Source organism: Capra hircus, chromosome 2, assembly GCF_001704415.2.
Source record: "Capra hircus breed San Clemente chromosome 2, ASM170441v1, whole genome shotgun sequence".
NCBI classification, from domain to species: domain Eukaryota; kingdom Metazoa; phylum Chordata; class Mammalia; order Artiodactyla; family Bovidae; genus Capra; species Capra hircus.
Genome location: NC_030809.1, coordinates 17361656 through 17611310, shown reverse-complemented (window position 1 = coordinate 17611310; position 249655 = coordinate 17361656). Strand labels below are relative to the sequence as shown.

General features: G+C 43.9%; 4 protein-coding genes and 2 non-coding genes across 21 annotated transcripts; 5 read left to right on the top strand and 1 right to left on the bottom strand.

Moving 5' to 3' along the window:
* Positions 31648 to 37811, top strand: LOC102173137. Its single transcript, XR_001919152.1, has 3 exons — positions 31648 to 31905; positions 35851 to 36002; positions 37732 to 37811. It is a non-coding gene; the product is annotated as an uncharacterized LOC102173137 (transcript).
* Positions 43300 to 48641, top strand: LOC108633292 (olfactory receptor 11H7-like). The gene is made up of 2 exons (XM_005676655.3): positions 43300 to 44288; positions 45031 to 48641. Exons 1-2 carry the CDS (start codon positions 44278 to 44280, stop codon positions 45968 to 45970), a joined length of 951 nt encoding a protein of 316 aa, XP_005676712.1. The 5' UTR covers positions 43300 to 44277; the 3' UTR covers positions 45971 to 48641.
* SP110 (SP110 nuclear body protein) lies at positions 62784 to 115251 on the bottom strand. 8 transcript variants are annotated; one of them, XM_013973220.2, is made up of 20 exons: positions 115138 to 115251; positions 112540 to 112687; positions 108385 to 108553; positions 104832 to 105101; positions 102912 to 102995; positions 100381 to 100458; positions 97933 to 98061; positions 95463 to 95609; positions 93577 to 93663; positions 89547 to 89612; positions 87250 to 87444; positions 80027 to 80125; positions 79425 to 79567; positions 78590 to 78637; positions 76268 to 76348; positions 72749 to 72864; positions 71938 to 72046; positions 71574 to 71645; positions 70652 to 70792; positions 62784 to 63763 (listed from the first exon to the last, which is right to left on the bottom strand). In XM_013973220.2, exons 2-20 carry the CDS (start codon positions 112675 to 112677, stop codon positions 63686 to 63688), a joined length of 2250 nt encoding a protein of 749 aa, XP_013828674.1. In that variant the 5' UTR covers positions 112678 to 112687; positions 115138 to 115251; the 3' UTR covers positions 62784 to 63685. The 8 variants fall into 8 exon arrangements, with proteins under 8 accessions (XP_013828674.1, XP_013828693.1, XP_005676719.2 ...); XM_005676662.3 differs by lacking the exon at positions 62784 to 63763 and adding an exon at positions 69032 to 69380; XM_013973239.2 differs by lacking the exon at positions 70652 to 70792.
* SP140 (SP140 nuclear body protein) lies at positions 115255 to 194492 on the top strand. Of its 8 annotated transcripts, XM_005676659.3 has the most exons (28): positions 115255 to 115361; positions 117107 to 117230; positions 120362 to 120515; positions 131117 to 131294; positions 132644 to 132812; positions 135083 to 135166; positions 137612 to 137695; positions 139719 to 139787; positions 140816 to 140887; positions 144829 to 144912; positions 145875 to 145955; positions 150299 to 150382; positions 153909 to 153989; positions 154388 to 154468; positions 161497 to 161610; positions 162600 to 162653; positions 173732 to 173794; positions 175507 to 175593; positions 179456 to 179530; positions 181150 to 181254; positions 183107 to 183249; positions 184382 to 184429; positions 188180 to 188224; positions 191398 to 191513; positions 192404 to 192512; positions 192775 to 192864; positions 193316 to 193459; positions 194063 to 194492. In XM_005676659.3, the coding sequence occupies exons 3-28, from the start codon at positions 120484 to 120486 to the stop codon at positions 194168 to 194170; spliced, it is 2400 nt and encodes a 799-aa protein (XP_005676716.2). In that variant the 5' UTR covers positions 115255 to 115361; positions 117107 to 117230; positions 120362 to 120483; the 3' UTR covers positions 194171 to 194492. The 8 variants fall into 8 exon arrangements, with proteins under 8 accessions (XP_005676716.2, XP_013828667.2, XP_013828670.2 ...); XM_013973213.2 differs by lacking the exon at positions 120362 to 120515; XM_013973216.2 differs by lacking the exon at positions 140816 to 140887.
* Positions 135491 to 135562, top strand: TRNAS-GGA. Its single transcript has one exon. It is a non-coding gene; the product is annotated as a tRNA-Ser (tRNA).
* On the top strand, positions 206294 to 230793 carry LOC102175070 (nuclear autoantigen Sp-100). 2 transcript variants are annotated; one of them, XM_005676664.3, is made up of 12 exons: positions 206294 to 206432; positions 216138 to 216300; positions 217395 to 217563; positions 219670 to 219744; positions 221110 to 221172; positions 223782 to 223931; positions 225816 to 225962; positions 226941 to 227024; positions 227529 to 227684; positions 228574 to 228663; positions 229860 to 229910; positions 230536 to 230793. In XM_005676664.3, the coding sequence occupies exons 1-12, from the start codon at positions 206401 to 206403 to the stop codon at positions 230628 to 230630; spliced, it is 1275 nt and encodes a 424-aa protein (XP_005676721.2). In that variant the 5' UTR covers positions 206294 to 206400; the 3' UTR covers positions 230631 to 230793. The 2 variants fall into 2 exon arrangements, with proteins under 2 accessions (XP_005676721.2, XP_017913933.1); XM_018058444.1 differs by having other exon boundaries at positions 206296 to 206432; positions 216260 to 216300.

Here is a 249655-nt window from a genome sequence, read left to right as displayed (position 1 = left end):
TAGCAAATGATTATGGCTTTTTTTTTTTGCAGCTGTAGATTTTTGTTCTTTTCTTTCATACCTTTTTCCTTGACAAGTGTCACATAGATCAAATCTTATTAATATTTTAAATGCTGTCAGGGTATTTGCTAATGGAATTTCAGGGAATCCTTCTGAGGCTAGAAGAATCCTCATATACTGATATGTTTAATAGGTATGTGTTTAAATTTTATTCCCCATGAAATAGAGCACAATTGTAACTTATACTATTTTTAAAATATTTTGTGGTTTCAAAAACGAGTCATTGGCATCAATCATGTTTAACATTCAAAAGTCAACTCCAGAACATATTCTTTGAGAAGGTCATCAATAGATAGGGCTAAGTCTGGATGAGAAAGATCTAGTGCTTTTTCCTGTCAACCATGACCTTAGTGTGCCCTTACTTGCAGGAGCAAATGTTCCTGATGAAAGCAGTTGAAGATATGAGATGTGAATGCCCTAACTTTAAGAGGAAAGGAGTTTGGGAGAAGCACTTGCACCATGTTTGTGGGATAAATGTGTTATCTGGTAAAATTAGTACAAGCTATTGAAGAATAATGTACAGATGGTTTAAGGGAGAATCAGTAGGCAGGTTCTTTTACCTTACATAGGAGGAAGATGGTTCTCTTTTATATGAACATTTTTTTTTTGATGGATTTCTTATGCTTCTACTCTGTACCTTTAAGCTGGACAGACAAACCTAGGAAACCTATTAGCTAGAGATTAATCAGAATGGGTTGCAGCTGTCCAGCCCTATTGTAGCAATGATCTTGGACCCCTTTGCTCTGTCCTGCCCGTGACCTTGGACTTTCCTCCTGCCTCTTGCTCATGTTGATCTGGCCTTGTGTCTCAAGTCCCCAGATTTCTCTTCACCTTGAGAACAAGTTGAGCTTCCGGCGCTCTGAGATACCAGTGGACCTTCCAGCCCCAGGCCTGCCCTGGCTCCTCTGCAAGGGAGGATCGGATGATTTCAGTGTATTGTGAAGGCTGAAGGCTGGCGTGAGGAAACTCTCAAGAATGTGTAACCAGCGATTGTGAAAGCCCAGGAGCTGTCCTTCTCCTGGTTGCAAAGCAGCAGAACCTGAGTGCAGAGGCCAAGGGAAGGTCGTGCTTGGAGGTCCATGTGCTGAGGTCGGACCCAAGCGGGGAGCCCTGCACCTCCCCTCTGCTCGTCGGAGCCTGGGCGTTCACCCAGAGTGGGTATGATGACAGAGCTACTTCAAAAGGATATTGAAAGCATTCAGTTAGAAGATAGCACATGTAAAGCACTGTGTTGGCACAGTGGTTGGTTTATAATTGAGACTTGTTTCTAACGTTGTGATAATGGTGTCATCGAAACCTATAACCTCTCAGAGAAAACTGCCTTCCAGCAGAGGACTTTGGAGAGGCAGCAAAAATGAGTGGTTCAGAGCATACACCCTGGAGCTTCATTTGTGTGTGTGTGTACGTGCGTGTGCACATGTGCTCCACCTTGTCTTTGCATCGTGATTCTTCGCAACCCCATGTACTGTAGCCTGCCAGGCTCCTCTGTCCATGGGATTCTCCAGGCAAGAAGACTGGAGTGGGTTGCCATTTCCTCCTCCAGGGGAATCTTCCTGACCCAGGGATCGAACCCTCATCCAAAGATGTGTCTTCTGCGTTGGCAGGAGGACTCTTTACCACTAGAGCCACCTGGGAAGCTGCTTACATGGATTCAGACCCCAACTTCCATCACTTATTTCACCTTTTAATGAGGTTAGTTAGCATTTGTAAATCTCAGTCTGATCTTCTGTAAAATGGGTAGAAGCTAGGAAGGGGATTGAGGAGGAGGGGGTAGAAGAAGAAGAAGGGGGAGGAAGACGAGGAGGAGAAGGTTTACCCTTTGGACTCTGGTGTGGTGTAAATGACTTAAACTGTATGAAGTCAATCAATGTGCCCCCTGCTCCCCAGAGTGTGATACACTAAGCACACAACATCTTTTCTGTGAGACTCTTGACAAGAAGGATACATAACCTCCATCTAATTGTGAGGATGCATCAGATAAACCTGAATTAGGGACATTCTGAAAAACCGCCAGCCTGTACTCTTCAAGAAGGTCAGCCTCATGCAAGATGAATGAAGATTCAGGAAAGATCCAGGGTAAAGGAGACGAGAGAGACATGACAACCTAACACAGCGCGTGATGCTTAGATTGCTCCTACCAGTCAGAGGCGGACAGCGGCCCGAGTCCGACTCAGGGACAGAGATTAGGTAACTGTATTATAACTTGACTAAATTTTTTATTTTGAAAACTTTACTGTAGTTATGTAAGAAGAGTGTCCTTATTTTTAGGAAATGCTCCCTGAAGTATTTAGGAGCAAAGAAGAATTTGGAAAGTATGTAAAGTCCTTAGAACAATGCCTGGCAGGTAGCAGGACAGGAGCGTGCTCTATTCCTTTCTAACTGAATTTTTCAATGCTGAATTCCATATAGTATCAAACAGTGTTCACATGACCTTCCTTAACAGTGTTGCACTGCGCTTGCTTCTCTTGTTTCCCAGCCTTTGGTTTCAGATCTTCTGCAGACCTGGGAAATGTATCAGAAAGTTACAAGGAGTTTCCTTCCCTCTGAGAAGTAGTATCTCTTAGTTCCTCTGGGTTCCTCCCACGCCCTACACCCCTCTCACGACTCTTTCGTGAGGCTCCTTGTGCATTCAGAGTGTGGAAGGTGAGCCCACCTGTGACCCCTGGAGCGAGATAGAGGGAATCAGACATGTCGACCCCAGTGGAGCAACCTGCTGCTGGGCACTGAGAGGGCTGCTTAGCTGAAGAGTGAAGGTTTGCAGGAAAGAGTGTCCCCCTTAAGTACTTAGAGAAATGTCCTCTAAGTACTTTACTGTGGTCCCCTCTCCCCTTGTGGGATGAGATGAAAGTGCGTTAGTCACTCAACCACGTCCAACTCTTTGTGACTCCGTGGACTGTAGACAGCCAGGTTCTTCTGTCCATGGAATTGCTCTGCAGGCAGATTCTTTGTGGGATGAGATAATCAGGTGGAAGATGGGGAAGGGTGTTTAAATAAAGATGTTGACCTATAAGTCATGTGCTAGTTCCCAATTCATGGTGTGAATAGCTCCATAGGGACCAAGGTGGCCAGACATGGGAGTTGTCTTTCAAAACTTTTGTCATGAATGGATGGTTCAATCTTGAACCCAGCCCTCAGTGACTATTACCTCAGGGTGAATAGACTAATGATGGGGATTCCTTTGGCTACTTAGCTGCTCCTACATAAAGCATGGTTGACTGGGCTTCAGTGTAGTTGAAGTGAGCATTGTGCACAGATGTGTAACTAGCCTGAGATCCCACCTACTTGAACCACAGTGGGGTCTTTAGGATACATGGGGTTAAAAAAAAAACAAAAACACAAAAACCTACCCATAATCAAATGTGCTTCTTGTGATTTTAAACCTCCATGGAGAGAGGTGTGTCAATGGGAAGGATGAGAAACATGGTCTGGCCCGCCTCAATTTGGATATACCTAAGAGGAGTGAGAGTGACGTTGTTCCTTGAGGTTGCGTTGCAACATCAGGAGGAGGTGCTTCTTGGGTATCAGGACTGGCTGTCAGAATGACTTGAGACAATATCTTCCAGAGAGGGAGTTGGGAACACTGGTGATTCTCAACTGTGCAATGCCTAGCAATGGCTAACACAGTCTCTCTCATACACTGCAAAATATTATTGAGCTCCTACGAGGTGCTGGACACTGTTTCTAGATGCTGACAAATCAGTAATAAACACATGCATGTCCAATTCCTTTTTAGTCCTTTGAATAGAGAAGAACAAAGTCTCAGGAGTTGAAAGGCTTTAACACGTCTCTCTGGTTAAGGGCAAGAACAGGCTTCAGGCTTAATAGTCATCTCCCAGTAGCCCTATTAGCTGAAATTTGACCAGCTTGTTTGTTTTCATTTATTTATTTATGGTTTCCTTTATTTATTCAAGGCTTCCCTGTGGCTCAGCTGGTAAAGAATCTGCCTGCAATGCGGGAGACCTGGGTTCAATCCCTGGGTTGGGAAGATGCCCTGGAGAAGGGAAAGGCTACCCACTCCAGTATTCTGGCCTGGAGAATTCCATGGACTGTATAGTTCTTGGGGTCGCAAAGAGTTGGACACTACTGAACGATTTTCACTTTCACTTTCTTATTTATTTAGCTTCCCTGATGGCTCAGTGGGTAAAGAGTCTGCCTGCAATGCAGGAGCCACAGGAGATGTGAGTTCCATCTCTGGGGTAGGAAGATCCCCTGGAGAAGGAAATGGCAGCCCACTTCAGTATTATTGCCTGAAAAATCCCATGGACAGAGGAGCCTGGAGGCTATATAGTCTAAAGGGTTGCAAGTAGTTGGACACAACTGAGCACAAGTACCTTCCTACCTTTGTGCTATTTATTCACTTATTTAACAATAGTTATTAGTTACTAAGAGCCTATCATGTGCCATGTTAGTTCCCATGGTGCAGAATGCTACCCTGGGCAAAGATGGCCTGAGCCCCTGCACTCGTGGAGCCTGCATTCTAGGGGAGAATAAAATGTGCAATATTTCAGGTGGGGTGTGGTAGTGTTAGTTGCTCAGTTGTGTCCAACTCTTTGAGACTCCATGGACTATAGCCCACCAGGCTCTTCTGTCCATGGACTTCTCCAGGCAAGAATACTGGAGTGGGTAGCCATTCCCTTCTCCAGGGGATTTTCCAGACCTAGGGATCAAACCCGCATCTCCTGAGACTCCTGCACTGCAGGCAGATTCTTTACCATTTGAACCAGGTATGTCAAGTGTTGTAGAGTAAAACAAGGACTTCCCTGGTGATGCAGTGGTTAAGACTTTGCCTCCCAATGCAGAGGGTGCAGGTTCGATCCTTGATTGGGGAGCTAAGATTCCACAGGCTTTGGGGTCAAAAAACCAAAACATAAATCAGAAACAGTATTGTAACACGTTCTATAAAGACTTTAAAAATGGTACATCAAAACAAATCTTTCAAAAAAGTGAAACAAAGGCGGCTGAGGGCAACAAAGAGAGAGTTCTCTTTGTTCTTTCGTGTGTTTAGGTAGGTTTGGCAAAGAGTAGGCTTGTCTTCTATTTACACGAATGATACGACACTTCCTTTTCATATAAAATGTAAGTTAAAAGCCAGCTTCAAAGAGATTTGTAAGTAGATAGCAGTTCAGCACGATGGTAGTCAAATAGCTGACATTTGGTATGTCTACTTTAAGGTAATGTTCTCAAGCACTGGCTGAATGTTAAAAATCCCGAGGTGAGTTTTTAAAAAATTCCAGATGGTCAATCCACACGCCAGACTAATCATTTCAGAGGATTAGCCAAGCAATGCCCATCTCCTAACCCGCAATGGGGTTATCTTCTGGAGAAACTGAACTTGAATTTCAATTTCAGGCAGAGAGCTGGAGAAGGGGGTGCAGTACAATCTGCTCCTTGAACAGTGGGATCCCCCCACCTTTCCCCAGCATCTTTCAGCTGCCCTGTCCCCCAGATGCCAGAGGTCTGGATCATATTTCCCAAACTTGAGACAGGATGAATCTCCCTTTTGTTGTAATCGAATGGGCCCAAGAAGAATAATTTGCAAATAATGATGTTTTGGGGGTATTTGATGAAGAAGTTGACTTTCTTCCCAATCATAACCAGTAAAGCACAGCCTTCAGCCCTTGAACACAGAGCTTCTAGGCAGCTTTCCAACAAAGGGATATGGGAAGGAAGTCCAGATGGACACATGCTGAGTTACTCGAGTTTGAAGAAGCTGGTTACAGCAGCGGAACCGGAGGGCTGGCCCTGTCAGGAATGAAGTAGGTCACACGGGGGTGTGGCCAGTAGGTGATGCCACTCAACTGGCCGCCCCTGGTGTGTGCTCGCTCAGAAGAGCACTTACAGCGCTATGCACTGTGTTACACAATCCTCAGAACTCCTCCGCGAGGGGGACGCTCTTATTCTCCCATACACAGGTGAGTAAGCAGGCGCACAGACAGGTTAAGGAACTTGCCAGATCCACACAGCTGAGATTTGAATCAGGGCAGTTTGGCTTCAGAGTCCCTGCACTTCATCCCACCACTGCATCCCATATTCTCCTGCTGAGTAAGTATTTCTAAACAAACAAACAAACCAAAAAACCCACATAAAAGGCAGGGACGCACTCCGTGGTTTCTGCAGGTTACAGTTGCCTTGAGAACAGGCATACCAGTTTCCCTAACGAACTGCTTAAAGATCTCAATCCGAGCCCGGCACATTTTCTGGTGTCGTCTCCTCTATATCTCTGACATAGGTGATCCAGGCGAAGTGGATTTGCCTGAGTTTATGCCTCTGTGCTCCATGTGCTTTTCCCTTCCTTGGCCTGTTGTTCAATTGCTCAGTCATGTCCGACTCTGTGATCACATGGACTGCTGCACGCCAGGCTTCCCTGTCCTTCACTGTCTCCCTGAGTTTGCCTAAACTCATGTTCACAAGTTCAGTTCAGTCGCTCAGTCGTGTCCGACTCTTTGCGACTCCATGAATCGCAGCACGCCAGGCCTCCCTGTCCATCACCATCTCCCGGAGTTCACTCAGACTCCACGTCCATCGAGTCCGTGATGCCATCCAGCCATCTCATCCTCAGTTGTCCCCTTCTCCTCCTGCCCTCAATCCCTCCCAGCATCAGAGTCTTTTCCAATGAGTCAACTCTTCGCATGAGGTGACCAAAGTACTGGAGTTTCAGCTTTAGCATCATTCCTTCCAAAGAAATCCCAGGGCTGATCTCCTTCAGAATGGACTGATTGGATCTCCTTGCAGTCCAAGGGACTCTCAAGAGCCTTCTCCAACACCACAGTTCAAAAGCATCAATTCTTCAGCGCTCAACCTTCTTCATAGTCCAACTCTCACATCCATACATGAGCACAGGAAAAACCATAGCCTTGACTAGACGGACCTTAGTCGGCAAAGTAATGTCTCTGCTTTTCAATATGCCATCTAGGTTGGTCATAACTTTTCTTCCAAGGAGTAAGTGTCTTTTAATTTCATGGCTGCAGTCACCATCTGCAGTGATTCTGGAGCCCCCAAAATAAAGTCTGACACTGTTTCCACTGTTTCCCCATCTATTTCCCATGGAGTGATGGGACTGGATGCCATGATCTTCGTTTTCTGAATGTTGAGCTTTAGGCCAACTTTTTCGCTCTCCTCTTTCACTTTCCTCAAGAGGCTTTTTAGCTCCTCTTCACTTTCTGCCATAAGGGTGGTGTCATCTGCATATCTGAGGTTATTGATATTTCTCCCGGCAATCTTGATTCCAGCATGTGTTTCTTCCAGTCCAGTGTTTCTCATGATGTACTCTGCATATAAGTTAAATAAGCAGGGTGACAATATACAGCCTTGACCTACTCCTTTTCCTATTTGGAACCAGTCTGTTGCATGTCCTGTTCTAACTGTTGCTTCCTGACCTGCATACAGGTTTCTCAAGAGGCAGGTTAGGTGGTCTGGTATTCCCATCTCTTTCAGAATTTTCCACAGTTTATTGTGATCCACACAGTCAAAGGCTTTGGCATAGTCAATACAGCAGAAATAGATGTTTTTCTGGAACTCTCTTGCTTTTTCCATGATCCAGCGGATGTTGGCAATTTGATCTCTGGTTCCTCTGCCTTTTCTAAAACCTGCTTGAATGTCAGGGAGTTCACGGTTCACGTATTGCTGACGTCTGGCTTGGAGAATTTAGAGCATTACTTTACTAGCATGTGAGATGAGTGCAATTGTGCAGTAGTTTGAACATTCTTTGGCATTGCCTTTCACGAGTAGATAAGTAAACAAATAGATGACTTAACCAGATAGAGATAAAGGCAGAGAAGTGATAAATGGAAGATGATGTGATGGGGAGAGGAACTTGAAGGCTATGAAATGTTTTCTTGATCACTCTTACATGATACACATCACAGATATCTTGCATATTCCCAAGCTGAAAAGCATTTGGGGAAGATGAATAGAGGAATATACAATGAGATATATTGTAGCTCCCTGAGGGCTATATTATTCTCACTGATTCTAGGTAAAGAATCTGCCTGTCAGTGCAGGAGAAGCCAGAGACACAGGTTCAAAGGCTGGGTCAGGAAGATCCCCTGGAGTAGGAAATGGCAACCTGCCCCAATACGCTTGTCTGGAAAATTCCCTGGACAGAGGAGCCTAGTGGACTATAGTCCATGGTGTCTCAAAGTGTCAGACATGACTGAGAGACTGGGCACGCAGAGAACACACATGGACCCTTGTGAACTTACCTTTAGAGAGCCATTCACAGCAGTTCTTACTCATAGATTTCACTGGGAGAGAGCACTCTTCTGACTGGGAGCAGCTAAACACAGATGATTCCTCAGTTTCTTAGGAGAGCAGAGAACTGAGGGGATGAGGCTCAAGGTAGGTTTTTATATAGGTTGAAAGTTTCAAGAGCATGGGATGCTATGTGGCCACTCCAGCATGGCAGCCTCGCCTTAACTGGATGACATATATGGCAGCTCCAGCACTAAGGATGAGTGCTCCAGAATGCTCAGAAGGTTCTCTAGCAGTTGAAGCAGTCACAGCCCACCCTGATTCTGGGAGGAGGGTCGCCCACCTCTCAAGGGCAGGGGCGGCAAAGTCAACACTGCTTGTGGAGGAGCAGGAAGAGTGGAAGATTTTGCTGTAACCATCTGCCAGGGGTATTGTCCTGAAATTCTAACCCCTGCTTTTTTCAGAACCACCTCCAAAAGATGACCCAGCTGGGGGAGGAGTTTTAAGATGCTGACATTTGGCAGAAACCCAAAAAATTCTGTAAAGCAACTTTCCTCAATTAAAAATAAATAAATTTAAAAGAAAAAGAGGTTTTCTCCACTTTCCTTAGCCCTGCTTCCCTCTCAGTTGCTTTCCGGCCTCTGCACAGCAATGGTGCCATGAACGACCCGGCAAACCCTAGACTGATTTCAGCTGGACTTCGGTGGTCTTGTCATTTGGTTCCTCTGCACTTTGATAGTGAATATATGGTTTTGCACAGGTGGTGCTAGTGGTAAAGAACTCTTCTGCCAATGTAGGAGAAGGAGACCTAAGAGACGTGGGTTCTGTCCCTGGGTTAGAAAGACCCCCTGGAAAAGGCAGTGGCAACTCACTGCAGTATTCTTGTCTAGAGAATCCCATAGAGGAGTCTGGTGGGCTACAATCCAGTTCAGTTCAGTCGCTCAGTCATGTCCAACTCTTTGTGACCCCATGGACTGCAGCACACCAGACTTCCCTGTCCATCACCAACTCCTGGAGCTTGCTCAAACTCATGTCCATCGAGTCGGTGATGCCATCCAACCATCTTGACCTCTTCTGCCCCTGCCTTCAATCTTTCCCAGCCTCAGGGCCTTTTCCAACAAGTCAGTTCTTCTCATCAGATGGCCAAAGTATTGGAGCTTCAGCATCAGTTCTTCCAGTGAATTTTCAGGACTGGTTTCCTTTAGGATGGACTGGTTGGATCTCCTTGCAGTCCAAGGGACTCTCAAGAGTCTTCTCCACCACTGCAGTTCAAAAGCATCGATTCTTTGGCACTCAGCTTTCTTTATGGTCCAACTCTCACATCCATACATGACCACTGGAAAGACCATAGTCTTGACTATATGGACCTTGGTCCATAAAGTAATGTCTCTGCATTTTAATATGCTATCTAGGCTACAGTCCATAGGGTCGCAATGAGTCAGATACCACTGAAGCAAAACTTAGTATGGAAACATGCATCATTTATTCATTAAAAGAACAACAACAAAACCCTAAATTTATGGCTTTGCACAATCATTTTCTCTATTGCACAGTGCTTAACAGCTTTGCCTTCTTGATTTTAGAGTGGGGTTAGAACACAAGAGACGTCATTTGATCATTTTCAGGAAGGTCTTTTGGAAAATTTCCAGCAAGGTGAGAGGACTCATTTTCCACCTCTTTCCTCACTACCTTCTGGAGGAAATTGTCTGTCTGCTTCAGGAAGGCCATCTGACCCTGGGAATCTGGGGAGCTTGGCTATGGCCTCTTGCTCTGCAGGGCCCCTAATACAGGCCACAAGACCCACACCTGCCCTTCCTCCTCTCTCTCACTTTTCCCTGGCCAACAATTATCCTACTGGTTCTGAGAGTTTTTGAGTAGTTGCTTTGGGAAGAAAACTTATTACATGAATATTGGCATCAACACTTTAAAATATTCCTTACCAGTACCAGCAGTTTGAGCGCTAGGCAAGCTGTTTAGGAGAAGAAGGAAAGAGCTTTTAGGAGAAAAAGTGGATTATTTACTATTAACTGTCTTATTTATCATTTGTGTATGACTGAGCCATTTTGTAACTTGATATAATTCAAGTCTGTATCAAAGGGAGGAGAAGGAAATGGCAACCCACTCGAGTATTCTTGTCTGGAGAATCCCATGAACAGAGGAGCCTGGCAGGCTACAGTCTATGGGGTCACAAGAGTCAGACATGGCTGGGCAACTAAGCATACATCAAAGGTAGAGCTTATCAGAAAGAAATAAAACTTGTGGTCTTTAACAAAGATATTAGGCAAGTATGTATGTATAGTTTATTTTAAAATTTTTTCTATTTTTCTTTTTTTAATATGTATTATTTATTTATTTTGGAGTATAATTCCTTTACAATGTGGCATTTCTGCCGCACAACAAAGTGAATCAGCTCTATGTATACATGCATCCCCTCCCTCTTGAACATGCCTCCTCACTCTCCCACTCTGTTCATATAGTTTGTAAACTGAATAGTTTCTACTCCCCTCGCTGTGGGAAAGCCACTGTGAGTTATCATCGACGCTGTGATGTCACCGAGCCCGCCTCTATTTGGTTTTCATCCACTGGTGCACATTCCATTGCAGCTGTGTGCCAGTCCCGGCCAGTCCCTGTCCTTCAGAAAAGCTGGGCAGTAGGAGGAAGATGTAACTAGGGACCTGTCATGCCCAAGATCTCATTTTTCCATTCCTGGAATTGGAGACATTTTCTTACACTACCAAGGCACCTAACTTTATTTGCATTAAAATCACTGCAGGTGTTTGTGAAAACACAGCTTTCTGAGCTCCATCCCTGAAGAGGACCTATGTTGGAGGTCTTGGGTGGGGCAAGGAATTGTTTGCCATCACCTGCAGACTGCACTTTGCTAAGGATTTTGCCCATCTCAGCTTCTGTACCTTTTGCTACACTGACCCTCAGGTGAGGTGCTACTTTCTGCTGAACTATGACCTGGGTGTTTTAAAGATAGATAGATAGATAGATAGATAGATAGATGATAGGGACATGCAGGGGGCAAAGATATAAATCCTCTGCCTTCATGCTGTGGTTGTTGTTCATTTGCTCAGTCATTTGCCGACTCTTTGCAATCCCTTGGACTACAGCATGCCAGGCTTCCCTGTCCTTCACCACCTCCTGGAGTTTGCTCAAACTCATGTTCATTGAATTGGTGATGCTAACCGTCTCATCCTCTGCTGCCCCTGTCTCCTTTTGCCTTCAGTCTTTTCAACACTGGGGTCTTTTCCAGTGAGTCAGCTCTTCACGACAGGTGACCAAAGCATTGGAACTTCAGTTTCAGCATCGGTCCTTCCAATGAGTATTCAGGGTTCAGTTTTTTTAGGATTGACTGGTTTGATCTCCTTGCTGTCTAAGGGACTCTCAAGAGTCTTTTCCAGCACCATAATTTGAAAGTTTCAGTTCTTCAGCGCTCAGTCTTCTTTATGGTCCAACTCTCACATCCATACATGACTACTGGAAAAACCATAGCTTTAACTATATGCACCTTTGTCAGAAAAGTGATATCTCTGTTTTTGAATACACTGTCTAGGTTTGTCGTAGCTTTTCTTCCAAGGATCAAGCGTCTTTTCATTTAGTGGCTGCAGCCTCCGTCTGCAATAATTTTGGAGCCCAAGAAATTAAAGTCTGTCATTGTTTCCATTTTTTTCCTATTTATTTGCCAAGAAGTTGACAGTGCTGAATATTCACTGGAAGGACTGATGTTAAAGCTGAAACTCCAATACTTTGGCCACCTGATGCTAAGAACTGACTCATTTGAAAAGACCCTGTTGCTGGGAAAGATTGAAGGTAGGAGGAGAAGGGGATGAAGGAGGATGAGATGTTGGATGGCATCACTGACTCAATGGACATGATTGAGTAAATTCTGGGAGTTGGTGATGGACAGAGGTCTGGTGTGCTGCAGTCCACGGGGTCTCAAAGAGTTGGACATGACTGAACTGAACTGAGCATAAACCTGACTGTTTTGCCTGCAGGGCCTCTGAATAGGGGTGGAATTCAGCTAAAATAAGCAGTTTGTCAGAGAAGCCCTTCTCTTCCTCCTCTCTCCATCCTCTCGCTGAGAGGCTCTCTTGCCACCTCTGGAATGACTGGGCAGCCAAGCAGCCATTTCAGGTTACGTCTAGAGAAGTGGGAGGAGGTGTAGCTCTTTTTCCTCAGCCTGAGAGCAAGAAGTTTTTTCCATCTTTCTGAGCTCACAGCGGGGAATCAGGCTCATTTTCGCCAAAATCTCTGTGGCCTCTGAAACTTTCAGGTGCCTATGAATCACCTGGGATCATGGCAAATTGCGGAGTCTGATTCACGGGGTCTGGATGGGGGTGGTGTGTGAGTGCGTGCTAAGTTGCTTTAGTCAGTCCAACTCTTTGCCACCCCATCGAACTGTAGCCCGCCAGGCTCCTCTGTCCATGGAATTCTCCAGGCAAGAATACTGGAGTGGGCCCCCGTGCCCTTCTCCAGGGGATCTTCCCAACCCAGGGATCAAACCCAGGTCTGTTAGGTCGCTTGCATTGGCAGGCAGGTTCTTTACCCCTAGCACAACCTGGGAAGCCGCAATGGGCTGGTGGTTCTGCCTTTCTCACGAGTCCCGGGACTATTCCAATGCTACTGGTCCTCAGACCCCGCTTTGAATGGTTAGGAGGTGAACACCGACAAGGGTCTCATGGAAGAGTACACCAAGTCTGCCCTGGGAGGCCCTGACCTGAGAGGACTGGCCAACCAGAGTAGGTGGGTAATTAAATGAGTTTCAGAACTGAGATCTCCTCTGAATTGAGGGCAGGTGAGGAATGTCGGAGGACCCAGCCAGCAAGCAGAGAAACAGGATGAAGTGAGGAAAACAGTCTGGGGGAAACAAGAGGGTTGACTTCCAAGGAGGGTTTCCTACCAGCTTCATTTGTAGGGCTCACGGTGAGGTGGTGGGAGGCAGGCTGAGGGCACTGCTCACCCCAGAACCCTTCTCCCAGGTGCAAAGATGCCAGATTTAGCAAATAAAACATGGGATTCCTAGTTAAATTAGTTTCTCACCTAAAGAGTGAATAACTAAGTATGCCTCAGGTATTGCATGGGACAAACTTTTATGAAACGATTACTCATTCTTTACCCAAATTCAAATTTAATAGAGCAGCCTGTGGTTCGTTATCAATAAATTGATTCATTGCTGTTAGGATAAAGCGAGTGAAACATGTTTGACATTTGTACTTGCACATAATATATATGACTGAGCACTATTTTTCCTGCCTCTAAAGATTTTTTTTTTCTGGTCTTAGACTTCTTTGTTCAGGGTATAAAAGTCAATGAGGCCCATAGTCACATTTATACTTCAGAGAAAGTCATCAGGAAATGATGTGCTTATCAATGATTTTCATAGCCTATTAGATGTTGGTCTTAATCAGTAAGAGTGATAAATTTAAACATGGTAACAGTACTGAAGATTGCTTTAAAAAAATACACAAATTGCTTTTGCTTGTTTATAAAATATCTTTTCAGAGATTTCTCTGGATTCCTTACTATAGCCATGCAAGTCAGAAGGAAGGCAGATTTGGGAGCTCTCATTTGAGAACAAGTTTCTGTTGAGAGACTGAGTCACTGGTATTCAAAGATGAACAACCCAAACAGAGCTTTTCTGACATTTCTGCACATTCCTACACTCTGGCAAAGATGCTCACTGATGCTCGGAACCCCATATTCCAATGTAGTTAAACAAACTTGTAGATCTAATTGAAAGGTTGTTGTTGAATCATGACGCCAGGATTCTTGGCCCCCGGAGGAGAAGAATTCAATCCGGGGCCAGAGACGAGGCTTGATTGCTCAGAGCTTTTGTGTAATAAAGTTTTATTAAAGTATAAAGGAGATAGAGAAAGCTTCTGACATAGGCATCAGAAGGGAGCAGAAAGAGTACCCGCTTGTTGGTGTTAGCAATGAGTTTATATACTCTCCAATGAATCCAAGAATGTCTGGAGGTTGTAAAGACCTCACCAGACCTACTCCCATAATTTTCATTTTAAGATAACAGAATTAGCCAGAAGGTTTAATCCAGAGACTGTCCTCAGGCAGAATACATTGTTGTTGTATAATCCTAAGGAATGTAGAGAAGAAAAAAGTTTGTCCTTTCTTCCTCCTTGAGAATTCCAGACCCCTCTCTCCTTGGGGACCCCTAGACTTCTTATCAACCTGCCTAGGAAATGACTCTCTCATAATGGGGCTTCCCTAGTGGCTCAGACCATAAAGAATCCACCTGCAATGCCATATAGGACAAACGCCAGGCTGGGTAGCAGAAGTGATGAGATAACGAAAGGTGCTGGAACCTCAAGGAGGTGAGAACCCAGTTTGTAGAGATTAGCTTGGTACCAGGGGGTCCGGCCCCAGGAGATTCTTTGCTTTCCTTAACTCCTCCCATATCTGCTCCCATCAGTTCCATTAACAGTTGGAGCTCAAAAACTTACCCTGAATCTGTCCACTGCTCTCCCTTCACCACCAACATCCAGGTCCAACACATAGACATTTCTTGCCTGGATATGGGTGATGGCTGCCAATGATCTCCCCAGTTCAGCTCTGGGGCCATGTTGTATGTTGAATAGTGTCTCCCAAAGACATCAGGTCTTTCACATGTTGCTTTTTTTGGGAAAGGGTCTTCACAGGTGTGGTTAAGTTAAGAACCTTGAGACTAAGAGATTATCATGAATTATCAGGGTAGGATTGTGTGTGTGTGCGTGTGTGTGTGTGTTAGTGGCTCGGTCCTGTCCAACTCTTCGCAACCCCATGGATTGTAGCCTGCCAGACTCTTTGGCCCATGGAATTCTCCAGGCAAGAATATTGGAACGGCTAGCCATTCCCTTCTCCAGGGGATCTTCTCAACTCAAGGAATGACCCCTGCTCTCCTGTGTTGCAGGCAGATTCTTTACCATCTGAGCCACCATCAGGGTAGGAGCTAAATGCAATCACAAGTGTCCTTATAAGAGGGAGGCGAAAGGAGCTTTGACACGTGGAGAAGAGAAGGCAATGAATGGGATGGCAGAAGCAGAGGCTGTAGTGATGTAGCCGCAAGCCAAGGAGTGCCAGCAGTCACCAGAAGCTGGAAGAGGCATCTCCTGCCATGTGAGGACACAGAAGGAAGATGGCCATCTGTGAACCAGGAAGCCAGTTCTCCCCACACACTGAATCTGCCAGAACCTGGATCTTGGACATCCCAGCTTCCAGAGCTGTGAGAAATGCACATTCTGTTGTTTATAAACTGTGTTATTTGTTTTAGCAGCTCAAATGGACTAGATATTCTCTCTCACTATTGTTTTTAAAATAGCAACCAAGTCATTTGCTATGACTCCACCCTTTTTAAATTCCCTACATAGCAGTTAAGTAATATGTTTCTTGTGTATTTGTTGGTGCATTTAGTACTTATCTTTTCCTCTTATCCTATAAAGTTTGTGAAAGCTTTTCTGTGTTGATTCTCTTTGAATACCCAATGCCTCAAATATCACCTGGCACATACTGGGGTGGGTGCATGTGTGCGTGCGTACTCAGTCATATCTGACTCTTTGCAATCCCATGGACTATAGCCCACCAGGCTCCTCTGTCCATGGAATTTTCCAGACAAGAAAACTGCAGTGGGTGGCTATTTTCTACTCCAGGGCATCTTCCTGACCCAGGAATCGAACCCGTATCTCTTGCATCTTCTTCATCTTCATGCAGGTGGATTCTTTACCACTGTGCCACCTGGGAAGGCACATACCAGCACTCATGAAATATTTGTGGAATGAAAATGAAGGGGAGAAATAAGTGCAGTAGCAGGATCTTTAAAGAGTGTCATGGGAGCACAGAAGAGAGGGCTTTTCTAGCCTCACAGCCTTGACGCTTAATCAGGTAATTGCTTCCTGGGGCTGTCATAAGGACTAGATTGATGAATAGCCAGCCTGTGTGCTCTGTGACGTGGTCTAACAAAGTAAACTCCTGACAAAGCCTAAAGACGCACCAGTCTTCCTGCCAACAATTATCTGTTGCTAGTTGCCACCAGAATCCTTTTTTAAATTTTTGAAATGGTCCAAAGTGCACCTGGCTCCCTGCTGTCAGACATGGCTGCACCCTTCACAATCTCACTTGTGTCTGTAGCCTCCAACTCCCCTCACCCTTTGCCCCTCCCCCATAGCTCAGAGACAGCTAGCAGATCTATGTCTTTCAGTAGTGGAAGGGGGCAGAAATTGCTTATGCTTTTCAACCCAGAAATATACTTTTGTCTAAAGAATCCCCCTGAATTCCTAAATCCTGGGGTGCTTTGGAAGTCTCTGGAGATGAGTCCTCCTATATTCTGCCTATGGAACCTCATCTTATCTCTCTTATCCACATTTTGTCCCTGGGGTATTTCGTCGTGCTCAAATAGATCAAGTGTAGACACCTGTCATCTTTGGCTAAATCCTGTAGGGAGCACTGAAAAGATCCAGTGCTGCGTGGGATCCATGGTGGTAGCCCTGGCATCACCTGGGAGCTTATTAGAATTTAAGACCCAAGACTTCCTACATTAGAATCTGCATTTGATTCAATCTCCAGCCAATTCATCCGAGCCTGAAAGTGTAAGAAGCAGTGGTATTAAATATACCTTGGAGCTGTCTTCATCGGGCACAAAGGAGTTCCTGTATCTGCCAGTGCCAATACGGGACTGCTCCCAGGGTGGGTGAATTCTTCCCAGGGGGGCATCTGATTTACCAAGCGCAGTAGGCAGGTGGACTTGGGCAACCTGAGGGTAGTCTTCCAACAAAGAAACAGAAGCTGGGTGCTGGGAGGGAAGGCATATAATCAGGGAAAATAAAAAAGGAATTGAAGAGAGTGTGGGCAGAGCGTGCATTCTGCTTGCCACACCTCTCATAGGAACAGCTTGGATCCAATCTCATCTCTCCTGACTTTATCCATTACTGCCCACAGTAACCTCCTCTGAGAGGAAGTGAAAATGCTTGAAACAAAACATCCTCCCATCTAGCAGCCAGGCTGCCAGCCTTAAAACAAGTGTGTCCAGGTTGGAGGAAAGAGAGAGAGATAGTCCTAGCAAAGCTAATTTTTTTTGTCAAAAAAGTAAGTAATCTGTTGCTAAAAATGTCTACAATGCTGGTGTTGTGTGAATGTTCATAGGTGCTTAACTGTGTCTTAGAAACTGAAGATCTGGAGCAGGAAATGGCAACCCACTCCAGTATTCTTGCCTGGAGAATTGCATGGACAGAGGAGCCTGGCGGGTTCCAGTCCATGCAAACAGTCAGACACGACTGAGTGACTAACACACAGAACCTGAAAAGGGTTTTCTTTTCTCCACACCCTCTCCAGGATTTCTTTTTTGTAGATTTTTTGATGATGAACACACTGGTGTGAGACGATACCTCACTGTAGTTTTGATTTGCATTTCTCTAATAATTAGTGGTGTTGAACATCTTTTCATGTGCCTCTTGGCCATCTGTATGTCTTTTTTTATTTTTTAATTTAAATTTATATATTTTAATTGGAGGTTAATTACTTTACAATATTGTATCAGTTTTGCCACACATCAACACGAATCCGCCACAGGTATACACGTGTTTCCCATCCTGAACCCCCCTCCCTCCTCCCTCCCCGTACCATCCCTCTGGGTCGTCCCAGTGCACCAGCCCCAAGCATCCAGAATCCTGCATCGAACCTGGACTGCCGATTTGTTTCATATATGATATTATACATGTCTCAATGCCATTCTCCCAAATCATCCCACCCTCTCCCTCTCCCACAGAGTCCAAAAGACTGTTCTATACATCTGTGTCTCTTTTGCTGTCTCGCATACAGGGTTATCGTTACCATCTTTGTCTATTTAGATTTTCCACTCATTTTTTGATTGGGTAGTTTTTTTTTTTATATTGAGCTGCAGGTGTCGTTTGTATATTTTGAAAATTAAGCCCTTATCTGTTGCTTCATTTGGAAATATTTTCTCTCATTTTGAGTGTTGTCTTTTCATCTTGTTCATTTGCAGAGATGTGGATGGATCTAGAGACACATAATGATTTAAGTCAGAAAGAGAAAAAACAGATATATTAATCTGTATATGTGAAATCTTAAAAAAAGGGTACAGATGAGCTTATTCACAAAGCTGAAATAGAGACACAGATGAAGAGAATAAATGTGTGGACACCAAGGGAGGACGGGGAGGTGGGATGAATCGGGAGATTGGGATTGACATATATACACATTAATATGTAAAAAATAGAAAACTAATGAGAGTTTACTGTATAGCACAGGGAACTCTACTCAGTGCTCTGTGGCGACCTACATGGGAAGCAAATCCAAAAAAAGAAGAAATGTATGTATATGTATGGCTGTATACACATGACTAAACAACTATACTCCAACTGTTGTTTAGTCACTAAGTCATATTTGACTCTTTGGACCACATGGACTGCAGATTGAAAGGCTATTCTGTCTTCCACTGTCCCCCAGAGTTTGCTCAAATTCACGTCCATTGAGTTGGTGATGCTATCTAACCCATCTCATCCTCTGTTAGCCCCTTCTCCTCCTGCCCTCAGTCTTTCCCAGCATCAGGATCTTTTCCAATGAGTTGATTCTTTGCATCAGGTAGCCAAAGTATTGGAACTTCAGCTATAGCAACAATTCTTCCAGTGAATACTCAGGGTTGATTTCCAATAAAATTAACAAAAAAAGAAAATGAAGAGTGTAAGTTTTTGAGGAAGTAAAGCTACCTGGCATTATTCCTTTATGATAATCTCCTCACATTAAAAATAATAAGTTTCATTAGTTTTTTTTAGAGAGAGGAGGTAGATTAAGATAATATGGTTAGCTTTTTAAAAAAATGGATTTATTGAAGTATAATTTACATTCAGTAAAAAAGTCACCCTTTAAAACATACAGTTCTCTGAATTTTAACAAATGTTGACAGTTGTATAACCACCAGCACAATCAAACAATAGTACAGTTTTATCAGAATAAAAGTTTCCTTCTGCCCCTTTGTAGCCATCTTTTTCTTTACCCCTTTTTCTTTTTAAATTCTTGGCTACTGCTAATCTGATTTCTGTCTCTACAGCCTTGGAGTATCTCCATATGATATTCTTTTGCAGAATATCACAAAAATGGAATCAAGCATTTGGTAGTTTTTTGTGTCTTGTTTCTTTCACTTGACATAATGCTTCTGAGATTTACTCACATTGTGTGTGTAGGTATGTCTATAGCTTAACTATTTCTTCTTATGCTGAGTTATACTCTTGGTATGGATGTACCAAGATTTGTTCATTCATTCACCAATCAACAGACATTCGTATTGTTTCCACTTTTAGCTATTAGGCAAATTCAGCTATGAACATTTGTGTATAGTTTTTTGGGTGAACACGTGTTTTCATTTCTCTTGGGTAACCATCTGGAGTAAAATGGCTGGATCATACGGTAGCTGCATGAATTTTGTAAAAAAAAAAATAATAATTTATTTTTGGCTGTACTTGGTCTTCCTTGCTTTGGGAGGACTTTCTCTAGTGGCGAGCAGGGGCTCCTCTTCATTGTGGTACTCAGGTTTCTTGTTGCGGTGGCCTCTCTCGTTCTCAGAGCACAGGCTCTAGGCACGCAGGCCTCAGTGACTGTGGCTCCTGAGCTCGGCAGTTGTGGCTTGTAGGCTCTAGGGCATGGGATCAGTGGCTCTGGTGCATGGGCTTACTTGCGCCATGGCATGTGGAAGCTCCCCGGACCAGCGATCGAACCCGTGTCCCCCGCGTTGACAGGCAGGTTCTTATCCACCGCACCACCAGGGAAGTCCGTTATTGTATAAACTTTTAAAGAAACTGCCAAGCTGTTTCACAAGCTGATTGTACTATATCACATGGTCACCAGCAGAGGATGAGGGTTTCAGTGGATTCTCATATTTCATAGTGCTTGGTACTGTCAGTTTCCCTCTGTAATTCCTGGTGGCTCAGAGGGTAAAGTGCCTGCCCACAATGCGGGAGACCTGGGTTCGATCCCTGGGTCAGGAAGTTCCCCTGGAGAAGGAAATGGCAACCCACTCCAGTATCCTTGCCTGAAGAATCCCATGGGTGGAAGAGCCTGGTGGGCTACAGTCCATGGGGTCCCAAAGAGTTGGACACGACTGAGCGAGCTCACTTCAATAGGTGTGTAATAGGTCCCATTGTAGTTTAACTTATGTTTTCTTCATGACTACTGGTGTTGAGCATCTTCTCATATCCTCATTGGCCTTTCCTCTTATCTTTTCTGTAAAGTATTCAAATGAATTTTAAAAATGGAATTGTTTTCCTATTAAATTCTGAATTGCGATAGATCTTTTATATTCTGGTTACCTTTCTTTTATCAGATGCATGCTTTGAAAATATTTTCTCTCAGTCTCTGTCTTACCATTTTCTTAATGTCTTTCAAAGAGCCGAAGTTTTTTGGTTTTGTTTTTTCTAAAACTTTTATTTTTGTATTGGAGCTTAGCCACCTAACAACATTGCTTGTGATAGTTTTAGGTGGACAGCAAAGGGACACAGCTGTTCTTAGAAGTTTTTTTTTTCTCTTTAATCTGTTTCTTTTTAAAAAATGGAGCTAAAATTCTGTTTTAAAGAATACAATTCAGTTGTTTTTAGTATATACACAAAATCTTACAACCACCATCACTATCTACAGGACATTTTAATCCAAAAAGAAACCTCAGATCCACTGGCAGGCACTCCTCGTCCCCTCCTCCACCTAGATCCTGGCAACTGCTAATCTACTTTATCCCTTTAGATTGGCTTATTTGGGGTATTTTATATAAATGGAATCACAATATGTGGCCTTTATTTTCTGGCTTCTTTTGCTTAGCATAATGTGTTCAAGATTCACACATGTTGTAGCGTGTACCATTCCTTTTACAAGCTGAATAGCATTTCACTGTAGAGTTATAACCTACTTCATTTGTTCATCAGTTGATGGACACTTGGATTGTTTCCCTTTTTGGCTATTACGCATAAAGCTGCTATGAACATTGGTGCACAAGTTTATGTGGGGGGACATATGTTTTCTGGGTATATACCTTGGAATGAAATTGCTGGATCATATGGTAATTCTGTCCTTTATTGTGCCCATCTTTGCATGAAATGTTCCCTTGGTATCTCTAATTTTCTTGAAGAGATCTCAAGTCTTTCCCATTCTATTGTTTTCTTCTATTTCTTTGCACTGATCATTGAGGAAGGCTTTATCTCTCCTTGCTATTCTTTGAAACTCTGCATTCAGATGGGTATATATTTGCTTTTCTCCTTTGCCTTTTGCTTCTCTTCCTCTCACAGCTATTTGTAAAGCCTCCTCAGACAACCATTTTGCCTTTTTGCATTTCTTTTTCTTAGAGATGGTCTTGATCACCACCTCCTGTACAATGTCACAAACCTCCATCTAAAGTTCTTCAGGTACTCTATAAAATCGAATCCCTTAAATCTGTTTGTCACTTCCACTGTATAATTGCAAGGGATTTGATTTAGGTCATACCTGGATGGTCTAGCAATTTTCCCTACTTTCTTCAATTTCAGTCTGAATTTGGCAATAAGGAGATCATGATCTGAGCCACAGTCAGCTCCCGGTCTTATTTTTGCTGACCGTATAGAGCTTCTCCATCTTTGGCCACAAAGAATATAATCAATCTGGTTTCAGTATTAACCATCTGGTGTTGTCCATGTGTAAGTAGTCTCTTGTGTTGTTGGAAGAGGGTGCTTGCTATGACCAATGCATTCTCTTGGCAAAACTCTGTAGCCTTTGCCCTGCTTCATTTTGCACTCCAAGGCCAAATTTGTCTATTATTTCAGGTATCTCTTGACTTCCTACTTTTGCATTCTAGTCCCCTATGATGAAAAGAAAATCTTTATGTGTTAGTTTTAGAAGGTCTTGTAGAGCAGCATAGAACTGTTCAACTTCAGCTTCTTCAGCATTAGTGGTTGGGGCATAGACTTGGGTTACTGTGATATTGAATGGTTTGCCCTGGAAACAAACAGAGATCATTCTGTCATTTTTGAGATTGCACCCAAGTACTGCATTATGAATTCTCTTGTTGACCATGATGGCTACTCTATTTCTTCTAAGGGGTTCTTGCCCACAGTAGTAGATACAACAGTGATCTGAATTAATTCTATGTTTCTGGTCCATTTTAGTTCACTGATTCCTAAAATGTCGACGTTCACTCTTGCTATCTCCTGTTTGACCACTTCCAAGTTACCTTGATTCATGGGCCTAACATTCCAGGTTCCTATGCAAATTGTTATTTACAGCGTCAAACTTTTCTTCCATCACTAGTCACATCCACAACTGGGCATTGTTTTGCTTTGGCTCCGTCTCTTCATTCTTTCTGGAGTTACTTCTCCACTCTTCTCCAGTAGCATATTGGGCACCTGCCGACTTAAGGAGTTCATGTTTCAGTGTCATATCTTTTTGCCTTTTCATATTGTTCATGGGGTTCTTAAGGTAAGAAGACTGAAGTGGTTTGCCATTCCCTTCTCCAGTGGACCATGTTTTATCAGAACACTCCACCATGACATGTCCATCTTGGGTAGCCCTACATGGCATGGCTCATAGTTTCACTGAGTTAGACAAGGCTGTGATTCATGTGATCAGTTTGGTTAGTTTTCTTTGATTATGGTTTTCATTCTGAAGTGAATGAAACAGAAGCAGAAGATATTAAGAAGAGGTGGCAAGAATACACAGAAGAACTATACAAAAAAGATCTTAATGACCCAGATAACCACAATGGTGTGATCACTCACCTAGAGCCAGACAACACGGAATGTGAAGTCAAGTGGGTCTTAGGAAGTATCACTACGAACAAAGCTAGTGAAGGTGATGGAATTCCTGCTGAGCTGTTTCAAATCCTAAAAGATGATGCTGTGAAAGTGCTGCACTCAATATGCCAGCAAATTTGGAAAACTCAGTAGTGGTCACAGGACTAGAAAAGGTCAGTTTCATTCCAGTCTCAAAGGAAGGCAATGTCAAAGAATGTTCAACTACCACACAATTGCACTCATCTCACACACTAGCAAAGTAATGCTGAAAATTCTCCAAGCGAGGCTCCAACAGTATGTGAACCTTGAACTTCCAGATGTTCAAACTGAACTTAGAAAAGGCAGAGGAACCAGAGATCAAATTACCAACATCTGTTGGATCATAGAAAAAGCAAGATAGTTCCAGGAAAACATCTACTTCTGCTTTACTGACTATGCCAAAGCCTTTGACTGTGTGGATCACAGCAAACTCTGGAAAATTCTTCAAGAGTTGGGAGTATCAGACCACCTTACCTGCCTCCCGAGAAATCTGTATGCAGGTCAAGAAGCAACAGTTAGAACTTGTTTCCCCATCTACTTGTCATGAAGGGATGGGCCAGATGCCATGATCTTAGTTTTTTGAATCTTGAGTTTTAAGCCATCTTTTTCACTCTCCTCTTTTACTTTCATCAAGAAGCTCTTCAGTTCCTCTTCGCTTTCTGCCATCAGGGTGGTGTACTGTGCCCTTAAAAAAAAAACAACTTGTCTTTTTATCGTTAAGTTGTGAGAGTTCAGAGAGCAGAAGTTTTAGATAGTGGAAAAAATTATGCAATTTTTATTTTATGGTTTGAGTGTCTCATGCTCTATGTAAGCAACAATTGCCTAACCTAAAGTGGCAAGGATTTTTCTCCTTTTTTTCCTCCCTACAAGTTGTAATGTTGTTGATTTTATATTCAGGTTTATGATCCATTCAAGTTGAATTTTGTTTATGATTCTGGGTACAAGTCAAAGTTCATTATTTTTATAAATGAATAAATAAATATTGCAACACTATTGAAGACACTTTCCATTTGCTTTTGATTTACGTTGACATCTGTGTCAATAATCAATTGCCGCGTGTGTATGAGTCTTTTTCTGGACTCCACTCTGCTCACTGATGTCTAGGTCTCCTTGCTCACTCATTTCACATTATCTTAATTATTGTAGCTCCTAAGCTGCCACTGCTGCTGCTGCTAAGTCGCTTCAGTCGTGTCCGACTCTGTGCGACCCCATAGATGGCAGCCCACCAGGCTCCCCCGTCCCTGGGCTTCTCCAGGCAAGAACACTGGAGTGGGTTGCCATTTCCTTCTCCAATGCATGAAAGTGAAAAGTGAAAGGGAAGTCGCTCAGTCGTGTCCAACTCCTAGCGATCCCATGGACTGCAGCCCACCAGGCTCCTCCATCCATGGAATTTTCCAGGCAAGAGTACTGGAGTGGGGTGCCATTGCCTTCTCCCATTGTAGCTCCTATAATAAATCTTAAAATTCAACAGTGTTGGGGCTTCCCTGGTGGTTCAGTGGTTAGGACTTTGCCTTCCAATGCAGGGGAAGTAGTTTCAACCCCTGGTTTGGGGAACTAAGATCCCACATGCCTTGAGCCCAAAAAACCAAAACATAAAACAAGCAAGAAAGACTAAAAATGATCCACATCAAAAAAATTTTAGAAAAAATATCCTAACAACCTAACTGAAGTAGGTATAAATAACATAATGTTAAAAAAAATTCAATAGTGTTATTTCTTCAACTTTGTTTTGCTTTTCCAAAGTTGTTTTGTGTACTCTAGGTCCTTGGATTTTCCACATAAATTTTAGAATCAACTTCCTGTTTTTAAAAAGAATCTTTAAAAATTTAAAGTAAAAATAAGAAGAATTTTAGAATTTCTGTTTTTTAAAAAGCCTGCTAAGTTTTGTTCAGAATTGCATTGACCATATAGATAAATCTGGGGAGAAATTAACAATATTGAATTTTCTGATCTTTGAACATACCCATGAACTGATAATTCTTTTTTTAATTTTGTTTGGCCATGCCACATGGCTTGCAGGAATGAACAGATGTCTTTGGAAGGCTCATTGCTAGTCCCAGTTCTGGTATGTTTATCTCTCACGATTGATGATCAGTCAAAGGGTAATTCCTCTCTTCTTGCAAAGATGGGTTCAGGAAAGGGTTTGTGACTCGATTCTGGCCCATGAGGCTGCAGGGAAATTGGCTCTGAGAGTTCTGGAAACAGTGTCTCTGTCCTAAGAAGACACAGGAAGAGAGGCCCCTTTCTTTCTCCGGATGTTGTGATGTCTAGATATGATGCCAGGAATCGCTGCGGTCATCTTATGAGGGGAACCAAAATGAGGCCAAGCCGCCAACATGCAGAGGATGATGAAGCAAAAAGAAAGAAAGACCCTGGATCCTGACAACCATGCTGAGCCAGGCTCCAGCCAACCTCGGAACCAACAGGATGCTTCCTTGTTAGGTGAGAAAAAGATCTTCAAGACAGTCAAGTCTATTTGCATTGGAGATTTCTGTTATATGCAGTGGAAATCATCTAATATCTTATCAAACTGCTAAAACACAGTGCTGGAAAATCTATAAGCTATAGATTTTTCATTTAACAAATTTGTTGCTTTATTTTTCCTAATCTTTATTTAAAACTTTTGTACTGTTTTCTGTTATGCACTCACTATATGAATTCAGCCTCATTATAAAAGTACAAACAATATAAATAATATAAACCAACAAAAAGTCAGATGTTGGTGGAAATGTAAATTTGTGCAACCTCTGTGGAAAACAGCATGGAAATTCCTTAAAAAAAAAACTAAAAATAGAACTACTATAGAATCCAGAAATTCCACCCCTGGGTATAAATCCAGAAAAAATGAATACTTTAATTCTAAAAGATACATGCACCCCAATGTTCATTGCAGCACCATTTACAATAGCCAAGACATGGAAGCAACATAAAGTGTCCACAGACAGATGAATGGGTAAAGAAGATATGGTGTATATACACAGCGGAATATTAATCCGCTGTAAAAAGGGTGAAATAATGCTATTTGCAACATGGATGGACTTAGAGATTATCATAATATCATATGAGGTTATCATGTGTAGAACCTAAAAAAAATTATATGATGATACAAATGAACTTATTTTCAAAACAGAAACAGACTGATAGACACAGGAAACAAATGTATGGTTACTGAAGGGGCAAGAGGAGGGATGTATTAGAAGTTTGGGGTTGACGGAAATGTGCTAGTACATGTAAAATAGATAAACAATGGTCCTACTGTGTAGCACAGGGAACTTCATTCAATATCTTGTAATAACCTATAATAGGAAAGAATCTGAAAAAGAATACATATACAAAACCGAATCACTTTGCTGTACACCAGAAACGAAGACAACATTGTAAATCAACCACAGTAAAAAAAAGTCAGCTTCCTCCAGCTCTCCTTTCTCACAAAGGTAACCTGATGCCCTTACTGGAGAATAACCATTACTAACAATTTGCTGTGTATCCTTCTGGATTTTTTTCTATGGGTGAGAGAGTGAAAATATACATATTATATACATATTTTAAAATATACATATTTTTAAAACATAGCTTATTTAAATATTTATAGGTGCAGGTGAATGAATAAAATTTACAAGGACTTTTTTTAAAATATAAGAACTTTTGTCACATGTATATTGGAAGGATTTTGAATATTTTTCCTTTTACAAGGAGAACATTATGCATTGAGATACATGTGTGAAAGTGAAAGTGTTAGTCACACAGTCATGTCTGACTCTTTGTGACCACATGCACTGTAAGTTGCCAGGCTCCATCCATGGGATTTCTCAGGCAAGAATGCTGGAGTGGGTTGCCATTTCCTCCTTCAGGGGATCTTCCCACCTCAGGGATTGAACCCAGATCTCCTACACTGAAGGCATATTCTTTACCATCTGAGTCACCAGGGAAGCCCTGCTGAGATACATATTATATGTTACATTTTAGAATCCAGTAGAAAGTCCTGGTAACCTTTAAAAAAGATAAAAATGGAAATCTAAAAAGAAATATTGGTCCAGAGTAGTTATAAAATACACATTCATTACTAACGATATAGTTCCAGACTCAACCAATTCTGTTAGAAGTAGACTATTCCGCCTGTCATATTCTTGCACCCTTTCCTCAATTACACTTTTCTTCCACCCATTCTGTCTAAGGCTGTGACTTTACATGAAAAGGAGCTGTTAAAAGAAAGTGTCTAACCACCTTGGGTCATGTAAGTTATTGAGTCAAAACAACCTGGATTAAAAATTCATAATTTCCCCCCCGAATTCCTACAGTCTCATTCCCTGAACTAATGCTAACAGTTTGATATGCCATTTTCTTTATCTTCTCTTATGCTGGTGTGAGTGATTGTGTATTGTTGTTGAGTTGCTCAGTTGTGTCCGAGACTGTGCGACCCCATGAAGTGCAGCACTGCAGGCTTCCTTGTCCTTCACCACCTCCCAGAGTTAACTCAAATTCATGTGCATTGAGTCTGGGTATGTATGTGTGTAAAATGGGGTCACGCATTACCATTTAATTTAGAATATAGATTTGACTGTAATAAAGACCCAAAACAGTGGCTCACACCTAACAGAAGTTCATTTCTCATTTACAAAACAGTCCAGTTTTAAGTATTAATAGTCTAGGAGATACGGACATTCCCCAGTGTCGGGGACCCTGCAGCCTCCCGGCTTGTAGTTCTGAACTTGCTAGGTATTGTACTCATCCTATGATTACTGTCACTTATTCACTCCAACCTAAGCAAGAAGTGAAAATCTAAGGAGAACACATTTCCCTTTCTAAAGAGAACAACCTTGAAGTTGCACGCATCTCATCAGCTCTCATGCTGCCGGTCGTACTTTAATCACAAACCACCTCTGCGAGGGAGGCAGGAAGAAGCAGTCAGGGATGGAGGGATGCAGACAGCTTCCCGGCTGCCTCTCAATGGGACAGAATCTTGGGCACCCTGAGCATCAGTGTGATCATGCCAGATCATTCTTATGAGCAGAGGCTGAGGCTGGATGACTACAGCTTCTCTGATTAAAGAATGACACAGAAAGGGCAGAAACAGTAAAGGGAAGGATTGATAAACTAAAATTCAAAACTTCAGAACCATCAAAAATACCATATGCAAGTGAAAAGGCACATGGTGTACTGTGAAAACCATTTGCAACATATATAATAGGCCAACGCTTAGTAATCTCAATATATTAATAGCTCCTACACATGTGGAAGAAATAAACAAATGCTCTAGTTGAAATCGACAAAGGATATCAGTGACAACTCAGAAAAGGAGAAATACTGTAAGCAAATAAATATTTGGGAAAAATCCTCCAAGCACTATATATGGTTTTTAAAAATGCAAATTAAAACAGCAATGGATTACCATTTATCACACACAGTCTTTGTGTTGAAACTTTATGTATGTTGAGTGTTCTGGGCTGGGAGAAGTGAGGGAGCTTTTTTGGCATTCTCATGCTCTGTTGGTTGAAATATAAATAAAATAACCTTTTGGGAGAGCCATCTGGCAATATGAATCAAAAATCTTTCAAAAAGGACAGACTCAGAAATTCTACATTAGAAACATGTCCTGGGGAAATAACTGTGTTTTCTAATATTTAGGAGACTCAAGACAGAATTGTTTGTGTAACATGGAAAAGCCTGGAAAGGACATAAATACCTCACAATAAGGGATTAGATATTTAACTTTTGTCCCTACAACAGGTTCAGTTCAGTTCAGTTGCTCAGTCATGTCCAACTCTTTGCGACCCCATGAATCGCAGCACACCAGGCCTCCCTGTCCATCACCAACTCCCGGAATTCACTCAGACTCATGTCCATCGAGTCGGTGATGCCATCCAGCCATCTCATCCTCTGTTTTCCCCTTCTCCTCCTGCCCCCAATCCCTCCCAGCATCAGAGTCTTTTCCAATGAGTCAACTCTTCGCATGAGGTGGCCAAAGTACTGGAGTTTCAGCTTTAGCATCAGTCCTTCCAAAGAACACCCAGGGTTGATCTCCTTCAGAATGGACTGGTTGGATCTCCTTGCAGTCCAAGGGACTCTCAAGAGTCTACTCCAACACCACAGTTCAAAAGCATCAATTCTTCGGCACTCAGCTTTCTTCACAGTCCAACTCTCGCATCCATACATGACCGCTGGAAAAACTGTAGCCTTGACTAGACGGACCTTAGTTGGCAAAGTAATATCTCTGCTTTTCAATATGCCATCTAGGTTGGTCATAACTTTCCTTTCAAGGAGTAAGCATCTTTTTATTTCACGGCTGCAATCACCATCTGCAGTGATTTTGGAGCCCAGAAAAATAAAGTCTGACCCTGTTTTCACTGTTTCCCCATCTATTTCCCATGAAGTGATGGGACCAGATGCCATGATCTTCGTTTTCTGAATATTGAGCTTTAAGTCAACCTTTTCACTCTCCTCTTTCACTTTCATTAAGAGGCTTTTTAGTTCCTCTTCCCTTTCTGCCATAAGGGTGCTGTCATCTGCATATCTGAGGTTATTGATATTTCTCCTGGCAATCTTGATTCCAGCTTGTGCTTCTTCCAGCCCAGCATTTCTCATGATGTACTCTGCATATAAGTTAAATAAGCAGGGTGACAATATACAGCCTTGACATACTCCTTTTCCTATTTGGAACCAGTCTATTGTTCCATGTCCAGTTCTAACTGTTGCTTCCTGACCTGCATACAGGTTTCTCAAGAGGCAGATCAGGTGGACTGGTATTCCCATCTCTTTCAGAATTTTCCACAGTTTATTGTGATCCACACAGTCAAAGGCTTTGGCATAGTCAATAAAGCAGAAATAGATGTTTTCCTGGAACTCTCTTCCTTTTTTGATTATCTGGCGGATGTTGGCAATTTGATCTCTGGTTCTTCTGCCTTTTCTAAAACCAGCTTGAACATCTGGAAGTTCACGGTTCATGTGTTGCTGAAGCCTGGCTTGGAGAATTTTGAGCATTATTTTGCTAGCGTGTGAGATGAGTGCAATTGTGGGATAGTTTGAGCATTCTTTGGCAATGCCTTTCTTTGGGATTGGAATGAAAACTGACCTTTTCCAGTTCTGTGGCCACTGCTAACAGGTTACTCTGAAGCAATTAATAATTTTGTAAAAGTATATTTATCCTGAAAATGAATGATGATTATGACATTTTTAAATAGGAAGTTATAAACAGTATGTTCAATATGGCCTCAGTTTTATAAAAACATCGAGATGGATACATTCAGTTACAAGTCACAGAAAATTCCATTTAAACTGATTTCAACAAGCAAATTTATTGGTTCATCTAACTAGTGACTCCAGAAGTAAGACAGATTTGGGTGTTATCTTAACTTAGCAGCTCAGAAAGCTCTTTAAAAACCTAATTTCTTTTTCTCTTTTTTAACCTCTGAAGCATCTACTTCACCTGAGAGCTGGTTTGTCTTGTGGAGGCAAGATGGCTGCCAATAGCTCCCAGGTCTCAGAGGAGTGAGTGAGTGTCTCCCCTACCTCTGCCCCACCCTTTAGCAAGAGTCCTAGGCTTCCCTCCACTTGGATCATCTTGATCACGTGACTTTCCTTGTGGTCAGGGAAGAGCTTTGTGTTGATGATTTAGGTCTGGGTTAGATGCTGGTCCTTAAAACACTGTGGCAAGAGTATGTAAGTTAAGTGAAGTTGCTCAGTCCTGTCCGACTCTTTGTGACCCCATGGACTGTAGCCCACCAGGCTCCTCGCTCCATGGGATTCTCCAGGCAAGAATACTGGAGTGGGTTGCCGTTTCCTTCTCCAAGGGATCTTCCCAACCCAGGGATCGAACCCGGGTCTCCTGCATTCCAGGCAGACGCTTTAACTTCTGAGCCAGCAAATCAGGATCTATATGGGGGCTAAGAGTCGGCAAATCCCCAAAAAACTGTGAATGTTCCACGATGGTATGGCATGGAATGGGTGTTGAGAAGCTTACACCAAAATCCACCTAAACACAGAAAAATGTCTGGAAGGATATACACCAAAGTGCCAACGGAGGTTATCTTCAAGTGGCAGGAATATGAGGAATTAAAAATCTTGCTTTTTAGGTTTGTCTGCATTTTTCATTTTCGACTGCATGCATGCATGATTTGAATAAAAATGAAAACTCTAAATATGAGGATAAGTTGACACATAACACTTGCAATGCAATTAATTGCTTGAGAGATTTAAAGCAGACGTGTTGGCAAACAGGAACTATGAGTTTTCACAGTGCTACCAACTGTGCTTTGCAGAAGTTTCTAACTGTCTTTCTTTTGCCTCGGTTATGAAATTGTGGTCATTTCTAAAGGCGTAATCTGAGATCTTTGAAGGTTAGTCTGGTTTGAAACCACTGGTTCCAGTGGTTAGAATTTTTCTCCAATGTTAGGGTAGGAAATATTTTAGCTTTCTCTAGAGACATTTTCACTTGTCACCTTCAAGCACTATGAAGGGGGTCCCAATACCATATGGGGTGCAGAGCACATGTGTCTCTTTGCAGAGGAGCCTCTGTGCACAGAAGGGGAGGAGCTGGCCCTGTTCTCCCACTTCCTTCTTGGACAAAGGGTGCTGAGTGTTCCTTCAGGAAGTGGCCACCCTAGAGAGTCCCCAGCATTCTCGGCACCCTGAATCACAGTGTGACACTGGCTGTAGGCACCACAGAAGGGGCCCCAGGTCTGAAGACTCAGGGCGTAGGGAGAAATCAAAGTGGAATACGTGTCTGGCTTCACTTCTGTTAGATGCTTGGTATTGGGAGTTCTTCCTACAATTCATGAAGAAACTCCTGCTGCTCTTCCACGTACTTTATCCTAGAAAGAGAACTTGTTCCACTGGCAGGAAAGACTTCTACTGGTGAAAGAAGGTAAGGAAGTCTCATGGGAGCCTGGGCGTCCCATGACTCACTTTTATTTCTGCTTGAAATTGATTCCCAGCTATGCATTTTCAGAAACTTGATTTTATCTGATCTTGTACTTCCAAAATTATTCTCACTGCAATGGGAAGAAATGAACTGGCAATTCTGTGTCATGGTGAGAGCTGTACTTATGAAAAGGATCAAAATGCTCCCATTTGAGAGGTCAAGGCACTCTGGTCTCAGTCGGAAAATATATGTGGGAGAGGAAATGAGGCCAGAGGGTGGATATTGGGTGGTCTGAAGGGAACATTCTGTGTTTCTCCTGGTAATATCATCCACTCCCTCCCACAGGAATGGATTAAATAAGCGCCACTCAGGGAGGAACCTTGTTTGTCTTGTTCAGTATTGTACACACAGCATCTAGAACGATCAGAAGTGCTCAGCACATCCATGATGAATGAATGGAAGGCCAGCTAGTTGAATGGATGAATCCTTATTAATTCCTAGAGGCGCTGCCTATGAGAATTTCCCCTGATGCTTCTGGGAAGAGTAGACTCCCTTCACTGGGTTTCCATGACATTTTTGAATTAAACCTCTTAACTCATAGTGTTGAAACTATTTGCTTATGTATCTGTTTTCCTTCAAAGACCGTGAGCTCCACAAACAGGGATTCTGTCTTATTGTTCTTTTTTCTTAAGTGGGATGTTGTTTTCTTCTCTTTTAAACTTAATTTTATTTATGTATTTACTAGTTTTAGTTGCAATGGGTCTTTACTGGTGCGCATGGGCTTCCTCTAGGTGCACTGAGTGGGGGCTACTTTTCCTTGTGGTACACGCTTCTCATTGCGGTGGCTTCTCTTTTTGCAGAACACGGCCTCTGGGCACACGGGCTTCAGTAGTTGAGGCTCACAGGCCCTGGAGTACAGCCTCAGAAGTGTGGCTCACAAGCTTAATTGCCCTGCAATTCTGTCTTATTTTTCCAGATAGCTAACTATAAACATTTCACATAGTACTCTGGCACATGGTAGATAGTCATTGAATACAATGATAATACTGTGGCAGCCTTGTGAATATCTCAGCTTGTGGGAAGTACTTGTTGAGTGGATCAGGATATTACATTAATCAAGGCCCCTTTCCTTCTTTGGTGTTGGCCTTTGCTTTTTGCTGCTTCCCAGGGAACAAGTACCCTTCTTCTTATTTTTTTTTTTCAAAAATATTTATTTTTATTCATTTGGTTGCTCCAGGTCTTAGCTGTGGCATGCAACTCTTAGTTGTGGTGTATGGGATCTAGTTCCTCAACCGGGTATCGAACCCGGTCACCCTGCATTGGGAGCACAGAGTCTTAGCTGCTGGATCACCAGGGAAGCCCCAGAAATCCTTTTATTTTCAGCTGTTATTACAGTATCCTCTCTGCTTAGGATACTGTAATACACTGAATGGTTTCCATGGTTTACGTTATCTATTTTCAGCTGTTATTACAATATCCTCTCTGCTGAACCACAAATATGCTGAACGGTTTCCATGGTTTACATTGCCAGGGTCAAATTAGTCACCTCCTGATGTTATGCAAAGAGACACCTTAATCTTATCAGCAAGCCCTCTCTGTATCTTAGAATTTCCACAGTTTGTTGTGATCCACACAGTCAAAGGCTTTGGCATAGTCAATAAAACAGAAGTAGATGTTTTTCTGGAACGCTCTCACTTTTTTGATGATTCAATGGATGTTGACTATTTGATCTCTGGTTCCCATGCCTTTTCTAAATCCAGCTTGAACATATGTAAATTCACAGTTCACATACTGTTGAAGCCTGGCTTGGAGAATTTTGAGCATGACTTAGCATGTGAGATGAGTGCAATTGTGTGGTAGTTTGAACATTCTTTGGCATTGCCTTTCTTTGAGATTAGAATGAAAACTGACCTTTTCCAGTCCTGTGGCCACTGCTGAGTTTTCCAAATTTGCTGGCATATTGAGTACAGCACTTTCACAGCATCATCTTTTAGGATTTGAAATAGCTCAACTGGAATTCCATCACCTCCACTAGCTTTGTTTGTAGTGATGCTTCCTAACGTCCACTTGACTTAGCATTCCAGAATGTCTGGTTCTAGGTGAGTGATCATACCATTGTTGTTATCTGGGTCATGAAAATCTTTTTCGTAAAGTTCTTCTGTGTATTCTTGCTACCTCTTCTTAATATCTTCTACTTCTGTTAAGTCTCTACGATTTCTGTCCTTTATTGAGCCCATCTTTGCATGAAATATTCCCTTGATATCTCTAATTTTCTTGAAGAGATCTCTAGTCTTTCCCATTCTATTGGTTTCCTCTATTTCTTTGCATAGATTCCTGAGGAAGGCTTTCTTATCTCTCCTTGCTATTCTTTGGAACTCTGCATTCAAATGGGTTTATCTTTGCTTTTCTCCTTTGCCTTTAGCTTCTCTTCTTTTCTCATCTATTTGTAAGTCATTTTGGCTCATCTCTATTATCACCTACGATCCTCTCTTCTGGAGGCTGCACTTCCTCCTGTAGGTACATTTGCCTTCCAACCAGGTCACAGTTCCCTGGGGACCAGGTGGGGATTTACATGGCATCACTGGTAACTCTGAAAAAAGCAAGTGGTCACATGTGGGCATCAGTTCTCATCCAGAAATAATATTCAGTGTTCTGAGATCAGAAATCTAGAAAGTCAAGACCTAAATTGAGTGGCAGACACACATTTGTGAGCGGGGCAGGCTGACAGTCAGAAACAAGGTAAATACTCAAGTAGAGTAAAATTGGCAATAACCAGGAAATGGTGATGGAGCCTGGCGCTTTGGCAGAGTTTGCTGCAGCAGCACACGTGCACAAGGACCTGACGGATAGGTTCCTAGAGCCCATGGATGTGGATAGTTTAAGTGGCCGAGGAGGTGGGGAAAGGGAAGCCTGGAAATTTAGTTATCTTGGAAGGTTCTTTGAATGCTGGTGCAAGGCTTCTAGACCAGAGTGGCACAGCTGTGCATTTATTGGAAAGAACCAGCTGTATGTATTCATCTCAGCCATTGTATTCTTATTTAAGGCCTCCCCCCACCTCCACCGCCTGCCAGGGCTTCCGTGGTGGCTCAGCTGGTAAAGAATCCACCTGCAATGTGGGAGTCCTGGATTTGATCCCCGGGTTGGGAAGATCCCCTGGGGAAGGGAATGGCTTCCCACTCCAGTGTTCTGGCCTGAAGAATCCCATATAGAATCTATGGGGTTGCAAAGAGTCGAACACAACTGAGCGGCTTACACTTCCACCTCACCAGCCAGAAGGCCTTGCATCCTGCACTGTATCCATCCAGTTGTGTTGCACACGGAGAATCCCTGTGATGACTGCTCCTTGCTCTTTGAGGAGGTAGCTTCTCCATGTCAGCATCCTGAAGGTTTGGAAACCCTCTTAGTTATTTGAGCCAAACTCTAAAGCTGGCCAGTATCTAGATCTAGCTAACTGCACCCTTCATGTGTTTCCTAAACCAGATGCTTTCCTGACTGATTCTTCCTCTGTATCATCTGTAAGTTTGTCTTTATCAGGTTTGCCCTTAACTCCTGTCCACAGTGCCAGCCTGTTTTTTTTCTTTTCTTTCTTTCTTTCTTTTTTTTTTTTTTTGAGCAGTTGTAGTTTCCTAAAGGCCTTCTTTCGGCTTCCCAGGTGGTGCTAGTGATAAAGACCCACCTGCCAATGCAGGAGATGCAGGAGACATGGGTTTGATCCCTGGGTTGGGAAGATCCCCTGAAGGAGAGCATGGCATGGCAACACATTCCAATATCCTTGCCTGGAGAATTCCACGGACAGAGGAACCTGGCGGGCTACAGTCCGTAGGGTTGCAAGTAGTTGGACATGACTGAAGCGACTTAGCATGCATGCACATATCGAAGGATTCTTTACAAGTTTCTGTTTTCCTCAAACAGGCTTATTAAAGGTTTTGATGCCCTTACTTTTTCTAGGAGGTTTTCCCAGCTAGCCCCATGTCTGTACTGCTGGGGATTCATCTCAACATCTCCCAGCCTGATTTTTCATGCAAGAGAAGAAAGAATACCTTCTCTAGAACCTCCTTTTGGGAAAAAGAGAAAGGAACCCACCTGTCTTTATTTTAAAGGTTTGTGGTTTCGTATATATTCTTCAAGGTAAAATATTTGAAACTTGTCTATGTTTTTGCCATCTTTCTCATAAATGATACCAACTTCTCAGAACAGGGAAACAGTTAAGACAGTCCATGAATTTTCACTTTCAATTATTAGATTTGTTTAAAATCTTATAGTTAATACATTTTTCAGGTCTAGAGAGTTGATTTTGAGTGACATGTATAATACGAATGGCGCAAAGATATCTGATAAAGATAAGAATACTGGGACTTTCCTGCTGGTCCAGTAGTTAAGGCTCCAAGCTTCCACTGCAGGGGGCACAGGTTTAGTTCCTGATCAGGGAAGTAAGATCTCACATGCCTTAAATAATTTTTTTTTTAATAAGAACCATTTTAACCCAGTAATGTTTATTATATGTAGATTTCAAAGTCTAAGGAGTTCTTTTCCATAAAACCAATCACACCACACAAAAAAAGCTTAGTAAGACTAGTTAAAATTCAATTGTACTTTAATTTGGGGTAATGAAATCCAATCTGACAGAAAGTTTAAGATCATCCCTGAGGCCGAATCAGAGCGAGAAAACCAAAGCATTTCATGAAAGCTGCTGATTGCAACTTTGCCAAGAGTGTACTGATAAAACATTCAGTTCACTGCTAAAGCCAGGCGTGGTCCTCTGAGACAGAAAGAGTGTGTTTATTGCTTAGGATGGGGCAATTATCGTAACTGTGCAAAGAAAGGAAACCATAGGCTATGGAGCGGAGGACTGCCTGCTAGCAAACACAAAATTCACCATTGTGGCTGTTGTATGTTATTTTATAAGCTTTAATAATGATAAAGTCATATACGGGTAAGTTAACTTGCAACTAGCTTAATAACTGCAACAACGTAACAATAAAATCATCACAATATTGTAATTAGCCTCCAATTAAAATAAATTAGTTAAAAAAATTAAAAAGATAGCTTTAGCATATTTCAAAAGTAAATGCCGCAAGGTGAACTCTTGTTATTAATAGAAACTGATAGACCAAGGACAAAAATCCTTTCAGATTCTGAGAAGTTGTATTGAGAATCATTTTCTCAGCAGTATTTAGATTGCTGCTTGCTTTTTGTGGTTTATAGACATCGTATTGACCTTTGGCATTCCGAGAAACAGGCAGGAAAGGAGAAAGGCCAATTATTTACTACCTGCCAGAAGATTCAGGATTGTGTAAACGCCCTAATCCCAGAGCCGTGGTCTGTGTTGGTTTCTGAATATCTGCAGCTCTTGATCTATGCGCATAGGCAATTGGAATTCACCAACCTATTGAGTGACTGTTCATCTCTACCAGTTTTGTTCCTTGGCTAGTCCCATGTAAATGCAGAGAGCTCTATCAAGGTAGAACTGAATGCTTGTTTTATTTTAACCAGTGTACCTTAATTTCATATACATTCATTACTTAAGTTTCTATGATATATGAAAATGCCATTTTCATATGATACCATTATAGTTAGCATTGCATAATCTTCTCTGAAATTCTGGAATGACCCCCATGCTTTATTTCTGTTTTCATAGTACATAGATGTACATAGTACAGTGAGATCTGCCGTTAATTTGTGTCCTCTTTGTTCATACAGATATCATCATTACTGTAATAAGTTGGATCACACACATCTATCAATATCTAAGTTATAAAATGGAAGAGCTTCATCACCATTTTTATGAGCAACCTTCTTTCCAATACTTCTTGAATATTTATATTCCAGGTCTGGAGATTTGTTTCAACCTGCCCTTGTGAATGGGTTGCCTGGTGTTTCAAAAATCTCAAGGTATTCAATAAAGACGTGAGTGCAAAATTTTTTTATTATTATTAAAGTACAATAGATTTACAATGATGTGTTAGTTCCAGGTGACCAGCAAAGTGATTCATGTATGTATATGTGTATGTGTTTGTGTGTGTATACCTTTTCAAGTTTTTTTCCATTATAATCTATTATAAGATATTGAATACAGTTCCCTGTCCTATACACTAGGTCCTTGTACCTTATCTATTTTATATATAGCACTGTGTATCTGTTAATCCCAAATTCCTAATTTATCTCCTTCCTTTGCTCTCCCCTTGGGTAACCACAAGTTTGTTTCCTGTGTCTGTGAATCTGTTTATGTTTTATAAATAAGTTCGTTTGTATCATTTCTTTTTAGATTCTACATAGAAGGAATATCATATGATATTTGTTTTTCTCTGCCTTACTTCACTTAATATGATAATCTCTAGGTCCACCCGTGTTGCCATAAATGGCAATATTTCATTATTTTTTATGGGTGAATAATATTCCCTTGTAGATATATACCACATTTCTTTATCCATTCATTTGTCACTGGGCATTAGGTTGCATCCATGTCTAGGCTATTGTAAATAGTGCTTCAGTGAACACTGGATACATGGATTAATATTATTTTGAATTATAGTAAGTATTTTCCAGATATATGCTTAGGAGTGGGATTTCTGGATCATATGGCAACTCTAGATTTTTAAGGAACCTCCAAAGTGTTCTCTCTGGAGAAGAAAATGGCAACCCACTCCAGTACTCTTGCCTAGAGACTTCTGTGGACAGAAGAGCCTGGTGGGCTGCTGTCCATGGGGTCACACAGAGTCGGACATGACTGAAGCAACTTAGCATGCATGCATGCGTTGGAGAAGGAAATGGCAACCCACTCCAGTGTTCTTGCCTGGAGAATCCCAGGGACAGAGGATCCTGGTGGGCTGCTGTCTACGGGGTCGCGCAGAGTCAGACACGACTGAAGCAGCAGCAGCATAGTGTTCTCCAGGCTTCCCTCATAGCTCAGTTGGTAAAGAATCCACTTGCAAATGCAGAAGACCCAGGTTTGATTCCTGGGTCGGGAAGAGCCCCCGGAGAAGGAAATAGCAATCTGCTCCAGTATTCTTGCCTGGAGAATCCCATGGACAGGGGAGCCTGGCAGGCTACAGTCCCTGGGATCACAAGAGTCAGACACGACATAAACCAGCACCATTCTGTTCTCCATAGTGCCTGCATCGGTTTGCAGCCTTTTTCTTCATATCCTTTCCAGCATTTGTTATGTGTAGACTTTATTTTTATCTTTTTAAAAATTTTACTTTACAATACTGTATTGGTTTTGCTATATATCAACATGAATCCACCACAGGTGTACACGTGTTCCCAATTCTGAACCCCTCTCCTGCCTTCTTCCCCATACCATCTCTCTGGGTCATTCCAGTGCACCAGCCCCAAGCATCCTGTATCCTGCATTGAACCTAGGCTGGCGATTCATTTCTTATATGATATTATACATGTTTCAATGCCATTCTCCCAAATCATCCCACCCTCTCCCTCTCCCACAGAGTCCAAAAGACTGTTCTTTATATCTGTGTCTCTTTTGCTGTCTTGCATACAGGGTTATCATTATCATCTTTCTAAATTCCATGTATATGTGTTAGTAGACTTTTTGATGATGGCTGTTCTGACCTGTGTGAGGCAAATCATTATGATTTTGATTTGCATTTCTTTAATAATTAGTGATGCTGAGCATCTTTTCACATACCTGTTGCCCATCTGTGCGTCTTTGAAAAAAAATGTCTGTTTAGTTCTTCTGCTCATTTTTGATTGGCTTGCTTTTTATTTTATACTGAGCTGTGTGATCTGTTTGTATATTTTGGAAATTAAGCCCTTATCTATCACATGGTTTGCAAATATTTTCTCCCAGTTCATAGGTTGTCTTTTTGTTTTATTTATGGTCTTCTCTGCTGGCAAATGCATATAAGTTTGATTGTGTCATTAGTTTATTATTTTTAAAAATTTCGGAGGGTAGGCTGTGCAGTGTGGTTTGTAGGATCTTGGTTCCCTTACCAGGGACCATCTCATGCCCTCTGCTGTGGAAGTTTGGAGTCCTAAGCATTGGACCCCCATGAAATTCCCTCATTTATTTTTGCTTTTATTTCTTTTGCTGTGGGACAGCAGCCTAAGAAAGTATTGGTATGACTCTTCTAGAGGTTTTATGGTGTCATTACTTATAATTAAGTCTGCAAGCCACCTTATGTATGGTGTGAAGGAGTTTTCTACTTTCATCGATTTACATGCAGCTGTTCAGCTTTCTCAAAGTCACTTGTCCAGGAAACTGTCTTTTCTCTTGCCTCCTTTGTCAAGGATTAATTGACAGTAGTTGTGTGGTGTATGTCATTTTTTAGGAAGTGTTTTTGAGCATTAAGGAAATGTCATGTTTCTATTAAAACAAGGTCTCTAGATTAAGGAATCTTAGCAGTGCTTAGAAGAATGTCTGCAGATCAAAGTTTTAATCAGAAAAAAATTGGGGAAGGAAGCTGGAGGATTTCCTTTTTTATTAAAAAAAAAAGTTGGGGAGGGGGCAGGTTAACAAAAGTTCACTGTGTGGGAAAACACTCACTAGAAAAATATGTGATTCTCCTGTCTTTAGAAGTCACAAGATATACCTTCATGGCTTTGTGAGTTCACACAGTTCCCCATGTCACCTCTGGGAGCCATTACCAGATGGTGAACACTCACAGCTAATACTAAGTGCTTATTCTTGATGTCAAGTGCCCGGTGTTCAGTAAATACGGGCTCCCTCCCTTCCTTCCTGCCCACTTGGAGAAGAAAAACAGAGGCGATCACAGAAGCTTCACAGACTGAAGTGATTTTTAAAGTACCAAAGAAGTAAGGCTGCAATTAGAGCAAAGGGGAAGACATGTTTAAAGAGAAGGTTGTAGGTTTATTGTGGGAAAGGAGGTCTCATCATTTGGGAAGGTTTGGGGGCCATTCTGGAAGCATCTACTTTTTTTCACTGGCCTTCTGTCAGCAGCCAGTAGCGGCTGAGATCATTTCTGAAGTTTGTTTTCGGCTAATGAGGACTTCTCCTTTGCAGTAAGTCTGCACTGGCCCTAGTCTTGGCAGACGCTGCCCGACTGACAGTGGGCACCCAGGAAGGAAAGCGTGTCTCCCTCTCAGAGAGAGGAGACTTTTCCTCCTTCAGAAATTCCCAGGTGCAGGTTCTGGGTTGGGCGGGGAGGGGAGTCTAACTGGATCCGAGAAAAGTTGTCCTCAGCTTCCTGAAAGTAAGTTAAGTTCTGGCTTCTCGATGCCACCATTGCCTGCATTTTGGTGGAGAACCACAGACAGGCAGAGGAGTGGGAGAGCTCTCTGACAGAAACAAAGGAGGGTTTTTCAGGTACCCTGATGGGGAACTGTGGGCCTAGGGAAGTGGGAGGTGGCCAACAGGAAGTGGGGTGTCCTGTGTGATCAGTTGTTATTGTCATTTATAGTTAACACAGTCATGTCCAACTCTTCGTGACCCCACGGACTGTAGCCCGCCAAGCTCCTCTGTCCATGAGATTTCTCAGGCAAGGATACTGAAGTGGGTTGCCATTTCCTAGTCCAGGGGATCTTCCCAACCTGGGGACTGAACCCACTTCTCCTGCATTAGCAGGCAGGTTCTTTACTACTGAGCTACCAGGGAAGCCCCATGTGATCAGTTAGGGGTACATATTTGACTTCTGCTTGGTCCTAAGTTGGAAGCAGGGACAAAAATTAGAGAAGTTGGCAGCTGTTAACCAAGTCTGGCTGTTTGGATTTCACAGAAATTGCTGTCGGTGACCATCATCCAACTTCCCCCAAGTCTGACATGCCACAGGCAGACTGCCTTCCCAGGCCAGTTACCGTAGATAAGGGCTTGGTTTGGGGGAAGGGTGCTGCAGGTGGTAGGTGAGAGCTGTGTTTTTATATATGGTCTGGCTACACCCATTTGTGGATTCAGTCTCTTGCTGAGGGCGGCATGTTGCCCTCAGGGGTTGGTCCTAAGCAGGGCTTTTAGGACGAGACCCAGGTGCTTCACTGGGCCTGTATGGACCCACTCCAGCCCTCGCACACATCTGTTTCCTATAGGATTTGCGTAGGGAGGGGTGACAGCTGATTCTGATTTTTTTTTTTTCAGGACAGTTGTGGACATAACATAAATCTTTGCTGAAGTCTCTTAGCTTCAGTGTCTTATTTCAAAACTGAAGCCAAAGTAGCATTTTGGGCTAGAAGGAAATTTTAAAACTCCAGAAGGAAAAGACTTTAAGAACTGTCATTAAGTGGAGGTTGTATGTAGAGATGAGGGCTGATTATGTGGGTTTGGTAGCTGTGGGTTCTTGATATGCAAATATGCCTCCGAGAAGGAAATATGAATCTGGAGACTGGGAGATTCTTTCTGGCTGCGTGATCCTGAATAAATTGCTGGTCTTCTTGAAGTCTCATAAATATATTAAAGCCAATATTATTGCCCTTGCTGATTTTGCAGAGTTGCAGCCTTCCTGGAGATTTCATGTGTTTAAAAGAGTATTTGAAGCCCTTTGCTATGGTTGTACTGTCTTCATTGAGCACATTTCTGCCTTGCAAGCTGCCTGCTCTGCAGGGTGATTGAGCGTTAGTGAGTGTTAGTTGCTCAGTCATATCCAACTCTTTGCAACTCCATGGACTGTAGACTGCCAAGTTCGTGGGAATTCTCCAGGCAGGAATACTGGAGTGGGTTGCTATTTCCTTCTCCAGGGGATCTTCCTAATCCAGGGATCAAACCCGGGTCTCATTCATTGTAGACAGATTCTTTGCTGTCTGAACCACCAGGGAAGCTCCCTGCTCAGCAGTTCAGTTCAGTTCAGTCACTCAGTCAGGTCCGACTCTTTGCAACCCCATGAACTGCAGCATGCCAGGCCTCCCTGTCCATCACCAGCTCTTGGAATTTACCCAAACTCGTGTCTACTGAGTCAGTGATGCCATCCAACCATCTCGTCCTGTCATCCCCTTCTCCTCCTGCCCTCAATCTTTCCCAGTATCAGGGTCTTTTCAAATGAGTCAGTTCTTTGAATCAGTTGGCCAAAGTATATGAGTTTCAGCTTCAACATCAGTCCCTCCAATGAACCCCCAGGACTGATCTCCTTTAGGATGGACTGGTTGGATCTCCTTGCACTCTCAAGAGTCTTCTCCAACACCACAGTTCAAAAGCATCGATTCTTCTGCACTCAGCCTTCTTTATAGTCCAACTCTCATATCCATACATGACTAGTGGAAAAACCATAGCCTTGACTAGACGGACCTTTGTTGGTAAAGTAATGTCTCTGCTTTTTAATATGCTGTCTAGGTTGGTCATAACTTTTCTTCCAAGGAGTAACTGTCTTTTTATTTCATGGCTGCAATCACCATCTGCAGTGATTTTGGAGCCCCTCAAAATAAAACCAGCCATTGTTTCCACTGTTTCCCCATCTATTTCCCATGAAGTGATGGGACCAGATGCCATGATCTTAGTTTTCTGAATGTTGAGCTTTAAGCCAACTTTTTCACTCTCCTCTTTCACTTTCATCAAGAGGCTCTTTAGAGTTCCTATCAAATACCGCTCTGTAAGCAGAAGTGGGCATATCTTATTAGCTTCCAACTTGGGGCAAGTGCTACTCTTAATTTTAATCATGCAAGCCTCCTTACTGTCTACAAAATGAATCTGAACTCTTAGAATGGAATCAAGACCCTTCAAATCTAGCCCTGGCTTTAGTCTGTCCGTAGTCCTCTCAGCAAGCCTTCACTCTCCCTAAAGGAATCAGAGGTTGGGTCTCAGGTCTTGGGAGGGGGCCTGGCAAGGCAAGGCAGGCCTGTCCTAGAAAGCCAGGGTTTCTATTCAAGTTAGTGAGATGGGGAATAAGATGAGAATGTTCTAGGCATAGAGGTGGGGCAGTCTTGTTCTCAAGAATAAGGTACAAGCCCAGATACTCCAGAGCCCTTGAGGATGTGCGTGAGGTTGACTCTGTGCCTGTAGAGAGAAAGGATGCAGAGCTTGGTGATGCTCCCTGGCTGTGACTTAAGGAACCCAAGACCAGAGAAGTAAAGTGAGTTTGGCATCCAAAGTCATATTCCTCACTGGCAGCAAATCTAGGCTTAGAGCTCCATTCATGTGATTCCCCCAGGCTAGGGGTAGAGTGTTCCCTCTCTGGGGTCTTCACACAGTCACTTTGGGGGCTCTCCGTTTCTCTGGTGGTGCTCTGTGTGCTCTGGGAGCGAGGGATTAAGGAGGAGGCATTTAATGCAGGCAGGTGTGCATTTTCCAGTTTTTTATTGACAGGTTCTAGGGTAGGATTTTGATGGAAAAATCTGCAGCTGAGAGAAAGCCTGCCAATGACCATTACAATTTCTAGTCCTCTCTGAAGAACTGGAGAATCCAGAGAATAAAAGCCTGGAGTTCAACAGCGTGGCGCTGGCACACAAATCTATCAGAACAGGACAGATTCTCCACAAACGATGACAACACAGTATGTACGAAAAACTTACGCCTTCAGTAAGGGGTTTCATGAGGAGCTTCGGCATTGGCAATTCTCAGGAAGTTGCCTAGCTGTGACTTGCCATTATCTCCATTGTGACTTGCCCTTTGGGAAACCACTAGCATTGACTGTGCCTCTTCAGGGTCCATTGTATATATTTTGCTCTCTAGCAGCCAGAGTAAAGGAACAGAAACCTATTTAAGCTAGCTCAAATAATCCAGGGGGGTGTGATATTTTTAGAACCTAAGGCAGAAAATGCAAGGCATCTTCGTGGAATCAGAAACCCAGGTTGCTCTCTGTCTTGCAAGGGCTTTTGTGGTTCCACTTTGCTCCTCTCCAACCTCTCTCTCTCTCTCTCTTCCTCTTGTCTACACTCCAACATGAGTGACAGGTCAATTACATGACATCACAGTCTGACTACATTCTCTGAGAATCCTTGGGTTGGATTCTGATGGACTCAGCACGGTCTGCAGAACAACTTTCCCTGAGACAGATACTCCCTCACTCCCGGTCCAATCAACTTTGATGAAGGAGAGGGAGGTCTGGAGGAAGTGAGACAGCAGATGACTTCTCTCCTTTCTTTGGTCCATGTCAATACTCTTGAAAGTTGTCATCGCCTATAGCAAAAAATGGGCAGCCTGTTCCTTGGGACTGTATGCAGGGTCAGAGAGTCAGAAAACCACGCAAGAAACTTTAACACAGATTCATTCTTTCTTAATCTTTTCTCCTGCAGGAGCCAGGTTGCCCTGAAGACCATGAACTTGTCTTCTGAGCACTGCAACATGTCAGATTGGCTGAGGCTGGAAGCAACTGTGAAGGTCTCCGTGTACATGGTGGCTTTCTCCTTCGCCACGCTCATCACGGTCATCATTATCACCATCATATCACAGAATTCAAAACTGAGGAAAGAGGTTCTATACATCCTCCTCTGTCACCACCTGCTGTGCATCTCCTCCTACTGTGGCCTGGGGGTGGTTTTCCAAGGGATGCGAGCCTTCCTGGCCAACAGCCCCGTCCTGGTATGCTGGGTGGTGTTTGGAGTACAGCTGAGTGTTGGAGAAGGGATCCTCTTCACTCTGGCCTTGATGGCTGCCCATACGTACCTGATGATCTGCTGGCCCTTGACATCTGTGTCCTTTATAGATTCCATTAAGTATAAGATTCTGGCTGGGACTTGGCTCATTATTATACTGAAGAATGCTTGCCTCTTCCTCATAGAAGGCACTGGCCCTACTCAGATTGCTCTTTTAAAATCTGAACCCCTTTGCCCAGTGGTCTTGAATGGCATTCCTGCCAGAGCCATTGGCATGGTTTTCCTTTTCCTTCTTCTGTCTATCATTCTTGTAAGTTACTCCCTGATATACAAAGAAGGGAAACGGGCTGGCCATTTTAATAGGTCAAATATCAAAGCAAGGAAAACAGTCCTTATTCATTTAGTACAATTGGGCTTGCATATAATACCAACTCTGTTATTCATCAGTTTGGGAAAGATGTGTGGAGTGTTTTTCTTTGCTTTAAATCTGGTGCTTTTTGGAGCCTTTGCCTTTGCCCAGTGTTGCAACCCTCTGATCTACGGGCTCTGGAATAGAGAGTTGCAAAGCAGATTATACCACTGTATGTGCCGTCAACTGTGGTGTGGTCACCATGGTGTGACTAGCAGAGTGTCAGTTTAAATAAAACTTCAGCCGTTTTGAATTAATAACGCTAGTCCTAATGGACCACCAGCTAGGGTTGAGCATCTACTATTCTCTCAACCTAAAATTGATGCCTTGATTTGATTTTGAGAGTAATATCAGTAAATCAAAGTTATCCATCTGACTTACAAACTTTGACTACTGTGTCCACTGAATTGGACTCAGAGAAATCATTTTATGTCTTTAATTCTATACCCAGATTAGCATTTTGGGTAACATGCCTCATTGTGTTTCAGGAGTTGAGCAGTTTTTTTGGTGAATGCACTTGTTTTTAGAAACCAAGAAACTGACCATGGTTGATAGGGAGAGAAGTTTGGCTGTTTCACTTATATTTAGTAGGGGCAGGTTTGGCTCCATGTGATAACAAGTCAGCAACAAAATGAGAGTGACTTTAAAAAGTTAGAGGTTGATTTTTTTCCTTATGTAAAAGAAATCTGGAGCTACACAATCCAGGCCTGTGTGGTGACTCTGCAGGCCACAGAGATGATTCCCTTCTGCTCTGCCATGATTAGTGTACTACCTCATGGCCCAGGATGGCTCTTAGTGCTCCTGTCATCACGCTCACACTCCAGCCAACAGGAAGGAGGAAGGGACACAGAAGTCTCTGTACCTTCCTTCTAAAGACACTTTTCAGAAGTTGCAAAACACTTTCTCTTACATCTAACTGGCTAAATTTTAGTCATTTGGCTATGACCTAGCTTTAAGGGAGAGTAGCAGTGTAGCAGTGTTCTGTTAAAAGCTGGGTTTCTTAATACTAAGAAAATAAGTAAGAGGAGATATTGGATAACAAAATTATTTCAGGGACCATTTTTCTCTTGACCAAATAGAATACAAAGAAAGACAATGGATAGATTATGATCATCATAAACATATACTCTACCTTTTAAAATGATATGTAGATACAGAGTTATCTGTTCTGGATCCCAGAAAACTTTAATTGTATTATGTCAAAGAGAATGGCATCAACAAAGAGATCACTAAACTGGTTTAAACATGGGAACTCATAATTTAAGCCTAAGTAAGTTTGGGGCCATAGTATGAAATAACTTCTTTCACAGAAGTCTCCATATGATATTTATTTAGATAAAACACCGATTTCTGAATCAGTCAGGATTCAGTCTAGAAACAGGAATTGTTACCATAAATATATTGCCCCATAAAGATTTAATACAGGAATTGGATGCATACAAGTCATTGAAAGGGCTAGGGAGTGGAAATCAGGGGACAGCATTTATGGATGTTAAGAGCCAACCAATGCAGCTATAACCTGAAGGTCAGGCAGGCGCTTCTTCCACTGCCTGCCCCGCCTCACCCTGTCCCCTCATGTTACTCATGACTGTGCGACTTTGTTTGGGGAAGAAACAGCAATAGGAAGATGGCCTCTGCCTCCTCCATCTTCCAAATCTCATGCAATTGCCTCTAACTGGCAGAACTTAACTGGCACCCATACTCTAAGAACAAAGGAGTCTGGGAAATGTAGTTCCTAGTTTCACAGAATTGGCAGTACAGAAAGGCACCCTGAAAGGTGTATAAATGAGGATTGAATGATCCAAATCATGGGATCCACCTTTATGATATTTATATTTTCAGCTAACAAAACAACAAGGACAACAGATGCCACGTATTGAGCAATTCTTATGCTCCTGATACTATTATATAAGCTCTTTTATATACACTATGTCAAGTCCTCCCAACAATTTTCTAATGTAGAGATTATTATTCCTGATTTACAAATGAAAAAGGCTGACGCCCATAAAGGTCTTACAGGAGCTTAGGAGGTCAGGATCATCCCTTTAAATGTCCATACACATGACTTGACTCAGGGTGATCATTTCATCACTGTTGAGAGCTGGACCTGTTGCTTGGGAAATTCGGGCCTTGGATCTCCACTTTGCTTTGGGTGTGGACAGCTGGCTTGTGGAAAAAAGCTCCTTTTTACTGATTGCTTTGACCACACTCTACACCCTTAAGGCCGCCTTGGTTTCAGATACTAGCAGCTGCTGGATCATGTGTCTGGACTCCGTTTTGGCTTCCAGTTCTTCTTATGTCCTCTCTGGGTATTCATTATAAATTTTCCCTCTTCCTCTAAGAATAGCTCTGAGGCTTCAAAGCACCACCTTCTCTTTCCCTTGTGCAATTCTCTTTCCAGGGCAGGCGCGAGTCTCTTACCCTCATCTCCCAGCATCCAGTACAGAGCCTGATAGATGGCAGATCTCAACAAACGATAAACTAGACTCATCAGTCAGTGAGACATGCCTTGGTACAAACTCTCTCCCCACAAAAACCAAGTTGTTTCTTTGTTTTTTGTTGAAATATTAAGCAATCTGAGAGCAGAAAGAGGAAGAAAAACTAAAAAATTGCCCAGGCTTAACTTAATTGTAAGACCTAAATCTAATACTCACAATTTAATTTAACCTCAGAACTTTAAAAACTGTTTTCTAATATCAAAAGGTAACTTTTACTTGTACAACTGATCATTAGAATTGTTGTTTTATACTTTCAAATGTAAATCATTGCTTTTTAAAATTAAATATTTTGAATTGGGAAGGTATAGTATAAAATTCAAAAGGCTCAAAATGGTATTTAATGAAAATTAAGTCTTCTCTGGGCTTCCCAGGTGGCGATAGTAGTTAAGAACCTACCTGCAAATGCAGGAGATGGACCCTGGAGGAGGGCACGGCACCCCACGCCAGTATTCTTGCCTGGAGAATCCAATGGGCAGAGGAGCCTGGAAAGCTACAGTCCATAGATAGGGTCACACAGAATCAGACACAACTAATGCAACTTAGCCGACAAGCACATGTCTTCCTCCTCCCCTTTTTTCGATATCTTCCTTCTCTTCCAAGAGTCCGTTGTCAGCTGGTCCGTTTCTGAGCTTTCCTTACAAGATGATCAACGAAGGCAAAATTATTGAGAATTTCTCATTTGTAAGATAATTTTGGTTTTCATTTCCTGGACTTGCATTTGAAAGTTGTTTAAACTGATATTAAGAATGACAGTGTATGTCATGAATGACATCAGCAATAATGCTTCCCATAATGTGAAAATTCTTTGAGAAACTTAAGCTTGGGAAAGGGGAGAGGCTGACATTACTTGCAATTATCTGAGAGTTCCTGTAAACTCTCCTTTGCCTTATAGTCATGGTGACATTATACTGAATTTAAAGTCAGGGAGCATAGGAGTTTAGGGGAAATGTTCAAAGAGCTCTAAAAAACAAATTACTGAAACAAAAATGTGAATTATCTCAAAATTCCCAAGTTCTTGGAAACATTTCATTTATTGCAACTGTTACCATATTATCACTGCATGAAACCATTTCTGGCTTAACTATAGATATGCTGTATAAACACAATGACTTATATGTAGATATGCTCTATAAACACTTATTCTAAAAATGAACTTGGGCCACATTTAAAAAAGTAAGAACAGAAAAGTAGTTTATAATATCCATCATAAGAAAATGAATCCAGTCCATTGTTTAGAAGAAGTTCAAGAAGGTAAGATCAGCCACATTAATGCATTTTAATGTATTTTAAGCATTTTTTATTTCTAGAAAGGTCAAAGACTGTGGCTAGAATTGCCTTCCTGGTGGCCAAGTGAAGACATTATCTCTGCAGTGGAGAGAAAATGGCACATCTGTCCCTAGGGAGAGTGGGGAAAGCATGCCAGAACATTCCAGTGAACCAAGAGGACTGTGGGAAGCATCTGGCCTTGGAACTGTTGGAAAGGCTTGTTCTAAAATGCTTCATGCCTAAGGGGAGGGGCTTTCATCAGTAAGAGAATGGACGTTACCACTGGCTGCAGAGGATGAAGATGGGGTGAGAAGCAGTCAGCCAGAGACAAGGATTGCCCAAGGGCTCAGAGGGGATAACTTTGAGGACCCCACATAGTACAGAAGAGAGAGAATTGTCATTGGAAATCTATCCCACACAGAAGATGCAAAGGTCATACTATATTTGCCTTAGACAAGGATAATCTTTGCTCTCTTATACATGTCCTCCCAGCTTCCATCTCTTCTACGTCAGGAAAAGTCATAGGCAATCTGGGGGTTTGGAGAAGGGTGGCTGTAGAAACCTTAATTCCATCTGCAACCTTCATTCGTCCTTGTAAAGTAGCAAAACATCCATGGGTTCCAGTGGTTAGGGTATCTTTGCCGGGGTAAAGGCTGTTACTCTGCCTACCACATTTATAAAGTGAGATTGTTCCTTCTAGCTGAAAATGACCAAAGGGCATAAGAATGACTTAAGAATGACTAGCCAAAATGCATATCAAAATAGCAACAAAATATAACCTCATTCTCATTTGGATGACTACTATAAAAATAGCACAAAATAAGTATTGGCAAAGATATGGAAAAATTGGAACCCTTGTGCACCCTTGGTGAGATGTTCCCACTTCCCAAATGGGAACTGTATAGCCACTACAGAAAATGAGTTCCAAAAAATTAAAAATAGGACTATTCCATGATCCAGCAATCCCACTATTGGGTATAAATCCAAAAGAATTGAAAGTAGAGTCTAAAAAAAATATTTCCACATCCATGTTTATGGTAATGCTCTTCACAATAAGCCAAGAAGTAGAAGCAAACGAAAAGTCCATAAATGGATAAGGAAACAAAATGCAGTATATCCAAACAATGGAATATTGTTCAGCTTTCAAGAGGAGGGAAATTCTGTCACACGTTCCAGTATGAATGAACCTTGAGGATATTAAGCTAAGTGGGCTCCCCGATGGCTCAGTCAGTGAAGAAACTGCCTGCAATGCAGAAGACCCACGTTTGATCCCTGGGTTGGGAAGATCCTCTGCAGGAGGGAATGGCAACTCACTCCAGTATTCTTGCCTGGAAAATCCCATGGAGAGAGGAGCCTGGCAGAGTACAGTCCACGGGGTCATAAAGAGTCAGACGTGACTTAGCTACTAAACCCTCACCACAAAGAGACAAATCTTGTCTGCTTCCTCTTACAGGAGATATACAAAGTAATCACATTCATAGGAACAGAAAGTAGAATGGTGATTCCCAGGGACTGAGAGGAGGGGGAAAATGGGAACTATTTAATGGGTAGAGTTTCAGATGAACTTTTTTTTTCAGATGAAACAGTTCTGGAGATCTTTCACAACAACATGAATATACTTAACACTACTGAACTGTACACTTAAACATGGTTATGATAGTAAATTTTATGTTATATTTTTAATAAACATATAATAAAAAAGAATGATAGGCAAAAGTGTGAAAGCCAAGATCTCACCCAAGTTTTCATCTAAGGTGGAGGGGTAGAGGTTGAATCTACAAATGGGGTATGAATGGGCCCCTCTCTTATAAGGCCCTAATTCCATGGCTGAAGCTCCTCCCAAGCTCTCCCCTACTAATATCATCATATCAGAAGTTAGCGTTTCAGCATATGAATTGCTGTTCAGTTGCTGAGTCGTGTCCAACTCTTTGCAACCCCCTGGACTGCAGCACACCAGGCTTCCCTGTCCTTCACTGTCTCCTGGAGTTTGCTCAGATTTATGTCCATTGAGTCAATGATTCTATCTAACCATCTCATCCCCTGTCGCCACCTTCTCCTTTTGCCTTTAATCTTTCCCATTGGCAGGGTCTTTTCTGGTAAGTTGGCTCTTCACATCAGGTGGCCAAAGTATAGGAGCTTCAGCTTCAGCATGTCTTTCCAATGAATATTCAGGGTTGATTTCCTCTAGGATTGACTGGTTTGATATCATATGATACTGAACAATTGCACTCATCTCACAAGCTAGCAAAGTAATGCTCAAAATTCTCTGAGCCAGGCTTTATTAGTACGTGGACCATGAATTTCCAGATGTTCAAGATGGATTTAGAAAAGGCAGAGGAACCAGGGATCAAATTGCCAATATCCATTGGATCATTGAAAAAGCAAGAGAATTCCAGAAAAACATCTACTTCTGCTTTAAAGACTACACCAAACCTTTGACTGTGTGGATAACAACAAACTGTGGAAAATTCTTAAAGAGATGGGAATAGCAGACCACCTGACCAGTCTTCTGAGAAATCTGTATGCAGGTCAAGAAGCAAGTTATACTGAACATAGAACAGACTAGTTCCAAATTGGGAAAGGAGTATGTCAAGGCTGTATATTGTCACTGTACTTATTTAACTTATATGCAGAGTACATCATGAGAAATGCTGGACTGGATAAAGCACAAACTGGAATCAAAATTGCCGGGAGAAATATCAAATAACCTTAGATACGGAGATGACACCACCCTTATGGCAGAAAGCGAAGAAGAACTAAAGAGCCTCTTGATGAAAGTGAAAGAGGAGAGTGAAAAAGTTGGCTTAAAACTCAACCTTCAGAAAACTAAGATCATGGAATCTGGTCCCATCACTTCATGCCAAATAGATGGGGAAACAATGGAAACAGAGACAGAGTTTATTTTCGGGGGCTCCAAAATCACTGCAGATGGTGACTGCAGCCATGAAATTAAAAGGTGCTTGCTCCTTGGAAGAAAACCTATGACCAACCTAGATAGCATATTAAAAAGCAAAGACATTACTTTGCCAACAAAGGTCAGTCTAGTCAAAGTTGTGGTTTTTCCAGTAGTCATGTATGGATGTGAGAGTTGGACTATGAAGAAAGCTGAGCACTGAAGAATTGTTGCTTTTGAACTGTGGTGTTGAAGAAGACTCTTGAGAGTCCCTTGGACTACAAGGAGATCCAACCAGTCCATCCTAAAGGAGATCAGTCGTGAGTGTTCACTGGAAGGACTGATGGCTGAAGCTTAAAGTCCAATCCTTTGGCCACCTAATATGAAGAACCATCTCATTTGAAAAGACCCTGATGCTGGGAAAGATTGAAGGTGGGAGGAGAAGGGGATGACAGAGGATGAAATGGTTGGATGGCATCACCAACAAGATGGACATGAGTTTGAGTAGGCTCGGGGAGTTGGTGATGGACAGGGAAGCCTGGCGTGCTGCAGTCCATGGGGGGTCACAAAAAGTCAGACATGACTGAGCGACTGAACTGAACTGATATGTTATGAATTTGATATGAACTAGACCATAGCACTAGGTCATAAAAATGATACCTTCGCCTAGTGCTCTTTCTCTCTCAGATAGCTCACTCTGGTGAAGGCCAGCCATTAAGTCATGAGGACACATAGGCGTCCCTTTGAGAGGTCCACACATGGCCAAGTTCGTGTGGACAGGAACCAATGCGCCAGCACCGACCTGCTGGCCGTATGAGTGGATCCTCCAGCCTTATGAAAGAGGCTCCAGTGAGATCCGTAGCCCCATCCTCCACCTGAGGATCTGGACAAGAAGATCCAGAGCAACCTGAGCCATGACTTACGTCTCATAGCACAGCTGATTTCATGGGCAGTCCTACCATATTTTTGGCACTTACAAAAATTTTTTTCTCTGGAAATCTTAGGAGCGGGGGCATATGGAACACCATTTCTCTCCTCTACACACACACTCATTCCCCGTGGCAGTGGAATTCTTGGCTTGGTGGGCTCTACACTTGAAGGAAGCTATGAAAAGGTCCCCTGGCTCCTCCGTCTTGCTTCTTTGGGGTGGGGTAGGCACTTCCTTGGGAACATTTAAGAAGAAGGCATATTGAAGAGGGACAGCAATCTTTGGGCTGATGGAATACAGGTCAGAAACTCAAGGCAGGGTTGGTCAGAGTGGGTCAATTCTGGATGGATGCTATGCAAAGGTGGAGGACGCGAGAGTGAGGCCCAGACAGGATTGGGGTCTGAGTGGTAGACAGAAAAGGAATCAGCTAAAACGGTGGAAGATCAGACTTCTCTGGTTGCTCAGTGGTCAAAACTCTGCCTGCCAATGCAGGGGCCATGGGTTCGATCCCTGGTCTGGGAAGATTCCACATGCCACGGAGCAACTAAGCCCTGTGTGCCTCAACTACTAAATCGGTGTTCTACAGCCTGGGAGCCACAACTACTGAAGCCTGTGTCCCCTAGAGCCTGTGCTCAGCAGCATGAGAAGCCACCGAAATGAGAAACCTGAGCACTGCAGATAGAGAGTGGCTCCCGCTCACTGCAACTAGAGAAACGCCCACACCGCAATGAAGACCCAGCAGAGCCAAAACAGACACCAAAAACCTTTGGGAACTCAGGCAGATCACAACATGTGCCGCTTACAACAGGAAGTTGCCTCTTTGTAGGCCATGCCCCCCACTTGGCTCGCTCAGTGGTGCTGGTATCAGAAGAGACCCATTAAAGAGCCTGACTCCTAATGTGAAAATACACCGTTGGGCTCATAGGCCAGCCCGGTCTTTGGAATAAGTCATAGACAGATCAATAGATGAGGTGCAGAGTCTTGAATTCTTCTTCTCTTTTTAAATTATTTAGTTATTCTTGGTTGCACTGGGTCTCCATTGCAGCGGGCAGTCTCATCGCGGTGGCTTCTCTTGTTGCATAGCACAGGCTCTAGGGAGAGAGGACTCAGTAGTCGTGGCACATGGGCTTAGCTCCCTGCAGCATGTGGCGTCCTCTCAGACCAGGGATCGAACCCACGCCCCTGGCATTGGCAGGCGGATTTTCAGCCACCAGGGTCACCAGGGAAGTCCCAAGAGTTGTGAATTCTTTATCTATTTTTTTTTCCTGAGTAAAAATGAGAGTTGCAGCAGCTAAGCTTACTGAGCCTAAAGCCTCTTGTTCCTTCCTCAAAATCCTTGGGTGAAACAGCCTGAGGCAACTGTCTCAAGTTGAGGTCAGAACTGGAGGTGACCACAGGGGTACTTGAGATGACCCCTGAGATTTCAGCTGCATTCATGAGGGACTGACAAGTATTTCAGTGATTTTTTTGCTTGTCTTCTTTCTGGCTGTGCTGCGTGGTATTCAGGATCTTAGTTCCCCTACCAGGCATCGAACCTGTGTCCCCTGTAGCGGAAGGGCAGAGTCCTAACCACTGGACTGTGGGACCTCTGAGAAGCTATTCAGTGACCTTTGGGAAGCTGTGGGGGGCATTCTGGCTCCCCAGCAGCCAGGTTCTGCATTGCCCCACCCCGTCACCCACTGCGTTATCTGGAGGCTGTGGGTGGTGGACAGTTAGGACTGGGTGGGAGCCCATTCTTCACCCCTGTGGGATGTTCTTGCCCTGACTTGACTGGACTGGCCTGTTCATCAGGGCAGGGTGGTAAGGGTGGACCCAGCCCTGGAGCCAGACCAAGTGAGGTAGGTGCCAATGGCACCAGCAAAGGACTCTGCTTGCCAAGGTAAGGATGGAGGCTCTCGCCTTGACCAAACCTTACTCAGGCTCCTCTAAGCCTTCTTTGACCTTGGACTTTAGTATCCCTCCTTGTTGGGCCTGTATTGCCCAGTTTCAACAAAAATCCTGCTAAGTCAGCTTGGAGAGAATCCCTCATCCTTGTTACCTAATTACCCTTGATGTGTGATCACCCTCAACACCTGGCCAAATTCTTCACACCCGCCCTCCATTTTGGTATCTGCTCACCTTCAGCAAGAATCCTGTTCTCTTTAACTAGAATCCACTCTCTACCCCCTGACCCTCGATATTTCTTGTTATTAATTTTCCACCCACAGGACCCCCTACCTCCTTGGCTATAAATCCCCTCTTGTTCTTGTTAGATTCAGATGTGAACTTGGCTCAATACTGCGGTGTCTTTCCGCCTATTGCAATGCAAGTCATGTCTGACATTTTCGCGACCCCCATGGACTGCAACCCACCAGGCTCCTCTGTCCATGGGATTTCCCAGGCAAGAATACTGAAGTGGGTTGCCATTTCCTTCTCTAGGGGATCTTTCTGACCCAGGGATCACACCCTCAGCTTGGTTCCTGTGTCTCCTGCTTGGCAGGCGGGTTCTTTACCACTGAGCCATCAGGAAAGCCCCCTATTGCAATAGTTTCAGAATAAATGCTGTTTTTCCTTCATTAATGACTGCCAGCTTCTGTGATTCTTTTTTTTTTCCTGAGTGGGAACATCTCTCCACCAGAGCTCAGATGAGCAGCACAGACAGGTAAAGTAGCCCAGGCTCCCACAGCCCCCAGAGCCCAGCTGGACCCTGAGGTGGGCGATGGTGAGAGTTAGATGCATCCATCCAAGTGAGGCAAGGCTCTGGGTAGGGAGGGAACTGGGCCCAGACCAGACAGGCACGGGCAGAAGGGAGTCTCGGGGCAGTTACCTGGCTTACCACATGGGGGCTGGGAGTGAGAGCCCCCCCTCCTAACAAATGGCGTGGAACCATGGGAAGCAGGAGACTTGCTCAGAGATGCTGTGGACCCCACAGGCCAGCTGGCCCAGACTAACAGGGTATTCAGTCAACAAATATTTATGAAGCGCCGAAGAGCTCAAGAGGGGTATTCTGGCAAACAAAATAGAGAATTTTGTCCCCAAGGAACTTAATAGTGGTGAGAGACGACCACTGCAAACAATACACAGACCACATGAAGTGTTAGAACATGCTCAGTGAGGCTCTGGGGAAAACAAGCCAGCAGGCAAGGCAAGAGAGTGGGAGAGAGATGAGGGTTGCTGGATTGGCCTCCCTCAGAGGTGGTGACATTTGAGTGAAAACCTCAAGGACAGGAGAATGAACCCTGAGCATTTCCAGGGGGAGGAACCTTCCAGACACAGGGACGGGCTGGCAGAAAGGCCTTGAGCAGGGGTGACCTGGTGCTCCAGGTACAGTGAGGAGAACAGAGGAAAACCCACCAAGGGGGCAGATGAGAGGAGGGCCCCCCACCCCGTCGAGGACCCTGGGATTTCACCCTGCGGGGGGCGGGGAGTAGGGAAGAGTAGATGGGTTGAACCAGCCCCATCTGGCTGCTGAGCTGAGAGTAGGCTTTGGGGTGGGGTTGGGCAGGGTAGAAGTGGGGAGACTAGGGAGGGCGCTGCGGACCCAGGCAGAGGTGGGGTCCGGAGGGGTGGCGACTGTGGGCAGCTCTCACTTAGCAGCAGAGCCAGCAGATGAGGGGCCAGCTCTTTGGGGCTGCGGCTGTCGGCTGTCTTCCGGATGCTAGTCTGGAATGTCCATGGAGCTGGACCTCGAACAGATCAGGAATTTCCACCCTGGGGACTTGGGGGAGGAATAGGGTCGGAAGGAGGCAGGGATGACGCCAGGCCGTGAATGCCTCTGAGAAAAACATCCTCTCCTTTAAAAAAAAAGGTTTTCCACAATATAAACTACATCCAGGAAAACAAAGCACAAGAGGCAGCCAACCTCAAGAATTCCAGTCTTACAGCTTCCCTCAGTCCCCAGCCCCCAGTTTCCTGGGCTGGGGTTGGGGGTCCGTTCTCTTTGGGGTCCCCCTATCTGACCTCAGTGGGGGTCATGGAGCCTGGCTACCATGATAGAAGCTGGTCACTTGTGCTCTGCCTGGGCAGAAGCAAGGAGCATGACGGACTTCAGCCCCACAGGCCACTAATTGGGGGGAGTGGTGGTGGGGACACCCTGGACACACAGGTCAAGGGCAAGGAATTCTGGCTGTCTCCCGATGGCAGTGACTTGGCTCTATTGAGATGCCAGTGTGTGCCAGGCACTTTGCATATGTGGTTGGATCGAAAGACACTTCTTTCCTCCTGAGAAAGTTGGGATGATTAATTTGGGGCTGGGCAGCTTCTATTATGTGTTATTGAAGGAAAACTTGACATACCCCGTGCTGAAGGCCGTGTTCTTTCAGCAGAATAAAGCTTAAGCCAGGCTTAGCAGTTCTTAAGAAACGATCCCCTGGAGGAGGAAATGGCAACTTACTCCAGTATTCTTGCCTGGGAAATCTCATGCACAGAAGAGCCAGGTGGGCTACAGTCCATGGGACCGCAGTCAGACACAACTGAGCGACTAAATGTGCATACACCCAGAGAAGAAAGTTGAGTAGACGTACTCTGCCAGCTGATAGAACTAGGAATCTTACCTGGGGATCAAGAATGGGGGTCAAAAAGAAACGAACTCTTCTGGGTAAAAGGTGTGCCTTGATTATAGGTGCAGATGTTTTACGATAGAAAAGGAAACCTACGATAGACCCATCCCCCCAGTACGTCATCTCCCCGTCACCTACCTTTCCTGGAACAATGTTCCTTCTCCCCAACCCCACTTCGCCCCCCGAAAAAGCCCAGCCAGTGGGAACTTGATTCTTTGCAGCACTAAGAGGTGGTCATACCAGGGGCAACCCCAGCCCTCTCCCTCATCTCCTGTCTCTGCTCCTCACCTGGTCCCTAGACGGCGGGTGTTTTCAGCATCTCCCTGGGGCCCCTGTTCCTTGTCTCTGGGCCCCTCCTGTCTTTTCTTCTTGCTTCCCTGTGCAGACACTGCAGTGAAGCATCTCTATCCCAGACCCGTCAATATTCTGAATTCTGTGTTTTTCACAATTGCCTGTAGCCCCAGTACAACGAGGGTACCTGGCAGCCACTTCAGGGTAATTTCACATTCAGGGATGACACCAATATCCAAAGAAAACTTCATAATGAATGTAAACATTTCAACTCTCTTGCGACTGACCCACAGCAAAACATCTTAAAGACCTGTCTCTCTGATGTCCTGTTGACAGCTGCTCAGGAGTGACCTTTCTTGCCCATCTCTCGTGTGTTTCTGCCCCTCCCCTTCTCCAGTCTGGCCCACTGGGCTGCATTTTCCCCTAGCCATCCCTTCCCTCTTACTCTCAGCTGCCTTCTCTTCCTGGTTTTTTTCTTCTGCAAATGGCTTCATTCTTATCAGTGTTCCTGAAAATAAATTATACTTACATTAAAGTTAAGAGTTCAGCCTCTAAGTCATGTCCCACTGTTTGTGACCCCTTGGACTGCAGCATGCCAGGCTCCCCGTCCTTCACCATCTCCCAAAATTTGCTCAAATTTATGTCCATTGAGTCGGTGATGCAATCTAGCCATCTCATCCTCTGTCCCCCTCTTCTCCTTTAGCCTTCAATCCTTCCCAGCATCACATTAAAGTTAAAATAACCACAAAATCAACCAAAGCACACACAGAGGGCTGATACAACCCTGGATATTAAGCTGCGGGCTCCCCAGCTACTGCCCACACCACCGATACATTCGTCAGATTTGTTCCTTTGTTGAAAGATAAATACCAGCCTTACTTTGGGCGATGGATGCTGAACATAACTAGGGCAAAAGAGGATCCCTTAGAAAATTTGTGGTGTTAGAAACACCACTCCCTAGGCCTTGATCATAGAAATTGTCCTCCAGGGCCAGGGACCTCGCAATCTGCATCTTCACAAGCTCCCTGGTGATTCCGAAGTGATGGTCCATGGACCCTTTCCATGGGAAAGTCAGATGTGCAGCTGTCTCAAGGGGACCCTCTTCAAACAGCGTCTGGCCAAATTCACTTTACTGGGACTGAAGACTCCTTTACTGGTGCAGTTTCTTCAGCAGATCCCCGCCCTTCAGCCTCCTGGAGGAGCAGATCTCATGAGGCATTCTTGAAAATGGAAGAGCCTAGAATGCAGGCCTGAGGATGCGGCCAGCCATCTTTGGAATGGGCCTATCTCCAGACTCCAACTCGTTCAAATGAGAAAACAACACCCCCACAGCCCTCTCTCCACCCACGTTGCTCATCACAGCTCTGCTGTTACATTGGGCTGTCTGTGAGGTTGGAAGTTTGTGGTAAAGAAGAGAAGGGACCTCCTATCACAGTAAGGAAATTCTCACTTACATGTCAGAAGCACAAGCATGTGCCTAATCGTGACTGTCCAGCTGGTTATTCTTTATTTTTTAAAACCACATATGATTCTGTTTATACGAACTGTCCAGAGTCGGTTACAAGCTATGAAGACAGAAGATAGATTGAGTGGTGGCCAGGAGCTGGGATCGCAGAGGGAAGTGGGAAGTTCTTTTTTTTTTTTAACTGGAAGATAATTGTTTTACTATGTTGTGTTAGTTTCTGCCCTATGGCAACTGAACCAGTGGACATATATCCCCTCCCTCTTGGACTCCCCTCCCACCCCTCCCCCATCCTACCCCTCCAGGTCATCACAGAGCCCTGAGCGGAGTTCCCTGTGCTATGCAGCAGCTTCCCTCTAGCCATCTGGTTTACACCTGGTAGTGTATATATGGGCTTCCCTGGTGGCGCAGTGGTAAAGAATCCTACTAACCAATGCAGGGGACTTGGGTTCTATTCCTGGGTTGGGAAGACCCCTGGAGAGGGCAATGGCAACCCACTCCTGTACTCTTGCCTGGGACATCCCATGGACAGAGGAGCCTGGTGGGCTCCAGTCCGTGGGGTCACAGAGTCGGGCATGACTGAGCACCTCAGCACCAGCACCAGTGCGTACATGTCAACGCTACTCTCTCGGTTTGTCCCGCCCTTGCCTTCCCGGGCTGTGCCCACAAGTCTGTTCTCTGTATCTGCATCTGTAATTAATTCACTTAATCTGTGGACGTCCTTGGTTGGCTCTCCTGTTCCTCGATGCTCAACTACAGAGCCTTTGGGAGCTCCTTTGACCCTTAAAAACCCTCGCTACTTCTCCTAGCTCCCAGTTCCTACAGGGTTCTTCCCTCGTAGCTAAGTCGGTAAAAAATCCACCTGCAATGCAGGAGACCCGGCTTTGATTTCTGGGTCAGGAAGATCCCCTGGAGAAGGAAATGGCAACCCACTCTGGTATTCTTGCCTAGAAAATTCCATGGACAGAGGAGCCTGGCAGGCTAAAGTCTGTGGGGTCACAAGAGTCAGACACAACTTAGGGTCAAAACAACAACAAAGTACTAACCTGTGCCTGTGAACTTGAAGCCCCTTTCACTGGCCGCCAGAACCCAGCTGCTTGTGGGCAGAGAGACCAGGCTCCCGTGCTCCCCAGGGCACTTTCGTGGGCCCATGAATCAGTTCAGAACCTAGTCACAGGGTCAGCTGATTCATCTCCTCCTTCTGCATCTTGACCGCCAGGCACAGTTACAGCCTTGGATCTGAATGTTGCAACCGCAGAGCCTGGATGCTCTTCCTGGGGCTAAGGAGCCTGGAGAACCGTTGTTGTGCCTGAAACTGGAAACCTTGATGTTGCCCTTGTGAAGGAAGGATGTTTCTGCCTCCATTCACCCCTTACAGAGTTTATTCTGTCAAACTGTCACTCCACATTAAACAGACACTGCCTACGGCGGCCTGGCAGATGAGTTCTGGTATCAGCTGAGACTCTGGACATGCACCCGCCCCTTTTTGCTGTTCCTCAGGTCCTGTGTTCAGGTCTGGGTCACTGTCCTCATTGTTGAGTTCCTGCTTGAGGCCTCGTGCTTTTGGAAAACTAGCCTCCATGTAACATCTGGATGATGGCAGAGGGAGTTCCTATAGGGTCTGCCCAACCTCTCTGTACATAATCAGGTGCCAGGGGCTGCTCATGGGGTGCCAACCGTGCTCATGGGGTTGGCAACCTCCAGTGCCAACTGTGTCCTAGCTCTGGCTTTATCCAGTTGGCATGCCCACTGGCACTCAGCCTGAGGAGTCCAGGCTGACAGGGCTTCACTGAATGGTACTCCCTTTTCTAGATGGTTTTTGAGATGCAATGGCCCCTTGAGACCAGAGCAGAAGTGTGTAAGACCGTGACTTCTTGGATTTCATGATCTCAAGTGTCACCCCACAGGGCTAAAGTGATAGTATGTGTGCTTTCTGTTTTCCCCAGGGAAACAGAAGGGAGAGCTGAGATTCCTGTAGCCCTCACGCTCAATTGCAGGCAGAAAGATTCTAGGGAATGGAGTGGGAGCATCTTTAGGAGGAAAGAGAAACAGTCAGGGTCCTCACGGCTTGGGGGAGTGAAGAAGAGGGGCCATGGCACCCAGCAGGACTGACCAGGCCAGCGGGAAGCAGGCCCCACAGCAACATGTGGGATGTGAGCTTGCTCAGCCAGGTCTGGCTCAGCAGAAGTTTGGAAAGCATCTAAGAAAGGCACTCAGCCCAGTCTGCTCTCTCAAGAGCAGGTATTCTTGACCAGGAAACCACGCCTGCGCAGCTCCTAAGAATGACTTTTCCAAGGCTGAATTTCTGGAATCAGCTGGAGGGGACACTATATTTTTATATATAATTCCTCCAGTCACTCTATAAAGTTTTGTTTATTCAGTTTTTGAAGCTGTAGCTCTTCCCAGCTTCAGAGGATCATTTAAGAGTCATTTATTACCTCCTGCAGCCATGAAATTAAAAGATGCTTGCTCTTTGGAAGAAAGGCTATGACAAACCTAGACAGTGTATTAAAATACAGAGTCATCACTTTGCTGACAAAAGTTCATATAGTCAAAGCTATGGTTTTTCCAGTAGTCGCATACAGATGTGAAAGGTGGACCATAAAGAAGGCTGATCACCAAAGAATTGATGCTTTCCAACTGCGGTTCTGGAGAAGACTCTTGAGAATCCCTTGAACAGCAAGGAGATCAAATCAGTCAATCCTAAAGGAAATTAACCCTGAATATTCATTAGAAGGATTGATGCTGAAGCTCCAATTCTTTGGCTACCTAATGCAAAGACTCACTGGAAAAGACCCTGAGGCTGGGAAAGATTGAGGACAAGAGAAGGGTGTGACAGAGGATAAGACTGTTGGATGGCATCATTGAATCAATGGACATGTGTTTAAGCAAATTCTGGGAGATAGTGAAGCCTTCCCTGGTGGCTTAGATGGGAAAGCATCTGCGTGCAATGTGGGAGACCCTGGGTCGAGACCCTGGCTCGATCCCTGGGTCTGGAAGATCCTCTGGAGAAGGGAATGGCAACCCAATCCAGTACACTTGCCTGAAAAATTCCATGGACTGAGGAGCCTGGTGGGCTACAGTTCATGGAGTTGCAAAGAGTCAGACATGACTGAGCGACTTCACTTTCCAATTTTTCACTCAGTGCAGGAGAGGAAAGCCTGGTGTGCTGCAGTCTATGGGGTCAGAAAGAGTCAGACATGATTGAGGGACTGAACAACAGCAACAACAACAGTAGCCTCCTGTGTCACAGCTTGGGAGGAGGCAGCCCTGAGGTGGCCTGGATTCTCAGCAGCTCTGGCCAGTAGGGAATGGGACCATGCTGGACCAGGAAGAGAGAAATAGCCTGGGTACAGGACTAGAAGAGGTTTCCAGGGACACACAAGTCACACTGTCTGCAGGGATGTCACTGACACTGATTTCATTAAGAGTTTTTAATTTTATTTGTCTATGCACAACAAATTGAACCTCTGGCCCCTGCAGTAGAAGGTCTCAACCACTGGACCACCACAGAAGCCCCACACTAAGAGTTTTTATTGTTTAAGGAGATGGGGGCCCAAACTTGGTGGGCCTGGGCAGTGGGAGAACAAAAGGAGAACGGATCTGAGTCTCCAGCTCAGAAGGACTGGGGGAAGATATGGACCACTAAGCCTAGCAGAATAAATCAAACCCCGCTCTTTCAAGTAGGAAAGAGAACAGCAACAAAAGGAAGTTAAAGGGATAGATGGTCCCAGGGATAGGGGTCTTGGTTGTCATGGCAACTGAACTGATAGTGGCTGAAACTTTCATCCTGAAAGAAATGACTCTTGAGTGGTTTTCTTTTTTTTCCCCCAATAATAGAGCAATCCAGAGCCATGATAGAACAGAGTGAGAGAGACATGATTCAGCTTATCAGTGCCAGAATGAAAGAGAAGGTCACAAATGGAGTGAAGGTAATTTAGAGCACAGCAATCCTGCCTACTGGCAAACCAGCCGGGAGAAGGGTCTTTTACCATAACGCGTGGAGACTGTGCTGCAAAGAGGAACCTTTAGTACTCCCCGCAGGAGGAGTTGGAAATCCAAAGCCATCATTATCTCTGGAATCCATCATGCTCTCCAGGACGGGCACCCGAAGTCCTTACGGCCATATTTGTCGTCTTCCCTTCCAGCTATAAAAGGAGCTCTGTTTCATTACATGCTTTTCTTTAGGTGCCCAAACTGCTTACACCCCTTTCTGGATGATAAGTGAAGTCAGCCCATTTCACAGTTCACACTATTGTGGAAACAGCGGGAAATCAGAACCAAAGGGATCTCTATGCATTTCCTGTTTATTAGTCTGTGACAGTAGGTACCTAAATGGGAAGTTGCAAGATCCTGTTGAAGAGCTTTCAACTTGCTATGGGAGCAGGGATGGGGGCTCTGATGATGGTGTTACTCGATTTTTATCTGTCAGCTTGTGCTGCCTAACAAAATCTCACAGACTGAGTAGCTGAAACTGCAGCCATTTAGTTCTCACAGTTCTGGAGAATTTGGGTAGAGCAGATCAGAGCAATCTAGTAATTTGCACTGACTTCCTATTTTTGTCTTGAGGGAAGAAAACCACTGTGATAAGATAAAGTTTTTATCCCTTGAGGCTTTGTTAATAGATAGTAATTAGCAAAATGGAAGTGCTAAAAGATCATTGTTTAAAATATTGACCATAGAATTGCAATTAAGTTAGTATATTTAAGTCTCATACTAAGCGCCTAAGAAGAAGAGTGTTTTTATGAAATTCTTTTTTAATGATAAATAGGGAGGACCAAGCAAGGATAAAAGATGTTCTTGACAGTAAGCCCAGAACTAGTGGATCAGAAGGATGTAATGGAGCTGAAAATAGAACCACATGTGTATACTGAAAAGGCTCAGTGTGCCAGGCAAGACCAATGATAAGAATATTACACTGAATCCCATCCTGTCAAAAATAGCTAAACATATAATTACAGAGATAAAGGGGGAATTTCATACGTGTTCACACACTAGAAATATAATTTTGACTGAAATCAGACAGTCGAGTTGCAGAACAAAATGCTCAAAGACAGTGGAACAAAGTCTAAATCAATTTTGAAGGTGAGAAATTGTGATAAAATATATAGTGTAGCGCAATATGTTGTTAGTTAATGAAAACAACAGAAGACATTCTGAGATATGCAAAGACTCAGAAAACATATAACAGCCACGTGCCCTTCTTTTAAAGTTTCTTTAAAAACATATTTCAGTCAACAGAAAGATGTATCAAAAAAAGAAGTATGGAAATGCCATGGCAAGATAAGACCAGATAGGAAACTTAGACAGTAAGAACAGAAAACATTACTACTGTTCTCAAAAATCACTGCAGATGGTGACTGCAGCTATGAAATTAAAAGACACTTGCTGCTTGGAAGAAAAAATATGACAAACCTAGACAGTGTATTAAAATACAGAGACATCATTTTGCTGACAAATGTTCATAGAGTCAAAGCTATGATTTTTCCAGTAGTCATGTATGGATGTGAGAGTTGGACCGTAAAGAAGGCTGAGTGCTGAAGAATTGAAGCTTTCAAATTGTGATGCTGGAGAAGACTCTTAAAAGTCCCTTGGACATGTTTCAATGCCATTCTCCCAAATCATCCCACTCTCTCCCTCTCCCTCTGAGTCCAAAAGTCCGCTATACACATCTGTGTCTTTTTTGCTGTCTTGCATACAGGGTCATCATTGCCATCTTTCTAAATTCCATATATATGTGTTAGTATACTGTATTGGTGTTTTTCTTTCTGGCTTACTTCACTCTGTATAATCGGTTCCAGTTTCATCCATCTCATCAGAGCTGATTCAAATGTATTCTTTTTAACGGCTGAGTAATACTCCATTGTGTATATGTACCACAGCTTTCTTATCCATTCATCTGCTGATGGACATCTAGGTTGTTTCCATGTCCTGGCTATTATAAACAGTGCTGCGATGAACATTGGGGTACATGTGTCTCTTTCAATTCTGGTTTCCTCGGTGTGTATGCTCAGCAGTGGGATTGCTGGGTCATAAGGCAGTTCTATTTGCAATTTTTTAAGGAATCTCCACACTGTTCTCCATAGTGGCTGTACTAGTTTGCATTCCCACCAACAGTAAGAATCGAATCACCAGTCTATGTCCGATGCAGGACACAGCATGCTTGGGGCTGGTGTACGGGGATGACCCAGAGGGATGTTATGGGGAGGGAGGTGGGAGTGGGGTTCATGTTTGGGAATGCATGTACACCCGTGGTGGATTCATGTCAATGTATGGCAAAACCAATACAGTATTGTAAAGTAAAATAAAGTAAAAATAAAAAATTTAAAAAAAATAAAAAAATCAGAATTAAAAAAAAAAAAAGTCCCTTGGACAGAAAGAAGATCAAATTAGTTAATTCTAAAGGAAATCAACCCTGAATATTCATTGAAAGGACTGATGCTAAAGCTGAAGCTCCAATACTTTGGCCACCTGATGTGAAGAGATGATTCATTGGAAAAAACCCTGATGCTGGGAAAGATTGAGGGCAGGAGGAGAATGGGGTGACAGAGGATGAGATGGTTGGATAGAATCACCGACTCAATGGACATAAGTTTCAGCAAACTCTGGGAGGCAATGAAGGACAGGGAAGCCTGGTGTGCTGCAGTCTATGGGGTTGAAAATCACAACTCAGTGACTGACCAACAACAGGGTAACTCTAAATCTGACTGTGGCAATATACAAAAACTTGCAGACCTACCTCATTTATAAATACAAATGCAAAATCCTAAAAAATACCCTGTGCAATGGTATATTAAATACACAACAGAAACAAAAATTCCACGCAAATTTAGAATTCAACTTAGTTTTTTTTCATAGTGTTATGAGTGTAGAAATTCTGAAAATATTGTTGTTGTAGTTAAGATTTGAGAAAATGAGTAACTGTACTGTGGGAGAAGACAGGCACAGATATTGCCTGTAGGAAGACATGGGAGAAGCCTGTGGTGTTGGATGGGAATTAGAGGGATATAATATTTATAAATCAAGGGATTATCAAGGAATGTTCTCTGTCCTGCCGACACACACCTGATTGGATTTCTGAGTTACCATGGACCAGTGACTGCTATATACTATCCATTTCCCCCTGTTTGAATGCAAGTGTCTACAGCCTGTGTCATCATTATATTTGGAAAGTGGAGGAGACTAACTTGTCCTGTAGTTCACAGATCTTTGGTTCCACAGAAGATGTACCTGCAGGGCTGCATCCAATGGACCACACCTAAGGAACGTACCTGATTTGAACCTGATTTAGATGATGAGGTCCTGGACTTTGTTCCAGTCCTGCAATGAGTGAGACTTATTGGGATGAGGGGGTCGCGAGTGTCCTTTGCATGTGGGAAGGATGTTAATTGCTGTGGTCAGAGGGTAGACTATGGTAGGGTGTTTCTGAAGACCGTGGCAACATTTCTTGCCAAATAACATTCCCTTTGAAACATGGCTTTGCCATTCATCCTATCAAGAGGTACAGCCCATTTCCCCTCCTTGTGAATTTGGTCTGGTGATTTGCTTGGACTGACAGTATGTGGCAGAAGTAACACTGTACAAGCATGAAAGGGCTTGGTCAATACCATGTGGAACAAAGACAAGGCATCCACATGGAGCTCTTCCTAAATTTCTGGCTCACAGACAAGTGGACAACAAGAAGACTACTCCTTGAAGCCACTAAACTTTGGGGTCATTTGCTGCACAGCAATAGGTAGCTAATACGTGATCAAAGAGTCCTGGGGTCATTTCAAAATAACTCAGGAGCCTACTGAAGAGACTCTCACTCACTGATAAGCAAGTTGAGCAGCAATAAAGATATTAACTGCAATGGTTTGGAGCACATTAAATATTTAAATCCATGAGCTCAAGATACTTTATAGAAAAAAAAAATAAACCTCCGTGTCTATCTTTAGAGGCTATTAGGGAAACAACTCACTAACTTGAACATTTTAAATAAAGAATCCAGAATTAATCCTTTATTTCCTATACAAACTGTACTTCAAGGCAGCCAAATATTATTGAAGGGAGTCCTTTGCAGAAGAATTCTAACTAATAAATGTAGAAGGAATAGAGTGCTCATATGCTCAGTCATGTCCAGCTCTTTGCAACCCTTTGGAGTATAGCTTGCCATTGTCCATTGGATTTTTCAGCAAGAATACTGGAGTGGGTTGCCATTTCCTCCTCCAGGGGATCTTCCTGACCCAAGGATCAAACCCACATAGAAGGAGTAACAGAATCTAAATATCACCATTTTGCAAACCCTATTGAAACAGATTTAGGCAATAAGCATCAGTGGCTGCTAAAGTCATTAGGGGAAAGGATGATGTGTAACAGATGGGTCAAGTTGATAACACCTGAACCTGCTGTAAGATCTTAATATTACATGTTAATACACAGACCTCCCTGGGAAGTCTCTGTACTAAACAGTCAACTCGAAACAAACCTCCCCCAAACGTGAATCCAGGTAAGCCTCTAGATCTAACCTCTAGGTCTAAAAAAAAAAAAAAAAAAGCCAGATAGAAAAACACATGCCACTAAGAGCATGAGGGCTTCCCTGGTGGCTCAAATGGTGAAGAATCTACAATGCAGGAGACCCAGGTTTGATCCCTGGGAGGGAAGATCCACTGGAGAAGGGAAAGGCTATCCACTCCAGTATTCTTGCCTGGAGAATTCCATGGACAGAGGAGACTGGCGGTCTATAGTCCATGGAATTGCAAAGAGTAGGATACCACTGAGCGACCAACACTTTCACTTTCACAGGAGGATGTAGAAAAACCCAGAATATGGGAATTCCAGTCTAGTGGTTAGGACTGTGCTCTCACTTCGGAGGGCACAGGTTCAATGTCTGGTCAGGGAACTAAGATCCCACAAGCCAGGCAGCGTAGCCAAAATTGAAAACAAAGAACTAAGGCTCCAAAACTTTGGCCACCTGATGCAAAGAACTGACTCATTAGAAAAGACTCTGAAGCTGGAAAGCTTGAAGCAGGAGAAGGGGACAACAGAGGATGAGATGCTTGCATGGCATCACTGACTCGATGGACATGAGTTTGAGCAAGTTGTGATGAGTTGGTGATGGACAGGGAAGCCTGGCATGCTACAGTCCACGGGGTTGCAAAGAGTCAGACAAGACTGAGTAGCTGTACTGAACTGAAGGTCCCACAAGCTGCATGGTGTGGCCAAAAGGAAGAAAAAGAAAATTCTAGAACATGAAAAATTGCGTAGGGCAAAGACCCCAGGTTATCCAATAAGTAGACAGCAAGGAAGAAAGGAAGTGGGGAATATACAGACGAAAAGAACCTTAAGAGAGAGATTAGCTAAATTCAGTGTGTGAAAGTAGTTAGGATCCCAATTTAAACAAATCAATTGGAAAAGGATTTATGAGACAATGAAGAGAATGTGAACAGTCATGAGGTATTTAATGGTATCAAGAAACTATTAAATTGGGGTGGGGGAGTGAAATACAAAAAGAATAAAAGGAGGTGGAGGACGTGATGATTCTATGCAAAGTCTGGATTTGAATGACGAGGGCACCCAATAGCATCCCATAGTCGTTGGCAATCTAAGGATGGCCAGGGTACCATTATACGGATCCTGAAACTGGGATGATTTAGTCCATGCAGAACAGGATCAAGGACGAGCCTGGAAGCTGTTCTCACTGGCTTCATGACAAATAAGCAGTTCTTTGAGGCCCTTTTCAAATTCTGCCTCTAAATCCAGTCCTACTTGACCTAAGTCGGAAGCCTGAAAGAGAGAGAGAAAAAGCAAGCACACAGGAGCCCAAGGGCAAAGAATTAGTATCATGGATCACTCATGCTTTCTTAGGAGATCTGCTCTCCCTGCCCGAAAGCTGCACTCCCCCAGGTGACAAGCAGAACAGGAGGGAGAGGCTGCCACTCAGATGTTCAAATGCACGAGGCTCTGCCTGGTTGTTAACCTGGACTTGACAGCTGGTCTGGACCCCAGCAAAGCCTGACCTTGGGGCAAACCAGATAAAGCTTTTCTTGAAAGCCAGTTCTCTGAAGGAAAAATGACCCCTTCCATTCTCCAAGGCTATGACTGTGCCAGGCATTGAAGGGCTCCCTGGCCTGATTCTTCCCCCCTCCAGCTCCACAGGTGGACACCAGTTTACAGTCTGTGGCTCATGAACACGCCAACTGGTGGCAAGCAGGGAGGGAAGGAGGCTGGGTGGAATTGAGAATTCACTTTATATATGTCCCAAGAAATATCTGGACAAGTGAGAGTAAAAATCAGAGTAAACGCAATAAAGTTAAGAATGCCTTGGATTGCAATACAGTTCAACTAGCTGCTCTTCCTACCAATCAAAGATGAAACCAACACCAGCTGAGAGCAAATTTGGGTGTTTGAGTCCATTGGGAAACTCAGGAGTAAGAAAATCCGAGCATGAGCATCCTGAAAGTTTAATTCATTTCATCTTAATTAATTCATTTCTGTATTTCTGAGGCAGGAAGGACCATGTAAGCATAAACGCCTCCCCCTCCACCCTGCCCCACCCCATTTGAACCAGGAGGCAGGATGAAATTGACCATTCTCAGTGGGTGTGGCCTGTCCTTCTGGGACTGAAGATGAAATTTTTTTTCAGGTATAATTTACAAGGACCCTGCTTGCCGTTCTTTTTGACATCCTCCTCTCCGCCTCTGCGGCTTCCCTGGTGCCTCAGTAGTAAAGAATCCACCTGTAACGTGGGAGACCTGGGTTCGATCCCTGAGTTGAGAAGATCCCCTGGAGAAGGGAATGGCTACTGGTAACAGTATCCTGGCCTGGAGAATTCCACGGACTGTACAGTCCATGAGGTTGCAAAGAGTGAGACACGACTGAGCGACTTTCAGTTTCTTTCTCCACCTCTGAGATTGGGAGACCGTTTCCTTCTATAATCCTTGCTTTTTGAGCGCTCCCCAGCACAAGACTAGGCATGATCCTTGCAAAGCTCTGCTGTCCCAGAAATGAGGAGGAAGTAGAAAGGATGTGAAAGGGAGGCAGGAAATTCCCTTTACCTTGAAAAATGTTTTGTGGTTGTGAAATATCAGGCGCATGTCCCGTAAAAACCAAGCCATTGTGTACACTTTCTCAGTCAGCCTTTCTTTAACCAGGTCCAACCACATGGCTTCCCTAAAGGGCTCGCCATAATCTCGAATCTAGGGGCAAAGACATCAAAGAGATGATGTGAGCACAGGCATCGTCCGTGGAATGGATCCAACACCAGCCTTTATTTGCAGGGTAATACCCAAGTGGCTGAGTGGGTAAAGAATCAGCCTGCCAATGCAGGAGATGCAGGCACATGCGAGTTCGATCCCTGGGTTGGGAAGATACCCTGGAGGAGGGCAGGACAACCCGCTCCAGTATGCTTACTTGGAGAATCCCATAGACAGAGGAGCCTGGTGGGCTACAGTGCATGGGGCTGCAAAGAGTCGGACATGACCGAAGAGAGCAAGCACACATGTATGCGCTGATAATGATATCTGACGTCTATGTGCCAGCCATTGTTCTAAGCACTGCTGATATATCAATATATGATCTCCACAACAACAGGAAGAGATTGTTACTATAATTACCCCAGTGTTATTGATGAGAAACCAGGGAATGGAGAGGTTAAGTAAACTATCCAAGATTTCACAGCTAAAAACTGGTTGAGCTACATTGAAGCTACGTTCAAGTCTCCTGAGTCTGTATCCTCAACCCTATGCTCTCTGTAAGGAAGACATTCCCACTAAAGAGAAAGAGAAACTAAGATACTGTGTCCCAGAGCTGGTATGCAATGGGGTAAACTTTGAAGAGGCAGCCCCACTCCAGAGCCTGCAGCTAAACCTTCCACCCTCTACCAACAGAGATGCCTGCAGGATGCACACTCCACATTTCTAAAATGAGTTTAACAGCAGAGAGATGCCCAGAGGATGAGAAATGTCGAACAGAACTTACATTACATGGGGTCTCCGCAAAGAAAGAGCTTTGTGGATGACAGTAGGCTTTCAAGAGGAGAAACTCACATTTCTGTAAAATACGAAGAGGGATTTAAAGGCAAAATGCAGTCTGGAGAAAGTGAGGTCAAGCCTTTGCCCAGAAACCACACATAGGAGCAGCCAGACACAACCAGCCTTTTGACTGCATCTGCCAAGGTGCCGTGGTGGGGAGGTGAATGTTGAATTCTGTCTATCCTCCACGTTTGGGTGCTGAAGCTCCATCCTCGGAAGTGAGACACTGAAGGCTTTCTTTGGGTGCCCTTCCCTGGACCCTCTGCCTGTTTGAGGGGAAGGGGGAAGGCTTGGGTCCCCATCCCACTCACCAGCTGCTCCTCCGGCTGCATGGACCTTGCCCGAACCTCAGATTCCTGGAGACCCTGCTGGTTTCCTGAAGACTCCTTTATTCTGCAGAAGGTGCAACTCCATGGGCTCCTGCGGGGCCGGGCATAAATGAGCGAGGACAAGGTCCTTGGAAACAGCCACCGTTTTCCTTTTCCTGTTGGATGCAGCCAGGGAAGGAAGGGGCCACCTCCTCGAGTCTCTAAGACTCCCAAGGCGGAGGGGGTTGCGGGTGGGGGGATAGGTGGGTGGGAGTGGAGTGCAGGAAGGGGTCCCATTGAGAGAGCCACAAAGCAGTCTGAGTGTGGAGGGCGGTGTCAGGGTGAGAGGTGGGTTCTCCTCTCCTCCTCTATGCTCCCGGGAGCACAAGGGGCCCTGCACACCTAGTTGGAGTATCAGAAACTGGGTCTTAACCCCCTAGGTGACTGAGGCTCCATCAGCCTGTTGAGACTGCAGGGGAAATCGGAGAAGCAGGCCACGTTTCCTGCCTTTTCTGAGAAATCACAGAGCACAAATGGTGTTTTTCCGCCCTTTGGACAGGAGTCTGGGTTACGAAACTGGGAAAGGACAACTCCCAGGGGCAGGGGCAGTGTGGGGGTCAGCCCGACTCAGCCGCAGACTCAGAGGCACTGATACCACGGGAAACACGGGCTGGGGTGTGTTAACACAGCCCCGATGGGGCTACGCGGGGTCACCCTGGGCTCTGCCGGGCCCGCGGCTCTGCCGGCCCGCGGCTCTTCCAACCCGAGATGAGCGATCAGAGGCGGAGCCCGGGCGGGGCTGCGTCTCACTAACCTCTCAGCCTCCGAGGGTGGGATGTGGCAGTCCTCGTGAAAGAATCGTGGGCAAGTGTCACAGCGGAGAAGCGAGCCCCCTTTGCAGCACACCTCACATTCCTTGGAGTTTTCCTGCTAAAAGGGGATTGGTACCTGAGACAGGTTGCCCCCCTTCCCTGGCCTGGCCCAGAGATGCTCTCAGCCGCTGCGCGCAGGCCCAGGTAAGCTCGTGGGCAACTCCGAGAACAGTCCCTGAGGTTATGCTGACACACGGACGGACGGACGTACACAAAGGCGCAGAGCTGTTGTGTCAATGGGTTGCTTGGTTGAGGGCGGGGGTGTGTGCTGAGGATCCACAGGGGTCTTTCTCATGGCCGTAGAATGTAACCCAGTAAATTTTACAAGTGACTTAGGTGAGAGGCATGATCCTTACAGTTGGATAAAGATTCAGATGGTGCTGGGAAAGACTGAAGGCGAAAGGAGGAGGAGGAGGAGGAGGGGTGCCAAAGTGCCCCACTGTGGTCCTTTCCCCCGAGGACAGATGGTGGGTGGTCATGTAGACTACCAGGAGCTGGAGCAAAGGCTCAAAGCAACTGAGAATCAGTTACAACCAAGGAGGGGACCCTGCCACCACCCACCACTGTCCGTAACACAAATATGAGCACCCTGAGGAGATGGTTAGATAGCATTATGGACTCAATGGACTCGAATTTCAGCAAACTCTGGGAGATAGCAGAGGACAGAGGAGCCTTGCATAGTGCGGTCCACGGGGTTGCGAAGAGTTGGACATGACTCAGCGGAGAACAACAACAAAGATTCACAGGTGGGAGTCCTGATTCTGCTCCCAGCCCCACAAGACAGACAGGGTGGGGCGCCACACAGGTTAATTGCTCAGTCGTGTCTGACTTTGTGACCTCACTGACTCTAGCCCGCCAGGCTCCTCTGACTGTGGGATTCTCCAGGCAAGAGTACTGAAGCGGGTAGCCATTCTCTTCTCCAGCGGATCTTCCCAACCCGGGGATCGAACCTGGGTCTCCTGCACTGCAGGTGGATTCTTTACCATCTGAGCCACCAGGGATGCCCTCCACATGCACAAGGGAACCTTTTGTCTGCACAAAGGGTAGGAGTCTGGAAGAGGGGTCCTTCTTCCTGTGCCCCACCGTGGTACTCTCCCCACAAGACAGATGGTGGGTGGTCAGGAAATAGACCACCAGGAGATGGAGCAAAGGCTCAAAGCAACTGAGAATCAGTTACAACCAAGGAAAGGACCCTGCCACCACCCACCATTGTCCCTAACACAAATATGAGGACCCTGACCAAGGGCATCAGGGACGGGAACGTTTAGTCCATCGGCAAAACTAACCACTCAGCCAAAGGGAAACATCTTCCTGATCTGGGATGGTGTTCATCTCTCTTAGCTGGGGAGGCTTCCTGAGCACCCTCTCCACTTCCTAAGCCCCAAGGCCTCCTAAGGAGTGCTCCATAACCCTGAAGGTCAAAGAATCTTTCTGGCCTTCCCCTCCTGAACTTGCCAGTCTGCCTCTGTCTGTCTTTAGGGTTGACGCCCAACAGCCATTCTTGCCTCAATGACACCTGGCCTGTGCTGGTCCAGAGTATAGATGCCGGCCTAGTTGGGCCCTGATACCCCTGTCCCCTACCTCCGTGTTCTGGAGTGAAAGTTTCCAGCACACATGATACGACAGGGAAATTACAGAGAAAGGACACACATACCCACGGTCACACTCTAATAAAGACTCTGACTCTGGTTTTTATATTTGATGACTGGTGGTTTCTCTAACCCACCTCTCCCTCTTCCCCTTCTTGGCACATCTGGGCAAGGTGCTAAGAAAACCTCATGGGCTCCCTCTCTTGGCCACAGTGAGAAGTTCAAGTTGGACAGACCTCACCCCAGCAAGGGAACCCTCACCTCAGCCACACAATGCGAAGTGAAGTGAAAGTCACTCAGTCGTGTCCGACTCTTTGCGACCCTATGGACTATACAGTCCATGGAATTCTCCAAGCCAGAATACTGGAGTGGGTAGCCTTTCCCTTCTCCAGGGGGTCTTCCCAACCCAGGAATTGAATTGAGGTGTCCTACATTGCAGGCAGATTCTTTACCAACTGAGCTATCAGGGAAGCCCATGGCCACATCCCTAACCATAATAAACCCTGGGCTATACCCTTTCTTGGGGTGGCGCTAGTGGTAAAGAACCCTCCTGCCCATGCAGGAGACATAAGAGACTCAGGTTCTATCCCTGGGTTGGAAAGATCCCCTGGAGAAGGAAATGGCAACCCACTCCAGTATTCTTGCCTGGAGAATCCCATGGACAGAGGGAACCTGGCGGGCTGCAGTCCATGTGGTCTCACAGAGCTGGACACAACTGAAGTGACATAGCACGCATACCCTTTCTCCGCTCCAGCCACTTTCAGACCAGCTTGGGTGCTTGCCTTGCCTCTCCCCAGAAAGTCTCTGTATATGAGCAATAAATCTTTTATTCTCTCTTGGCACATGTGTTACATCATTGGTTTCAACATCTGAACCCAGTTTTTGGTGCAGGGCTGAGCTCACTTACCTGCAGGCAACCACAAGATAGCTGGGCTGGCAAGCAGGAGACTGGGTGGCCATTCCAACCTAGGGGTCTCTCTTTGGATTGCTAACTGGCTCAGGTCATGCTGACTTCTGCTTGGAGTTATGTTGTTCTCTTCTGGGCACTGAGGTTGCCATCATCCACCAGGAGGCACCACCCATTCTTTCCAAGTTTAAGAACAGGCCAGATTGGACATTTAAATGGATGAAAAGTAGAGATAATCACTCTTGCGCTAAACAGATCTTATATGGGCTTTCCTGGTGGCTCAGTGGTAAAGAATCCACTTGCCAATGCAGGAGACTCGGGTTTGATCCCTGGGTCAAGGAGGTCCCCTGGGGAAGGAAATGGCAACACACTCCAGTAATTCTTGCCTGGGAAATCCCATGGACAGAGGAACCTGGCAGGCTACAGTCCGTGGAGTCACAAAAGAGCTGGACACAACTCAGGGACTAAATAACAACACAACATGATAAGTTTCTGTTCTTGAAGGCCCTGCTTTAATTTCTACTGAGTCCTACGAACTGTTTTAACAGAGTGGAAGGTCCGTGGGCTCCATCGTGTAAAACTGATTGTGTCAAAGATTTAATTTTATTTCACTTCGTCATTTGTTAGCTCAAAACACCCATGCCCGCTACAGGATAGTACTGAGCAGTGGGTGTTATGCCCTTGGGGCATTAAGGTGAGGTATACCTGTTTGTCCTCTGCTTTATGTTTGGCGAGTCCCCTGAAAGGATAGTAGGTACCTTGTTTAAATTTAATGGGATGCAATTGCTCACAAAGGACCCCCACAATATAGCCAATATTAATGCCGTTACTGATGCCATCCACGTAGCAACTGGCAAATGCTTTACATTCACAGATTTGGCTCTTATGTTCTGTTCAGTGCCTATCTCAACAGCCTCCCTGCTGGAGCAGGCCTTCACCTTTGCAGGCATACCACACACCTTTACCTGGCTATCCTGGGATACCTTGACAGCTTTGCTATCACACACAGTCTCTGCAGACAAGATCGTAGCTGCACCCGACTTCCCCTAGGAACACAGGAATGACACCACATAGATGCAGCCCTTCTCATTTGACATATTCAGAATATACAACTACAGAAAGGAACTCAGGAGAAGGGATGGGCCATCACCCCACATGTAGAACAAGGCCCTACCTGCTCAGCAAATTCCTAGGCATTGTTTGGTCAGTTGAAGGCTGCTCTATCCCTGACACTGTCAAGAAACAATGACTGACCCTCTTAAAACTCAATCCTACAACAACTGCGCAACATTTTAAAGCCTTTTGAGTTCTGAAAGTAACACCACCCCCATGTACAGATTTTACTTATACTTATTTAAACTGTTGGTTGCAAATCAGCCCACTTGAATGGGGTTGTTGTTGCTGTTCAGCACCCGGTCATGTCTTTGCAACCCCATGGACCGCAGCATGCCAGGTTCCTCTGTCCTCCACTATCTCTGGAAATTTGCTCAGACTCATGTCCATTGAGTCGGTGATGCTGTCTAACCATCTTGCTATCTAACCTGAATGTGGACTCCTCAACAAAAAGTTCTAGGATTTGTTCAAAAAGTTAAAGGGGGAAAAAAAAAAAGCAAAAAGCAAAAGCTGTCAGTTTCACCCTATATGCCGTTTCTATAGCAACTGTAGTCTGCACACTGGGCCCTTCCAGTGGTGGAGATTCTCACAGGCCCGGAGCCCCTGATTCTCTGCACCAGCTGCTCAGGTTGCCTTGGGGTCCTGGGAGCAGCACCTGCAGGCCAGCCACAAAGCAAACGTTTGCAGTATTAGGTTGGCCAAAAAGTCCATTCGGGGTTTCCCGTCCAATGTTATGGAAAAATCCAAATGCGCTTTTTGGCCAACCCAATATCAGCATTAGATCTCTTGCTGGTACACAGAAACAGAGCAAGGTGCTAGCAAAAACTTGGTACACTGCAGAGCGACAGTGGTGTGTCGGGGGAAGGGCTTGCATTGGTCCATTTGTGATCAGAACTAAACTTGGTTTTCTTTACCTCACTGTGACTCCTGATGGGGTGGGGGTGGGGAGGACTGAAAGGCCAAGTGTGCCCCTGGCTGTCATTTGCTGACATATAGCATTAGGAGTAAGAAGGAACTATAATATTGGGGCCATTAATTAGTGATCTGGATTTTAAAAATCTTTATTTCTTTCTGGTTACAAGAGTAATAAATGATCATTATAAAAATTTCACCTGTATATAAATATATAACATGGAAGGCAAGTGTCCCTTGTCATCCCATCCCAGAATAACCGACTCTTCCAGATATTTTTTTTGCCGTAGCCCTACACATTCACATAAACAAAACTGTACTCCTTCCCTACATGTTATTACCAGTTTAAGCTTCCTGAAGCTTTCCTGACCTTAACACCCTTATACTTGCAAAACATGCATTTTTAAAAACCACCATTCTGTCGATTATCAGTATATTTTAGAGTCCTGATGGACATCAGTATTCTTATTCTTTTTGCTATTACAAGGAACCTCCCTAAACATATCAAGGTATTTTAAATCAGCATGGAAAAGATGATTTATATAATAAACTACTTTAGGGACTTTGGGAGGACCTCACTGCCTTATCAACTTTGAGAGAATCCAGCCAAGGGTCAGGTTAACCTCCTAGACGAGATGGAAGAGGCATCATTGCATCTATTGGAAGCCCATATCTAATGGGAAGCCCATGAATGGGACTCGAGACTGGAAGATCTATCTATGTAAGTAAAGGCACCTGAGGAGGAATAGTGGGTACAGCCAATGAATGAATGCCATCGTGAGGCTCTGCAGAGACAAAGCTCAGTTCAAACACATCATTCCATTCTGCTGTTACCAACAAGGAGCATGTCAAAGTTAGGAATACTTGGAGTTCAATCAAGGATGATCTTCTTACTCTTACTTCTTACTATTTGTCTATTCTTGTCTGTTTCAATACCATATTTACTTTTCAAGCTAGAGCACTCTATTTCTGACACATTTGGTTGCTGATCATCCCAATATACAAATCTTTTTTGTAGAACACATGCCACTCCTTATCTTCATTCTAAAGAGTAATCTGCTTCCCTCTCTTAAGATAACTATGAACAAAAAGGCGGCATGTACAAGCATCAGTGTGCTAAAGCAGTCGTCAGGAAACCGCAGTGCTGAAATGGGAAGGTGACTCAGGCCTGGGAAGGTCGAGGATGCCCAGGCCAGCCTTGGCAAATGGAAAGTCTGCAACATGGTGGCTGAGAATGTAGTAGGAATTCACCTGCTATTTACCTCTGTCTTGAGATGTTTTCTTGAAGAAGGACAGATCAAAATTCCTTTCTGCAAGAGAGGACGGGTCAATGAATGGGACTGTTCTGAAGGCTTTTCTTTTGTAAATATCCAAGTCCCCACTTGTGAATGAATATTTGTACATGGACAGCCTACTGGGTACAAGAGAGCAGGAAGAATAACTAGCTCCCTCCTCCCATTGGCTCTTCTTCTGGACGTTATTTATTCTCTGTCATTCAAACTCAAGACCTGTTCTTCTCTCTCTGCTAGCCTACCCACTCCTTTTCCTTCCTGTTTCTCCTCTAGATAACATCCTTATGATTTCATTTCAGGGATCACATTCTGAGTGCTATGGAGCGGTTTCGTGTTGGGACCTGGGATCACAGAGACTAGTACCCTTGTTTGTTGCTCACGGGATGGAACAATGTGCTGGGGAAGTGGAGAGGAGGGACTGGCCATGGGCAGGATGGTCTGGAAATGCTTCACCAAGGGGCCCACATGGAGTGTAGTCTTGAGGAGGTGTTTATTGGGTGGTGGGCCCAGGGAAGCTTTCAGAGGTGTCTCTCTCTTCACCTAGTTTCCTTGCAGCCCACCCTCTCCCATACCAGCAGGGTAAGCTTCTTAAATCCCTCCATCTCGTATTTAAAGTTTCCCCTCATCAGCACCAGTCTGGGTTCCTAACTTCCTCACCCACAGTGTTTTTCTATGATCGGTTAGCTCTTTCTCAGTCCCGCTGTGGAATCCTGATGGGAATTTCCTCACACTTCTGTTATTGTAATTCCGCTCATCCTTCAGGGAATTAAACTCACCACCTATGTGTCTCTTGTTATTACAATACCTGCAGCAGCTTTTCTAGGCTGTTTCCTCCACAAAACACACTCCGCTTCCAGTTCTTGGAACGTTTCCGCTTTCCTTCAATTTCAAATTCATTTGGTGTGAACCAAACTCCCTTCTCATTCTGAATACACTTCTCTGAGGATCCTGGAAGGTAAAGACAGTCCATCTTACACCCACTCCCATCTGCGGTGAATTCACCCTAAACCTCCATCCCCCTAGTCATGGTGCTCTACCATTCTGGGTTCAGAGACTCCCTGTGAGGTGGGATAAGGAGCAGGGAAACCCGATTCCTCCTCTCTGATTTAAGGAAGCCCTGAAACCCACCTGAGTGGTGAGGGATTGGGACAGGATTTGCCTGTCACGTGGCAAGGACGTGTGCTACAGGTCCATGGATGACTTCCATGTGGAAAGGCAGTGGCCTGGTCACCAGATATAAAATGACATTGAAAAGGTGGAAAAATCCCTTCATCTCAAGCCCAGCTTTTTCTAAAGCAGCCTTGCTTGCAGGGTCCATGCCCTGAACGATGACACGTGGATATTCTCTTCCCTTCTAGTGATTCCTTCATCGTGGGGTTCCAAAGGGCAGAAGGTCAAGGAACTCACCTTGCTTCATTTTCTCCTTATATAAAATCCCCTTTGCTTCCCCACAGGTCACAGGGAGTTCAGGAGAGTGAAAATCGAAAGTTTCATCTTTGGGTTTTTCTGAAAGTAAAAGAGAACAGGTTGGAGTTCCCTGGTGGTTCAGGGGATAAGGATCTATCTGCCAATGCCGGGGACGTGGTTTCCATCCCTGGTCAGGGAAGACGCCACATGTCTCAGGCAACTAAAGCAAGTGTGTCACGATCACCAAAGCCCGTGCACTAGTGTGCCTAGGGCCTGTGCTCCGCGACAGAGTAGATGGCCCCCAGCCACAACTAGTGAAAGCCCACTCGCAGCCACGAAGACCCAGCCCACCCAAAAACCAAATAAATACATTATTAAAAAGGAAAAGAACAGCTTAGTGTTCTTCAGTCTTCATTCTGTCTCCCCCTTGAATTTTCCGTGAATTCTAATAATAAGAGCATAATAACATAAAGAGCATAATAACATAAAGAACGCTGGGGAGCATTCTCTGGTTAATTCACAGGAAGTCTTCCATTTTGAGTGGCAGACTACATGGGTGTACCGAGGGGTCCTTAATAAACAAAACGACCCCTGCCAACCCTACATCACATAAAATACTTTAATAAACATATTGTGCTTCAATTGTGTGAATGTGTTTACATTTACAGACTAATCCACAATCACCCAATGCTCCTTTATTCCATGAGCATCCTGCTTGTCCTTCTGATGGGCGTTGCCAGCCCAGAATATTCCTTTGCGTTCATGTAGTTGGAGAACACTTCTCTGTCTATGATTTTTTTCTTTTTTTGCCTGATTCAAACAAAGATGGGGGTAAGGGAAGCAGTTAGCACTGAGAGGATAATGTGAAGTCTTGTCCCTTTTCATTTGATTGTTCTCCCGTTTCTTCCTCTAAGAGGAAAAGAAAACCCCCGAGAGTTCTAGACTAGTCATTTTGCCTATGGAGAGTTAGGCAACTTACAGCCTTAGAGTAGGGATCTGGGGTTCTGATTCAGGAGAAAGAATTATAAAAGTAGGAAGGTAACATAAACATCAGGCTTCCCAGGGGCACTGGTAATAAAGAACCTGCCTGCCAATGCCGGAGACCTAAGAGACTCAGGTTCGATCCCTGGATTGGGAAGATCCCCTGGAGGAGGAGAAGGCAACCCACTCCACTAGTCTCGCTTGGAGAATTCCACAGATAGGGGAGCCTCTTGGACTGCAGTCCAAGGGGTTGCAAAGAGTTGGACATGACTGAAGTGCCTTAGCACGAACACAACATAAACATCATAATTCTTGCTTCCCCCATCCCCCACCAACCTCACTGAGGGCGAGTTCATTAAAGACAGATGCAGGAGCTGTTTCTTGGGGTGGGGGTGGGGCAGAGAGAAAGGGCTCCCCAGAGCTGATGCGCATTCATACTGGATGTGGCTGCATCTGCAATGAGGCAAGGAGAATATATAGCCCAAATCTCACCCTGGTCTCGAACATTTATAGAAAGATCTAAAGGAAAACATGAAAAAGCAAGCGCATCATTGGGGGAAAAAAACCGAAACAGAGCCGCATCAATGGCAAAGAAACCATGAGTTAGTTCAGAAAGATATGAACTAGGCAGAGTCAGATGAGAAATGAGAAGTGAGGCGAACGTTGCCTTCTACAGAACCCAGCGGAAGCTCAGCCTTGCGGAGGAGGGGTTGTAGCAAGGTAGGTAAGATCAAGGGGTGGGAAGACCTTGGCGGGAAGAACCGCTGGCCAGTGCTCTTGCACGGAGCAGCTGGCTCCACCACTGGTGCCCAGCATCCGCCCACTAAATATGACCCAGGGAATGAGAGCATGGCACTGGGAGCCAGACTAGGTGGGCTTGTAATCCTGGCTCTGCAATTCACGAGCAAGGTTACAACAGCGCGTGCTGATGTCATCAAAGCGGAGTGGGGCATTTGCACCACGGGCTCCTAACCTGCTGACAAGGCGGAATCACGGGTAACTTTGAATCACTGTGAAAATCCCGAGGGGGATTTGGATGGCAACAGGGACCTTCCATAGTTGTCTGTGTCACCGAATGATCAAGTGCAGGTCCAGTGGACACAGACATGCCAGACATGCCCACAGGCAGATGTGGCTGCAGTGTGTGGCTTTGGGAACTCTGGGCAGCCAGCCCAGTGTGCAGAGTGGTGGGCACAGGCAGCTCCCCCTCCTTTGCCTGATTAGGAGGGACCTTGCATCCTTAATGCTTCCAAAGCCACTCCCCACCCCCACCCCTCAGGGAGGGAAAAAGTTTTCTGATCTGCTTCCCATGATCTTTCATTTGTCTCCATCCCACCTCTCATCTCAGTAAACAGACATTTAAGGATGGAAGCCTGGAGGGGTGGATCGCGGTTTGAAAGCAGCTCTCCCACATCTATTAGGTCAGTGCTGTTAAATGTGAGCAAAGACGAGGAACCTGCTAGGATAAGTAAGCAATTAAAGAGCAAAGGGAGGGACTTCCTTGCTGGTCCACTGGTTAAGACTTTGTGATTCCAACGCAAGTGGTACGAGTTCGATCCTGGTCGGGGAACTAAGATCCTGCATGCTGAGCAGCGTGGCCAGAAAACAAACAAAAAACAACCCCAAATCAACCAAACAACAAGCAACAGCAACAGCAATAACACCAAAAAAAAAACCCAATACAAAGGGAGTTCATAGAGATGAAAGCCTGGTGGAGAAAACGAAAAGAAAAGCCTAACAGAGACAAAGAAGAGCAGAATGGAAAAACCCCCGTATGTGATGGGGAAGACCACCTCCAGGGATTCTTACAGAACCTAGGAAAGAGGCACAAGGTGAACACTACTCCTGGGGACTTCCCTGGTGGGTCAGTGGTTGAGAATCCTCCTGCCAATGCAGGGGCACAGGTGCAATCCTTGGTCCGGGAAGCTTCCACACGCCACGGAGCAACTATGCCCATTTGTTGCAACCGCTGAGCCCGTGCTCCAGAACCCTCGGGCAGCAACTACTGAGCCCATGCCCCCTAGAGACTGTGCTCCACCACAAGAGAAGCCACTGCAATGAGAAGCCCTTGAATCACAACTTGAAAGTAGCCTGCTCGCAGCAATGAAGACCAAGTGCAGTCAAAAATAATAATAATAAATAAAAATTAAGGCAGAAAATCCCATCATGGCCTGGGGAAAAGTCTGGACCCCTGTGGTCTGTAGAGGAAGGGCCCGTGTGGCGATGGAGTGGCTGGAGAGCACCAGTTAGGGGACTAGTAAGAGCAGCACGTATGTTTTGTTGTTTATTTGCACAACAGCCTTAAGAAAGGGAAGGCAGTGGTCATGGCCTTCATTTTAGAGTTGGGGACTTTGGCACAGCTTTGGAGGGAGGATGCCTGGCGGTCACCGCACTGTGAGATGAGGCCGGCATTGGAATCCAGACATGCCAGCCCTATGTGTGTGCTCTTTCCATGCCATCAGGAACACTGCAACAAGATTCCACATCGTTTAACAGCAGAGGGTGTGTGTGGGTACTCAGTCATTCAGTCGTGTACGACTCTTTGTGACCCTATGGACTGTAGCCCACCAGGCTGTTCTGTCCCACACAGAGTGTGTGTGTGCCTCCTAAGCCACTGCAGTTGCATCAGACTCTTTGCCACCCCAAGACAAGGTGTTAAATCAGAAGTCAAAGCCGGGTAGGCGGACATGCTAAGGAGGTGGGAGAAGCTGATGCTGACGGACAGCTGTCAGTGTTTGCCTAGACTCTTGCCTCCTACTTGTGTTTCCTACAAAGATCTGGAGGGGGAGTAGTTATTTTCCAGCGTAAAACAAAGGACTTGAGATTAAAACACCTAGGTTGGTTTCAGCTCATGCAAGTCCTTTATGTTCTAATTGAATCTGCAAAATGGGCTGGAAAATACCTATTTGAGGATTAAATGGCAAAGAGTAGAACAAATCGGTTGCCAAGTGTAAAGTGGCGTAGACACTTACATATCGTTGGCAGGGCTTCTGTGTATGGCCGTGTGGAATACACACTGAGCAAAGAGTCCCCCTTTAAGGTGAGGGGTGGGGAGCTCCTAGTGACATCAGAGCTATAGTCCATTCACACATTTCTGGCCTCTTTCCAGCAGGGGGCAGTAAAGGGCCTGGTTACAAGAATCACTCTGCCAGATATAAGTGTGTCAAGGAAGGGGCTCTTTTCTAGTTTATATGGGTCAATGGAGGCCCTGATACAGGTATTCATACTTGATGAGGAAGAATGGATAATGTATTGATCTGACAGCTATTTAAGCACAAACTGCAAAGCGCAGAGGACAGCTGGAGCCACGAGCAAGGCCTTCTGACCTCATTTGATTTTCCCGAACTGAATAGGATGTACAGACAGTTAGTCACACATGTGATAAAACACACAAACTCACAGCCTTAGAGAAGAACTTACGGTTACCGGGGAGAACGGTGCGGGGAGGGATAGTTAGAGAGTTTGGGATGGACATGTACACACTGCTGTATTTAAAATGGATAACCAACAAGCACCTTCTGTATAGCCCAGGGAACTCTACTCAATATTATCTAACAACCTAAATGGGAAGAGAATTTGAAAAAGGATACATGTATAGGTATAACTGAGTCAGTTTGCTGGACACTAGAAATTAACAGAACATTGTAAATTAACTATACTTCTTTTCTTTCTTTTTTTATAAAGAGATCTGAGGACTTCCCTGGTGGTCCAATGGTTAAGACTTGTGCTTCCGCACGGAGTAAGGGGTGTGGGGTCAGTCCCTGGTTGGGGAAGTTCTGCATGCCTCAAGGTATGGCTGAAAAAACAGAGAACCAAAAAAAAAAAAAAAAAAAACCTATCAAAAAAGAATTATACTTGTGATAAGTGCCACCAAGAAAAAACACTGTACCTGCTGAGTTCAAGAGGCTTTGTTCAAGGTGAGTCTGAAGCTGTGTAGCAAAGAAGGAGGATGGAGAGGTTGGCTATGGGGATGGAGTATGTGATGGGGGAGGAGATACATGAGCTGGCCCTGAGCAGGATGGAGCAGGAAGCGCTGGGTGATGCTCAGAGAACCAGGCTGGAAGAGACCCTGGGGGTGTGGCTAGGGGTTGGAATATGGGTGTGGATTATGTTCTATTTCTTGACCCGGTTGTTGGGTACACCTGGGCTTTTCCTTCGTGTGAGTCCCTCAAGTTGTACAGTACGCACCAGCATTTTTCTGTAAGTACAGTGTACCAGTGCTCCTCAAGACGTCGACCTGCGATGAACTTGACCAGAATAGGAATCAATGCAGGGCTGTCTATGATACTATATATAAAATAGACAACAAATAAAGACCTGCATTGTACAGCACAGGGAACTCCAGTCAATACTCTCTAATGGCCTAGATGGAAATTATCTAAACTGGAGTGGATATATGTATTATGTATACCTGATTCACTGTGCTATACAGCAGAAAGTAATACAACACTGTAAACCAACTACACTTCAATAAGGATTTTAAAAGTAATAAAAAGAGTGCGTGCTACGTCTCTTCAGTCATGTCCACCTCTGTGCTAACGTATGGCCTGTAGCCCGCCAAGTTCCTCTGTCCATGGGATTTTCCAGACAAGAATACTGGAGTGGGTTGCCATTTCCTCCTCCAGGGGATCTTCCCGACCCAAGCATCGAACCTGTGTCTCATGTCTCCTGCAGGTGGATTCTTTACCACCAGCGCTGTCTTGGAAGCCCCAGATGAAAACAGGGATGTTAGTAAACGAGGCTAGAGAATGCTGAAGTCATTTATGGTCCTCCCAGAACTCAGTGGTTTATTATAGACGTCAGCAAACTACGGCCCAGGAGCCAATCGGCCCAGTGTCTGTTTCTGTAATGAATGTTTCATTGGAGCGGAGCCAGGCCTACTTGTTCATGTTTTTGCCTCTGCCCGTTTCCTGCTCCCAAGAAAGGGTTAAAGTAGCAGCCATAAACCGGTGTGGCCAGCTGAGCCTAAATGACTCACTTTCTGGCCCGTTTTAGAAACGTTTCAAGCTTTGGCTTGCAGTGGCCCCCTCACTTCTGTCCACATTTCTCTGGCCAAGTCACATGGCCCTTCTTGAGTACACAGGGCAGGAGTATGTGACCTTCTGAGATGCTGGCGAGCAGTATTGTGACCTCCCACCTCGGGCTTAACCCTGCGCAGTGCGCAGAGAAGTTTCCAGGAAAACACTGGCAGACTATCTCTCTTGGCCTGTGTGTTCAACAAATGGAAAAGGCTTGTTATTCCTGTGTGTGTGTTAGCCAATCGTGTCCGACTCTTTGCAATCCCATGGACTGTAGCCCAGCAGGCTCCTCTGTCCATGGAATTCTCCAGGCAAGAAGACTGGAGTGGGTAGCCATTCCTTTCTCCAGGGGCTTTTCCCGACCCAGGGATTGAACCTGGTTCTCCAGTGTTGCAGGAAGATTCTTTATCATCAGATCCACCAGGGAAGCCCTTGTTATTTCTAGCACTGGTGAAGACATAGGGGAAAGTGTGTCCACACCACATTTGTGGGAGTCTAAACTGGTAACAGTTTGATCATCAGATATGGCATTATTTATTTTATTTTTAATTTAATTTTTTGGCCACACCACACCATGCCACTTATGGGATTTAAGTTGCTTGGCCAGGAATTGAAGCCAGGCCCTCGGCAGTGAGAGCACAGAATCCTAACCACCGGATGACCAGGGGTTTCCCAGTATGGGATAATCTTATTTTTTAAAATATTTATTTGTTCATTTGACTGCGTCGGGTCTTAGTTGTGGCACACAGGCTCAGTGGTTGTGGCACGAGAGCTTAGTGCCCAACCAGGGACTGAACTCATGTCCCCGGCACAGTTAGGTGGATTCTTAACCACTGGACCAGCAGGGAAGTCCCGAGATAATTTTAAACCTGCAGATTCATGCATTAGCCTATTTTACCTCCAGAGACAAACCATGAAGAAATAACCCAGAGAAAGTGTCCCCTTTGAAAAGGTTTGCTGCACTCACGTCACTGGGACGGCCCGAATCAGAGAGGAGCCCCCAGACTCCATGGAGTGGAGGTGACTCTGCTGATGGATATGTAAACAGCAGAACCTGGGAGAGGTGACCTGCGTCCCCAGGACACTGCTGAGGCGACCTGCACCCTGTGGATGCGATTACTTCTCCCAACAACCACCCCCAGACCCCGAGACCCCTGCTCTGTCTTCATGCCGCCTCACCAGTGCTTCCCCCTCCTTCTAGCGGCCACTTTAGAGCTGCATCACCTGTGCGGGCTCCACGAGAGACCCTCCCACGCTGAGCCTTCAGGTGACCAGTGCCACCACCAGCTTTGTCCTTTTGTGCAGGCTTTCGGGCACCCTCAGCCTGTGCCTTTTGGGCTCTCGTCATGACCTTTGAATTTCTGGTTGAGTCGTCCTTCTTTTGAGTCTCTTGGATTCTGAGCCCTGATGAGGCTGCTCCTGGACCAAATAGAGATTTGTGATGAGTTTTCACTGGGGTCCCAGTGGCCCTCTCGTTAGCGACCTTCCTCTCACATTCCCAGTCCCCTCACTTTGAGTTCCCTTTGTACCCCTGCCTGCCTCTTACTGCTGCTGCTACTGCTAAGTCACTTCAGTCATGTCCAACTCTGTACGACCCCATAGACGGCAGCCCGCTGGGCTCCCCCATGCCTGGGATTCTCTAGGCAAGAATACTGGAGTGGGTTGCCATTTCCTTCTCCAATGCATGAAAGTGAAAAGTGAAAGTGAAGTCGCTCAGTCGTGTCCGACTCTTCGCGGCCCCATGGACCGCAGCCCACCAGGCTCCTCCGTCCATGGGATTTTCCAGGCAAGAGTACTGGAGTGGGGTGCCATTGCCTTCTCCATACTATTTCTCTATAATTACTCCTCTCTTTTTCTTGGATGTATCTTTCTTCTCCTCCCTAAACCCTGTTTCTCTTTTCCTCCTTCAATTCTGACTCTTCATTACACGTGTATCAGTGAGAATATAAGTGAGGGCAGGGGTCTTGTCTGTTTTGCTTGTTGCTAAGTCCTCAGGAGCTAAGGCATGTGGCCAGAACACGCCTCAGCTCAATGCATCTCTGTGGAATGAATGTGTAACAAGCAGCATAGTTTAGAAAATATTCAAATTATGTATTTTTCATCCTTATACATTGTATAGTCCATGGAATTCTCCAGGCCAGAATACTCGAGTGGGTAGCCTTTCCCTTCTCCAGGGGATCTTCCCAACCCAGGTATTGAACCCAGGTCTCCCACCTTGCAGGCAGATTCTTTACCAGCTGAGCCACAAGGGAAGTCCCTTGTAATGGTCAGGGTTCCCTAATTATGAAGTTAATCAATTTTCGGGAAAGGGCAGAATCTAGCCCAGGATCTCAGTCGAGGCCACTTTGGAGATACTACACAAAATCTCAGAAACACAAGAGTGAAAGGGGATTTCTATGTTCCAAAAATTATTTTTATACACCAACAAGAAAAGCTCAGAGGTCTGAAAGTCAAGTGTTCCCAGAAGTTGTTGGTAGAGAGAACTCAGCATGTGACAGGAGGCAGCGGGGCTGGGGACTGGGAAAAAGAGTCAAGGGGAGGAGAAGGGTGAGGGAGGAGGTTCTGGTCCCTTCCTAGGTCAGACCCCAAGACTGAGGGGTATTGGCAACAAGCAGAAAAATTGGGAAAATGTCCAAAGCATTGAAATGCATGTCATGATTCCAGTTTGGGTGCTGAGAGGAGATTCCCTCCCAGGGTGCCACATTCCATCCTAAGGGCTGGGAATCCAAGACAATCCCCACCCATGGGCACATCTTGAATTAAAGAAACAAGGAGAAAGGAGAGGGGCAGGGGAAGAGGGAGAAAGTGCGGAAGAAAAGGCTAAAAGGTGATAAGCATGAAAAGGAATAAAGCAGAGGGTCCAGAAAAACACAGAGTTACATGCAGTTTTGTTTCTTGTGCTACAAATAAGATGCTTTTTCATGCATGGAGTCAATGGCATGCTAAGCATCTCTGCGGGTGGTTCTGAACACTCGATGACCGCAAATCTAACCCCAGTTTGGGGCTGGGAATCTGAATCCTGCCTACACATTCAGGTTTTTGCTTTATCTGTTCTTCTTGGCTCTGAACTTGCACTGGACATTGTGCGTGCTAAGTCACGTCAGTCGTGTCCGACTCTGTGTTATCCTATAGACTGTAGCCCCCCCAGGCTCCTCTGTCCATGGGGGTTCTCCAGGCAAGAATACTGGAGTGGTTGCCATGCCCTCCTCCAGGGGATCTTTCTGACCCAGAGATTGAACCCATGTCCCTTGTGTCTCTGGCATTGGCAGGTGGGTTCTTTATCACTAGTATCACCTGGGAAGTCCCATATCTCAAAGCTGTCTGATGCCTCCTGTCCACCTCCACCTCATTCCTTCCCAGTGATAAGATAAAAGAAGCCTGTTAGAACCAACATGTTTCTCCCTTTGTGAGGTATAGTCCTTGATGAGATGGTCTAGGCACTGGGGTGGAGTCGCCATGTGGCTGGAGGGAAGAACCTTAATGAACACCAAGGGAATGACAACTTCATCCTTCTTGCTCACCTTTTGAGAGACATTTTTTCTGCCTTTTTTTTGAACTTGACCAGTTATGTATTTTTCTCTTCTTTTCTGAAACAGAAAAGAAAATCATCTTTTATGGCTATCTATAGTGATCTACAAGTTTGAAATTTTTTTTAATTTAAATTATTTATTTTAATTGGAAGCTAATTACTTTACAATATTGTATTGGTTTTGCCACACATCAACATGAATCCACCACAGGTGTACACGTGTTCTTCATCCTGAATCCCCCTCCCTCCTCCCTCCCCATACCATCACTCTGGGTCATCCCAGTGCACCAGCCCCAAGCATCCTGTATCCTGCATCAAACCTGGACTGGCAATTCGTTTCTTATATGATATTATACATGTTTCAATGCCATGCTGGAGAGAGTGTGGAGAAAAGTGAACCCTCTTGCACTGTTGGTGGAAATGCAAACTAGTACAGCCACTATGGAGAAAAGTGTGGAGATTCCTTAAAAAACTGGAAATAGAACTGCCTTATGACCCAGCAATCCCACTACTGGGCATACACACCGAGGAAACCAGAATTGAAAGAGACATGTGTACCCCAATGTTCATCACAGCACTGTTTATAATAGCCAGGACATGGAAGCAACCTAGATGCCCATCAGCAGATGAATGGATAAGAAAGCTGTGGTACATATACACAATGGAGTATTACTCAGACATTAAAAAGAATACATTTGAATCAGTTCTAATGAGGTGGATGAAACTGGAGCCTATTATACAGAGTGAAGTAAGCCAGAAAGAAAAACACCAATACAGTTTACTAATGCATATATAAGGAATTAAGAAAGTTTGAAATTTTTGAGTAAAATCTTTTTTATCTTCCCATCCCTTTGGGGAGGAAAGAGAACCATGAGCCAATGTGAAGAAACTACTTGGAAATGAAAAAGGATTGAATAAAGAACAACAGAGATGTGGCAAATTATTAACATTAAAATATGCCATTTTTTCTAATAACTAGTTTTTTCAAGACTAGAAGAAAATATAGAGAGAGATTGTTATAAGCCATAGATATAAATGATCTTCTTAGCCAAAGTCAAGGCCAAAAATCATAAAGGTAAAAGGTGAACAGATTTAACCCTTTAAAAAACTCAAATGCCCATACTTCAAAAAGTATCCATGCAATATTAAAATAAAACTGGGAAATTCCAATATATGTAACATTAGAGGATGAATGTCCTTAACAGATAAAATAAAAAATGAATAGTATACTAAGAAAATGGACAAAAAGCATAAATTGAAAGTACATAAGTTAAAGCATAAATTAAAAGAGGAAATACAAATGAAAAAAAAATTTTAAAGCATCTTTAGACCCCCTTAAAAGTCCAAAAAATTCATTGTTTGGTTTGAATTATACCCAAACTTGTAAAAATTTCGATCATATCTGGGTTGATGAGGATGTAGTTAATGAGCGCTTGTGTTGTTGAAGGGAACAACAAGAGCAAAACAGTATTTTCTGGAGAATAGTTTGGTAACAAATATGAAATTTAAGATATACAGACTCTAACCAAGTAATTACACTTAGAAATTAATTTGGAGGAGATTATTGGGCAATTGTGTAAAGATATCACACGTGCAATATGATTTCTATTTTTATATAAAAATGGGAAGTATCCTAACTTACCGCCAATAGGTTATTATTGAAATAAATTGTTAATCATGCAGTAATGAGCTGTATATCCCCTCCCCTCCAAAAAAGGAAAATAGATAATGGATAACATTGATACAATGAGAAAAATGTTTAGAAGTGTTTATAGAATAGACTATGCAGAATAAGCATGTGTGTGTGTATATATCAGAGAAGGCGATGGCACCCCACTCCAGCACTCTTGCCTGGAAAATCCCATGGACGGAGGAGCCTGGTGGGCTGCGGTCCATGGGGCCGCGAAGAGTCGGACACGACTGAGCGACTTCACTTTCACTTTTCACTTTCATGCATTGGAGAAGGAAATGGCACCCCACTCCAGTATTCTTGCCTGGAGAATCCCAGGGACGGGGGAGCCTGGTGGGCTGCCGTCTATGGGGTCGCACAGAGTCGGACATGACTGAAGCGACTTAGCAGCAGCAGCAGCAGCAGTGTGTATATATATACATATATAATGTATATACATATAAATATATATATGTAAAGAATGTATACATATATATGTACATGAATGCAGATCTTTTTGTAAGGTACAAAAATAAGGTGGCAGAAGCAGATTAAATATATATTTCATTTCCTGATTAATAACTTTGCATACTGTTGGCAGATTTTATGAGGAACTTTACATGGGGCTGGACAGGATGGGCTACTCTTCAGTACAAGCTGAACCGGATCTTGGTGGCTTAACCTGCGCAGTGTATTTCTCTGCAGGACAGGGGTCTCCAGGACAGCTGTCTGCTATGGATGGTGCTGAAATCCACGCTGCTTGGCAATGAAATGGTAGCAGAATTACTAAATTTAACCTGCAGCTAGAGTCCTGCAGTGGAGGAGGTATGCCTCTCCTTGACCTTGCCTCTTTGCTTTATTGTGGGCTGGAGCCCAGGGAAGGGGATGCCACACGCTAAGGATGATGGAGCGACAGCCAGAATGAGAAGTGTATGGTGCCAGCCCCAACCACCTACTTCTGTATAGGAGAGAGGAATAAGCCTTTTTACCTCACCCACTATTTGGAGGGGGAGGGTAAGTGGTGGTTTTCTGTCACATACAGCAAGTTAGTCTTAATGGCCACAGCATATTGCTTTTATAGTACTTTTTTTTTTAAATGTTGCAAAAAGTTAAATTACTCCTGTAAAAAGCACACATCTTTTTCTGGCTTGGATGTCCTAAGGACATAACAATCATTAAAAATAATATCAAGTCTACCCTACCAGAGACCAAATAAGTTCTTTATATTTATGCTTTTTCCCGGGAGATTTTCCCAAAGACAGGTTACTGTCATCATCCATGGAATCTTGAAAGTAATAAGAAAGAAACTTTTGAATAAGCAATCTTTGTATTCATTTCCATCAATATTGAGTTGGTAAAGCTTTAACAGTATTATTTCTACCCCTTAATATAATGGGCTTCCCTACTGGCTCAGAGGTTAAAGCATCTGCCTGCAATGCAGGAGACCAGGGTTCGATCCTTGGGTTGGGAAGATCCCCTGGAGAAGGAAGTGGCAACCCACTTCAGTATTCTTGCCTGGAGAATCCCATGGAGGGAAGAGCCTTGTAGGCTACAGTCCATGCGATTGCAAAGAGTCGGACACGACTGAGCTACTTCACTTTCACTTTATTATAATGGAGAATGGTGACTCCTCAAGAGGGCTCTAAGGACCAAGATTCTCTAGCCCTGCACATGCACACAGCGGAGTCAGGGGCTCATGCTCAGGCATAGTATTACATTTGTGTTTATGACTAGCTGTTCACTTCCCAGAAAGTTCATGAGAGAAATACGGTGATTGGGGTCTTACGGAAAAACTGCATGGCTTGGCAGTGTAATAACGTACCATGAATATACTCAGAGCATGAATTCTTAGCGGCGGTGAAAGAAAGTGAGAGTCGCTCAGTCATGTCCAACTCTTCGTAACCCCATGGACTGTAGCCCGTCAGGCTCCTCTGTCCATGGAACTGGCCAGGCAAGAATACTGGAGTGGGTAACCATTCTCTTCGCCAGGGGATCTTCCCTAGCCAGGGATCAAAACTGGGTTTCCTGCATTGCAGGTGGATTCTTTACTGTCTGAGACACCAGCGGAGCCTTAACAGTGATGGGTTGCCCCCTAATTGGTTCTTGGGGTGAAAAAACTTAACTCTTTTCATGTATAAAGCATAAATAAATATATCCAGTACAGAAATGGATATACAATATACTTGTGTTATTAAAATACCCTGGGGGGTAGCGTTCATGATTAGAAAAAAATATCTAGATGGGCTCTCTGGAGCAGCGATAATGAACAAACAGCTGAGAAACACTGACGCAGAGTAAAGCAGCTCTAAGCTTGGGTTCCTGATTATGCACTGTGAGACTTGCGATCCCTCACCTTTGCCATGGGTGATTCTTGGTGGTGCGCTGGGTGGCTCCTGGGGTCTCTTCCCTTCATCCATTTCTGAAGTATTATCACTGATCTCTGAAAAAACAAAACAAAACAAAAAACAGCATTCATGTCACTTTCCCCTCTGGAAAGTCAGTAGGGAATCTCCCAGAGAACCAGGAAGGACCTTGAACACTCTGGAGTTGACGGCTGGAGGTTCCAGTCTTGCTTGAGCCTCCAAGACACCCTCCTGAGAATAATTCTACCACTGATCTGTCTGCCAGTCAGGGGAGGGCCATAGCTAACCTGGGCAGTATTGATTCCACTACTGACAGAGTGTTCTTTGGGGAGCAGTCATTTGAGCCTCCGGACCAGAGATTCAAAGTGAGGTTGTAAACCCCTTAGAGAGTCCTGGAAACTCTTTCAGGAGACCTTCCAGGTCAAAATTGTTTTCATAATAAGATGTTCTTTGCCTTTTTTTCCCGCTATGTTGGCTTTTGCACAGATAAAGCAGGTAAAAATGCTGGTGCTTCAGTACAAATAAAGTCCCCAAATCTTAGAATTACCTATGGCATTCTCCACTACCACTTACTCAACGTGAAAAAAACAAACAGCAGTTTCATTTAAGAATGTTCTTGATGAAACAGTTAAAATTATTAATTGTATTAAATTTCTACCCTTGAGAACACTTCTTTATAATAGTCTATGTGAGGACTTCCCTGGTGGTCCAGTGGTTTAGACTCTGCCTTGCAGTGCAGGGGACACAGGTTCGATCCCTGATTAGGGAACTAAGATCCCACATGTTGTGGAGCTACTAAGCCTGTGCTCCACAGTAGAGTCTGTGCACTGCAATGAGAGATCCTGCAAGATGTAACTAAGACTCAATGCAGCCAAAGGGAAAAAAGTCTATGTGAAAAATTGGGGAGCACATAGAAAGTAGTTTGTTGCAGCTTGGAGTACCATGATTGTCTCAAGAACAATACTCAGGTGATTGAGTTGTAAGCTCACTGTAAAATCCAGTAAACCAATACTTCCCAGTTGTATATGATATTATAAAATCTGGCATGAGTAGGAGATTCATTTGAAACACAAGATAGTGTGAAACATCTTACTACAACAGAGTACGAAAAGCTCATTGATAATGGTTTCAGACTCTGGTTACAGCAGACCTGTAAGAAACTATCACTTGTTGAGTTTTGGTGTAGTATCAAAGGTGAATAACCACAGATATCTCAAAAGATTGTTAAAGCACTCCCCTCTTTTGGCTACAAATTTGTGTGGGGCTGGATTTTCTTCCTATGATTCAACCAAAGGCAAAGGGGATTAAGAGGTACAAACACCCAGTTGTAAAATAAATAAGCCAAAGGGATATAACATATGGTATAAGAAATAAAGTTAATAATATTGTAATAACTTTGAATGGGGATAGTTAATAAGTTACTAGACTTATGGTGGTGATCATTTCATAGTGTATGCAGATGTAGTGTACCTGAAACTAACATAATATTGTACACCAAACATATTTCGATGAAAGAAAAAAAATTTAAAAGAAGCTTTAAAAATAGAAAGCAATTGTTAGCAGGGTACAGACTGATGTTATTAAAAATGTTCTCTCAGCTCTCAATATAATACAGTAAAGATATGTACAAAAATATTGAAGAAGCACATAGTACATAAAAATTTTTTAAAGAATCCAGCTTTGATTAAAGACATTAAAGAGAGTTGCAAAAATGTAAAATGATACCACTCACCTAACTAATATTTTTATTTGAAAAGTGTGCTATTTTTCATAAAAATATATTATTTATAGTAATAAGTTATTGGTCTATTGTGGGTTGCAGGAGAGAGCCTTCCACACTGAGCTTTCAGATAACAAATTCCATCACCAGCCTTACCCTCTGATTTAGGCATCGGAGCACATTCTGTCCTCTTCTGTGCCCTTGTCACGACCTTTGTATTCCTGGTTGGGTTGTCCTCTGTGTGAGTCACCTGATCCAGTCCTTGGAGTGTCTTTTGGATCCCATGCCCAGGTAAGGTTGCCCCTGGCCAAACAGTGATTTGGGTACAGTTTTAATTGGGGTCCCAGTGGCCCTCCTCCTTCCCTGAACAGTGATTGCCTTTTCACACTCCCAGTCTCCCCACTGTGAGACCTTGGTACCCCTGCTCTGCACCTCACTTTTCTCCTACTATCTCTTTGTAATTATATATATATATATATTTTTTCTTCTTCTTCTTCTTCTTCTTCTTCTTCTTGTATGTACCTTCCTTTCCCCTGAAAACTTACTGTCTTTTCTCACTCTCTGTGCAAACCGTTGAAATCAATCAGATTAATTTGGGTGAATCCCAGAGCACTGGGGCTGATTTCCTGTTTTCCTGGCTTCAGACCCCTGCTGCCAGAAAGTGCCACATCCAAGTAAACATAGTCAGATGGTCTGTTTCAGCAGAGGAGGGGTCTCGTAAAGCACTTTTCCAGGTTCCCTAGGGCCTGTGTGTGATATAGGAGACAAGAGAGACCCAGGATGCCTCTAGTAGGGAAAGGGCAAAAAGGTATCAAAGAATTGAGAGGCAGGGGCCCTGCAGTGGAGGATGAGGCTGAGAGCCAGAGGATGAAGGGAAGCGGGAGTGGAAGTGTTAGCACTGGGGCTCTCTTCTCCCTTTATTTTGCCAATGGATTTTGTATTTATATCTTTGGACTAGATCTTTTTACTGAGTACCAAATTGACTTCTCTGGTGGCTCAGACGGTAAAGAATCCATCCACCTGCAAGGCAGGAGACCAGGGTTTGATCCTTGGGTCAGGAAGATCCCCTGGAGAAGGGAATGGCAACCCACTCCAGTATTCTTGCCTGGAGAATCCCATGGACAGAGGAGCCTGGCAGGTTACAGTCCATGGGGTTGCAAAGAGTCAGATATGACTGAGTGACTTGCATTTTCAAATTGGTGTACTGTGGGGAAATTGTCTCCTTGATTTCTCAGTGCTTCTGTGAAAAGCTCTAGCTTCCTGAGACACAAAAGTATATATGATATAAAAATAGGAGATGTTTTCTTTCACTTCCTCTAGAATTATTTAGCTTTTCACATACCATAGACATTAAATCTCTAGCTAGTTAATTACTGACTAATCCATAGAGTGATAAAACTTCTCATTCTGGCCATGTACAAATAGTTGTGGCCAGGGCTAGGCTCCTAGGTTAAGTCCCACAGTACCAGGGACATTGGAGCACTCTATCCCTAGGTGTTTACATTTCAAAAGGGAAGCCCAGAACTTGGAGACTCTAGTAAAAGCTGGAGACACCTGGGGTTTCTCTGGCTCTTAGAAAGAGGCATTTATATTCTCTCAAATTAGGGTGAAGACTCGGGATCTTTTCAATCATCTCAAAGCAGTTTTTTAAAAATTGCTTTTCTCTTTTCAGGAGCAGAAGAGGATGACTGTCCTTGTCCTGTATACAAACAGAAAATCCATCCTTCTTTCTCCTGTGTCTATAGGATGTAACCTGCATTCACACAGAAGATTCCATCAGCTCTCTCCTTGTTCCTGTGGGTCTGCGTATGAGAAATGCTACAATGTCGAACTGGTTGTGAATATCAATAAAGAATTCTTCTCCCTGACCTAGGTGCTTTGTGGTTTTACAATGTTCATATATCTAAAGAACATCACTCTGCCAGAGGGGTAATCTCAGCGCCTCATGGTTCTTGACAAACCACACACATGCATAGACAGTTAGCACCAATCTTGAAATGAACAAATCAAAAGTTGAATTCTAAAAATTTCCTCCAATATATTTGCATCCTTTATCAGCAACAGCATCACCTACCATTCACCCAGCCGTTTAAGCCAGAAACTGAGGAATAAGCCTTCTCTCTCTCATCCTCAGCTTCCAATTTACCAAATCTCATCAACTCTACCTCCAAACTGATCTTGAATAGACCTTCTCTCCAACCACTGCCAGATCTGAATCCAGGCTGCTGTCAGCTCCCACAGCATCTGCCCCCTTAAAGGGGTGCCCTATATCCATTCTTTTCTATTTCCGATTCATTCTTTAGATAACACCATAATTTTTTGTTGGTGAAAATTGAATCATGTCATGTACACACTGCTATATTGAAATGGATAACCAACAAGGCCCTCCTGTGCAGCCCAGGGAGCTCCCCTCAATGCTATGTGGCAACATGAATGGAAGAGGAGTTTGGGGGAGAATGGATGCTGAGTTCCTTTGCCGTCCACCTGAAACTATCACAACGTTGTTAATTGACTATATATTCCAATATAAAATAAAAAGTTAAAAAAATTGGATGATGTCACTTCACAGACTAGGTCTCTTCAGTGGTTCCCTATTGCACTTAGAATAAAATCCCATCTCCCACACCTTGGCCAACAAGGATGAGCTGTCTCTGGCCTCCAGCCCCTTCTTGTGTTCTCATCTTACTTCCTTGGTGGCTTTTTTTCTGCTGTCTCTTCTTTGAGGTGGCCCAGATACATCTTTTTCTTTTCTTTCCTGAAAAGATACAGATCATCTTTTATAGCTACAAACGTTGATCTACCAACGTCGTATGTCAGCAATGCTCAGCTTCAAATCACAGTGGCCAGGAGGTCATTGGTGATCTTTGGTGATGCTGAAATTCTAAAGCAGCAGAGGGGAGAGAGATGTAAAGAAATGGAGACAATAAGCCTGGGTAACTCATTTCTAGAAGTTTCATTGTGAAACAGAAGGGAGAGGATGGAGGTGGCTGAAGTGAGAGAAGGATCAGGAGAAAATTCCTTTCATGAACTGTGATAGGATTGGGCATTGGTTGAATGAATATCCTTGTGAGAAAGTGAAAGTCGCTCAGTCTTGTCCAACTCTTGTGACCCCATGGACTGTAGCCTGCTAGGCTCCTCTTTCCATGGAATTCTCCAGGCAAGAATACTGGAGTGGGTTGCTGTGCCCTTCTCCAACGGATCTTCCTGACCCAGGGAACCTGGGTCTCCTGCATTGCAGGCAGATTCTCGATCATCGGAGTCACCAGGGGGAGATGCTGAGTTCTCAAGAAAGAGGAGGGACCATGGAGATAGTCAGGAGAGGTGGAAGGGTGGCTTTGGAGAGAAGGAAGATACTGGAAAGGAGCGGGCAGATGCAGGGTTTACCGGGTGGGAGCAGGAAGAGAGGGAATTCCCATCTGATGCTTTTGTATGAAACAGGAGGAAAGGTCATCTGATGTGCAAAAGGGAAGCAGTGAGGTATAAGAGGTTTGAATATAAAAAACTGGTGTTTTTAGATTTGAGAGGATCTTGAGAGGATCACAGGAAGCGGAGTGGTCACGCAGTGTGGGGGGTCATTTATGCTGGAGTCATGAAGACACAGTGAGAACACGCTGCCCAGCCACGTGCCTCTCTCCAACTGTGCCTGACTTCTGGTACAGTGTGCTGGAGGCAGCTAATAGTCTCCCCCAAGTTCTAGGAAAAGACAAGAAGCAAAGCAGGTACAGATAGCAGTAGGTTACTGAAACAATGGATCTGGCACTCTAAACTGGTAAGAAGGGTTACGAAGAAAGGCAGATAGGGCTTCCGTGGTGGCTCAGTGGTAAAGAATCTGCCTGCCAGTGTAGGAGACAGGGATTCCATCCTTGGTCAGGGAGGATCCCATGTGACTTGAAGCAACCCAGCCTATGCAGCACAACAACTGAGCCTGTGCTCTAGAGCCTGGGACTGACAACTGCCGAAGCCCTCATGCCCTAGATCCCATGCTCGCCAACGAGAGAAACCACTGCAACGAGAAGCCCATGCACTGCAATGAAGAGCAGACCCTGCTCGCCGCGACTATGGAAAAGCTGGAGTGCGGCACGGAAAACCCAGCACAGATAAAAGTAAATACATAAATAAATAAATCAGAGAAAGGCAGAAGACTGAATGCAGAAGGGAAAGGTCAGCGGACTGCTCACCCAACTGATATTGAGAGAAAGCTGCAGAGGAAGAAATCGTAAGGGAGACATCAGGGAGGAATACTTCTGAATTCATTTTGATAGACTGGGGTGAGAAGGAGATCAGAGGTTGAGCAATAGCTCTAGAAGGAGCAAATCTCCAGCACTGAATGTCAAATCAAGGAAATCTCAAATTATTGGGAAGATGAGCCAGATTTACACGATGAAAAGGCCCATGGGTCACCTTTGGGTTCGGGAGGCCAAAAACGGGTTGGTGGAAAAGTCACTGGAAATAAGGAGTCGATTTGAGAGGTCAGAGTCTTGGGTGGATCTGTTACTCACATGGACCTTGCAGGTGTCCAGGGGGACAGCAGGACTGGAAGCTACAGAGAGACTCTAAGTCAGCCTTGAGGTCCTCCAGGGGGTGGTGGGGAAGTCAACGCATGACAGTGATGAAAAGGGAGAGAGCCCTTCACTTGATGGCTAAGCCTCAAAGGAGAGGATGGGGAGCAAGGGGCTGGGTGGGGCAGTGGGTAGCCAGGGGTGGCATTCAACCTGCCTTCCTACATGAGGAGACTGTAGCAGAGAATATGTAGTCTTGTCTTAAGAGGAAGCAGTGTCCTCTTGGGGAACCAACTTTCCATGAAAGAGGGAAATGTAACTAACCCTATAAGAAGTTGTATATGTAGGAGACCTTGATGATTTCAGAACAAACAATTCCAATGGGTCTGTATTTCAATGGCCCCAAATGCCTTCTCATTTCCCTATAATTTTCATGAAGGCCTTAGAGGAAGATGCAGTGAACCAGAAACAAGCTGTGTTGGGCATGATATCTATAGTCACCTAGTGGGTGCTCATGACAAGATGCAGCCCCAAACCCACCCTCCTGAGATCTGCAGGAGAAAGGCAATCCTTACCTTTCTTGCTGGGGAGTGTCCTGGATGCCTCCTGGAGCTCCTTTGGGTCACTTGGTTCAGGGACATCATCTCTTCTCACTGACAAAACAAATAGAATTCACTTTAGAACTCAGAGTGGGCTGATGAGAAAGTGCCGAGGGATTCTGGTGGGAAAGCAGAGAGTGGAGAGCATCCCTAGCACAGGTCTGGGGACTCACCAGGTTCCCCGGCTTGGCCTGGGTTTGGCCAACTTGTGGTTACTGCTCCCTGTGTGATTATCACAGTGAACCTGGAACAACTGTCCCACAGAGGAGGACTCAGTCTGAGTTCTTTAGACAGATTCCCCTTTCCCAATGGAAGAAGAACAAAGACTCTCAGCAGCCAGCCTTTGCCATATGAAAGGTACATGCTATTGCTTAGATATCTGTGATGGGATGTTTTTAAACTGCTGTATCTGTGATTATTCATCTTGAGAAATAATAAAGAAGAACTAAGCGCCTTATATACTTCCATCTATCTGCTGTCGAAGAAAACAGGAGTCAGCTTGTGCTTGCCAGCATTTGTTAGCCGCAAGAATACCCAAAATTCTGCTAGTTTTTGCTGACCTAAGAAAGACAGAAGGACCTGAAGCCGTATCAAACAAGGGCCCATCTCACAAATGGCAGTCACCGTCTTGCTTACACAGTGCTATGAGATCTGTGTCAAATTCCAGCCTACAGCAGCCCTCAGGCTTTAAAAATGATTTGAAAATGAAAGCTCTCACAGTCAAGGTGGGGGCTGGAAAGGAGGACCATCCACATCTCGTTAGGGTCACAGAGTATTTTTGTTTGCTTTACATTCTTTTTTGTCTGTTTTTCCTTTACTGTTCAAGCTATAGCTCAGGATAACCAGAATAGCTGATACGGGGAAGTTTATTTTTCCAGAAGCAATTCAGACTTGAGCAGATTGGATGGACACGTTAAACAACATCACGGAATGCAATTTGCAAAACACAACCTGTGTAAATATAAGGGGTAAATGACCCAATTTCAAAGAGTAAATTGCAAGGGAGAAAAAAAGGCACAAAAGTTGAAACTTGCCGTAGTGGCAGAAGGATGGTGTCTTTTTATGTATTTATTGGCCACCCCTCAATGCCTGTGGGATCTTAATTCCCAACCAGGGACTAAACTCGCGCTGCCTACATGGAAAGGTAGAGTCTTAACCACTGGACCACTGAGGAATTCCATTTTTTAAAAAAAATTTATTTTAAATTGGAGAATAATTGCTTTTGCTTTGCATTTTGATGAAGCAGTTTGGAATTTTACCTACTCAAGTGGCCTCTGGGAGTTGCTGAGCCAACTAGCCCTTCTCCACTGGGATTCACACATCACCTGGCAGAGGAATGTTCTCTGTCTGCAGATTCCTTAGTGGTGTTTGGAGTCCAGGTCTTGATACTGTGCAGGACCTGAGGGGCTCCTGGGCGCAAAAGCTTTTCTCTGTCCCCCATTTCTTGAATACAGGAAACAGACTTCATCTGACCTCCAAGGCCTTCCCTAAGTTCCAACCAGGAGGTTCAAACAGATGCTAATTAGGGCAGGGAGTGGGGTGTGGAGATAAGGGAGAAAGGAACAATAGTACAACCTTCCTGCAAGGTCCGGGGTTCCCCTCAAGGGATATACATGACAATATTGTGATCTGTTTTGCAGATACTGAAACCCTCACCAGGAAGGAGAAATTAACTGTTTGCTGCCCATAAGCACAGAGACCCCAGAATGGTAGCAACCAGAGGCGGATGATGCTGTCTCCCAATTACCTCACCACCGACCAATCAGAACATCCATGGGCTGATCACATCCTCTCTGAACCACTAATATAAAACTTCTCACTTTGTCCAAACTGGGACACACAGTTTTGAGGACATTAACCTGCTGTGGTCCCTTTCGCCTGGCAAAGCAATATAGCTATTCTTTTCTACTTCATCCGAAACTCTGTCTCTGAGATATATCAATAATTTGGCGTCAGGGTACAGAGGCTGGATTCGGCTTCAATCGGGCAAGTACTAGTGAGGTTCCTGTCCCTCACCCTCAGTGTCCCTTCTCTGTCCACCTTTCCCAGACCCATCTCCCTCACCCCACCATCCATCCCCGCCCCCGGGACTCTGTCTCCTTTCAGGAGCTCTGGTTTCCCGTCTGTTCAGGCTCCTGAGGGCAGGGAGTGAGCAGCAGTGGGAAAGCTGGACCCTGATGGTGATGGAGAGTGGAGAGAAGAGCCCTGGGCTTGGATGTTCTGAAGGGCTTTTCCTCATGGTAGACACAAAAGTTAAGGTGAGCCTGTGTGTGTGTGTGTGTTAGTTGCTCAGTTATATCCTACTCTTTGCGACCTGATGGACCTGCCGGGTTCCTCTGTCCATGGGATTCTCCAGATAAGAATATTGGAGTGGGTTGCCATTTCCTTCTCCAGGGGATCTTCTTGCCCCAGAGAACCTGGATCTCCTGCATTGCAGGCAGATTCTTTACTGTCTAAACCACTAGCGAAGCCCCAAGGTGAGGCTGAGTAGTCCAAATCCAGATTACCTGGCACAGGGTCTGAGGAAGTGCAAGGCATCTCTTGAGCGTCTTCTTTATCTTTTATTTGAGGGATCAGGTTGTCACTGGACACTGAGCAGAGAAAGAAAAGAAATTTCAGATCCCAGGACCCACCAGCAGGAACCAGAGGTGGGAGGAACAAGAACAATCTATTCTAGCAGGTAAAAATGATGGGCCAGCTGAGCACCAAGACTCCTCGAGGGTGCCTTGGCAGGGAGGGAGAACAGTCCTTTCCTTTCTTTCTTTCTGCCCCTCCCTCACCTACTAGCCATGCTGCATGGCTTGAGAGGTCTCAGTTCCCCAGCCAGGGATCAAATCCAGGCCCATGACAATGAAAGCACTGAGTCTTAATCACTGTACTGCCAGGCAATCCCCAGTCACTTCCTTTCAATTAGTCTCTTATTGACGTAAACATAGCACTTATTTTGTTTTGAATCTAGAAGATGGACTCTTGTAATTGGCTTCGTGATTATGTTAACCTTGTGTGCATGCATGCACGCTTAGTAGTGTCCGACTCTTTTTCGACCCCATGGACTATAGACTCTAGGCTCCTCTGTCCATGGAATTCTCCAGGCAAGAGTACGGGAGTGAGTTGCCATTTCCCTCTCCAGGGGTTCTTCCCGACCCAGGGATTGAACCCACATCTCCTGCATTGGCAGGCAGATTCTTTACCACTGTGACACCTAGGAAGCCCCTATGTTAACCTTATTTGGATGGTAATTTTAGATGAGTGGATAAAACATTTGGACCAAATAGGACCCTTTATTCCCAGTATGAGAGAGCTCAGGATCCATGATACCATTTTTAACAGTGGCCAACAATATTCCACAGTTACATTTTACATAATCAACGTGCTTTACCCTGGTGGTTGGGGGAGATAAATGACATAACTGTAGAAGTGAAATCAGGCCCAGCAACCTTTAAACATTTGATCATCTTTCCTAATAACTTCAATAACATTCCTCGTAGAATCCAAGCTATATGAAAATGAATCTGGTTTAAACAGATGTCCCTGTAATCAGAGGGTGAGCAATCTGTAAAGCGTTGAGGCTGCCTGTTGCCCAAGTTACTTGTCAGTTCAGAGCAGTATGTTTTCAGTGCTGGATGGGCAGGGCTCTTGGACATCACAGTGTCAAATGGCTGTGACAGCGTCCCTGACAAGAGGTCAAGTGCATTGACCTCTGTTTCTTTTTCCTTGTCACACCAGTTCTTTTTCCTGGGGTTCCTGCTACAGCCCTCTTGACTTACAGGCAAGCATTCTCCCTTCACAGCCACCTTGAACCCAGGCAAGTCAGCTCCAAGCAACATTGCTCTGAACAGGGACAGGGGAGTGTGGGCATCCTTTACGAATATTCATCACTTATTTGGGGTGTTGTCATTGGTCATTTATGTGTGGTGAGTGTTAGTCGCTCAGTCATGTCCAACTCTGCGACCCCATGGACTGTAGTCCGCCAGGCTCCTCTGTCCATGGAATTCTCCAGGCAAGAATACTGGAGTGGGCTGCCTTTTCCTTCTCCAGGGAATCTTCCCAACCCAGAGATCGAACCTGGGTCTCCTGCATTGCAGGCAGATTCTTTACAGTCTGAGTGCCAGAGAAGCCGGAAGAAAACCATTGTAGGTTACAGGATGTCAGAGGAGGAGTGAACAGTTAAAATGCCAGGAGCCAGCAGAGTACAAGAGCAAAGAGCAGAGGCTTGGGCTGTTCTAGGGGTGGGAAGCAGGTGTTCTGGGCTCCAGACCTTACCCAGGCTCCTGGCAGTGCCCACAGTCCTTCTTGGAAAGAGCTGTGTATGGTAGTGGGAGCTCGGGAAGAAGCAGGTCAACAAAGAGACAGGGACCCTGGGGTTCCGGGGCCACAGGCACCCTAGGCTGGGGAGGCACTGGTGTTGGATGGAGTCTGTGTCTCACCTGGACGGAGCCTTCCTTCCTGGATGGTTCCCCGGAGAGCCACGGTGAGGTCGGTGGGGCTGGGCATCTCACGCAGGACCTCAGAGCTGTGCTGGGCGGGTGCTCTGGGCTTGCTGACGCTGGGTGCGCAGGGTGGGAGGCTCCGTAGGGGATATCGGCAGGGGAGACACGGCAATAGCAGGGTCCTCGAGGAGCTCTTTCCTGCTGGGTTGGCTGGGGCTTCAAGAGGGATGGTTGTGTTTCTGCTCCAGCCTCCATGGGAAGTGACGACTGAGATTGGCGAAGGACCACACATAAGCACATCGGAATTGTTTGGGGAAGAGAATTCTTTTCTCTTTTTAACTTTACATTTTGTATTGAGGTATAGCTAATTAACAATGTTGTGATAATTTCAGGTGAACGTGAAGGGACTCAACCACACAGAACCTGTATCCATTCTCCCCGAAACCCCACTCCCCTCCAGGGAGGCCTAACACTGAGCAGAGTTCCCTGTGCTATACAGGAGGTCCTTGTGGTTGTCCATTTTAAGTGCAGCAGTGTGTCCATGGCCGTCTCAAACTGGGAAGAGATTTCTTTATACTTCACATTCAGTAGGACGAAGTCACAGAGGCATTCACTCTCTCACAGATGTGTAGAGTGAATCCATCATGCATTCATGGCCCTGGTAGATTTTCTTTCTTTGATGTGACCATTTAGTGCGACACAGCTGTTAACCTCTGATGTGACACCAGAGTGGTTTTCACACATGAAATTGAGATTGGTTTTCTACCCAGGGATTTAATTTTCTTTAGTTTCTCTCTAGCTTTGGCTTCAGAGTTTAGATAATTATGTCCAATGCTATAATTTTAAATGTTGTCCTTGTTTTAAGAAATAAACATCTCACACCTCTCTGGAGCAAATAAGAGACAATATAAATTCCTTCATGCTTCCCTGGTGGCTCAGTGGTAAAATAATCCACCTGCCAATGCAGGAGATGTATGTGGGTTCAATCCCTGGGTCAGGAAGATCCCCTTTAGAAGAAAGTGGCAACCCATTCTAGTGTTCTTGCCTGGAAAATCCCATGGACAGAGGAGCTTGGTGGACCATAGTCCATGGGATCATGAAAGAGTTGGACACAACTTAGCAATTAAATAACAACAACAATTCCTCTGCACAGTGTATGTTTTTATTTGCGTCCAACTCTTTGCAACCCCATGAGCTGTAGCCTGCCAGTTTCCTCTGTCCATGGGTTTTCCCAGGCAAGAATCCTGGAGTGGGTGCCATGCCCTCCTCCAGGGCATCTTCCCGACCCAGGCATCAACCCGGGGTTTCCTGCATTGCAGGCGGGTTCTTTACCAGCACAGTGTACTAGGACCCCTATATTCCAGTTTCTGCTCATTTCTGCAGACTCAGTTTCCATGCTTCCTTGCTTTGCACCCTGAGATTTGGTCACACTGAACTTCTCTCCCATCCCACAACCCCAGGGCCTGGGCTTTCTGCCTGCTGTTCCCCTGCCTGTTCAGGGCTGGGTTTCTTTTTTGATTCTTCTCCATTTTGTCTCAATCAGTGAACAAAAAAAGGAAAGTAAGGCCAGATTTTGGAGAGGATACTAGAACAAAATTGCAGACTTGGATCCAGAAAGATGCTAGAGCTCAGTCAGGCTGGGGGTGGGGGGTGGGTTAGGAATATATTCAGTGTGTGCATCCCTTTGACTCTTAGGCTTACTTAGCCTGGCCTTTGAGAACTTGTTTCTCCCAGAACTGCCCTGATGCTGCTGTGATCTCAGGCCCACGTGCAGCTGTGCCAGCCTTGGGGAGGTCTCTTCTCTTCTGCTGCCCTTTAAGCTCAAGGAATCATTTCTCCCTTTGAGAAGGAGCCTCTTGATGGTAAAGTGTCAAAGAGCAGATGAAGAGATGTGAACAATGGCGACTCCAGTAGTACGAATGCTACCATTCAGTGTGATTTGCTGATCCTTTCCTTGTGGTTCTCAGATAAATGAACCATATATTTTGACTAAACTAAGTGATTTAACTGCCTGCTTCTCTTACTCTTGCTTCTCTCTTCCCAGCAATGTCATTGCTCTTTTAATTCCATTTTATTAATTCAGTGCTTCTCTTTCTCGGGGAACTTCATTTTCTGCTTCTTACTCATACTATCTCTTTTTATCTCTGTGTCCACAATTCCTTCTCCCTTCTTCTTTAGCTAATTTTCTTTCCTCATTTAGCTTTATAATCTAGCAGACTGAATAGTGATTAAAGGACTTCCCTGGCAGTTCGGTCGTTAAGACTTCATTCACTTTCTAATGCTGGGGGTGTGGGTTCCATCCCTGGTCAGGGAGCTAAGATCCATCCCACATGACTCATGGCTAAAAAAACCCAAAACATAAAGCAGAAGCAATATTGTAACAAATTCAATAGACTTTGAAAATGGTCCACATCAAAAATAAATCTTAAATTTAAAAAATAGTAATCAAAACCTTGGACCCTAGTATTAAGAGATCCAAGTAGGACTCCTGGCTCTGCACTTAGCAGACAAATAACTTTGGGAAAGTTATTCTGAGCCTTAATTTCCTTATATGTCTCATGGGGACAAGAATGACTTCAAAGGATTGTTTTAAAGATGACATAAGATAATTGTACAAAGTGCCTGGGATAATGTCTGGCACACAGTAAGCCCTCAGAAAACAAAAAACAAAAAACCCAGCAACAAGGACCTACTGTATAGCACAGAGAACTATATTCAATATCTTATAAAACTTATATTGGAAAAAAAATCTGAAAAGAAATATAAATATATAACTGAATCACTCGGCTGTATACCTAAGACTAACATAACAATGTGAATCAACTATACTTCAACAAAGAAAAAGAATGCTTATTGTTATCCATCCGAATCCGTTTTTCTGCCTTTCTTCCTCATTTTTCTTCCTTTATGCGTTCCCTTCCCTAGAGATTGTCCACTATGCTAAATTGTACAGTCGCCTCCCCTGCTCCCTCCCACCCCATAGAACATGTAAGACTGAAATGGTTATGTCATCTAGAAATTCACTTTAGAGAACCAGAGCCAGGGGCTATTTTCCTGCCATGCTCATGAGAGAGAATGGTCCATCTCTTCCCAAAGAGAAAGTAGGGGGTTAAAGCACATACTCCTCAAGGCAGAAAACCAGTTTGAACTCTTAGCATAGCAACTTCTATCCTGTCCCTAAAGCCCCAGAAGTATTCATGAAGCCTTGGACTTCCCTGGTAGTCCATGGGTCAAGAACACACCTGCCAATGCAGGGAATGTGGGTTTGGTCCCTGATCTGGAAGATCCCACAGGCCACAGAGCAGCTGAGCCTGTGCACCACAACTACTGAGCCTGTGCTCGAGAGCCCTTGTGTCGCAACTGCTCAAGCCTGAGTGCCCTAGATCCTGTGATCCTCTAGAAGAGAAGCCACTGTATTGAGAAGCTCAAGCACTGCAACGAAGTCCAGGCCCTGCTCACTGAAACTAGAGGAAGCCTGCTCAATGCATGAAAATCCGGTACAACCAAATGATAATAAATAAATAAAATTTAAGAAAAAGAAGCCTCATACCTCTTGTGAAGCTACTGAGAGCCGTTATCAGGTTGGGGTATGCTTTCAGGTTAATTCGGCTGAACAATATCTTCAGAAATGATAGACTAAATGTCTTCTCCAGTTGGGTAAGAATGTTGTACACAACTCTGCATAAAGGGACCAGATTTTCCCAGGCTTCCATAGATTCCTTAAAAAGCAAAATAAAGGATTATTATAATCCATTGATTATAAAATGGAATGGAGATTTATTACACATTTGAGGTTTTCTAAGCTGTAAGAAACTAAGATCATGGCATCTGGTCCCATCACTCCTTGGGAAATAGATGGGGAAACAGTGGAAACAGTGGCTGACTTTATTTTTGGGGCTCCAAAATCACTGCAGATGGTGACTGCAGCCATGAAATTAAAAGACGCTTACTCCTTGGAAGAAAAGTTATGACCAACCTAGATAGCATATTTAAAAGCAGAGACATTGCTTTGCCAACAAAGGTCCGTCTAGTCAAGGCTATGGTTTTTCCAGTAGTCATGTATGGATGTGAGAGTTGGACTGTAAAGAAGGCTGAGCGCCGAAGAATTGATGCTTTTGAACTGTGGTGTTGGAGAAGACTCTTGAGAGTCCCTAGGACTGCAAGGAGATCCAACCAGTCCATTCTAGAGGAGATCAGCCCTGGGTGTTCTTTGGAAGGAATGATGCTAAAGCTGAAACTCCAGTACTTTGGCCACTTCATGCAAAGAGTTGACTCATTGGAAAAGACTCTGATGCTGGGAGGGATTGGGGGCAGGATGACAGAGGATGAGATGGCTGGATGGCATCACTGACTCGATGGACGTGAGTCTGAGTGAACTCCAGGATATGGTGATGGATAGGGAGGCCTGGTGTGCTGCGATTCATGGGGTCACAAAGAGTCGGACACGACTGAGAGACTGAACTAAACTGAAGCTGTAAGAAAGCAATTTTTGCTTTCTTAAGGAATTTAATGCAAACTGTGTAGCCAAACTCCCTAACATAGAGAAATCACATTTCTGTATGTTTACATTTGGAGTTTCATACATATTGATATTTGGGTGGTTACTCACAGGAGTTTAGCATTCTGGAAAATAAGTCTCTCTCGTGAACCTTATTTTAGGTACATTTGAGGGAAGAGAGAAATGTTAAGGAAGAAAAGTGGAGACAAAGACTGCTCCTGTCTAATTCTCCAAGAGTCTGGCCAGGACTCTTTAGCTGTGGACCTATGAATTGGTCACAAGTGGCAATTCTGTGGATTTCTTGTTAGCCTCTGCTCTCCCTTTCCTTCTCTCATGAACTTGAAATGCCCTAAATGGGAAATCAGAGAAATCCTCCTGAGAGGTTGGCCAAGAGGAGAAACATGGCAGGAGAGAACTGACTGAAAAATACTTGTTGAGCAATGGCTTGATTTGGTGAGCAATGGCTGGGTTTGGGTATCTAGCAACAGATAAGACCAACATGGTGCTACCGTGTTGGGGGAGGGGTGCTATTAGGTTGAAATGATAGGCATTAAATAATAAACGCAAATTAAATAAATACCCAATTCCTATCAAAAGCAGTGTTATGAAGGAAAGTGTAATTTGCTATGACGAAGAATACTGAGGGGGACTTAATTAGAGGAGTGGGCCAAAGATGCCTCTCTGAGGAGTGATGAGAGAGTTAATACTTAGGTAGATTGATAAGGAGTCCAGGGCCCTCAAGGAGGAAGGGGTCTGGGGCCCTTGAGAAGGAGAAAGGGGTCTGGGGCTCTCAAGGAGGAGAAAAGGACAAATGCTTTTTTCTACACTGCTTTGTCTTAGTCACACAGATGTTATTTTCCTTAACTTCAGAGCTAATGATTACATAGTTAGAACTGGACATGGAACAATAGACTGGTTCCAAATAGGAAAAGGAGTACATCAAGGCTGTATATTGTCACTCTGCTTATTTAACTTCTATGCAGAGTACATCATGAGAAACGCTGGACTGGAAGAAATACAAGCTGGAATCAAGATTGCTGGGAGAAATATCAATAACCTCAGATATGCAGATGACACCACCCTTATGGCAGAAAGTGAAGAGGAGCTAAAAAGCCTCTTGATGAAAGTGAAAGAGGTGAGGGGAAAAGCTGGCTTAAAGCTCAACATTCAGAAAACAAAGATCATGACATCTGGTCCCATCACTTCTTGGGAAATAGATGGGTGGGGAAACAGTGAAAACAGTGTCAGACTTTATTTTTTTGGGCTCCAAAATCACTGCAGGTGGTGAAATTAAAAGATGCTTACTCCTTGGAAGAAAAGTTATGACCAACCTAGATAGCATATTCAAAAGCAGAGACATTACTTTGCCAACAAAGGTCCATCTAGTCAAGGCTATGTCTTTTCCAGTAGTCATGTATGGATGTGAGAGTTGGACTGTGAAGAAGGCTGAGTGCTGAAGAATTGATGCTTTTGAACTGTGGTGTTGGAGAAGACTCTTGAGAGTCCCCTGGACTGCAAGGAGATCCAACCAGTCCATTCTAGTGGAGATCAGCCCTCAGATTTCTTTGGAAGGAATGATGCTAAAGCTGTAACTCCAGTACTTTGGCCACCTCATGCGAAGAGTTGACTCATTGGAAAAGACTCTGATGCTGGGAGGGATTGGGGGCTGGAGGAGAAGGGGACAACAGAGGATGATACGGCTGGATGGCATCACTGACTCGATGGACGTGAGTTTGAGTGAACTCCAGGAGTTGGTGATGGACAGGGAGGCCTGGCGTGCTGCAATTCATGGGGTCGCAAAGAGTCAGACACGACTGAGCGACTGAACTGAACTGAATGATTACACAACAAAACTCATCTTGAACTCTCTACTAAGGATTATATAACAACAATGTATCTTGCTCAAGGACATGTTTCTCCTTCTTAAAACCAACCTTCTGACTTATCTTGTTATCTTAAGACTGTATGTTGTGGGAGTGGGTCTGCTAAGACCTTTCCACTGTTAGTTCAAATCTTGTTAATTTAAGATATATGTTGTGGAAGTGGGTCTGGCTAAAGTGTATAAGGCCTTGATAAGAGTAGTGGGTGGGGCACTCTTTGTCCCCCTTCTGGTGTCTATGTCAGAAACTTTCTTTGTCCTTTTCACTTTAATAACACTCTGCTACACAAAAGCTCTTGAGGGATCAAGCGTGGTCCCTGGTCCTGAAGCTTAATCTTCTTTGGAGATCACAAATCCAACATCATTCACTGTAAGATATCAGTGACACCCTGATCATGATCTGAAAAGGGGTTGGATCCAACTGGGCCAAGACTGGGGTAAGATGGTCCTACCACTGCTAGCATTTTTCTGGGGCTCAGACTCTAGGGGCTCAGGAAAGGCTTTAAGCAACCTAAATTATATGGAAAGAATCTCACTTTGTCCACATAACGGTATCTCCCACTGTCTGCCTTGCTTCACATCAGAATGGACTTTGAGTGACAAACTCTTATGGATTGAATGGTGCCTCCTTCTATCCAAAGATATGTCTGCTTGAAACCTGTGAACGAGACCGTGTTTGGACAAAGGGTCTTGCAGATATAATTAAGTTAAGAATCTTAAAATGAGACCATCCTGGATTATGGTGGGCCCTAAATCACAGTGACAAAGTGTCCTTGTAAGAGAAGAAGAAGGGGGAGGCACAGAAGAGAAGGCAGTGTAGGGATGGAAAGAATGTGTGAAGTGAAGTTTCCATAAGCCGGGTTCACCTCGGAGTGCCGGCAGTAGAAGACAGAGGAATTCAGGGAACGGATTGTTCCTCAGAGTCTTGAGAAGGAACCAGCTCTGCCAACACCTTATCTTGTTATCTTAAGGCTGTATGTTGTGGGAGTGGGTCTGGTAAGACCTTTCCACTGTTAGTTCAAATCTTGTTAATTTAAGGTATATGTTGTGGAAGTAGGTCTGGTAAAAGCATATAAGGCCTTGATAAGAGTAGTGGGTGGGGCACTCTTTGGACTTCTGGACCTCAGAACTGTGAGAGAACATATTTCTTTGTTTTAAGCCATCTAGTTTGAAGTCACCTCCCTTGGACACCTTCTTTCCCTGGTAATGACCATTTTAGTCTGGAACTTTCAAATTCTAGAAGCTCTGGAGTGTTGTGGTTTGAGACCTCAACAGTCGGGCATTCTTGGTGGGGGTGGGTTGCCATGGCAAAGCGCCAAGTGACTCACCCTGTACAGTCTCTCCGTGATGAAGGAGTTGTCTCGGAGGCCTTCGAAGAAGGGAAATGGCTTGTTGATGGCATAAGCGATCTCCAGCTTCTGATGTATGAAGTGCTGAAGAAGAGCCTCTTCCAAGGCCCTGGTCATGGTGGCTTTCCTACAAAAGGGGCACAAGAAGAAAGGAGAAGCAAAGATTTTGCAGAGTTAGGGGAGCCACTCTCTGTGTTGCACAGGCATCTGGAGACAGGCATTCTGGTCCCCAAAGACATCCCTTAGTGGTCCGCAAAGCCACCTCTGCTGAAAAGACTCATGGGCATAGGAAGCAGTGACAACCCTCAGCAACACAGAGGGCAAAGTGACCCACAGTGTGACACAGGAATCCCGAAGGGCCAGCTGGTAATAAACAGAGCCACTATGTACCGAGTGCTTCCTGTGTCCATTTCACATCTCAGAACAGACATGGCCGTGGGACAGTAGTTGACCATCTATAGGCCATGCAAAAATATCAGTAAGTTACAATAGGAAGAAAATGCACCTTTGACATTCTTGAAAAATTCTTGAGAAAAGGGAAGCAGTAACAAAAAATTCAATCACCTAGAGATTTTTTAAAAAACAAAATAAACACAGATCTGTTTTTCCAACTCTGTATCGAAGAGAAAATTGAACTGTAATTAAGGAGACACCGGAGACTCGAGCTCAATCCCTGGGTCAGGAAGATCCCCTGGAGTAGGAAATGGCAACCCACTCCAGTATTCTTGCCTGGGAAATTCCATGGACAGAGGAGCCTGGTGGTTGTAGTCCATGGGGTTGCAGAATTGGACATGGCTGAGCAGGCACGCATAATGATTTTCTAGGTATTTAATCCTAGTGGCAGATTGAGCGCCCCTGTCTCTTTCTCCTCATTCCCAAATATGTTAAGTTTAACCGAAAAAAAATATGTTGCAAAAAACAATCATCACAACAGTACTAGAAAACAAGAGAAGATGCTATCAAGATAATTGTGAAGAAATCCTAGAAGATAGAGAACCAATGAGAAAGGAACTAACTGTTCACCATCTGCATAGGGGAAGGATATTGCAAAGATCAGCACAGAGCCAGAAAGCGCCAGAACGACCACTTGCTGAGACGAGGAAGGGGTCCTGAATGACTAATCATACCACATCATTCAGAACAGAACATCCATCATATTCCTCACTCTTCATCTGTTGTGATTGCCAAGGAAGCACTTGAGGCACAGAGAGGTTAAATAACTAGCCTAAAGTATTTGGTGGCCAGGCAGAACTCATCTGACCAAAATCCCATTTCTCACTAGTGCAAGATATGGCAGACATCTCACAGAGGAGTATTCAGGTGCGTATTATATAAAAGGGTCTTAAAAATGAATGAGCAAAGACAAACATGCAGGAAGGGAAAAACAAAACAAAAGACATACACAGACAATTGAGTCAAATGCACAACAAATATATAAAAAACATGGTAACTCTATAGTAATCAGAGCAGTGTAAGCAAAGACAACTTGGTAACTTTTGCCTGTCAAGTTGGTCAAGATACAAATAATAGCAATAATCATAGACACTCCTGGTCCAGATACAAACAGGTCCCAACATTCTGGAGATTAATTTAATAACCAGTACCAAATACCCTAAAATATGTACACTCTTGAGCCCTAAATTCCATTTCTGGGAATTTATTTCAAGAAAATAATCATGAATGTGCTTCAAGAAAAAGTATTGAAAAGTGGATACACTAGAGCAGAAATGAAATATCCTCTCTTGAGTTTCTCTTTCCCACTTGCTTTCCAGCTACAGAAAGTTAGGACCAAACAGGCGCCATGACAGGCTTCAGGGGGCCAAGGTAGGCCTAAGTCTCCTTTACAGAGGGGCTGAGTTATTGCCAAGGAGGAGCTGAGATCATCCTCTGCAGGCACCAGGACTCGACCAATCAGTATACTCCTTGTAGCCTGGTTCAAGCTTATCAGGACAGGGACGAAAACCCCCCTGAGAAAGCCCGCGCTCCTAAAAATTTAGCCAATTAGCAAATGCTAAAGAACCCTTGCGACCAATCCGCCCCTGTCAACTCCCTGTCTTTGTTTTAACCCTATAAATACTCCTGTAATTCAGGGCTCGGGGCCCTTGTTCCACTCCATTGCATTGGATGAAACTTGGGTCCTGGCTTGAGCTAGAAATAAATTCCCTTTTTTGCATTTGCATTGCTGTGGATGTCTTGTTCTCTCAGTTCTGGGGATTGGGACCTTGGGCATAACACTTCTAGTCACTGGTACAGTGACTAATGAATGAGCTGCCCGTTGGGGTCAGAGTGCAGGATCACCCTTCATGGACTTGAGTTCCAACCACAAAAACAAACTAGAATTTAGGGAAAAAAGGACTGAGCTGCATTTGCTTCCCCTCGTCATTTGTCTTCTCTTAAACTGTCTCCTCTTAAATCCCACAGTCCCCTCTCTGACTCTTTGGAAAATACTATTTTACAAAGAAAGAGAGTCACAGTTGAAATTACTTAGTTTTATGCAGCAGCTGCAGCTGCTGCCAGGACACGAACGGTAAAAGCCAATCACCCAAAGTGAATACAGCAGCCTAGACAAAAACTCACCTGGATGCTGAGATGACTAGGTGTTCGTGTCCCCTTCCAGATCCAGGGGCTGTTCTGGGGTGGCTCCTGGGAGACTGAGAAAAGGGCAGAGAGATACCAGTGGGCAAAACAGGAAGTCTCTGCTTTGCTACACACGAGGAGGGCCTGGCTTCCAAGAAAGGAAAGTGAAAGTACTTGGGCCGTTCAGCAGAGCTGCCTCGTGGTCTGCAGCCTCCCTCTACCTGGTGAGATTCCCAGGGCATGTGGGGGCTGGGGAGGGGGATTGCGAGGATCACTGCTTATTGGTACCATCCTGGGAGGCGGGTACAGAGGGGAGGAGGCCTTGGGGTCAGCCCCTGGGTCCCCAGGAACTAGGAATCTGCCCTCTGTTTGCCTCCCTCCCCACTTCTGTATTTCCCCAGGACTCCTCTTCCTTCTATACTTTTTGGAGTAATGAAAATGTACCTAAACTGAATTGTGGTGATGGTGATGGCAACACAACTAAATAAATTTACTAGAGATTATCAAATTTAAGGGGAAAAAAACAAAGCAGCGGTGAGGTGACTCAGAAATGCCTGTACTTTGTCAGGATAAAATTACTACCTAAGAAAACTGAAATCAAAGGAAACCCGAACACAAACTGAAATCATGCTGTGGCAGGCAGGCCTCCAGGCAGGAAAGTGTCTTTGAATAGGCTGGCAGGTGGGAGCTGGGAGCGTGTGTAACCCAGATCTAGGGCAGAGTTGGGGCCAGGAGATGCCTCCAGGGAGGCAGGGAATACCCCCTCTGTACAGCCCATTAAAGATGTATGGCAAAACCAATACAATATTACAAAGTAATTAACCTCCAGTTAAAATAAATAAATTTATATTTAAAAAAATAATAAAGTGATCTGGAGAAAAAAAGATTTCTAATATGCAATGTTGTATAGGATCTATGAGAAATCCTTTAATGTGAGAATCTCTTTAACTTTCTTTAAATCACTGCTTACTCCTTGGGAGAAAAGTTATGACCAACGTAGATAGCATATTAAAAAGCAGAGACATCACTTTGCCAACAAAGGTCCATCTAGTCAAGGCTATGTTTTTTCCAGTAGTCATGGATGGATGTGAGAGTTGGACTATAAAGAAAGCTGAGCACCAAAGAATTGATGCTTTTGAACTGTGGTGTTGGAGAAGACTCTTGAGTGTCCCTTGGACTGCAAGGAGATCCAACCAGTCCATCCTAAAGGAAATCAGTCCTGGGTGTTCATTGGAAGCAGTGATGTTGAAGCTGAAACTCCAGTACTTTGGCCACCTGATGTGAAGAGCTGACTCATTTGAAAAGACCTTAATGCTGGGAAAAATTGAAGGTGGGAGGAGAAGGGGACAACAGAGGATGAGATGGTTGGATGGCATCACTGACTCAATGGACATGAGTTTGAGTAAACTTGGGGAGTTGGTGATGGACAGGGAGGCCTGGCGTGCTGCGGCTCATGGGGTCGCAAAGAGTCAGACACAACTGAGCAACTGAACTGAACTGAAATTACTGATGCTCAAATGTATTCAGTCCATGGGTTCCCCTACCAGGACACACATGCTGTCCTATCCCTCAGAAAAAAGAAAACAAAACAAATGGAAAACACAGTTCTAGGGTCTAAGAATCCTTGAAACCAAGGTTATCCTACATGGGCAAGAGCTCAATTTTATTGAAGTGTAAAATACATCCATTGTTAGTGTGCATATGATGAGTGTTTACAAATACAGTTACAACAACAGTTAAGATACAGACCAATTCTATCACCCCAGAAAGTTCCCTCCTCTCCGACCCCAGCATCAGGCAATCGCTGATCTACTTTTTCTATGACTATAGATTTGCTCTGCTTGTATTAAAGTTTTACATAAATGGAAACACCCAGGATGCACTTTTGGATGTCTGGCTTCTTTCGAATCACAATGCTTTTGAGATTCATCCTTGTTGTTGAAGGGCCAGTAATTTTTTTCCTCTTTAGGTGTGTGGCCCCGCCCCATCCCATCTGATCACCACCGTGTCACCAGGATAATCCATCTGTGTGATGTTCTTTGAGAGGCCCAGGTGATCCAGATCTGTTTTGACTGTGTTATGACAAAGGACAGGTGAGTTAATATAACTCCAAGAAAAGCTGTGAATGAATAATCTTATCTGTCCTGTGAGAATAAAAAGTTTCTGATCCCCCTTTTTAATCTGAATGGAAAGAATATATCTGTCAAATCAGTGGCCACATACATGACCTGGGCTGGGGATCTTACTGCCTAAACTGCCTATTTTCTTATTCCAGTCCTCCAGCCTTCTTATAAATTCTTTGAGCTACCCAATATACTTCTAAGAAATTGATTTTCTGCCTGAGTTAGTCTGAGTCAGTTTTGGTTAATTGTACCCCCACATCCCAACTAATTAAAAAGTTGGTTGTTGCTTTTGAGTTGCCAAGTCATGTCTGACTCTTTTTTGAACCCATAGACTGTAGTCCACCAGGTTCCTCTGTCCATGGGGTTTCCCAGGCAAGACTATTGGATTGGGTTCCCTTTTCTTACTCCAGGGGATCCTCCTGATCCAGGGATCAAACCCATGTCTCCTGCTTGACAGTCGGATTCTTTACCGCTGAGACACCCAAAAAGCTGGTAGCAGACAGTGAATTGTGGGCCACAGATCTTCACAGAACTGTCATCAATCTGAGATGGGTTATCTGACCTAATTAGACATAAATAAAAATAAATAAATAAATAAATAAATAAACCAATAGTGTTCAAAGATGAGTAGACGTTGGTAAGTTAACAGCAAATTAACTAATAACATTGGATTGTGATCAGAACTCTGCAATTCACACGTCTATTCCAAGTGTCAGATCTTAGCACACTTAACAAAATGGAGAGACATTTTTTCAAGTAGAAACAAAGTGTTAACTTGCCTTCAGAGATTATCACCTACTAAGTCTGGGTGGGAGAAAAGAGCAAGGAGGCAGGTCAGAATCTCCTCATCCCCCAGGTCATATGGAAGAAAAAGGAGACAATGCTACCCCTCCATTACGAGCCAGGGGCCATCTGATGGTCATCGGTGGGCTTGCACCAGACATCCCTGATCTTATCCTAGAGACACTGATTCTCTAGTGAACACAGAGGAAAATTGACAGTGGGAAACCAGAAGCTAACGTTCCTATCATTATCTGGCTAATGCAAAATATTGCCAAGTAAAGTTTTCTTGTAAATTTGGCAGAAATACCCTCTAAGCCCTAATCTTACCACCATTAGCTGAGGAACACCAAAGACCTTGTGCTTATAAGCAAAAAAGGCGGCATATTTATGCCAGCTGGCCTAGTCCGTGTCCGACTTTGTTGGGGCCACTGTGCCCAATGGAGTTAAAAAACCAAGGACAGCAATGCCCGACAGAGGCAGAGTTTACTAGCCTCTTTGCCAACAAAGTGAGGGAGAGAGAGAGGTGGACAGTCTCATGTACGTCAGCACCTGGTAGGCACCCAGACCCTGCCCACTGGGCTCATCACGTCCTGGTACCTGGAATCTGGCCCAGCCAGATTCGTGTTCACTTCTTTGGGGGAAAGAGAACAGTCGAGGGTAGAGAGGTAGACATCTTCTGCCCCCTATACTTGGAAAACATATTTATGCAGATTTTCGAGCACCTCTATAGTGAGCCAGAAGCACTGGAATTCAGTGAGACATACTTGGCAAACATACTACTTGGAGGTTCCCCGTTCTCACCTACTTGACTCTCACCAAGACCCTGGATTCTATAGACACCTTGACTCTCATTCACCTCTATCTTTGACTCATTGTTCTGCCTGGATTTCTATTCCTCTGGTTTTATTTATTTATCTGTGTTTTGCCCCTGTTCCTTTATCTTTCAACTTGACGCTGATATGATGTGCTTTTCCTGAGCCTGTTAAGTCGCTTCAATCCTGTCTGACTCTTTGAGACCCTGTTGGGCTCCTCTGTCTGTGAGATTCTCCAGGCAAGAATACTGGAGTAGGTTGCCATGCCCTCCTCCAGGGGATCTTCCAGACCCAGAGATGGAGCCAGTTTCTCTTATGTCTCCTGCATTGGCAGGTGGGTTCTTTACCACTAGCTCGACCAAACTTTTCCAAAGTTGCTTCAAATCCTTTACAAAATGAGAGCAGGGTATAAACGAAAAAATGATGTACAAACATACATGGAACACGCTTGTTGCTAGCATCATCGCCTTGTCCTTTAAGATGTAGAGAGTCTCAGTTCTAAACCCTGCTCCCATCCAATGAAAAGCCTGTCACTTTGAGATTTCAGAGACTAGTTGAAGCTCAATTTTTTTCCTAAGCACTCCTGGCTGCATTTAAAAAGTGCCCATAGATTCAAGAAAACTTAGGATTGCACATCAGGCTTCTCTGCCCAAACTTAGCTCTTCCTTCTGGTTGCAGGAGTTGGGAGAGGTCTTTCTGGCCTCTGGCTGCTTTCCAGAAATTTGAAGAATATTTTCTCCAGCATTTCAGTTCTCTCCAGTCCTGGGTCTGAATGAATACTGGATCTGAATACTGGGTCTGATTCATCCAATCCAGGCTTACTACTGTGCCGGGTCAGCCCATGGGCCTATGAGAAAATCTGAAATGTCTGGCTTTCCTTTTTTTTCTTCTCACAGCCACCTTGGCAGGGGGCAGGAGCAAATGTGGTTTCTTCCTCCTGGTCAGCACTGTGCCACTTCACCTCAAAACACGTCTGATCTGTTTGAGTTCAAGGAGTTTTCCTTCCCTCTCTTCTTTGCAGGAGCGAGGGGTGCTCTGTTCCTCCTCCCTGGGGGCTGAGACTGGGAGTGTTACTCCCAAGTCTCGAAATCTCCCAATGACCACCAGGAAGCCAATATCTGATGCAAAAGCAAGAGAGTTTTTATTACCAAGCTCGAGCTGGGGCTCCCACCAATACCGACGCAGCAGCTATAGGGAGGAGCCCCGAACTCTGGGTTTCATTGCTTATATAGGGTATTCTCGCGCGAAAAATTTGAAAAACGGGAGTTTCCAGGTTGGTTTCCTTCTGTGGAAGGGTTAGGTGTTGGGTTCTGACTGGTTTTAATTTCCCCGAGCTGGCCGAGGTTGCTGATTGGTTCGCAGGTGGTGGGGTGAGGTCAGGGGATTTCCAAAGGCTCTTTTCCTGGAACCTTACAAAATGGAGTAGCTTAGATTCTTCAGAAGGAGGAAAGACCAGCGTGTTGAAGGCACCCAGTTCAGCTGTTTCACTTTTCTTTTACCCTTTAGGTGCCACACCCGAGGGGGCTGATAAATGGGCAAACTTTCTCATCACAGCTCCGGGAAAGGACAGAGGCAGCGAAAATCTAAGCAAGAGTGATCTGGGGCTGGCTCCATGGTCTAAGAAGAAGATGGCAAGTGCAGGCAGCACCTCTAACCGCAGGTTAGTCCTGGCCTCCTGTGGCCTGCATCCCTCGTAAGGAGAGAGCATGTCCTGGTGTCCAGGCCTGTTATTTCTGTTACCCAGTCTCAGCCTGCAGGTACAAACAGAATGAGACGACAGATCCATCAGTCAATGAGTGAAGGCAATTTCAAAAATGGCGGTGGGTTAGCCTTGGGGGAAACTGAAGGACACCGTGACTGACACCCCCTTCTTATTTTCCTGTGACTGCCACAAAGCTGGGTGGGCCCTGTTGGAATTCCCTGGTCCCTCGGAGGCTTGCAGCAAGGCTGGGTGAGCCCTCTGAGCCCTCTCATTTCCCCCAATGCCTTCTCCATCCCTACCTCCAAAGACAATTCTAGCCAGGAAGCATCTTTTTAGAAATACTAACATCCAAATCGATCGCCCAACCGTTGTTAAAAATGTTGTGCAGTTTCTGGGTAGTGAGGGGTACCAGTTTTGCCAGAGCCTCGAGTCTGAGAGTCAACTCAGGAACTCGCCAGGAGGAACAGAAAGTAGACGGGGCTCAACATGAATGAATGCAAACAGGCAGGGAGGGAGCAGCTGTCTTTTCTATTCTGGGATGTTTTACACATCCGGCTAGAGAAAGAGGGAAATTGTCTTTGAAAAAGAGCAGACTTACTGTCAACCATCAATCTATTTTTCATGGTAAACAATTTCAGCAGTGTAAAAGTGTATGATAACTCCTCTAACCTGGGCTGCCAAGCTGAGGATATTTCTGGCAGTAGCTGGGCCCCAGTGGTGCAGCCTGCCAGGTCCTTAGTGCCCAGCACCCTTTCTCCTGGAGGCTGACTGCATCCCTGCTCCCACTTGCTCCTGAGAGACGGGAGAAAGAGCCAGTGGAGCTTGAAGTCCAACTAGCCTTTGGCTTCCAGGCAGGAAAAGAAAAGCTCTGAGAGGTGAGGGTGGGGTAATGCTGATCTCATGGAATGAGCTAGGAGGGGGGTACATCTACTTCTATTTTCTGGAAGAGGTTATAGTTGAAGTGGTTTGGTAGAATTCACTAATGATACCACTGGGCTTGGTGCTTTCTTTTTTGGAAGGCTGTTAGTTATTGATTCAGTTCCTTTAATAGATACAGACCTATTCAGATGAGCTATCTCTTTGTGTGAGTTTTGGCAGTTTGTTTCAAGGTTTGCCCATTTTATCCAATTTGTAGGGATAGCGTAATCTGTAGTATTATTTCTTTATTATCCTTTTAATGTTCATAGGATTAATAGTGATGAGCCCTGTTTTGTTTTTGATATTGCTAATTTCTGCCATCATTTTCTTTATTAGTCTAGATAGAAGTTTATCAATTGTATTGACTTAAAAATTTAGCTTCTGATTTCATTGGTTTATTTCTGCTTTCCTGTTTCAGTGTTATTTATTATTACCTGATTTTTATGATTTCTTTTGCTTGCTGTAGGCTTAAATTTCTCCTTTTTCTCTAGTTTCTTCAGATGGAAGCTTATATTATTGATTTAGATCTTTCTTCTAATATGCATTTTAACACCACATGTCTCCCTAAGCACTTTTGTGCTGCATTCTGTAACTTTTGTGAAAGTGTGTTTTCATTTTAATTTTGTTCTAAATAATTTTAAATTTCTCTTGAGACTTCTTTGATTCTAGAAATAGGCTATTTTGTCTTTAAGTATTCTGGAATTTTCAAAATACACAGGTATATTTCTGTTATTTCTTTTATTGTTGTCTGAGTATATATATATTTTTTGATTCATTTTCCTTTTAATTTGTTAAGATAAGTTTTACAGCGCAGAATGTGGTACATTTTAGTAAATATTTCATGTGAGCATAAGTGGTGTGTATATTTTGTCACTGTAGAATAAATAGTCTTTAAGTGGCAAGTAAATCAGATTGGCGGTGCTGTTCAGGTCAACTATATTTTTACTTACTTTCTGCCTCTTTGTTCTATCAATTACTAAAAGAGGGGTATTGAATTCTCCAACAGCAGGAGTGGATTTGTCTATTTCTTCTTGTAGTTCTATCAAATTTTATCTCGTATTTTGATGCTACATAGATTACTTGCATATACATTAAGGATTACTAAATCTTCTTGGAGAGATTTACTCTTTATACAATACTTCTCTTTGTCTCTGAAATTTTCCTTACTCTGAAGGAGTACGTCAAGGCTGTATATTGTCACCCTGCTTATTTAACTTATATGCAGAGTATATCATGAGAAACGCTAGGTTGGAAGAAAAACAAGCTGGAATCAAGATTGCAGGGAGAAATATCAATAACCTCAGATATGCAAATGACACCACCCTTATGGCAGAAAGTGAAGAGGAACTAAAAAGCCTCTTGATGAAAGTGAAAGAGGAGAGTGAAAAAGTTGGCTTAAAGCTCAACATTCAGAAAACAAAGATCATGGCATCTGGTCCCATCACTTCATGGGAAATAGATGGGGAAACAGTGGAAACAGTGTCAGACTTTATTTTTGGGGGGCTCCAAAATCACTGCAGATGGTGACTGCAGCCATGAAATTAAAAGACGCTTACTCCTTGGAAGAAAATTATGACCAATCTAGATAGTATATTCAAAAGCAGAGACATTACTTTGCCAACTAAGGTCTGTCTAGTCAAGGCTATGGTTTTTCCTGTGCTCATGTATGGATGTGAGAGTTGGACTGTGAAGAAGGCTGAGCGCTGAAGAATTGATGCTTTTGAACTGTGGTGTTGGAGAAGGCTCTTGAGAGTCCCTTGGACTGCAAGGAGATCTAACCAGTCCATTCTGAAGGAGATCAGCCCTCGGATTTCTTTGGAAGGAATGATGCTAAAGCTGAAACTCCAGTACTTTGGCCACCTCATGCGAAGAGTTGACTCACTGGGAAAGACTCTGGTGCTGGGAGGGATTGGGGGCAGGAGGAGAAGGGGACGACCGAGGATGAGATGGCTGGATGGCATCACGGACTCGATAGACGTGAGTCTGAGTGAACTCTGGGAGTTGGTGATGGATAGGGAGGCCTGGCGTGCTGCGATTCATGGGGTCGCAAAGAGTCGGACACGACTGAGCAACTGAACTGAACTGAACTGAGGTTTTCTCTGAAATTAATATAGCTACTACAACTTTCCTGTGATTAATGCTGGCATGGCATTTCTTCATCCCTTCACTTTTAACCCATCTGTGTTTCATATTTAAGATTCCTTTCTCAAAGACAATATATAGTTGGGTATTATTTTTTCACTCTGTCAATCTCTGTCTTTTATCCGTATATTTAGACCATTCATATTTAAAGTGATTATTCCTGTGGTTGGATTAAAATCTACAATCTTTTTAACTGTTTTTTATTCATTGTGCTTATTTGCTTCCATTTTTCCCCTTTCTTTTTCTGCCTGTTTGTTTAATTGAACATTTTGTGATTTTATTTTCTCTTCTCTCTTAGTCCATCAATTATACTTCTTTTAGAACATTTTATTGGTTTCTCTACAGTTTGCAATATATATTTCCAACTAACCATATCTACTCTGAATTAAGCAATATTGCTTCATGTTTGGTGTTATACATCAACACAGTTTGTTTCTCCTATTTTCTTTGTATTTCCCTAAGAATTTATTAAATAGAGCCTTGCAGCTCTTTCAGCTATGATCCTCACTTACTATTATACTGGAGCCCTCTTGATGAAGAGGTAAGGTACAGAGAAAGCATTCTTTAGTCTTATGATTAAATTTCAATCTTGTAGAGGAACTGTGTTCCTAGACTGTAATTTTTAAAATGACTTCTTAGATATTTTCCCTTTCCTCACTCCATTAAATGAGATAGAAGCCTAGAATGAGCTGGATTTTGAGGTAATTGCTCTTCCCCTGTCCCCAGGAGTTTCTCATTTTCCTGTAAATCCACGTTCAGCCTCCATTTAAACTTACCATTCAAGTGTTTCTGAGGTCTATGACTCTAAGTGGCTTCTACCAGATAGCTGGTCTCATCTGTGATTCTCTGGATTTGTCTATCAATCAGTTTTGGGGGTGACAGTTTGCCTTATCACCTCAGTTTTCCTGTATGTACATGAAATTCATTGATTTTTCAGGTTGTTTAGCTTTTTTCTTTTTGTAAGGATGTCATTGATGACTTCTTAGGTCTTTGCATTGTTAGAACTGAAACCAAAAGTTGAACTTTTAAAACCACTACAAGTTAGATTTTTTTTCTTAAAACTTTTATATTAAAATTATGGTTCTATTGTAGTATTATCTTATAGCCAGAACATGTAACCTATTTAATTTCTCCTTGTTATTATTTATTTAGATCAATTCAGGGCCCAATACTTGGTATGTTCTTGTGTTTATGACCAAGTTATTAATACATATATTTTGCAATTTAAAAAACGTATATCCCATATATCTTTTTAAATACACTGTGGAGTTAAAAATTGAAAGTAAAATTTTTTAACAACCTTGAAAGATTTGTCTATTAGTAGTCTTAAATGTTATTAAAATACAGATATTGTGAATTTTGCTCTCTGTCTTGTTTACAATTCTTTAATGTCATTTGTCCGTTTTTTTACTTTTAACATTTTTAATGTCATTTAGTTTTTGTTGTAGCTTTGGTAGTCGTATCACAGCTAAATTGTATCTTTGATAGATGAAAATTTAATCTACATAAAATGACACATAACTTCTTGCTTACAAATTTTTAGAGAACTTTTAATATCTAATGCCTCTCCATTTTTCTCCACTTAAGAAAAACAGTATGTTTTCTTTACTTTTATCTTTTGTAAGATTTATAGTCTCGTTTTCATTTTATTTGTTACCCTTATGATTTCTAATTAATTCTCAAGTATATGTTTCTCTAATTCAACACATCAAATGTGAAGCCAGCCCGTTTGAGTTTATTGTCTTTGAAATAAATAATTTAACTCAGTTTTTTAACTTGCCCAGATTTGGTTTGTTAAAATTTTTACTATACCCTGAAGTTTTAGATTAAGTTTACTTTAAGTTTAGTATAAGTTTACTGTATTTATTACCATATGTAGTGTATATCCTCTCTTTCTAGAATAGGTCTTCTGAAATTTTTTTTGTGAAACATTATTAGGAATTCCAAAGAGTTAGCTTTTGCTCATGTAGATTATAGCTATTAATATTTACTATATGAGAAAGTAGAACTTTGGACAATTAAAAATATTTATTCATTAATTTAATAATAATAATGATGGTGAGGAACTCATTACTTGGTAACATAAATGACATATTTTATGAAAAATAACTATGTCTTCTAAAATAAACTAAATTAGTGAGATTAGCGATGTTCACATTTTTGCAAATCTAATAGCTGATTCTGTAGAGTACAGCTTGATTCTCCTATCTGCTTCTTCATTCAATCTCTTGTGATACCACCGGCAATGTATTCTCTGGAAAAAGTTACTATACATTTGTAAGAGGACGGGAGAAAAAAAGGGTAAATAACATCTTATATGAAAATAGTTTTGGCTTTGATGACACCTGAAAGGGTTTTCCACAAAATCCCCAGGGTCCCCAGACCACACTTTGAGAATTACTGTTGTAAAACAATTTTGAGATGTACTTTTTGTTTTCAAATGAAATTTACAGTTTTTAGACATTAGTATTTTAGCTGGTTTTAGTAATGCCTTCCACTTCTTGTATAACAGAACTTGTGGGTATTGATTTCCTGATTCCCTTATTATAGACATCAGCAAATAATTTGTCCCAGACCGTGTGTCAGTAAGATTGGAGTAGATTATCGTATTGTAATGAGCTTCCCCAACGGCTTAACGGGTAAAGAATCCGCTTGCAACACAAGAGCCACAGGAGATGCAGGTTCGATCCCTGGGTTAGGAAGATCCTGTAGAAGAGGAAATGCTGACCCATTCTAGCATTCTCTTGCCTGAAAAAAAATCCCATGGATCAAGAAGCCTGGTGGGCTACAGTCCAAAGGGTTACAAAGCCTCGGACATGACCGAGCCACTAAGCACCACGGCGCGTTCCTTTGGAACAGACAGTTCTAAAAATCTCACGGGTCCCTGGCTGCTTCAGGGACTCCTCATCCAGGACTGTCTCTGACTGGTGAAGAGCCAGCATCCAAAGTGACAGCCACCACAGCAAGCTGAGGTACGGTGAGCACGGCTCACACATGCTGGCTCCGAATTCCTCTCCCAAAGTGACACCCATCAGCACAAGAAGACAAGAAGGTGCAACCCTACCTTTGCCCAGAAGGAAGGAACTTGGAGGGCTTCCCTGGTGGCTCTGACAGTACAGAATCCGCCTGCAATGCAGGAGACCGGGGACACCTGGGTTCGATCCCTGGGTTGGGAGGATCCCCCGGAGGAGGGCGTGGCAACACACTCCAGTATTTTGCGTAGAATCCCATGGACAGAGGAGCCTGGCTACTACTGTCCATGGGGTCACAAAAAGCTGGACACACTGAGCAACTGAGCACACACACAAAGAATATTGAGCATTGAAAACTGTGTGGCCAACAAAGAAAGCACGCGAGTGATGTGTTTTCTGAGCCTCGGTACAGCTATTTTCCTTTCACATTTCACACACGAATGACTGAACAGGGCATATGTGTTTACTCATTTCCTTTTAATTCTGAATCTATACACTTGCATGCGAAGAGTTGACTCATTGGAAAAGACTCTGATGCTGGGAGGAATTAGGGGCTGGAGGAGAAGGGGACGACAGAGGGTGAGATGGCTGGATGGCAACACTGACTCGATGGACGTGAGTCTGGTGAACTCCTGGAGTTGGTGATGGACAGGGAGGCCTGGCATGCTGCGATTCATGGGGTTGCAGAGTCAGACACGACTGAGTGACTGAACTGAACTGAACTGAACACACTTGCATAACTGTTTTAGACAGTCAGATGTTTCAAATTTGCTTTCCCTTTCTCCTTTACAATTCTTTTCCAGCTATGTTCTGGAAAAATTCTGTTGTCTTTATTTTATGATCATTTTAGTTAAACTTTTTTTTTTTTAGTTCAGTAATCTTTTAAAATTTCCAGGCCCATTATCTTATTTTCTGGTCTTTTCTTCTTGGCATCCTGGACATAATATCGTTTCCTATGTGTATGAAAATTTTTGTTGTTGGTTTTTTTTAAGAAACTCTGTTTCCTATAACATTTCTGTTTATGCTGGAGTAATTTTTGCTCTCTGATCATCTTGGTTCTGTCCTTTCATGCTGTTGGTTTCCATAAATGGCTGTGGTCTGTAATTGTTTGCTCATTCTTAAGGGCAAGGCACTGATAAGCTAGCTTGGGACTCCATTTAATGAGATGGGCTTGAAAACTTGTGGCTTTTCTGGGTGAATCCCCAATGCCGAAAGGCGAGGAAGTTTTTTTTCCTGAGTCATTTACAGTTTTCTTAAGAAGAAACCTCTAGTCTCCTGCCTAGATGGAGAAGTTCTATGTTGGGTCAGGGAGGACTAAGGGAGCACATTGATTTATATTTTCTCCTTTCAAACAGTCCCTCTCTTTTCATCCTTGTGTCTTCTTCCCTGCCTGCTCTACCTCCCCAGGGGCCTCTAGGGCACACTGGGCCCCTCTCTGACCCCTGGGAGCATCCACCACCAGTAATAGTGATCACTTTTTCAGACTTTGGTTAAAGTATCCCATCTAATCCTTTTCTCTTGGTGATTATGACTTTAATTCCTTTACTAATGTTTTATAGGACTCTCTAGCGAGAGAGGAGAAAAACACTTGTTTTCAACTAACTATCTTTAACCAGAAGTCTTTTTCATTTTTTAAGGAATTCAATGAAGAAATAGATTTTTTGTCTATCATGATGTGTATTTGGAGAATGGGAAGTTCCAATGACCCTCTTACAGTGGGATAAAAAATAATCCTATGAGTCTATATACCTTTTAGCAACACCAAGAAGTGGATTAAGAAATTATCAGCAAGGGAAACAATTTATCAACCAAGAATCAGAATTACAAAGCTTTTTGAGTCCTAAAATTACTTCTCAGAGATGTGGTTATATCTGAAATCCAGAGCTCTTATAGTTCTTCGTGCATATAACACTTCCACAGACAGGTTAAGATACAGAACAACCCTGTCCTAGTTTTGAATATTCACACACACCTCTATATCAGACCAAAGAAAAAGACATATTCTCAATATTTAGTTGAAACTTTATCAGAGAAGAGTCTTCGACCTAATTTTATGATGTGGAATGCCATTCCTGCCTCTGCAGTTACAGATGGGAGTGGCCTATTTCTTTTATACCTTCCAGAGATTCCTTCTATTCGTTATTAACTAAGAAGACTTTCAGTTCAGCGGTAGATTGTGTAGTATTATCTCAGCCAATTTTTTATTTCTTTGTAACTTTTTTTTGATGATGTGTATTTGTCAGAATTCTTCAGAGAAACAGAATCAATAGGCTGTAGTGTGTGTGTGTGTGTGTGTAGAGAGAGAGATCTATTAATAAGGAATCGTCTCACACAATAATGGAGGCCAGCAAGTCCGAAGTCTTATGGGCCAGCAGCCCAGAGACCCTGCAGAGTATCTGAAAGTAGTCAGCTGGAGAATTCCTTCTTAGTCAAGGAGGTTGCTCTTTTTGTTTTGTTCAGGCCTTCAACTGATTGGATGAGGCCCAGCTCACATTATGTAGGGCAAACTGCTTACTCAAATTTCACAAATTTAATATAAAATAGTAGTCTTATCCTCCCAAACCCTCCATTTTGACACATAAAATTAACCATCACAATATCATTATAAATTCCTATGAAGCTTTATCATTTTAAATTTCAATATTTTCCAAAGAGAGTTTGGGTGAAAGTCTCTTTACGGTAGTTTTAAGTAGCACAGGGTGAACTCTTTCTAGGTGCAGGTCTTCCTTAAGCCCAGTATGTTCTATTGCACCCTTGATTATTCTCTAAATTAAATAGAGTCCATCTATTCTGGTCCTTTCACAAGAGCATAGTTTTATCCATGTGGACTCTCCACTGAATATCTATCATCAAAAAGGCAAATAACACATGTTGGTGGGGATGTAGAGAAAAGGGAGCCTTCCTATATTGCTGATGTAAATTGGTGCAGCCGTTGTAGAAAACAATATGTAATTTCCTCAAAAAACTAAAAATAGAAATACAATATGACTCAGCAATTTCACCCTTGGGTATATATCTGAAAAAAGCAATAACACCAATTTGAAAGATATATACACCCTAGTTCTTCTAGCGGCATTAGTTGCAATTGTCTTTATATATATATATATATATATATATATATATATATATATATATATGGCTTCCCTGGAGCCTCAGATGGTAAAGAATCTATCTGCCTGAAATGCAGGAAACTCGGGTTCAATCCCTAGGTCAGGAAGAATCCTGTGGAGAAGGGAATGGCTACCCACTCCAGTATTCTTGCCTGGAGAATCCCATGGACAGAGAAGGCTGGTGGGCTACAGTCTATGGGAGTTGCAAAGAACCGGAGATGACTGAAGGATTAATACTTTAACTTTCTTTTCATATATATATATATCCATATATATATGGAATACTGTGTGCTGTGCTGTGCTTAGTCACTCGACCTTTGTGACCCCATGGACTGTAGCCCACCAGGCTCCTCTGTCCATGGGATTCTCCAGGCAAGGATACTGGAGTGCGTTGCCATTACTTTTTCCATATGGAATACTACTCAGCAATAAATAATGAATGACATTTTGCCAGTTGCCACAACATATATGGATACTGAGTGAAGTAAGTCAGACAGAGAAAGACAAATACTGGATGATATCACTTACATATGGAATCTAAAAAATATGACCAACTAATGAATATAACAAAGAAGAAGCAGATTCATAGATTTAGAAATCAAACTAGTGATTACCAGTGGGGAGAAATGGGGGGGAGGGAATTTAGAGTGCAAGACTGGGAGATACAAACTATTGAGTATAACATAGGCTACAATGATGTATTGTACAACATGGGGAATTATAGATAGTATTTTTCATAACTGTAAATAGAATGCAACCTTAAAAAATTGTATAAAAATATATGCAGTAAATATTCATGTAGAAGAAAGAATAGTCATGATAATATACCATTTCATATGTAAAAGCTTTCAGAAGCTATAAAAAAAAGAAAATAAAATCTAAGGAAAGTTATGACCAACCTAGACAGCATATTAAAAAGCAGAGACGTTACTTAGCCAACAAAAGTCCATTTAGTCAGAGCTATGGTTTTTCCAGTGGTCATGTATGGATGTGAGAGTTGGACTGTGAAGAAGGCTGAGCGTCGAAGAATTGATGCTTTTGAACTGTGGTGTTGGAGAAGACTTTTGAGAGTCCCTTGGACTGCAAGGAGATCCAACCAGTCAATCCTAAAGGAGATCTGTCCTGGGTGTTTATTGGAAGCTGAAACTCCTATACTTTGGCCACCTGATGTGAAGAGCTGACTCATTTGAAAAGACCCTGATGCTGGAAAGATTGAGGGCAGGAGGAGAAGGGGACGACAGAGGATGAGATGGTTGGATGGCATCACCAACTCGATGGACATGGGTTTGGGTGGACTCAGGGAGATGGTGATGGACAGGGAGGCCTGGTGTGCTGCAGTTCTTGGGGTCGCAAAGAGTCGGACACGACTGAGCAACTGAACTGAACTGAACTTTCATATCGTGTCTTTGTTTCTCAGGATAATCACGGGGGACGTGAACCTGGAGGAGCAGCACCCAGAGGAGCAGCGCTGCTATGAGTTCGTATTCAGGCTCTTCAGAGAAAATAAGGTGGAGATCGCAAGTGCCATACCAAAGCCATTTCCTTTTCTCATGGGCCTGCGAGATCGGGGCTTCATCTCTGAGTCAATGTTCGAGGTAAGTGAGGGGAATTCCCTCTTGATAACCAGACCCGCACTATATTCTGCCAAATTTAAAATGCAATGAACAGGCTAAAGGGCCTCCTTTGAACAGGGACCTTCGCCATCCTGCCAGTTGGGAGGGGACAGGAGAAGCAGCATCACAGACAATATTCCTTCTTCTGTCGTAAATGGAGTGGGCCGCGGTGATGGAAACGTGGCAACACGAAATGGGAATGAGACACGGGTGGGAGCGTCTCAGGTCCACTGACACAATGTGACAGCAATAACGAAGCAAAGCGAATAAGTGAGCTGGCCAACATTCCATCACAAAGCCCTCTTCTTTTACACGCTTGAATCTGAGGTGAATGAACTCACAGGGAAGTTGTGTCACGTTAGGAAGAGTTCGGAACACGGTGTGCTTGCTGCTGTCTCCAAACCGTCTGTTGTTCTTCAGACATTTCTGGATGGGGAATGCGCTGTGGGCCTTCCTGGGAATCTGGGGGCAAGTCATCGTTTTGTCTTTGTGAATTTTCTTTGCCCTTTGGCCATGTTCGTAGGAGTGGAGAGTGGTTGCCAGGTTTCCTGGAAGCGAGGGCAGTGGTTATTGTCTGGTCAACAAATGGCCACTCAATACCAGTAAGGACCACTCCTGCATCCTGGCCAGGCTCTTAAAGTCCCCACACCACATTCAACTTTGAACTTATTTTCATTCTACAGAATTGCTCTCTTAAATGGACATCAGTGTCAGAGAGGCAAGTTAACAAAATAAGAGTCTATTCTTAAGATGGAGGATATTTTCGATGTCATCCAAATATATGCAGTGAAAGTGAAAGTTGCTCAGTGGTATCTGCCTCTTTGTGACCCCGTGGACTATACAGTCCATGGAATTCTCCAGGCCAGAATACTGGAGTGGGTAGCCATTCCCTTCTCCAGGGGATCTTCCCAACCCACAGATTGAACCCAAGTCTCGCGCATTGCAGGCGAATTTTTTACCAGCTGAACCACAAGGGAAGCCCGAGAATACTGGAGTGGATGGTGGTGGTGGTGTAGTTGCTAAGATGTGTCCAACTCTTGCAATTGCATGGACTGTAGCCCGCCATGCTCCTCTGTCCATGAGATTCTCCTGGCAAGAATACTGGAGTGGGTTGCCATTTCCTTCTCCAGGGGATCTTCCCAGCCTAGGAATTGAACTGGGGTCTCCTGCATTGCAGGCAGATTCTTTACCAACTGAGCTATCAGGAACCAATCCAAATATACATAACATTCTAACACTTCACCAGGGAACAAATTTGTTTATTTCTGATCTGAGTCTCCCATAACCCATACACTCAAAGCTACATAATTCTCCATTCAATATTTTTCAAGAATTTTCAAGAAGCTTGTAGAAATCTGGTCCCAGTGGAAAGTGTGATGTACAAAGCTCTCAGTGAGCTGGAGAAGAAATTTGACAAGACGGTTCTGGAAGCCCTGTTCAGCAAGGTTAACCTGAAGGCCTATCCTGATTTACTTCAGATTTGCAATAGCTTCAAAAACGGTAATTAGAGCTTTCAATAACTTTTGGGGACTCAAGTCTACTTCATTCACTGATTCATTCATTCGCTTTTCATGTATTTGAAAGTTATTTTACTGAGTGACTACCTAGTGGCAGGTAAAATGGGAAAGAAAACATACATAATCTGTGTCTCCATGGAGCTTACACGTAATAGGGGTGACCCTTAACCCAGTAATGCTGCAAATGATTGCTCAGCCAGGATCTATATTTGAAGCTGAGAAGCATAGGATTTCAGTCTCTACTTCTTTGGAGGGAGGCATGAATTATGCCCTTTTGTTGGAAAGGAAGGCGCCTTCCCTAATACTTGCAGACACGCTCAAAGATGAAAAGATTTTCTTTGTAGGAAAAAATTTGTCATTCGGGGCAGTTGCTTGCCAGCTTACTTCCTAACAGAGTGGAGAACTTGCAGGAGAAGCCCAGTTCCTACCCATGCAATGGGGAGGGGCAGCATGGGAAAGCTATATCAGGCAAAAGAAACAGTAGGCTTGCAGAACCACATGGCTACAAAAGGGAGCATGGGTGGGAGGTTTTGGAAGCCCCTTCTGGAAAGGGGAGTTGGAGGGGATTTTTATAGATTGGACATCCTGTATTAAGGAATTTGAAATTTATTATTTGAGAAATAAAGAAGTAATATAAGATTTTTGAGCAGAGATAAAGTAAAAGAAGTCAGTATAAAGGATGGGATGTGTTTATTTGTGAAAATTATGCCTTGTAAAATAAGAGCTATCTCATTTCCACAGTGCTATATTGAAGTCCAAAAAAGAAATAAAGAAAAGCCACAAATTTCAAGTCAATACTATATTTGTAACCATGGTGTCCCCAGGCCATGGGTAGGAAGGGAAAGGTGATTACCTTTACTGCCCACGTCTCAGAGTCTCTGACCTTCTTCTAATGCCATAAGGATTCTCCCCCCTGGACCCCAGCATGCACTTTATGTGTGTTAATTTATGGGGCTTCCTGTGCTGAGATGTCCTACCCACCAGGCTTGCCACTGCCTAGCTCCTGGTCCTAATGCAGCTGCCCACCTGCCCCCAGAGGAGGTTGTTGCTGGTACCTTCCAGGCCCAGCTGTCCACAGGAGCTTAGGGTCAGCAGCCTGGAGCCAAGATGCTGGTAGGAGGGGTCAGAGAAACTCCCCCCTCCCTGCCCCCACTCCCATCACTGAAATGCCTGCTTCTGGAGCCTCCTTACCTTTCTAAAACCTCTCACCCACACAGCATTTGCCCGCCATGTCCTCTTCCAAAGCCGGCCTGGGCATGAAGTCAAGGTGTCCTGGAGATGGAAAAAGCATCTCTTACTGCCCTGAACCCTCAGTGGGTATTGCCCCCCCGCCACCCCCGCCCCTGGAGGTGTGCTCCTGCCATCCATCCTTCTAGCAGCATCTTCTGTCAGAGTCTTTCTCTATTTCTTCAGTGTTTTTTCCTCATATCTTGTGAGTCTTGCTTTTCCAACTATGTGTGCTGAGTCACCTTGAAATGCAGTTTTGATGTAGGGGTGCCTTGGCCTGGTTTCTCGTGCTTGTTACCATCTCCTGGGTCACTGGTACAGCTTGGCAATGTTTGCTTCCTGTTTGTGCCGTTCATAAAATAGTCACTTCCTGTCTGTGTCTTTCAGACAGTGTCTTTCCCTGCTTCCTGGATCTCTCCCCACCCATCCCACCGCAGGGAAATACGAGTTTCTCTTCAGTGTTGTGTCTCTATAAGCAGATCTTCCTCCCTGGCCCACAGTCTTTTTTCCTTCCTTCCTTCTTCTCTTCCTCCATTCTTTCCTTCCTTCCTTTCTCTCTTCTTTTTAAAATCTTCACCTTCTAAAGACGTTGGGGCTTGTCTTCTGTAACATAGGTCTATTTCTTTAGAAACATTACCTCTCTCTTGAAGAAATCCTTCTGCTTCTTCCCTAGTCTTAGTCGCACATGGAATTTACAAAGCACATTCCACATTCATTATTTATTTTAAATTGGCTTTCATTGTTTCCTGATCATTTGGAAAGGGGGTTGACCACTGTTTACAACTTTCCACTGTCTATTCTTTTTTAAACCTTGAGAGGGGTGTTCAGTGTGGAACAGCTGTAAGATTACAGGGCAACATCAAGCCTCACAGGCCTTGAGAGACCCACTGAAGCCCAGGGTTCCCTGAGGGCTGGAAGGGTTTCCCTGAACTGTGGAAGTCAAGGATGTGCCTGGATGCATAACTGTGAGATGCAACTCCTGGTCCCCATCTAAGATCTCTACTTGTCTTTCCTTTCTCTTCTCAGTGATTCATGACAACTTCTATTACCAAACCATTGATGAAGGAGAGACAAAGGAGATGCTCAACTTACAATTAAACCATGAACAAGGTAATTCTGACTTGACAGAAGCTTGTTGTCTCATCTGCTAAGAAAGAAGGAGATCAGAGGTCAGGGGACTGAGCTCTTGGTGCAGCAGGAGATGAGGAAACCAGAGCAGCAGTGTGTGTATGGGCTCCAGTTAAGCAACCAGATCTGGAATCCAAGAATATTAGCAGGCAGCTGTGACAACCGAAAAGGCAGAACATAAATCTGAGAGAGGTCTCACTGTGACCATGAGGCAGAATTAAGGGGAAGAACTGATAGCAGTCCAGTTCCGTGAGTTAGGAACTCAGTGGACCTGGGAAAGGATAGGGTTTGGTATTATTTCGCACTTCCCTGGTGGCTCAGAGGTTAAAGTGTTTGCCTGGAATGCAGGAGACCCAGGTTCGATCCCTGGGTCGGGAAGATCCCCTGGAGAAGGAAATGGCAACCCACTCCAGTACTCATGCCTGGAGAATTGCATGGAGGGAGGAGCCTGGTGGGCTACAGTCCATGGGGTCGCAAAGAGTCAGACATGACTGAGCGAATTCACTTCACTTCACTTCACTTCTTTGGTATTATTTGGACTTCTCTGGTGGCTTAGATGGTAAAGAATCCACCTACCAATGCAGGAGACCCAGGTCTGATCCCTGGGTCAACAAGATCCCCTGGAGGAGGAAATGGCAACCCACTCCATTTATCTGGCCTGAAAAATCCCATGGGCAGAGGAGACTGGAGGCTACAGTCCACGGGGTTGCAAAGAATCGGACATGACTGAGTGTGTAACATACAGAGATAGAGAAGTCCAAAGAGGAAGCCTTTGATGTGTCAAAAGAAGGAACTACTGTAACGTTCGCCATAATAAAAGAGAGGAGGAGAGAAAGAAGTAATTGTATGCAGAAGAAAATGTGGAGGAAATAATGTTTTGTAGAAAAGCAGAAAAGGAAAAGGGAAGGAGTAAAAAGGAAAGAAGAGAACCAAGGGCAGTAATAAATTTCTAACAGTTACAACACACAACATCCATGAACAAGTAGACACAGTCAACAATTGACATGGATCAACCTGTTAAATGCTCACATATGCAATATGTAATTTTCTAACCAATATGCACGGTTTCTAACTCTTTAATCATTTCATTCATATTATTACTAATACTTATTCATTCAAAGATATTAATTGAAAATTATGATTTCTTTCTAAGTTACTGTAATTCAAATATTTCTTTATCAGGAGCATCCCACTTAATTCTCATAACAATCCTGTCATAAGGGTTTTGTTACTCCCACTTTTCAGGAGAAGAAACAGAGGTGTGAAGGTAGCTAGAGATTTAGCGAGTGAAAACTCCCTTGAAACCCAGGAAAACTGTCTCCATCCTTAAGCTAAATGGTCAACAGTAAATTTAATTATTTGTTAAATGTTGGTTGTTTTTTTTTCCCCCCTTGGAAATGACCAGTGCAAGAAAAAACTGCAGAATGGCTTTGCAGAATACCATGAATATGTATCTTTAATTTGTGTTTATACCTCAAAGATTACGTATTTTAGACATGTATTAATACATTTATGTAACAGTTTGATGTATTTAATAATAATACCTATTCTTTTGAATGATGACCAATTGCTAAAAGTATAAAATGTACATTAAAAAGTACAAAGTATGTAAAAAATATATTTAGAGGTTCATCTACTACTGGGAATAATGGAAATGAGAAGGTGGTGGATGGATTCATAACAGTTATTAGTAAAGAGTAAAAGGCTCATCACATAGAATGATGGAGAAAGTACAAAGAATTCCTATGAATGAATAATAAAAAAACACCACCAATTTTAAAAAGTGACAGAAGTCTTGAAGAGACATTTCACTCAGAAGATATAAAATGGCCAATAAGGACATAAGCGAAGTGAACATTAGTCCCCGGGGAAAAGCCACAACAAGCTACCATTTGGTTATTAGAATTGCAAAAATTAAAAATACTGACAACACCAAATGCTGGTGGGACCTATGGAGCAGCTAGAACTCCTTTATGTATGTTGCTGGTTTGAATATAAAGTGATATAACCACCTTGAAAAACTGTTTAGCCATCTCTTATAAAGTTAAACACAACCCACCACCCAGCAGTTCCACTCCTAGGTATATTATCATGAGGAATGAAAACGTATGTTCATACAAAGATTTGTACAGCAATGTTATTGTAGCTTTATTCCTAATAGCTAAAATCTGGAACCAATTCAAATTTTCATCAATAAGAGAGGGAATAAACTGTGATATATTTATTAAATGCAATATTATTCAGCAATATAAGGAATGAACTATTGATATATGTAACCACAAAGATGAATCTCAGAAACATGTTGAGAAAAAGAAGCCAGTTACAGAAGGACACACTGTGTGATCATATTCATGTGAGCATCCCTACAGACAAGTCTCTTCTCTGGATACTGCCTGAGTTCTGTCATTTCTTTGTTGCTCTCTTTAGTGTCCTTGGAACACTCATCTCTCCAAACGAACAGTGTAAGAGGATTTGAAAGTATGCCCAGACTACTGCCATATTATAGGCAAGGTAACTATTATTTAATTTGTCAATTTCAATTTTGTATTAAATCTTTGTTTTCTTGTCTTCATGGAAGCAAAGCCTACCTTCTGTCTCCTATCCTAAGCCTCTGCCAGATCCCACTTCTACCTGCACTCACCTGCTCATAGATGGAACAGAGACAATGAGAAAAGGAAACTGAACTCCTGAGTAGGTGGAGCATCCATTGATAGAGGATATAAAAAAAGAAAATGGAAAAAGTATATAAGGCATAGATATGTGACCAGTTACAGGAATGGATCCAGTTTTCCAAAAGGAACATAAAATCCTACCCTTCCAGGCTGAGATAGGAGATAGTTTTCAGTTAGGTTCACAGAACAGTTAAGAGAAAATGTGGAACATCAAGCCATGTCACGTTCATGTGGGAGAGCTGGCCAGTTGGAGGTCCCTGGGACTGTAATCAGAGTCCAAGAGGAGAGTTTTGGAGATGATGAGAGGGCAGAACTTGGAGGATGAAATCACGCAGAAAGACAGAAGTTGAGTAGCATTGAGAGACAGAGGTCAAGGTAAAGTGGGAGGAACAGAAAGGGAAGGGGAGCAAGTGTAGGACACAGCAGAGGAGAGATAAACTGAAAAATCTCCAAAGAATCTGAGATAAAAATTGAGAGCCAAAAATATAGAAAGAGAAAGAGCAAGAGGAAAATATCAATGCTAGAAATTGGGAAAAGTCAGACAGAAGTACAAAGGTAACTGTGTAGTGAAATAGTTGGAGAATGGATAGAAAACAGGTTGAGTGAAAAGAGGATAAAAGAGAGAGAGGAACAGATCAGGACATTGCAGGCTCGAGGTAAGGGCACTGGGTGTAAGCAACTTGGGGCACACGGGTTGGCAACATCAGCTGTGAGTTTTCAGATCAAACTGTCCTTAATCAGCAAAGTGGCACTTGTAAAATACTCAGGTTGAAAAAGCCCTCTCCCCGAATATTCCAATGATTCCTAAGACCAAATCACCACCCTAGATTGTCTTCAGAGTGCATTTATCAATGGACTCAAAGACCATCGTCCGCTAGACATAGGCACTTGAGTTCTTTCAAGAATTTTAAACTTGGCGCTTCAGGATTGAAAGTAGCTTCTTCATTGCTCAAGCTAGATCTAACTCCTCTTCAGCATGCGTGTCTCAATGATGGGTCACTATTGTCTCATGGGTTTTCACGTTGGAAGTCTAGGTGTCTCCAGGACTCCTCTTGCTCTCAAATATATGCCTGTTACTCATCCAGCATAGTCATCTCTCTTCTAGAATAACTCGCACCTGTCCAATCTGTCACACCCTCAAGTCTTGAATCCAGATCTCTGTCATGGTTCTCAAAACAGGTTCTATTCATAACTTTCCTCTAACCTTGCTCCCATCAAATGTGTCATTTTTACTTCTACTGGGACCTTTGAAAATGAAAATTAGGTTGTGTTCCTACATACTTTCTTACTACACTAAGGATTAAATATATATTCCTCTGAGTGGCATCCGTGATCACCCAAGGTGAGCCCCAGGTCTATTTTCCCAGCCTCATCACCTGCCTCCTACACTGTTAATTCAATACAGGATAAACTTTTTTCCCCCAGTAATTTTATTTTTTAAATTTGTATTTTTTTCATTTAAAAATTTTTTAAGGAAATATAGTTGATTTACAATTTTGAGTTAGTTTCAGCCAATCACTTTGCTGATTCAGATAAATAATCTGCCTGTCAATGCAGAAAGCACAAGAGACACGGGTTCAGTCCCTGGGTCAGGAAGATCCCCTGGAGAAGGGAATGGCAACCCGCTCCAGTATTCTTGCCTGGAAATTTTCATGGACACAGGAGCTTGGTTTGCTATAGTCCATGGGGTTGCAAAAGAGCTGGACATGACTTGAGTGCAATATGGCATGGCATGGCAGGTTGTTTTGGGGAGCAGGGCTTTCCAGTTTCTCAGCCTTTCTTGAATTTCCAGTTATTTTCTTGCTGTGATTCTTCCTTGGTCATAAATTGAAATGCTTGTGGGATCGCAATCTTTTCTGCAGAGAACAGCAACGCCTGGGATGAAGAATGGCCCCAGGAAGCCTCAAGCTTCTCACCAAGATGTGTGCTAGGTAAGGATGGGGAGGAACTGCCAGCCAAGGGTGTCAGATGGCTGAATTCACAGCAGGTGTTTATTGAGTGTACTCCACAGTCAAAAGATCTACAGTGTCCTGAAATTCTATGAGTCCATAACAGCATAAGTAACATAACAAACAGCACAAATATTCCTAGTGCATTCTAGCAGCAATAGGCTGAAGAAAAGGGATGTCTCTCATAGCTATGAATAGCAAAAAATTGCATTAATACCGACCCACCTTTTATCTTCTCTAGAGAATACAACCTCAGTATTTTTCTGTTTGCTTATAATGCTATTATTTTGTTATATGTTGTTTGCTTATATACTTTGTTTGCTTATAATGCTAACTTTGGAAACCTCCCTCCCCAAAGAAACATGTCCTCCAGATCAATTGCTTCCAAGTTTAAAGTGCAATTTTTGTCAACCAATAATATTATTTATTATGTGACTATTATTTTTCAAAGAATCTTGGCAAACAAGGTATCATTCTTACCTCCACAAAGCTATGGATGTAAACGGATGGACTGTTACTTATTCCTATTGTACAGGTAAAGAAATAGCAGCACTGAAGTGCGTAAGGGTCTTTTAGCAGTTCAAAACAAGCTAAACAAGCTAGGGAACCAGCATCCTCGATGACTGACCATGGTGACTGCTGTATAGGGCTGGCAGAGAGTCAGGGCAGCTAAAACCTAGACAGAAAGACTGTCACGAGTAGGAAAACTGATAAAGAATGTTGAAGGGCAAAGAAGAAAAAGCCCAGAGGGTAAATGAGGTGTGTGATCCTTCATGGCACAGAAATGACCATGTGTGAGGACAAAAAAATGAAGAGAAAGGTGACTGGGGGCTAAAGAGAAGGAAAACAGGCAGAGCAAGGCTCCAGCGGGTCTTAAGTGAAGTCCTTGAACAGCAGTATTGTTTTCCCAAGGAGAAGCTCACCCGAGCACTGGACATCGGAATTCAGCATCATCCATGGTCTGTTCCCCATCACAATGTCTGGTTGGTCTTTTCTGTGTTTCTCTTCAGTTTCCTCTGAGCACAAATTTCTCCAAAGGACCAGCAAAGGCAATTCTGAAGAGATGCCCAAACTGCAGCCAGGTAAACGGGGAGCTGGGAAACAATGGACATAGTGGCTGACTTTATTTTGGGGGCTCCAGAATCATTGCAGATGCTGATTGGAGCCATGAATTAAAAGACGCTTACTTCTTGGAAGGAAAGTTATGACCAACCTAGACAGCATATTAAAAAGCAGAAACATTACTTCACCAACAAAGATCCATCTAGTCAAGGGTATGGTTTTTCCAGTAATCACGTATGTATGTGAGAGTTGGACTATAAAGAAAGCTGAGCACCAAAGGATTGATGCTTTTGAACTGTGGTGTTGGAGAAGACTCTTGAGAGTCCCTTGGACTGCAAGGAGATCCAACCAGTCCATCCTAAAGGAGATCAGTCCTGAGTGTTCATTGGAAGGACTGATGTTGAAGCTGAAACTCCAATAGTTTGGCCACCTGATGTGAAGGGCTGACTCATTTGAAAAGACTCTGATACTGGGAAAGATTGAGCGCAGGAGGAGGAAAGGACAACATAGGATGAGGTGGTTGGATGGCATCACCAACTCAACGGACATGAGTTTGGGTAAACTCGGGGAGTTGGTAATGGACAGGGAGGTCTGGTGTTCATGGAGTCACAAAAAGTTGGACACAATGAGCGACTGAACTGAACTGACCTAAATTAAGCGACCAATGAGCTCATTGATTTGTTTACATGTCTGTACACAAGGAACATGTTCCTCCTCCCTCCAAACAGATATACCCGTTTACTCGGCCTCTGATTGTTTTCTTCCACGTAAGGGAGGCAAGGGGGAAAGAGGGGCTACAACCTTAATGGAGGGGCTTCTGGGTGGAGAATTTAAGGGCACAGAATAATAAAAATGTAGGTTGTGGGCACCACGTGGAGTTGCCTACGTAGGTCTAATTTTATTTAAAAGTATGTGGAATCTAAGGCTTCCTGGGTGTTTCAATGGTAAAGAACCCGCCTGCCAATGCAAGAGCCACAGAAGCCACAGGTTCGATCCCTAGGTCGGGAAGATCCCCTGGATGAGGAAATGGCAACCCGCTCAAATATTCTTGCCTGGGAAATTCCATGGAAAGAGGAGTCTGGCAAGCTACAGTCCAAGGAGTTGCAAAGAGTCAGATGTGACTGAGCAACTAAACACGCACGCACGCACATATGAAATCTAAATATGACCAAACTGGAGTTTAGAAGAGAGCAGTCGTTATAAACTTGCCTTCCAGGACTGCATAGGATTAATGAACACTAAGAACAGCAGAGACAAAGAGGAAGTGAATGAAAGAATAAACAGAACTGGGTTAAAGACCTAAATGTAAGGCCAGATACTGTAAAACTCTTACAGGAAAACATAGAACACTCTGCGACGTAAATCCCAGCAAGATCTTTCTTGATCCATTTCCTAGAGTAATGAAAATAAAAAACAAAAGTAAACATGTACATTACCATGTGTAAAATAGATGACCGGTGCAAGTTTGATGCCTGAAGCAGGGCACGCAAAGCCAGTACTCTGAGACAACCCAGAGGGACAGGGTGGAGAGGAAGCTGGGAGGGGGGTTAGGATATGGGGGCTACATATATACCTGTGGCTGATTTTATGTTGATGTATGGCAAAAAAAAATCACAATATTGTATAGTAATTATCCTCCAATTAATAGAAATAATTTTAAAAATTAATAGATGGGTTCTAAGTAAATGTAGAAGTGTTTATGAAAAACAAAACAAAAAGACAACCCTCAGAGTGGGAGAACGTATTTGCAAAAGAAAAAAATGACAAAGGATTTATCTTCAAAATATACAAACAGTTGATGCAACTCAAACTCCTTCGCCCATGGGATTTTCCAGGCAAGAGTACTGGAGTGGGTTGCCATTGCCTTCTCCGAATGATGAAATAGGCAGAAGATATAAATAGACATTTCTCCAAAGGAAACATACAGATAGCCAAAAAAAATAGGAAAAGTGCTCAACATAACTAATTATTAGAGAAATGCAAATCAAAACTACAAGGAGGTATCACAGCACACTGATTAGAATAGTCATCATCAAAAAGCCTACAAACAGTAAATACTGGAGAAGGTGTGGAGAAAAGAGAACTCTCCTACAGTGTTGGTGGGAATGTAAGTTGGTATAGCCACTTGGAGGGACTTCCCTGGTGGTTCACTGGTTAAAAATCTGCCTTGCGGTATAGGGGATGCAGATTCGATCACTGGGTGAGGAACTTAAGATCTCACATGCCATGGAGCAAATAAGCCTACGTGCTACACCTACTGAGCCCAAGTGCTCTGGAGCTTTTGTGCCACAGCTAGAGAACCTGTCAGTCAGTTCAGCCGCTCAGTTGTGTCCATCTCTTTGTGACCCCATGGACCGCAGCACACCAGGCTTCCCTGTCCATCACCGACTCCCAGAGCTTGCTCAAACTCTTGTCCAGGGAGTCGGTGATGTCATCCAACCATCTCATCTTCTGTTATCCCCTTCTCCTCCATGAAATTCTCCAGGTCAAAACACTGGAGTGTGTAGCCTTTCCCTTCTCCAGGGGATTTTCTCCACCCAAGGATCAGTCCCGGGTCTCCTGCATTGCAGGAAGATTCTGTACCATCTGAGCCACCAGGAAAGTCCATACCTTCCCCCAATCACCCTCCCACCACATCCATTCTCTTCAACTCACCTAGATGACCCATTGAAAAGGCAAGTTGGCTTATCTCACTTGCCTACCTTAAATCAACAATTCCTGTCATCATAAGGATTAAATCTTTCCCTTATTTTCCTTTCCATGGCTCCAGCCTCATGCATGCCTCTCTGGCAATGATTCTAAAGTTCATGTAAAACTTTGCGGTACTTTCAATTTTGATGAATTTTTCTCGTTTGAGCCTTTGCACACACTTAGTCCTATTCTGGGAACAGTTTTCTTCGTCGATTCCTCTCTCCATTCTGCTCACTAACTGATGAAATTACATGGAAATTATAGACCATCTCAGAGATACCTTCTCTGATCCCTAGTTCGAGAAAGTAACAGTCTGAGAAATGGGGCGAGGACCAGCATCAAGGAAGGAAGGGGGAGAAAAGGCAGGTGGAAACAGACATGGGAAAAGAAAAAAATTAGGACAAAGAGAAGTACCAAGAGGTTCCAACAGCAAGATACTGAGGTAGAAATAGAAGAAGCAGAAATGTGCAGAAAGACTGGGAATGACGAAGAGAACAAGATTGGGAGACAAGATGTGCAAGGTCCCTTAGAGTTTCCATTAGACTATCGGATTGTGTAAGCCCTCCTCTCACCTTCATGAAACAGTAAGACATGCAAATTGTCATAACCTCTATTTTATGGCCGGGGAAATAAAGCACAGAAAGGCACGGAGGTTACTTTAGCAAGGGCAAGGTAGCAAAGGAAGAGTGGCCACCAGCATCCTGGGTGTGTCCCTGAGGACAGTGGTGTGCAAAGCCAGCTGGCAGTCAGGGTGGGGTCACATGGTCAGCAGAGGAAGAGGAAGCCCCAGGAGTTCTGCAGGTTCTTAAAGGAGTGAATTCGGGTCCAGGAGAAAATTTTAGTTAAGGAGAAATTTATATTGGTGGGGAAGGAAAGGAAACCACTGAGAGATGGGGAGTATAGAAGTGGATCCAATCACTTGTGCTTAAAGAGAAGTAGAAAGGATAATAGGGAAAAGGAGATATACTATCACTGAAAAACAAGCAAACAAACAAACAAACAAAAACCTCAAGACCTGAAAACAAGAGATGAGGAGAGAACAATCAAGTGGATGCACAGCTAGGAAACAGCTGTGTGGCCGTGGAACTGTGGGCAGGACCCTGACAGGGAGACCGAAGGAAAAGAGGTGCAAGCAGATGGCAAAGAAACAGGGTGGCTCTCAGACCAGTGCTTGGGGCAGCCATGTCACTGTCCCATCGTGTTGGCATGAGTGCGCTGAGGTCTGTCCCTGATTGCCCTCCACATCCATCATGCCCTTGTTTCTCCACAGTGACCAGAGATCCTAAAGCTCTCCAAGTGCCTCCTGAAGGAGAACCCAAGAAGGTGCTCAGCCTACTACCAGCAGAGGGAGAAGGTAATTATGATTTAAATTCCTAACTGCTTCAATAAATGGAAAAAAAAATTCTGCATGTTTCTCATCTTGCCATTCTCTTCTTCATAGTCACATACGTACACATGGAATTGTGTCAGTTTCTCTTTTTTTCCCCCAAACTGAGAGAGACTAAGGATAAAGGTGAACTAAGCTGGGTGGGGAGAGCACCCCTGCATGAAGAAGGTAGGGAGACAGGATGTGTCAAAGGTGGCCTGGGGTCCTGAAGTAGAAGTGCCAGGATGACTTCAGCTGCATGTAAAATTCACATTGACGTACGGCAAAAACCATTGTAAAGTAATTATCCTCCAATCAAAATTAATTAATTTAAAAAATCCAATTTGGCCATTGAGGCAAGGAGATCACCAGCTTCCTTCCAGAAGTCCTAGGAATATGGAAATAAGATTTGTGAATGATGGACAGGCTTGTGATGTACAAAGGTGGTGTAGAATAGAGGTGATAAGGGGAGGCTCTCTGGCCCTGTGGTCCATGCAAAGATGGAGGGAAGAATGGGATGGGGAAAGGTGATAAAGAGCAGCGTCAAGGCTGAAAGAGAAGAAGAAAGAAGACAGGAGCAGAGGAGGCATCACGCACCAAAACAAAGAGAGGCATCTAGAGACACTGGCAGAGGAAACAAGGGCAGAGACAGAAAAGTATGCAGAGTCAGTGGGGAGAGGAAGAAGGAGAAAGAGAATTAGATGTACAGGGAGTGCAGGAGAAGGTGGCTGGTTCTTAGCCTCCAGTGGTAATGATGGGAGGGAGCTACCCTGCAGGTCATGGGAACTCCAAGGGCAGATCAAGATGGTCTGGGACAGGGACAGCCCCACCCAGGAGAGAACTGAGCTTCCTGTGTCTTCACCATGAGTTTGTTTGTTTTTTTTCTTTTTTGCCATGATTTCCCCTGGTTGTATACTGAGACCTCTGAGGGATTTCATTCCTTTCTGCAGAGGATAACAAGGCCTATTGTGTGATCCATGTGGAAGAAGAGCCCCAGGAAGCCCTGAGCTCCCCATCAAGATGTGAACCGGGTAAGGAAGGGGTATTGTCAGCCCTGAGCTGCAAGGTGTCAGATGTCTGAATTCAGAGCTGAACAGCATGACCCTGGTTATAACAGATGAGTTACCGCTTAGAGTGAAATGTTAGTTGCTCCATCCTGTCCAACTCTTTGCAAACCCATGGACTATAGCCCACCAGGCTCCTCTATCCATGGAATTCCACAGGCAAGAATACTGGAGTGGGTCACCATTCCCTTCTCCTGGGGATGTTCCTGACCTGGTCTTCTGCATTGGAGGCAGATTCTTTACCATCTGCGCCACCAGGGAAGTCCTTATGTTGTAGTAGGCCAGTCCTAAAGAAAGTCTTTTGTCCTCCACAATCTTTATGTTTATTTACACTAAAGATTTGATATTGTGGTTTTAACTCTTGGGTACCCTTTATTCCTATGAAGAATAAAGATAGATGTTTATCTAGTGTTTAACACTATTAATAATATATTTTCATAACGTTGGGTAGGCTTCCAAAGGAATACGGTCCTTGAGATCTACGTGTCAGAAAGAAAAACCAATGACCCAAAATCTCAGAAGGCGGTTATTGCCACATATTTTTTTAATCAATCTATTGGATTATATAGTGCTTTATTCTTTTCTAAGTACTTTGGCAAACACAATTTCCTTACAAAACTTTAGGACTTAGCTAGGGAAACAGTTATTTCTCCTTAGAGGTTAGGATATGGAAACATAGGAAAATGATACTTGTTTTTCCCTGAGATCAAAATAGAAAGAAGGACAAAGACTCACCTGTGTCCTGAGTATCCCACTGCAGGTAGCGGCTGTGTGAGTCTCAAACAGGGAATTGGGAGACTGGGATTGACATATGTGTGTGTGCTCAGTCACTCATTTTGTCTGACTCTTTGTGGACCCATGGATTGTAGCCCACTAGGCTCCTCTGTCCATGGAATTTTCCAGGCAAGACTACAGGAGCGGGTTCCCAACCCAAGGATCTAACCCTCGTCTCTTATATCTCCTGAATGGCAGACAGATTCTTTACCACTAGAGCCACCTATCAGATATAAAATAGACTAATAAGAATCTATTGTATAGCACAGGGAACTCTGCTCAATACTTTATAATGACCTATATGGAAAAAGAGTCTTAAAAAAGAGTGGATACATATATATATATATGTATAACTGATTCACTTTCCTGGGTATCATAAACTAATACAATATTTTAAATCAACTATACTCCAATAAAAATTAAGAAATAAATGGATATGAAATCTAAATAGAACCAGGCTGCAATATGCTATCAGGGAAGGGAGATACTTTTCAACCTGCTTTCACTAAGACTGTCCCAAGAACATGGACATAGTGAGGATAATCGTAATACAGGAACTTCATGTGAAAGACATTTGAAATCAGCCTGCCAAGGGGAAGGAAAGATTCCTGCTCATTTGTCAGTGGCAGAAGATGAGAACTTTGGCAATATGGAGGAGGAATATGTAAGATGGACAAAGTAAACAGAAAGGCTAGAATTTTAACTTTTAGATTTAAATGTTAGGTGGAAACACTGCAAACAGAAAGTTAACAATAAGAGAGAAGAAGTAGAAGCGAGGAAATGAGTTCCCCAGAAGAAAGGAGTTAAACTCAGTAATCAAACAAGGTACAGAGTTTAACAGGTAGAGAAAGTGATATGAAGAGAAAGACCCTAAAAGGGAAAGTGCTAAGAAGTAGACAGAGTGGAGGAAAGCATGACAGTTATACATAGAGGAAAGATAAAGGAGAGTGAGTAAGACATCCGTAGAGAGGAAACACCGTGTGCAAGGGATGGAGAAGACAGTTGAGGACGTTGTAGGAACTGAAAGAAGGGTTGCTGCGTGGAGGCAACTTGTAAAACCAGGAGTTAAACGTGTTAGCAATGAGTGTTCACTTCAGTTCAGTCACTCAGTCATGTCCAACTCTTTGTGACCCCATGGACTACAGCATGCCAGGCTTCCCTGTCCATCACCAACTCCCAGAGCTTGCTCAAACTCATGACTGTCAAGTCAGTGATGCCATCCAACCATCTCATCCTCTGTCATCCCCTTCTCCTCCTGCCTTCAATCTTTCCTAGCATCAGGGTCATTTCCCATGAGTCAGTTCTTCACATCAGGTGGCCAAAGTATTGAGTTTCAGCTTCAGTCCTTCCAATGAGTATTCAGGACTGATTTCAGATTACCCCAATGATCAAAGTGGCACCTGTAATAGAGGCGAGGGGCCTCTCCTCAGCCATTCTTGTCTACTTCAGTCTATAACTTAACGATCCCCACATTCCTATCTCTGGCCCAGACTTGTCTTTTAAGCTCATTCATCAAAGTGCCTGGATATATTTGTACAGGGATCTGTGAGACTGCTCCATTTGGATGGTTTTGGGAAACTTCAGTAGTAGACACTTCCTTACTTGCGTGGACCATCTTTCTTGATACCGCATCTGCCTCCTTTCCTGGTGTTCTGTTTCAGTATGGAAGTCTATTGTTCCACTGTTCAGGCAGCCACCTAGGGATCATCAATGTCTCTCCCCTCTCCTTCAATTCACACAACCCATCAATCATGCAGTTTAATCAACCACACCTTGAACATGTCTGCTGCTCGTCCTTTGCTTGCCGCTCTCAACACAAAAACGCTCATCAGATCTCTCTTCTCTCTGGAACCAGAGCCAGAGCAACAGTCTCTGTCTAGTCACATACCCTCCCCCAGTCATCCTCCCACCACATCCATCCTCTCCAACTCACCCAGATGACCCTTTGAAAAGGCAAGTTAAGTTGGCTTATCTCACGTGCCTACCTTAAATCAGTGCTTCTTGTCATAAGGAGTAAATCCTTCCCTTACTTTCCTTTCCATGGCTCCAGCCTCATGTGTGCCTCTCCTGCAGTGACTTCTAAAGTTCATGTAAAACTTTGCAGTAATTCTAGTTTTGATGGATTTTTCTCATCTGAGCCTTTTGCACACACTTAGCCCTGTGCTGGGAACAGTTTTCTTGGTCCGTTCCACTGTCTAATCTGCTCACTAATTGTGAAACCACATGCCAATTATATTTATTTAGTTATTTATATATTTTTGAGTGCATTGGATCTTACTTGTGGCATGTGGGACCTTCATTGCAATGTTTGGGTTTCTTTCTAGTTGTGGCCTGTGGACTCCGGAGCACGTGGGCTCTGTAGTTGCAGCTCATGAGCTTAGTGGCCCCTTGGCATGTAGGCTCTTAGTTCCTCGGCCAGGGATCAAACCCACATCCTCTGCATTAGAAGGTGATTCTTAACCACTGGACCGCCAAGGAATCCCTCACATGGAAGTTATATACCATCTCAGAGAGACCTTTTCAGATCCTTAGTTTTAGAAAACAGCAGTTTGAGAGATGGGGTGGGGATGTAAAGATCAGCATCAGGGAAGGAAGGAGGAGAAAAGGTAGGTGGGAACTGACATGGGAAAAGAAACAAACCAGGACAAAGGAAATAGCGAGACATTCCGACAGCAAGACACTGACTGAGGTAGACATAGAAGAAGCAGAGACGCATGAAAAGGGTGAGAATGGAAAAGAGAGTAAGGTTGGGAAACCATGTATGCAAACTTTCCTACATTCTGCATCAGATTACTGGGTTGTGCAAGCCCTCCTCTTACCTTCACAAGACCAAAAGACAGGTGTGCAAACTGCCGTAACCTCTATTTTATGGCCGCAGAAATAAAGCACAGAAAGGCATGGCAATTATTTTTGCAAGGGCAAGGTAGAAAAGGAAGGGTGGGCGCCAGCAATTGGGTGTGTCCCTGAGGACAGCGGTATGCGAAGCCAGCTGACAATCAGGGTGGGGTCGTGTGGTCAGAAGAGGAAGAGGGAGCCCAAGGAGTTCTGCAGGTTCTTGAAGGAGTGAACCAGAGTCCTGGAGAAGGTTTTGGTTAAGGAGAAAGTAATGTTGGTGAGGAGGGAATGGAAATCACTGAGAAACAGGGAGCATGGGAATGGACCAACCACTTGGATGTAAGTGATCTAGCGTAAGAAAATTAGAATGCATAATAGAGGAAAAGAGACACACTATCACTGAAAAACAAGGAAACAGGAAACCCCAAGACACGAAAACTAGACATGAGGAGAGAAACCCAGACAATCAAATGGGTGCACACCTAGGAAACAGGGCTGTGTGGAGGTGGAGCTGTGGATAAGACACTGAGAGGGAGAGGAAAGGAGAAGGGGTGCAAGTAGATGGCAAAAAACAGCCAGCCTGCAGCTCCCAGGAGCAGAGCTTGGGGCAGACATATCCCTGTCCCAGCGTGTTGGCACGAGCCCACTGAGGTCTGTTTCTGATCGCCCTCCATGTCCATTGTGTCCTTGTTTCTCTGCAGTGACCTGTGATCCCAAAGCTCCCCAAATGCCTCCTGAAGGAGAAGCCGAGGAGGTGCTCAGCCTATTACCAGCAGAGGAGGGAGGTAATTATGACCGAAATTCCCAACTGCCTCAATAAATGGGAAAAAAATCTCTTCTCTCATCTTGCTATTCTCTTCTTCATATTCACTTATGTGCACAAAAAATTGTGTCGATTTTCTCTTTAGTTTTTCCCCAAACTGTGAGAGAGACTAAGGACACAGGTGAGTGGAGCTGGGTGAGGACAGCACCCCCGCGGGGAGAAGGAAGGGGGCCAGGATGTGCCAAAGGTGGGCTGAGGTCCCGAAGGAGGAGTGCCTGACTGTTTTTGTGTGTGTGCTCAGTCCTGTCCAACTCTTTGCAACCCCATGGACTCTAGCCCGCCAGGCTCCTCTGTCTTTCGAATTTTCCAGGCAGGAATACTGGAAAATTTCCTTCTTCAGGGGATCTTCTTGAGCAGGGATTGAACTTGGGTGATTTTAAGTGCATATGGAAATCCAGTTGTCAGCAGGTTATGGCCACCGAGGCAAGGAAATCGTTTTCACCTTCCTTCTGGAAGTCCTAGGAACACGAAAATAACTTTTGTGAATGATGAGTAGGCTTGCGATTTAGAAAGGTGACGTAGGATTCTTAGACTAAAGCTGATGAGAGGAAGCTTTTGGGCCCTGTGGTCCATGTGAAAAATGGAGGGAAGAATGGGATGGGGAAAGGCAATAAAGAACAGCGTCAAGGCTGAAAGAGGAAGAAAAAAAAGGAGCAGAGGAGACATCACGCACCAAAACAAAGAGAAGCATCTAGAGACACTGGCAGAGGAAACAAGGGCAGAGACAGAAAAATATGCAGAGTCAGTGGGAAGAGGAAGAAGGAGGAAGAGAATTAGATGTACAGGGAGTGTGGGAGAAGGTGGCTGGTTCTTAGCCTCCAGTGGTAATGATGGGAGGGAGCTACCCTGCAGGTCACAGGAACTCCAAGGGCAGATCAAGATGGCCTGGGACAGGGAGAGCCCCACCCAGGAGAGAACTGAGCCTTCCTGTGTCTTCACCATGAGGTTTTTTGTTTTTGTTTTTGTTTTTTTTTTTGCCATGATTTCCCCTGGTTGTATACTGAGACCTCTGAGGGATTTCATTCCTTTCTGTAGAGGAAAACAATGCCTGTTGTGTGATCCATGAGGAAGAAGTGCCCCAGGAAGCCCCGAGCTCCCCACCAAGATGTGAGCCAGATAAGGAAGGGGTATTGTCAGCCCTGAGCTGCAAGGTGTCGGATGTCTGAATTCAGAGCTGAACAGCATGATCCTGGTTCCCTCCTCATGGTCTAGTTGTTGTTTGGTCACTCAGTTCTCTCCAGCTCTGTGTGACCTCACGGCCTGCAGCAAGCCGGGCTGCCCTGTGCTTCATATCTCCCGGAGCTTGCTCAGACTCATGTCCATTGAGTCAGCGATGCCATCCAACCATCTCGTCCTCTGTTGTAGAGGATCAGTCCTAAAGAAAGAGTCTGTTTTTCCTCCACAATCTTTATGCTTGTTTACACTAAAGACTCAATATTGTGATTTTAACTCCTGTGCACCTCTTATTTCCTAGAGAATTAAAGGTAGGTATTTATCTAGTGTTTAATAGTAATATTATATTGTTATAATTTGTCTATAATTGATAGACTTCCAAAGAAACTTGGTCCTTGAGATCTGCTTGTCAGAAAGAAAGACCAATGACCTTAAGCCCACAAGCAGTTTTTGCCACATATTCTTCATCAGATTATTGGATTATGCAGTGCTTTATTGGGCTTCCCTGATAGCTCAGTTGGTAAAGAACCTACCTGCAACGCAGGAGACTCTGGTTTGATTCCTGAGTCGGGAAGATCTGCTGGAGAAGGGGTAGGCTACCCACTCCAGTATTCTTGGGCTTCTCTTGAGGTTCAGCTGGTAAAGAATCTGCCTGCAGTGTGGAGACCTGGGTTTGATCCCTGGATTGAGATCCTCTGGAGAAGGGAATGGCTACCCATTCCAGTATTCTGGCTGGGAGAATCCCACGAACTGTATAGTCCATGGGGTCACAAAGAGTCAGACATGACTGAGTGACTTTCACTTTTAGTGCTTTATTGTTTTTCAAAGTAATTTGGCAAGTGCGATTTCCTCACAAAATTTTACTTCTTAGCCCAGGAAACCGTTATTATCCTTCCTTAGCAATTAGAATACAGAAGCACAGAAAAAAGAATATTTGTTTTCCCCTTGAGATCAAAGTAGGAGGAAGGGTGAAGACCAGTGTCCTGAGTATCTCAGTACCGGTGGTGGCTGTGTGAGGCTTGTAGGAAGTCAGTGTCATCATATGATGGGAGTCCAAAGGGAGACCTGCAACATCTCAATCGCAATGGAACAGAGCCTGAACCAGAGAGCCTTCCACTTCTCAAATAGAGTAGGGAGTGGAAGAGATTAAGAGAGAGAGAGTGAGGCAAGAAATGAGTCCTGCTGCAGGGTGTGGGGGCTTCCCCTGTGGCTCAGTGGTAAAGAATTCACCTGCCAATTCAGGAGATGTAGGTTTGATCTCTGAGTTGGAAAGATCTCTTGGAGAAGGAAATGGCAACCATTCCAGTACTCTTGCCTGGAAAACCACATGGACAGAGGAGACTGTGGGCTAGTCCATGGGATCACAAAACTTGGACATGACTGAGTGACTAAAGAACAACAATAGGATTTGAAAGACCTAGAGGAATAGCTTCCCTGGTGGCTCAGAGGTTAAAGTGTCTGTCTGCAATACGGAAGAACCGGGTTTGATCCCTGGGTTGGGAAGATCCCCTGGAGAAGGAAATGGCAACCCACTCCAGGATTCTTGCCTGGAGAATCCCATGGACAGAGAAGCCTGGCAGGCTACAGTCCATGGGGTCACATAGAGTTGGACATGACTGAGCGACTTCACTTACTTACTTACTTAGAGGAATAGAGCTGGAGAGAATAAGCAAAAAATGAGAGTTCAAGATCATCACTGAGGAAAAAATGTAAAGATAGGAGATGTTGCCGGGGTGGTGGGGAGAGCACACAAAATCAAAGATACATTTTCATAATTATACACAATTATTCTCCTAGTGCAGAAGCAGAAATGTTTAGAGGCAGGTCTGAGAAGCAGAGGGCAGGAGAATGAGGTGAATAAAGTGGAAACAGAGGCAAAACAGGCTTCGATGGATCTCAGGTGTGGTCCTTGGAGCAGATGTCCTTCTTCCCAAAGGGCAGCTCACTTGTGCTCTGAACGTCCTAGCTCAGCTCATTTCCTTCTTTCTTTTTTTTAAAGTGGAGTATAATTGCTTTACAATGTGTTAGTCTCTGTTGTACAGTAAAGTGAATGAGCTGTAAGTATCCATATATCCCCTCTCTGGCATCCCTCCCGCCATCCCACCAGCCTAGGTCATCACAGAGCTGAGCTCCCGGTGCTATACAGCACCTTCCCACTGTCTATTTTACACGTGGTAGTATTTTCGGGTCAATCCTAATCTCCCAATTAGTCCAACCTCCCCTTCCCTATCCCTGTGTCCACATGTCCAATCTGTACATATGTACATTCCTGCATGGAAACAAATTCCTCTATACCATTCCTCATGTCTTTTCAGTGTCCTGTGACCCTGAAGCTTCCCAAATGAGTGACAAAGAAGAACAAGAGGAGCTGCCCAGTCAGCCACTGGATGGAGAAGGTATTCATGATTTCAACTCCTATTTCACTAATTGAACCTTTTTCTGTCTCCCTCTTTCAATCTCCCTTCCTACCCTACTCCCCTTCACATGCACACACAGAAGAAAACGAGGTGCCACGTGGAAAGAATCAAACAGACAGAGGAAATTAGTTGTATTAGAAGGGAGTGAGATGGGTTTGTTGTGAGATTATGTTCAGCCTCCAGTGATAGTGTCAGGAGCCTTGTTAACCTCCAGGTCAGCTGAGCTCAAAGGCGGGAGGGTCTATGCGTTGGGACATCCCCACCTTGGAGATTCTTTAGCCACCTTAGTCTTCCTGGTTGTTTCTGGTAGGGCTTTCCTACTATGGTTTCCATTGGTCATACACTGGGTTTCTAAGAGATTTCATTCTGTTCATCAGAAGGAAGCGGCACCTGTTTCGAAATATGTGATGAAGAAGAGACTCAGGAATTCTTGAGCTCACCACCAAAAAGTGGACCAGGTGAGAGAGATAAGGATAGTCTGGGCTGCAAGGCCTCAGGAGGATGGGGTTTCCTAATGGATGCTACTCTGGGAATACCCCACAATGGAAGTTTCAGTTAATTCTGAAATACAGTCTTCATGTTTACCTTGATTCTTTGGGAAAATGCCAGGACTTTGTGCGTGCCGTGCTCTGTTGTATCCAGCCCTTTGTGACCCCATGGACTGTAGCCCACCGGGCTCCTTTGTCCCTGGGAGTCTCCAGGCAAGCATACTGGAGTGGTTGCCATTTCCTTCTCCAGCGGATCTTCCCCGCCTAAGGACTGAATCCATGTCTCTTTCACCCCCTGCACTGGCAGGCAGATTCTTTACCACCAAGCCACCTGGGGAAACCCCCACCACCAAAGCATGGACCAGGTGAGGGAGATAAGGATTGTCTGGGCTGCAAGGTGTCAGGAGGATGGTGTTTCCTGATGTACTGTACTCTAGGAATGCTCCACAATGAAAGTTTCAGTTAATTCTCAAATACCGTCTTCACATTTACCTTGACTCTTTGGGAAAATGCAAGGGACAAGAAACCTTGAGCAACTCCACAATTAGGAGGTCATGCTGTTTGATTGTAAGTATCCATGTATTCAGTTGTAGTAGATACAATCTCACACAGGAGAAAGAACACAGAAGCTGCACAAAAATGTGATTAATTTTTAGTGGAACTGTTAGTACATTATCTCTATTTAGTATCCCCCAAGAATGTTTACATTCACCTCTTCCAGCACAGGAACATAATCTTTCATTTATCTATTGTCTATAGAGAGTTAATTTATTGCTTAAGTTGGTGCGACATGTTTTATATCACCATCAATGATTTCTTTGTCTAAATGTTTGACCTTTTGACCTTATTATGGGAATAACTCATGACTTCAAATGTTTGAGGTTCTTTGGGGGTTTTAGTGGTTTCCTACTCCACGGATAACTCTCAAAGACAAAGTACAATGGGGTTTAAGCTGATTCTCATGACTAAGTCATGGTCTTGATGTAAATGATTTGTAGCATCCTTGCCCTAAATGGCAATCAATAGCTGCCAGACTCATGTTTCTTAAGGCGGTTTATCTGGATTAATATTGATTTTAGAAGCATAATTGCAACTAAAGTCATAATTTTTTTAAGAAGTTGGTTTGGGATGACAGTGTATTCAAAAATTCTTCAAATTGGCTCTACTAGAAATACTGTAGAAGAATTAAATTAAAAGTTAGGGTGGTGATCATAAGTGTGTCAGTCTTGGAATGTTATTATTAGCAGTAAAGATAACATAATGGGGAAGTCAGAGGCTTCAAACATTACACCAGTAAATTGAAAAGCTGAAATAGCAAGGATAAAGGATAAAAAGCGTGAAGGAGAATGTGACAATCAGTGCGACAAGCTAGACATCCAGGAAAACCTTACTTTGAAGATCTTCAGTGGAAGCAGTTCTACCTTATGGAATTGTCTGCATGTTCTGGGAATCTTTGGGAATTCACTTGATATCCATTTTTTCTATGGATTCCTGAAGATATTTAAAATCTGTTTCCATTGTATTCAGATGTTATGATCTACTCCAAAACCATAATAGCTTTCAGTGTTAGCAATCTGACATATCCTAGAAAGAGCCCCTGGCTTCCCCAGTGGATCAGCAATGAAGAATCTACCTGCAATGCAGAATGCAGGAGACATGGGTTCAATCCCTGGTTTGGGCAGATCCCCTAAAGGAGGAACTGGAAATGCACTCCAGTACTCTTGCCTGGAAAATCCTATGGACAGAGGACCCTGGTGGATTACAGTCCATGGGGTTGCAAAGAGTTGGACACGACTTATCAACTTAACAACAACAATCACAGAGAAGTTGCTACGTTCAGTTACTTGAGATAATTTTGCTTTCTGTAAGGGAATGAACTCTACAAGGAAATCTGAAGCAGTCATTGCATAACCAGCCTGGGATCTTATTTGTCTTTATTATCTTTCGTCTCAATTTTATTCTTATTTTAGAGATAATATTTATCACCAAATAATATTAAATCAGGATTTAGTATGGAAGTGAACTTCCAGATGTTCAAGCTGGATTTAGGAAAGGCAGAGAAACCACAGAACAAATGGCCAACATCCATTGGAGCACTGAAAAAGCAAGAGAGTTCCAAAAAAAATCTACTTCTGCTTTATTGACTATGCCAAAGCCTTTGACTGTGTGGATCACAACAAACTGTGGAAAATTCTTAAAGAGATGGGAATACCAGACCACCTGACCTGCCTCTTGAGAATTCTGTATGCAGGTCAAGAAGCAACAGTTAGAACTGGACATGGAACAACAGACTGGTTCCAAATAGGAAAAGGAGTACATCAAGGCTGTATATTGTCACCCTGCTTATTTAACTTCTATGCAGAGTACATCATGAGAAACGCTGGGCTAGAGGAAGCACAAGCTGGAATCAAGATTGCTGGGAGAAATATCAATAAGCTCAGCTATACAGATGACACCACTCTTATGGCAGGAAGTGAACAACTAAAGAGCCTCTTGATGAAAGTAAAAGAGGAGAGCGAAAAAGTTGGCTTAAAGCTCAACATTCAGAAAACGAAGATCATGGCATCTAGTCCCATCACTTCATGGCAGATAGATTGGGAAACAATGGAAACAGTGAGAAACTTTATTTTTGGGGCTTCAAAATCACTGCAGGTGGTGACTGCTGACATGAAATTAAAAGATGCTTGCTTCTTGGAAGAAAAGCTATGACCAGCCTAGACAGCATATTAAAAAGCAGAGACATTACTTTGCCAACGAAGGTCTGTCTAGCTATGGTTTTTCCAGTGGTCATGTATGGATGTGAGAGTTGGACTATAAAGAAAGCTGAGTGCCAAAGAATTGATGTTTTTGAACTGTGGTGTTGGAGAAGACTCTTGAGAGTCCCTTGGACTGCAAGAAGAGCCAACCAGTCTATCTTAAAGGAAATCAGTCCTGAATATTCATTGGAAGGACTGATGCTGAAGCTGAAACTCCAATAATTTGGCCACCAGATACAAAGAACTGCCCCATGGAAAAAACTCTGATGCTGGGAAAGACTGAAGGCGGGAGGAGAAGGGGATGACAGAAAATGAGATAGTTGGATGGCATCACCAACTTGATGGCTATGAGTTTGAGTAAGCTCTGGGAGCTGGTGATGGACAGGGAGGCCTGGCGTGCTGCAGTCCATGGGGTCGCAAAGAGTTGCGCACAACTGAGTGTGTTGGCCATCTGGTGACGTCCATGTGTAGAGTCTTCCCTTGTGTTGTTGGAAGAGAATGTTTGCTATGACCAGTGAATTCTCTTGGCAAAACTCTAATACTGCCTTTGCCCTGCTTCATTCTATACTCCAAGGCCAAACTTGCTTGTTACTCCAGGTGTTTCCTGACTTCCTACTTTTGCATTCCAGTCTCCTATAATGAAAAGGACATCTTTTTTGAGTGTTAGTTTTAAAAGGTCTTATAGGTTTCATAGAACCATTCAACTTCAGCTTCTTCAGCATTACTGGTCAGGGCATAGACTTGGATTACTGTGATATTGAATGGTTTGCCTTGGAAACGGACAGAGATCATTCCGTCGTTTTTGAGATTGCATCCAAGTAGTACATTTTGGACTCTTTTGTTGACCATGATGGCTACTCCATTTCTTCTAAGGGATTCCTGCCCACAGTAGTAGATAAAATGATCATCTGAGTTAAATTCACCCATTCCAGTCCATTTTAGTTCACTGATTCCGAGAATGTCGATGTTCACTCTTACCATCTCCTGTTTGACCACTTCCAATTTGCCTTGAATCATGGACCTAACATTCCAGGTTCCTATGCAATATTGCTCTTTACAGCATCAGACCTTCCTTCTATCACCAGTCACATCCACAACCATGCTTAGCACCATCCCTTCATTCTTTCTTAAGTTATTTCTCCACTGATCTCCAGTATGGATGTGAGAGTTGGACTGTGAAGAAAGCTGAGCGTCGAAGAATTGATGCTCTTGAACTGTGGTGTTGGAGAAGAATCTTGAGAGTCCCTTGGACTGCAAGGAGATCCAACCAGTCCATTCTGAAGGAGATCAACCCTGGGATTTCTTTGGAAGGAATGATGCTAAAGCTGAAACTCCAGTACTTTGGCCACCTCATGCAAAGAGTTGACTCATTGGAAAAGACTGATTCTGGGAGGGATAGGGGGCAGGAGGAGAAGGGGACGACAGAGGATGAGATGGCTGGATGGCATCACTGACTCGATAGATGTGAGTCTGAGTGAACTCCTGGAGATGGTGATGGACAGGGAGGCCTGGCGTGCTGCAATTCATGGGGTTGCAAAGAGTCAGACATGACTGAGCAACTGAACTGAACTGAACTGATCTCCAGTATCATATTGGGCACCTAATGACCTGGGGAGTTCATCTTTCAGTGCCCTATCTTTTTGCCTTTTCATACTGTTCATCGGGTTCTCAAGGCAAGTATACTGAAGTGCTTTGCCATTCCCTTCACCAGTAGAAGTTAGTACTTCTTAATACATTTAATATAGTTTCATTTGCAGGATAAAGCCCTACTTATTATATTTTTAGGAGTTTGTTTGAGGGAAATATTATTAAATTATTCATTTACTTTTGACATACCAAAAATTCCCCACTGAAACCCAAAGATATCTTTTGTAAAAATTTGCTGTTTATGAAGTGCAAGAGTTAGACTCATACTGAGAGTACAAAGAGGAAGTGGAAGTTCTGCCAGTGGGAGCTTGTAACTTTGGCAGAAACAAACCCATGACAAACAAAGAGGCCACTCCACCCAGTCATAAGTATGAATAGTGTCCTGCTCGTAAATGAGGCGTTGAACTCATCAACCAGAGAAGAGAAAGAAGACACATGATCAATTACATGATAATAGTTATGTACTAAACAAACTGGTTTTCTTTCACAAATTAATACAATGTCAAATATCCTCATGAAGGTTTTGGTGAAAGACCTAAGACAAATGTGACCAAATATATTTGCACAAATTGGCTATGGTCTAATGGAGCCCCACCCATTAGTCTTTGGGGCTGGCATGGGTTGGGGATACATCAAGTCTGTGTCTCTATGTATTTGCTTTGGATCACTATCTTCTAATAATTAAAAAGCATGGGAAACTCAGGAATACACAAACACACATGAGATAAGACTTTTTAAAAAAGTAGACAAAAGAAAAGAGATTAAATGAAGTCGTGGAAGCATAAGCACATTGACAGAATGTCTGTTAAATGCTATGCTGCCAAACCGAAAGGCCCAGTGATTTCATATCTAATTTCATACTTATCTTTAAATACCAAAGTAAATTCAGTAAAACCTCAAAGAAACAAGTCAGAGCTCAAGGTGTTCTTGGCACAGCTTCACTTGGAAGTGGATCAGGAAGGCAATCTGAGTCATGCACAGAAAGCTGCAGGTTTGTCCCTGTTGGTTCAAGGGTCTCAAAAGACACCCCTAAACAAGTCTTTGTGATGATCTTGCTGGGAGCTCTGTGTTTGAAGGCAGAGGTCATCATGCAATATCTGAAGCTAAAGCTGGCAAAGCACATGGCGAGAGGAGGCACTGTGCTTATGGGACTCAGTGTCTTTCAAAAAATAGTTTCATTTATTTATTTTATTCATTTATTTTTATTTGAATTTTATTTATTTTAATTAATTTTTATTGCAGTATATTAGATTTACAATGTTGTGTCTTTATTTACAGTTTTAGGAAGCATGCAGTTCAGGGACAGCAGATTTTCAGAAACAGCAGTGTTTATAACTAGGTTAGCATCTAGTCACACTCACAGGCTTGCTGAAGTGTGTCTGTTGCTGATTGGCTGACTTTCATAAGTGTAAGGCCACTCTTAATTGGCTGGATTTAAATGTGGTTAGTGATGTAAACAGTCATTGGCCAACTGGGATAAATTTAAAACTGGTTCTGGTAATTATGGTTTGCAATTTTCAAGAGAGTTTTTCCCAGAAGGATAAGATCTTTTTATCTTATTCTTAAAGCTTAAAGTAGAAAAAGAAAAGTAGAGAAAGAAATTCAGTTCAGTTCAGTTCAGTTCAGTTCAGTCGCTCAGTCGTGTCCGACTCTTTGCGACCCCATGGACTGCAGCACGCCAGGCCTCCCTGCCCATCACCAACTTCCGGAGTTTACTCAAACTCATGTCCATTGAGTCGGTGATGCTATCCAACCATCTCATCCTCCGTCATCCCCTTCTCCTCCTGCCTTCAATCTTTCCCAGCATCAGTCTTTTCAAATGAGTCAGCCCTTCGCGTCAGGTGGCCAAAGTATTGGAGTTTCAGCTTTAGCATCAGTCCTTCCAATGAACACCCAGGACTGAATTCCTTTAGGTTTGACTGGTTGGATCTCCTTGCAGTCCAAGGGACCCTAGAGTCTTCTCCAACACCATAGTCCAAAAGCATCAATTCTTCGGCGCTCAGCTTTCTTTATAGTCCAACTCTCACATCCATACATGACTACAGGAAAAACCACAGCGTTAACTACACGGGCCTTTGTTGGCTAAAGAGAAAGCAGAATGAGGTACAAAAGATATGAAGAAACATGGTTCTATTGGACCTCAGGTGTGATTATTGGAGCAGATGTACTTTTTTCCGGGAAGCAGTTTATCTTAGCTCAGAATATCAGTGTGCAACATGAAAGCACCAGGAACTCTGTCCTAATCACCGTCTCAGGATCTGTAGGCAGTAATGTTCTTGTTTCCCTTCAGTATCTGGCAGACTAGAAGCTCTGCAAATGAATACAGAAGAAGATTCAGAAGTGCTAAGTTCTAGCCCACTATCCTATGATGGCCAAAGTAATTATGAATTTAAAAAAAAAACAACACAAAGTTCTGGTAAAGATAAAGAGATAAGAAAGGGAAACAGGGAGACTTAGAGAAAGAGTTAGATGTATGGAAAATCAAAGGAAGATTTCAGAGGAAGAAGTAGAAAAGGGGGATCAATAAAAAGGGGTCCAGAAAAGAGGATCATTGGGGAAATAAAAAAATCTTCATAAACCTTGATTTTAACCCAGAAACAGAGCTACCAGTGTTTGGAAATGAGTGCTCCTGTGTGATGTGCTTCCGCAAAGAGGTACGCAGAGTTCCAGAAGAAAGAATTGAAAGTATGCAAGAGGGTGACAACAGAGGTAAGGCTTCCTGAGGGTGGCAAGATGGGGGTGGCTCCACTGGCAACACAGACCCAGGTAGGGTGGTGGCGGATGGAAGGAAGGAATACAGAATATGGGTGGCTTCCAGTCTATCCCAGTATCCTGATCTCTGCATTTGCTTGACCTGATCCTTTTGGGAATAGCAGGGAAGCAAGAGATCATTATAAAATTGTGTTTAAGGGATGGCCCGTGTTGATTATAGATGGTTGGTATATTAATTGGACTTCCCTGGTGGCTCAGATGGTAAAGAATCTGCCTGCAATGCAGGCAACATGGATTTGATCCCTATATTGGGAAGATCCCCCAGAGAAGGGAATGCCAACCCACTCCAGTATTCTTGCCTGGCAGGCTACATACAGTCCATGGTGTTGCAAAGAGAAATACACTCTTTAAAGTGGCAGTTTATTGTTTATTACATCAGTGTATTACTAACAAAGCTTTGTGATTTACAGTGACTTCTATCCCTGTCACCCAAGAAAGTCAAGTGTATGTCCATTAGTAGGTAATAGTGTCATTTTGTCACAATCTTAGAAAGGTCTCAAAAGATAGCTACTCCTGCCACTTAACTGTCAGAAGGAAAGACTTCAGATCAACTATTCTTAACCCAGCACATATGTTTGATAAATGTTCTCCAGCATGTCACTTGTTTATATAGTGATACTATTCACTTTTGCATATAAGGTCTTATTTCATCCTAACAAAATTCTTAAGGACTAGACAAATATCCCTGAGTAAACTGAAATTGATAGATATTGAAGAATGTTTTTCAAAGTCCCATTAAGAAATAATGGAAGACCCAAGATTCGGGGCTCCCATGTCTCAATTCAGTAGGGTTGATTCCTTTACGATAAAGAGAGATGATAACCCAGACATCTTTATAAATTCAAGCCTTCTGCAGTATGAATCATCTGAAGATTTGTAACTTTTATTTATTTATTTTTGTTTCCACACCATGTGTGTTTTTCTAGATACGGCAGATCTTGGGAACAACTCTGCTGTGAGAAAACCCAAGAGGAGAAGAAGTAAGAGCGCATGCAATTTTATTTGCTTTTGATATTAAAATGAGTCTTTAATGCCTTTTTCATCATCATCATTATTATTATTATTTATAATAATGTGTTAATAATATGAAAACCCCATAAAGGTGTCTATATCCTAGTCTCTGGAACCTGTACTCTGTTATCTTACGTGGCAAAAGGGGTTTTATACATATGATTAAGATTAAGATAATGGAGATTATCCTGCATTTTCTGGGTGCACTCAGTGTCATCAAGTGGGCCTTAAAATATGAAGAACTGTTCCTGACTGTGAAGAGAGGAGGAAGTGATTATGGAAGCTAGTCACAGAGAGATGCAATATTGCTAGCTTTGCAGATGAAAGGAAAGAATAAGGAATATCGATGGCTTCTGTTAACAGAAAGTGAGAAAGGAAAGGAAAGAGATTTCCCTCTACAGCCTCCAGACAGGAGTGAAGCCCTACTGAAACCTTGATTTTAGCCCAGAGTGACCCTTGTCAGACTTCTAACCAACATAACTATAAGATAATGAACTGTTTTAAGCCACTAAATTTGTGGTCATTTGCTATGGTACCAATAAAAGAGTAATATGGATTTTGGTTATTGGAAGTGGGATGCAGCCAAAATTCATTCCTAAAAAGTTGGAAATGGCTTTGAATTTGGGCAATGGGCAGAGGGAATTTGGGTAATAAGAATTTTAAATAGAACAATAAAAAATGTCTAGATTGCCTTGAAGAGTTAGTATAAATGTGGTGCTGAAGACTGCTTGTGAAGGACTTGGAAGTGAAGAGCATGGTAGGAAAAATCTATGTCATTTTGGAGAATATATAAATCATTATGAAAAAGCTGTTAGTAGCAATATGGAGGCTAAAGGTGTCATGAAGGAAATAAGGAAAATGTTTTTGAAAATGAAAAGGGATACATTAGTGGCAGAAAGCTCAGCAAAATTAAGTCCTGCAGTTATGTGGAAAGCAGAATTTTTTGGATATATAGCTAAGGAGATTCCTAATTACTATGATAAAGGTGCAGCTGGTTTCATGTTGCTGCTTAGAATAAACTGCAAAAGGAAAGAGGTAAGTCAAGGGAAGAGCTGCTAAACAAAAGGAATCAGAACTTGATGATTTAAATTTTTTTTAGCCTATTCAAATTGCAAAATGCTAAAGTTAGGAGAGTCACTGTCAGGAAAACATGCTCTGCGGTAACAACCAAGAGTGTCACTATATAACTTTTTGCGAATGTCCCAGAAGTAGTGAAACATCAAAGTATTAAGTCACACAAATTGTTCTTCAAAGAGATTAAGTTTGTGACCCATAGATACCCTCAGCCATCTCAGCAGAAGTGAAAAATGGATATGCGAGTCTACAAGAAAGATTTGTGGAGGAGACTCTCATCTAATGGATGACATTCTCATGACATATATGGGAGATATAGAAGATTCTTAAGACATTTACACCAACAGAAACAGAGATGTCCTTGTTCTAGTCCTTAGAGCCTGTAATCTGTTACTTTACCTGGCAGAAAAGACACTGGTGGTGTGATTAAGGTAAAGATTTTGACATGGGGAGATTTTTCTAGATTATCTGGGTGGCCCCAATCAAGTCTCATGGATCCTTAAAATCAGAAAGCTTTTCCTGCTATGGAGAGAGGGATATGTGACTATAGAATAATGATCAAGGAGATACAGTGTGGATGGCTTCAGAGAATAAGGCAGGGAGCAATGAGCCAAGAAATGGGGGCAGCCTTCAGAAGCTTGAAAATGTAAAGAAATCAAATATCCCCTACAGCTTCCAGAAAGAAACAAAGCCTCTAGATGCCTTGATTTTAGCTCAGTGAGACTTGTGTCAGATTCCTGATCTTCCAAACTGCAAGATAACACATTGCGTTTCTTTAAGCCAAGAAGTTTCTGGTAATTTATAATAGTAACAATAGAGAACTAATACTTTTCATAAGACAAAACAGAAACAAACAAAAATCCTGAGTTTCACCTTTATATCATTAGGTTCAGTTCAGTTCAGTCACTCAGTCGTGTCTGACTCTTTGCGACCCCATGAATCGCAGCACGCCAGGCCTCCCTGTCCATCACCAACTGCTAGAGTTCACTCAGACTCACGTCCGTCGAGTCAGTGATGCCATCCAGCCATCTCATGCTCTGTTGTCCCCTTCTCCTCCTGCCCCCAATCCCTCTCAGCATCAGAGTCTTTTCCAATGAGTCAACTCTTCACATGAGGTGGCCAAAGTACTGGAGTTTCAGCTTTAGCATCATTCCTTCCAAAGAAATCCCAGGGCTGATCTCCTTCAGAATGGACTGGTTGGATCTCCTTGCAGTCCAAGGGACTCTCAAAATAGCAATTTATAGTTCTTCAAATCTTGCTGTTTTCAAAATTTTTAAATATGTGATCCGTATAAATTTTGATTGATGTGTATCTTCCCAGATTTTTCTATGCATGTTTTGAGATATTTACATCTTACACTAAGACATTATATCATAAATCTATTTAGATTGTTATATTTCCCTTACTTTAAATCAGAATGTCATGTACAAGAGATTATAAACATTTAACATTTTACCAACTTAACCGTAAAAAGTTTTATTTTATTCTGCTTTAATTTGCATTGCTCTCATTTTTATTGCGGTTGAGCATTTTATCAGTTATTTGTTTTCCTTCTTCTAAAAGTGGATAGTGTGTATGCCTTGCCAGTATTGCTATCTTTTTTTTAAACCATACTGAAAAAACATAGGAATATTTATATATACAGTAAACTTTGCCTATGTATACTGTTAGTATTTTATTTCATTTGATGTTATTCTCTTAGGTTTATTTATAACATATTTTGTCCTAGAGAAATTTGACATTTTATATAGTAAGATCTGTCAGGATTTTCCTTTATGGCTTCTAGGTTTTGTTTACAATATACAAAGATGTTTTCCAACTTGAAATTTTAAAAATACTTATATATGCTTCTAAAATATTTGAAGTACTTAATACTTTTAAATGTTTAAATCTATTATTCACAAAAGACTCACCTCTGTGTGTGTGATGTGAAATAGTAATTACAAGGAATAACACCAACTTTTTAAAAAATTGAAATATGCTAATGTATAATATTATATGTTATAGGTATATAATTTTGAAGGTTATACTCCATTTATGGTTATTATAAAATATTTGCTATATCCCCCATGATGTACAATATATGCTTATAGCTTATTGTATACCTAGTAGTTTATACCTCTTAATTCTCTGCCCCTAATTTGCCCCTCCCCTCTTACTTCTCCTCACTGGTAAGCATTAGTTTATTCTCTGTATCTGTGAGTCTGCTTCATTTTTGTTACATTCACTAGTTTGTTGTATTTTTAAGATTCCAGATAGAAGTTATATCATATAGTATTTGCCTTTCTCTATCTGACTTATTTCACTTAGCATGCTGCTGCTACTGCTGCTGCTAAGTCACTTCAGTTGTGTACGACTCTGTGCGACCCCATAGACGGCAGCCCACCATTCTCTTCAAATCCATCCATGTTGACACAGATGGAAAAAATCTTCATTCTTTTTTATGGCTGAGTAATATTCCATGTGTGTCTATCTGTATCTATCTGTCTACCACGTCTCCTTTTCCCATTCGTCTCTTGGTGGACACTTACATTGCTTCCATTTCTTGGCAATTATAAAAATGCTGCTGTGAATATTAGGGTACACGTATCTTTTCAAATGAGTGTTTCTGTGTTTTTTGTTTATGCATTCAGGAGTGGGGCTGCTGTGTCATAGGATAATTCTATGCTTAGTTTTCTGAAAAACCCCATATTGTCTTCCACAGGGGCTGTACCAGCTTGCATTCTTATAATAGCGTGTGGTGTTTCCCTTTTCTCCTTGCTTTTGCTCACCTTGCTATTTGTGCTCTTTCTGATGAAAGCCATTCTGATAGGTGGGAGGTGGTTTTGATTTGCATTTCTCTGAAGACCAGTGATGCTGAACATCTTTTCATGCGCCAGTGGATGCCAACACCATTTCCTTCATGATCTGAATGCCCTTTTGCATCTTTTCCTGTGTTCATGGATCTGTGTCTGATTCTACTCTGAGATACTGGTCTATTTCGTTTTAATGTGGTACCAAGTTGGTTTAATTATAATATTTAAAAGTAAAATTTTCTATTCCTACTTGATATATATATATTTTTTTAATTTTTTTTTTCCAAAGAGAAAAGTAAAAATTAAAGTGAGGAGCAACAGAAAAGGGGATTGCAGAAGTCTGGTAAATCTGGCTCACTCATTGTGCATAAATTTTAGAATCAGTCAAGATTTCCTCCCTACACCTCCACAACTGCATTGGAACTTTGAAAAAATATTGAATTTGGAGCTTAGTTTGGGTAGATTTGAGGTTTTTACAAGAAGCATGAGCTCTTCACTTATTCAGGTCATCTTTTATGTTCTTCAACAAAGTTTGAGCTTTTGTAAATAGATCTTGCCGATTTTTACTTTCCTAGTCAGCTTTATTGACCTATAATTTCATATAATAGCATTTATCACTGTTAAGGTATGACTGGGTTTTAACAGACTGACCTCATCAATTCTGTAGAATTTATTGAAGTTTCCTTTGCATCCTAATTTACGGTCAATCTTTGTGAATGTTCTGTGCCACTTAAAAATTATATTTGAACTATTTGTTGGGGTCTGGTTTCTTCCCATTTACACAGTCTTTATTAAGTATGACTTTGTTGTTTAATTCTTGCATCTTCTAAATTAGGCTATATTTGTTCCGTCAGGTTTGTATTTAAGTGTGGTAAACTCTCCCACATGACTGTCTGTGTATTTGACTCCTCACTATTCTATTGTTTTACTATAAATATTTTGAGGGTATTTATGACTGTATAACTTAATGAATTCTTTCTATTTATTGTTATACAGTGTTTCTCTTATCCCTACTCATGCTTTTGCTATTAAAATCTCTTTTTCTGGGTGCTGATAGTGTAATGTAAACTTAAATGTTTTATACTTTTTGATGCTTTTTACTTCTTTTACTTTAAGCCCATTTTTGCAGCTTTGTTTTATGCCTCTTTTAACAACACTTGGCTTCTTCTAATCTTCTCTGATCTTTTTTAAAATCCTAACTGTGTAATAGTTAAATTTTATTTGTTTACATTTGTTCTGATTCCTGATATATGTCGACTTGTATATCACTGTTCATTTTTATTTTTCTGTGTTTTTGTGTCTCTTTCCTACACTCAAATGGATTGAGATAGAATTCTATATTCCACTTTTTTTCTCTGCTGGTTTAGAGACTAGAGATGAAATTTCTGTAATCTTTTTGACCATGCCCCATCCCCCAAAGATGACAAGGATTGTAGCCTGGATTCGCTGAAGACTGACCATCCATCTCTACTATTTAGCTATTATTTAACATTTTATTTTAAATTTTCTTTTAATTATAATTTGGAAACCTATGATTTTTGCAGTTGACATCTACTTAAACACTTAAAAATCATTTTATGTACTTGGCATCTACTTAACCACTTAAAAATCATTTTATGTACTCATCACTGTTTCTTTTCTTTGATTTTGCTTTTTGTCTAGTTGAAATAAGTCATTTAGTTTTAGTGAATGGTCTGTGAAAGTGAAAGTTGCTCAGTCGTGTCTGACTCTTTATGACCCCATGGACTATGCAGTCCGTGGAATTTTCCAGGCCAGAATACTGGAGTGGGTAGCCTTTCCCTTCTCCAGAGGATTTTCCAACCCAGGAACTGAATCAGGGACTCCTGCATTGCAGGGGAATTCTTTACCAAGTGAGCTTTCAGGGAAGCCCTTTAAGTGGTAAATTTTTCAAGCGTTGTATGTGCAAATTTGTCTTTACTTTAATAGAATTTTTTTCATGAAGTTAACAATTCTAGGTTGACATTTATTTTTCATCAGTACAATAAAGTGTTTACTACCTTGTCTTCTAGAATCTGTTTTGTGACTGACAAAAATTTCTCTTATTGTGATTGTCATTTCTTGGTAAATAACCTGTGCTTTCTCTCTAAAAGTTCTTTCTCCAACGCAGAATCATGGAAAATTTAAATTTAGAGAAAACTTGGGAAATTTTTATAGTATAACCAGAATACTTTAATATAGATTCACAATTGACCTTGTACTGTTCTTGCTTTATCACATTTCTTTCAATCTATCCATTTCCTATATATCCACTAAGCCATCTTCAAGTTTGAAACATTCCAAAGATACAGATGTCAGTACTCTTTCCCCCAAATACTCTAATATGTACATCATTAACCAGAGTTCCATATTTATTTGCAGTTCTTTATTTTTTTTCTTTTGAAATAAAGTGTATAATAAAATGTACAAATACTAAGTGTACCACTGATGAGTTTTAATAGATTCAGTTCTCCCATATTATCCAAATGCTTATCAGGATACAGAACATGGCCATCACCCTGGAAACAACCCTTAAGCTCTTTCTGGGATATCCTTACTCCTTACTCATCAGTGACAACCATTCTTCTTTTTTTTTTTTTCTTTTTTTGAAGATGATAATTTGGCTTGCTTTAAAACTTTTTTTTTGTTACAATGTTTTATTGTTTCCAGGATATTTTGTCCCCCCCTCAAAAGACTTTAGGGGTGGTGTGATGTTTTTCACAAAGGCTAAAGTGCAGTGGTAGCATTTCAGATATGCATGAAGGCAGAAATATTTTGCACTAGGACCCATAGTCTCATTTTGTCTTCTTTTTTAAAGAAAATTTTTTGTTGCAAGATATTTGCTTCATAATATTTTGCTGGTTTCTGCCATACATCAACCTGATATGTGATTTTGGAGCATATTCTCTTTTGGTATAAGTCTATTCCACTCAGCAGAGTGTTTTTGAGATTTAGCCATATGGTTGAATGTATCAGTAGTTTGTATCAGTTTGTGATAAAGTAAGTTACATTGTATGACTATACCATATTTTGTGTATACCCTCTCCTTCTGATGGAGATCACTAGTGTTTCCAGTTTTTGGCTAATATGAAAAAGCCACAGTGAACACTGTTGTAGAAATCTTTCAGCGGCTCTATGTCTTTGTAACTCTCGTATAAATTCCTATAAATGAAATTGCTAAGATACAGAATAGGTGCATCAATTTTTTTCATCTCCCTAAACCCACTGAGGGGTTAGTAGTCCGGCACACACAGGCTGTGCCCAAGCTGAAGATACCCCAGCCGTGGAAGGGGCTGTTGTGCAGTCGCTAAGCTGCGTCTGACTCTTTGCGACCCCATGGGCTGTAGCATCCCAGGCTCCTCTGTCCTCCGCTATCTCTTGGAGTTTGCTCAGATTCATGTCCACTGAACCAGTGGTGCTGTCTCACCTTAGAAAGGGGCTACTAGCAAAACTGTACAGAACTTATCCAAGAGGGAGACATTATCTTATTAGCTGGAATTGAAGCAAAGTTTACTATCTTGGAATACCTCTAAGGAGGGAGACGTTCTCTGTTTTATATTGGTCAGGAAACAAATCTGCTCTCTGACCTGGAAGGCTACATTATCTCTAGCTTGCAAAGCTGTTTGTTCAAACATCCTTGGAAAGACTCTGAGGTATGTGGAAGTACCACAGAGAATCCCCACCCCCATAACAAATTCACCTCACACATCATGAGTATGTGCGTGCTAAGTTGCTTCAGTCGTGTCAGACTCTTTGTGACCCCATGGACTGTAGCCCGCCAGGCTCCTCTGTCCATGGGATCCTCCAGGCAAGAGTCCTAGAGTGGGTTGCCATGCCCTCCTCCAGGGGATCTTCGCAACCCAGGGATCGAACTTGCGACTCCTGTGACTCCTGCATTGCGAACAGATTCTTTACCACTGAGCACTGGGGAGGCCCCATCTTACCCATCAGATTCTGGCAAATTTCCCTAAGGAGATAACACTGCATCAGCCATCCCAATTAATCCAACCAATGTAGGCTAGGACTAAGTCCATCCAATTTAGTTCCTGCTGCTTTTAACGAGTTTCGTAAACCACAAATGCCTTGGGTCTCTAATGACCACCTCTGAAGTATAATTCTCCCTATTTAAATGGGGGAGGCAGGTGAATGCCTGGCTTTCATACAAGAAGTACAATTCCAAGGGTACACATGTGTACCTGGAAGGGAAATATTTAAAGTGGTTGAGGTCCCCTAAAAGGGCATATATCAGCCAGGAGGAAGGTGGACAGTGTCTCCAGGGTGGGCCCTGGCCAACTGTAAGCTTTATAGTTTCCAGTTCTGTTCATTGTGTCGAGGCCTTGATTTGGAGGGTGGTCGCTTCCTGAGGACCGTCCTTCTGATCTGTCCTCTTTGTTCATGATGCCAACCAGATGGTGTTCATTCTCGACCCCCCATCATCGAATGACTGAGTGGAAATAGGGGTGTTGTCTGGAGGGATTCTGCATGGGCTGTGCAGATGCTGGGGCCAGCCCTTTTTCTTGTATCTGGTGCAGCATGGCAGATTGAGTGTCTGTGTGGTGGGAGAGCTGTCCCGGCCTTTCTTCTGCGAGGGATTCAGGGAGATCCTGAAAGATAGATCTTGTTAGTGGTTCTCCATCCCCAGTACCTTCTAGAGTTTATGCCTGGAGTTTTCCTTTTCACTGACACAAAATCTCTACCATTCCAGTGGCTGGGCCTTCACATGTTTTTCCCCAATCATTTCTTATTCCCCTCTCAGACCTTTCATTCAGAAGAGTCGGATACAAACGGGATAAAGGCACTTTCACAAAACATAACCAGAACTGAATCTGAACCCCTTGGGCACTCCCAAGCTGTGCCTTCCAGGCTCACTGGGGACAGAAGGAGGCATTGTGCTCTAGAGTGTTGGAAAAGAATCCTGAGTTTTCAGGACTGACCTGTTTAACAGCATTAATCCCTCAGCGCCTTTGTCCTGATCATTATCCAGGAAGGAGTTGAGCCCTTTCAGAGGACAGCTGCCTTCAGTAACCAAAGAGCCTATAGAGGTGTGTGGACAGGAGGAGATGATGGATGTGGGCCAGAGAGTCAGTGCAGTATAGAGATTTTTTGACACAGGGCACATCTTTATCAGAGTGCAGTGGTCCTGGGAGCCGGGCTCGATACCCTTGAATTTGTAGGGCCACAGTGGTGTGGCCAGAATCGGCCAGGAGCAGGCAGAGGCAAAACCCCTTGCCACGTGGCTCCTCTCATGTGAGACAACTGGGTCAGCTTCTAGCAGGAGTCATGAGCCTGACCGTCAGCCATAACGCTGGCGTCAGAATCATGGGGTCAGCCTCCGCTGGTAGAGATCAGGCATCTGGGAATTTCCCTGAGGGGCCTGGGCAGGTCAGTCACGCCGCAGCTCATTTCCACCATCACTAGCCCAGAGACTGGTGTTCCTACTCTGCCAGCGTCTGCAATTCTCCACGTGGCGCACCGAGCATGTAGCTCATGTGGGGGGGCCGAGTCATCCGATTTCCTCCAGCAGAGGAGTGACCACAGCCGCTTAGGTTCTGCCAACCTGGCTCTGAGACAGCAGCCCAGTGCACTTCGGTTGTCAGCTGAGCCACACGCCAGGGCACCAGGCCTCCGGGGAGTCCTGGGGAACTGAAGACCCCAGCGAGGCGGAGATTTGCTTTAGGCTGTGAAGTAGAGTACAAAGCCGAGGTGCTTCTGGCAAAGCCCCTGCATTCTTTCCTTTAATTGATTATAGTTGATTTACAGTACTATGTTTCAGGTATACAGCAAAGTGATTCAGTTATAAATATATATTTCAGATAATAAGAATCTGAAATATATATGTATATTCTTTTCCATTATAGATGTTGGTATAGTTCCCTGTGCTATACGGTAAATCCTCCCCGTTTATCTGTTTTGTATATACTAGTATCTGTTAATCCCATAAGTAACCATAAGTTTGTTTGTGTCTATGAGTATATTTCTGTTTTATTTGTATCAGTTTTTTTCGATTCCACATATAAGTGATAGCATATGATATTTGTCTTTCTCTGACTTACTACACTTAATATGACCATCTCTAGTCCATCTATGTTGCTGCCAAGTGTCATTATTTCATTCTTTGTTATGGATAAGTAATATTCCATTATATCTCTATATATTACTATATATGTATATATATCACTTCTTAATCCATTCATCTCGTGATGCACACTTATGTCGCTTTCATGTTTTGGCTATTATAAATAGTGCTGCTAAGAACATTGGGGTGCATGTGTCTTTTTGAGTTAGAGTTTTCATCTTTTCTGGGTATATGCCCAGGAGTGGGGTTGAACTCCAGCATTCCTGAATATACCATTTCCATTTGAAGAGCAAGGCTTTTTGATCCTTCCTGCCTTGTAAGTCAGGACTGAGCTACTTGCCCAGCACCAATGGTCTCACGTTCACACATTTTCATCTCTCTCATGGGAAAGCAAAACCCAACACAAAACCCAGTGTGGTCCCTTAATTTCCTCTGGGAATTTCAGGTGCTGTATTTTTTTGAATATTTATTCATTTGGCTGCATTAGGCCTTAGTTGTGGCTCTCGGGATCTTCGATCTTCATTGCAGTGTGCGTGGTCTTTAGTTGTGACGTCTAGTTCCCTGACCAAGGGTCAAACCCAGGTCCCCTGCATTGGGAGCATGGAGTCTTAGCCACTGGACCACCAGGCAGATCAGGCCCCTGGGCATTATAGTCGCTCAGGCATTATATTAAATATAAGTGAGAGGGTTTTATTACTACTGCAAGAGTACAGAGATTATTTAATGGCAACTCCACATCAAAGTTGAGAATGCCTCCTGAGTTGGGCACAGTATATTATCCATGTGCACATTTGAATTTACATGAAAATACTTGAAAAGGGAATGAATTTGTATATAACCACAGCAATAATCATTCAGTCTAAGGCATCAGTGAGAGTTTATTTTCTAATTTTTAAAAAAAATTTTCCAAAAGAGGGTCATCTTCTAGAGTCTCCCAGAGTAAAATACAGCTCAGAATCAACCTCACACTGGTACACTGGTAGTTAAGAAGTTTGCCCCAGTCTTGTGAACTAATGTCTGAAAAAATACTTGACAATTACTGATATATAAGTTTTTGAAAATTATATTTACAGCTCTAAGTAATTAACTTTATAATTTTTTTAAGGAAAAAAGAAAGGGCATTCCTGGACAAGAGTAAAAACAAAGAGGAGAAATGTATATCGAAAAGGTAAGCAGTGAAGTGGTCCTACCTGTTTAGTTCGTAAGGCACTGCTTACTGTATTCTTGAAGCCTTCAGTTTCTTGAGGACAATAATAGTGTTCTAGCTAATGTGTCAGTTAGGATACAGGCCAAGACGCTGTAACAAAGAAACTGCCATATACGTTGGCTTCAACAAAACAGTTTATATTTCATGTGTGCAGTAGTACAGAGCTAAATAGTACAGTCACTGCTCTCCTCAATATATGGCTTCTTTCCTAGGTCAAGAAATTATTATTAATTTGGAGAGATGTTCCAAAGAAGCCTAAATGAACAAAGCAGACTATATGTGCATGTGTGTGCAAGCGTGTGTGTGTTAAATATGTGTGTGAGCATTATGTGTTTTTATACCTCTATAGATCCTTATTTATACATGTTTATCAATCTATATATAGAGGGAGATACAGATATAGATACATGGAAAAATTAATGTCAGTACATCCAGAAGAACATATGCAGTAGTCGTTGGAATATAGGTGATGTTTATATTTTTATGTTTTTTAAAGTTATATGTATAAATTCAAAATATTAAACGTGTTCAACTATTGTAATGGAAGTGTTACTTAAATAGCAAAATATGCAAAAAGAAAGGTCTAACAGGATATCTTTGAACAAGGTAACTGTGGCTTTCTCCAGATGGTGATATTTCAAGCAATTTTTATTTTCTGAGTTTTCAGTAATGTATATGTATTACTTCTCATCAGACCCATGAAATCCTATTTATTTTAGTAGCAGTTTAAGGGACACTCTTCCTCTAGACAATGAGGACTAGACTTCATTTCCCACATGATTTCCAGGGCTTTTTTTGGCCACACCCTGTGTCGTATGGGATCTTGCTCCCCTGACCAGGGATCAAACCCACACCCACTGCATTATAAGCTTGAAGTCTTAACTACTGGACTGCCAGGGAAGTCCCTGATTTCCAATATTTGAGTCAGTAGATCTATGTAAGATTTTAGAGTCCAGTGAAAATTTATTATTTGTCACCAATCTATATATCTTATGTTCTTGCCAATTTCCATGGCTGCCCTATTAGTGAATGTGTATAATATTGTTCAAAAAGAAAAAAAAAAGTGGTTGCATCCATTTTAAGAATGATTTATTTTCAAAACACTAAATATTTGTATTTAATCCTTTTAACATTCTCATTTAGGTCTTTGTGTCCACAGATCAATTCTAAACCACATTTCCCCTAAGGGTAGTGAAATCTTGTACACAATTTAAAAGTCATCCCTCATAAACAGAAAATGCTCTGGACACCTGCTTGAGATCCCTTGCCATAACTTTCTTTCTTGTCTGAGTGCATAGTTCAGGGGGGGTTCAGAATTAAAACCAGTACCCATTGCTTTTCTTTTTGGATACTTCTGAATTGAACTTTTTGTTTTCAACACACGGTCAATGGTAGATTGATACGTTTTAATGTATTTTTACAATTAGACAGCCATAAGGTATGGTAGCTTGTAATATACAACTTATAGAACACTTTTGAAAAACTGTAACACTTGACCTTCACATGTGTTATGGAGGAAGAGACAGAGAGAGTTAAACAGAATTTCATGGGTTTCTGGCTCCTAATTGGCATTTTCCGCACTGTCTTATACTCTCTCTCATAATATTTCTCACTTGCTTTTCATCTCACATGTCAGCTGTTTTTTGTATAACTCTGTATTTTCCCCTGCCTAGCCCTAGACAACAGCAAAGCTGCTGGCCAACCGGCCCCAAGTGGAAAGAAGGTGGAAATGAGTCTGCAGGACCCTGCCAAGATCAGGAGTAAGACTGTGACACTTCTATTTTGCCCTGAAGGATCAGTAGAAATTTTGCTATGCTTTTGAGGAACACAGATCCTCCCCCACACATTTTTTTTTTTTCCTAGTCAACCTTACCAGTCAATTTGACTGCCATGAAATCTAGAAAGCAAGCCCATTTGAAGCCAGCTTTATAAATTGTTTGCACTTATATCATAGCTCTTATCTGTCCAGGATCTAATTTTTTTCCTCTTAGTTTTATCTGTTTTCACAAAAATTCCTTTATCTCACATCTTTGGTTTATTAAAATGGTTAGACTTTATAAATTGTAAGTAGAAAGCAAGTTCATTCTTTCATTGCCCTTTCAAATCTTCTATTAGTTAAGTTTTTCCTATTTGGGAGCAGGTCATAGAGCTTTCGTGTTCCCTTTTCACAGGAATAAGAGTCTTTTCCAGTTACTGAGGGTCCTTTCTAGCCTGGTATTAAGACTAGCTTTTTCTCTAATTCAAAGCACCTCCACTCTTTCCTCCTGAGTAAGCTTGGTCTGAAATACCTATGAAGAGGCAGCATAATTGCGGTCTTTTCTCACTCTCACTTGGCTCTATTCCCGCTCAGGAACTGCTAGTCTGAGTCATTCAGGCTCGGGAAAGTGGATGAGAGAGGAGAGATCCGATGTGGTAGCATCTTACCTGGTAGGCACAGCTGTGAGTTGACACTGTGGAGAAAAGCCCACAGTCACTAGCTCTTTTCTCCGTGAGATGCTCTCATCAACTTGGTGGTGAGGGAAGAGATGAGGTCAGGCCATGAGCTTGAAGTTTTGGGAAAGAAACATAGTGTGTATACAAAGGCAGATTTAGTACCTCCATAACCTGTTCCACCGAAACTTTGGATGTCACCTATCTGGTTCAGTCCATTGCCTTCAGATGTGGGCATCTTCCTGCTTGGAAGTAGGGCGACCACCTCAACCCGGTTTGCTGAGAACCTTCCAAGTTCTGCCACTTTAAGTCCCATATCTTGGGTACCCCTTAGTCCTGAACAGGCTGGGGCACTTGGTCATACTTTTTGGCACTTAGTGATTTGTTCTCAACTTTTGGGACTTAGTACTACTAAGATTTTGAGAAAACAGTATTAAATTTAAAATTGTCACATTTACTTCTAGAGGTTAATACCTACCATTTGGTTGGTTGCCGTTTAGTCTCTAAGTCGTGTCCAACTCTTTGGCAACCACATGGACGCAGCCTGCCAGGCTCCTCTGTCCATGGGATTTCCAAGGCAGCAACATTGGAGTGGCTTGCCATTTCCTTCTCCAGGGGATCTTCCCAGCCCAGGGACTGAACCCACATCTCATGCATTGTAAGCATATTCTCTACCACTGAACCACCAAGGAAGCCAATACCAACCATAACAATTAAAAAAAAACAACCTTAGATTATAATCTCCTATCCAGGTACTAACCAGGCCTGACCGTTCTTAGCTTCCAAGATTAGGTAAGATCAGATGTGTTCAGAGTGGTATGGCTATAGACCTAGATTATAACCCGACTGCTATAATATGTATTAGGGTTTGTTATAGAGCTTCAGTGTTATTAATGGGTACTATACCCTGTGGACATAGAAATAGCTAAATCCTGCCTTGATAAGCCAATCCATTTTGAAAGTAAAATACCATAGTGCTATATTATGAAGCAGTGGGCTTTAAGCTCAAAATTTCCTTTTACTAGAAGCTCCAAAAACTAGACTGGAGTGCAGTGTATTTTATTGTTCTCCTTACAGATAGTAGGCTAATGGATTTGATGGCTTCTCTGGTGGTGCGAGTGGTAAAAAATCCGCTTTCCAATGCAGGAGACATAAGACTTGGGTTCGATCCCTGGCTGGGGAAGATCCCCTGGAGGAGAGCATGGCAACCCACTCCAGTATTCTTGCCTGGACAATCCCATGGACAGAGGAGCCTGGTGGGCTACAGTACATAGGGTCACAAAGAACAAAGAACAGGACTTGACTGAAGCGACTTACACACATACACACACACACACGTGCGCGTGCGCACACACACACACACACACACACACACACAACTACAACACACCCATTATCCAGGAAAGGCATAATCAGTGAGCGACAGACAGAGAGAAAGAAAGAGCTCTACAGTTGCTGGACTGTCCAAGGTTGCGATTAGAGCTTTAGTGCCAAGCTGAGCCGGAATTCAGAAGAGGCAAGGATGAGATACCTGGATCTCTTCTCACTGGGCTGTATGCATGGACCTTTAGAAGCAGAGGGAGGAATGAGAAAGAGGGCCAGAAATATCCCGGTTTTCTAGAGCATTCTACCACTTTGGCATCCCTGGCAGCTCAGACAGTACAGAGTCTGCCTGCAATGGGGGAGACCCAGGTTCAATCCCTGGGTCAGGAAGATGCCCTGGAGGAGGAAATGGCAACCCACTCCAGTATTCTTGCCTGGAAAATCCCATGGATGAAGGAGACTGGCAGGCTAGAGACCATGAGGTCGCAAAGAGTTGGACACAACTGAGCGGCTTCACTTTCTTTCTTTCTTTGGCATCTTGGGTGAGCGAGGAGGTGAGGAGAGCCTTGAGAGCCATACCTGGCTGGATGGGCTTCCGCTGTGTGGTGGACCCACCTTCCAGAGGGAGAAAGTAAGAGGAAGTCAAAAGATTAGTCCACCTCTTTAAGAACCGCATTTCTACGTTTTTAGTGGTTCTCCCTGGCCCACAGCTATTACTTTTCTTTATTGGATTGGCCAAAAAGCTCATTCAAGGTTTTCTGTACATTTACAACCCGGATGAACTTTTTCGGCCAACCCAATACTTTCTTACAGAAATTTATAAATCTCTGTAGGCCTCTTCCTTGAGCTCATATGACCCTGTTAAATAATAACAGGGTGACCACTTTCAAGGTTGTTGTAAGTTGTAGACCTTCTGATAAAGTCTAATCATCAAGATTTGTCCCATAGGGCCATTTTGATCTTGAGGAATTGAAAATTTTCTCAGTAACTGTTTAGTCTTACGACCAGTAAGTAAGACCAGAAAGTAAGATTATTCTACCAACCATTGGATCCACTTTGGGTCTGATATATGCTCATAATCTACTTAGAGTTTATAGCACTTAGGAAGGAGTAGTCTGGAAAATATTTCTTCCTGGAGTCTGAATTACCCTTCCCACCAGATGGTGGTCGTTGGATGATGGGCACTGAACTCAGAAAGAAGGAAATGAATTTATCTTCCTACCTTAGAAAATAAAGCACATGTGAATGATAGCAAACTTTGAGACACATATCCGCAGCCAATTAACTTGTAAATGTCAGGACATTCTCTGCTGCAATATTTACTGAGTCCATTCTTAGTTACTATGTGAAATCAAGGTTTGGGAGGACTCTTGGTTAGCATTTCTTCTTCTTAGTTTCTTAGATTCCAATGTCTTTGTCTAAGCTCAGATGGACAAAACTCTTGGTTACATTACTAACACTTTGAATACAAATGTACAAATAGCTTCATTCCAGGTGATGTGTATGACATATGTCTCACCTGCAAAGCCTGCCATAGGGTTTCCTATAACTCATTTCCCTTAATTGTGCATTAGTAGATGTACAATTGGCATCTATTAAACAGTTAACACGTGGCTGCTTGGGATATAAGTAAAATGCTGATATTGATTTCTTTTTTGGTTTACTAATGTGCGACAATGAAAAGTAAAATATAAGTCTAAAATTTGCCATCTAATTCTTGGTAGCTTAAAGACTAGGAATGATATATTTTTCTTTGTGCATTAGATAGGCTTCCGGGAGATTACATTTCAGTGGAAATTCTGAAAAGCACTAATGGATGCAAGGCAGCTGCATGTCTGTGACTACGATTCTGTTTTTCTATTTCCTCAGGGAGAAGGAGAAGCAGACCTAGAATCTGCTCTACTCATAATAACAGAACCCCACGGAGAAGAGCTAAGTCAAGAGGTAAGGAAGAAAAAGGAAATATTGTCTCAATAATTAGGCAGCTAATTTCCTGTTTTGCACTCGGTTTTTATTGATAAATCTATCTCCCTAATTGCTTTATGCAGCTTTACTAACAGAAAAAGTTTATGATTTGGTTCAAAATGTGCCTGGATGAAAAAGAAGATAATTTCGCAAACAAGTAACTTGGTGACAGATCTAAACCAGACCCCGTGGGCCCAATGGCTATCACAGTGATGTTCTCCCTGCTGAACTGATCACTTTTAAGACGGAAATAGTCTGCACATGAAGGGCACATACACAACCCACACATTATTTAACCGGCCCTTCTCTTGCTACACAGAAAGTCAGAGGTTGCACACCATGGGTAGCCTGGAGTGGTGGTCAGAAGTGTATCATCCTCTTCTGATTGTGTGGGCTTGGGCCTGTCACTTGACTGCTTTCCCTTCAGTTTCTTCATCTGTAAAGTAAGAGGGTGAATTAGGCCAGCCATCCTTCACAGCCCATCCCAGTTCTCCTGGTCTGCTATCTCGAAACTGGACCATGGACAGCTCCCCCTCCTCCCATCGTGGCTCTAAAACATTGACTGCAGGGTCAGGATCCTTGAGCTAGTTTATTCAAAGACCTTTCACCCCCACTTCTGTGGACTCAGTCTCCAGCAGCCCTCTCCCCATGTAACTTGCAGATTATTCTAGAGCCTCCTGAACTCCTCTTTTAGCTAAGGAGAGTGCTGATATGAGAAAGAAGCATGAAACAAAGCAGAGAGTACAAAGAGAAGGCAGACGTCACCTCCATTCAGTTCCCCCATCATTGCCCTCTCTGCTCACTCAGCCAGACCTGACATAGAGAGATGCAGGTAGAGTCTCTCATTTTGCTCCAGCTGCTTAACTGTGGTGAAATAGTTGGAGGATTCCCTTCAATGAGGAAAGAACTTTTTTTTTTTTTTTTTCCTTTTGGCTTTGAGGCATGCGGGATCTTGGTTCCAAGACTGGCTATTGAACCTGTGCCCCATGCATAGAGTCTTAACCATTAAACTGCCAGGGAAGCCCCATGGCTCCCTGCAGAACACGATGCAGCTATATGCTTCGTTGTTGTATGAGAATCAGTGAGGCTGACTGGATTGGGAGCTAAGACAGTTTTACTGAAGCCTGATTTTTTTACTAACACATTCAGTTTTGTGTGAAACTTGAGGAATGAGTTAGAGGTAGATGTTCTGTAGTTATGTATTGAAAATGCCACTTGGGAGAAGGGCTTTGACTCCAGCGGTGGTGGTTTAGTCACTAAGTTGTGTCTGACTCTTGAGACCCCATGGACTGTGGCCTGCCAGGCTTCCCTATCCATGGGATTTCCCAGGCAAGAATACTGGAGTCGGTAGCCATTTTCTTCTCCAGGGGATCTTCCTGACCCAGGAATCAAACCCACGTCTCCTGCATTGGCAGGTGGTCTCCTGCATTGCAGGTGGATTCTTTCCCAACTGAGCTACCAGGGAAGCTGTTGACTCTAGAGGTTTGTGGTATAAAGCTTTCTACGTCCCTTCATACCTTTATAGGAACAAAGTCATCATGGGAGAAGTGGTACGGGTGCAACTGAAAATGAGACCATGAAGGAATCTTCTCTTTCAGGGAAAAGAAAGTACACATACGAACATGTGGATTTTCACCCTCCGATAATTCCTGTGACCTGTGGTAAGGTGAGAGGAAAGTTACACAAGAAGAAGTTGAAAATCGGTGAGTTTGAAGGTCTACTATGCAGCGCCTATCTGAGGGAATCTTGAGAAGTCATGGGATTACCTATGTGAATTACACATAGTGGAAGGAATGGGGGCCACCATTTTGCTTGAGAGAAGGAGGAAGGGATACCTAGGTTAATATTTTCATACTTTAAGAAATCATACACATTAGGTGCTCACTCCCAAGTGGACGTGTCCACAAGGAAGCCAACGAACCAAAGAGAAGTGAATCAGAAATAAAAGGGTCGAGGCTCTCAGTTCCCACCTTCATGTCCTTTCTCCCTCGGGATGATTATCACCAGAGCAGATGCTTGATGTAATGAGGACCAGCAAAGAATTCAGAATCAGATAACCTGAGTCCCAGCCTCTCCTGTGCCATGAGGAACTGATTCGTCTGAGTAGAGAATGGGACCTTTCTGAGCCTGAAATTCTTCATCTAAAAAAGAAATCATTAAAACCTGCTTCATGGTATAGCTGCCAGGAATTAATTTACATCATTGATATAAAGTATTAGTAAACAACTTAACCGAGATACAATTCACCACTCAGCATGTACAATTCAATGTTGAATTTTGTTTGTATATTCACAAGATGGTTTAACTATCACCGCAATCGCATTATAGAATATTTTTGTCAGAATACTTTCCCACTAAAGGAAACTCCATGTCTCTTAGTAATCAATGCCCAGTCTCACACTCACCCACCACCCACCCTCAACGGGCTAATCTATTTTCTGCTCCATCAATTGGCCTAGTCTCAGTATTTCATGGAAAATGCAATCAGGTAATGTGTGACTGGCTCTCTCTCTTATGATGATAATTTCAAGGTTCATCCGTGTAATGGCATGTATTAGTACTTCATTCTTTCTTACTGCCACATAATATAATATTCCATGGTATGGATATACCGTATTTTATTTAGCTATCCATCAGTCTGGATTGTTTCCACTCTTCTATTACGAATAATGCTATTTTGAACATTCATGTTCTAGTTTTTGTGTGAACAGTCTTTAATTCTTTCCAGTATATACCTAGGAGTGAAATTGCTGGTTCCTGTGATAATTCCATATTTGACCCTACTGAGGAAATATCAACATGTTTTCTACAGTGGCTGTAGTATTTTATTTTCCCACCAGCAATATATGAGAGTTCCAATTTCTCTGTTTCCATGCCAACACTTGTTACTGTCTAATTTTTCTAAGCCAGCCATCTTAGTGGATGTGAGATGGTATCTCATGGTTTGGCTGCGCTTTTCTCTAATGACTAATGATGCTAACATATGATTATCTTTTATACAGAACTTAAATTTTCCATCGGATAGTATTTCACAGTTACTTTTAACACCAGCTATCCATGATTTTGGGGATGAGAAATCTCTGCTCAATAATGCCATTGAACTGGGTAGAAAGTGTGATAAAGGGCACAGATGCTGCTCTGGTGCCATTCTGAGCCACAAGGTACCCATCGGAGAACTCAGTCCCAACCCGAGTTTCTGCTCCCATGGGCCCAAGGTCCTCTCCCTGGCAAACTGAAATGCTCTCACACTTCAAAGTCACTTGCTTTTCCTTTTCAGGTGATTTTAAAATACTTTTAAAAGGTTGATTTTTATGGTAATTATCATTTTTGTTGTTGTTGTTGCGCATCCATTAAAGAAATGTTGCCACAAGGCAGTGAATCTCCTGTGAGGGGACTTGGAGGCTAGATGTGGGGATTCTGAAGCCTGAAAGGGGAGGCCAGACTGTCCTGTTTCAGATCTTGAGCCTAAACTGAGTGTGTCCAGATCCAGTGTGGTGGGCGCCCACCTTCTGAAAACAAGGAAGGCTGAAGATGAATTTTACCCTGGTCTTACAGGAGCCTGGGTGAAGTGTATACAGAGTGAAAATGGAGACTGGTTCACCCCCAGGGAATTTGAAATCAAAGGCGGCCACGGAAGATCAAAGAATTGGAAGCTCAGTATTCGCTGTGGAGGGAGGCCCCTGCGATGGCTGATGGAGGTATTCTGGGGGCCAAGACAGGTGTGACTTTCCTTGTTGTGCCCTAAGAATAAGGCCACTATTTGCTCACCAAATATTTGTTGAGTTATCACGAAAGCTCAGATGCCTCTGAGGTTATCCTCTCACCTGGGGAGAGTGTTCCACATTCCTGACCTCAGTACAACATAGCACATCATTGCCGTGAAAGAGGCAGGAAATTCCACTGCCTTTGTCAGGATGGAATAGTAGTTCGGAGGAGGGAAGGATCATTCTGACTCGGGTGAATGTAGTCAACTTTATGCACTGGAAGAAGACAGTTTACAATCAAACAGGTAGGAAAAAGGTATTCCAGAGAAGGAATGATGTGAAAACCAGAATCATGCCTAGTGGGTTGAGATGACATACTGTATATAATGAGGCATAATCCATCAATTCAATTGCAGTTGTTGTAGAGGAATTTAATGCCAGGCTAAAGTGTTTAAACTCATAGACAATGCAGAATCAATGAAGTCTTCTGAGATATGAAACGACATTTTTAGAATGGTGTTTTAGATGGCCAAGGGACACTGAAATGACTCCAGGGTCTTTTCAGCTCAAGAAACCTACACCCAACATGCAGTGCTCAACTCAAATGCTCTTCTTCCCTGAATATCCCCTGACCAACTTGGCCCTGACCATTTCTTCCCTGAGCTTCCTCAGCCCATTACTAGGATCTTCTTATAGTTTTACTCTTATCCTTTCACGCATTGTTTTTTCTGTGTCCATCTTTGTGTGTCCAAGATTGTTGAGAATGTCTGACACCCAGTAGGCATGGGATAAGTGTATATAGATTGACAAGCCTTGGTATACGGACTCAGGCTTGAGAGACTGGTAGGAATGGAGAGCGGGTGAGAGGTGTCAAAGAGATTATAAAGGAAAACCTCTTAAAACTTAAGGGGAAAAGCACAAGAAGGTGAAAAAGTTCTAAAGATGATTTTTAAAGTGCCACTGATTGAATTTAGAAGAAATACAAGTGAAGAGAGGGAGATGGTTTCTCATTTAGATACCATGGCTTTGGGCTGACAGTGGGACATCCAGGTAGAAATATTTGGAAAGAGGTTGAAAGTGCCAGATTCATAGGCCAACCATATACTTGGATCTTTTTATCTTTCAGAAAACGTTTCTCCATAATCCTCCAAGGAAATATGACAGGAGAAGAAAGGTGATTATTACCTAATTTTCTAGAAATTCTCATCATATAATTGATTTTGCATGCACAGTGTATTATTTTGTGGTTTCTAAACTGTGTAACACCCTGCTCCCACCTTTAAAAAACTTTTGGCATATGCCTTCAGTGTTGCTTCTTTGAACACTGTGTTGTTCTGGATGGCAAGGTCTTCTTGAATGGCAAACCATTTGAAATAGAAGTGATAAGGAGCCATCAAAATAGACCTCATGGATGTGCTTTAGCTACAGATGCGGATGTTGTCAAAATTGAAAAGGCAAGCATGATTCTGGAACATGCAGGAGTATATTGTAATAGGGTGATAAGGTCAGTTTCAAATCAAACCCAGATTTTTAAAATCAGTATTGCTATTTCCTAACTTTAATGAAATCTGATGGAGTGAAAGTATGTTCACAGTCATTCAGAGAATCCCAGTCTAAGATCGTCCATCTTGGTCCATATACCATTTTGTAAGATAGGCAACAAGAAACATAATTCTTTTCTGATCGTTTGTATCCCCTTCCACCCCTTAATAGTCTATACACAGACATACTCTTTTTCAGGGGGCCATTATTTGCCCCTGATGAAGATGGTACTGTAGGGTGGGAAGCTCTTGGGAGATCAGTGGATTGTATAGGAGGGGCTGGCCAAGAAAACTGGTTACTTGGATGCCACTCTTTTGCTGTGCAGACCTCCCTTCTGTCTATGAAAGTGATTCCTTCCTCTGTGGAGACAACAAATATGTAAGGTGCAGTGTATATTCAGGACACGGAGGTGGGTTTTCCAAGTTTGGGTATGAATGAGAACTTGAAAGCAAGATGGAAGTGAGAGGTGCCATTCTTATGTATACATAGACATGGCCATTCAAGGGACTTCCCTGGCAGTGCAGTGATTAAGTGCACCCTTCCAGTGCAGGGCACATGGGTTCAGTTCCTGGTTGGGAAGCTAAGATCCCACATGCTGCATCGTGCAGACAAAATAATTTAAAAAAAGAAATGGCCAATCAAGACATTCACAGAACCTCTAAGACAGGTCACAGATAGCTGGCCCTTGGGAATTCATCTTCCACTGGGAATGTGAGATCCAGGACTTGACGTTATCTGAGGTTCTGGACAGTTGAAACTCTAAGTCCTTAGGACATTTCACCTGCTGGATTTCCTACAGGGAACTATTATTTGCCCTGCTTAGTGAGATCTTGAAGATCAGCGTCTGTATCATTCCCCAAGTGCCAAGAGTGACTCAGTTAGTTTACCCGAGTAAGCTGGCATCTTCTTAACAATAGATGCTACCCTTAGTCATGGGTACAGCACTTTTTAGCAGCAACCTGCAGTTGCCTCTTCATTTTGCATCTCCCTCTGCGCAAGAGCAGATGTTCCCCGAGTGGCAAACCTCAGGACCCATCACTGCTCCCGTGGGTCTTCTGTGTTTCTCCGAACCTCTTTTCCCCTTGGCTTTCGGAACCTTCAGTGTCACTCTCAGCACCACATGATGGCTTCCTGGCTCCTGACAAAGGTCACCAACACCTTTTGATGACAATTGCAGTGTCGTAAACTAATTGCTGGAGATAGTGGAGGACAGAGGTGCCTGGCATGCCATAGCCCATGGGATCGTGAAGAGTTGTACATGATTTAGCGACTGTACAACAACATTCCTCTAGAACAATCTTTTTAATGTTGGGTAATATTTGCTTAAGAGATAGCAAGTAATCTCTTTTCCTAAGTGGAAAAAAAAAGTATTAATTGCTCAGTTGTGTCTGACTTTTTGCAACCCCATGGACTGTAGCTCACCAGGCTCCTCTGTCCATGGGATTCTCTAGGCACAAATACTGGAGTGGGTTGCCATTTCCTCCTCTGAGGGATTTCCTAAGTGAAATGATACTCATTTATTCACTTATCCAACGTGCAATTATTGAATGCTTACTAAATGCCCAATGGTCTTTAGAAGATTAAAACAATATCCTTGACCTCAGGGATTGTTTCAACTTCGTTGCCTAACATGGAAGAATAACTAATGGGGTTATTGTTGTTGTTTAGTCGCTAAGCTGTGTCCCACTCTTGCGACCCCATGCACTGTGGCCCACCAGGCTCTTCTGTCCATGAGATTTCCTAGGCAAGAATACTGAAATGGGTTGCCATTTCCTCCTCCAGTGGATCTTCTTGACCCAGGGATTGAACCCACGTCTCCTGCTTGGCAGGGATATTCTTTACCACTGAGCCACTTGGGAAGCAGTGAGTTTAGAATGGGCAATAGAAAGATGGGCAGTGACATAGCCACCTCTCAGGTCACTGACCACTGGATTACACTTGTCCATGACCACTCTGTCCTGGGCTGGAGATCAAAGCTGAGGCTGCCTGTGTCCTAGAGCAGTGGTCCCCAACCTTTTTGGTACCAGGCACTGGTTTCATGGAAGACAATTTTTCCATGAACTGGGGAGGAGGGATGGTTTCCAGAGGATTCAAGTGCATTACGTCTATTGTGGACTTTATTTCTATTATTATTACCTCAGCTCTATCTCAGAGCATCAGGCATTAGATCCCAGAGGTTGGGAACCCCTGCCCAAGAGGGATGGAGGCCAGGTCATTCTACTGAATATTGGAAAGCAATATAAAGCTAGTGGGTGGTAGTCAGTTACCTTTGAAGAGTCAGCTAGCTGACTTCTTGGGATTCAAAGGGAGGGGAGAGAAAGGTGACCTTCTGGAAGAAGAGCTATAGCCCTGGGAAGTTTGGGTACATTTTATCATTGAGGCTGTGCCCCAGGAGACCTGTGACAGGCAGTGGCATTCTCTTCTGAGACCTTTTCATGAACTCCAGGACTCTGGGCCCCGTGGTTACCTGGGTTGTTGATGATGAATCTTCAACCTGAAACTCTCACCTCAGCTCCTTCTGGTGGGATGGCATTTTATAATGCAGAGAAGAATGCCCAAGGACCTCTTGAAGTAAGAAAACCAACAGAGCTCCACCAACTCCATCTGTGGGAAAGTGAAAGTGAAGTCGCTCAGTCGTGTCCGACTCTTTGCGACCCCATGAAGTGTAGCAGGATCCTCCCTCCATGGGATTTTCCAGGCAAGAGTATTGGAGTGGGTTGCCATTTCCTTCTCTAGGCGATCTTCCAGACCCAGGGATCGAACCCGGGTCTCCCGCATTGTAGGCAGATACTTTACCATCTGAGCCACCAGGGAAGTCCCATCTGTGGGAACCAGGGCTAAAGTCCCCAGACGGCTCCCTCTTGCATCTAAGAGCCAGGGAATAGACCTCGCATTGGGCTGAACGGTGGTCCTTTGGTACTTTTTTATTTTCCAAGTAGATACAGTTCAGTTCAGTTCAGTTCAGTCACTCAGTCGTGTTTGACTCTTTGCAACCCCATGAACTGCAGCACACCAGGCCTCCCTGTCCATCACCACCTCCCGGAGTTTACCCGAACTCATGTCCATCGAGTCAGTGATACCATCCAGCCATCTCATCCTCTGTCATCCCCTTCTCCTCCTGCCCTCAATTCCTCAGCATCAAGGTCTTTTCCAATGAGTCACCTCTTTGCATGAGGTAGCCAAAGTATTGGAGTTTCAGCTTCAGCATCAGTCCTTCCAATGAACACCCAAGATGGATCTCCTTTAGATGCATGTATCCATAAAAACAGGTGTGAAGTAATGGGTGAACCATGGCTTGAATCCCTCCAGTGATTGGTGTTTAAATAAGTGACAGATGCATACATCACATTCAATATTGTCATTTAATCTTTCTTTTCTGCAGAAAAGAGGACTGAAGTCTCCTGACAACACCGTAGATAGCCTTTGCGTAAGTACTAACTCCCACCTGTGACCCAGACTAACGCAGGCCTTTCCCTCAGCACGTTCTCTGAGTCATCACCACATTTTCCTGAAGCACGCTCACAGTCAGGTGAAGTGTGTCGCCGTGTGTGATAAGCAGGGCACAGCAGATACCTCGCCTACCTCAGGTGCTTGGTTCTGGCATTGGGGGTCTTGACCTGAAAGCATCCTTTCCATTTGTGCAGTAGAAACCTTCCCATTTCCTCTTTTCCCCTTGAAAGTACAAATAGGAGACAGAGCTTGAGACCACTGGGGTCTCTAGAGCCTGGGCTTGAAGTAGTAATGGGCACAGCTGGCCTGTAGATGGGGGATAAGGAGGACATTAGAGGGAGAGCAGCATTTTAAAGAAGCCAATAGAGAAGGAAAGAAAAATCCCAAACTTCTATTCCAAGGTACAGGGAGAGCTCGATAGTTTTAAGCATCAACCAGAAGGAACAGGCCAGGCGAAGCTGGCAGGTTAAGGTTTAAACACTGTCATGGATCCTGCAGAGAAATGCACTTGGGGCTAGGGGGTTCTTTATGGAAGCCCTGCATCCAGTCTTGAGGGAACCATCATGGTGCTGAGCTGGTCGCCATCTAGCAAATCACAGGGCATTTTAGCTCAAACTGGTACCATGTGATTGGCTGCTTTGTGTGTGCGTGAGTGCTCAGTACTCAGTCCTGTCCAACTCTGCGTGACCCTATAGACTGTAGACTGCCAGGTTCCTCTGTCCATGGAATTCTCCAGGCAAGAATACTGGAGTGGGTTGCCATGCCCTCCTCCACGGGATCTTCCCAACCCAGGGATGGAACCTGCATCTCTTGCACTGGCAGGCGGATTCTTTACCACTGAACCACATGGAAAGCCCTTTTGATTCCTTTCACTGCAACAGGATGGACATTTGCAGCAGAATCACCTTTGCACAACTCCAGGGGGCAGCACTCAGGTGGGATAGTATGCAGTAATGCTGATGCGTGGCCTCCAATGGAGGAGGGATAGTCAAATAGCTTTACATATAGTTTACCTCCAAAGCAATGCCCCCAACAAGATTTAAATCTTATTCACACTCTTTCTGACCCTTGGCCAACTGAAGGATTCTTCAGTCATCTAAACAGTGCTGGAGTCCAGTGTTTCTGTGGCTTGTTTGGGATGGACATTGGTACAGAGGGTCAGGTCTCACAGCCCACGGCCAAGAGTCCACAGGGAAGAGGAAGCAACTGTTCCAGCAAGAGTACCCTCACGGCTGCTGCTCAGTTTTCCTGGGACTGATTGTTGCTATTCAGTCACTCCATTGTGTCCAACTGTTTGTGACACCATGGACTGCAGCATGCCAGGCTTTCCTGTCCATCACCAACTTCCAGAGCCTGCTTAAACTCATGTTCATTGAGTCTGTGGTGCCATCCAACCATCTCATCCTCTGTTGTCCCCTTCTTCTCCTGCCCTCAATCTTTCCCAGCATCAGGGTCTTTCCCAGTGAGTCACTTCTTCACATCAGGTGGTCAAAGTATTGGAGCTTCAGCTTCAGCATCAGTCCTTCTAATGAATATTCAGGGTTGATCTCCTTTAGGATTGACTGGTTTGATCTCCTTGCAGTCCAAGGGACTCTCAAGAGTCTTCTCCAACACCACAGTTCAAAAGCATCAGTTCTCTGCCACTCAGCCTTCTTTACGGTCCAACTCTCACATCCATACATGACTACTGGAAAAACCATAGTTTTTACAAGACAGACCTTTGTCAGCAAAGTGATGTCTCTGGGACTGATGTTACAGGATAGTTCAGCATTGACGTAAACCCTATGCCTTAATAACAGACTTTGCTCCAACTAATCACTCAACTTAGGCTGCAACTAAGACCTTTGGAAAATAGCATTGCTGGGATTCCAACTTAGGGGAAATTCTGTTTATCAGTCTAGGCTAAGACTTGGACATCAGGATTGTTTAAAAGTCCCCAGATGATTCTGATACACAAAATCACCCATTCTATGAATTAAAGAAGAATACCAATAGCTCTCCCCCACCTGGACAAACTGATTCAGACTTCTGGCATTGGGACCAGGACATTAATATTTTATATACACTGCCCTGAAGGTTCTAATGTGCAGCTGGACTAGAAACAAAGAGGTAGATAAATCTACTTAAAAATACACAAGTGTGAGGTTCTTGGGGACTTCTCTGGTGATTCAGTAGTAAAGAATCCATCTGCCAGCATAGGAAATGCTGTATATGTGGGTTCGATTCCTGGGTCGGGAAGATCCCCTAGAAAAGAAAATGGCAATCTAGTCCAGTCTTCTTGCCTGGCAAACTCTGTGGACAGAGGAGCCTGGTGGGCTATAGTCCATGGGGTCACAAAGAGTTGGATATGACTGAGCAACTGAGCACGCACGAGGTTCCTAGGCATTGGTTGTATCTATTATTCCTTGTTCCCCTGGGGAGAGGGGTCATTACTTTCTGGGGAACGATGATGGCAGTCTGTGAGTGTTTACACTGAAGGGAAGAAACACGGTCCCATGGTTCCATGCCAGAGCAGTTTCAGTCCCCAGTTGGGGATGTCTTTGAGGATTCCCCAGAACACTGAATGGGAGCTTTAGGCAAGATGGTCCTTGGGGCTAGCACTTTCTCATGTATGGCCATTTCAAAAACAAAAGAAATGGCCAGAATCCCAGTTCACCCAACACAAGTAGCTTCATGCAAAAGCCCAGAACAAGACTCAAAATAATTGTTAAAATAATCTTGTACTTCTTTCCACACTAAGAAATTTAATCCACCGTATTAAGTTCTCAGTATATCACCCTCCCGGCAGTCAATTTAATTATTGTGGTATAGGCAAACACGTGTAACACTTTATTTCAGGACTTTATTTTATCTCTCATCTGCAAGGTAATAAATTCCCATAAAATTACCTTGTTTTGCTGCTAGTCTTTCGGTGTTAGACGCTCTGGTTTTACAGGGAAGACTTGTTTTGGTCTGACATACAGGCTCTTCCTCGTCAATTTCATTGCAGAGCACAATTTCTTCTGAAATGCCCACACCATGCTGTCCTTTAATGTCTCAGGGAGAAGCATGCGTCCATTCAGGTGCATACAAAGGCAGTGGGTTCTTGATTCCCAGAGTGCTAGCCTTCTGGGCTCTCACTGGGGATATAGGTGTTGTTTTACCTTCTAGCTGGGAAACTCAGATGTGTGTGAGACCTGCCGGGATGGAGGAAAGCTGTTCTGCTGTGACACTTGTTCGAGGTCTTTTCACGAGGACTGTCACATCCCGCCCGTGGAAACTGAGAAGTGCGTGAGATGCTGCCCCTCCCTTCTGACTGGGGACCTTCCCTCTAGCCACGCCCACTCTCCCCACCTAGTTCTTATTATGCCCGGTTGGGGAAAGAGCAGGCCTATGGGTACAGGGTCCAGCGGTATGATGCAGAGAGCTGCTTCCAGATGCGGGCAGTGGCAGGTGGATGATTTTTGCCACTCAGTCTCCTCTAGGACACTGAGGCTGGTAGCCAGGTCCTTTGTCCACATAGCTCCTGTCCTTTGCTAGAAGTTTTCCAACCTGGACTCCGGTTCATGGGGGTGGAAATGCACTTGTTTATTGTTGCTGTTGCTGTTGTTCAGCCACTCAGTCGTATCCGACTATTTGCGACCCAGGCTTCCCTGTCCTTCACCATCTCCCAGAGTTTATTCAAACTCATGTCCCTTGAGTTGGTGATGCCATCCAACCATCTCATCATCTGTCATCCCCTTCTCCTCCTCCCTTCAGTCTTTCCCAGCATCAGGATCTTTTCCAATGAGTTGGCTGTTCTGTGCTTATTTACAAAACACAGGAAGCATGGGCTGGTTCCCTCATTTTGTCACATTATTAATGGACTGAGGGAAGCCGGAGGACCCCAGGGGTTAAGGCCCAGTTTTGACAGTCAGGCCGGGCAGACAGGATTCCTTGTGCTCCCAGAAGTGGGCACAGAAAGGAGAGCCCCCCACTCACTCTGACACCAGCTCCACACACTGTAGTGGGGGTCCTTGACTCAGACCCCATGTGGTAGTCTTGGAGACTCTGGAGGTACCCCTTTCCTCCCAGAGCTGTGTCCACCAATGTTCCTGAAAGGAGGACGGTGGCAGACATGGGAGTGGCAGGTGTTTCTGGGGACCTTGTCCTCGCTCACTTATTCCCAGCCCCGCAGGAGCCCGTGGAGTTGCACCTTCTGCAGGATGGAGAAGTCTTCAGGAAACCAGCAGGGTCTCAGAGAATCTGAGGTCCTGGCAAGGCTGATGCAGCTGGAGGAGCAGCTGGTGAGTCAGATGGGAACCCAAGCCTTCCCAGGTGTGAAAAGTCAAGCACAGGGTAGGGGGAAGGCAACCACAGGGTGAGCCATGACTCATCACACTCAAGTCACACCAGAACTTGTTCGCAGCTATTGCACACCTGTGTCCAAGAGCCATCCCCATCTGGGGAAACTTCCAGAGACTGGTGTGAGTCATGCTTGACCTGGGTATGTGTATGGGGCTCAGTGTCTCCAAGCTGCTTTTTGTTCACAGCTTCCTTCTTTTGCAGAAATGTGAGTTCCTCCTCTTGAAGGTCTATTGCCATTCAGAAAGCACCTTTTTTGCAAGGATTAAAAAAAGGATTCCACGTTCTTATTATGTGAGTAACCACAACAGGGGCTTCCCAGGTGGTGCTGGTGGTAAAGAATCCACCTGCCAGTGCAGGACACAGAGAAGATGTAGGTTCAAGGAGATCCCCTGGAGTAGGAAAGGGCAATCCACTCCAGTATTCTTGCCTGGAAAATCCCAAGAACAGAGGAGCCTAGTGGACTACAGTCCATGGGACCACAAAGAATCGGACACAACTGACCACACATAGACACAGACTGATCATAAGTAATCACAACCAACAGTAATTGCAGGCTGCCACGATGTTACCCCATCTGGAAACTGGCACCTGTGATATTCGAGGGTGGAATCCCATGGGAGCAAGAGAATGAGCTACTGTTATCGTTACCTTGTTGTGTTTCTGCCAGATTTGATGGGAATCCACAGGAGGCACACGTTGAACTCTGCCAGTAATGCTCCCAGTGACTCTTGTTTTTCCCTAGATTAAAAAGGCTTCTAAAAACTTCAAGGAACCCATGTGTTTGGACAAGATAAAGAAGAGGCTGAATGAGCAGGGCTACTCCCACGTGGAAGGGTTTGTGCGGGACATGCGTCTCATCTTTCAGAACCACAGGGCATCTTACAAGGCAAGTGGCTCGCTCTGCTTCCATTTCATTTTCTCTTCCTTTCTTAAAATTTTATTTTATTTTATTTGTTTTTGGCTGCACTGGGTCTTCGTTGCTATGTAAGCGCTTTCTCTAGTTGAGGCGAGGGAGGGGCTACTCTCTAGTTGCAGCACGCGGGCGCCTCATCGTGGTAGCTTCTGTTGTTGTGGAGCACAGGCTCTGGGCGCATGGGTTTCAGTACTGGGCACACAGGGTTAGTCTCTCCATGGCAACAGGAAAGGAAAGTCACTGAGCTAACACAGCCACCCTGTACTGTTCGCACTGTTACCAAGAACACAGATTACTTTTCTGATTCTCACTGAAATCCATAACCCAGCCAAATAAATAAGAGCTCCCAAGTGTGGTCATGATTTTCCATTCCCATCCTGTTAATATGAAATAATCATGCTCTTAAGAAGCATGTTACTCTTCGCTGCATGAGTTTTTTTTTTTAGCATAACCTGGTTCACATAACTCAGGATGTCAAAAATAAAAGAGTCTTATGATCGTCCTCAATTGCAGGGTATCCAGTGATACTGATAATAAAGATCATTATTTTGTGATCATTTTATTATTTTTTTCCAGTTCAATGACTTTGGCCTAATGGGATTTAGACTGGAGGCAGAATTTGAGAAGAATTTCAAGGAAGTGTTTGCTCTTCAGGAAACAAATGAGGACAGTTCTCTGGAATAATGGATGTTGCTGGTGTCCTGGAAATTCCCCTTTTGGTCAAATGTCTCATTCCCTAGCTGCATGAGGGGTTGGCTGCTGATGCCACCCCTCCCCAGAGCACTGCCTTCAGCCAAATGGAGCCAACTTCACCTGGAGGTTACACGTCCTTGGCCTGGGGGCTGGCTTCCAGTCGACCCAACCTTCATGCTCTGTGCATCCATGGGATCAGGCTGGAGCCTGTCTGAATACATCCATCCTTAGCTTTTTGCCCAATACTGTTCTGCTTCCTTCATCCCGTTCTAGCAAAGAAACACAAAATAAATTACTTAAGTAAGAGACTTTATTGCAGTGTCTGTTTCCAGGGAACTCAACTTAAGATCATGGTCCTAGAAAGCAGGCTAAGAATGGGCTCCGGAGTTGGATCACAGCCTGTCAAGTAGTGTATTGATGGTCTATGGTGTGCTCTAATAGTGCAGTTGCTAAACATTGACTTGTAGGAAACTGGGTGAGATAAAGGCAAGAAGGTATACAGTGGGTGAAATTCTTTGGCATTTACAAAAGAATAAATGGTGACTAAAAAACTGGATTTTGGTGGCTATCATTAAGTGCCCCTAATATATTGAAAAGAGTAAATGGCAGGCTTAACTCTCTTCAGTTCAGTTCAGTTGCTTAGTCGTGTCTGACTCTTTGCCACCCCATGGACTGCAGCATACTAGGCTTCCCTGTCCATCACCAGCTCCCAGAGTTTACTCAAACTCATGTCCATTGAGTCAGTGATGCCATCCAGCCATCTCATCCTCTGTCGTCCCCCACCTTCAATTTTTCCCAGCATCTCAGTCTTCTCAAATGAGTCAGTTATTCGCATCAGGTGGCTAAAGTATTGGAGTTTCAGCTTCAATATCAGTCCTTCCAATGAATATTCAGGACTGATTTCCTTTAGGATGGACTGGTTGGATCTCCTTGCAGTCCTAGGGACTCTCAAGAGTCTTCTCCAACACCACAGTTCAAAAGCATCAATTCTTCTGCACTCAGCTTTCTTTATAGTCCAATTATCACATCCATACATGGCTACTGGAAAAAACCATAGCTTTGACTAGATGGATCTTTGTTGGCAAAGTAATGTCTCTGCTTTTTAATATGCTATCTAGGTTGATCATAACTTTCCTTCCAAGGAGTAAGTGTCTTTTAATTTCATGGCTGCAGTCACCATCTGCCATGATTTTGGAGCCCAAGAAATAGAGTCTCTCACTGTTTCCACTGTTTCTCTTTCTATTTCCCATGAAGTGATGGGACCAGATGCCATGAGCTTAGTTTTCTGAATGTTGAGTTTTAAGCCAGGCTTTTCACTTTCTTCTTTCACTTTCATCAAGAAACTCTTTAGTTCTTCTTTGCTTTCTGCCATAAGGGTGGTATCATCTGCATATCTGAGGTTATTGATATTTCTCCCACAATCTTGATTCCAGCTTGTGCTTCATCCAGCCTGGCATTCTGCATGATTTACTTTGCATATAATTTAAATAAGCAGGGTAAAAATATACAGCCTTGACATGCTCCTTTCCCAGTTTGGAACAAGTCTGTTGTTCCATGTCCAGTTCTAACTGTTGCTTCTTGACCTGCATACAGATTTCTCAGGAGGCAGGTCAGGTGGGCTGATATTCCCATCTCTTCAAGAATTTTCCAGTTTGTTGTGATCCACACAGTCAAAGGTTTTGGCATAGTCAATAAAGCAGAAGTAGATGTTTTTCTGGAATTCTCTTGCTTTTTCAATGATCCAGCTGATGTTGGCAATTTGATCTCTGGTTCCTCTGCCTTTTCTAAATCCAGCTTGAACATCTGGAAGTTCACAGTTCACGTACTGTTGAAGCCTGGCTTGGAGAATTTTGAGTTTATTTTGCTAGTGTGTGAGATGAGTGCAATTGTGCAGTCGTTTGAACATCCTTTGGCATTGCCTTTCTTTGGGATTAGAATGAAAACTGACCTTTTCCATTCTTGTGAACACTGCTGAGTTTTCCAAATTTGCTGACATATTGATTGCAGCACTTTCACAACATCATCTTTTAGGATTTGAGATAGCTCAACTGAAATTCCATCACCTCCACTAGCTTTGTAGTGATGCTTCTTAAGGCCCACTAGACTTCACATTCCAGGATGTCTAGCTCTCGGTGAGTGATCACACCATCGTGGTTATCTAAGATATCTAAGGTCACTAAGATAGTTTTTTCATAGTTCTGTGTATTCTTGCCACCTCTTCTTAATATCTTCTGCTTCTGTTAGGTCCGTACCATTTCTATCCTTTATTGGGCTCATCTTTGCATGAAATGTTCCCTTGGTATCTCTAATTTTCTTGAAGTGATCTCTTGTCTTTCCCATTCTATTGTTTTCCTCTATTTCTTTGCATTGACCACTGAGGAAGGCTTTCTTATCTCTCCTTGCTATTCTTTGGAACTCTGCATTCAAATGGGTATATCTTTCCTTTTCTCCTTTGCCTTTAGCTTCTCTTCTCTTCACACCTATTTGTAAGGACTCCTCAGACAACCATTTTGCCTTTTTGCAATTCATTTTTTTGGGGGTGGTCTTGATCACTGCCTCCTGTACAATGTCATGAACCTCTGTCTATAGTTCTTCAGGCACTCTGTCTATCAGATCTAATACCTTGAATCTGTTTGTCACTTCCACTGTATAATTGTAAGGGATTTGATTTAGGTCATACCTGAATGGTTTTTCCTACTTTCTTCAATTTAAGTCTGAATTTGACAATAAGGAGTTTGTGATCTGAGCCACAGTCAGCTTCCAGTCTTGTCTTTGCTGTCTGTATAGAGCTTCTCCATCTTTGGCTGCAAAGAATAGAATCAATCTGATTTCGGTGTTGACCATCTGGTGGTGTCCATGTGTAGAGTCTTCTCTTGTGTTGTGTTTGCTATGACCAGTGTATTCTCTTGGCAAAACTCTCTTAGCCTTTACCCTGCTTCATTTTGTACTCCAAGGCCAAATTTGCCTGTTACTCCAGGTATCTCTTGACTTCCTACTTATGTATTCCAGTCCCCTATGATGAAAAGGACAAAATCTCTTAACCACCACCTGAAGCGAGCAGACCCTCATACCTGCCCTGGAAGGCAGACATTGAGGAAGCGTTGGCACAGACTCTAATTTTAAGGATGGGAGAACACGGGGGAAGACCTAAGCCTAAACTTAAGACGGGCTCCTGCACCAAAGGCAGAGCCCTCGTGAAAAGGAGTGACCCTGAATCAGAGTTGGGCTTCCCAGGTAGATGCAAGTGAGAACTTTGAACCTCAGGTCTCCCTGAATGCATGGGCCCTGCCCTCTTATTGGAAGACAGATCACCTTCCCCAATCCTAATCTTGCTTGAATGAAGACTCTGCAGAGTTCTCCCAGCAGGACTCCACTGGGAAAGTACTGGGTCCTCTTGGCAGCTGCAGCAAGGATTTACCCCAGTGGAGCTGCAGGACTGGCCAACATGTACGGCAGGTACCAGGAGTCTAGGGGTGAATCTGGGCAAAGAAGAGGAATATGAAACAAGAAAAGGAAAAATTGTTAATACAGAAGCACTCCTCTGTGCCAAGAAGTTTAAGTACCCTAGCAAGGGCCAAAAGGGATTATTCAAGTATGTTCCTAGTAGATCTTAAAGGCATATATATAAGTATATGTATATGTGTGTCACACACCTATGTGTGTATGTATATATATACACACAGACATATATGTATGCCTTTAAGGACCACCAGGACCAAATATATATATATATATTTAGAATGACAGCTGGAGCCCTGGCCCATAGATGTTTATGAAGATAGTTACTAGGATATGGTCATTAACTTATTGTGGCAATCACTTTACTATGTATATAGTCAAATCATTATGTGTGTGTATATATATGTATATATATATATTTATGTGTGTATATATATATGAAGTGAAGTGAAGTCACTCAGTCATGTCCAACTCTTTGCAACCCCGTCGATTATAGTCTACCAGACTCCTCCGTCCATGGGATTCTCCAGGCAAGAATACTGGAGTGGGTTGCCATTTCCTTCTCCAGGGGATCTCCCTGACCCAGGGATTGAACCCCGGTCTCCCACATTGCAGGCAGACACTTTTACCTCTGAGCCACAGGGAAGCCCTATATATAAAGCATTAATTTAACAAGGTGATAAGGAGCACACAGCTGAGGGACATCAGCAGCCTTGTGCTGCTCTTTGAAGCTCTCCTCTGCAGGTTAGCGTAAGGGAGGAATGCATTTCTGTTCCTTTCATGTTGTACTTCTGTGAAATAATAAATGTTCACTAAACTTATCATGGTAATCATTTCATGGTATATATATAAGTCAAATTATTATGCTGCACACCTTAAACTTATACAGTGTTGTATGTCAATTATAGTCAATAAAGCTGGAAGAAAAATGTCTAATAAAAAATATTTAAGTAAAACAAGGCTTTGTGTAAACCATGGTACACACTGAATGAAGTGGAAGCAGGGATACCAGACCTACCAGGAAGAGAACTAGGTGGGTGGCATGTCTCTACTTCCTACAACTTGAAAACCCCTCCACCAGGTGCCTGTGCTTCTCAAGAGGCCTCACAGACACTAACTCAACAAGGTGGGGAGGAGCACACAGCTGAGGGGCACTAGCATCCTTGCGATGCTCAGCGTAGGCTGTCCTCTGGTCCTCTGTGGGTTGGCATAATGGAGAAGTGTCTTACAGAACTGGATTCCCTAGTAGCAATGGAAGGGATAGGATTCCAGAATGATAGATGCCAGGTGGCAGCAAGATGGCAAGTGTCGGAGCAAGATGAAACCCTAATTGTAATGTGTAGTGAGGTTACAATGACAGTGGGGGCCCCAGCTCATAGATGTCTATGAAGACAGTTAATAGGGCTTGGCCACTAAACTTTTTGTGATAATCACTTTATGATTATATAGATCAAATCATTAATGCTGTACGCCTTAAGCCTATAGACAAGTGAGCAGCCAACAGGATATTGCTATATATATATGCATATATATACAATTGGGTGAACAGATGGCTGAGATCAGCTGCCCCAATCAAAAATAAAGATCCCTTGCCTAGTTTCCAGACCTGAGCCAAATCTAGGACCTGCAATGGAAATGAGGGCAAGTCTCGTAACAAAATGCAAATGTGGTCATTCCCTGAGTTCTTCACCAAAATGTCCCAAGGCCATTTATGCAAGTATCCATACGGCAGACAAAGGAAAATGCACAGATCTTTTAACAGTTGTTATAGCGTTTGAATTCATGCTAGTTCCTGGGGCCCAAAGCACCATCACAGTTCCTATTAGAGTATAGCAGTAAGGTAATGTCCATCTAACAGTGAGTCCACTCAATCCACAGAGCCACCCAGCCATCATCACCTCAGTTCCTGGGTGTGAGGATGATGAGAACATACATAGCAGTTAGCTGAGTATTTCAGAGCTTCTTTAACCTCTGAAATAGCAATGACTGTCTTAGGAAAGGCCAATCAGAAGGGCTTGAAATTGAAATTTCCCTTGGTGAAAATAAGCTGAAAAAAAAAATTGTATTCCTGGGGAATGAGGGAATCGCAGAGATGAGTGCCACAGGTGAAGATTTAAGGATGCAAGGGCTCTAGTCCTCTTTACTTCTTTGAACAACAGTCTGGCTTCTGCAAAAGCTGCTAAATGACTACTAGAAACTAACCAATAGTAGCCCCAATTACACTGTTGTGCTTTTAATAGGTATGCTTTCTTAGAGGAGATCAGCATGGCCTATGGTACATATCATGCAGTTTTCGGTATGGAAAGTGTACTTTAAAAGTATCCAGTGGGAAGTAGGATAAGAGGCAGTTCATATTCACAGGGACTGGACAATAGTACATGTTTACAGTCGGGCCCCTGTCACAGTATATGCTGAAGGGGCAAAGTCAGTCTGGACACTGCAGTACGTTACATTGGCCCACTATATTGATGCTTGTATATATAGGAAAAGGAGTACATCAAGGCTGTATATTGTCACCCTGCTTATTTAACTCTTATGCAGAGTACATCATGAGAAACACTGGGCTGCAGGAAGCACAAGCTGGAATCAAGATTGCTGGGAGAAATATCAAGAACCTCAGATATTCAGATGACACCACCCTTATGGCAGAAAGTGAACAACTAAAGAGCCTCTTGATGAAAGTGAAAGAGGAGAGTGAAAAAGTTGGCTTAAAGCACAACATTCAGAAAGCTAAGATCATGACATCTGGTCCCATCACTTCATGGTAAATAGATGGGGAAACAGTGGAAACAGTGGCTGACTATTTTTCTGGGTTCCAAAATCACTGCAGATGGTGATTGCACCCATGAAATTAAAAGACACTTACTCCTTGGAAGGAAAGTTATGACCAACCTAGACAGCATATTGAAAAGCAGAGACATTACTTTGTCAACAAAGGTCCGTCTAGTCAAGGCTATGGTTTTTCCAGTGGTCATGTATGGATGTGAGAGTAGGACTATAAAGAAAGCTGAGTGCAGAAGAATCGATGCTTTTGAACTGTGGTGTTGGAGAAGACTCTTGAGAGTCCCTCGGACTGCAAGGAGATCCAACCAGTCCATCCTAAAGGAAATCAGTCCTGGGTGTTCATTGGAAGGACTGATGTTGAAGCTGAAACTCCAAGAGTTTGGCCACCTGATGCGAAGAGCTGACTTATTTGAAAAGACCCTGATGTCGACCCTGAAGGGGACAACAGAGGATGAAATGGTTAGATGGCATCACCGACTCAATGGACATGAGTTTGGGTAAACTCTGGGAGTTGCTAATGGACAGGGAGGCCTGGCGTGCTGCAGTTCATGGGGTCACAAAGAGTCCAACACGACTGAGCAACTGAACTGAACTGACGCTCAGTCATGTCCAACTCTTTTCCACCCCATGGACTGTAGCCTGCCAGGTTCCTCTGTCTGTGGGATTCATCAGGCAAGAATATTGAAGTGGGTAAACCATTCCCTTCTCCACAGAATCTTTCTGACCCCAGGATCAAACCCAGGTCTCCATCATTGCAGGCAGATTCTTTACCATCTGAGCCACCAGGGAAGTTTGCCTAATGACAATATCAGTTCAGTTCAGTCGCTCAGTCATGTCTAACTCTTTGCAACCCCATGGACTGCAGCATGCCAGGCCTCCCTGTCAATCACCAACTTCCGGAGTTTACTCAAACTCAAGTCCATTGAGTCAGTGATGCCATCCAACCACATCATCCTCTGTTGTCCCCTTCTCCTCCTGCCCTCAATATTTCCCAGCATCAGGGTCTTTTCCAATGAGTCAGTTCTTCGCATCAGATGGCCAAAATATTGGAGCTTCAGCATCAGTCCTTCCAATGAATATTCAGGGCTGATTTCCTTTAGGATTAATTGGTTTGATCTCTTTGCTGTCCAAGGGACTCTCAAGAGTCTTCTCCGATGGCGCAGTTCAAAAGTATCAATTCTTTGACACTCAGCTTTCTTTATGGTCCAACTCTCACATCCATACTCAGTCTCTCCCATCAGGAAGCTTCCATAAACTTCTTATCCTTATTCATCAGAGGGCAGACAGAATGAAAACCACAATCACAGGAAACTGACCAAACTGATCACATGAACCACAGCCTTGTCTAACTCTTTGAAACTATGAGCCATGTCATGTAGGGCCACCCAAGACAGATGGGTCATGGTGGAGAGGTCTGACAAAATGTGGTCCACTGGAGAAGGGAATGGCAAACCACTTCAGTATTCTTGCCTTGAGAACCCCATGAACAGTATGAAAAGGCAAAAAGATATGACACTGAAAGATATATGTGTATGTGTGTGTGTGTGTATATATGCTTCCCAGGTGGTACTAGTGGTAAAAATTCAGCTGCCAGTGAAGGAAACACAAGAGAGCAGGTTTGATGCCTGGGTTGGGAAGATCTCCTGGAGTAGGAAATGGCAACCCATTCCAGCATTCTTGCCTGGAAAATTCCATGGACAAAAGAGCCTGAAAGGCTACAGTCCCTGGGGCCACAAAGAGTAGGATACGACTGACCACACCCACACACATATACATGTTTGTTTCTATATATGAAATGGGAATTGGCTAATGTGAATATGAGGCTGAGAAGTCCCACGAGATGCCATTTGCAAGCCAGAGACCCAGTAACAGTGGTAAGTCCAGTCCAAGACTGAAGGCCCAAGAACCAGGGGAGCCAAAGGCATAACTTCCAATCTAATAGCGTTGGATACACCTGTCCCAGCCCAACTAGGCAGGCAAGAAGAGAACAAATGTCCCTCCTTCACTTTTTTTTATTTAGGCCCTTAACAGATTGTATGCTGCCTGCTTACCTTTAGGAGGGCCCTCTACTTTACTGAGCCCACATATTCAAATGCTGATGTCATCCAGAAATACCCTCAAAGACATCTAGGGGTAATCTGCACACCCCATGGTCCAGTCAAGTTGACACATATCATTAACTATCACAATGACAGTATGTTAATTGGGCCTGATGAGCAAGAAGTGTTAGTGTTCTAAAACCCTAGGTGAGTCACACGCACTCCCAATGATGAGAGAGAAACCTTGTAAAATTTGAAGACATGCCATATAGGCAAGTTTTTAGGGGTTAAGTGGTCTGGCACGTAACAGGATATCCCTGGGTTGGGAAGATCCCCTGGAGGAGGAAATGGAAACCCACTCCAGTGTTCTTGCCTGAAAAATCCTATGGACAGAGGAGGCTGGTGGCTACAGTCCATGGGGTCACAAAGAGTCGGACACGACAGAGCACGCATACGCACACCGTGAACATCTCCATCTTATTAAGGAGCTGCCACTGAACAAATGTTGTCCAACCGTATTTGAGCTCCTTAATAAACCTCACCCGAGAGCTCAGCTCCCCGAAGGGAGTCTGGCTGGCCCGGCTTGCTCAATGGCCAGTGTCTTGATTAACATTCCTTCTATGCCTACATACAAAGAGGGGAAATCCTCACCCAAAGGAATCCAGGTCTGTCTAAAAAGGGGTGGAGTGGGCTGGACAAACAAGGATAACGCAGCTGACCGATGGAACCCAACTCAGGGACCACTAGTGGAGTCTGATGTCTAAGGGGAGGAATGGGGTGGTCCCAGGCCAGTCAGAGAGGCTGCAGAGACTGGGAGTGAGGGGCACATTCCTGGAATCAAACAGAGCAGGTTGACCGTGATTCCACTGCCTGTGCTTTGGAGATTAAGGCTGAGAGCATCCACTCCACCCCCTTGGACAGCCAAGGGCAAGGATGGCCACTAAGCCTGTCACCTCAGTCCGTTCCATTAACCTGCATGCAGACGTGGGATGCTGGCTGCAGAGGAGCCTGGCTGTGGTCTTACCTGGGTGGAGCGTGGCTGTGTCCCCAGAATCTGCAGGAGGACCTGGTGCTTTTGGGGTCTGGGTCACTTGGGCACAACCCCTCAGCCCGAACCTCTCAGTGTGGACCCCAGGGCACCAACCCTGTTGTCTGGAAGAGAGAACAAAATTCTCCACCTCTCTCTTGGAAAGTGGGTGGGAGGACGTTCCCATGAGGACAGTAGGCAAGAACAGCCACCAGGGCTTCTAGAAAGTGTGCAGAAGCAGGTTGATGGAGGAGGGAAGTTGAAACTCGGCGGAAGCAGTCAGGACAGAATGTTTCCTGTTTATTGTTACTCATCTCTGAGAGCTGCCCCAGTTTTCAGTGAAGCGGCTGAAACTCTGGTGGGAAGCCCACCTTCTCTCTGGTCAGCAGGTTTTCTTGAGGAAGCCTAGGGCAGCCCAGGCTTTCTGGGAAGGGAGGAAGCCCAGGGTAGCCAGGCTTTCTGGGAAGAGAGGGGAAATCCTGGGAAAGTCATAGAGAAGAACCCCAAATTCTGAGTATAAACCCTCCCCACTTGTGTTCGAAATTGACTCTCAGGCAAAAAGGTGAGATAGATGGCGATCAAAATATCAGCTTTCTTGGTGGTAAAAGCTGGATTGGGCTTAGTACTGTGGTTTAGCATGTGGAAGAAAAAGAAACCCCTAAACTGAACCTCAAAATTGGGCTTATCCACACAGCATCACACAGCTCCAAGCACTCACACCCTACTCCCCCTCACTGCCCCAGCCCCTGGCCCAGTGCACTTGACCTTGAAGGAGCTGACAGAGCCCCAGCCTTTGCAGGCAGGACGAGCCCAGGGAGACCCAGCAAGGAGCAGACTCACCCCTTCCACCCACCCCCAACCAGAGTCTCCCAGGAGTGGGGAGGAGCAGGGGGTCCAGGCGAGCCCCACTGACTGAGGTGCTGCCCTGGAAGGGGACCCTGGAGCCGGCCTGAGCATAACCATGGGTCCCAGGTGCCCACCTCCCTTCACTTCAGCTCCCACGGAGAAGCCGGGCGTCTTGATCCTCTGGCCCCAGGGGCCACAGTGGCTGCTGCTTCCTCCTGCCCTGCAGGTACAAATCCAAGATCCCACTGTCTCATCTCAGGGACAGGCCTTGGGTCCCCACGGGGCTCTCCCAGCGTGGAGACCACCCCCACTACTCAAGTCTGAACAGAAGCTGCTCCTGGTGAAGCTTGCGAAGCCTGTTGCCCTGGCAGATCCTGTGCCCCGTGTTCGCCCCTCAAGCGGGGCCTCTCCTGCTCTGTGGGCTTCCAGGCCTGATAACTGGGCTCCTCCTCTGATAGCAGAAAGGCTCCTGCCTCAGAGCTCCTCACACCCACGGACCATGCCCCAAGCGTCTCCTTATTTCCTTCAGTCACTCCAGCAGGGTCTGCAGGAGGAGTCCAACCTCCTCCTCCTTCTTTTCTGATTGAAGGTACAGGTGATGTACAATGTTGTGTTAATTTCTACTTTACAGCAAACTGATGCAGTTATATACACACATTCTCTATAGTTTTCCATTATGGTTTATCATAGGACCAACCTGCAACCTGTCCTTTCCCAAACCTGAGTGCATCTGACGTTATTTCCTGGATCAAAGAAACTGCTTTCTCCACAGAGGTCTTGGGGTGCTTCAGACCCCCCACCCCACTGCTCTCATGGGTGTGGTGCGGGCCCAGCTTTCTCTGACCCACAGGAAGGTCTCCTCCAGGGGCCAGGAGCAGCCCCAGCTCAGGAGTGTCTGTCCTGCGTATTGTGTGCCCAGCCTCTGCTAGGTGGTCTCTAACTCCAGGTGTTCACCTTGAAGGTCCTAAACAGACAACAGAAAAATTGGCACATTTATGTCAACACACAGCACAGCACTGACCTGGTCCACCAGCCACCCAGGAACAGAGAGGAGAGAGAGAAGGGACCCTAGACAAGGCAGGTGTGGTCTGTGCCAGCCTTGTGTGGACCCCGTGCCCCATGGAGTCAGGGGCAGAGGACAGTCCTGCCCAGACAAGGCTCAGGTCAGTAGCCCTGCTACCCACTGGAGTGAGGGGGGTGAGAGAGGGGTCCACATGTGTGCAGGACCGGGTACCCCTGAGACCCTGCCCACTGGTAAAGAAGTCCTCATTGGAGTCCTGGGCTCTGTCCTGACCACTGTGCTTTTGGTACCTTTGGGGGAAAGAAACAATGGAAGTGAGAGAGAAAGTGGAAACCCTTCCCTTCATCTTCAAATGTCGCTGGGTCAGAACTCTACTCAAAGCTGGAGGAAGTCACACTTAGGGGCCGCCAAGCGGAAACATCTCTCTAGCAGATTTCCGCTTCACCAGCCCTCTGGCTGGATGCTGAGACCTGACTCGGTTGGTCCAGGCTCTCTCACAGGCTGGAGAGAGGATCTGAAGTCTGTCTTTCCCTCTTCCCCTGACAACCATCTCAGCAAAGGGGAAGGGGTACACCTGAGTTTGCCCTTGACCCCATACTAAACTGAACTGCCCTGAGAAGGCAGAAGCCTGCAGACAGTTGGGGTCACGCAGATATCATTGCTGCCTTTGCACAGACAGCTGGACCCCTGGGGGCTGACCCGGCCGCTCCCTTGGCCCTCCAGGCCCTGAGTGTCACTCCTTGTCTTGCATCCCTGGGACCACATGTCTTGATGGCTGGAAGCACCAGGGAGCTGCGGGTGGAGGGAGGAAGCCGGTGTCTGCCCAGCACAGCTCACTGACAAGTACTTTCTCTTCTCTTTTCCCCCCCCATGGGTGGAGCCGCTAGCCCTTGATGAGACCCAGAGCTGACTTCCTGCTCGGCACTCAGGGCCCTTGATGAGACCCAGAGCTGACTTCCTGCTCCGCGCTCAGGGCCCTTGATGAGACCCAGAGCTGACTTCCTGCTCGGCGCTCAGGGCTCTGGCAGCTTCTCTGGGCGGGAAAATGGCTGGAGAGGGCAGAGAGCTCAGCACCAGGTCAGTCTTTCTCCCCCTTCCTTCTGCCTTTCCCTGTGGCCACACTGCTGTTCAGTGCTGTCTTTGGACTCTGCACCGAACCTTTGCTTTCCACCTGGTGTAGGGGAACCTTTGCTTACCATATAAGGCTGGCCAGGAATGTGTGACGAGGAGATGGGATTTCAAACTGCAGCCTCAGGGCGCCTGCCGGTTGAGTCCTGCTGCCACAACACACATGACTGCTTGTTTTGCAGCTATGGCTCCGCTGGCCGGTCTGCCTGAAGGTGCCTTGTCCTTTATGAGCCTTTGCAGGAAGATTTTATTTTCTTGTGACCCTGTAGCACTCTTGTTTCTCTCAGGTCATCTCTACCTTGACATAGGTTATTTCAAAGAAGGTAGTTTAGAAAACACGAAATTCAGGGTAAACACCTGACTTATTTTGAAGCTCTGGATGGTGTGGTCCCATGCCTGTCTTGTGGACAGGGGTCTCCATCAGCTTTGATGCTATTCCCACCTCTGACTGGGGGCCTGGGATCGTCCTCCAGCAATCTTGAGCAAAGAAAGTAAAAGGAAGAGAAATACGCAAGACTGCACAAGGCTAGCCCAGGCTGAGTGTTTTTATTTTTGCTTTGATATTCTGTTCTGGACTAGGTTTCCTCTACAAGGAAAATCCTATCTTTAGTAATCAGTTCAGAAATAACATTGCTTCATCTATTTAATTTTCTGTTCTTTTAATACAAAAGAAATACTTTGTACATTCTGATTCATAAAGTTTCAAACAATATGGGAAGAATATAGAGGGGGAAAGTCTCATTCAAGACACATTCTTTTGCATGTGTCTGTCCAGTTTTCCCAACACTATTTATTATAGCAGCTATACTTCCTCCACTATATGTTCTTTGATCCTGTATTGCAAGTTCAGTTCAGTCCAGTTGCTCAGTCGTGTCCGACTCTTTGCGACTCCATGAATCGCAGCACGCCAGGCCTCCCTGTCCATCACCAACTCCCAGAGTCCACCCAAACTCATGTCCATCGAGTCGGTGATGCCATCCAGCCATGTCATCCTCTGTCGTCCCCTTCTCCTCCTGCCCCCAATCCCTCCCAGCAGCAGGGTCTTTCCCAGTGAGTCAACTCTTCACATGAGGTGGCCAAAGTACTAGAGTTTCAGCTTCAACATCAGTCCTTCCAGTGAACACCCAGGACTGATCTCCTTTAGGATGGACTGGTTGGATCTCCTTGCAGTCCAAGGGACTCTCAAGAGTCTTCTCCAACACCACAGTTCAAAAGCATCAATTCTTCGGTGCTCAGCTTTCTTCACAGTCCAACTCTCACATCCGTATATGACCACAGGAAAAACCATAGCCTTGACTAGACGGACCTTTGTTGGCAAAGTAGTATCTCTGCTTTTTAATATGCTACCTAGGTTGGTCATAACTTTCCTTCCAAGGAGTAAGCGTCTTTTAATTTCATGGCTGCAATCACCATCTGCAGTGATCTTGGAGCCCCAAAAAATAAAGTCTGACACTGTTGACACTGTTTCCACTGTTTCCCCATCTATTTGCCATGAAGTGATGGGACCAGATGCCATGATCTTCGTTTTCTGAATGTTGAGCTTTAAGCCAACTTTTTCACTCTCTTCTTTCACTTTCATCAAGAGGCTTTTTAGTTCTTCTTCACTTTCTGCTGTAAGGGTGGTGTCATCTGCATATCTGAGGTTCTTGATATTTCTCCCAGCAATCTTGATCCCAGCTTGTGATTCTTCCAGCCCAGCGTTTCTCATGATGTACTCTGCATAGAAGTTAAATAAGCAGAGTGACAGTGATGTACTTGTTTTCCTATTTGGAACCAGTCTATTGTTCCATGTCCAGGTCTAACTGTTGCTTCCTGACCTGCATACAGGTTTCTCAAGAGGCAGGTCAGGTGGTCTGGTATTCCCGTCTGTTTCAGAATTTTCTGCAGTTTATTGTGATCCACACAGTCAAAGGCTTTGGCATAGTCTTAGTTGTCCATATATGTGTGGGTTTATTTCTGGCTTCTCAATTCTATGCCATTGATATATGTGTCTGTTTTTCTGCTGGTTTGATTACTATGGCTTTGCAATAGATTTGAAATCAGGGCTTGTAATATCTCCAGCTTTGCTCTTTTTCTCAGGATTACTTTGACTCTTCTGGATCTTCTGTGGTTCCACATGAAGTTTAGGATTTTTGTTCTATTTCTATAAAAAATGCGATTGGGATTTTGACAGGGATTGCACTGAAATCTGTGGATTACCTTAGGTAATCAAACACAAAATATCTGTCTGTCTTCACTTTCAGCAGTGTCTTATCGTTTTCAGTGTACAGGTCTTCTACCCCTTTTGTTACCTTTATTCCCAGCTATTTCGCTGTTTTTGTTGGATACAAATGGGATTGTTTTCTTAATTTCTCTTTCTACTAGCTCATTGTTAGTGTACAGAAATACAACAGATTTTTGTGTGTTGATTTTATGCCCTGCAACTTTACTGTATTTGCTTATTTCCAGTCTTTTTTTGGTGATGTCTTTAGGGTTTCTATATATAAAACTATGTCATATGCAAATAGTGATGGTTTTACTTCTTCCTTTCCAATTTGGAGGACTTTTGTCTCCTTTTCTTACTTAATCAATCTAGCTATGATTTCCAATACTACGTTGAGTAAGAGCCGCAAGAGGGGGCATCCTTATCTCGTTCCTAATCTTAGAGGGCTAGCTTTCAGTTTTTCACCTTTGAATATATTAGCTGTGGGTTTGACATGCATAGCCTTTATTATGTTGAGGAAGATTCCTTTTATACACATTCTATTGAGAATTTTTGTCACAATTGGGTGTTGTCTTCTCAAATGCTTTTCTGTGTCTATTCAGATAATCATATGCTTTTTTATCTCTCATTTTGTTAACATGATGTATCACTTGAATTGATTTGTGGATATTGAACCATTCTTGCATTCCTGGAATAAATTCCACGATCTCACACCATACACAAAAACCAAAGTGGGTTAAAGACTTGAATGCAAGACCAGAAAGCCTGCAACTTCTAGGACAAAAGAGGCAGTACACTTTTTGACATTGGTTTTAACATTACCTTTCTGGATATGTTCCCTCAGGCAAGGGAAACAAAAGCAAAAATAAACAAATGGGGCTATATCAAACTAAAAAGTTTCTGCACAGCAAGGAAGCCATCAACAAAATGAAAATGAGTCTGTCAAATGGAGAAAATATTTGCAAATCATATATCTAATAAGGGGTGAACTGCATAAAGGACTCATACAATCATACAACAAAAACAACCTGATTAGAAATTGGCCAGAAAACTAAATAGATATTTTTTCTAAAGAGGGCATAAAGATCACCAACAGACATACATACAAAAATGTTCAAAATCACTAATCATTGGGGAAATGCAAATCAAAACTACAATGAGATATCGACTCACACCTGTTAGAGTGACTGTTATTGAATAGGCAAGAAATAAGAGTAGAGAGGATGTAGATAAAAGGGAACACTACACTGTTGATAAGAATATAAACTGGTGCAGTCACTATGGAAAACAGTATTAAGACTCCTTTAAAAATTAAGAATTGAATTATCATATAGTCCAGCTATTCCAAATGCATTTATTTATCTGAAAAATTAAAAAATACATTTTAAAAGTAATATTAACCACATCATGTGTTCACTGAAGCATTATTTACAACAGTCAAGATATGAAACCAACCAAGTTCCCATTAATAAATAAATGCATAAAGATGTATCATACATATACAATGGAATACTATTCAGTCATAAAAGGACAAAACTTTGCCATCCATGACAACATGGATGGACTTTGAGCATGTTATGCCAAGTGAAACAAGTCAGATGGAGAAACACAAATACCGTATGATTTCATTCATATGTGGGATATTAAAAAAAACATGAAAAAAACACAAAATAAATGAACAAACCAAATCGAACAAAAACAAACACATAGATACAGAGAACAGTTATTGAAGCTTTCAACTCCAGTCCTTTTAGAGTTGTGGGTATAACTTTAAGATCTTCTATGGATTTACATATATAATTCATTTTCCTAAATATATAATTTGTGTTCTCATTTTTAATGAAAGACTATATTGTATATGCTCTTAAGTACTTTTCATTTTTATTCACTTAAATATTAAGAATATTAGAGATTTTTCACCTTTATAATTATGTGGCTCTACCTCAGACTCTAGGAGGGACTCTTTTTCCTGCCTTTTTTAGCTTCTAGAGGCTCCCTGCATTCGTTGGCTCAGAGCTCCTTCTTCCATCTTCAAGTCCAGCAACATAGCGTTACCAAATCTTCTTCTGACTAACTTTTCTGCCCTCTTCTTATCCTTATAAAGATTCCTGTGAATATTCTGGGCTGATCTAAATAATCCGGAATAATCTAATCTTCCCCTCTCAAGATCTTTAACTTCATTTTTAGTTGAGGTAAAATTGACATGTATTATTATATTAGTTCCAGGTGTACAACATAAAGACTGAATATTTTGTATACATTTGTATATATCGCAAAATGATCATCACAGTAAGTCTAGTTGATATTCACCACTATGCTTAGTCACAAAATTTTTTATTGTGATGGGAACGTTTAAGTTCTACTCTCCTAGCAACTGTCAAATATGCAATACAGTATTGTTATCTGTGGTCACTATGCTGCTGTGGGTTATATCCTCGCGAGTTACCTATTTTATAGCTATTGCTGTTCTGTTGCTAAGTGGTGTCCAGTTCTCTGTGACCCCATGGGTTTCAGCATGCCAAGCTCCTCTATCCTTCACTGTCTTCCAGAGTTTGCTCAAATTCATCCTGTCCACTGAGTCGGTAATGCTATCTAACCATCTCATTCTCTACTGCCCCCTTATTCTTTTGCCTTCAGTCTTTCCCATCATCAGAGTATTTTCCTGTGAGTTGGCTCTTTGCATCAGGTGGCCAAAGTATTAGAGCTTCAGCATGAGTCCTTCCAATGAATATTTAGTACTGATTTCCTTCAGGATTGACTGGTTTGATCTCCTTGCAGGCCCAAGGACTCGAGAGTCTTCTCCAACACCACAGTTCAAAAGCATCAATTCTTCTGCACTCAGCTTTCTTTATAGTCCAATTATCACATCCATACATGGCTACTGGAAAAAACCATAGCTTTGACTAGATGGATCTTTGTTGGCAAAGTAATGTCTCTGCTTTTTAATATGCTGTCTACGTTGATCATAGTTTTTCTTCCAAGGAGCAAGCATCTTTTAATTTCATGGCTGTAGTCACCATCTGCAGTGATTTTGGAGCCCCCAAAATATAAAGTCTGCCACTGTTTCCATGTTTCCCCATCTATTTGCCATGAAGTGATGGGACCAGATGCCATGATCTTTGTTTTTTGAATGTTGAGTTTTAAGCCAGCTTTTTCACTCTCCTCTTTCACCCTCATCAAGAGGCTCTTTAGTTCCTCTTTGTTTTCTGCCATAAGGGTAGTGTCATCTGCATATCTGAAGTTACTGAGTTTTCTCCCAGAATTCGCAAGTCCAGCTTGTGCTTCATCCAGCCCAGGATTTCACATGATGTATTCTGCATATAAATTAAATAAGCAGGGTGACAATATACAGCCTGGATGTACTCCTTTCCCGATTTGGAACCAATCCATTGTTCCACGTCCAGTTCTAACTGTTGCTTCTTGATCCTCATACAGGTCAATGATATAGAATAGAAATCTAGAAACGGTCTAGAATAGAAAAAAATCCAGAAACAGACCCATGCTTATGCTGTAAATTGCTTTCTGAATTTTTATTAACTTGGGGTAGGCAGAAATTTCTTAGATAGTACATGTAAGTTACTAACCACACACACACACACACAGAGATAGACTGGATCATAAAAATCAAAACTTTATCTGCATCAGAAGACATGGTTAAGAGAATGAAATTCAAGCCACAAACTTGGGAGAAAATGTTCGCAATACATAGATCAGCTGAAACACTTCTACCCATAACATATAACAAATTCCTATACATGAATAAGTGGAAGACACCCAGTAATATAAATGGATAATGGGCCAAAGGCTTTGCCACTCCACAAAGGAAGATGTATAAATTGCCAATGATTTGCTAACCATATGAATATGTGCTCAACATTATTAGTCATTTTAAATAGAAATTAATACTGAAATGAGATACCACATCACACATACTAGGATGTCTAAATTAAAAAGGCCATTTCTAACAGACATTTAAAAAACAGTTTGGTAGTTTTTTTTTTAATGATTAAACATACTCTTATACAATGACCCAACCATTTCACTCCTAATCATTGACCCAAAAGAAATGAAAACAACTTGCCACCAAAAGATCTGTACAGTAGCTTTATAGAACAACAGCTTTATTCATTCTAGTTCCAGACTGGAATCAACTCAAAATGTCTTTCAGAAGGAAAGTGAATGAACAGATTGTGCTAGAGCCACACAATAAAATATCCTCAACAATAAGAGGAACAAACTTCTATTCATCCAACAATATGGATGATGAGCCAAAGCCAGACACAAAGCACATGTGATGTATTATTTTCATGTATATGAAGTCAAGTAACAGATAAATTTAACATATGGGGACAGAAAGGACAGTGCTATTTCCCTCTGAGAGGCTGTCTGGGTACAAGTGCTCAGGATGCAAGCCGAGAGGTATAGGATGTGCTGTTTTCTTCCTCATTTTTCAAATAATACATCAGTTTTCCACACCATGTCTCCCTTGTGATGTCCACTGCCCTCCAGGGTTCTGCAGGACATACTGGCTGCTTTCCTGACCTCTGGGAGCATACTCCACCTTCAACAGTGATTAGCAATCCTCTGGCCACTTTCCATCTTACAGATTCTGGTAGAAATCTCTCATCTGTTCATTGCCTCCTGCCATTCTCCTTGTCATTGTGAATCCAACCCCTTCATTGACATTTTAGTGGGGGCTTAATAAAAGAGAGGATAAGTGTTTCTCTTCAATCTGAGATCTTTAAGTAGAAATTTTCTCATGAAAAATTCAACACAGTAATGTGACATTACTTTTCCCTGATGATTTTGGGTTCTAGTAAGTGACAATAATTCTCTTTTGATTTGAGTAAGAAAGCTAACATTTAAAATGGTTCTTCATAACATTTAAAAATGTGAAATGTTAATTAAACATAAATATCAGACCTCTATAACAACTAAGAACCACATTATAGACTCAGGTTTAAAATTAAGTTTTGAAGGAAAGAACTGCTATTTTTAAAATTGAGATGTCTATACGGATGGCTAACAAACACATGAAAAGATGCTCAACATCACTCATTATTAGAGAAATGCAAATCAAAACCACAGTGAGGTACCACTTCACAGCAGTCAGAATGTCTGCGATCCAAAAGTCTGCAAGCAATAAATGCTGGAGAGGGTGTGGAGAAAAGGGAACCCTCCTACACTGTTGGTGGGAATGCAAACTAGTACAGCCACTATGGAGAACAGTGTGGAGATTCCTTAAAAAATTGCAAATAGAACTGCCTTATGACCCAGCAATCCCACTGCTGGGCATACACACCGAGGAAACCAGAATTGAAAGAGACACATGTACCCCAATGTTCATCGCAGCACTGTTTATAATAGCCAGGACATGGAAACAACCTAGATGTCCATCAGCAGATGAATGGATAAGAAAGCTGTGGTACATATACACAATGGAGTGTTACTCATCCATTAAAAAGAATACATTTGAATCAGTTCTAATGAGATGGATGAAACTGGAGCTGATTATACAGAGTGAAGTAAGCCAGAAAGAAAAACACCAATACAGTATACTAACACATATATATGGAATTTAGAAAGATGGCAATGATGACCCTGTATGCAAGACAGCAAAAGAGACACAGATGTGTAGAGCAGACTTTTGGACTCAGAGGGAGAGGGTGGGATGATTTGGGAGAATGGCATTGAAATATGTATACTATCATGTAAGAAACGAATCGCCAGTCTATGTCCGATGCAGGGTACAGGATGCTTGGGGCTGGTGCATGGGGATGACCCAGAGAGATGTTATGGGGAGGGAGGTGGGAGGGGGGTTCATGTTTGGGAACGCATGTACAACTGCAGTGGATTCATGTCAAGGTATGGCAAAACCAATACAGTATTGTAAAGTAAAATAAAGTAAAAATTAAAATTAAAAAAAAGCAACTCAACATTCAGAAAGTTAAATGAATAAGTAAATAAAATTGAGATGTCTAAAAACATTCACTTCATATAACAATAGTACAGAGAAATTTATATTAGCTCATAGTAGAATCCCAGGGACGGGGGAGCCTGGTGGGCTCCCATCTATGGGGTCACACAGAGTCGGACACGACTGAAGTGACTTAGCAGCAGCAGCAGCAGAAGTCCCAGGAGAAATGATTGATATTCTTGTGAAATTCCCAATTTATACCTCATTATTTTATTATCAAAACATCTTATCATTTATGAACCAGTTTATAACACAGGATGAAATTTCTCTTTTTTTATAATTTAAAAAATATCTTAATTGAGGAATAGTTTATTTACAATGTTGTGGTCATGATTACATTACATATATATATATTCTTTATTCTCTTCTATTATGATTTATCACAGGATATTGAATACAGTTCCATGTTCTACACAGTAGGACCTTTTTGTTTATCCATTCTATATGTAACAGTTTGCATCTGCTAATCCAAAACTCTCAATCAATCCTTCCCCCAACCCTCCTTCCCCTTGGCAACTACAAGTCTGTTTTCTATGTCTGTGAATCTGCTTCTGTTTTGTAAATAAGTTCATTTATGCCATATTTTAGATTTTACATATAAGTGATATCATATGATGCTTGTCTTTCTCTTTCTACTTCATTTAATATGATCGTCTCTAAGTCCATCCATGCTGCTGCAAATGGCATTATGTCATTCTTTTCATGACTAAGTAGTATTCCATTGTATATAAGTATCCCATCTTCTTTATCCCTCTGTTGATGGACATCCAGGATTTTTCCATACCTTGGCTGTTGTGAATAGTGCTGCTGTGCACATGGGGTGCATGTATCTTTTTGAATTGTGGTTATGTCTGGGTATGACCAGGGATTGCTGGATCATGTAACAACTCTGTTTTTAGTTTTTTAAGAAACCTCCATGTTGTTTTCCATAGTGGTTGCACCAACTTACATTCCCACCAACAGTGTAGAAAGTTTACCTTTTCTCTTCAGCATTTGTTATTTGTAGACTTTTTTTAACAGTGGCCACCCTGACCAGTGTAAGGAGGTACCTCATTATAGTTTTGATTTGCATTTCTCTAATAATTAGCGATGTTGAGCAGCCTTTCATGGGCCAGTTGGTCATCTGCAGGATGGTGTTTCTCTTAACAGCTATATGCAGAGAGGAGATACTCTTTTCTATTTTTCTGTGGTTGATTTTCTCTTAGTTAATAAAGAAGCATTTTCAAGGTTAAATTTTTATTTCATTGTTTTTCACTTTTTTGTTTACTCTATTTGGGTTTTGTTACAATTAAAAAAAATTTATTAAGATAGTGTACCAGGTATGTGATATATATGTAACTGATCTCTGCTCAGGACGAGTTATCTTACATGGGTTTGTTCTTTGCAACCTGGCCTTTATATGCAAAATCTTACAGGTTCCGTAAGCATCTCATAATCTGGATGACTATTTTCAAATGGTATCCTTCCTCCCTAGGATGTCTTTGGAAAATCAGAACATAGACAACAGGCTCTTCTTTGAGACTGTATTCAGGCACTTCAAAAGACACAAGGTACAGATTTCAAGTGCAATAAAAAAGACATTTCCTTTCTTTGAAGGCCTCCGTGACAACGAACTCATCACCAGTAAAATGTATGAAGTAAGTGAAGTTTATTACATCACAATCTGGTAAGCTGGCCTGAAACTAGGTTAACTTTCACATCCTGGACCCAAATATCAGGGTATAACTAGCCATCTGAAGAGTCTCCAGTGAGAGGAGGACATTTCCAAGTAGTGATGCAAGTGATCCTAAAAGGCAGAAAGGGAAGAGAGAGCAGAAACAGGCATCACTGGAGGCAGTCCTATCTCTAACTGAAGGGGTGGTACTCGTAGTGAACACAGGAGTCAGGGTGAATAACACTGGAGACGGGCTGGATCTGAAGTGGGTGTTCTCTGTAGATATTTACTACCTTGTAGGAATGCACACAATACAGCATAAATTAAATTAATGTCAATGAACTGATGAATAAATTTAATTTATTGATTTGATAAAAATCATAATTGACAGAGCATCTCTTTTCAATGAATATCAATTTAAATAGTTAGATCTGAAAACATTAAAACCCCCTGAGACAATGTCATGTTAGAGCAAATTTGGGAGTAGATGCAGGCTATTCTTTCTCCAACAGTTTTCAGTTTTCTTTTTTTCTGGTATTTTTGAGTCTAGGAATTTGTGTTAATTTTAGCAATAGGTGTTTCTGGAGTTACAGAGATGCAAGTCTTCAGTTTGACCTACAAATATGCTTTCCCTGTGGCCAAGTTCACAAAATGGAGCAGTGTCCCCTGCTTCCTTGAGCTCTTCCAGGCCAAGTCAGGATTGGTGCAGGAGCAGGAGCTGTCCAGTCAACAGAATAGTGGCTCATCCCCTGCCAAGTCCATTCCTCTAAGAGTTGCCCAGGCTCTTAGAGAGCTATGTATTCATTAGCTTTGAACCCACTTTTAGTCTTCAGAATTGGGCCTTCTTACATACAATGTATATGGGGGTGAGGAGATCAGATTCACAAGTGGATAGTTTTAAGAAGAGAGGATTTATTGTTTCACTTAGTAGCCATAGAAATAAAGAGAAATTCTAAACCTTTATGTGAAAAGATACCTATTTATGGAAATTGGAATAATTAACTTGAAATCTCTTTCTAGGGCTCTCTTGTAATGTGGAAGTCTGTATTTCTATTTTTCCCATTCATTGCTTTTAAGGACTGTCAAGATTCTTGTAGAAACCTGGTCCCTGTACCAAGAGTGGTGTACAATGTTCTCAGTGAGCTGGAGAAGACATTTAACCCATCGCTTCTGGAAGCTTTGTTCAGTGAGGTCAACATGCAGGAATATCCTGATTTAAATCACATTTATAAAAGCTTCGAAAATGGTAATTATCTTATTATCTGCCTTTTGATGTTCAAGGTTAATTTTGGTCAACAAGTATATAATGAGCTCCCATCACATGTCATAATTAGTGCTGAGCAGTGGGGATATAACAGGTAGAAAAACACACATACCCTGTCTTCTCAGAGCTCATGTTATAATGGCTATGGTACAACACCCACCTGGAGGTCTGCTTAGCTAGGCACTTAGACTCACAGGAGGACCAGAGCCACAGTGCCATCCTATTTAGACAGAAGGACAAATGACAGGCCAGCAGTGGTCTACACAGCAGTCCACACAGTTGACTACTACCCAGTTTAAGCTTAGCTGTGCAGGATCCATCCTGGAGTAGCAGCACCATGTCTATGAGCATCAAAAATTCAACAACTCTATAGTTATAACTTTCAGGGACCCCATGAGAGACAAGAGTCGTCGCTCTGAAGGAAGACCCAAGAATAGTCCATAGATAGTCCCATCCAGTCTACACACAATTTACCAGTCACATGTCATTTTTTTAACCTTAAACCCAGGATTGGCCTAGTAACACAGACAAGAGTTCACCTTCATCAGATTTTCAAAGTACTTAACTGAACGTTAACTCAAGTTCAAATTTGCCCTTAAGGAGAAATGGTTTTATTTAACTTTCTCCACAAAGGGGTAAAACAAACATTGCTTAAATACCACAAAACCTACTGCTCTACCAGTCTGTTTTTGATGCTACACAAAACTAAAACTTTGGTTCACCACTTTTTCCTGAGAAAGCACTGCTTATACCTGGTACTATGTAAGGAAGATGTCCTTCCAAGAATTTTTGTTTTGACTTCACACGAAAAATTTGGTCTCAAATAAGACTTCCCAAGAGTGATAGAGATTTCACAGGAAAAATGATGCTCTAAACCGAGGAGAGAGGGTGCTATGGGAACAGGCGCAGAGTGAGAAGGGTTCTAGAGTTTCTGGAAAAGGACATGGTCGAGTGGTGTCACTCAGAGCGAGAAGCAGGCTGTGGGAGCTGACTCAAGAGGGGCGTGTTGGAAAAAAGATCTTGAAAGGTCTTAAATCTAAAGCAATGTGACAGTAGAGATAGGCATTGCCCCAGGAGGAGCCCCTGCCATCAGCCCTGGGGCAGCCCAGGCTTACCATCCCTTCCCCAGATTCACAGCAGAAACCTACTCTCTGGGATCCCTGGTTTACTTCCTTCTTCCAACATTTGCCAGGTCACCTGGCTCAGACGGTAAAAGCATCTGCCTCCAATGTGAGAGCCAGGTTCAATCCCTGGGACAGGAAGAGCTCCCGAAGAAGGAAATGGCAACCCACTCCAATATTCTTGCCTAGAAAATCCCATGGACTGAGAAACCTGGTAGGCTACAGTCCATGGGGTTGCAAAGACTGAGCGACTTCACTTTCACTTTTCACCTTCTGCATGCAGGGGCTCTGGGCTGGCGTCCTGGTTCTTGCTAGCAGTCTCACGGGTCCCTGGTCCGGGAGTCATGGGGACATCCTGCAGTGCTATAACAGGCATTCCCTGCTTGCAGCTTCAGAGTGTCCTTCTTGTGTCCTGGGATCTGGGGCACCCCAGGGAGGTGTCTAGAGTTCCTCCCACATCTTCTGGTTTGTCTCCTTGCAATCCACTCATCCCCCAGGACCCAATGAACCCACCTTTCCTCTTATCTAGCACCATGTGTAAAGCTTTTGGGCTTTCTCTTTTATACACACAGATCTCTCTAGGATCCTGGCCCTTTTCCAGAGGAAATCTGTTTCTTTCTTACAGTTTGAACAGTTCAATACACACATTTCACTTCCCTTAGTTATGGAAACATGTGTCGTCCTCATGGTGTGACGTTTATTATATATGACCGACAGCCTCAGGATGTTCCCACGACTCTTTTATCCTTACATTCAAGCGGCTCATTTCTGTGCAGAGAACATAATTGCTCCCTTGCTGAGCTTTCTTTTTTCTGCCCAAGGATGATGGGGGAACTTTATCATGAAGGTTGGGATCCACTAATCTCTGAGCTACCCAAGAAAGGAAATTTCTAAATGTGCAATTCTGAGATGATGTTCCTGGTCTCTAGTGGAGATCTCTAACTGTCTTCTCTCTCCCTCTCTTCAGTGATCCAAGAGAAAATTAATTACGAAGAAAGTAACGGACAAAAGAGGCCTGCCATCCAACTGAGCCTTGAGCAAGGTGATTGAGACCAAGCGCAAAGAGGAACAGGAGAAGGGGAGGTGGAGGCCTGAGTCCTGAGCGAAGGTTGGGAATCAGGGAAGAAATGTTGAAGGACCATGGAGAAGGCAGGGAGGGGTGTTTGTATGAGCATCTAACCAGAGGCTGAGTCCTCGAGGACTGGCTGTGACAAGAGGCTGTTGCCCCAAATACCAAGACAAAGAAAGAGGAACCCAGGGTGTCAGTAGCCAGATTTTAACAGAAGGACTGCCTGGAAGTCATTGTGATTTGGAAAGAATCCTATAGGAGAAGATCAATGTGAAGGTGTGATGGGCTAAGCACTATGGGCCCAAGGTCAATGCCAAAGAGAAGGCCCTTCAAGCTAGCAGAAGAAAGGACTGATTTAAATGTGGGCGAGGTTGTTCAAGAGCAGAATATTCAAGGAAAAAGGTAGTCATATAGATTCAGAGGCAAGGAAGCGGTAGAGATGCGGAGGAGTGGATGTGGGTGTTGGAGAGAAAGGGGAGAATAAATAGGCAGCTATTTCCTACCCCAGGGGATCTTCTCGATCCAAGGATTGAACCCAAGTCTCATGTCTCCTGCACTGGCCAGTGGGTTTTCTTGTTTTTTATTTTTTTACCACTAGTACGACCTGGGAGATAGGGAAATACTTAAAGATGGAAAGATACAGAAAAAAAGAATACAAGGGCTGGGGAAAGTGGAGGAGAATGGGACATTGAATCCTCATGGAGAGGCGAACAGAACAGATTAAACCGGTCCTGTACAGGGAGGGAGTGGAGGAAGAGAGGGTGGCGAGGAGGCTCCAGGACTTTGCAGGAAGCTCACCAGTCACGGATAGCTCTGGGGACCAAGGCAGGTTCACTCTGGCTGTAGGCGTCAAGATAAACCACTGCTGGTCACTGAATGGCTGGTGGAGGCCACATGAGGAGATGGCCTGTCTGAGGCACTTTCAACCAGAGGTGAAGCTGATCCCAGTCTCTAGGACCTGACACGCCTGTTAGCTGGAATTTCCCAGGTGGTCCAGATGGTCTCCATCTAGACATCTGGAGAAGAAAGAAAAAGAAAGAAAGTGAAGTCACTCAGTTATGTCAGACTCTTTGCAACCCCATAGACTGTAGCCTATCAGGCTCCTCAGCCCATGGAATTTTCTAGGCAAGAGTACTGGAGTGGGTTGCCATTTCCCTCTCCAGGGGATCTTCCTGACCCAGGGATCAAACACAGGCCTCCCACGTTGCAGGCAGATGCTTTACTGTCTGAGCCACCAATCTTCAACTTCATTTTTATCAAGACTAAAAAGGGATAAGGGAAGAATAGCATAGCTAATACTCCAGTTTCTGAAATAGACTTTTCCTTTCTGCCCCCTAGGAACTGGCGGAGACTTTCATTCCAGCCCGACCTCTTCCCAGGCAGTCCCCTTGTCTGATGATGGTCTGTTCCTGGAGACTGTTGTGTGATCTTTCGCTGTCATGTCTCGTTTGGGGATGTGCTATGAGCCTGCTTCTTTGTGTTACTGACTGCGCAGAATTGTCAGTCTTTGTATCTGCATTTTCTCCAACGATTTAGACAACAGAGTCTTAGTTCTCTGAGTTGCCTGGAAGGGTCACTCCTTCCATTCCTTAAACACACTTGCTGCCAATCCCTGAAGGCTCTGGGCCTGGACATTTGGCCTAGTCACCCGGCTTTGCAGTGTTCTGCTCTGTCCTGCTTGGTCTGGCAGTGACCTCAGTGCTTTGATGTCAGAGGCCAGTGCTACAACCAGAGTGACGGGGCGAGGGGAGGGAGAAGCAGGTGATGGGTGATCCCCTGCTAGTCCCTCACATGGACCATGGACACCACATGACTCCCATACAAACCCTCTCCCATCATACCTGGGACAGAGACCAGGAGCTGCCCTCCAAACACCAGACAGGCCTCCGAGAAAAACGTTTTGGTATTTTAACAACCAGTAACCACTGTTTACAACACTTGACCTCCATTAATCCATAACACTGTTAATAATGATACTAAACTAATAAGATTAATATCAATTTACGACGTTAATCATAATGATTTTGTTTTTCAGATCAGTCACAATATTCCAAATAGTGATACAGACAATAGTTTATTTAACTGTCTCAAAAATCCCAAAATGAAGTATATAACATCCTTAGTTTTCAGACAAGAAAGAACCAGCTTAGAAAGTTAGGTTATTTGTGCAAGTTAACCCAGCTGAGAATCAGAATCGAGCACTGCTGTGTGCAGTGTCCCAGCAGGAATTCAAGGGCCCACGGCCTGGCTTCAGATTCTGCTTTGAGATATTGGGGTAGTAGTCACCCATGGTTCCTCAGTTTCACTGTCTCTAATAGTAGCTACTTCAGAGGGTGATGGATTTTAAGCAAGTTAGGTCAGACAAGCTTGCCTGAGGCTGCGTCAGTGTATCCATGCATTTGTTATTATTACTGCATTTAATCATCATCATTGTTTGTGTCTGGTGCCAAAGACCAAGCTTTTAACCATTACAGTGACCATTCCAGTGATAACAGCAACACCTACTCCTGACCCAGAAAGATAACTTGATAGGCACAGTCTCCCCACCCATAGAGCACACGAGACTATAATAAATTTCATATCTTTCTTCCATGAGTTTCCTTTGAAAATTAGTCATGTAGAAGAGTCTCAGGGAACTTCTCACACTGTGGAAAGCCCTTATTATATAGCTTCCAGTTGGGATAGATTATTTAAGGAAGGATGTTCTAAGTTATTATTACATTTTTATAAAAGAAAAAAAAACTTTTCAAGTGATTACTGAAAGCATAGTTATACATTTATTAAAAAGTTATACATTTATTACAAAGTGACATTTATTCAAAAGTTAACATTTAAGAATATAAAAAAACACAACCTGCATGAAACCATACTCTTAGCTGTTCATCTACTAGTGCAGCTGGTGGGACTAGAAGGGGTAAGTGGATGGAATTGTGACAAGTATTGAGCAGAAGAGAAGGGATTGTGTGTGTGTGTGTGTGTGTGTGTGTGTGTGTGTGTATGTGTATCGGGTGTGGAGGGAGGAAGCAATGAAGTCTTCTAAAACGCAAAGTGTGCCAGGAAATGAAATCCCAGAGCATCTTGATGATGGGGAGTAAGGAATATAATGAGAAAAACTTCAACCTAGGACCCAACTGATACACAGCAAGTCACCAATAGGTGTGTCCAAGAGTCTTACCCAACAAGAAGGGTTGACATGCCCAGGTGAGAGGAGGGCTGTGTCTCACATCCCCAGGGGAGGCTCCCAGTCCTGAGGATGTGGCACAGAATAGGCACCAGGGCCCACAGTCTATATTAAAACTTTGGGAAATAATTTAAAATCACGTTTTACATTAATTAATTAGTTTACAAAAGTAGCACTAAATGAAAAAGTCAAATTGCACTGAAAAATTATGTCTATGTGTTCATACATTATTGAGGCCGGCAGGAACAGAGTGGGAGGGGTTGATGGAATCAGTGAGGACCAGAGATGGTTGCCATGGAGGAAGGGCATGTGTGCTGGTCCTGGGTGGTTTGCCCGGGGATACAGTCCTTCCCCTCCCCTGCTCTGCTCGGCCCTCTGTCTCTGGCCACTGGCCCCTGCGGACTTGCTTGTCAGCTCCCCTTGCTGCTGACTCCCTGCTGGGTTCCTAACATGCAGACTCTGGCATGAGAGTGGGAGTAAGGGAGCAGCCAGGTGTTTCTCCATCACTGCCTCCAGCCGCAATCCTGGCAGCAGCCGCATCTCAGCCTTGACTGCACCTTCCACAAAGCAGGCAAATCATGGTCCAGCCTCTGCCTGCCCAGTGACCTCAGCCCGTGACCTCCTCTATCCCTCTCGTAGCTTCCTGCTGACTCTTCTTTATGTTGTCACGTTCTTCCCCTTGGTCTTCTGTGCTCTTCCGTCAGCTGTGTAGCCAACTCCTGGATTAAATATCCTCTGCTCTAAAAACTTGGAGTGCTTTGTATTTTCCTGTTGAATGCTGATGGATGTGGGAGGAAAAAAAAATTTGATGAATCAAAACATGATTTAGGTATGACCCCAAATGAAAATGGGCTCTCGGATCACCTCAGTGAAACAGAGCAGATGAATGCGAAGATGAAAGATAGAACCAGCGACCAAAATGGTGCTCTAGAAAGCCAACAAGCAAATGGACAATGTGCCCAAGAGTCTGAACCAGCAGGTAAGACTGACTGACTGGGTTTGACGAGTGTGGAGGGGAACAGGCAAGTGGAGGGACTTGGTGTTTTGGACAACGGCACAGGTGAAGCCTTTGGTGATGATTAGAATGCTTGAGATGAAGAAAACGTAGAAAGACAAAATTGGTATAGAAGAGGCATACATCAGTCGTGTCAATAATTAAGATGCAAATAGGAGAAGGTAGGAAGTATAATAGAGAGTGGATCAGCTGAGCAACTAGGTAGAGGACAGCAGGGTCAGGCCTCAGATAAGGCAGGGAGACCCTTTCCTATGAGGTGTGAGGACCATCTCATTCTAGGCACCTTCTTTGCCTCAACTCTAGACCCTGCTGGGCCCTGTGGGACACTGACTTAAAATGTAGAGAAAAGAGCATGCATAAATAAAAACACAAAGAAAAATGAATACTAAAAAAATAGGGGAAAAATGGGGGAGGCACCAAAAGAGAGCTCCACAGAGAGAGGATGAGTAAAGGGCAACGTGGGCCAAGCAGAGAGGAAGGAGAGAAAGGGAGACGCTGTCCCGCTTGAGGAGGCAGTCATCAGAATGGAGGCACAGGGGCTGTTCCTAACACCACTGAGAAAGATAAGGTTCTCAGTGGTCCAAATGGCCCTGTAACCCCTCAGACAAAAATAAGATTCTCCCCAGGAAAGGAAAGACAAAAGCACAAAGCCCAGAGCTGAGGAAGGAACAAAGGAAGACATGGAATCAGTTTGGGGAAGAGATTTTGTGGATTCCCTGTCCCTTCCTTTGTTCCTCTAGAGTCACTTCTAAAGTCTAAGGTGAAGGTGAAGTCGCTCAGTCGTGTCCGACTCTTTGCGACCCATGGACTGGAGCCTACGAGGCTCCTCCGTCCAGGGGATTCTCCAGGCAAGAATACTGGAGTGGGTTGCCATTTCCTTCTCCAGGGGATCTTCCCAACCCAGGGATCGAACCCAGGTCTCCCGCATTGGAGGCAGACGCTTTAACCAAGTGGTCTTAAACTTCAGGGACTCTTTTGTATATGAGTGCTAGTTCAGATTTAAGCTTGAGTCATCCCATGTCATCCCAGGAACATAGACAATGGAAGGAACACCTTTCTTGTAGTTTCAGCTCTAGACTGAAAAGCTGGGGGAAGAACCTTCATTTTCTTTTTTTGCACAAATCAGAAAAACAGCTACTGTGTAGACTTTTTGATCTCAGCAGAAGAACTGGACTGATAGTGTTTATTCAGATTTAAGACATTATCTGAATCTTGGTTTGAGTAGATTTGGGATCTATCTGTAATATTAACTAGATCAGATAGCTTTTATATTTTCATACGTACACAGAGGATCACCTCACCCTTGTCAACGTCCATCAGTTGTTGAACTTTGTGACCTGGCCTTGAAACATTACAACAATGTTTTGTTGCACCAATTTTACAAACCTTTTCAGTTCAATATATTCTATTTTTCAGATACAAAGCAAAGTTTAATTTGTCAAGGTTCATGCTCTTTGTTTTAGCAGAATTTGACAGAGGATCTTTTATACACATTTGTAATTGATAAAAATAAATCAGATTGCAAATTTGTTTTCTTTCTTTTTTAAGCAAACCATGTACCAAGTTTTTTGGTTCGGATGGTATAGGCCAAGTTAAATTGCATTCTATTAAGCGATATGAGTATATTTCTCTAAGTATAAATATGTTGAAATAAGGTTTTAAAACACACACGCGCGCGCACACACAGGAAGGGACAGAGTGAGCAGCAGGAAGGAGAAGGGTGGGTTGGATCCCCCCACCCCCAGCAGTGGGATTACATGGGAGAAGACTTCTTAATGCTAGTGAATGGTGCTCACTCCTTTGGGGGGAGACAAATTAAAATTCTTCATTCATTAAAATTTGATCCAGGAGCAGAGCCATCCAGCCAGGGACTACAAATCAATTCCTGTTCTATCCATCTAGTGGATATAAAGAAGGAAAAGCCATTTTTTAACTCAGAAGTTCAACTGCAAGCCCAAGCAAGGACTGACTATAACCAGGTGTCTGACATAATAGGTAAGGCTGACAGAAAGAATGTGGAGATGGGATCAAGGGAACCAGGCAGGAGGCTGGGGCATCAGGGTCCAGCCAGCCAGTCCAGGTGGCCTTGGGCAGAGGAAGGAAGGGCAGGGAACCAGCACTCTGCTGTGAGTTTAGCGGAAGAGGTTCCCCAGGGACCAGAAAAATATCAGAAGATGGTGGGTTATAAGTATTAATGACCAGGAAGTGAAGTGAAGTGAAGTCGCTCAGTGGTGTCCGACTCTTCGCGACCGCATGGGCTGTAAACTACCAGGCTCCTCTGTCCATGGGATTTTCCAGGCAGTAGTCCTGGAGTGGATCGCCATTTCCTTCTCCAGGGGATTTTCCCAACCCAGGGATCGAACCCGGGTCTCCCGCATTGTAGACAGACGCTTTACCGTCTGAGACCAGGGAAGTCCGATGACCAGGAGACTATTTCCAAAGTAAGAGAGGAAAGTAGGGGGGCAGAAGATAAAGAAAAAGGAAAGATCAGAGAACCAAGATATTCATGAGAGGAGATGGAAAAGGAAAAAAATGAAGACAGAGCGAGGCATGAAGAGATACAGTTCCCAGAAAGAGAGGTGTAAGTAGGGAAAATGGGCAAAGCCAGGAGGAAAGTGAAGAGGTAACATGAGAATGAAAGAAAGAGGTAGAATGGAGTAGAGGGGTCAGAGGTAGATCTAGGGTGTGTGTGTGGCGGGGGGGGGGGGGGGGGGGGGGGGGGGGGGGGGGGGGCGGGGTAGCAGGAGGGTGGGGGAGGGGAGTGTGGGCAGGATGGGCGGAGCCGCCCTCTGCGTGTGAGCGTCATCACCGTTCATGCAGGACCGGGAGTTACCTGCAGCTCACCCACATTCAAGCACAGACCACGTACCTTGAATTAACTTAGCTTCTAGGTCTCCCCGGTGCTCTCATTCTGGAGTTTCCTGCTGCGTGGGTTCCACCTGAGATCCTAAGGGGGTTTGTTCCTCTGTGCAGTGATCAGCAGTGAGGACTCTGCAGAATCCAGTGACGGAGACGAGTTCCCAGAACCCTTCACACCAACACCAAGAAGGGCGGCTGGTAAGGAAGGGGGAGAGCAAGGCCAGGGCTGCAGGAATCTGCAGGAGACCTACATGGATACCCTGCTGCCTGTGAACTGGACAGCTAGTGGGAAGCTGCTGTATAGCAAGGGAACTCAGCTCAGTGCTTCGTGGTGACCTAGAGGGGTGGGATAGTGGGAGGGGGGGAGGGAGGTTCAAGAAGAAGAGGATATGTGTATACATATAGCTGATTCACTTCCCTGTATAGCAGAAACTATCACAACATTGTAAACAACTAAAACCTAATGAAAAAAAGAAAATTGTTTCCATTGCAAGCCCATCTGCCTTGCATGTTTTCATAGAAATTATAAGACTTTGGGGAACAGATGACTGTTTCTTCCTCTTCCTTGATAGAGACCGTGTTGTTTAGTTACAAGTCGTGTCTGACTCTTTGAGACCTGATGGATTGAAGCCTGGCAGGCTCCTCTGTCCATGGGATTTCCCAGGCAAGAATATTGGAGTGGGTTGCTGTTTCCTCCTCCAGGGGATCTTCCTGACCGAGGGATCGAACCCGAGTGTCCTCCTTGGCAGGCGGATACTTTACCACTGAGCCATGTGGAAAGCCAATGTACCCCGATTAAGATAGAGCCCAGGAATTTGAGAAAAACAACCACACCCAGAAAAAGGGTTTGGCAAAGAGGTAAGAGCAAATAAAATCTCACCACTGTTGTAAAGGAGCATTGTTAAATGACCCATTCTAATTCTTTGCTATACCCTTCAAAGTAAAATATAAACTTGCTCTAATTTAAGATGGTTCATATTTAGCTTTTGTATTCATCAGTTAGGCTAGTTATTGAAATAAACCTGAAGAAGTCAAGGACTCAAAAACCACAGAATTTTTATTTCTTGTCAAATAAACATTGCAGGGAGTTTTAGATGGCGGGAGGGGGATGGGTGCGGGGGGCGGGAAAGGAGTCTGTTTAAGTAGTCTGGCTGGAATAGCCAAGTGGGAGATCTGCCTTCTTCAAGACCAGACTTGGTCTCTCCAAGACTGCCCTGGAAGAGAAGCAACGCTAAAAATATATACAGACATAGATACCAAAACAGCAACAACAAATCTATAATGGGCCAGGAAGAAAGACAGACTGTGATATAAGAAGATGAAGGGCTGGGACTTCCCTAATGGTCCAGTGGCTAAGACTCCACGATCCCAATGCAGGGGGACTGGGTACAATCCTTGGTCAGGGAGCTAGATCCCACATGCCACAGCTAAGAGTTCGCAAACCTCACCTAAAGATTCTGCAAGCTGCAATGAAGACCTAGCACAGCTTAATATTTAAAAGAAGAAGAAGATGATAAAGGGCCAATACAAAGCAGTGAAGCCCCCTGGGAGTAAAGTTTTCTTGGGGCAGGCAATGTATAGGGATAAAATGCAGGCCTGCAGATCATATGAATATGAAAGACAGATGATGATGGTCTGATCAAGGCACATTCTAGGCCTTGGTTTTCAGAGCTTCCCAGGTTTTTTCCTATATTGGTCCCTTTGTCACACGCTGAGAACTTCAAGGGACATTTTCTCCATTCTGCAGTGATACTGAATGAAGACTCTTTAGAGTCCAGCGAGGACGAGGTGCCCTGGGGAACACAGAGCTCAGCTCTGAGAAGTGGCCCTGATGAAGGTAAGGACTGCCATCCCTGGGCTCCAGACATCAGGAGTTTTCTAGTGCAATTTACTCTGAGCACACTCCACAGCCAATAGTTCAGTGACCCTTCAGAGCCCATTCTCTGCATTTACTCCTGTGACTATTCTGAAAATTGCAAAGAAACCGTTATAACTTCAGATGAACAAAATGGCTCTAGTTGAATGGCACTGTCATTTTACTGCAGGTTCTCAGATGTATTCCCCCACGAAGTATTAGGTTACATGGTGATCTCTGCCTCTGCCCACCTGCTGTTTGCAGAGGGCAAAGTGAAGGAGTCTGCCTTTCCTTGATTCATTACCCGTCTATTCAAAACTCAGAAGTTTCTGGTCATGCTCCCCAAGTATTGACAGAAGCAAAAGCTTCTGGTTATTACCATCAAATTTCATTTATAGCTTTTGGCAGATGACCCCCCAACATGGCATTGGTCTTATATAATATTTGAAAATATTTTCTCCAATAAAATATCCTTTTATGTTTACAACAACCTATTGTAAAAGGTAGTTCAGAAAACTGGTTCCCTCATTTCCCAGTCGAGGAGACTCCAGCACATAAACATTTAAGGATCTTCTACACATCACATAGAGAAAGTTACCAGAAGATGCAAAACCAACGACTTGGATTCTTAGCAAACATTTGCAGTCCTTTATTCAAAATCTTTAACATAACATTGTAAAGCAACTAGACTCCAAAAAAATTAAATAAAACATTAAAACAAAATCTTTACAGCCGGATATAAAATAGCAATGTTTTACTATTTTAGAAGGACAGTGTGGTATACACCCTCTATGTTACAAAAACATCCCAGTATAGAACCCCATGATTAAATACACCATATTAGTGTTCCTGTAGCAAATTGTGTGAATTCACATCAATTGTGATATTTTATTGGACTCCTGGCAGCTGAAGTCCAGATTCATTGGCAAATTAGTTAGCTGCAAGCCTATGGAAAAAAAAATGTTGGTTTTCGAAACTTATTTGATTTTGCAATCAGGGCTAATGGATAAGGGATCTTCATTCCATTTGGTAGTGATCACTTTCCTTTAGATGGGGAGAAACAGAAATGGCCATCACTGCATCTTTATAGCCCATGTCCTGTCTACGATGTGAGTAATCACGAGATCTACTACTCTTTTAGTTACAGATTACTGATTTTATTTTCCTTTGCTTCCTAGATCCTACAGATATTGGAAACACATCGATTCGCAGGAGAAGTAGGAAAAGATGTAAGAACAATTAAAAGTTCTTGATGTAACAAATACCTTTTTTGGATACAAAAGCTTCATTTAGCTTTTTGGCTATACCCTTGAAAATAAAATGATACATTTCTAGGTGTTTTCAATAGTTCATATTATTCATTTTAAATTAGATGAGCTGAGCTAGTTGATGAAACAGGTAGGCCTCAAGAAGTTCAGTGTCGCAGTGCAATACAAGTTTATTCTTCACTCACATAAAAGGATAAAGCAGTTCCCAGGTTGGAGGGGTGCTCACTGAGGGCCCAGCTGATGGAGCCTCTGATGTTGAAAATGTTGCTTCCATGGTCTCTCTGGATAAGAGACAGAGTGAAAGCAGGAGCATTAATATGTGCAGACAAGAGGAAAGGGTAAAAGCTAGTGACCAAAGGGAGTGCCTTCCATAGCAAAGTCGTGGCCACTCCCAGCCGTGGGGGTGGTTCCTGGAGCAACCTTCACCACCAGATCAGACGGAGCCACGGGGTGGCCTGGCGGGAGAATTATCCTTAACCCTCTTAGACAAGCTTCCCTTTTCCAAATTTCCTGTTAAAGAATTCCACGCTGGATTGGTCCTGGGACACAGACTGAGATTGAAGAGGACTTTTATTTCTTTCTGCAGGGACACGCTGTAGTGACTCTTCAGACTTCAGCAATGAAGGAGAGCCTCAGGCAACATCTAGTTCAGCCCTAAGAAATGAGTCAAGTAAAGATTAGGATGTTCAGCCTTGGCCTGCAGCAGGTCAGGAGTGAAAAGCCACTGTTTTGAAGACCTTGTGTCCTGTTCATCCTGGAACTCCCTTCAGTGGTTTTAAAAATGGAATAAGGCAAGAAATTTGTGAACTCATATTTAATAAGATAAATCCTATTGATGAAATTATATTTTGTGTATTGAAATTATATAGTGTAATTATATATTGCTTTTTTTTTTTAGCAATTTATCAGGTTTTATTGAGGGAGGAAGGGAGTCCCATAATCATTTTTAAAGCTTCTAACTTTTAAAATAATTCTGGATACTTAAAGATCAAGTTATGAAGATCATACTATAGCCAGATACTGAATACATTTTAAAAATATGGCACAGGCAGAAAAACTAAGTCCGAAACTCAAGCAGTCTGCCTATATGACATTAAAACCACAGAAAATGTATTAATGTTCAAAAACACCATATTAATTATTCTCTCTCCACATAGTACTAGGTAATATAAAAGTTGTTGTTCAGCTGCTCAGTTGTGTTTTGAGCCCATGGACTGCAGCGTGCCAGGCTTCCTTGTCCTTCACTATCTCCCAGAGCTTGCTCAAACTCATGTCCATCAAGTTGGTGAAGAAATAAATAGCAAGTTGAGTTGATAATATCTTTTTTTTTAATACTGTCGACTACTAACTGGCCCTTGCCAAGAGCATTTGACAGCAACTGAACAACAAAAACAAGAGCATTTTCCCTCTGCCTCTGCGGAGACTGAACCCTGTGCTGCTGCCGCTATTGAACGTCACACCCTCTGAGGGAGTTCAGCGTGGAGTGAGGCACTCTGTGCTCCAGACAGTCTGGTGGGACAGGTTTTCAGAACTGATTTCATGATCCCAAGCCTTCCATCTCTTCATATCTATGTGCTGTGCTGTGCTCAGTTGCTTCAGTCGACTCCGACTCTGTGACCCCACAGACTGCAGCCCACCAGGCTCCTCTGTCCATGAGATTTTCCAGGCAACCATACTGGAGTGGATTTCCATTTCCTTCTCCAGGGGATCTTCCTGACCCAGGGATCAAACCCACATCTCCTGCTTGGCAAGTGAATTCTCGCCAAGAACGCTGAGCCACCAGGGAAGCCCATACCTATAGATATATCTCTATCTAGCTGTATCTATCTATCTATATTGATATATATACTTATGTATGATAAGTATATGTATGCTTATATATCTAGATAGACTCTTCTATGTTGCTCATTTCCAAAGGAGACTCATGGAACTGAGGACAGTTCACTAAAGAGTGGATGTCGTTGGTGTCCTGGAAATTCCTGTTTGGGGCAGAATTCTATCCCCCAGCCACATTAAGGGTTGGCTGCTAATGCCACCCTTCCCCAGAGTATTGTTATTTATAGTGCTCCTGCACAGAGTCTCAGTCGTGTCTGACTCTGCAACCCCATGAACTGTAGCCCACCAGGCTCCTCTGCCCAGGGGAGTCTCCAAGGCAAGAATACTGGAGCGGGTTGCCATTTCTTACTCCAGGGGATCTTCCTGACCCAGGGATCAAACCCAGGTCTCTCAAACCTGGCAGGCAGGTTCTTTACCACTAGTGCCCCCTGGGAAGCCCCCTTCATATCTAGAAAAGCACTACATCCCTTCATGGTGACATCAGCTCCTCGTGATTAGCAGCAAAGCTTCTGTAAAGTAAGCACTTGGTTGCCCTGAACTCCCCCTTCACCAAAACCTTACACATTGACCTTCCCCTGCTGCCTCTGTGGAGCAGTCTCTCAGAGCTATCTGAGGTGCTGTCTCCCAGGCTGCAGTCCTCATTTTGCCTCAAATAAAACTTAACTCTCAAATCTCAAGTTATGCATCTTTTTTAGTTGACAATACCTACTGAAATGCCCAGTAACACTAGATCTTAGATTTATATTGACTCACAAGAACTATTTGTGATATTAAAGTGTCAAAAGAGACATGACTGAGCAAGCTACTGACACACACACACATACATGTGTATGCACACACACTTATATACTTACATAGGTTGAGATAAATATCTATATACCTAAGTATCTCTACTTAGATAGATATGGACAGATATATATCTAAAACTATTGCTGTTGTTTAGTTGCTTAGTTGTGCCCACTCTTTGTGACCCCATGGACTTTAGCCCACAAGGCTCCTCTGTCCATGGGATTTCCCAGGCAAGAATGCTAGAGTGGGTTGCCATTTTCTTCTCCAGGGGACCTTCCGACCCAGGGATCAAGCCTGAATCTCTTGCATCTCCTGCATTGGCAGATGGATTCGTTACCACTACACCACCTGTGAAACATCGCCCACCCCCTCCCCAGAGCATTATCTCCAGCCAGATGGAGCCAACTTCACCTGTAGGTAACATTCCCTTGGCCTGGGGGCTGCCTCCAGCCCCAAGGTGGACCAATCTGGTGTTATGATTCACACTTCCGTACATCAGGGTTGAACTAGTCTGCAACTGAGACCACAACCTTCCTTAGCTTTTCACACAATACTATCCTGCTTGCTTCCCCCCTTTTCCTGAAAAACTCTTATAATATATCACTTAAGAGACTTTGTCTCAGTCTCTGCTTCTGAGGAACCCAACTTCAGATAATGGTCCAAACAAGAAGGCTGTGAGGGTGGCTAATGGAGTCAGATCATAGCTTGGCCAGATGGTGACAGATGGAATATTGATGGTCCCTGAAGTGCCCTAATGGGCTTCCCAGGTGGCGCTAGTGGTAAAGAACCCACCTAACAATGCAGGAGACTTAAAAGACGTGAGTTCGCTACCTGGGTCAGGAAGATCCCCTGGAGAAGAGAATGGCAACCCACTATAATATTCTTGCCTGAAGAATCCCATGGACAGAGGAGTCTGGCAGACTATAGTCCATAGGGTCGCAAAGAGTCGGACATGACTGAAGCGGCTTAGCACGGGTGTGCTCTTAACAGTGCTATTGCTAAATTTTCACATGTAGGAAACGAAACAAGATGCAGAGGATTTCACTAGTGGGTGAAATTGTCTGGCATTCACATAGGGAGAAATGGTAAACAGAACTGTAGATTTTGGTGGCTACTGCTAAGTGCCACTAATGTATTGAAAGAAGTAAACGACAGGCTTCAATCTATAAATCAAAGCAAAGAGACTCTCCTACCTACAGCTGGAAGGTGGAAAAGGGAAGATTTGACACAAGCCCCAATTTTAAGAATGGCTGGCCATTGGAGTAGACTGAGACCTAGAATCAGGATGGCCTCCTGTGCTGAAGGCAGGGCCCTCATAAAGAAGGAGTGAAGCCCTGAATCAGAACCAGGCTTTCTACATAGGTATATGTGATCATCTTGAACTCCAGGAAGTCCGCCTCAAACTACTGGGCCTGCAGATGAGTCCCCTACCCCTGGTTGAAAGACAGACTCCCCACCCTTCCCGCATCCTGATCTTGCTTGAATGAAGGCTCTGCAGAGTTCTCCCAGGAGGACCCCTCTGGTTGTCCTGCCAGCTGCAGAGAGGATTTACCCCAGCGGAACTGCAGGACTCGCCAACATGTACAGCAGGTAGCAGGAGACTGAGTCTGGGAGTGAGTCCTGGACAAAGAAGGGGAATATGAAAAATGGAAAAGGAAGAATTGTTAACCCAGAAGCACTCCCCTGGGCTTCCCTAGTGGTTCAGTGTTAAAGAGTCTGCCTGCCAACACAAGAGACACAGGTTCGATCCCTGATCCAGGAAGATCCCACATATCACAGAGCAACTAAGCCCACGTGCCACAGCTATTTAGCCTGTGCTCTAGAGCCCAGGAGCCACAACTGCTGAGCCCACATGCTGCAACCACTGAAGTTCTCATGGCCTAAAGCCTGTCCTCAACAAGGAAAGCCACTGCAATGAGAAGCCCACGAACCACCACTAGAGAATAGCCCCTATTCACTGCCACTAGAGAAAAACCCAGGCAGCAATGAAGACCCAGCACAGCCAAGAATAAATAAATAAATAAAATTGTTAAAAAGAATCCAACCCAGCCAAACAATTAATTAATTCATTCTAAAAAGAATTACTTTCCTATGCCAAGAAGTTTAATTACCCTGGCAAGGGCCAAGGGTATTCAAGTATGTTCCTGCTGGTTCCCAAAAGCTTGGTAAAAACCACGGTACACACTAGATGAAGTGGAAGCAGAGATACTAGACGTGCCAGGGCAGACTGTGTAAAAAGGGGGATCCAAAACCTAGGAGGTTGGCACAGCTCCACTTTCTACAACTAGAGAGCCCTCCACCAGGTGACTTTGCTCCTCAGGAGGCCTCAGAGACACTAACTCAACAAGGTGAGGAGGAGCACACAGCTGAGGGGCACCAGCATCCTTGCGATGCTCAGCGTAGGCTGTCCTCTGGTCCTCTGTAGGTTGGCATAATGGAGGAATGTCTTACGGAACTGGATTCCCTAGTAGCAATGGAAGGGATTTTGTTGTTTGGTCAGTCAGTCGTGTCTGATACTTTGTGACTCCTTGAACTGCAACATGCCAGGATTCCCCATCCTTCACTATTGCCCGGAGTTTGCTCAAACTCATATCCATCGAGTCGGTGATGCCATCCAACCATCTCACCCTCCGTCATCCCCTTCTTCTGCTGCCCTTAATCTTTCCCAGCATCAGGGTCTTTTCCAAAGAGTCGGCTCTTCACATCAGGTGGCCAAAGTGTTGGAGCTTCACCTTCAGCCTTGATAAGATTCCAGAATAGTAGAAACTGAGTGGCAGCAAGGTAGAAAGTGTCAGAGCAAGATGAAGTCATTATTATAATGTGCAGTAAGGTTAGATGACAGCAGGGATGCTGGCTCATAGGTGTCCATGTAGATAGATCATAAACATGGTGTCCAGGAAGACAGATGGGCAGCCAACAAGTATATTTTCTTGTACATGTCATCCAAAGAGATTAAAAATAGATGAACAGATGGCTGAGATCAGTTCCCCAACAAAAAGTCAAGATCCCCTGACCAGTTTCCAGACCTGAGCCAAATCTAGGACCTGCTCACAGAAATGAGGGCAGGTCTCCTAGGAAAGTGATTTCCCGATTGCTTCACCAAAGGCATCTATGGCCATTCAGGTAACAATATGCCAGACAAGGAAAATACGCAGATCTCTTATCAGTTGTTGATATGAGATCTGAGTTGGTGCTGGAACCTGGGGGCCCAAAGCACGGTCATGGTCCCTGTTAGAGTGGAGTGTATGATGTAAGGTAATGCCCATCTAACAGTGAGTCCACTCAATCCAGGGGGGTCACTGGGCAGTCATTACCCAAGTTCCTAAATGTATGATCAGAACAGCCACAGTAGCTGCTTAACTGGTTCTTTAACCGATAGTTTTTATCTATGAAATAACAATGATATCTTAGGAAAGGCCAAGTAGAAAGTTCTGAAACTAAAGTTTCTGATGGTAGAATAGAAAGTTGGAAGGAATATTCATTCCTGAGAATGAAAAAATAACATAGGTAATGCCACATGGAAAGATTTAATGATGTAGGGCTTATGTTGTGCAGTCATTCAGTCATGTCTAACTTTTTGACCCCATGGACTGCAGCACACCAGGCTTCCCTCTCCTTCACTATCTCCTGGAGTTTGCTGAAACACATGTCCATTGAGTTGGTGGTGCCATCCAGCCATCTCATTGTCTGTTGCCTCCTTCTCCTCCTGCCCTCAGTCTTTCCCTGCATCAGGGTTTTTTCCAGAGTTGGTTCTTCACATCAGGCGGCCAAAGTACTGGAGCTTCAGCTTCAGCATCAGTCCTTCCAATGAATATTCAGGACTAATTTCCTTTAAGATTGACTGGTTTGATCTCCTTCTGACATCTGCAAAAGCTACCCGGTTCATGGCTCGTGTTGAAGTTGCTCAGTCATGTGCGACTCATGGACTGTATCCTAACGAGCTCCTCTGGTCATGGAATTTTCTAGGCAAGAGTACTGGAGTGGGTTGCCATTTCCTTCTCCAGGGGATCTTCCTGACCCGGGAATCAAGCCCAGGTCTCCTGCATTGCAGGCAGACACTTTACCCTCTGAACCACCACAGGTTCATGGCTACTAGATGACTGTTATAAACCTAGCATGATTGGGGTTTATAGAAAGCAATACTCGGGTCTTGGTAAATCATATTCCTGCTTGCTGTGGGGCCTAAATAAAGATCCTAGCTAGTGGCTCTGCCCTTCTGCAGCGCTAAAGCCAGTGGTCCCATCTGGTTAGAGAGCTCGGTTGGCAGTTCTGCTTGATTTGGGTCCCGAACAGCAGGTTCTACTACCCGGCCCAGGTGGAGAAGTGTACTTGTACTCACCCATCTGCTGAGTGCAGCTTCCAGTTTTGGTCATTCAGAAAGTCTGGCCAGGTAATCCAAGTAGCCCAGAAACAAGCCTGTGGTGCCACCTGCCCACAGAGCCCTCTCTACAGCCCTGCCCAGCAACAGAGCCCGGTCCAGTTGCCAAATACAGCCTGTGATCTCATCCATGCAGGGAGCCTAACTAGGGAGTCTACTCTAGTCATGGAGCAAAATCTGTGGTCCAACCCAACGAGGGCACCTAGAGAGCCGCACTCTGAATGCGGAGCAGTTTTGACCCCCAGGAAACTGCTGGAGCCCCCTCAACCAGAGAGCGTGGCCAGAAATCATCCCCACAGCAGGGAACAGCTAGCAGTATAACCCTGTCTGTGGCCTTTTTAAAGTATGGAGTCCAGCCAGTGGCACCATCAGGCTGGCAGCATAGCCTGAAACTCTATCCATCCAGGAGCTATGGCAGAGCCCATCTTGTAGCCTTACCTGATTGCTGTTGTTGTTCAGTTGCTTGGTTGTGTCCGATTCATTGTGACCTCAGGGACTGCAGCATGCCAGGCTCCTCTGTCCTCCACTATCTCCTGGAGTGTGCCCAAATTCTTGTCCATTAAGTCGGTGATACCATCCAACCATCTCACCCTCTGCCGCTGCCTTCTCCTTTTACCTTCAGTCTTTTCCACCCTCAGAGTCTTTTCCAATGACTCGGCTCTTCACATCAGATGGCCACGGTATCAGAGTTTCAGATTCAGCACCAGTCCTTCCAGTGAATATTCAGGGTTGATTTCCTTTAGAATTGATTGATTGGATCTCCTTGAAGTCCAAAGGTCTCTCAAAAATCTTCTCCAGCACCACAATTCAAAATCATCACTTCTTTGGTGCTCAGCCTTCTTTAGAGTCCAGCTCTCACCTCCATACATGACTACTGGAAAAACCATAACTTTGATGCTACAGACTTTTGTTCGCAAAGTGATGTCTCTGCTTTTTAATACGCTGTCTAGGTTTGTCATAGCTTTTCTTCCAAGGAGCAAGCGTCCTTTAATTTCATACCTAATCATGGAGTCAAAAAACCATGAATCAAGAATAGTACCTGACAAAGTTGTCCTTCAGAAATGAAGAAGAAATACACATTCCCAAACAAACAAAAGCCGAGGGAGTCCATCATCACTATATCTGCCTTATAAGACATGCTCCAAGGCATTCTTCAACTTAAAATGAGAGGATACTAATTAACATCATGGAAACGTGAATATGCAATACTAGTGATGGTAAATACCCAAAGTCAGATTCTCTGATACTGTAATGGTTATACATAATTCACCACAACTCCCCTTAAATGTTAAAAAAACATACATATTCAAAATAGCCATATTTACTCCAATTTGTTATTGGATACACAATATTTTAAAAGATGCAAATTTTACCACTGATTAAATGTGAGGGGAGAAAAGTAAAAGTGTAAAGTTTCTTAATGTTTTAAAGCTATCAGCTGAAAATAAGAATAATAAGGTATTTTATGTAAAGCCAATAGTAGATACACAAAATATTAAGATAAAGGAGTCAAAGCATCCTGTTACAAGTCACCAAACCACAAAGGAAGGCAGCAAGAGAGGAAGCAAGGAATAAAGTATGTACAAAACAGTCAGAAAACAATTCACAATATGTCAATAGTAAGTTCTTCTTGTTCAGTCACCCAGTTGTGTTGGACACTTTGAAACCCCATGAACTACCAGGCTTCCCTGTCCTTCACCATCACCCAGAGTTTGCCCAAGTTCATTGCATTGGTGATGCCATCTAGCCATCTCATCCTCTGTCACCCTCTTCTCCTTCTGCCTTCAATCTTTCCCAGCATCAAGGTCTTTTCCCATGAGTCAGCTGTTCACATCAGATGATCAAAGTATAGGAGCTTCAGCTTCAGTGTAGTCCCTCCAAAGAGTATTCAGGGTTGATTGCCTTTAAGATTGACTGGTTTGATCTCCTTGCTCTTTCAAGAGTCTTCTCCAGCAGCACAGTTCAATAGCATAAATTCTTTGGCACTCTGGTCTTTTTTATGGTCTAGCTTTGACAAACGTATGTGACTCCTGGACAGACCATAGCCTTGATTTTATGGATCTTTGTCAGCAAAGTGATGTCTTTGCTTTTTAACACACTGTCTAGGTTTGCCGTAAGTTTTTACCTATTATAATTACTTTAAATGTAAATGGATTAAATTCTCCAATCAGAAGACATAGAATAGATGAATAAACTTAAAAAATAAGATCAAGAATTCATCTTGCAATGCAGAGGATGAAGGTTTGATCCCTGGTCAGGGAACTAAGATTCCTGCACCATGCAGAGCAACTAAGCCTGCACACTACAGATACTGAGCCTGAGTGCTCCTGAGCCCAAGTGCCACAGCTAGGGAGTCCATGTGCTACAACAAAAGGTTCCCTAATGCCACTCACTAATAAGATTTGTTGTTTAGTCACTAAGCTGTGCCTGACTCTTTGTGGCCCTATGGACTGTAGCCCACCAGGCTCCTTTGTCTATGGGATTTTCCAGGCAAGAATACTGGAGTGGGTTGCCATTTCCTTCTCCAGGAGATCTTTGCAACCCAGGGATGGAACCCACATCTCCTGCATTGCAGGCAGATTCTTTATGGCTCAAAACCCAACCAAGCCCAAATAAATATTTTTAAAAATAAATAAGATCCAAGTATATACTTGCTTTTGAACTGTGGTGTTGGAGAAGACTCTTGAGAGTCCCTTGGACTGCAAGGAGATCCAACTAGTCCATTCTAAAGGAGATCAGCCCTGGGATTTCTTTGGAGGGAATGATGCTGAATCTGCAACTCCAGTACTTTGGCTACCTCATGCGAAGAGTTGACTCATTGGAAAAGACTCTGATGCTGGGAGGGATTGGGGTCAGGAGGAGAAGGGGACGACTGAGGATGAGATGGCTGGATGGCATCTCTGACTCGGCGGACGTGAGTCTGAGTGAACTCGGGGAGTTGGTGATGGACAGGGAGGCCTGGCATGCTGCGATTCATGGGGTCGCAAAGAGTCGGACACGACTGAGCGACTGAACTGAACTGGTATACTGGTTACGAGAGACTCACTTTAGCTTTAAGGAAAGAGTCCATATCTGTGAGCCGTTTGGCCACAAAGGAGCCTGGCTGTGGCCTTACCTGGGGGGAGTGTGCCTGTGTCCCTGGGAGTTACAGGAGAATAGGTATCCCTGAGGTCCTGGGCCACTTGGTAATGATCCCTCAGCCTGAACTTTCCAATGTGAACCCCTTTATCAAGGAGATCAAACCAGTCAATCCTAAAGAAATCAGTCCTGAATATTCATTGGAAGCACTGATCCTGAAGCTGAAACTCCAGTACTTTGGCCACCTGATATGAAGAACAGACTCATTGGAAAAGACCTTGACGCTGGGAAAGATCAGAGGCAGGAGGAGAAGGGGACGACAGAGGATGAGATGGTTGGATGGCATCACTGACTCAATGGACATGAGTCTGAGCAAGCTCGGGAGTTGGTAATGGACAGGGAAGTCTGGCGTGCCTCAGTCCATGGGGTTGCAAAGAGCCAGACACAACTGAGAGACTGAACTGAACTGACTTTTCTTGTGTAAAGTCTGTTTTTATGGTATAAATATAGCTTCACCTATTTTCTTTGGGTTACCATTTGCTTGTAATAGCTTTTCCAACCCTACGCTGTCAGTCAATGTGTTTCCTCTCCTAGTGCGGATCCCAGGGTGGACATTGTGCTCTACTGAGCTGGAGAGAAGGACCTTTCATCTGGAGGGAGTGGACGGGCATCCTCCAGCTCTCCCTCTATAAACTGAGCGGAGAAATGTCCCTGTGAGTCCTCACAAGACCCAGATCAGAACCTAGGGACTGAGCTATCTGTGTTTCCTATTATGAGGAACTCTTACTTATACACACACAGGTTAGGTGATCTTCCTTTCTTAGTTACATGCACAGGGGAACTTAGAGCAGGAAGGAGGCAGTGGGAAAGTTGTGGCCCATAGCCCTTGGAAACAAACGGTGGTGTAAATAAGTCCTTAGAGCAAAGCCAGATTGGATAACGATCATTCAATTTCCTCCTTTAACGACAACAAAAGATATTCTTGGTCGTCTTGGGCAACACCCTGTCTGTGTCATCTGTATAGCTGAGTATTAACTCCAACTGGGATCCTAGAATTATCCATACCCTTCCCCCAGGCATGTTATTTGTTCTGTTATTTCGTTTGTTAACACAAGCATACTCTAAGAAGGCAGGTGTTTGTGTTCCCATGAGCACAGAGGTACCGAATGTGCATAGTTCTGGGCTTGCATATCTCCTGACATAGGTGTGTTTTCTGTTTGACATACCACACAGCAGCACCCCTTCCTTGGGTGGGCAGGGGGCTGAGGAGGCACTGGAACCACTGACATCGCCAGAAGAAGGCCTGGGCCAGGGAGCGGGCAGGACTGGTCTGCCAGGGAAGAAGACCAAGAGTTCTGCTTTAAATCCCAAGAGTGAGCTACAACCAACCAGTTTCTTGTGGGTAACAGCTAGAAAGTCTGGACAACTTTCAAAACGCAACCGCCTAAGGTTTTTTGGAAAGGGAACAAAAGTAGGCTGGTTAGGAGGAAAATTGAAACTTGGGGGATGCTGCCAGAGCAAAACGTTTCCTGTTTATTGTCAGCTGACTCTGAGAGCAGCCACAGCTTTACATGGGGTGGCCAGAACATTGGTAGGAAGCCCACCTTCTGTCTGGTCAGCAGAACCAGGAAAGAAAGCCCAGGCTTTCTGAAGAGAGGGGGGAAAGTCACAGGAGAGAGTCACAGAGAAGAACCCTAGATTCTGTGTATAAACCCTCTCCAAGTTTTCAGCCTTTTCATACTGTTCATGGGGTTCACGACCCAGATAATCATGATGATGTGATCACTAATCTAGAGCCAGACATCCTGGAATGTGAAGTCAAGTGGGCCTTAGAAAGCATCACTATGAACAAAGCCAGTGGAGGTGATGGAATTCCAGTTGAGCTGTTTCAAATCCTGGAATATGATGCTGTGAAAGTGCTGCACTCAATATGCCAGCAAATTTGGAAAACTCAGCAGTGGCCACAGGACTGGAAAAGGTCAGTGTTCATTCCAATCCCAAAGAAAGGCAATGCCAAACGATGCTCAAACTACCGCACAATTGCACTCATCTCGCATGCTAGTAAAGTAATGCTCAAAATTCTCCAAGCCAGGCTTCAGCAATACGTGAACCGTGAACTCCCTGATGTTCAAGCTGGTTTTAGAAAAGGCAGAGGAACCAGAGATCAAATTGACAACATCCGCTGGATCATGGAAAAAGCAAGAGAGTTCCAGAAAAACATCTATTTCTACTTTATTGACTATGCCAAAGCCTTTGACTGTGTGGATCACAATAAACTGTGGAAAATTCTGAAACAGATGGGAATACCAGACCACCTAACCTGCCTCTTGAGAAATCTGTATGCAGGTCAGGAAGCAGCAGTTAGAACTGGACATGGAACAACAGACTGGTTCCAAATAGGAAAAGGAGTACATCAAGGCTGTATATTGTCACCCTGCTTATTTAACTTATATGCAGAGTACATCATGAGAAATGCTGGACTGGAAGAAACACAAGCTGGAATCAAGATTGCTGGGAGAAATATCAATAACCTCAGATATGCAGATGACACCACCCTTATGGCAGAAAGTGAAGAGGAGCTAAAAAGCCTCTTGATGAAAGTGAAAGAGGAAAGCGAAAAAGTTGGCTTAAAACTCAACATTCAGAAAACAAAGATCATGGCATCTGGTCCCATCACTTCAGGGGAAATAGATGGGGAAACACTAAAAACAGTGTCAGACTTTATTTTTTGGGCTCCAAAATCACTGCAGATGGTGACTGCAACCATGAAATTAAAAGACGTTTACTCCTTGGAAGAAAAGTTATGACCAACCTAGACAGTATATTCAAAAGCAGACACATTACTTTGCCGACTAAGGTCCGTCTAGTCAAGGCTATGGTTTTTCCTGTGGTCATGTATGGATGTGAGAGTTGGACAGTGAAGAAGGCTGAGCGCCGAAGAATTGATGTGTTTGAACTGTGGTGCTGGAGAAGACTCTTGAGAGTCCCTTGGAATGCAAGGAGATCCAACCATTCCATTCTGAAGGAGATCAGCCCTGGGATTTCTTTGGAAGGAATGATGCTAAAGCTGAAGCTTCAGTACTTTGTACACCTCATGCTATGAGTTGACTCATTGGAAAAGACTCTGATATTGGGAGGGATTGAGGGCAGGAGGAGAAGGGGACAATCCAGGATGAGATGGCTAGATGGCATCACAGACTCGATGGACGTGAGTCTGAGTGAACTCGGGAGATGGTGATGGACAGGGAGGCCTGGCGTGCTGCGATTAATGGGGTCACAAAGAGTCGGACACGACTGAGTGACTGAACTGAACTGAAGTTTTCAGCATCCCTCTGTGTGTGCATCCCTCTGACGCCTCTGAAGTAAGTGAAGTCACTTAGTCGTGTCGGACTCTTTGAGACCCCATGGACTTTAACCTACAAGGCGCCTCTGTCCATGGACTTTTCCAGGCAAGAGTACTGGAGTGGGTTGCCATTTCCTTCTCCAGGGGATCTTCCCAACCCAGGGATCAAACCTGGGTCTCCCGCATTGCAGGCAGACGCTTTACTGTCTGAGCCACCAGGGAAGCCCCTGACCTCTGGGTAGAGACAATTTAACTGATCCTCTTCCCACGGTGAAGCGTCCTTAGAATCCACCTCCTATCTTACAACTATTGAACCTTCATGAAGCTGTTCTTTCCAATCACACTGCTTCTGCTCTGTGTAGTAGCACTGAGTTCTCCTCCGTGGATCTTCCCCTTGATAGAAGTATGCACTTAGAAGATAAAAACGGCAAAGGCTGTCACGTGGAAGGATTTGCAGAAATATTATTAATAAAAGTGGGAAATCTGCACAAGTTTCACTGTTCATTCAACCATTTCCTTCTCTGGTCCACCCTTGCTCCTTGTGGTGCCCAGCCCTGCTGACACTCTGGAACTCCCTGGGAGACCCCATACCAAGGTAGGTTCCAAGCAACATTCCTCCCACTTCCCAAGTGCAGGGCAGACCCTTACAGCCATATCCCCTGGGGGCGGCAAGTCCAGTATGGAACTGCCTGATCCCAGATCTGCCAGGGAGGGCAGTCAGTGCCATCGGGGACTTGCTCAGGAGACACGGAGACCCCACCAGCTGTCTCCAGAATATCAGACATGGCGAACCCATGAAAGGTCCATCCCTTGCTAAGTGATTGGGCTTCTAAGTCAACCACAGCTGAACGAAGCTGTTGCCGTTCAGTCACTGAGTCGTGTCCAACTCTTTGCGACCCTGTGGACTGCAGCACTCCAGGCTTCCCTGTCCTTCACCATCTCCCAGAATTTGCTCAAACTCATGTCCATTGATTCAGTGTTGCCATTCAATGAAGCTAAGACTAAGCTAAGACATGGGTTCCCCTTCTCCTGGCAGCAGAGAATCATAACGGTGGAGGAAGGGGACAACAACTCCACTAACACCCGGGGTCCAGAGCATGAGGTTGCCTGCCTGAAATGCACAACTTCTTTTTTTCTTTTTAACTTTTTATTTTACACTGGAGTATAGCTGATCCACAATGTTGTGATAGTTTCAGGTGGACAGCAAAGATTCTTAGCCAGACATATATGTGTACCCATTCTTCCCCAACTCCCCCTCCCATCCAGTCAGCCACACAGCATTGAGCAGAGCTCCTTGTGAAACACAAAACTTTGTTAAAGTGTCGTATTGTCTCTTAACAATTCATCCCATGCCATTCATTTTCGCAGCTTCTTTAATAACGTGAATTGCTTTCAACTGCTCACTATGGAGTGAGGTTCACATGTGCAGGAGAGACCTCAGGAAGCTTCTGCCACCGTTGCAGGCCATGAGAACAGAGCCTCAGGTGAGGAGGGGCAGGTCTGAGCAGTTCTCCTCCAGGAGGTAGAGAGGACACAGTCACCCTGAGGCGCCTGGACAGAATGCAGCTCTCCGGGAAGACAGGGGCTGCAAAGGAATGGGAGGGACAAAGTCTCAGGGCTTCCCTCACCATTTAAGCCAAGACTTTCCTGTCCAGACCATAAATGTGTTTGTGTGCTCATGAACCGTCAAATATCAAACATATCTCGGGACCCAGTCCTTACGTCAGTTCACCTTTATTTGGAAGGAAATAATGGTGTTTCTACTACTAATTTCAAGGGATTTAGACAGTTACAATTTAAGATGAGATTTTCTGTTTCAGTTTCTCTGCTCGTGTGTTTCAGTCTCTCAGTCGTGTCCAACTCTTTGCAACCCCATAGACTGCAGCATCCCAGGCTTTCCTGTCCTTTACCATCTCCCCGAGTTTGCTCAAACTCATGTCCATTGAGTCGGTGATGCCATCCAACCATCTTCATCCTCTGTCGTCCCCTTCTCCTCCTGCCCTCAATCTTTCCTAGCATCAGGGGATTTTCCAATGAGTCAGTTCTTGGCATCAGGTGGCCAAAGGACTCTAGCTTCAGCTTCAGCATCAGTCCTTCCAAGGAACATTCAGGGCTGATTTCCTTTAGGATTGACTGGTTGATCTCCTTGCAGTCCAAGGGACTCTCGAGAGTCTTCTCCAACACACTGTTCAAAAACATCAATTCTTTAGCACTCAGCTTTCTTCACAGTCCAACTCTCACATCCACACATGACTACCAGAGAAACCATAGTTTTCACTTTACAGACCTTTGTTGGCAAAGGAATGTCTCTGCTTTTTAATACGCTGTCCAGGTTTGTCATAGTTTTCTTCACAGAGCAAGCGTCTTTTAATTTCAGGGCTGCAGTTTCTCTGAATAGGCAACAAAACTGTTCCAAGGAGATTGTAATACCAGGCAAGACCACTAGGTGGGGAGTGCAGCCAGCTGGAGCCCAAGTCAGGGAGGAAAAGGGTACCCAGTCCCAGGGGATGCAGACACTGGGTGCTGACATGAGACGGGTGAAGGCAGTGACAGGCTCCTTCCTTGCTTTGTGTTCACATGTGTGTCTGGAGCTGGGTGGTCATAGCAGAGAGGCATGAGGTGGGTTCAGTGGGTCGCAGGGAGTGTAGCGCTGCTCAAATGTAACCAGGGTACAGGGGAGAGCAGTCCTTGCTGAGCTGTTGATGCCACATCAGCTATCTCCCTGGAGCTCAGCCCCAGCACTCCAGCTGAAGGGCTGTGGGTGATGATGCCAACTGCAACTGTGGACAGGACCGTGCCCTGGGCCAGCCACTTCCTTGCTTGGAATGCACAAGGACTGTGGGCTTCCTCGGGGGGGGGGGGGGGGGGGGAAGTGCGTTTCTCGCAGATGGCCCTCAGACCTTTTGAAAGAGGCCCAGGTGGATTTCCAGTGGTGCCCAGTGGTCCTCTTCTCTTCCTCACTCCCCACCACCCTCAGCCTGAAATCTTTTCTTCTGCTTAGATGCCTCTGCCCATCCCACTTTCCAAGGATTCGCTGTCTTCCCTGCAGAAAGGATCTCATTTCCAGTCCAACAGTTCCTCTGGCTTCTGAAAATCTTTGCAGCCTCACAAGTCCACAGCTCCACCCCTTAGCACAGTCAGTGAGGTTCTACTCAGTGAGAGAAGGGGGCTTCTCCTCATCCCAGTTTCTAAAACCTGAAATAACGCCGCCAAATGGCCACGGAGCCCTCTCAGGGATAACTGTATCATGGCCACAACTGCAAGGGGGTGTTGCACCTGGCTTCTCCCCTCATCGAGGGCGCACATGAACCGAAACCCGAGGAGGGAGACATGTACCCATGTGCTGGACCCAGTTTAGGGTGAGAGTAGAGACCCCAGAGGGATTCCCTCATAGCTCAGTCGGTAAAGAATCTGCCTGCAGTGCAGGAGACCCAGGTTTGATTCCTGGGTCAGGAAGATCCCCTGGAGAAGGAAATGGCAACCCACTCGAGTATTCTTGCCTGGAGAATCCCATGGACAGAGGAGCCCGGCAGGCTGCAGTCCATGGGGTTGCAAGAGTCGGACACGACTTAGCAACTAAACTACCACCAGAGACCCCAGAAACCCAAGGAGGGAGACATATACCCACGTACTGGACCCAGTTTAAGGTGAGAGTGCTACTGCTAAGTTGCTTCAGTCGTGTCCGACTCTGTGCGACCCCATAGACGGCAGCCCACCAGGCTCCACCATCCGTGGGATTCTCCAAGCAAGAACACTGGAGTGGGTTGCCATTTCCTTCTCCAATGCATGAAAGTGAAAAGTGAAAGTGAAGTCACTGAGTCGTGTCCAACTCTCAGCGACCCCATGGACTGCAGCCTACCAGGCTCCTCCATCCATGGGATTTTCCAGGCAAGGGTACTAGAGTGGGGTGCCATTGCCTTCTCCGAAGGTGAGAGTAGAGACCCCAAAAGGGCATCCCTTTTTCTCACCTAAGTTCCAAACCTGCAGACAGGCAAAAAAGTGAGGAATTCAAAATACCGTCTTTCTTCACGATGAAAGCTGCACTGGGCTTAGAGTTGTGGTGTGTGTGTGTTCAGTTCAGTTCAGTCGCTCAGTCCTGTGTAAGCTCAGTCATATCCAACTCTTTGTGACCCCATGAGCTGTAGCCCGCCAGGCTCCTCTCTCCATGGAATTCTCAGGCAAGAATACTGGAGTGGGTTGCCATTTCCTTCTCCAGGGGATCTTCCTGACCCAGGGATCGAATATGCATCCCCTATGTCACTTGCGTTGGCAGGCAGATTCTTTACCACTGAGACACCTGGGAAGTCCAGTGCTGCGGCTTAGCATGTGGCAGAAAAAGAGATCCCTGAACTGAACCTCAGAATCGGGCTCATCCACACAGCATCACACAGCTCCAAGCACTCACACCCCACCCCACCCCACTCCCCCAGCCTCTGACCACTTAACCTTGGAGGGGCTGACAGAGCCCCGGCCTCTACAGGCAGGACGAGCCCAGGGAAACCCAGCAAGGAGCAGACTCACCCCTTCCACCCACCCCCAACCAGAGTCTCCCAGGAGCGGGGAGGAGCAGGGGGTCCAGGCAAGCCCCACTGACTGCAGTGCTGCCCTGGAAGGGGACCCTGGAGCCGGCCTGAGCATAACCATGGGTCCCAGGAGCCCACCTCCCTTCACTTCAGCTCCCGCGGAGGAGCCGGGCGTCTTGATCCTCTGGCCCCAGGGGCCACAGTGGCTGCTGCTTCCCTCTACCCTGCAGGTTCAAATCCCAGATCCCACTGTCTCATCTCAGGGACAGGTCTCAGGTCCCCACGGGGCTCTCCCAGCGTGGAGACCACCCCCACTACTCAAGTCTGAACAGAAGCTGCTCCTGGTGAAGCTTGCGAAGCCTGTTGCCCTGGCAGATCCTGTGCCCCGTGGTCGCTCCTCAAGCGGGGCCTCTCCTGCTCTGTGGGTTTCCAGGTCTGATAACTGGGCTCCTATGATAGCAGAAAGGCTCCTGCTTCAGAGCTCCTCGCAGCCATGGGACATGCCCCAAGCGTCTCCTTATTTCCTTCAGTCACTCCAGCAGGGTCTGTAGGAGGAGTTCAACACCCTTCTTTTTTTGTTTCAATTGAAGTTATAGGTGATGTTGTGCTAATTTCTACCTTAGAGCAAAGTGGTACAGTTGTACATGTAATTCAAAGTGTGTTAGTCACTCAGATGTATCCAACTCTGTGTGACCCCATGGACTGTAGCCCACCAGTCTCCTCTGTCCATGGGATTCTCCAGGCAAGAATAATGGAGTGGGTTGTTATTGCCTTCTCCAGGGGATCCTCCCAACCCAGGGACCGAACCCGGGTCCCCTGCATTGCAGGCAAATTCTTTACCATCAGAGCCATCAGGGATGCCTGTTTATATATACATTCTCACACACACACACACACACACACACACACACACACACACACATATATATATTCTTTTCCATTATGGTTTATCATAGGACCAACCTGCCACCTGTCCTTTCCCAAACCTGAGTGGGTCTGACGTTATTTCTTGGATCAAAGAAACTGCTTTCTCCACAGAGGACTTGGGGTGCTTCAGACCCCCCACCCCACTGCTCTCATGGGTGTGGTGCAGGCCCAGCTTTCTCTGACCCACAGGAAGGTCTCCTCCAGGGGCCAAGAGCAGCCCCAGCTCGGGAGTGTCTGTCCTGCAGATGATCCAACCTCAGCTAAGCAGCCTCTGACTCCAGGTTCTCATCTTGGTGGCCCTAAGCAAGCCCACAGAAAAGCTGGCATGTTTATCTCAACATGCAGCACGGCGATGACCTGGTCCACCTGCCGCCCAGGAACAGAGAGGAGAGAGAGAAGGGACCCTAGACAAGGCAGGTGTGGTCTGTGCCAGCCTTGTGTGGACCCTGTGCCCCATGGAGTCAGGGGCAGAGGACAGTCCTGGCCAGACAAGGCTCAGGTCAGTAGTCCTGCTACCTGCTGCAGTGAGGGGGGCGAGAGAGGGGTCCACATGTGTGCAGGACCGGGTACCCCTGAGACCCTGCCCACTGGTAAAGAAGTCCTCATTGGAGTTCTGGGCTCTGTCCTGACCACAGTGAAAAGAAAGAAGTGAGCAGAGAGTAGAAACCCTCCTCTTATCCTCACGCATGATTTGGTTTCATTCTGACTCACAATCTGGTCACTTCTGATCGTTTGTGGAAGGATGACAGAATCTGAGTGAAAAATCTATGGACAGACACAACTCCAGGGCCAAGGGTCACCCCCTCAGCTGGGGTTACCTGCTCGTTCGTTT

Excerpts from the sequence above, each read along its gene's own strand:
- LOC102175070 (XM_005676664.3), top strand. The coding sequence starts at position 206,401 with ATGGCTGGAGAGGGCAGAGAGCTCAGCACCAG. Across the intron at positions 216,301-217,394 it reads TCACCAGTAAAATGTATGAA|GACTGTCAAGATTCTTGTAG; the intron begins GTAAGTGAAGTT and ends ATTGCTTTTAAG. Across the intron at positions 221,173-223,781 it reads AGTCCCCTTGTCTGATGATG|GTATGACCCCAAATGAAAAT; the intron begins GTCTGTTCCTGG and ends AACATGATTTAG.
- SP110 (XM_005676662.3), bottom strand. The coding sequence starts at position 112,677 with ATGACCAGGGCCTTGGAAGAGGCTCTTCTTCAGCACTTCATACATCAG. Across the intron at positions 105,102-108,384 it reads TCTCAGTAGCTTCACAAGAG|TCGTCACTTCCCATGGAGGC; the intron begins GTATGAGGCTTC and ends CGCCAATCTCAG. Across the intron at positions 102,996-104,831 it reads GGAAGGAAGGCTCCGTCCAG|TGTCCAGTGACAACCTGATC; the intron begins GTGAGACACAGA and ends TTCTCTGCTCAG.
- SP140 (XM_005676659.3), top strand. The coding sequence starts at position 120,484 with ATGGCAAGTGCAGGCAGCACCTCTAACCGCAG. Across the intron at positions 154,469-161,496 it reads ACCACCAAAAAGTGGACCAG|AAACAGAGCTACCAGTGTTT; the intron begins GTGAGAGAGATA and ends ATTTTAACCCAG. Across the intron at positions 188,225-191,397 it reads ACACCGTAGATAGCCTTTGC|CTGGGAAACTCAGATGTGTG; the intron begins GTAAGTACTAAC and ends TTTACCTTCTAG.